The 288,358-nt window shown below is 41.5% G+C and overlaps 1 protein-coding gene across 3 annotated transcripts; it reads left to right on the top strand.

Annotated features, from left to right (window-relative positions):
* DGKH (diacylglycerol kinase eta) lies at positions 65,740 to 269,154 on the top strand. 3 transcript variants are annotated; one of them, XM_018056794.1, is made up of 31 exons: positions 65,740 to 65,772; positions 73,206 to 73,400; positions 158,159 to 158,269; positions 163,209 to 163,289; positions 196,373 to 196,477; positions 196,730 to 196,862; positions 203,114 to 203,220; positions 203,881 to 204,006; positions 207,496 to 207,598; positions 208,699 to 208,858; positions 210,704 to 210,812; positions 210,949 to 211,088; positions 216,327 to 216,411; positions 218,379 to 218,464; positions 224,754 to 224,853; positions 227,453 to 227,726; positions 228,642 to 228,764; positions 233,525 to 233,650; positions 235,971 to 236,088; positions 237,088 to 237,198; positions 237,339 to 237,435; positions 243,659 to 243,766; positions 248,372 to 248,485; positions 248,959 to 249,093; positions 249,971 to 250,134; positions 254,642 to 254,747; positions 255,737 to 255,829; positions 259,477 to 259,596; positions 260,721 to 260,829; positions 262,616 to 262,746; positions 268,504 to 269,154. In XM_018056794.1, the coding sequence occupies exons 2-31, from the start codon at positions 73,218 to 73,220 to the stop codon at positions 268,591 to 268,593; spliced, it is 3,648 nt and encodes a 1,215-aa protein (XP_017912283.1). In that variant the 5' UTR covers positions 65,740 to 65,772; positions 73,206 to 73,217; the 3' UTR covers positions 268,594 to 269,154. The 3 variants fall into 3 exon arrangements, with proteins under 3 accessions (XP_017912283.1, XP_017912280.1, XP_017912281.1); XM_018056791.1 differs by lacking the exon at positions 65,740 to 65,772 and adding an exon at positions 65,971 to 66,034; XM_018056792.1 differs by lacking the exon at positions 65,740 to 65,772 and adding an exon at positions 69,739 to 72,549.

The raw sequence follows: 288,358 nt of genomic DNA, 5'->3' as shown, positions 1-288,358 counted from the left end.
CAGACCTTGATTGATTTTTATTGTTGCTGTTGTTTCTATGGGTCAGCAGATTTGGATAGAAAAAAGAAAAATAATTTCTACTGCAGAATTAATGAAGTGGTGTTTCCCTTATGGGCTACATAGTTAATACATGGCTTCTTCCAACTCCTAAAAATTTAAAAGTCTAAAGCAAATGTTCGTGTTATCAGAAATCCAGGGATAGCTTTTTTGCTCTTGTTAAAAGTGTTTTATTTAGGACAACATTTGCCTGAGGGGAAAAGACTTTGCAAAATGAAGGAGAATCTCACAACATAAAGGGGAGTCCTAACTCATATTCCTTATTGAGCACCATTCAGCAGGGTTTGTTTCGGAATGCATTAGATAGACAGACAGACAGACAAGTCAGGTGGCTAGATATATGTAGGTATTTGTTTCCTTTGTTTTAGAAAAATATTACAGGATTTTTTTCCCAAGAATTATTGCATCTCAAGGAATTTTTAGCATCCATTTTTAACAGAGCATCTAAGACTTAAGCATTGGTGCTATGATACTATCTTTTGATATTTGCTTTTGTTATGATGTGATATGGAGAAGGGAATGGCAACCACATCAGTATTCTTGCCTTGAGAACCCCATGAACAGTATGAAAAAGTAAAAGCATAGGACCCTGAAAGATGAACTCCCCAGGTGGGTAGGTGCACAATATGCTCCTGGAGAAGAGGAGAGACATAGCTCCAGGAGGAATGAAGAGGCTGAGCCAAAGCAAAAACAATGCCCGATTGTGGATGTGACTGGTGATGGAAGTTAAGTCCGATGCTGTGAAGAACAATATTGCATAGGAACCTGGAATGTTAGGTCCATGAATCAAGGTAAACTGGAAGTGGTCAAACAGGAGATGGCAAGAGTGAACATTGACATTTTAGGAATCAGTGAACTAAAATGGACCAGAATGGATGTATTTAATTCAGATGACCATTACATCTGCTATCGTGGGCAAGAATCTCATAAGAAATGGAGTAGCCTTCATAGTCAACAAAAGAGACCGAAAGGCAATACTTGGGTACAATTTCAAAAACAACAGGATGATCTCTCTTCACTTCCAAGAAAAACCATTCAATATCACAGTAATCCAAGTCTATGCCCCGACCAGTAATGCTGAAGAAGCTGAAGTTGAATGGTTCTGTGAAGACCTACAAGAAGTTCTAGAACTAACACCAAAGAAAGATGTCCTTTTCATTGTAGGGGACTGGAATGCAAAAGAAAGTCAAGAGATACCTGGAGTAACAGACAAGTTTGGCCTTGGAGTACAAATTGAAGCAGGGCAAACGCTAAAAGAGTTTTGCCAAGAGAACGCACTGGTCATAGCAACACCCTCCTCCAACAACACAAGAGATGACTCTACACATGGACATCACCTGATGCTCAATACTGAAATCAGATTGATTATATTCTTTACAGCCAAAGATGGAGAAGCTCTAAACAGTCAGTAAAAACAAGACCAGGAGCTGACTGTGGCTCAGACCATGAACTCCTTATTGCAAAATTCAGACTTAAATTGAAAAAAGTAGGGAAAATTACTAGACCATTCAGATATGACCTAAATCAAATCCCTTATGTTTATACAGTGGAAGCGACAAACAGATTCAAGGGATTAGATCTGATAGACAGAGTGCCTGAAGATATATGGACGGAGGTTCATAACATTGTACAGAAGGCAGTGATCAGAATCATCCCCAAGAAAAAGAAATGGAAAGAGGCAAAATGGTTGTCTGAGGAGGCCTTACAAATAGCTGAGAAAAGAAGAGAAGCGAAACACAAAGGAGAAAAGGAAAGACATCCATCTGAATGCAGAGTTTCAAGGAATAACAGAGAGAGATAAGATAGCCTTCCTAAGTGATCAATGCAAAGAAATAGAAAAAAACAATAGAATGGGAAAGACTAGAGATCTCTTCAAGAAAATTAGAGATACCAAGGGGACATTTCATGCAAAGATGGGCACAGACCTAACAGAAGCAGAAGATATTAAGAAGAGGTTTCAAGAATACACAGAAAAACTATACAAAAAAGATCTTCATGACCCAGATAACCACAATGGTGTCATCACTCACCTAGAGCTCAGACATCCTGGAGTATGAAGTCAAGTGGGTCTTAGGAAGCATTACTATGTAAAAAGCTAGTGGAGGTGATGGAATTCCAGTTGAGCTATTTCAAATCCTAAAAGATGATGCTATGAAAGTGCTGCACTTAATATGCCAGCAAATTTGGAAAACTCAGCAGTGGCCACAGGACTGGGAAATGTCAGTTTTCATTCCAACCCCAAAGGAAAGGCAATGCCAAAGATGTTCAAACTACCTCACAATTGCACTCATCTCACATGCTAGCAAAGTGATGCTCAAAATTCTCCAAGCAAGGCTTCAACAATATGTGAACCGATAGCTTCCAGATGTTCAAGCTGGATTTAGAAAAGGCAGAGGAACCAGAAATCAAGTTGCCAACATCATTGGATCATAGAAAAGGCAAGAGAATTCCAGAAAAACATCTATTTCTGCTTCATTGACTATGCTAAAACCTCCGACTCTTTGTGACCACATGGATTACACAGCCCATGGAATTCTCCAGGCCAGAATACTGGAGTTGGTAGGAAATCTTCCTGACCCAGAAATCAAGCTGGGGTCTCTTGCATTGCAGGCGGATTCTTTACCAACTGAGCTATGAGGGAAGACTTTGAAACAAACTGTGGAAAATTCTTCAAGAGATGGGACTACCAGACCCATTTTAGCTGCCTCTTGAGAAGTCTGTATGGATGTCAAGAAGCAACAGTTAGAACTGGACATGGAACAGCGAACTGGTCCCAAATTGGGAAAGGAGTACATCAAGACTATATTGTCACTCTGCTTATTTAACTTATATGCAGAGTATATCATGTGAAATGCAGAGTATATCATGTGAAATGCAGGGCTGGATGAAGCACAAGCTGGAATCAAGATTGCTGAGAGAAATATCAGTCACCTCAGATAGGCAGATGATACCACCCTTATGGCAGAAATTGAAGAACTAAAGAGCCTCTTGATGGAAGTAAAAAAGGAGAATGAAAAGGTTGGCTTAAAACTCATCCTTCAAAAAGCTAAGACTATGGCTTATGGTCCCATCACTTCATGGCAAATAGATGGGGAAACAAAGGAAACAGTGACAGACTTCATTTACTTGGGCTCCAAAATCACTGTAGATGGTGACTGCAGCCATGAAATTAAAAGACGCTTGCTCCTTGGAAGGAAAGCTATGACAAATCTAGACAGCATATTAAAAAGCAGAGACGTTACTTTGCCAACAAAGGTCCATCTAGTCAAAGCTATGGTTTTTCAGTAGTCATGTACAGATGTGAGAGTTGGAGTATAAAGAAGGCTGACCACTGAAGTATTAATGCTTTTGAACTAAGCATCAGTGTTGCTTAGGGTTGGAGAAGACTCTTAAGAGTCCCTTGGACTGCAAGGAGATCCAACCAGTCCATCCTAAAGGAAATCAGTCCTGAATATTCATTGGAAGGACTGATGCTGAAACTGAAGCTCCAATACTTTGGCCACCTGATACAAAGAGCTGACTCACTGGAAAAGACCCTAATGCTGGGAAAGGTTGAAGGCAGGAGGAAATGGGGACGACAGAGGATGAGATGATTGGATGGCATCACTGACTCAGTGGATGTGAGTTTGAGCAAGCTCTGGGAGTTGGTGATGGACAAGAAAGCCTGGTGTGCTGCAGTCCATGGGGTCATAGAGAGTTGGACAGGAGTGAGCGACTGAACTGTATTGATGATGTGATATGGAGCTTCCCAGGTGGCGCTAGTGGTAAAGAACCCCGCTGTCAGTGCAGGAGACATAAGAGACTTGGGTTCAATCCCTGAGTCAGGAAGATCCCCAGGAGGAGAGCATGGCAACCCTTCCAGTTTTCTTGCCTGGAGAATCCCATGGACAGAGGAGCCTGGCGGGCTACATGGGGTCACAAAGAGTTGGACAATACTGAGCAATTGAGCATACATATGTGATGTGATATATTACCCTGGTGGTCCAGTGGCTAAGATTCTGCGCTCTCAATGCAGTGGGCACAGGCTCGATCCTTGATCAGGGAACCAACCCCATGTGTCACAACTAAAGATCATGCGTGCAGCAACTGAGACCCAGCACAGGCAAATAAATGAATAATTTTTTTTTAAGAGTACAGAAAGTTCCTGGCTTCCCTGCGCCCAGTTAGCCCCAGTTCTTTGCCTGTAGGGCTGCTGTGAAAGTGGTCCTCTCTCGCATCAGCTGCTGAGAACGTCCCTCTTTCACTGGGGATCCTTTTCCTCTTAGGCTAATACAGACCCTCTGCCACCAGAATGACACGCGTCTCAAGTGCGCGGCTATGCCTTAGACCTTGCCACTTCTCACTTCTCAACTTTTTCTTCAGGGCCTCCCTGTGCCCCAAACTAGGAGTGGAGCGGGCTTAATTCTGCAACCCTCTATGGCAGATAGAGGATGCAGTGTCTACCCTTAAGATGCTCACAGTTTCACAGGAGAAACAGAAGGATGCAACTAGGAATGCTAAGTGGGAAGAGTACACTGAGGTACGGGGAGGAGCCCTGTCCAGCCCCGCCTAAGGGTCCAGAAAGGAACAATCAGATGAAATGGACGCAGGAGCAGCAAGCAGATGACAGGAGGTAGACAGGAGCCAGGGAGGAGTTTATCTCATCCCGAGGGAACCCGAAGGATCCTCCCCTTCAGCGGGAGAGCTAGGTGATGAAACGGGTCTGCTTACGGGATGCGGAGGGCCGGCAGAAGAGTCGAGGCAGTGAGAATCTTGTGAATCGCAGAGGAGAGAGGGTGAGAGCCTCACCCAGGCAACGGCCGAGGGTGCAAAAACAGATGAGCAAGAAGTGAGTTGGAAGGTGGAAAGAATACATTGTAAGGAAGGATGGGGCACGTGACTCTGGGAAGAAGGAGAACAGCAAAGGCTTTTGAGAGAAAAGGAGAAAAAATGGAGGAGAAGGAGGAGAGAGAAATAGGGATGAGGGATGGTGCTGGGGAACGAGGGAACAGGGCAGAGAGAAATGGCAGAAAATGTCCATTACCGCCCTTCCCGCCCTGCTAGAAGCACGGGGTTGTGTCTTCAAGGAAGGTGAGAAAGACTGGAGAAACTGAGAAATGGTGAGAGCCAAGATGAATTGAAATTGGGGAGGAGGAGGGGGATTTGTCTAGCTTTGCTCTTCACATTCACCCTGCAAGTCCCTTGACCCCTCCTCCTTTTTAAGCTTCTGTTCCCATTTTTATTTCTTTTCTTTTCTTTTTACTGATGGCTTTAAATAGTATTTAGTCACATAATTTGCAGTCACATAGACCTGCCTCTTGAGAAACCTATATGCAGGTCAGGAAGCAACAGTTAGAACTAGACATGGAAAACAGACTGGTTCCAAATAGGAAAAGGAGTGCATAGAGGCTGTATATTGTCACCCTGCTTATTTAACTTATATGCAGAGTACATCATGAGAAACGCTGGACTGGAAGAAACACAAGCTGGAATCAAGATTGTCGGGAGAAATACCAACAACCTCAGATATGCAGATGGCACCACCCTTATGGCAGAAAGTGAAGAAGGGCTAAAAAGCCTCTTGATGAAAGTGAAAGAGGAGAGTGAAAAAGTTGGCTTAAAGCTCAACATTCAGAAAACGAAGATCATGGTATCTGGTCCCATCACTTCATGGGAAATAAATGGGGAAACAGTGTCAGACTTTATTTTTGGGGGCTCCAAAATCACTGCAGATGGTAACTGCAGCCATGAAATTAAAAGATGCTTACTCCTTGGAAGAAAAGTTATGACCAACCTAGATAGCATATTCAAAAGCAAAGACGTTACTTTGCCTGCAAAGGTCCGTCTAGTCAAGGCTATGGTTTTTCCAGTGGTCATGTATGGATGTGAGAGTCGGACTGTGAAGAAAGCTGAGTGCCGAAGTTCAGTTCAGTTCAGTCGCTCAGTCGTGTCTGACTCTTTGCGACCCCATGAATCACAGCACGCCAGGCCTCCCTGTCCATCACCATCTCCCGGAGTTCACTCAGACTCACGTCCATCGAGTCTGTGATGCCATCCAGCAATCTCATCCTCTGTCATCCCCTTCTCCTCCTGCCTCCAATCCCTCCCAGCATCAGAGTCTTTTCCAATGAGTCAACTCTTCGCATGAGGTGGCCAAAGTACTGGAGTTTCAGCTTTAGCATCATCCCTTCCAAAGAAATCCCAGGGCTGACCTCCTTCAGAATGGACTGGTTGTATCTCCTTGCAGTCCAAGGGACTCTCAAGAGTCTTCTCCAACACCACACTTCAAAAGCATCAATTCTTCGGCACTCAGCCTTCTTCACAGTCCAGCTCTCACATCCACACATGACTACTGGAAAAACCATAGCCTTGACTAGACGGACCTTAGTCGGCAAAATAATGTCTCTGCTTTTGAATATACTATCTAGGTTGGTCATAACTTTTCTTCCAAGGAGTAAGTGTCTTTTAATTTCATGGCTGCAGTCACCATCTGCAGTGATTTTGGAGCCCCCCAAAATAAAGTCTGACACTGTTTCTACTGTTTCCCCATCTATTTCCCGTGAAGTGATGGGACTGGATGCCATGATCTTTGTTTTCTGAATGTTGAGCTTTAAGCCAACTTTTTCACTCTCCTCTTTCACTTTCATCAAGAGGCTTTTGAGTTCCTCTTCACTTTCTGCCATAAGGGTGGTGTTATCTGCATATCTGAGGTTATTGATATTTCTCCTGGCAGTCTTGATTCCAGCTTGTGCTTCTTCCAGCCCAGCATTTCTCATGATGTACTCTGCATAGAAGTTAAATAAGCAGGGTGACAATATACATCCTTTGCCTATTTGGAACCAGTCTGTTGTTCCATGTCCAGTTCTAACTGTTGCTTCCTGACCTGCATACAGATTTCTCAAGAGGCAGGTCAGGTGGTCTGATATTCCCATCTCTCTCAGAATTTTCCACAGTTTATTGTGATCCACACAGTCAAAGGCTTTGGCATAGTCAATAAAGCATTGCTGCTTTTGAACTGTGGTGTTGGAGAAGACTCTTGAGAGTCCCTTGGACTGCAAGGAGATACAACCAGTCCATTCTGAAGGAGGTCAGCCCTGGGATTTCTTTGGAAGGGATGATGCTAAAGCTGAAACTCCAGTACTTTGGCCACCTCATGCTAAGGGTTGACTCATTGGAAAAGAGTCTGATGCTGGGAGGGATTGGAGGCAGGAGGAGAAGGGGATGACAGAGGATGAGATTGCTGGATGGCATCACAGACTCGATGGACGTGAGTCTGAGTGAACTCCGGGAGATGGTGATGGACAGGGAGGCCTGGTGTGCTGCAATTCATGGGGTCGCAAAGAGTCAGACACGACTGAGCGACTGAAGTGAACTGAACTGAGGTTCATAAAAGGTGTTTACGACTGGTAGGCAACTTAGTCTCATCTTGGGATTTCTTTTAAAAGTTAGACTAGGGGAACTAGTTCGCAGTTTGGGGCCTTCCCTGGTGACTCAGACAGTAAAGAATTTGTCTGCAATGCAGGAGACCCTGGTTCAATCCCTGGATCAGGAAGATCCCCTGGAGAAGGGAATGGGGCTACCCCCTCCAGAATTCTTACCTGGAGAATCTGATGGACAGATGAGACTGGTAGGGGCTACAGTCCACTGGGATCCCGAAGAGTCTGACCCGACTGAGCGACTACACTTTCACTTTCTTTCACTTAAGGGATATTTTAGGATACATTTACTATTAACTCAAAAGGTGCACTAATATCAGTTGTATAAATAGCAAACGTGAATGTCATTTACTTAAGCCTGTTGATTCACATTTTTCAAAAAGCGACCTCAATTATTTGCGTGCATGCATGCTCGCTCAGTCATGTCTGACTCTTTGTGATCCCATGGACTGTAGCCCAGCAGGCTTCTCTGTCCATGGAATTTTCCAGGCAAGAATACTGGAGCCGGTTGCCATTTCCTTCTCCATCTTTTTAAAAAAATTCTTTCTTTATTTATTTGACTGCTCTGGGTCCGAGTTGCAGTGGGATCTTTCAGTTGCAGTGTGTGTGTGTGTGTGTGTGTGTGTGTGTGTGTGTGTGTGTGTGGCTGTGTAGGTGTGCACACATGCGCTCAGGCGTGGATCTCTTGATTGAGGCATGTAGGACCTAGTTCCCTGACCAAGGATGTATCCTCAGCCCCCTGCACTGGGAGCACAGAATCGTAGCCACTGGAGCATGAGGGCATTCCCTTTGCTCCCATTTTTCAAGTTTTCTTTATCCTGTGAGTAGCCACTTGAATCGTATTGTAATGCGAGTGAATAATCCGTCTGCTGAAAAATCTCTCTCAGTGGGACTTCCTTGGTGGTCTTGTGGGAATCCACCTAGCGATGCAGGGCATGCAGGTTCAATTCCTGGTCTGGGAAGATCCCACGTGCTATAAAGCAATGAAGCCCATGCGCCTCAACCAGAGAAGGCCCCGTGCTGTGGCCCCGCGCTGCTCCACTATGATGCACCTAAGACCTGATGAAGTCACATAAATCAGTAAAGGAGGATTTGTTTTCACTCTCGAAGTATATTTTATAATAAAAGAAAAAGTAAGTCCTTACAGTTCCAGATACTCTTGCCTTTTGTGGGATCACCCAGGAAAGGAAACACATTGTTTCAATGGGCAGTAAGTTTCCAGTTCCAACCACATGTCTTGTAATCAAGTCTTGGGAAAAAAATTGTGTATTTGAGTTCAAAATTCACCATATTCAGTATATACTATGAAGAGGAAAATTAGAAAATGCTTTAAATGCGCTCCTCTTAAACTTTGGCTTGTTCCTGCTGATTACTCACTATCTGAAAGTACATAATAGTTATATTTAGAAGGAAAGTGAGAAATTCAGTCAAGAATGTTTTCATACATCCATAAATATTTGGCATTATATAGATAATTTCTTGCATTTGCATACAAAACAAGTTTCTAAGCACTTTTGCATAATAGCGTTCTTTTAATAAGGTAACCCTGATGCCTCTGAATTCCTAGACCAGGGCACCCTGGAAGAGAGAAGACTTATAAAGGATCTTTACTGAGGTTGGCACAGTGCACTTTGGATTTGCTCTTGACGTGGCACTTTTCAAAATAGAATAACCCATATTTGGGGAATACACTAATATTAGACGTTGGTGTGTTTATCTTATTGGGGCCATAGGCCAGGCCGCAATCTTGTGGGCGGCAGAAGGGTTTCCTATGAGTGCCATGGACATTCCCACCGTCGGTCCTGCAGGAGGGAGGTCTCCCTTGGGGTAGGACCTGAGGATGTGGAAGTGAAGCCTCAAGTATTCTCTCCTCTTGGGGTCGGTGGTCAGTTTAGCTAGAACAGGAGGCGAAGCGATGCTGAGACATGTTCAGATGACTTGCGGCAGCGATCTGGAGGTGCTGAGTTTTGTGGCAGACACAAGAACGTGGGCTTCTCAGAGAATCCTTCAAGAAAAACTCATCGCCCAGCTGTGAGGAGCAGGGTCAGGGACGGCCTCCAGCTGTTAACTCCAGGGTCCAGCTTCATGAAGATACGCTCTGCTCCAGGGCTCCCAGAAACTTCTTCAGATCTGTGTCTTGTCTGATAGCTCAGGTACCCAATCCCAGGGCCCCCCTTTGCTTCCCGCAGGTCTTATTCCGTACTAAACTGTCTGCACGCACCACCCCACACTCCCATTTGCTTCCATAAGAGCAGATAGAAGATCTTCCTAACAGCCAGAAGATCTCCTTTAAAAGTCACAGACTGGTGTTCACCATGTTGCGGGCTCGGGTTGGAAGGAAGCCGTCCACCTCTCGGGAGGGTAGAAGGAGAGCCCCCAGGCAGCACGCTGATGCTTATGGCAGGAGCGGCATCCTGACAAAGAGGAATCAGGACCGGAGAAGCTGTTTCTGAGCTCACCCAGGAGGCCGTCGGAGCCCCTCAGAATCAGCGAGGGATGCCCTGAGGACCCTGGCTTCTGGTAACAAGCCCAGGGGCTACTTACTCCATCAGTGGTAGGTTGTAGTCCACCGAATCTGTACCACGAGAGCCCAAAAGACAGATAGATTTTGTTGTCCCCATTTTACAGATGGAAAAACTGAGTGACCATTCTAGGACTTAATTCTAGAATGTTTTTTCTAGAAAGTTAATCCTAGGAGTTGACCAAGTTTTCTTTTCTGTATTCCACAACAGCCCCAGGCTCACTACCTTTTCAAGGCACTGCAGCTATTGGGTCACTGTGAGTGAGTGAAAGTTGCTCAGTCGTGTTCAACTCTTTGTGACCACACGGACTACACAGTGCATGGAATTCTCCAGGCCAGAATACTGGAGTGGGTAGCCTTTCCCTTCTCCAGGGGATCTTCCCAACCCGGGGATGGAACCCAGGTCTCCCGTAATGCAGGTGGATTCTTTACAGCTGAGCTACCACTGTTTCCTATTAAATAACCAAGTCTGTTGTAGAGAGGCATTTCATGGGCCTGGAATAATTCAGGGCTTTACGTCTGGGAGTCAGACCTCCAAAGAGCCGCATGGTGGTACTTTGTCACTGTTAGAGGGCTTTTGGTGTTACCAGGAAGCACATTTGTTTGTTTAAACAACACTACGCTGTTTTACAGGGAACGTGAGAGTATGTGTTAGTAAAAAAAAAAAAAAAAAGTATACGTTTTCCTGTAGCTTTCATTTCTGACTCTCATCCATTGTATGACAGGGCTTTTTGCTAAAAAATGTCCATGAGCTAGTATTTTCTAATATCTTAATTATTCAAAAGAAATTTAAAGTTAAAATCATTTTTCTAAACTTTCTGTGTGTGCTCCTCCTACCATGTGGGCTTCCCTCTTGGAATCAATATTTCCTTCAACAAATATTTTCTTACATATAGATAACCCTTTATCTTTTTCCCTCTGATGAATTTGTTCCCAGTGGTTTGGACTCATTTTTAATTGCTTTTGCATCACAACGTTCACTTTTCTCGATAACTTCTTTGTCTTACCCGTCCCTATTTTTGTTACTATTGTTGTGTCTTAACATTTATGGTGAATCTCCTTTGGTTAAGCCCTGAAAATGGTCTGTACTCCCGGAGCTCATGCTCTCTTTTTGGTTTTTATTTTATTGTTTTTGGTGTTTTTTTTAAAATGGTTTTTTTGTGGGTTTTTTTTTTTTTTTTGACCATGCTTGTAGGATCTTGGATCCCCAGCCAGGGATGAACCATGCCCCCAGGAGTGAAAGCACAGGGTCCCTAACCACTTGGCAACCACGGAATTCCTGTTTATTAAAGAAAATTATTTCTATATTTATGCCTTCTTTCATTCATTTTTGGCTGTGCTGGGCCTTTGTCGCTGTACTCAGGCTTCCTCTTGCTGCAGAGCACAGGCGTCCTGTGGTGGCAGCTTCTCTTGCTGCGGAGCGCAGTCCAGTCCCACAGGCTTCAGGAGCTGCAGCAGCTTGGCTCAGTAGGTGTTGCTCTCAGGCTTCAGAGCACAGGCTCAGTACTTGGGGTGCAGGGGCTTAGCGGTCCCAGGCCATGTGGGATCTTCCAGGACCAGGGATCAAACCCAGATCACACCTCTGAACTGGCAGGCGGATTCTTAACCACCGGACCACAAGGCAAGTCCAGAATTCCTGTTTTTTTAAAAGTTGTATCTTCTTTGCTTTCCTAGGTCCCTCTGGGATTTTTACTTTTCCTGCCCCTGCATCTTACACAAAAATGAAAATAAATTTAATGGGAACGCATGTAAGAATTAAAGATTTTAAAATTTTTAAAAAATAAAAAATAAATAAATAAATAAATAAAAGCTAAAAAAAAAAAAAGATTTGATTCTGTTTCCACCAGTCAACCCTTCCCATAAGAGAAATCTAGTAAAAATGATTAATTGTTCATCTGGTACAAATCCTCAGCTGCCTTGGGCAAATTCTGAGTGGTTATTGCTAAACCTGCTTTATAGAAGTTAAAATAATTATCCTTGGATTTCTTTTTCATGCTCAATTTTCTCCTGGACTTAATTTCTGGGCTTTGTAACTTTTCCAAGGAAAATGAACAATGATTTTACGGAACTTTTTTGTGCTTCAAGCTCTTTATACTAAGCTCTGTGTCTAAAGGAATTTTTTCTTTTATTTTCAGTATCACGGGCCAGGAAATATTTTAAGCACTGGTTTCTAGAATTTTATTCTCTGGCCACTATGCTCTATGACCAATCTAGCAATTTTCTTCTACCTGTCATGACCACAGAGGGAAAGTAGAGTAATATTAATCTATGAAAATATTTAGATCTGACCTCTACAACTGAGAGGGGAAAAATGAACTTAAATGGGCAAGAATTATGTTTGTTTTTGTCCAAGTTATTTATTAACACATGACAGGAACTGCCATACTATGAAATAATTCTCTATTAATTATAAAACATTGCTTTTCCAGGATGCTAAAACCTCTAAACTTTTAAAGTTTTGAACTGTATTTCTAGAATCATTTTTATGAAATGAGTTTTTTTTCTAACAGCTGCTTTTTAATATAACTTTTGATAAAGTTTTCAAAATTCTCACACGTCTTAAGTGAAAAACGGAACTTTCATGTTAACTAATATAATCTTTGATAATTTGACAATGCTTGCCTTAATAGAATCACAGAATTTACGCTGGAGGAAAACCAAGAGATTATCTAGTGCAGCTTTCCATAGAATGCTGAATTCTCTCCAACCACGTTGCTGAGATGCGCTCATTCGGTTTCTGCACGAATGCGTCCACCGTAAAGAGCTCCTGTGAAAGCTCATTTTAGGTAAACACCTCTAAGATTAAAGAAGTCGTTTAATTTGGATCTCAGTCTGCTCTATTCCTTCCATCTTTGGTACCTGTTTTCCCTTTTGGAATAACTCAAATCAGGTCTGCTTTTCATTCTCCATGGTAGCTCTTTATATATTTAAAAACTGAGACAAACATCGCCTTCTCATTCCCTTTTCCAGGTTAAATGCTGACATCTTCTTCAGTTGTACTTGGTGTTCGATTCTTTCTCCCCCTTACCTAATTCTTGAAGGATACTCTTGTGAATGATATGCAAAGTTATACTCAATACTTTTTCTATTTAAAAAATTTATTTTTATTAAGATATATTTGACATACATTAATTTCCCTTGTAGCTCAGTTGGTAAAGAATTCACCTGCATTATGGGAGTCCTGGGTTCAATCCCTGGGTTGGGAAGATCCCCTGCAGAAGGAAATGGCGACCCACTCCAGTATCCTTGCCTGGAAAATCTCATGGACAGAGGAGCCTGGTGGGCTGCAGTCCATGGGGTCACAAAGAGTCAGGCTTGGCTGAGTGACTAACATTTACACTTACATTAGTTTTAGGTGTACATTATGATTTAGTTTGCGTATATGTTGCAAACTGATCACCACAATCTGTCTAATTAGCGTCCATCACCACACATAGTTATGAATTGTTTTTTTCTTATGATAATCAGTTTTGTAATCTACTTAACAACTTTCGAATATACTGTACAGTATTATTAGCTATAGTCGCCACGTTGGGCTTTCCGTCCCCATGACTTACTTACTTTATAATGGAAAGTTTGTACCTTGGACCACCTTCACACATTTTGCCCACCCACTTTCCCTCTGCTGGGTGCTGCTGCTGCTGCTAAGTCGCTTCAGTCGTGTCCGACTCTGTGCGACCCCGTAGACGGCAGCCCACCAGGCTCCCCCGTCCCTGGGATTCTCCAGGCAAGAACACTGGAGTGGGTTGCCAGTTCCTCCTCCAATGCATGAAAGTGGAAAGTGAAAGTGAAGTCGCTCAGTTGTGTCCGACTCTTAGCAACCCCATGGACCGCAGCCCACCAGGCTCCTCCGTCCGTGGGATTTTCCAGGCAAGAGTGCTGGAGTGGGGTGCCATTACCTCTCTCCCTCTAGCAACCACCAATTTGTTCTCTGTATCTAGGAGTCCAGTTTTGTTTTGTTTTTAGCTTGCACATTCAAGTGAGAACATATGATATTTGTCTTTCTCTGTCTGACATTTCATTTAGCCTCATGTCCTCAAGATCTGTTAATGCTGTCTGTACAAAATTTCATTCTTTTTATGGTGGAATAATATTCTATCATGTGTGTATGTATATACATACAAATATATAGATATATATTTTTTCATTATTCATCTCAGTGCATACTTGGGTTGTCTCAGTGTCTCAACTATTATAAATAATACTGCAATGAACATGGGGCTGTATGTATCTTCAAGTCAGTGTTTTTGTTTCCTTCAGATAAATACCCAGAAGTGGAATTGCTGGATCATATCATAGTTCTATTTTTAGTTTTTTGAGGCGCTCCCATACTGTTTTCCATAGTGGCTGCACCAATTTACATTCCCACCAACAGTGCACAAGAGTTCCCTCTCTCCACATCCTTACCAACACTTCTTATTTCTTGTCCTTTTGATAATAGCCATTCTAAAGGTCTGAAGTGATATCTCATTGGTTTTGTTTGCATTTTCCTGGTGATTGATGATGTTGAGCATCTTTTCATACACCTGTAGACAGTCTGTATATCTTCTTTGGAAAAATGTCTTTTCAGATCCTCTACTCATTTTTAAAACAGTTTTTGCTGTTGAGTTTTATGGATTCTTCATGTGTTTTGGATATTGATCTCTTATCAAATATATGATTTTCAAATATTTTTTCCCATTCCACACATTGCTTCTTCATTTTGTTGATGGTTTCTTTTGCTTTTATATGCACTTGTTTTAAAGGATATCTTCCACAAAGTGAAAAGGCAACCCACAGAAAAGAAGAATATATTTGCCAGTTGTATGGGCAACATGAGACTTGTTTCCAGAACATAGGAAGAACCTTTATAACTTAATGATAAAAACCAAATGACTAATCCAATTTAAAAATAGGCAAAGGAATTGAATGGGCTTCCCTAGTAGCCCAAACGGTAAAGCATCTGCCTGCAATGCAGGAGACCCAGGTTTGATCCCTGGGTTGGGAAATCCCCTGGGGAAGGAAATGGCAACCCACTCCAGTATCCTTGTCTGGAAAATTCCCTGGACAAAGGAGCCTGGCAGGCTTCAGTCCATGGAGTCACAAAGAGCCATACACAACGGAGTGACTAACTCGCACACACAAAGGAATTGAATAGACATTTCTCCAGAGAAGACGTGTTAAAGTACAGCAAAGATATGAAAAAGTACTCAAGAAAATTAGTCATTAGGGAAATGTTAATCAAAATCAGAATGAAATACCGCTTCACACATGAATGGCTATAATAAAAAGGATAGCCATAACAAGTTGCAGCAAAGATATGATACACTTAAAACTTTCTTACATCGCTGATAGAGATGTAAAATGGTACAACCACTTTGGAAAACAGTTTGGCTGTGCCTCAAAAGTTGAAGAGGCCACCCTGAGCTGCTCCCAGGAGAGTGTAGAGAGAAGTGTGGCTCTTCTCGTTCTTTTTATTTAGCAAGTCAAGTTCATCGTCCAAAACCTGGGATCACATGTGAGTTCTAGAGACAGAAGTCAGCTAAAAGAAAAAGAACGCTTTTCTTTAGTGAACCAGAAGCAAGTCAAAAAGCTAGATTTCATTTTTATTTCAGGGGGGAATAAAAAAATAATAAATTAATTGCCATTTCCCAGGCCACCTGCAATTCAGGAGACCCCAGTTTGATTCTTGGGTTGGGAAGATCCTCTGGAGAAAGGACAGGCTATCCACTCCAGTATTCTTGGGCTTCCCTTGTGGCTCAGCTGGTAAAGAATCTGCCTGCTGTGTGGGAGACTGGGTTCGATCCCTGGGTTGGGAAGATCCACTAGAGAAGAGAAAGACTACCCACTCCAGTATTCTGGCCTGGAGAATTCCATGAGGTTTCAAAGAGCCGGACATGACAGAGCGACTTTCACTTCCCATTCTAAGTTCTCCATATTAGCCCCAGTTTCGCTCCCGTAGCAGAAAAACACTATAGGTGTTTTCAGAGAAATTAAAATCAAACAGAGTGGACCCTACACTCCTGGCCAGGCTGCTGTCTTAGTAGAGTTGGGAAACGATGTCAAATATGCAAGCATATGCATCAACGAGCAGAAACCAAGGCCGGAAGCCTCATGATGACCGAGTTCCTTTCTTCTTTCCTTCCTTCACTTCCTTCCTTCCACAAGGTGGTTAACACTGCCCAGCATACAACAGGGCTTCCCAGGTGGCTCAGTGGTAAAGCATCTGCCTGCCAACACAGGAGACGCAGAAAACATAGTTTTGATCCCTGGGTGGCGAAGATCCCCTGGAGAAGAAAATGGCAACCCACTCCAGTATTCTTGCCTGGGAAACCCCATGGACATAGGAACCTGGCAGTCCATGGGGTTGCAAAAGAGTTGGACATGACTTAGCAACTAAACGGCAAAGTACAATAGCACCATCAAGTCAATGGACATGAGTCTGAGCAAACTTCGGGAGATAGTGGAGTACAGGGAAGCCTGCTGGGCTTCAGTCCATGGGGTCGCAAAAGCGTTGGACACGACTTTGCAACTGAAGACAACAGGAACGTGCAAGACCAGAAGAAATGCCCTCCTTGCTTAGGAGTGAATCTCTTATTATCCTGACTCCCAGCCCCAATCCTCAACCATCCTCTCTTTCCATTTCCATCTCCAGAAGCCTCTTGAGAAGTTTGTTCGCACGGCTCCCTCTGAGGTGAGAATTAAGCTGTGTATTTTCAACTCTCCCTGTTCGTCTGGGGCGAGACTGAAGCCGAGAGCCTTGTGTGCTCACACCTAGCACACGAGTGTGGACAGGGCCTCCTGTTCACTACCACTGCTTCCACGAGGGGACCTTCGGAGGCAGGATCGGGCAGTATTCCCATTGTACAGATAAGGGTCTTCACATGGCTAGCGTCTTCACGTATCACTGCCTTTTAGCGGCAAAGCGGCTTCTGTAACTCAATGAAGCCACGAGCCGTGCGGTGCAGGGCCACCCAAGACAGACAGGTCATAGTGGAGAGTTCTGGCAAAAGGTGATCCACTGGAGGAGGGAATGGCAAACCACCTCAGTATAATTGCCAAGAGAACCCGATGAACTGTATAAAAAGGCAACAAAGAAGCCTGGCGTGCTGCAGTCCATGGGGTCACGAAGAGTCGGACACGACTTGGCTACTGAACAACAACAGCAGTGTAGCTGTTAGGTGAAAAAGCCTGGTTTTCAACCCCAGGGTGTGTTTTTCCACAGCCTTGGCTTGAAATTAGCATGCTGTTTCAGCTCTTCTGTGTTATAACGCTTTGAAATTTGGAAGACTGAACCAATATCTTTTTTTGTGGTTGAAATATGCGTAACCTAAAATTTACCATTTTAATCATTGTTAAGTGCACAATTCAGCGTCATTAATTATACTCACAATGTTATACAAACATCATTACTATCCATTTGCAGAACGTTTTCATCTTCCCAAACAGGAAGTCTGTACCCATTAAACAATAACTTTTCATTCCCTGTCTCCCTAGCCCCTGGTAACCCCTGTTCTGCTTTCTGCCTCTGTGGATTTGCCGCTTCTATGTACCTTGTATAAGCGGAATCATACAGTATTTCTCCTTCTGTTGGACCCATACAATTTTGGGAGTGAAAGAGTAAATGATTCCAGCCAAGTGAAGACCTTTGAAATATGTCTGGGCGTTCCTACCCTGTGCTCAGTGTTTAGCTTTCCCGATTCTCGCTAGCCAAATGATCCTTACACTTGTGTGTATTTCAGTGGCCTTTGTGATCAGGATACTTGTTCGAATCTCCCTGCAGCCTTCCAAGTTCTGGCTTCTCACGCTCTGTTCAAGTGGCACCATATTCTGCACGCCTGACACAGATAAGGAAGCACTTTTCACAAAGTGCTGTGTGAGATGTGTCTTTTATTTTCCTCGAGACACCCTTACGAGGTAGATAGTCTAGTATTTTACACGATGAAACTAAGAATTCAAGACAGGATGTGAGTTGCCCACGATACGATGGCTAACAACCGCAAAACCACGAGTCTAGTTTGTGGGGTTCTCTCAGTCTCTCTTTGCCCTTCTCCCAAATTCTGTCCCCCGTCTCTTTTTAAAGAATGTTTATTTGGCTGAGTTGGATCTTAGTTGCAGCATTCAGTGTCTTCATTTCCTCACTTTGGCACAGGGGACTTCTCTCTAGTTACGGCTCCTGGGCTTAGTTGGCCCTTGGCACGTGGGAGCTTAGCTCCCCAACCAGAGATGGAATCCATGCTCCCTTTATTGGACGGCAGATTCTCAATCACTGAACCACCAGGGGAGCTCCTGTCCACTCCCTCTTTTTAAAAGTTCAACCATTGAGTAGGACAGAGGAATAGTCAGGGATGCCCCGTGCGCGCGCGTTGTGTGTGTGTGTGTGTGTGTGTGTGTGTGTGTGTGTGTGTCCGTGTGTGTGTCCGTGTGTATACACGTGTGCTCACTGGGAAGGAGGCAGAAACAAGACCATTTCAGTGTTGCCTTCATTTAGTCGCCAAGTATGTGTTACTGAGTTTCTCCACTTAGGAATCTGGCCCACTGCCTATCGCTGTGCTATGATCTGTAAGAAATAGAGCACAGAGAATTATCCCAGCCACATGCACACTCTGTGTATCCTTGTCTGCTTTCCTGCCCTGTTGAACTGGCTGGAGAACACAGACACTGTAAATAAAGTTCAGCGTGTCTTCTTCCTAAGCCTGCGGCCCCCACTAAGCAGCTGACTTCTTTTTTTTTCAATTAATTAATTTATTTTAATTAGAGGCTAATTACTTTACAGTATTGTAGTGGTTTTTGCCATACATTGACATGAATCAGCCATGAGGGTACATGTGTTCCCCATCCTGAACCTCCCTTCCCACCTCCCTCCCCATCCCACCCCTCAGGGTCATCCCAGTGCACCGGCCCTGAGCACTTTGTCTCATGCATCAAACCTGGACTGGTCGTCTGTTTCACATATGATGATATACATGTTTCAATGCCATTCTCTCAAATCATCCCACCCTCGCCTTCTCCCAGAGAGTCCAAAAGTCTGTTCTTTGTATCTGTATCTCTTTTGCTGTCTCGCATATACAGTCATCGTTACCATCTTTCTAAATAATACCATCTTTCTATGTTAATATACTGTATTGGTGTTTTTCTTTCTGGCTTACTTCACTCTGTATAATAGGCTCCAGTTTCATCCACCTCCGTAGAACTGCTTCAAATGTATTCTTTTTAATAGCTGGGTAATATTCCATTGTGTATATGTACCACAGCTTCCTTATCCATTCGTCTGCTGATGGACATCTAGGTTGCTTCCACGTCCTGGCTATCGTAAACAGTGCTAAGCAGCCGACTTCTACATTCTACTCTCCTTGGCCTTACCTGGTTTCCTCATAAAAGGCCAGAATCATAGATGTGGCCTAAGATAACACACACAGCCCAAGCCTTCTTCAGTAAGGGAGATAGCATAGAGAAAGGAGACAGGATGACGGGTTTATAATCCTGGCATTCCTCCAGCCAAGTGCCGTAGAGCTCTGCCCTGAGGAGGCCCTCCCCAAGGGGCTGAACGTATGTGGCTTATAACTTCTGCACCTGCTATAATGTAAATTGCCTTAAGCTTCACAGCCTGTGGGTCTAATAGATAGGATTATGTTATTAGTACTAGCATTAACCTTTGAGTGAATGGACTTTTGTCCCATCCAGCTTACCCAGAGGAAGAGTCCCCCAGCACGTGGGCTCAGTAGTTGCGACCCCCAGGCTCAGAGCACAGGCTCAGTTGTGGCCCGTGGCCTTAGCTGTTCTTCAGCATGTGGGATCTTCCCGGATCAGGAATCAAAACTGTCTCCTGCAAAGGCAGGCAGAGTCTTCACCACTGAGCCACCAGGGCAGCCCTCCAGACAATATCTTATTTGTCCTCACAAACACATTTTCTCTCTTCACTGGGTACCACCACCCAAGCACATCTGGGCAATCACCTGCTTGCTGAAGCATTAGTACCTCCCAAAGCAGCTGATGATACATCTGAGCTTTTAAGGCATCAGAGCACCTCAATGTTGTATTCCAAAGCAGAGGAGAATGTCTCTGATGTGATACACCCTTAAAAACGGTGGGGATCCAAGCTTGTACTGTGCGGTTGTTGTTCAGTTGCCGAGTTGTGTCCAGCTTTTTGCAACCCCATGGACTGAAGCATGCTAGGCCTCCCTGTCCCTCACCATCTCCCACAGTTCGCCCAAATTCTTGTCCGTTGAATCAGTGATGCGACCCAACCATCTCATTCTCTGTCGCCCTCTTCTCCTGCCCTCAATCTTTCCCAGCATCAGGGTCTTTTCCAATGAGTGGGCTCTTCGCATCAGGTGGCCAAAGTATTGGAGGTTACATGGAGGTAAGAATCTCCTTTAGATTTTCCTTTATGGACACCCTTCTCCTAATCACCTAATATAAGTCCAGTGAGTTCTGGGTCAGGAAATGAGTTGAAACATCAGTGTTTGATATTTAAGGTTGATAATGAATATCAGTGCTGTTTCCATAATAGTCCCTGCTCCTCCAACAACCAAGGCTTTCTTACCTAGTCAGTCTTTTACAACGTCTAACATCTACTTCGGAGAAGGCAATGACACCCCACTCCAGTACTCTTGTCTGGAGTATCCCATGGATGGAGGAGCCTGGTAGGCTACAGTCCATGGGGTCGCTAGGAGTCGGACACGACTGAGCGACTTCCCTTTCACTTTTCACTTTCATGCACTGGAGAAGGAAACGGCAACCCACTCCAGTGTTCTTACCTGGAGAATCCCAGGGATGGGGGAGCCTGGTGGGCTGCCATCTATGGGGTCGCACAGAGTCGAACACGACTGAAGTGACTTAGCAGCAGCAGCATCTGCTTTCTACAGAGGAGCTACAGATGAGTTCCTCCCAAGAGACCATTCGGAGCTCAGGAGGCTGTGCTTCCAGAAGGCTCATCCCACGGTTTTGTCAGATCTGCTCAGCCTCAGCTGACCTTCAGTTCACCTCTCTCCAGATATATTATTGCCCCAGTGGTCCTTTCCTAGCCAAGGAAGAATACTGGTTCCATTACAAAGGTGTCCCAGCTGCAGATGACATGCAGCCTGACTCACGGTAGCTTAAACAAGTGGGATTTCATTTGTGTCTCGTGACAAAACACTCAGGCCTGGCAGTCCAGGGCCTGGGCAGTGGCTCTAGGAGGCTCTCAGGAAGCCGTGCTATCTCTCTGCCTTCTTGCCCTGCCATCCTTCAGGCACCAGCTTTTATTCTCAGGTTCCCTCACGAACTGGAGAAGGAAATGGCACCCCCCCTCAGTCTTCGTGCCTGGAAAATCCCATGGACAGAGGAGCCTGGTGGGCTATAGTCCATGGGGTCTCAAAGAGTCGGACACACCTGATCCACTAACCAATAAAGCACCCCCAGAACGCCTTTGGTCGCTGTACTTCTCAGCCACAGGTCTGCATTGTATGCGGAGGAAGGTGGGGAGAAGGCAGAGCTGCAGACTTGCCCTGAGCTCTCTTCCACCAGCGCTTCCTGCCTTCGCTGGTGTGTGCGTGTCTGCGTGTGCGTGTCTGTGTGTGTGGTGGTTAGGTGGGAGGGTGGGGGAGGTGGTGTAAACTTTCCATTTGGTCCAAACTGAAAAAACAGCTTTCCCATCAGAAATAACAAGGACCCCTACGGTGTGGGTGGATAGACATGCTCCTGGCAGCAGCTGCTCCGGCAGACTGAGGTCCGTTTAGGTCTTGTCCCAGCCCCTACATGCACCACACACTCCCGCCTCACCTGTCTTTGTGTAAATAATAGCATGGATCTGTCTCAGAACGCGTCTCGGTCTGCTCAGGGTCAAACTCCTGGAAAGAGTTGAGTGGAGCCGCTTTTTCTTTGTTCTGGTATGCTCCTGGAGACCTCCAGACTTAAAAGGTACCCTTGCCAGTTATCGGCAACACTCCTCCTCTGGAGCGTGAGAATGATTTGAGGGGTAAAGTATTTCTGCTCGACTCCAGTATGAAGTTCTGAGCTCTGAAGAAAGAACAAAGCATGCATAATGGGACCCGATCTTGGAGGATTTAAAAAATGGTATTTTCTTATACAGCGTGTGTGCTTAGTTGCTCAGTCATGTCCAGCTCTTTGAGACCCCATGGGCTGCAGCCCGCCAGGCTCCTCTGTCCATGGAATTCTCAAGGCAAGAATACTGGAGTGGATATATTAAAGGTTATGGTGTGTACTTAAAAGTTATATGATAAATAAGCTTGCTTAACTTTATTTATGCCACTGCTCCCCCACTTTTTTGGATTAAAGAACCCTTTGAAACATAACAGCTATGAACATGTTATGGAACCAGAGTTCTATAGAAGACTTCGAGAAATGCTAATTTATTCTATTTCTTGTGCTAAACTCTAGCTATAGTATCTAACCAAGCTTATCAGATTGAATTGTTAAGTGTGAAATGTAAACAATTATAATGCTGTGTTAGCAGTTAGGTGAGCTTCTAAGTAATTCCTTTCACCTTTTCTCTTTTTAATTTATTTATATGAACTCTTTTCATTTTAATAAGAAGACTATAATGTAATTTTTATTCATAAATAGCTTAATTAAGAAAAACAATGCTTTAGTTTTAATACACCAGCAGGTGCGTTCAGTTGTGTCTGACCCTTTGCGACCCCATGGACTGTAGCCCACCAGGCTCCCCTGTTCTTGGGATTTTCTTGGCAAGAATACTAGAATGAATTGCCATGCCCTCCTCCAGGGGATCTTCCTGACCCAGAGATCAAACTCCCGTCTCCCGCATCTCTTGTGTTGCAGATTCTTTACCTCTGAGCCACCAAGGAAGCCCTCAATACATGAGAGAGCTTTTGAAATAAAGAACAGTTTGGTTTCTTAAAAAAAAAAAAAAAACACTATACAAGTGTGTATGTATTTAAGGAAAGGAAATAATATAATGAAAAAAGTTAAATTTAGTAGTATATACTGAATAGACTATATTAAAGAGAATAATATTTTAAAAAGCCTGTCACAACCAAATCAGAAAAAGAAAAAAAAAACTAGAGTATGATATTGTGGCCACCAATGTGAACTGAAATCAGTAGTTTAGGCCTATAGCCAAGGGGGAAAAAAATAAGAAAAAACCATTGACTTGTAATTGCTGATGGTTTTCCACAAAGGTAAACAATTTTAAGGGGTCAAATAATTGAACAGAACCCAAGTTCAAATTATATGCTTCATTAAAACTTGTGGTCAGTGACCAGAACATTCTCAAGTGCCTCAAGCCTGGACTAATGTGTATCGTGTACACACATTCTCATGCAGAGTCATGGTGATGAAACACCCAGTAGAGATAAGAGCCAAATATGGCTAGCCTCTCGATAACTCTGGACGAGCGATGGAGGCTCGGCCTCAAAAGCCGCAGCATGGCCCCAAGGGTGTTGACAGATTGGGCACAAAATGGGGATGCCTTCTGTAAAGCCGTAAGCATTTTGCAGTCAACTGCTTATCATATTTAACTCCTAGGAGCCAGTTTCTCTGACCTCGGGGTGGAGAATCAGTAGCTTCAACAGCAGAATTAGAGCATTAGCCTAAGTGATTAATTAGAAAATAGACGCGAGCTCAGTCACTCAGTCATGTCCTATACTTGGCTACCCGTTGGACTGCAGACCGCCAGGCTCCTCTGTCCACGGGATTGTTTTAGGCAAGAATACTGGACTGGGTTGCCACTTCCTTCTCCATTATTAGAAAATACATGACTCTGAGTCTCTGCCTCAGAAAGAAACAAATGAGTGTTGAGCATTACCATTATTTATACAATACTTTTATGTAATTATATATATATGCTGCTGCTGCTGCTACTGCTGCTAAGTCGCTTCAGTCGTGTCCGACTCTGTGCTACCCCATAGACGGCAGCCCACGAGGCTCCTCCGTCCCTGGGATTCTCCAGGCAAGAACACTGGAGTGGGTTGCCATTTCCTTCTCCAATGCATGAGCGTGAAAAGTGAAAGTGAAGTCGCTCAGTCATGTCCAACTCGTAGCGACCCCATGGACTGCAGCCCACCAGGCTCCTCTGCCCATGGGGTTTTCCAGGCAAGAGTACTGGAGTGGGTTGCCATTGCCTTCTCCATATACATATATATAATTCTATATAAACTTTTAATTGACTTTAAAAAAAAGTATTTATTTGGCTACACCAGGTCTTAGTTGCAGCATGAGAACTCTTAGTTGAGACATGTGGGATCCAGTTCCCCGAACAGGGATTGAACCCTGGCCCCCAGGGTTAGGAGCACAGAGTCTTAGCCACAGGACCACCAGGGAAGTTCCCTTAATTGGCTTTTAATGGGGAGTTTGGGCTTCCCTTGTGGCTCAGCTGGTAAAAGAATCCACCTGCAATGTGGGAGACCTGGGTTCGATCCCTGAGTTGGGAAGATCCCCTGGAGAAGGGAAAAGCTACCTGCTCCAGTATTCTGGCCTGGAGAATTCCACAGACTGTATAGTCTATGAGATCGCTAAGAGTTGGAGATGACTGAGCAACTGACTTTTAATGGAGAGTTTACATCTAAGTCTCCAGGGAAGAGTACCAAATTTTCCTTATTTTCATTTTCAGATCTGTTCATTAGTTGCAACAAAATGCTGGTGCTATTTTATTACTATTTTAAAAGACAGAGGCTGTTATAGAAAATATGTAGCCCAACGAGATGAAGGACTTTACTTCAAAACGTTACTGAGTGTTATAAAGATAGGCATGGGAAACAGGGTGAGAGGAATTTCAGGTTGTGCAGTTATGTAATGACATCTTCTGAAAGAATGAAACCTCAAATGCTATGCTAATGCCTAACTTAAAATTTGCTTCAGGGGTAGAAAATTTAAAGTCTAATATTATATTGAAAATTTAGGAAAAAAGATTTTGGGGAAAGAAAGAGATTCATCTACAGTTCAGAAATAGACCATAAAATAGGAACTTTCCTAGAAGTGGAAAAATAATAGTTAACATTATAGGTTCAATAGCATTTATTTCTAGACAAGTCTTAATCATTCAGGTCTTGCCTGATTGGTATTTAGAACAAGGCGTATTTGATACCTAGACATGAACACGGAGGTAGGTGGAATTCAGAACCCTGATGTATGTTTCTTTGTACGCTTATTTTAGAGGAAGAAGTCCTATTATATTAATAGATTGTCACTCTGTGAAGACTTGTCTATTGAAAACAAGTCCTGGTGTTCGTGTTTTCTTTCTATATCACAGTCTAGTCAAGTGGTTGTTTAACAATGTGTACCAGCCAAATAAAATAACTTTACTAAAATAGTCCATATTCAAAGAACCATGCTCCTTTCCAGTATGTAGCCAGCATATGGCTAAAGTTCAGCCTTCTTAAAAATCATTAAATTGAGTTGAGAAAAAATTTTCCATGAAAATCCTTTCGTTCTATGAAGATGCAGTGTGAATCTCCAGGGAAAGGTACTTACTAAGAAACTCTCACACATTTTTATTGATACAATCTCCCTTTTTTAAAAAAAAGTCTTTAACACTGTGGTAAAACATGCATAGCATAAAACTTTCCATTTTAGCCGTGTATACAGTTCAGGGGCATTAAGTACATCCACATTGTTGTGCAACCACCACCATTTATCCACAGAACACTTCATTTTGTAAAACTAAAGTGAGAGTGAGAGTTCAGTCGCTCAGTCGTGTCTGACTGCGACCCCATGAACTGTAGCCCACCAGGCTCCTCCATTCTTGGGATTCTCCGTCCATGGGATTCTCCAAGCAAGAATATTGGTGTGGGTTGCTGTTTCCTTCTCCAGAGGATCTTCCCTGACCCAGGGATCGAACCCAGGTCTCCCGCATTGTGGGCAGACGCTTTAACCTCTGAGCCACCAGGGGAGACCCCATGTAAAACTGAAACTGTAGCCATTAACCAACAAATTCCCATTCTCCCCTTCCCAGCCCCTGCAATCACCATTTTTGCTTTCTGTCTCTATGAATTTGACGAGTGTCGCTACCTCCTATACGTCAAGTCATGCTGTATTGATCTTTTTGTGACTGGCTTATTTCACTTAGCACAATGTCTTCAAGGTTTACTCATGTTGGAGCAAGTGTCTACAATCTCCCATTTTAGTAGCTGAAAAAACAGGCAGCCATAGTCATTTATTATTTTTCTGTGTATGTGTGCCTGGGTTAGTCACTCAGTCATGTCCTACTCTCTGTGACCCCATGGACTGTATGTAGCCCACCAGACACCTCTGTCCATGGGATTCTCCAGGCAAGATCTCCAGGGGATCTTCCCAACCCAGGGATCAAACCCAGGTCTCCTGCATTGCAGGCAGATTCTTTACCAGCTGAGCTACCAGGGAAGCCCCAGTTCTTTTTATATCTATGTAGTATTTCATATCAATTTCTTTCAAAGGGGCTTCAGAAAGTTTGCCTGGGGTGTTGTCTGAGTTCCGCTTTATGAGAAACCCAGAGGAACAGGGTTAGTGGTGATGGTGGGCTAAGTATACAATAGGAATAGGCATGTCAAAAGGAGGCGGTTTTCACTCTGGGTGAAAGATCATCTGCTCTACCCTTAAATTTTCTGAATCCACAGATTTGGATGAAGTCCCAGAATCAATATTTTTAAAAAGCCTTTAAAGAAAATACAAGAATGAAGAGAATACAAGTGCTTCTTTGTATTCCATTGCGCTAGCTCTCCCTGGAACTTCCATCCAATGTCAGTTGCTGCATAGTTCCACTCAAGCCATCCTCTTTGACAGCGTTTCAAAATTTGACTTGATCTCTTCTTTCTGAGGCAAAACACAGCTTTGCTGCAGTAAGAAACTTCATTTTATGAGGTTTTCTAGTGCTTTAATATCCAGTCTGCTTTCCTTTAGATGTCCATTGGATGGTCAATATCCATTCAGACTGAAGTATCCAGGACTTCCCTGGCGGTACAGTGGATGAAAATCTGCCTGCTAATACAGATGACATGAGTTCATACCTAGTCCCAGAAGATCCCACATGCCAAAGAGCATCTGGGCCCATGCGCCACAACTGCTAAGCCTGAACCCCAGAACCCATGACCTTCAGCCCCTGAATCCCATGCCTAGAGCCCGTGCGTTGCAATGAAGAGCAGCCCTGCTCGCTGCAACTAGCAAAAGCCAGCATGCAGCAACGAAGACCCAGCACAGTCAAAAAGAAATAAAGAAGAAATAATTTTAAAAACACATCCAGAACTGTGGCTTGCTCAACATCATTTCCCAAAATTCTGTGTTAGAATTCTAAGATGGCAGTTGAAATTAAGGTTACTAATCAGTTGAAAGTAAGATTATCCAGTTAGCCTAACCTAATCACTTAAGTTCTTTAAGAGCAATGAGTTTTTTCCTTCTAGTTGCAGAAGTATTCAAGGCAAGGGAGGGATCCACAGTGAGGGAGGTGGCGGTGTGTGTGGGGGGGTGGTCCCACGTGATAAGGACCTGGTAGTAGCCTCTTGGAGCTGAGAGTGGTCCCCAGCCAAGAGCCAGCAAGAAAGCAGGGAGCTTATCCTACAACCTCAAGTCAAACAGATGCCAATGACCTGAAGGAACATGGAAACAGATCTTTCTCTGTCCAAGCCTCCAAGTGACATAACAGCCAGCTAACATCCTGATTTTAGTCTCAGGAGACCCCAAGTAAGGACTTACTTGAAACATGACAGACTCCTAAAGAATAAATACTATGAGATGATAAACAGGTGTTACTTTAAGCCACTAAACTTGGGGTAGTTTGTTACAAAGCAGTAGATGCCTAATACACTGCCCCTTCTATTTTATGTTCCAAAAACACTTTTCTGCTTGCAAGTTCCTGAAACCAGCTTGCTCTCTCAAGCTTACATATTTCTGTCTGTAATGTTTCCTTGCCTGAGGATCTCCTCTTATCTGGTCAGAATGGACAAACGCTACTCTCCACGCTCAAGACACGTCTCAGGCACATCTGCCACTAGAAAATGCCACTACCTTCCCCAGGAAGACTTACTGTGTATGAGGCCCTTCTGACTATAGGAATTAGAGAGAACGGTGGAAAACCCCACTGGCTCCAGTACAATTTCAAGATTTTGGGAAGAAAGGACTATGAGGGCTGAATTTGAGAATAAATATTTAAAAACCTCATAAATATTTTTTATATTCCCTAAAATAACACAAGCAGTTCACCACATCTAATAATACCCATGATATTCTGCACATCATATTACCAATAATTGGCAGTCTTCTTTTTGTATTTATCACCCTTGGCCAAGCAGGAGCTTTTAAGAATGTCTTCCCTTAGTGAAGGCAGGAGCATTTTGGAGATTAACAGTCCTGGCTAAGGTCCTGCTTGAGAATCTGGTTTTGAAGAGGAGTGCTTTCTGTCCCTGGCTGAAGGCACCCAGGATCTCTCAAGGGGTATACTTAGAAAAGACTTAGGGGACCCCAGACCAGTGCTAATCTGTAGTAAAGAGCAAGCATGGTGGCTCAGACAGTAAAGAATCTGCCTGCAATGCAGGAGATCCAGGTTCAATCCCTGGGTCGGGAAGATCCCCTACAGAAGGCAATGGCAACCCACTCCAGTATTCTTGCCTGGAGAATTCCATGGACAGAGAGCCTGGTGGGCTGCAGTCCATGGGGTCGCCAGGGGTTGGACACAGCTCAGCAACTAACACTTTCACTTCACCTCAATGAGAGTGTGACAGGAAAATTGACTTCATGACTATATTAAAAAGAGTTATTGTTTTTATTACTTGATTATAAAGGCTTGTTGTGGAAAAATGTGAAAAACTCCAAAGATAAAAAGTAGCTATAGGGCTAGCACATAGAGACTGCTACTTTTACATTTTTGGGTTTTCTTTATCTTTTTTCTATGCATGTATATTTTTATTTTCTTATAGAATTGCATCTGTTGTAGAATACAACTTTTAAAAATTTAAAAAAAAAAGAGAATTTCCTCTCTCTACAAGTTTTAGTGAGATGCTTGTAAATTCCTCCTATTTTTTGTTCCACAGGTTTTGTGTGTGTGTGTGTGTGTGTGTGTGCGAGTGAGGTGAGTCTCACTACATAGACCATGGTTTTTATAACTTTTAACTTTGATTTTTTTTTTCTGTTCTTCTTGCCTCCTCAATTCTGCAGATAATTTTAGTCTAGACAAAAGTAAAGCAGAGTCTTGGTTCTTTAGGGATTGGGGTTCTGGTAAAATAAAGACAAAACTCCCACATGGAAAATCAAATCTGTGACCCAATTACCAGAAGTAGGCCACAGGCAGTGGTTAGGTCTTGAATACAGTTTTCAAAATTGGAGCATCAGAAATTCCATGTTCTAGCCATCAACTTGTGCTAGTGTGCAAATATATATCTGCCAGGTTGTTAATGGCAGCACTGTTGATAATAGTGAAACCTTAAAGGCAACCAAATTCTCGCCAATTGGGGCTTGATTAGAGAAAAGGCGGTATGGCCAACTAAGGGAAAATGTTGCAGTTCCTAAAATCAATGAGGTATCTAGCTCATCTGAGCTGATGTGGAAAGATTTCCAAAATGTGTTATTAATTGAAAAAATTACAGGGCAATATGAACAGTTTGATATTACCAGGGTAAATAAAAGGGTATTTCTCTAACACACACACAGACATACATTAATGAGGATCGGTCGGGGAGAATAAAACACTTATATTTCAGCCAGAGGAAATTTAATACAGCGATTGTTTAAAAATTGTTGTAGAGTCTAAAGAAAAAGATGAAGTAACCCAAAGGTGAGCAACTTTTGTTGTTGCTAAGTTGTGTCTGACTTTGCAACCCCATGGACTGTAGCCCACCAGGTTCCTCTGTCCATGGGATTTCCCAGGCAAGAATACTGGAGTGGGTTGCTATTTCCTTCTCCAGGGGATCTTCCTGACAAAGGGATGGAATCTGCATCTGCTGCTTGGCAAGCAGATTCTTTACCACTGAGCCACCCACCAGAGTTTCAGTTCAGTTCAGTTCAGTCGCTCAGTCATGTCCGACTCTTTGCGACCCCCTGAAGCGCAGCACGCCAGGCCTCCCTGTCCATCACCATCTCCCGGAGTTCACTCAGACTTACGTCCACTGAGTCAGTGATGCCATCCAGCCATCTCATCCTCTGTCGTCCCCTTCTCCTCCTGCCCCCAGTCCCTCCCAGCATCAGAGTCTTTTCCAATGAGTCCACTCTTCACATGAGGTGGCCAAAGTATTGGAGTTTCAGCTTTAGCATCATTCCTTCCAAAGAAATCCCAGGGCTGATCTCCTTCAGAATGGACTGGTTGTATCTCCTTGCAGTCCAAGGGACTCTCAAGAGTCTTCTCCAACACCACAGCTCAAAAGCATCAATTCTTCAGCGCTCAGCCTTCTTCACAGTCCAACTCTCACATCCATACATGACCACTGGAAAAACCATAGCCTTGACTAGACAGACCTTAGTCGGCAAAGTAATGTCTCTGCTTTTGAATATGCTATCTAGGTTGGTCATAACTTTTCTTCCAAGGAGTAAGCGTCTTTTAATTTCATGGCTAGGAAGCCACAAACCCCTGATGGAAGAAAAGGGAACTTATTTAATTGAGTTCCTAGCTGCTGTGGTGCTGAGGCTGCTGGAGAATCTGTCTAGGATAAATTCTGAATCTCAACATCTCAACCATCACATCCCCTTCATGGGCTTTCTTTTTTCTTTGGGGCTTCCACTAGGCTGAGAGATGATCTTAAGCTGACAGTCTATTATTATTATACATTTTATGGACTTAGCACATTGTGGAAAGGGAAGGGATCTTACATCAATCCTTTGATTTGTTGGTTTATTTTTAGATTTAGCTTAGACTTGGCTTCCTTTAGGAAGCCTCCTTTTCCTCCCCCACCCCAAGATCAAACTAAGAGCCCTTGATTCTCCCTGTAGCAAGTACTTGTGAAGCTCTGTGCACATCCTACTGGCCTACCTTGGGACAGTTTCATGCGCTTTGCCCCACTCCCCACTTCAAGTCCTGTTGGGAATGTCTCTGCGCTGGGCTGCCTGGGAGCTTTCTCTGAATCAATGAGAAACTGCTCAGCTGATTGCAGAAACAATGTGGAAGTGTGGCAGAAGCTAGTACCCTCCAGATAGCTGCCGCTTAGTTGCCCAGTCGTGTCTGACTCTTTTGCAACTGCAGGGATTGTAGTTGCCAGGCTCCTCTGTCCATGCGATTTCCCAGGCAAGGATACAGGAGTAGGGCACCATTTCCTTCTCCAGGGGATCTTCCCAACCAAAGGATCGAACCTGTGTCTCCTGCATTGGCAGGAATGTTCTTTACCACTGAGCCACCAGGGAAGCCCAGCAACCTCAGAAACAACTCCCAGTTAGCACAAGAGTAGTGGTCATCCATTGCAGTGATTTTCTACACGGTTTTCAACACAGTTCCTTAGAGGGTCTCCTGTGGGACTGTGCCCTAAAGAACATACTCATGGAAGACATACTTTAGCTTTTCTCCTTCTTTCCTCTCATTCACCCACCTACTCACCTCTGCTTCCTTGCATGGCCACTCAGATAAACTACCAGTACCCAAATATTCTTCTTAGCCTCTGATTTAGGTGGATGAGGTTACCCAATCTAAGACAAGCTCTAGTGTTATCCAGTCTAAACTGCAGTCACAGCATTTATTACACGACATTATCATCAGTGGTAAAGAATCTCCCTGCCTATACAGGAGACACGAGTTCAATCCTCGGGCTAGGACGATCCCCTGGAGGTGGAAATGGCCATCCACTCCTGTATTCTTGCCTGGAGAATCCCATGGACAGAGGAATCTGGTGGGCCACAGTCCGTGGGGTCGCAGAGAATTGGACACAGCTAAGCATGCACACGTATATACTTCACTGAAGCTTTACCTTTTCAACTCTGCCTCTTTGAAATGTCAGTGCCTTGACACTGAGGTTTAAAATAGATGTTATGTAATATGTAAAAGCATGTAGGAGAGAGAGAAGGAGAGAGAGAGATTAAGAGAGAAAGAAGGGAGAAAGGAAGGCAAATCTGTGGCCAATAATACTTGCTGCCTGAGTGTGTGTGAAAGTTGCTCAGTCGTGCAGGATACAGCATGCTTGGGGCTGGTGCATGCGGATGACCCACAGAGATGTTATGGGGAGGGAGGTGGGAGGGGGGTGCATGTTTGGGAACACATGTAAGAATTAAAGATTTTAAAATTAAAAAAATAAAAAAGTAAAATAAAAAAATAAATTTAAAAAAACAGAAAAAAAAAAAAAAAGAAAGAAAGTTGCTCAGTCGTGTCTGATTCTTTGCGACCCCATGGGCTACTGTACACTTGCTGAGTGCTGCCATTTCCTACTGTGATACCTTTCTCTTTGTGGAGGTAAGAAATTTGAATAACGCCTTGCAAAGATAGAATATTTTTTGAGTCATCTGGAAAGTGGGATGCAGACACACGGTGGGCTTTGAATTTGTTTTCCTGTTGATGATCAAGTGATTATGAAACTCAGCCCCTCCCGGAAGTGTAATACTGACTCAGACCAGCTGTGAACAAAACCAGAGCCATAGGGCTTTGGGGGACGTGGCTAGAACAAAGCAGCTGCGAGACGGTGGTCAAGATGCAATCTGCCAAGGTGCTGCCATCGAACCGGTTTCTACTTCCGCAGGATGTTTGTAAGCAAAATAGAAAATGGGAGATGGTGGCCAATGAGACTGGGCTCAGAGGGGATTGAAAAAGCTGATGAGCCCGTTACTGGAATTTCACAAATGATTTCTTCAAAACAGCTCTAAAGAGAGTGAGCTTCACTAGTGAATAATGTGATGCCCAAGCATATAATTATTTATGAGGTTCTCATCACAGCGGCACCTAAATTCTTCAGAGACATTTGATGCATGGCCTAGATGCATCCAGAGCTTTATTAGACTAAAGGTGCATTTGCAAATGGAATAAAGGCAGCTGTCTAATGGATTCACACTGATAGAACAAAACAGAACAAAACCCACTGCCAAGGCACCTGCAGATATTCAGTTGTTTCATACTACCCGAATACCAGTCTCGGGAGAAAGAATTGGAATAGAACATAAATAAGTGGGCTAGAAGCTCCTGCCCTCTGAAGGCAATTAGTGCTGGGAAAGAAAATAGCAATTTAGGAGAAGTCAGAATTAGTCATAACACACATTTACAGCTCTCTTTGGATTTAATTGTTTTCCTCTTAAATTTACTTTTAATTACCTTAAAATTAAAATTAAGTTAAATCCATTTTGATTTGTAATCAGTTTAATTTAATTTTCTTTTCTTTCATTTTAATATTACTTATTCCACTATTCTTTCCTTAGAAGAGCTTCTGTTCATGTTCAGAAAATCTAGATAGCCGGGGGAATCCTTAGCATTAATCATTTCCTTTTAAAGAGACATATAAAGTTAACAGATATTCTGTTCCTAGCCTGTTCCACTAAGGCAGAGACTATGTCAGAGAAAGATTTTCACACAAAACGAATGTCTTAAAAACTTAAAATACAGCTATATGTGGACCTGGGAGCTGTGAACAGCAGGGAACCTACAAAGCTCTAAGACCTGCTATTTCCCCTCTTATTGTCTCTCTTTCACAAAGCTTTCTGTGTTCCATCTCCAGAAGCTATCTCAAACCCTCCAGTTCAAGAAAATGTACCTTCCGACAATGTGCAGCTTTTGGGTTTTTCTGACTTTCCCCATAGATGTCACCCAGAAATGATACAAACCACTCAGTTCAATTTGCCTCATTATACAAAAGGGACTCTCCTTGGAAACCTTTTATGTGCTTCTAAAACATAATAGCGTTTCAAAGAAATGTGCTCTTTTTAAGATAATAACTGCTCTTAACTCCCCCACTAGATCTTGCTGAAGGATTTGACAATTAACTCAGCTTACCACTGGCTTGAAATGATTTGACAGAGATTTAACTCTTTGGAGAAATGTTTTTCTTTAACTAAGCAATTTTCTTTTTCCTTTCAATGTATTTTAGTGCCTTTCAGTTTAATCTCTATTCTTCCTCTACACTTATTCCCTGGGGTAGGAATCCGTTTTTGGTTATGCATGTTTGTGGTTCTTAAAAAGACATGCAGTCACCGTGTTGTAAGCTGAATTTGTCTCTCCCAAATTCATATGTCAAAGACCTAACCCCGGGTACTTCAAAATGCGGCTCTATTTGGAGATGGGGCCTTCAAGAGGTGATAAAGTTAAAATGAGTTTGTTGGAATGTGCCTAATCCAATCTGACGGGTGTCCTTATAAGAGGAAATCTGGATACACAGAGAGACATGAAGAATGTACACTCAGACAAAAGGCCGTGCGAGGACACTGCAAGCAAGACACGTGGAGAGACCTCAGAGGAAAACAGATCTGCCAGCACCTTGATCATGACCTTCCAGATGCCAAAACCGTGAGAGACACGCTGCTAGAGTTTAAGCCCCTCAGTTTGGGGCGTGCTGCTATGGCAGTGCTAGGAAACTGACACAGAGAGAATCCAAGCGGTCCTCCCAGCGTTAACTTGAGGCTGTTCAGAGTCAGGGAACGGGCTGCTCCTCACTACCTGTTCTATTTAGGGAAGCCCCTTTGGGAAAATACTTCCTTCTGTTCTGAGTAACTGCGATTTCCTGTAGTCATTCCACTGCCCCAATCGACATCGCGATGTACAAAGGGCCATTCTCTAATCCCCGCAGAAATCCTGTGCTTTCAAAATAAAATGACAATAAATTTATTAAAAAGGGGCTTGGGAATTCCCTGGCGGGGCTTCCCAGGTGGCTCAGTGGTAAAGAATTTTCCTGCCAATGAATGAGACGTGGGGTTGATCCCTGGGTTGGGAAGATCCCCTGCAGAAGGAAATGGTTACCCACTGCAGGATTCTTGCCTGGAAAACTCTATGGACAGAGGAGTCCGGCGGGATCCCTTCCACGGGATTGCAAAAGAGTCAGACATAGCTGAGCACACACACACCAGGGGTTAGAACTCAGTGCCTTCACTGCAAGGCACGGGTTCAATTCTTGGCTGGGAATTTTTTGGCACAGCCAAAAAAAAAGCCTTAAAATTTTCAATATCCACGGCCTCTGAACTCCTTTAACTCCTCCATCTTTGAGCTCCTCTGTCTCCACCACCTCATCACTGTCTGGTTTCTTCCTGACTCTCTCGTTTTTAGCTCCCGTGACTACCGTCTTGCTGGTCTTCTCACCTACAGTTTTGTAATTCCTACCAAGAAGAGATGATTCTATGAACATTGGAGGGGGGAAATGGCTGTAGGCCAGTCACCCACCACCCTCACCATTATTACGTGGTGAGATTAAATTACAGTGAATCATGTAAAAAACAATTAAAGTGAAAGTCGCCCAGTTGTGCCTGACTCTTTGCAACACCATGGACTATACAGCCCATGGAATTCTCCAGGTCAGGATACTGGAGTGGGTAGCCATTCCCTGCTCCTGGGGATCTTCCCAACCCAGGGATCAAACCCAGGTCTCTCGCATTGCAGGTGGATTCTTTAGGAGCTGAGCCACAAAGAAAGAGGCCTGCTTTAAAGAGAGAAATGAGATAGCTGGGGGGAGTTCAGGAGCACCAGATGGGCAAGATAGACCCTTAGTCTTGCACAGAAATGTGTGTGTTGCACTAACCTCTGGTGAAGCTGTTTCTGCCTGGGACGGTCACAGCAACCCAACAGCAACATTGAGTTCCAAGTGTATGTGCATGACCTTCACTTTGCTGGGCTTCCATGCACTCAGGGTAAAGCTGGTGTCCTCACGGTGCACCTGTGGACCTTCAGACCTGCGCAACCTCCTGCTGCCATCAAATGCCTCAGGCTCCACCCTGCGGCTTTCGCTCTTGTTATTCCCTCAACTTGGAATTCATTTCCCCCAGATATCTGTCTAACCTTTGCTCGAATGACACTTTTCACTTTTTCACCCTCCCCCAGATGAACCGATAAGAATACTGATGATAATAACAATAGGAATAGAGATAAAAATGTAGTTTTTCCTGCCATGTTTAAAGTTTAACAAAGGGTCCCTCCACTCAGCACTCTGGGAAGAGGCACAATTTGAACCATGTAGTTAAGGACACATATGTTCTTTTTTCCATTGAAGTATTGCTCATTTATAATGTCGCATTAATTTCTGCTCTACAGCAAAGTGATTCAGTTATACATATATATTCTGTTCCGTGCTCTTTCCCATCATCATGGTTTATCACAGGATATTGAATGTAGTTCCCTATGCTATTCAGTGGGGCCTTGCTGTTCACCTGTTCTACATACAGCAGTTTGTATCTGCTAATTGCAAACTTCCAATCCATCCCCCACTCCCCCTTGGCAGCCTCGTCTGTCCTCTATGCCTGTGAGTCATTTTCTCTTTCGTAGGTAAGTTCACTTGACACAAATGTTCTTTACTTTGTCACGTGTACCACCCTTGGAAATTCATGTGGTGAAAAATATTGCAAGGATACTGATCAATTTTGGGGGGCACTTATTTGTTCCAATCAGACTTTTTTTTTTTAACATTTGATGAAAATATTCTGTATGAAACTATAATGATTTGTTGTTGTTCAGTCGCTAAGTCATGTACCACTCTTTTGTGATCCTGTGGACTGTAGCCCGCCAGCCTCCTCTGTCTATGCGGTTTCCCCCTCAAGAGTACTGGAGTGGGTTGCCATTTCCTTCTCCAGGGGATCTTCCTGACCCAGGGATCAAACCCGAGTCTCCTGCTTTGGCAGGCAGATAATGATTGATGAATGTCGATTGCGCATTTGTCCAAACCCATAGCATATCCAACAGCAAGAGTAAACTCTAGGTGAACTTCAGACTTGGGGTGATTACGATGCATCAGTAGGAGCTGATTGGTTGCAACAAAGGTACTGCTCCTCCGGGGGATGTTGACAATGGAGGAAGTCACGCGTGTGTGGGAGCAGAGAGTATATGGGAAATCTCTTGCCTTCCCCTCAAGCTGTGTATGAACCTAAAACCACTCTAAAATTTGTCTTTTAAAAAAGAATTTTATAAGGATTAGTATCAAGAAGAGAATGAATTGATATAATAGGATTGCTCAAAGTTTCATTTCTTTTCTTTCCAGATCTAGGTCAAATATTTAATTCTTACTGTCTCCTCACTGATGAGGTCTTCAGGGGGTTTCTGAAAATAAACCTGATGAAAGGGCTCTCAGAGGACACTGCATCAGTGGTCTTGGGGTCTTGAAAGAGTCTTCTAACCCCTTGGAGAGACACCTCTAAGACCTCTAAAAAATGTCTGCCCTGTCTCAAATGAACACGTTTCTGTGGACATTGAAAATGGGGCCTGTGTTACCCTTGGTATGGATGCTGGGCAAGTCGCTTCAGTCGAGTCTGATTCTTGGTGACCCCATGGACCGTGGTCCGCCAGGCTCCTCTGTCCATGGGATTCTCCAGGCAAGAGTGCTGGAGGGGGGTCCCACGCCCTCCTCCAGGGGGCCTTCCCGACCCGGGGTCGCACCTGCTTCTCTTGTCTTCTTGGGTGGGTTCTTTGCTGCTAGTGCCACCTGGGAAGCTCGTATCACCCTCTGCTACAACCGTTTTTTATCTGTCCAGTTGACTTCATGTACTTTGATCCTTTAAGGACAGGCTCTTTAAGAAAGTTTATAAAATGAATACATGCTCAAAAATTCAATCTGTGTGGAGGCGAAAAGTCCCTACTGTCCTCATCTCCACTTTTACTCCCCAGAGATTTCCCTCGTTAAATTTATGAAATACCTTCCCTGAGCATATCTATTTATAAACAAGCATATAACTATACATAGCAGGCATGATTATTTTCAGGGCACTCCATTCAGAAGTGCAAAAATGTAATTTTTTAAAAATAACATCTTCAGCTTTGAGCACCAGTTCCTTCAAGTGGCAGAAAATGTTTGTCAATTCAAAGGAAATGCAGGCATTTCGGGCTTTTCTCAGTCAATTGAGGCGCTTCCTCTCTGCTCCTCTGCCCTGCATCGTTGCTGCTCTACATTCCAGGGGGCTGGCTCGGAGGCCTGGTGGAAGTGGTGGCCTGCAGCGTGTCAGATCTGCACATGCAGGCGTTCACCCCGGTGCCCACCGCCACCTCTGGCTCTGGGTGCGGCCCACCAGCTCTCCAATTGGCATCTGTACAGGCCAGGCGGCCGAAGCCGCTTCTGCTGAGGGTGTAGCCTCGTGCTGGCCCAGAGGTGTCAACTGGCTGTTGATTCTTCATTAGGAATCTTGAGACTGGTCTCTGGAGCCCCAGTTAACAAAGCTGCCTTGGAGCTGCCTCTCCTCTATTCTGCTGCCAAGACAGCAAAAGGAACCCCATGGGGCTTCTAGGCAGGAAACTGGGCACATCCTCTCCTTCCCTGGGACCCCCCGATGCTGTGTTCCAGCTTGAGGTAGGGAGTGTGCTGATCCCCCCACCATCTCTGCTCTCTCTGCTTCTTCTTTCTCTCCAGGAATATTTTTGTCTGGTGTAAAGCAGGAAAACCAGCTCTTCTATCAGCACTCGCTTGTTCAAAGCTATTGTTTTGACCCATTGTCTCTGCCAGGAGTTTCAAAATTCTATTTTGAAACTAAAAAGCTGAGAGTTGAGTCTTTTGTTCCCTGTTCTGTTGTGGCTCAGCCCGCCCCAAGTCCTGAGCTGGCCTAGCCGTGGGGAGTGGAAGGCAGTGACCCGAGGAGGCGATGGTAGCAGAAAGGGGACACATTAGTAAAAACTTCAAAGGATCATTTCATCACATTTATAAATATCCTTTTTTTTTTTCTTTTTCTTTTTTTTTTTTAAATGTGCTTTATTACATCAGCTTCAGTAATACCTATATGTGTGCTAGGATTGTTTTGATCATTGCTAAGATTGTACTTCTTCTTTTTTTTTTTTTTAATTTTAAAATCTTTAAGTATAATCCCTCTATGCCCACAGTTCTATAGATTGCTTTTTGCATTCAGTGAAATATTATGGATGTATTTCCAAATCAGTACAGGTGCGTCTACCACATACCACTTCACAGTTGCATAATGTCATTGTCTGGATAGATACTATTATTTATTTGATATCCACTGTTGATGGATGTTTAGGTAGTTCCAGCTTTTGGCTTTTCAGAAAAATGCAACAATGAGTATGCTTCTAAACACATATTTGATTGTTCATAAGAGATAGCCATAGTATACTTTGCTGGAAATAAAATCGTTACGTCACCAAGTAGATCCATTTTACATCTTGGTTCTTCTTGCCACACTGACACTGTCTCTAAAAATGTGTATCAATTTACACTCTCACAGAGTATTTAAGAGCATCAATTTCGTACAGTCGTCACCAGCACTAGGCATTTGTCATTGTAGAGATTGTTCTTGGTTTTTTTCGGCCTCCTTTTTTGCATGAATTGCTTGCTCATTTCCTTGGACTATCTTCTTTCCCTTAAACATTCTGTTCTGTTATTGATCTGTATAAGGTCTTAATATGTGAAGGAAATTACGGCTTTGAATATTTCCTTGATATGCTTTGTTTTTAACTCTGTTTAAAACAAAGTTTAAATTTTGAATGGAATAAAAATCTATGAAATCTCTCTAATTTTTTCTTTTCTACCTTTGGTGACCTAATAATAAATGAATATTCATTTAGATCTTATATATTTTTGTTTTTCCTTTTCACATTTTAATCTATTGGAGTCTATTCAGGTGTAAGATATAAGGTATAAGATAAGATGGGGGATACAATGTTTTATCTTTTTCCAAATGATTCTATACCATTTATTGAATGTCATATCTTTTCCTATCATGTACTCTTCAGGCCACAAGTACTACATTTAGTCATAGAAATCAGTCAGTAAGTTTTGGATTATCCAGGTCAGGGTCTTCTTTTCTTTCTCTTTTCCCAGTGTTTTTGATCATTATTTCCAGAACACAGGCAGGGGTACATGGTTGCCTTTATGTGGGTCTGGTAAAGAGAGGAGAGCAAGGCTTGTGTTTCCCTCCTTCCAGAAGAGAGATGCTCCTGTGAATGAGCACAGATGGATGCTCCCCAGAGAGGTCGTGCTTGTTAAAGCTCACAATTGCTACTAGCAGTGTAAGGCTCCTTGTTGAAGTCTAAGTTTTACCAGTGACTCAGCAGACCCTTCTATTATAATGCGTGTGACTTCCATGGTGACAGAGCAAGTCCTAGCTAAAATAGCTACTCTGAGAAAGCAGAAAACCTGTCCCTTTGATAGACTGGGTCCTGTACCTAATGTACCTTCCTTCCTTCTTGGCTGATATTCTGTGAACAGAGTAAGCGGGTGGTTGCTCCTTATCATCTCTTTTTCAAGAGTGAGAGGGAACCCCAAATTCAGCTTACGTTCCAGTCCAGTAAACACTAAACCCACAAATTTAACATGAACGTAAACGTTATGTGGAATGTTTGAAGATGGGCAGTGCTGTGGAAAACCGCAGAGTAGTGTAAGGTATGTGGGAGACCCAGAGGGTCCAGGGAGGGCGGGCCAGGTTGCAGGTCTCAACAGAGTGGTCAGAGTTGGCCCGTGGAGAAGGTGACAGCTGAGCAAAAGCTTGTAAGAGGTGAGGTCGTGAGTCACGTGGGGAGTCGAGTAAAGAACGTTCCAGGTAGAAGGCCCTCAGGTAGGATATGCCTGGGCATTTAAGGTACAGCAAGGAAAAGCAGTGTGAGGGGGAAGCAGAAGGGGGGAAAGCCGGAAAGCTAGGGAATGGGGCTAGGAACATATCATGTGGGGTCTCAAAGGGCTACAATTCAAATTACTGAGCATCACACCTTGTTTTTATTGTCTCTTTTTCCCACAGTCCGAAGACTACATCTTACAAGCCAATTCACAGAGCCCTAATATAATTCACTTAAGCAATTTATGGAAAGTCAATCAAATTAGCAATTAATGTTTTCCAGTGAAGAGTAGGCTGGATATTTACAGTAAAATAAGCCAATGTTATAAGCTAAGCAAGCTAACTATATTCAGATGAGTAAGTTTATTGTATTACAAATGAACTTATGTGAATATAATTCAATAAAAATTCAAACAAATAATTTTGTTATATTATAAATTCACTAACTTAAATCTATTTGAGTGAAAACTACTTTTCAAAACTCAAAAAATATTATCAGGGGTGGAGGAGAGAAGAAAATGGACAAGATAGAAATATGCATGTCGTATATGGCTTTTTACTAACTTCTTCACAGAACAAACAGACAAATGAGTAAATTGAAGCTGAAACAATGAAATGACAAGAGACAATGCCTGTTGGCGTTTTGTCACTTCCCTGGGAATTTTCATTTTCTTATGATTTGAGAAGGTATTATTGTCTGGGGCCAGAGCTAAAACCACGTGTCAGGCATGTATAAATGCCACTGGACCTTTGATTTTAACTCATTTAATAGGTTTAAGTGTGTGGCTTCACCTCGAGGCTTGACTTTTTTTCTTCAGAAATACAAAAATTGAATTAACTCTCTGTGACAATGTGCTTCAGCGCTGAGAGCCTAGGCATTTTTTGGTGAAAGGTTTTTTTTTAATTTAAAAAAATTGCTGATGTCGTATTATGAGTCTTTCTGATTATCAATGCGAATTTATTGAGCAAATATTTTAACCTGTAAAGAAGTAGATGGAAGTGGAAGATCTTGTGAAGAGCCCAAGAGAGTGTGGTTAGACAAGGAGGAGGTGGGGGCATGGAAAAGTATCAGAGAAGTTAAGCTAAGAGAAAGTTTTAGGAGGAAGCACGTGTCCAACAGCTTTAAAGGAATCATGTGTGTTAATACCGTAAACTAGTGGATTTGGCATTTAGGAATTCATTGGAGACTTTGTTAAAAATGGTTTCCGCTATATGTGGTGTTTGTAAAGCACTCTCACATGCATTTTTTAAATTAGTTTTTATTAGAGTGTGGCTGCTTTACAATGTTGCGTCAGTTTCTACGGTACAGCAAAGTGACTCAGCTATATGTTTATATATATCCCCTCTTTCTTGGATGTCCTTCCCATTGAGGTCACCCAGAGCACCGAGTAGAGTTCCCTGAGCTATACAGTAGGTTCTCTATTTATTTATGATTGTATCAATAGTGTATATATGTTAATCCCAATCTCCCAAATCATCCACTGTCCCTTCCCTTCTTGGTGTCCATACGGGGTTGTTCTCTACCTGTGTGTCTCTATTTTTGTTTTGCAAATAAGATCATCCTTTTATCATTATATTAAATTCCATCTGTTAAAATACCTACTTGCGTCCTCAGGAACACACAGGGCATATCAACAAGTTCAAGGATGAAGTCTGAATTCACTCGGCAGGTGGAGTTACCTACTATTCCTGTCCATTTCTGCTTGCATCACTGACTTACATGAAAGCCAAGAGACCCCTGGGGAGAAACAAAATCTGGCTTCTGCCTAAGTCGTGGACATAGATGTAGACGTAAGGAGAACTAACGTGTGAGAACGGGTGAGTTCTTATGGGTAGGAGCTGCGAGGAGAGGTGACAGATTACTAGAAGGCTATGGCCCCTGCGGCAGAACCCACCACAAAAGAAGGAGTCAGGCAAAACGGGAAAGAGAGCCCGAGAATCAAAAGGGAGTGGTGGCCACAACGTATGAACGAGTCTCAACCGAGACTGCTTAGCTTGTGCCCCGGCAGGAAAAAGGCTGTGTGCAAACCAAAAGAGAGACCTTAATAAATTCTGGAACACCTCTGCACCCCATCGATCTTACTGGGGGAGCCTTGAGAATATCACTCAGGTGGAAGAGAGCTGCCATTCACCTGACAGTGCTGATTTGTCTTTCCACGAGGTTTGAGAAGATCTGCACCTTAGAAGGTCAGGGACAAGGTCATCAGTAGAACCCGGCAACTGGCATAGGAGGCAGCAGCTTGGACTGATCACAACTTCCTTGAAGTACCTCCTGGGAACGTCCCCCTGAATTTTGGGAGAGCCTAGCATTGCTTTGTAAAAAGCCTGTTTCTGACTAATTGGACAGAGGCCAGAACGAACAGAATTCAGGTTACAAAGACAAGACGGTGAAATTGACTGTATCTCAGACTTCTAGGGAGGGAACAGTTTCCGAGCTTTGAAAGAACTCAAGAATTCTCACATTTTGTTTTCTATTTCATACCACGTCATATCATATTACGCCTGTTTCATATTTTCCTTGAAATTCACGCTTAAGTGTTAAAAATTTTACCAATTGGTTATGACAGTCCCTAATCACCTTTTCATTTTATTTATTATAGATCTTATTTTTAGAGTTTGAAATTTGGTTTCTCTCCCTTTTGGCTCAGTTAAGCCAGTGGTTGAGCAATTTGCTGCTGCTGCTGCTGCTAAGTTGCTTCAACACACAAATTTTTTTCTTCGGTTTATCAATAAAATTGCCTTTTAATTTTGTAATATGTTTATGTCTTTACTTTTTACAAAATCTAACTTTTAAAATCATCTCTCTTTTATTTCTTTGTGTTTTTACAGATTCTTTTGGTGTAGGAAAGGAAGAAAGTTAACATTTACTGAGCTTTCTACTGTGTACCAAGTTTTACTATAGATTTTGTTTATACTTTAGCATCATATTCATACCACAAATTTAGTTCAGATACATTTTCCTCACTTTTTGTGTTTTCTTTTTGTATTTTAGATTTCATATTAATAACACTTTACTTAAGTTACTTAACTACCTTTGCTTAACTTTTGTCCCTCTTGCTCCAGTTTTGTAGTTTATTTTGTAGATGTAGATTATGTTAAAATATTCCTTCAGGTTCTGTGTTTGCAAAAGACTCTCTTCTGCCTTAAACACAAACAACAGCAACAAAAAATAACCAATATCCACCCCCCCCCAAAAAATCCCCCCAAACCGTTACCATTCAGGCATTCTGATGAATCTGCAGGGAGAATCAAGTGTTTTTAGGAGATATATGGTAATTTTATTCTTAGGAATTGCTTATGTCTTCTCTATTGTATAAGTTTAAAAATCTTCTCCTCTTTGAATCTGTAACTGATAGTTCCCTCTCCTCTTTATGTGCTTCCATTAAATACCGTATGCCTCTGTAGCTCAAGAGTCTGACAAGTACACATCCAGAAATAGTCCTCCATATACTCAAGAGAGACTTCTTGTTCTTTCTTAACTGAGGACAAGTTATTTTCAATGATCTCTTTCAGTATGCTTTCTATAATTTTCTTCTCTTTTTCTCTGGCAACACTGTCCACAGATTGAATTGGAGAGATCGTGTTTTGGGTCTATAGTTTTCCCTTGAATTGCTTTGATTTTGAAACCATTTCTCTTAGGATTTGATTTTCTATTACTGTTGAACTTTTAAAGATCCCTGCTGTTCTCTTAGTGGACTTAGGATGACAGAGACACCTTGTGTTCATGTCCTCTTTTCAGGTTAATTTAGTGGAGCTCCAAATGACCAGTTAATAGCTTCAGTCCTCAACTCAATAGAAGAAACATTGTTGTAGGCATTGAAGGAAACATTACTTCCTTGGGAACTGTGACCTTAAACCAGCAGAGCCTAAAGTTGCAGGCATAGGAAGGAAATATTTGTGAGTGGGTTCTTAAGATGTGTAAGTGATAATAACGACTTCCACTCTCATACTTTGATTCCTGGACCTGGCATTCTGGCTCTGGAACAAACACCACCATTTATTGCTCACTGGTTCAAGAGTACACTAGCCATATACCGTTTCAGCATTCTCTAAGGGGCCTCCAGATGATGGCAACTTGGTAAGAGCAGTGAATTACATGGACATGAACCCATTGCTCCGCTATTTTGCTGCAAAATTATTTCCTTGAAAGTGAAAGTGAAGTCTCTCAGTCGTGTCTGACTCTGCCACCGCGTGGACTGTAGCCTACCAGGCTCCTCCGTCCATGGGATTTTCAAGGCAAGTGTACTGGAGTGGGTTGCCATTTCCTTTTCCAAAATTAGTTCCTTGGTGAGAAGCAATTCCAAAATTAATTATTTTCATTCAACTCCCTAATTTACTAGATTTCATTTTGATAAATAGTGCGAACTTTGATTCTAAAAGCTCATTTAGTATGGAAAAAACCACCACAATATTGTAAAGTAATTCAGTTCAGTTCAGTTCAGTTGCTCAGCCACGTCTGACTCTTTGCGACCCCATGGACTGCAACACGCCAGGCCTCCCTGTCCATCACCAACTCCCAGAGCCTATACAAACTCAGGTCCATTACGTCACTGATGCCATCCAACCATCTCATCCTCTGCTGTTCCCTTCTCCTCCTGCCTTCAATCTTTCCCAGCATCAGGGTCTTTTCCAATCAGTCAGTTCTTTGCACTAGGTGGCCAAAGTATTGGAGTTTCAGCTTCAGCATCAGTCCTTACAATGAATATTCAGGACTGATTTCCTTTAGGATGGACTGGTTGGATCTCCTTGCAGTCCAAGGGACTCTCAAGAGTCTTCTCCAACACCACAGTTCAAAAGCATCAATTCTTTGGTGCTCAGCTTTCTTTACAGTCTCACATCGATACATGACTACTGGGAAAATCCATAGCTTTGACTAGACGAATCCTTGTTGGTAAAGTAATGTCTCTGCTGTAAAGTAACCTCCAGTTAAAATAAATTAATTGATTAAAAAAATAAAAGCTTACCAAAGAAAATGACCCCATTTATACTGTCTGTATTTCTTCTTTGTCATCATGTCAAATAAAACAAAACCAAAAAGGTAAGGAGATGACAAAGAAATATGAAATGCTCTGTTATTTTTATTATTATGAGAGTATTGGCCATTTTTCCATTAATAGTTTAAAATCTATCTGTTTACCTAAAATATGTTAAATAACTTAGTTTAATAATTCTCAGGAGATGCAAATGTAGAAATCTTAAAAAATTCTTCAAAGGGGGTTCAACTTTTCTATATATTATAAAATAATATTTAACAAATATAGCTTTTTGATACATGATTAATTAGGTAAATTGATATTTGGGTATTTGATTGTTTATAAGGGTATATCATATACCTTGGCTATCTAATTACAGATGTATAGATTTGGGTATATTATTGACTGTATTGATGTAGATATTTAAGATTTTTTTCAATTAATAAAACATTCTTAGTAGTTTACTCCCAAACGTTTTTGTGTACATCCATATGTGGCCGCACACAAGTTTCCTGTTGTTTGTTTTAAATATGGCCTCATACTGTATTGACACATATTGTCCCATAAGTTGCTTTTAAATATATTAGAAACATCTTTGCATAGCAATGTCTATGGATGGATGTAAGCATTGGGGTTTAGGATTTGCATTGATTTTGTGGATGGATTTGGGGGAAATTAACATTTTAAATAATGCATATAATATATATTAAAAATTTATATCTATTTATATCATATTTAAATCTTTTAATGCAGGACTAAGATATTTTGCGGAGTGGGCAGTGGCACTCCACTCCAGTGCTCTTGCCTGGAGAATCCCATGGACGAGGGAGCCTGGTGGGCTGCAGTCCATGGGGTTGCTGCTAGTCGGATGCGACTGAGCGACTTCATTTTCACTTTCCACTTTCATGCATTGGAGAAGGAAATGGCAGCCCACTCCAGTGTTCTTGCCTGGAGAATTCCAGGGACGGGGGAGCCTGGTGGGCTGCCGTCTATGGGGTCGCACAGAGTTGGACACGACTGAAGTGACTTAGCAGCAGCAGCAAGATATATTGGCATCTTCTGAAATACCCTTTAGCTAAGTTTTATAATTTTCTTCAAATAAACCTTACATATTTCTATTTACCCTAGATAGGTGTTATCTTTTGTTTTTATTATGAATAGGATTGTTAAATTTTATTTTTTATTGAAGTATAGTTGCATTACAAAGTTGTGTTAATTACTGCTGTATAGCAAAGCGATTCAGTCACACACACACACACACACACATATATATATTCCTTTTCATATTCTTTTCCATTGTGGTTTATCACAGGATATTGACTATAGTTCCCTACGCTCTACTCTGTTGTTTTTCCGTTCTCTATATATTAGTTTGCATCTGCTAAGCCCAAACTCCCAGCCCAACCCTCTCCTACTCGCCCTCCCCCTTGGTAGCCATCAGTCTATTCTCTGTGCCCCTGATTCTGTTTCATAGATAGGTTCCATTGTATAATATTTTAGATTACACATGTGAGTGATATCATATAGTATTTGTCTTTCTCTTTTGTCTGACTTACTTCACTCAGTATGATAATTGCTAGCTGCATCCTTGTTTCTGCAAACAGCATTATTTCGTTCTTTTTTATGGCGAGTATGAGTTCATCGTATGTATTTACGCCACTTCTTTATCCATTCATCTGTTGATAGACATGTAGGTTGTTTCCATGTTCTAGCTATTGTGAACAGTGTTTCTATGAACACAAGGGATGAATAAGATTTTTAATGTACAACTGATTATTGCTATTGGTGTTGTAAGAGAAATCTGTACTAGCAATACTAGGTATTTTTGTGTTTCTCTCTCTTGGTTTTAGTGGATGAATATCAAGTGTGATATTTATTATTGTTTCTGACTGATACTCTTACACATTGGGGAAATTTCCGTCTTTTCATAGTGTATGCAGAGTGCTAGAGAATGGATGTGGAATTTTATCAAGTGGTTTTTGAGGGCATTTATTTTGAGATGGATTTCAATATTTGAATGATTCAAATATTCATTTCAAGAAATTTGACTATGAAAATCCAATACCAGATTCAGTCATTATCTTTGGATCTTCATATTAATGGTATGCAGTTGCCAGGTATTGAAAAATATGTTTGTTGAAGATCTTTAAAATCACTTTGATTAATTTTAAGATTAGAGATGGTTTTGTATTAGTAATACCTGATTGGTAAACTGTGCCTGTTATTGGAATTAATTCTACTGAATTTAGGTATGGGAGTCCATTCTTATAGAAGTCAAACGGAGAATTTAAAAACACAGTAATATGGAATTAAGACTGATTGTTTTTATGTTTCTTCCAACAAATGGTAAAGCCATTATATATTCATGCAGAAACTAAGAACAGCTTTATGATCTTTACAGAGCATCTGCCAAAGTAAATTATAAATACTCCAGTTAAACTTTGAAATTATATTGGAGAATACGATAGTTATGTGCTATGGCTGACAAAGAGAAAAAATGTATTATAAGTGTTTAAATACTTCTAAACTAGATACAAATAAAACACAAGCTCTTATAGCTCTAACACCCAAGGAGAAGGGAGCAAAAAGGAACACGTATGAAAAATGGTTAGAAGGATTAAGCAAGGTGGTCTCCAAATACTTGTCCACAGGCTAAAGCCAGTTAGTTCATCCCCAGTGTCCTCTGGCCCGCAGCAGCCCTTCGAGATGGATTTCTTTCCTGATGGCTCAGCAGGTCAAGAATCTGCCTTCAATGCAGGGGACATAGGAGATGTGAGTTCCATACCTGGGTTGGAAAGTTCCCCTGGAGCAGGAAATGGCAACCCAGGCCAGTATTCTTGCCTGGAGAATTCCATGGACAGAGGAGCCTGGGCCTTACAGTTCAGAGGACTGCAGAGTCAGACACGACTGAGCATGCATGTATGCGGGGCCTTAGAGACCAGAACTGTGCAGCCCCAGGCAGAGTTCTTTCTTGCAGCCCGGCCGGCCAGACATCTGACCTGGTGTTCTGAGGGTGAGATGGCCACCACAGCTAAACCTGCGGGAACTGTCGTTCCTTAGCCGTTTTTAGTTTACCCAGAATATTTCTGAATTGTGTGAGAATAAGGCATCCACTGCTAACATCCATGGTGAACTGTTAAAAACCACACTCCTAGCACAAGTTGGATATTTGAGCTTTTCTTCCTACTGCAGTGTCCAATAAAGACACCAAAGTCAACAAACTTGTATAAAAAGCAATTACATAAAATGTGTATTTTAAATTATGGTATGATTTTTCTACATTTGGAAACACTTGCCATGTCTTAAAGGTTTTCTTTTTTTAGAAAAGAATTGTCTTTATGTATTTATTCTTGGCTGCGCCCGGTCTTCACTGCTGTGCTCAGACTTTCTCTAGTTGCAGCAACCAGGGGCTACTTTTTGTTGTGATGTGCAGGCTTTTCATTGTGGTGGTTTCTCTCGTGCTGGAGAACGAGCTCTAGGCCTACGGACTTCAGCAGTTGCCACACACAGGCTCAGCAGTGTGGCTCGCGGTCTCTAGAGCTTGGGCTTAGGAGTTGGGGCATGCAGGCTTTTTGTCCCTCGGCATATGGAATCTTCCCAGACCAGGGATTGAACTTGTGTCCCCTGCATTGGCAGGCAGAATCTTATCCACTATGCCACCCAGAAAGTCTCTCCATCTTCTTAAAATAAAGTTATCTCTTCTAAACATTTTTATATTAAAAGATCTTTCTATTATGAAATGATGGTGATAGTACATAGATTCTTTCCGCATGATTATTTACTTACAGTACTGATCAGTACTAAAACAAAGACATATAAGGTGCCAGATGAGCTTATATAAAAAGGAGTCAACTCTAATCCAGGGTTCTGGGAAGGTGTTTTCAAGAAAGTGGCATAGCCACTGGCTTCATTTAGGCGGAATCTGCTAAAATAGTATATTTACCAACTAAATGATGGTTATTAGAATTAAGTGGGATGGCATCGGGGAAACCCTGTCAACACAGCCCTGCTTGCAGTATTTCTTCATGCTAATTTCCCTCCCCAGCTGCTGAACCGTGGGTCCAATCACCTGGAAGCCGGAGGCAAACATGAAAATTCAAGGTAGCTATGCAAAGTTTCCCAGGTGGCTCAGTGCTAAAAAAATCTGCCTGCCAATGCAGGAGACCCAGGTTCAATCCCTGTGTCTGGAAGATCCCCTGGAGAAGGAAATGGCAAACCACTTCAACATTCTTGCCTGGTAAATCCCATGGACAGAAGAGCCTGGTGGGCTACAGGCCATGGGATTGCAAAGAGCTGGACATGACTTAGTGACTAAACATTAACAACATGCAAAGAGAAAGAGAAACTGAGTTTAGGTTGTTCCCTAGCTTTGAGATGTATTATTTTCTCCCTTTCCCAGTGATTTTCCTCTCCCTAACCTGATGGTTATTCCTTCTTCTTATGATCTCTCTGCCTCTTTCTTCTTCTTTTTTCTCGTTCAACATAAGACAACAATCTAAAGAAAAAGACATCAATAGAAAATAAATTTCCAAACTATCAAGGCTAATGCATTTAAAATAGTGTAATGATAAACGGCTGTTGTTCAGTTTCTTTCTGAACAATTATTTACTCATAGTACTGATCAGTTCTAAAATGAAGACATATAAGGTGCTGGTATTAAGTCGCTAAGTCATGTCCAACTCTTTGCAGCCCTGTGGACTACAGCATACTAAGCCTTCCTGTCCTGTAGCAATTGAGCAGATTATGTGGCTACTTGGTAATGATGAATTATCTTCACAGTGGAGATTTTTTTCTACAGGATCTCAGCTACAGAAGTCAGGCTGGGTATTATCCAGAGGTCAGTAGAAGGAAAAGATAGAGGAAGTGAGATAACTTTGTTGTTTGCCTTTATTAAGCCTGTCTAGCAGAGCCTAAGATGCTCTCTGGTGCTATGTTTATCCACTCTCCATAGGTTGCTGTGGGATCGTGCCTCCCTTCATTGGATCCTCTAACTTATGTGCATTTCTGAATGCAAATTACCCCACATGCCCACACCCCCAACATACACATAGAGAACAAAAGTCTTAAGCAGACATGAATCTCTGATGCCAACTGACTGGAAAGGAAATTTTTTGTTTTAAAAATGATTTCATTTGTCAAACTAAAATAATAGTTAGCGTCTTGGATAGCGTTTTTGAATGCAAACCAACAAAAATCCACTCTAACTAATTTTCGTATAAAAGAATTTCTTAAGATATAAAGATAGCTTGTCCCAAAGGCTAAAGAATTGAATTCCAGGCAGAAATCCCAGAACCAAGTTGCAGAACTGGCTTCCCAAGTGAATAGTAGTTTCTATTAGGATCAGGACCTTACCCAGTCGGAAGCCCTCACCACCGACATGAAGAAAAATTTTAATAAAAGAGAACCTGTAACTTCATTTTGGAAATGCTTTCCCACTGAATAAGGGCTTTTCCCCCTTTGCAACCTCTTGGACTATATCCTGCCAGGCCCCTCTGTCCATAGACTTTTCCAGGCAAGAATACTGGAGTGGCTTGCCATTTTCTCTTCCAGGGGAATCTTCCGAACCCAGGGGTTGAACTCGAGTCACCTGTATCTCCAACAGATTCTTTAACCGCTGAGCCATCTCGGAAGCACACACAATAAAGAACTTGAATTCGATTCAGTAGGTGACAGTGTGTCATTGAAGGAGCCGAGGAATATCGCTGGAATACACATTTATGCCGAGAACCCTTCCCCAGTGAGGACGGGATGGGAAATAATGTTATGCATCTCAGTGGGCAGTTAAAATTCTGTCCTCTAGTCAGTTTTTTCCTTTATCTAGTTTTACCACCTGGCTTGTACATGACCTACTACGGGTCATCTGTGATAGTGGTGAGATTCCACATGGTCACTGTGGGCCACCTTCAGATCAAGTGTCTTTTTTTGGCTGCACCGGGTCTTTGTTCTTTGTACCAGCTTCTTTAGTTGCAACCTATGGGCTTAATTGCCCTGCTGCATGTGGGATCTTAGTTCTCCGACCAGGAATCAAACCTGTGTGCCCTGCATTAGAAGGCGAATTCTTAATCCCTGAAACACCAGGGAAACTCCACCAGTGTCTTGATATGTGAAAATTTTCACTTTTTAATTTTGAATTGCATGTACTTCTAGGTTGGTTGCCCCAGGTCATGCTTCTTTTTATGACTGCTTCTTGCTGTTTGCCTATTGTAGCATCTTTGAGCCAATCTAGGATCAAGGAAGAAGCCAGGGTAGTGTTCAACTCCAGAAATGCTGTCGGCTTATCAGCAGCCTCTCTGAACTTGCTACTGCAAGCTCACAGGCCTGTTCTAGTTACAGATCTCTGTCCTCTGTAATCAGATGAGGAGATAGTCGGAGAAGTGAGCAACAAAGCGTGTTTTGGCAATCTTTGTGGTTTGAGAGCAGTACTCAGGGAGGTCTGTCCTGGAGAATCTTAGGTTAACCTAGATTGTGGCTAAGGATCTCAGGGTGCCAGAGTGGTGAAATCCATCAGTGATCAAATACAAAGGAGTAGACAGACATGCCACATAACAAAAGCAATGTCTTCCTGGACAGTGGCAAGACTAAATTAAATGGTCAAAAATCTTAACACTGACCTTGTTTCATGCAAAGATGGGCTCGATAAAGGACAGAAATGGTATGGACCTAACAGAAGCAGAAGATATTAAGAAGAGGTGGCAAGAACACACAGAAGAACTGTACAAAAAAGATCTTCACAACCCAGATAATCACGATGGTGTGATCACTCACCTAGAGCCAGACATCCTGGAATGTGAAGTCAAGTGGGCCTTAGAAAGCATCACTATGAACAAAGCTAGTGGAGGTGATGGAATTCCAGTTGAGCTATTTCAAATCCTAAAAGATGATGCTGTGAAAGTGCTGCACTCAATATGACAGCAAATTTGGAAAACTCAGCAGTGCCACAGGACTGGAAAAGGTCAGTTTTCATTCCAGTCCCAAAGAAAGGCAATGCCAAAGAATGCTCAAACTACAACACAATTGCACTCATCTCACATGCTAGTAAAGCAATGCTTAAAATTGTCCAAGCCAGGCTTCAGCAATACGTGAATCGTAAACTTCCAGATGTTCAAGCTGGTTTTCCAAAAGGCAGAGGAACCAGAGATCAAATTGCCAACATCTGCTGGATCATGGAAAAAGCAAGAGAGTTCCAGAAAACCATCTATTTCTGCTTTATTGACTATGCCAAAGCCTTTGACTGTGTGGATCACAATGAACTGTGGAAAATTCTTCAAGAGATAGGAATACCAGACCACCTGACCTGCCTCTTGAGAAACTTATATGCAGGTCAGGAAGCAACAGTTAGAACTGGACATGGAACAACAGACTGGTTCCAAATAGGAAAAGGAGTACGTCAAGGCTGTATATTGTCATCCTGATTATTTAACTTATATGCAGAGTACATCATGAGAAACGCTGGACTGGAAGAAGCACAAGCTGGAATCAAGATTGCCTGGAGAAATATCAATAACCTCAGATATGCAGATGACACCACCCTCATGGCAGAAAGTGAAGAGGAACTAAAGAGCCTCTTGATGAAAGTGAAAGTGGAGAGTGAAAAAGTTGGCTTAAAGCTCAACATTCAGAAAATGAAGATCATGGCATCCGGTCCCATCACTTCATGGGAAATAGATGGGGAAACAGTGGAAACAGTGTCAGACTTTATTTTTTGGGGCTCCAAAATCACTGCAGATGGTAACTGCAGCCATGAAATTAAAAGATGCTTACTCCTTGGAAGAAAAGTTATATCCAACCTAGATAGCATATTCAAAAGCAGAGACATTACTTTGCCAACAAAGGTCCGTCTAGTCAAGGCTATCGTTTTTCCAGTGGTCACGTATGGATGTGAGAGTTGGACTGTGAAGAAAGCTGAGTGCCAAAGAATTGATGCTTTTGAACTGTGGTGTTGGAGAAGACTCTTGACAGTCCCTTGGACGGAGATCCAACCAGTCCATTCTGAAGGAGATCAGCCCTGGGATTTCTTTGGAAGGAATGATGCTAAAGCTGAAGCTCCAGTACTTTGGCCACCTCATGCGAAGGGTTGACTCTGGTGCTGGGAGGGATTGGGGGCAGGAGGAGAAGGGGACGACAGAGGATGAGATGGCTGGATGGCATCACGGACTCGATGGACGTGAGTCTGAGTGAACTCCGGGAGGTGGTGATGGACAGGGAGGCCTGGCGTGCTGCGATTCATGGGTTTGCAAAGAGTCGGACACAACTGAGCGACTGAACTGAACTGAACTGACCTTATTTAAACAAACAAACAAACAAAGAAAACACTGTATTTGATAGCCTGGGCCAAGAGGAGTCTGACTGGTTCAGAAACAGTGGGACATCTTTGGTGGTCTGGAAGAACAGCAGAAAGTGAAAGCGTTGCTAGCTTAGTCGTGTTCGATTCTTTGTGGACTGTAGCCCACCAGGCTCCTCTGTCTGTGGAAGTTCCCATGCAAGAATTCCAGAGTGTAGCCATTCCTTTCTCCAGGGGATATTTCCAACTGAGGGATCAAACCTGTGTCTCCTGCATCAGCAGGCAGATTCTTTACTGTCTGAACCACCAAGGAAGCAGGGGGTGTTACCATTGCACAGACAGCTGTCACCCAGGAAGAAGTCTTAGCTTTAGACTAGACTTAGCTGAAAAACAAAAGGATCCAGAGAGGTGGTGGGCTTGAGATCTTAGTGGTCAGGGTGACCCTGTGAAAGGTCGAAAGAGTGTGGACCTGGGTCCAATGGCTTTGCCAAATTTGATTTTTCTGTTGTCAGGACTGGTGACTGGACTCAACATTATTTATTGAGGCAGAGGGACAATCACAGAGAGAAAGCTAGAATCCGTGCTGAAGAGGGGTTTCAGATCCTGGGAAGGGTGAAATGTACCATCTGAGAACCATGGCTAGAGAGACATAGCATAATCACCTAGGGATTTTGAGTCACTGAGTCCCCGTCTCAGGGGTCTGGGGTCCTGGAGAAATAACTCATGGGTAACAGCAGCCTCTAAGAGGTACAGGCAGGGCTCTTCACTGCTGCACGGCTCTCCTCCCCTCTGACTGGCCATTGTTGTGGCTGGCCAGAATCAAGCCAATGTTAGCCCTGGTTCTCACTGCCCTCTCTGCACTGAGGTGGGGCTGGTGGGGGTAGACACACACTTACACACACTCAGGATGTGACTTGAGAGCATGGGCAGTTGGAGCCTGCAACTGTCACCACATGAGCCACCAGGCCTAAGTCCAGGGAGATGTTCCCTCTTGACACAGTGCCCAGCTCCTTCTGGTCTCCCTTAAGGTTCTCTCTTTCTCAGGGATGTTAGGGTTGACAGGCTGGAGGGTCCTTCTCTGACCTGGGAAAGCTTCAGTTGGGCAAGCCAAGTCAAGCAGTGTCGTTCGGTACCGAAGAGCATAGACTTTAGGTGAAAGCCCAGCTCCTCCTTCTTAAGTGTGTCTCAGCCCTGCCTTCTTCTTGTACGTAAAGTGCAGAAATCTGGTACCCGGCTCCAGCAGTGCTATGGGGTTGAAATGAAAGCATATGTGTAAAATTTTTATAAAAGTTTCTGGCTCCTAGCACGTTTTATACAAATATCAGCTTTAAGACAATGAGATAAAATATTCATCCAACAATTTGTTGAGTACCTACTAGGTATCAGGGTGAAGGAGGGGCGCTCCCCAGGTGGTGCAGTGGTAAAGAACCTGCCTGCCAATGCAGGAGACCCAAGAGCGGTGGGTTCGATCCCTGGGTAGGGAAGATCCCCTGGAGGAGAGCACGGCAATCCACTCCGCGGCGGGATACGTATGGCCCAAAAAGTTGGTCACAACCGAGTGACTAACCCTGGGAAGTAGAGAAGTGGAATCATTGACTTTTATTCTTTTTGACTGCTCTTTCCTCACCATTAGAGTAGTCAGTAAAGAAGGCAAGGAGAAGCGGGTGTGTTTTTCTTTGTTTCCCCTTTAATTAGCTAATTTTTGGCTGCTCTGGGTCTTCGCAGCTGTGTGCGGGCTTATCTCTAGTTGCGGTGTGCGGGTTTCACATGGGGTGGCCTTTCTTGTTGAGGTGCACAGGCTTAGTTGCCCTGTGGCATGTGGAATTTTCCCAGACCAGAGATCAAACTCGTGTCTCCTGACTTAGCAGGTGGATTCTTAACCACTGGGTCACTAGGGAAGTCCCCAGTTTGTTTTGCAAGGAAGAAAGGGCAAGAGAGACCTGCTTTCATTCTCGACTGAAGGCCTACCTCGGCTCAACTTGGGACGACAAAGCCTCACAGTAATTAGAGGCACACTGTCCTTTTGTGCACTTTATTGAGAACCCTTGGTGGCTTCCCTGGTGGCTCAGAGGTTAAAGCGACCGCCTGGAATGTGGGAGACCTGGGTTCGATCCCTGGGTCGGGAAGATCCCCTGAAGAAGGAAATGGCAACCCACTCCAGTACTCTTGCCTGGAGAATCCCACGGAGGGAACAGCCTGGTAGGCTACAGTCCATGGGGTCACAAAGAGTTGGACGCGACTGAGCGACTTCACAAGAACCCTTGGGGAGGCCTGGCCTTGAGGGGGCAGGGTCCTAGGTTTCTGTCACAGTCTATCTGTTTGCTCCTCTCTCAGTTCACCGAGAACGCTAACCTTCATTATCTTTCATACTGAGAAGAAATGATTAGCCTAGTCACTTCATAAATCATGACTTCATTTTAAGGCATCAAGGTGTTCACGTCTAATGACCCTAATCCTAGCTTTTGGAAAAGACTTTAATCTTGTTAATGGTATGCTGAAACAAATTAACCAAAGTGACTAATTCTGTGGCCTGGTTGCTGACTGATTCCAGCAGGAAATTTCTCCTTAGGAAAGTTCGCTCTGTCGGTCCACTCAGCTGATGTCTCGCCATAGACAGGGTGTTTTTAAGACTGCGGAGCAAGGATATCATATTCTAATAATAGGCCCGGTGAACCTGCCATTGTTGGTTCGCTTTGATTTCTGTATTCAAAGCAGTGCTTCAAAAACTGCCTTATAAGAACTTGTGTTTAAAATGTTTCCAACCGCATCCCCCACCCCAAAGGGTAAAGCCTGTTCCATCTTGTGCTCTCGCTCCACCCTGGAAGAAACTGTTAATTTCTAGATCTTTCAAGATGCCAGACTGGTTAGTCAGAGGATTTCTAAGCTTGTTCCAAATACCTCCCTGCCTACTTCAATCATCGGTCTTCTGATTCCAATACTCTCTTAGCCTCCTTAAAAAACAAAAACAAAAACAAAACTATTAGAAAAGAGAAGTAGATCTTTAAAAATGGTATCCGTGCTCTCTACTTTTGAAGACATAATATCAGGGTATTAAAGATGGAAGATAATAAGTTGTTATAATCAAATCTAACTTGCCTTCTAGGAGTTCTAAGGATTAATTAATCGATCAAAGGATGTGCTCACTGCTTGCTATTGTTGTTCTGCTAAAGATGTGAACACAGAGTGTCTTCCCTGCTGTATAAAGCCCTTCGTGATCCATTATCTGTGCATTTCTTCAGCCTCAGCTCTAATTCGCCTTCTCATGCTGTGGTTAACGATCATATGACAATTCTCAGAATGTGAAAGAACCAGCAGAGCTCTCCTTTGACTCTTAGCTCTTCTAGAGAATCAGTTCTTTTCCCTAGGCCTGCTTTCCTTCCACCCACCTCTCTGTACCCAACTAGGTCCAGCATATATATATATATATATATATATATATATATACGTGGCTCAGAGATTAAAACGTCTGCCTGGAATGTGGGAGACCTGGGTTCGATCCCTGGGTTGGGAAGATCCCCTGGAGAAGGAAATGGCAACGACTTCAGTACTTTTGCCTGGAGAATCCCATGGAGGGAGGAGCCTGGTAGGCTACAGTCCATGGGGTCACAAAGAGTCGGACACGACTGAGCAACTTCACTTCACTTCACTTCTCTTCAAAGTGAGATTTAGGTCTCACTTTATTTTACTTTAAAAAAATATTTATTTATTAATTTGGCTGCACCGGGTCTTAGCTGTCGCATATGGGATCTAGTTCCCTGACCAAGGATGGAACCCCAGGCCCCTTGCTTTGGGAATGCGACATTCTAGCTCCTTGACCATCAAGGAAGTCCCAGGTCTCACTTTATTATTTATTTATTTTTATTTTTTTAACACCAAAACCATTTTATGTTGGGGCATAGCTGATTAACAGTGTTGTGGTAGTTTCAGGTGGACAGCGAAGGGACTCAGCCGTACACACACAGGCATCCATTCTCCCCCAGACCACTTCCCATCCAGGCTGGCACAGAGCACTGAGCAGAATTCCATGCGTCACACAGTAGGTCTTTGTTGGTTATCCGTTTTAAATATAGCAGTGTGTAGATGACCTGCCCAATGTCCCTAACTATCCCTTCCCAGGTCTCGCTTTAGATGTCCCTTCCTCCAGGAAGCCTCCCTCAACCCTCCGAGACTGCTTTAGACATCGCTTCCACGTGCTGCATCACGGCACTTACCACTTTCTCTGGGAAAGGCCTAGACATCTCCTTGCCTCAGATAAAGTAAGTGCTGAGTACATATTTACTGAATGAACAAACCACGGTTTGGTAAATAGTAAATAAACTATGGTTTGGTAAATAGTAAATTTAAAAAATATTTTCCTTTAACACATTCCAAAATATTATGATAATAAATGATCATTAAATGAATTACTAGTTTAACTTCACCATCACCACTTGTCAAGTTCTAAAAATTCTGCACCCTGTGACCCGAGATACTTAGCTAATGGGAGCCATTTAACAACCTTTCTGGACAAGCCAAAGTTAATGATTTGTACCAAGTCGGTATTCAATGAATTCTTATTGGTAAAGAAATGAAAACATCAGAATGTGAGGTATTTTCCTGGTAAGACAAAAAGCAGAGGTATCATGAAATGATGTTCACTTCCCAGTTAGGGCGCCATGTGACTTGCTGCCGTGCCCTCCCCCCACGGAGGATGAAGTGCAAATAGCCCCACTCTTTCAGCACCCTAGTTTCTATCCTTCTCCCATCTCTGCAGCCTCCACCCTTGGGATCCCCAGCAGCTGCTGCCCTCACAGGAGGTCGAAAGGGCCTGGGCTGCATAAAGGGGAGCAGCAGGACTAGACAGACAGAATGACGCCCGCTTTGTTCTGGGCTCAGGGACCGCTGGAATCCACCAGCGGGATCAGGCAGAGCCCCTAAGGTCCTTTTCCATCACCTACCTGTGGTTCCTACAGGTCCTTCCCCGGGGTTAAAAAAAGCTGGAGAAGGGATGAGAGGAAAGGGCACGTAAGGAAGGCTGGCTGGATCCCTCGGTGGGTGAAAGGTTGGTGGTGTAGAAAGCAGAGGGGGGGAAAGCCAGCCAAGGGAAGTGCCTAGTCAAGGGGTGTCATGGGCTGGAGACTGGCAAAGGGGAGGGGCAGACTGGACCTGGTCCGTCCTAGACCTTTGTACTGAGGGCAGTTGTCATCTCCCGGGGCAACGGGAAAGAAAACACCCTTGACGCCTAGATTCCAGTCTAGGTCCTCACAAAGTTAATGTTTATGGTACATTTCTCTTCCCTGACTCCTCTGTTCTTGTCTCCGAAGAAATAGAATCCTATAAGGCTTGTTCCTGCACCTGGACATCAGCCCTTCTCCCAGGAGTCAGTCCCTCCCTCTTTGGCATTTGGTCATTTTTCTCTCTGCAGGCACCTTCCTACCTGCCTAGAAACAAGATTGCTTCCCTAGGTGACAAACCAGTGCCAGCCTCTGCCCCCCAACAAAGTTGTTGAAGAATATGCAGTCCATGCTGCTTACTGCTCCTGCCTTTGTACCTCTATTCCTTTCTTTTTTTTAAGATTTTTTTGATGTGGACTGTTTTTAAGGTCTTTAACGAATTTGTTACAGTATTGCTTCGGTTTTATGTTTCGGTTTTTTGAGGCATGTGGCATCTTATCTCCCCATCCAGGGATCGAAACCGCACCCCCTGGATCGCCAGGGAAGTCTCATGTACCTCTATTCCCAATTCTTCTAGCTCCTTGATGAGGCTTCTACATGCTAAGAACTCAACATGCTGCCTCTGTTTCTTACAAGTTCTGGGACCTCAAGCAAACTGCTTAGTCCCTAAAATGTAATCTCCTCAATCTGCAAAACGAAAAGAACGAGAATTACCCCAGATGGTTGTTCCAATGATTAAAACCAAAGTGTCATTTACTTAAAAAGGGAGCTTTAAAAATATCTGTTCTGTGTAAACTTTTGTAAAATCTATTTTTCCAGGAGCTGCTAATTTCAGAGTCTATCACTTCCCTCAGGAGGGAGTGAGGGACAATGTTCCCCATCTAATTTATGTGACATAAAAGTCATATTCCTGCCACTTCTTTTCCTTTTCAGCTGGAGCTTTCTTATGTTGATAAGGAACATCTATATCACATCAGACACTTTTAGTGCAGTGTTCCATTTAGCCCTCAAGAATACTGAGAAACTGGTTTGGTTGTGTTCAGTTTACACTGGGTGCTTCCTGGTGGCTCAGTGCTAAAGAATCCACCTGCCAATACAGGCGACTTGGATTCGAACCTTGGGATCACAAGATCCCCCGGAGAAGGACACGGCAACCCACTCCAGTATTCTTGCCTGGAGAATTTCATGGGCAAAAGGATCCTAGAGGGCTATAGTCCATGGGGTCTCGAAAGAGCTGGACAGGACTTAACGGCTAAACAACAACAACAAATGCTCATTTTACGATGAGGAAACAACGTGCTCAAGGTCTCAAGGTTAATCAGTAGAAGAATAAGAATTCAGGCACAGTTCTCTTCAATAGCAAATCCCACGCACTGTCCTCTCAATGTTAATACACCTCAAATGACAAAGAGCCAAACCTCATACTTCTTTCCTTTATTTCTCCCTTGTGTAGTTTTCCAAAAGAAAATACTCCAAATGTGCTCTGAGAAAACCACTGTATAAACATCAGGGGGGAATTAAAAGATATGTGATAGCAATATGTAGTTTATAAGAGAGGCACTTGAGAGTTGAAGTGTTTATTTTTGCCAGTTTAGAATTATCTTTACAGGGAGGGGATGAAGATACTGACTAATCTTTGGTGTTATGCCTATATGTTCATTTTAAGGGTGACCACTAAAGAATTGAAATGCGCACGTGCTCAGCTGCTCAGCGGTGCCTGTCTCTTTGCAACCCCATGGACTGTAGCCTTCGAAGCTCCTCTGTTCATGGACTTCCGGGCAAGAATACTGGAGTGGGTTGCCATTTCCTACTCCAGGGGATCTTCCTGACCCAGGGATCGAACCTGCATCTCTTGGACCTCCTGCATTGGCAGGTGGATCCTTTACCATCGGGCCACCTGGGAAGCCCTGAAGAATTGAAATAGAATAGGTATAAATTCCGAATCATCAGAAGTGTTTGGAAAAAAAAGAGTATGTTAAAGAAAATTAAATGAAAAGAAGATGAGATAGGAGGGGAGAAAAGCAAAGAGAAAGGAAGTTAAATAAGTAGGAAGTGAGAGGGTGGTAATAAATTCAAGCTTGAAGATCACAGTGCGACAGAGTGTGCTAGTTTTCACCCAAAATCTGTTCTCGTTCATGGTTATAGAACTGTGGTTGGGGCGTGGCTACCCAGCGAGCGGGCTCATCGTCCTGCTCCTTTGCTGCTGGATGTAACCTCGGAACTAAGTTTTATCTGGCGGGTGATGACAGATAAGTTGGTCTAGGTCTTTCTGGGTCTAGGTCTTTGCACTTGTGTTTCACTCTTCGTTCTTCCTTGAGCTGGAACTACCTTATTTCCTTCTTCTGTGTCAATAAGGGCGACCCCTTAGAGGATGGAATAGTCATATGCGGCAAAGGAGCCACGCAGCAGCTGGGACCACTCATCCCAATACTCTTTCTTGGGGAAGATGTAAACGTCGTGTTTGGTGGGTGACAGGGAGGAAGGAGCTCTTTCTTAGAGCAACCTTTTACCCTAATTAACATACATAATAAAATGAAAACTCATTACCATAGGGGGCTACTACCAATGCTGGACAGGCAAGAGATGCATGTTCAATCCCTGGGTGGGGAAGACCCCCTGGAGGAGGAAATGGCCACCCACTCCAGTATTCTTGCCTGGAAAATTCCAAGGGTGGAGGAACCTGGTGGGCTACAGTCCACTGAGTCACAAAGAGTCAGACACGACTGTGCATGCATGCGGGCATGCCACTAAAAGGCAGACTCTCAGTTGGAGTAAAGAATATCAAAATTCAACTGTTGCGATGAACATCTGCAGGGCAGTAATGCGGAAGGAGATCAGCCCTGGGATTTCTTTAGAAGGAATGATGCTAAAGCTGAAACTCCAGTACTTTGGCCACCTCATGCGAAGAGTTGACTCATTGGAAAAGACTTTGATGCTGGGAGGGATTGAGGGCAGGAGGAGAAGGGGACGACAGAGGATGAGATGGCTGGATGGCATCACGGACTCGATGGACGTGAGTCTGAGTGAACTCCGGGAGGTGGTGATGGACAGGGAGGCCTGGTGTGCGACTCATGGGGTCACAAAGAGTCGGACACGACTGAGCGACTGAACTGAACTGAACTGAACTGAACTGAACTGAATGGAGACTCAGACACAGAGAACAGACCTGTGGACACAGTTGGGGAAGAAGGGGGGGACGAGCTGGGAGAGCAGTGCGGAAACATAAATGATCACATGTAAAATAGACGGCCAATGGAAATGTGCTGTATGACTCAGGGAGCTCGAATCAGGGGCTCTGCGACAACCTAGAGGGGTGGGATGGGGAGGGAAGTGGGAGGGAGGCTCAAGAGGGAGGGGACAGATATACCTGTGACTGATTCATGTTGATCTATGGCAGAAACCAACACAATATTATAAAGCAGTTATCCTCCAATTAAAAATTTTAAAAAGTCAAGTGTTATTTACAAAAACACACTTAAAAATAATGATTCAGGATGGTTGAAAATGAAGAGATGGAAAGATATATATTAGGTAATCACTAACAAAAAGAAAAATAATTCTATCATACAACATAGAATTTAAGGTGGAAAAACAATGGACAGATAAATATCTAGTGAACTTAACTAGGCAAGCTGGGTTAGAGTCCTAACTTTGACATTTATAATGTGGAACCCTGGGCAAGTTGCTTTTCTCTTTTCTAATTTCAGTTTCTTTCTCTATAAAAGATGATAATAACATATTATTTGCAGAATTGGGAGATAATAGATGGGGAACATTCTCTATAGATATAAAAATATAGTAACTCAAATTGGATCATATAATTCATTCATTTACTGAGCACTTCTTATACATCAGAATTAGGAAGAGAGAGTCAGTCATATGACTTGTCATCAGAGAGATTATGTGTAAAAATGAGTTTAATAAAACATTCTACAGCATTATGGCAGGGCATGCATTTTGTCTAGAGAGAGGGGCCGACAGAGTCAAAAAATAATTTCATAAGAAAGGTGACTCTGTGGTTGATTGGTATTTGCACAGGCTCAGTAAGAGGAAGGGTATTCCATGAGAAGGCACAGCATAAAAATAAGTGGCCTGGAGCCTCCCTGGTGGCTGAGTGATAAAGAATCTTCCTGCGAATGCAGGAAGACATGGGTTCGATTCCTGATCCAAGAAGATCCCGCATGCCAGGGAGTAATGGGACCCGTGTGCCACAACTATTGAACCTGTGCTCTAGAGCCCAGGAACCGCAATACTGATACTCGTGAGTCCTAGAGCTGATGCTCCACAACGAGAGAGGCCACTGCAGTGAGAAGCCTGTGCACCGCAACAGAGATAAAGGCCTGAGCAGCAACGAAGACCCAGCACAGTTAAAAATAAATAAATACAATTTTCTGTATCTAGATAAAAGGAATCAATCCAAGAAGATATAACAACAACAGCAACAACAAAGTGGCCTGATCGGGAACTGCATTCATGGAACTCGGAAAGTTTGATGAGACCGGAGAAACAGATGCTGGCTAAGATATTGGAACTTCATCCTACACACAACGGGGAGGCATTTGAAGTGTTCCTCCAGGAAATGACTTGCTCAGTTTTGTATTTTAGACAGCTTATTTTAGCCACAAGGTGAGAGATGGCAGGGGTAGAGGCGTGAGCAGCTTAGCAGCAAGTGAGACTAATGAGGAAAGCGATGCAATGTTTCAAGGGCTCGGAAGAAAGGACCCCAAACCCAGCAACAGCAGTGAAATGGATGGAAGGTGGTGGACAGGAATGTTTGGTCTCCCAAGGGGGCGATGAGGGAAGAGAAAGGGAGCCCGGGACAATTTCAGATTTCTCCTTTGGCTGACGAGGTGGACTGTGGAGACATTTACTGGGAATGAGACCAAGGAGAAGGGGCAAGTGGCAGGAAAGTCAACTTCCATTTTAGTCAAGCTGAGCTGAAGATGTGGGACGTCTGGGTAGACATTTCTGATAATGTCAATGTATGGCAAAACCAATACAGTATTGTAAAGCAAAATAAAGTAAAAAAGAAGAAAAAGAAAAAGAAAAAAGAAATTGGCTTTACACGCTGGAGATCTGGGATAGGCTGGACAGGTTATGAGTTGCTAGCACATGGTTGGTAGCTGAAGTCATGAATGGGTCTGGATAGACCAGATAGCATTAGAAACAGACCCAAACCAGACTGTTTCAGCATTCCAACATGTCAAAGATGACAAGGGGACCAAGCTCAAGTAAGACGTTTAGAGGACAGGAAACTGAAGTGTCACAGTGGCCGATGCAGGAGACAGTTTCAAGGACAAAAGTCTGGCCTCCAGGGACAAATATTGCAGATAACATTAAATAAGAAGCGAATGGTGGTGGGGGGGGGGGGTGGCAGGGAGACAACCCAACGGCTCAGGGAAGTTTGAAAGGCACAGGTGACCTTTGTCAGGGTTGCCTTGGAAGAAGAGTGGGCATGGAGACCGGTTGCAGGAAAGAATGAGTGGTAGAGGAAGAAAGGGTTGTAAGAATAATAAAAACAGGCATTTATCTCCCAAAGAGCTTGACAGTGAGGAGGTGGGGACTGGAGGATCCAGACTGGATCAAGGAAGTGTTTTGAAATTTTCAGTTTGTTTTTAAAATGTTTTACATGACGAAGGGCCTGGGAAGATGCTGATAGAACGAGCCTGAAAGTCCAGGAGAGGGAATACGTGAAAAGCCATCCTGACTCATTGGAAAAGACCCTGATCGTGGGAAAGGCTGAAGGCAAAAAGAGAAGGGAGCATGGAGGATGAGATGGTTAGATAGCAACACGGGCTCAATGGACGTGAATTTGAGCAAACTCCAAGAGATGATAGTGGACGACAGAGGAACCTGACGTCCTGCAGTCCATGGGGGTCGCAAAGAGTCAGACACCACTTAGGGACTGAACAGTAACAACAAAGCCATTCTCGGGTTGGAAATAGACTGAAACCGTCTCCGATGCCCATAAGAGGATCAGAAACGCTGTTTGAAATGTTGTTTTCAAAGGTTGGAACCAGGCGACATGTCATTTATTAAGCGCTCACTGCGAGCCAGTCCCTTTCCGTAATTTGAAGGCAGTGCTCTAACTGGAAGGCAGATCCACTCCGGAGCCGGGTTTCTTTCCATGAAACCGTTAATCACTAAAGAGACATTAAAAAACAAACAAAAAAAGTACTCCCTGAAGCTGAACCCCTCTCGCAGATGCTAACCCATCTGCAAGGCTTTTTAATGTCACAAAGCATAAACCATCCCTGGCGCAGCTGGTTCAAGAGCGGCTCTGGAATGCAATGATCTCCCTCGCTCTGTCGAAGTCGGTTACCGTCCAGCGCGATTCAGTTCAAGCCCCAGCGCCCGGAGGAGGGGAGGTGCCCGCGCGCGGGCCGCCGGCGTGGGAAGGGAGGCGGGCGCGGGCTGCGGGCACCGGGAGAGGAATACGCGGGGACAGGGGCGCTAGAGGCGGCTCCGGGGACGCGCGGTCGCTGCTGCTCCCATCGCCAGCTCATCGGCCGGCCGCGCCGGGCTTTCCCCACCGCTCCCCGCTCTCCCCGCGCGCGCGCGCGGCGGAGGCTCGGCGCCCGGTCCCGCGGGGGTAGCAGCTCGCGTCCCCGCGGCCGCCCGGCGCCCCTCACCAACCGGCGGGCGCTTTCGGTTCAGTGCCTTATAAGGCCGGCCGGGGGGTGTCACGTGCGCCCCGGGCCGCCCGCCGGGAGGAGGGGGCGGCGGGGAGGAGGCGGGGCGGGGAGCGGGGAGGAAAAGGGGAGGGAGCCGGGGGCGGAGGAAGGCGCGGGGGGCGGGCTCCGCGGCTGCGGGAGGCGGCGGCGGCGGCGGCGGCGGCGGCGGGGAGCGGATCGCGCGGCGCTGGACCGCGGAGGAGGAGGAGGAGGAGGTGGACGGAGGGCCCGGCGCGGGGGCGGGAGAGCGCAGCGCGGCGGAAGCCGGAGACGGCGGGAGGGCCGGTGGCTGGGAGCCGGGCGGCGGCGGCGGCCGCGAGCACCGCGGCGAGGGAGGCGCATCCAGCGGCCCCGGCGGCGGCGGCGGGGGGCCCGGGTCCGCACTCCGCGGGCGGCCGGCGGGCGCGGGCCGGCGCGATGGAGCCGCGGCACGTGCGCCCCGCGCCGGGCGCCCGCAGCCCGACCTGGGAGGAACCGGTGGGTACCGCGCCCGCGCCCGCCCCCTCCCACTTCTCTGTCGCGTCCCCTCCCTCCCGCCCGAGCCGGGTTCCGTTCAGGAAATGGCCCGGGATGAGGTCCCCAGCTGCTTCCCAGCCGGGGCCGCGCTTCCTCCGCCGCCCCGGCTCCTCCTCGCGCGCCGCCCGGAGCCCCTTTGTCCGGCCCGCCGAGGCTTTCCCCGAGGGGGGCTGCCGGCGACCCGCGCGGATCACGGCCCTCGAAGCACCGTTTGATTTCCGTGCTTCATCGACTTCTCAACTTTTTTTTTTTTTTTTGGACTTGATTTTAGAGCGTAGAGGATGGGTAGGGAGGAGGAAAGGAGAAATCCAGACCGTGGGTCGGCGGGCAGGGCTCGGAGGAGACCCGCGCTCCCCTCGGCCCGAGACCGCGCCCTGGCCCATCACCTGGGCGCGCTGGTTCCCGGGGACCCGCGCTGGCCGGGCGCATCGCGGCTTGAAGCCCGGAACCACGCCTCCGACTCGGGCTCGCCGCTAAAGCCCCGGGCGAGGGTCAAGGGGGCTTGCCAGGGGGGAAGCGGGAAGCTGACCTCGATTTCGCCTAAGTTTTTCGCCGCCCATAAAACGCGGAGGTTGGGTGATTTTAGGGACCCGACAGCCTGTACATGTGCCTGGTATGTGCGACGGTAACGAGCAGGAGCCCAGGGGAGAGGGGGGCTCTTCGCATCCGTTCTCTCAAACTCTTTCAACTTCTTTCTTGCAACTCAGAGAGTCAGAACCATCTCACCACCCTCCAGTGTTTCTACCCCGAAATCCCCGTCTCACTCAGAGCTCTGTAGTCCTGTGTGGGCTGCCTTTTTCCCCTGGCATCGAATTTTGGCTCTCTGCGCCCTGCCTCGATGTTTGGTACTCCGTCCTGGTTGATATTCTTGAGCCTCTTTGAAAAGCCTCACCGGTGTTCTGTTCACCGTGTTTCCAGGGACTCCCGCATTATCTGCTCAGGCTGGCCCCCTGCCTGTTGAGAGCTTCTAGGTCAGGTGCCAGGTTAGATTTTTCTTTTCCAATGTGTACCCTACCGGCTCCTTTGCCCAAGTTTCTCTGCCTTCTGTTTCCCGACCTTTCGGGAGTGTCCTTCAACCCTGATTAGTCTGTATCTGCAGCTGTCTTTGCTTTCATAAAGTTGAACACGTTATTAGCTTGCCGGTCTGCTCATATTTCGTCTGTTGTGTGTATTACTGAGGATTAAAATATCGTTGAAATTCAAAATACAGTTTGGTTTTGGAGTTTAAGTCAAAGATCCCTGAAAACTAAATTTAGTGACCTGTTTTTGTAACTTCTTTACTTTTAAACTTTCCTACCTGGGAAGTCCTTCATGAACTTGCAGACCTGGAGTCAACACCAATCACAATGAAAAATGCCTGGTTGTATGTATTTATTTTACTGTAGGATGCTGATGCCACAGCTACTTTGGCAGCAGAACTTTTATTTTTGCTTTACTTCAAGTGACGAAAATGTTCATTTATTAGCCTTTAAAACTAGAGCCCGAACAGAAATACATGAGTGAATTGTGACACTTTGTCCAGTCTGCAGAACTCGCCTTTAAAAAATGAGGTTTATTTTCTTTAAACGCTGCAGGCCTTTTTATTTACTCAACAGGTCTTTTATCCAGCACCTACTATGTTCCAGGACTGTTGAATGTAGCAGTTGACTGCACAGACACAAATCCTTAAATCATCACAGAGCCTTCATTCTTAAGTAGACAGAATGTCTTGTTTCATACATTTTACTATTTTAGAGTAAAAAGAAAAGAGTTCAAAGAAGAAAATCATCAGAAATCTCGTGTATGTGGCATAAAATGATCCATTGGACAAAGTGATTTTATTTGAAACCCTGTGGCTGTCCATGTCTGACATGAAGTCTCAGAACTAATAAAGGGGACTCTCACTTAATTTCTTAAAAAAGATAAGTTATCCAAATTACTGAAAAGTGGTGTGGACAAGAAAAATGACAGGGTAAAGTAGGGGAAATAATGCATGTAAATGTCAGTTATTTCAGACGTGGGGCGCTAACTGGGGAAATGTCAGCTTAATCTATGTTGAAGGACAGAGTTCCCTGCAAAAACTTTTCTTGGATCAGTGATCCCTTACGAATCTAATCAAAGCTATGGACTGTCTTCCTCCCCAAGATGTAGCCATGCAACATACATATAAAAATTTAATAAAATTTCAAGGGAATCAGAGTTCCCATAGCCCATTCTGTTGACCCTCAAAGACCTTGGGTTAAAAGATCTGCTTTGACCGGGATTCCACTTTGCTGTCATTTAAAATCTCTTTTTTTCTGAATTCCAATACAGGCTACTTTAGTACTTCTTTACCGTAAAAATATACTGTTACATTTATGAAAAGGAATATTCAGGAACGAACAGGCAATATTCCCAGCACACAGATCCTGTTGCATTGTTTCTTACTGTAAATAACAGCATATATGTAAGGATATACTTTCTCTGGTCTTTTTTGCCGAGTCCCAAAACGTGATATGATTCTACATGGAACCATTCAGACAGAAGAGTTAACTTAATGTTGGAAAACGATGCTGAGTAATAATAAAGAGAATAGCCCGTCTAGCTTGAAATGTACTCATGCTTGGAGCAGTGAGGCAGCTGCTGGCCATCAGGATGGTCTTTGTACTTGGAGATGAAATGAAGTTATTTAATTAAGGGAGGGAATTTAAATAAACTGTTAACCTTATCATTACCCCATCGAGGGCACTGGGCCTGCAAGAAGATAAATGTTAGCATTCAGGTGTCTGTGTATTTCCTTTAATGCTGGCTTTAGAATGTAATCAAATCGGTGGAAACAGAGGCATTACCTAAATTTCCAATTAATTAAAAAATATTTCGGTGGTGAGAATAGGTGGGTTCAGGAAGATATTTAGCCAAGTAGTCCTTGTAGATAATAGCCTGTGGGAAAGAAAATAGAATTCTTACCAGAACTTAGCAGCGTATGAGGGTATTTACAGAGTAGTTCTTGAACAGTACTGGGATGCTAGAGTACCCTTTACTTATTAAAATTTATTTTTATTTCTGAATGATTGTTACCTAGTTGGCTCTGATGAAGCTATTCAGAACCACTAAAAAATTAGGGAGAGAAGAGTTTCAAAGGAAAAATGGCCAACACATAAGTGAGACTTTATATTTATGTAGGAAGTCTAGATGACCAAAGGTGTGTGCCTTAGGTGCAGGGATGGGCATACGTACATGGAGTTGATATCATGATTACTGTCATTTCAAAATCCTCTTCGCTGAGATAACAAGGGAATTGTAATGAAGCTTTCAGTGTTACATTCTAAACATGGAATCAGTTCAGTTCAGTCGCTCAGTCGTGTCCGACTTTTTGCGACCCCATGAACCCCCCCTCCCTGTCAATCACCAATTCTCAGAGTCCACCCAAACCCATGTCCATCGAGTCGGTGATACCATCCAACCATCTCATCCTGTGTTGTCCCCTTTTCTTCCTGCCCTCAATCTTTCCCAGCATCAGGGTCTTTTCCAGTGAGTCAGCTCTTCGCATCAGGTGGCCAAAATATTGGAATTTCAGCTTCATCATCAGTCCTTCCAATGAACATTCAGGACTGATCTCCTTTAGGATGGACTGGTTGGATCTCCTTGCAGCCCAAGGGACTCTCAAGAGTCTTTTTCAACACCACAGTTCAAAAGCATCAATTCCTCAGCTCTCAGCTTTCTTTATAGTCCAGCTCTCACATCCATACATGACCACTGGATAAACCATAGGAATAGGTAGTGTGTTACGGAAGGTGTGTTAAAGTTTGCATGAAAGCAGGTCTACCTGTTCAGCCTGCAGTGTTCTTTGCAGGCTCCCATTGATTAGGAATGTGAGTCTTAGAACATGTTTTTAAAGTGCCTGTGTACTTAGGTTCTTCAGAATCTAATGTAGACTTCATGTTTATGACATAATACTTAACATAAAACCATAGAACATATGGGATTTAATCAATAAAAGCTACAAATGGATATTAAACCTCTTGTTATAGGTGAGATCAATAAGAATATAATTCAAAATATCTCTATAGGTAATATTTATAAGGTTGGTATCAGAATGAGAACTGGCTGTAACTTATCTTTAGTATAATAGTTTTTTTTTTTTAAACGGGGTGGAAATCCCTTTTAAGTAGACACCTAAAGGTAATTTAGTGATAGCTTCCATTTCCACTTCTTTCTGAATGCAGTGTCTATGTGGCTTATGTCCAAGCTTATAATAGTTTGTTTGTGATACATTATGTCCAAAACAAAGATTTCAAAGTAATAAGATAAATATGTAAGATGCATCTAAGAAATTATTTGAATATCTGAAAACACCAAGTAAGGAGAACAGTTCAAGGAAATCTTATAAATTGAAGAAATAATGTAATATGCCACATATTTGAAATTTTAGTTGCTACTTTGAGCTACATTAAAATGGTTGTACACATTGAGCTCTTGACATTGCTGTTATATTTTTAGGGGAACTGAAGTGCATTGCAGGTATACAGTGTTCAGACTGAACATCCCTTCTGGCAATTTCTAATTTACAGATAAGACCTGAGAAGATGCCAGTGGGTCAGCTACGTTAAGTTAGGGATTATAGTTCCTCAGAAGAGATGACTGGAGAAAAGAGTATCTTTTGTGAGCTACCTTTTGTGGGAAGTGGTGTGACATCCCTTCACTTGCTTACACAGTATTTCACTCTTAAGTATGTGCTAGGGAAAATGCAGACCAGGCATCATTGAGCTAACATTGGCGGGTGAAGACTGGCTATACTTTCAGAGTCACAACCAAATTTTAGAACTTGTTACAAGAGTCTTTAAAGAGCAGGGGTAACTGTGAGATTAATTTTTCATGAAGTAATGAATACCTTTACTTTGAGGTATTAATAGCCCAGCTTTTGCACATGAAGCTATATATATATATATATATATTTACTTTTTAATCTAATATTTGTAAGTGATCAATGTTTGAATGAGAGTGAGAACTGTATTCAGTCCTCTTAAGATCACAGAATAGGCATGGACATAAAACAATGGACCTTGCCCTTCTGTTTCACTCTCTGCCTGGATTTTGGAAAACATTACTTATATAAAACTTTAAACCTAAATGTGAATAGAAACATGATAATGGACAAACCAACTTTTGTCGTGTGATGTGGTATTGTGAATAGAACATTAGTATAAGACACATGATTTTGACTTTGGTCCTGGTTGTGACTTTGGGCCTCAGGTTCTTTACATTAAAAGAGAAGGTCTGAACTAGGTTTATTCTTTCAAAAAGCCATTGACTTAAGTGCTCTTTGGATTTGTGAGACCACTGGATTTGTCAGTGACCAAACAGTTGGGTTAGAATAAAGGCCATTTTTTTTTTCCTTTTAAAAGAATTCCCTTCTCAGAGGTATGTTCTCTGTAGATACAGACTTGCATTTTTATGGAGCCTTAAGTGTTCTTAAAGTGTATTCTGCCCAACTACTTTCTCTTCCTAAAGAAGACAACAGCCCAAAGAAGTGGCCTTTATCAGTTAGTAATACCTGGCCACAATCTCCTGTCTTTGCACATTTGAACTAACCGTCACATTTTACATTTCAATCAATTTAATCTACCTAGTGGCTAGACAGTGGTACAGGGATTGTATATTGTTTCTGAAAATCTCTTAGAACTGTTAGTTCTTCTACAGCATCAAATTATTGACAGTAAGATTTAAACTTAAAAAAAAAAAGGCAAAAAACCCCAAACACCCCAAAGCAAAACACCCCCTCTCTTAGTCTGGAGGACCCTTAAAGGTCATGTCAACTGAAAAAAAATTAGAATGAGTTTGAAGGGCGCGAACACGCGAAAGAGACTGGATGCTCTCCTGAAGTGCGAAGAGACTCCATGGTGTGGCAGGGACTTTTTGCCCTACTTAAACACACAGCTTAACAGCAGCCTGGAATTCTCTGTGGATCACAAGAGGAGCCTGTCACTTGAGTCTCTTCTCCCCGAAGCCCTCCCACAGCAGGCGTGCACATGGCAAGGCGAGACTGCTGTTTCCCAAGCGTCCGCTCCACCAGCTCGCAGGGGACGAGCTGTGAGCGGTGGCTGCCGCCTGTTGATCCCATTTCCTCCCGCTCTAGTCCGGGTTAGGGAGTGGCTTTCTCCCAGGACCTTCCAGTGTTTTCGTGCTCGGGCTCCGGCGTTCGCACGGCTCCGGCGCTTTGTTTTCTTCTAGGCAGTCCCCCCGGTTCGCGCTTGAGCTCAGACCTTTCTCTTGCCCGCCGTCGTCTCGGGCTGCGTGTAACTCGCTGGTTTCTGCGCGCTCTCCACGCCCTTGCCAGTTTCCTGTTAGCCCAAGGGATCGCTCTTTCCGAACGAAAAAGTTCTCCGAGCCGAGTGGAGCCTCCCGGAAAATGCTCTTCTCTTCCGTGTGCGCCGGATGGGGGTGGGGGTGGGCCAGAAACTGAAGGCCACGGTCGGGAGAGCCGACGGGACCCGGACCTCCGGGCGGAGGCGGGAGAGGTACGCTTCATCACAGAGGGGCTGGGGGATCCGGAGACCCACCAAGGGGCAGCGCCCGTCCGTCGCAGGGCCGCAGGGGACTTGTACTCTCGGGGACTGTGCGGCGAGGCCCGAGTGTCTCTGCAGAGATCCTGAGTTCGGGAGGGTGGGGGGAGCACCCAGGGGAGCCGGCAGGAAGCCAGGTTCCCTTTCTGCTCCCGGGGCCGTTCCTGCCACGGTTGCCCGGGAACCGAGGGAGGGAGGGAGGGAGGAAGCATCGCCGCCAGCGGGGCCTCCGGGAATGTGGGTGCGGAGATTTCGCACCTCGCTCGCCCTGCTTGGCCCACCCTGGGGACCCCATACCCTCGGGGACGTGGGACATGGGACGTAGTTCTGACCCGTCCGTCGCTCCCATCACCGCTACCCGCGCGGGTGGTATTCCGGGCCGGGCGCTCTGGGGTCCCAGGCGGGCCTGGCTCCGCACCCCCAGCGCCCCGCCGCGGCCGCTGCTCTTGCCGGAGCCGGGCGCGGGGTTCAGGGGGCTCCCGGGCGACCCCTCCCCTGCGCGGGCGGCTGGGGGGTGAAGATGGCGGCGGCGGCGCGGGGCTCCCGGCCCCGCTCGAGCGGAGCGCGGCCCCTGACCGCCGCCCCCGCCGGGCGGGGCTGTGTTCCCGCAGGAGTCGGACAGGATGGCCGGGGCCGGCGGCCAACACCACCCCCCGGGCGCGGCGGGAGGAGCGGCAGGCGCCGCGGTCACCCCCGCCACTGTCCCGGCGGGGCCCGGAGACGACTCGTCAGACAGCGAAGCGGAGCAGGAGGGACCCCAGAAGCTGATCCGCAAAGTGTCCACCTCGGGGCAGATCCGCACCAAGGTGAGGCGGGCCGAGAGCAACGGGGAAGGCGGGAGGAGGCAGCCGGGGAAGGGGACGGAGGGCGCCCGCGCGCTGGGAGCGCGCTGGCGGATCCCGGGAGCAGAGGTGAGGGCGGGGCCTGGGCCTGGGGGCGGGGCCTGAGCCGGGGAGCGTGGGGAGCAGAGGTGAGGGCGGGGGCGGGGTCCGGGGATGGGGCCTGGGCTCGGGGCCGGGGAGCAGAGGTGAGAGCGGGGCCTAAGCCCGGGGGCGGGGCCTGAGCTCAGGGAGGGGCCTGGGCTCGGGGGCGGGGCCTGGGCCCGGGGGCGTGGGGCGCAGAGGTGAGGGCGGAGCCGGGGCCGGGGGCGGGGCCCGCGGGAGCTGTTCCCGGTCCCAACGCTGGGGCCTTCAGGGTGGGCTCTCGGGGAGCCAGGCAGCCAGAGGTGGACACGGGGAGCCAAGAGGCGTGGGAAAAAGCCGAAACGCTGTTTAGAGTTACCACTCAGGGATCCAAAAAGGAGTGGTTTTTTATTTTCGGTCCTACCTGCCGAGCAGTGGTTGCGGAGACCTTGCACAGGAGAAAAGTGCAGGCAGGCCAGCCAGAGCAGCTGTGACCTTCGCCACCTTCTCTTCCCGAGGGCAGCAGCCTGTCGCTGCCTGACCCTCCCAGAGGGGAGGATGGGGAGGTGACCCCTGCCTTCCCCTTTGCTGTCCTTTGGTAAATGATGCTCGCGCCCTGCGCAGCACAAACCACAAACCTCGAGTCCCAGGTTTCTACTAAGTGCTGTATTCAGATCTAATCAACAGACGCATGGTTATTTTTAATACTAAAAAGTAACTGCTTTGTCGTATATGGAGATATGCAAGCTGTGTTACTCTTTCTGTAGCACATGCTACTGACCTGTGATGGCTCAAGTTGAGAGTTTTAATTTGATTTTATATAATATATATATTTCAAATGCTTGCAACTTAAACATTACTTATATATTCTAAATTTGGGTCATATTTTAGAAATTATGCCGTTGAGAGTCTGTTATCACTGGGCGATTTTAACGAGGAATTAGAAAAGGGAACCAATAAAATCGTTAAGTTTGTGTGCTCTTTAAAAATAAGTGTGCAAAAGTTAATTCATTCTGATACCTATTTTTAGGAGAACTTGTTTTCTAAGGTTAATGGACCCACATATGAAAATAGAACTTTTATTATATGCCTGTGGATTCATGTTTGCACTTGCCTGCCTCCTTACTTTCTAAAATAAATATGTGTAAGCACACACGCAACTGTTAACAAACTTCACTGAATGAAGAGTCAAAGACTGCTTCATTTTTAAGTGCACATCTTATAACTGCTTTTAATAGTGACATTTCTAATTTAATAAAATTTGTGATAAATTAAGGGTATGGCATTTAATGTATTTTTAGAAGATTAAGGCTAAATAAAATAGGGACTTTCCTAACAGAGAGTGCCTTTAACAATTGAAATCTTAATTTAAAAAGTTCTCAAAACTGTGTTGATAATCAGCAAAATGACAGGTAAAGTGGCATTTTTACATATTCATCTGAAATGGTTAACATTCCATGTTTACTTACATCAGAATTGACCAATAAATTTATACTGTTTAGAAGAAAATTCAGAGAGATTTCTAATTTGAACTGAGTGAAATACAAAACAGATTTGTTGGGAGTACCACTAAAATTTGAAAGATACTTGAACTGATGATAACAGCTACCATTATACTGTTTAAATTTGATATTTTCTGTGCTTTTGGGAAAAGCATATATATCAAGACTGAGAGTCAATTCAAGAAGCATATTGTTGGTTTCCCATTTAACTTTCTAAAAAAAATATTTAACACCAATGTTTTGTCATGATTAGGGATAATTAATGATCATTAAATGAAATGTTCCTTAAATTACCAAAAATGTATTGTATTTTAGAAGTTGTGTTTTTCATACTTGCTTAATGCAAGTGCATACAAGTTCATCAACATTATCATACATGGATGGACACAAGCGATCAGGGCCTAAATTGGCTGTAACTGCTGATCCTTGGCCTCCTTACCCGCCCCATCCCCCAGTCCAGACTGTTCATATCTGCCACGAATTTCAGCAGTTACATCTCTGATTCTCAGGGATGAAGGCAGAGCAGTGGGGGGAAGGAGCACCTCTAAATTCAGCTGTTGGTTTCCAGGCTTCAGTTATGATCCAGATAAAAGTTGAGGGAAAAGATCTTTGGAAAAGGATGGACACTCCGTTGATCCCTTGCACAGGTGTGTGAGATGGGGGAGCCTGGAGGAGGAGGCCCTGGGACTAGCCCAAGGCTTAGTCATTTATTAGACAGCAGGAGCTCATACATCCTGAAGATAAACCAAGGGATCATTAGGTCTGACAGGTTGTGGTTACTAGTAGCATCTTCATTATAGTGTATAGCAGTCTGGAATGGTATACGTGGCACATGAACACATGGTTTGCATGCCTATATCCACATGCTTACGTATGTCTGTGTATGTTAATACACACTCTCTTTGGAAAGCGCTTGTGCACGTACAGAGAGCCTACAGCAGAGTGAACTGAGAAGATGAGTTGAACATTATTTCTTGAGTGACTGTGTGTTTACATTACGTGTGTTCATGTAATGCTTCGTGTATATGGGTATCAGCGTTAAGACACACTACTTCTTTTAGTTTCCTTTAAGATCCTTAGGATCATAAAGCTGATTGGTGTTTAGCTTTGGAGTGAAAAATAACCACTAATTTAAGTCATTACATTATTTTAAGTGTTTTTTTTGTGGCACACGTTGGTGAATATTTTAAATAATTCGAGTGTAAGTGAAGAACCTTAATTGTGGCATTTGGAAAGTGTCCAGACTTTTCTTAATTGAAAAAAGTAAAGTGTGCATATAGTAAGACCTTCAGACAGTGTGAGAGGATACTTGGTGATGGAATGGTATCCACTGAAAAGTCATCTCCTTCCCACACTAGACTTCATGGTCTCTGTTTCAAAGGCAATTGTTGACAGTTTCTTTGTTGTGTGTTTCTAGAAAATTTCTATGCACATAAAAGAATATATATATGTATACATACATGGGCTTCCCTGATGTCTTGGATGGTAAAGAATCCACTTGCAATGCAGGAGGCTTGGGTTTGATCCCTGAGTTGGAAAGATCCCCTGAAGAAGGGAGTGGCAACCCCCTCCAATATTCTTGTCTGGAGAATCCTATGGACAGAGGAGCCTGGCAGGCTACAGTCCATCCACAGGGTCCACAAAGAGTCAAACATGACTGAGCAACTAACACACACGTGTGTGTGTGTGTGTATTTATATATACACACCACACTTAAATATGTAGTATTTTACAGATACTGCTGAGAACATTCTGTACACGTTCCGCATCTTGTTTGTTTGGGGATACAATATGGGGATCATTTCTCTAATGTTTGTCTAGAGATACCTTGTTCTTTCTGTTGATGGCACAGTATTCCTTTATATCAGATTGAGCTCAGTGAAACTGCGCTGTCAGCGGTCCGGTAGAGAGTAAGCAGAATGGTAGAGAGTAAGGCTGGGAGGTGGGGAAAATGGGGAGAAGTACATGCTTTCAACTCTAAGAGGAATATCTTCTGGGGATTTAATGTTCAGAATTGTGACTGTAGTTACTAAAACTGTATCATGTATTTGAAATTTGCTAAGAGAATAGCAAAGTATTCTCAGCACACACACAGGTACACACGTGGTAGCTGTGAGGTAATGGATATATTAATTAACTTAATTGTGGGAATCATTCCACAATATATATGTCTATCAAATAATCATCACACTAAGTACTTTAAGTATATATACAATTTTACTTGTCAATTAGACCTCTATAGAGCTGGGAAAAAATGATCCCATATGGGAAATCTCATATGGTTTAATCTAGCGTGTTATGTCATCACTTAATTAACCAGCTCTCTAGGAAAGGAAATATGGGCGATTTTAAGACAACCAATCTCAGCTTTTTTGCAGTGGATACTATACACTTCTTAAGTAAAGAATAAGTAAGACCGGCATGCTTGTTGAATTAGCGTGGTCTAATGAAATCCACATGTATGTCTTAGTATCCTCCTCAGTCCTGTATTGTGTGCTCTTTGTCCCTCTTTTCATTTCCCATTTTTTCCCTTCTGTTTCTTTGTCCTTGCTATCTCTCTCCTACTTTTCTCATTCTCTGTTTTTCACCTTTTTTCTTTCTGTGGTATCTCAGATGGTAGAGAATCCGCCTGCAGTGCAGGAGACCTGGGTTCAGTCCCTGGGTCGGGAAGATACCGCGAAGAAGGGAATGGCTGCCCACTCCATTATTCTTGCCTGGAGAATCCCATGGACAGAGGAGCCTGGTGGGCTACAGTCCGTGGGGTTGCAAAGAGTTGGGCACGACTGAGTGGCTAACACATACACACAGTGATTCTCAAACTATCAGCTAAATAGGATTTCAGGTAGTCTCCTCTAGCTACCCAGTGCTAAACACTAGATAATTTTATGGCTGCCTCGATTTCCTCAAAGGAAATAAATCACTTGTATACAGAGGTTTAAGTACTGCTGATGGGGGAAACTAAAGGGAGCTGTAACTCATCAGATCTCTTCCTTTCTCTCTACCCTTGACTATTATCCCTAAATTCTTCATCTTGCCTCAAGGAGAATTCTGCGTTTAGATTTACTGTTGTAGGGAATTTCACAGGTGTTTATTGGGAGTGAGGCATTCTGGAACAGCACTAAACTCAGCACAGCTTAATTTTGAACATGAGTGTGAAGGTCACTTGGTTTGCTTTTTGTTGGCCCATCAATACTGTGGTCTTTCATTTTGCAGTGAATGGCTGGAGGAAACTTGGTCAGGATTATAGACTAGAATTCTTCAACTGGCATAAGCCAAATGGTAAAAACAAATAGGAACCAACTCAAAGACCTTTTGACTCATCTTGGCTAAGGTCATGAAGCTTCATGTGTCAAAAATGCTTCCTAAAATTTGCTTTATTATGCTCCCACTTATTTTTTCCACATTTATATGTCTTAGTTAATTTTAATGTCCATAAATGAGTTTCTAAACATACCTAAACACTGGAAAGATATTCTGAACTTTGCAACACAATACCTGTATTAGGGCATCTCTTTCTGCCCATTAAAAGAATAACCACCATATTCTTCAGTTAAAACCTGGTTTTACTTTAACTTGAGGGATGTATAAATAAACCTTACCATAAGGTAAGGCATGATCAATATGGAAATATTGATTTGTATTTTTCATTGCTTTATGAGATACAATTTGTGCAATTAAACGTTATCTTTTACCATAAACCTTCTGTAGGGTAGATTAGGGAGGACTTGCTCAATGTTTTTCAGATTGTAGACGGCAGCCTGTTAGTAGGTTCTGCTGTTCATATCCAGTATTTGAAACAGAAACAGAATAAATTAGAAAATACTGTTTAAGACTTAGCCACAGTTCTACACGGAAACATTGAATTAGGTGATAATCCAAATAGTATGGGAAACAGAAACAAGGCCAGCAGATTGGTAATAAATAAAGTAATATTAACAAGTTTATTGTTCAGAAACTCACTATGATGTGAAAAGCAAGTAGGAATATTTACATTTTGATAGGTGATGAGCAGGAAGATATCTTGAATTATAAGAGTAATTAACATTCGTCTAGGCAGAAGTCAGCTAACTTTTTCTATAAAGGGTCAGGTAATAAATATTCAAAGCTTTGTGGGCCATAGACTGTCAGAATTACTCAGCTCTACTGCTGTAGTGCAAAAGCATCTATAGGCAGTGCTTGAATATTCCTATAAGTGGCTGTCATGTGGTATATGTCTATATGTGTGTTGTTGTTCAGTCAGTAAATTGTGTCCAACTCTTTGCACACCCATGTCTTGCAGCATGCCACGTTCCGTGGTCCTCCACCATCTCCTGTAGTTTGCTCAATTTCATGTCCGTTGAGTCGGTGATGCTATCTAACCATCTCTTCCAGTAAAAGTTTAAGGATGTTAACATTTGAGTTCATAACATTTTCATGTGTTAACAAATATTCTTTTTTTTAAAAAAAGCCATTTAAACATGTAAAAACCTTCTTAACTTGTGGGCTGTGTACAATCAGGTGCTGGAAGTATATGGCCCATGGATTTTCTTGTGGGCTTTAGTTTCTGATTACTTTTCTAGGTAATGGAAAATGGCTTACGCAGCATTGCAAAGTTAAGGTGCTACGAAATGCAACCAGCGTTGACGGGACCAAATAAAGCTAGATCTCAATCCATTTAAAAATCTCATCTTTGTAGAGCATTTTATTTTTAGCTTGGTTTGCGTCTTTGCTTCCATTTTAATGTGAACTAAATATAGATTGGAAACTCTGAGTCTTGGTACCGTAATATATGGTATAACAACTTTCTTTCCATTTTGATTACAAGTTAAACATGATGTCCCATTATTAAAGATGAGACTTAAATAATTTATTCAACCTTCACATACAACTTATGATGCATTATTTGAAGGTATCTAAATTTAGAAAGCTTTCACTTTAAGGCTGCATGTTTGCTGTTGTGGTGGGAGTGATGAAAGGTTATATGAAACTTTTATTGTAAATGACTCGGGGCTCCTTTCTGTTTCCAGGGTACAGGGTTTCACTCATATTGGATTTGTTAGGCTTTACTTGCTCAGGAAATATGTTTATAGGCAAAGGTTTTAATTAAAGAGCGTTTGGTTTATGTCTAAAAATAGACCTTTGAAAAAGACCCGAAACATGTTAGTCCACTATGGTTTCCCTTGACAAATTAATTTGATCTTGTTGGGTATGGAGTGGTTTTTTCCTGTGACTATTTAGTTATTTGAAACACGTTTGTGTTTTTGATTTGGTTAAGTGGCTTAAAAGGTCAATATCCATTGTTGATAATAACCTTAATTTAAGATGCGATACACATTGTTTCTGTTTTATCAATAGATTGTCACTTGTTTTTTTCAAAGTAACATAAATGACAATATCCCCCCCACCCCACTTTTTATTAGAAGGATATTTGGAAGACTTGTTAGCCTCTTGTTTTTTTTTTTTTTAATTTTATTAGAATATAAAAAAATGCAGCAAAATGAATCAGTTGTACATATACGTAGAGCCACTCTTTTTAAGATTCTTTTCCCATGTAGATCACTGCAGAGTACTGAGTAGAGTTTCCTGTGCTATATGGTAGGTCCTTATTAGTTACGTAAGCCTCTTGTTTTATACCAAGGAAATATGATTAACTGTATCATGTGTGGAGCAAGCATCTCTAATCTTCTCACTGTGCAGGCTGAATACCAGGACTTTGTCTAAACACCAGATTGTAATTAATGTTTGTTGTTCAGTCACTAAGTTGTGTCCAGCTCGTAAGCTTGGGACATTCATGTCAGAAATGTAAAAACACCTTTCTCCTTAGTGTTTGTTTATAGAGCAGTTTTATAATATATACATGATCTCATCAAACGGTTGCGTAAAACTGTCTGAATTTTACAAATGAAAAGACTGAGAGCAGCAGGTTGGAATATCTTCTAAGTAAATGGTAGGACTGGAACTCAAAAGCGGGACTTGGAAATAGTGGATGGCTTCCAAGTGTCTTCTTTTAAGTCCGGTAAGCTTCTTGGATTTGAAACTTGACTTCTGTAGTATACAAGTATGGGTGTGTTGGGTTGGCCAAGAAGTTCGTTAGGGTTTTTCTGTACAGTGTTAGGGAAAAACCCTAACGAACTTCTTGGCCAACCCATTATGTGGGTGTCTGCTCACCTCTCCTGCCTCCCCTCCCCTATGTTACCCTCTCCCTTCCTGCCCCGCCCTTTATTCATCTGTTTAATCTGAATGTATCTCTGGCCAATGTTTTAGGTTTCCTAATGCCTTTTTGCATTCAAAACTCGTGTTTTTAGTGAGATGCTGAACAGTGTATGTTTGAAAAATGACTTCCAGAATAAAATATTTCAGCGGAAATTTCTATTGATTTTAATTACCATTAGCCAAATCGCGGAATCACTTTGAAAATGGCTTTAGAAGGACTCATTTATAAGAAATGCTTATAGGTATCTAATGCTTCAATGGATTTTCAAAGAAAACTGTTAGTTTCACTTTTGTAAGAAAAGATTGCTGGTTTTAAAAGGTCACGCTATCGTGCTAATAAGAATTATATAAAGTACTTTTTCATTTGGCCTATTGAGGAAAATACATGAATACAATTTATACTGCAGATGGTGATTGCAGCCATGAAATTAAAAGGCGCTTACGCCTTGGAAGGAAAGTTATGACCAACCTAGATAGCATATTGAAAAGCAGAGATATTGCTTTGCCAACAAAGGTCCATCTAGTCAAGGCTATGGTTTTTCCAGTGGTCATGTGTGGATGTGAGAGTTGGACTGTGAAGAAAGCTGAGTGCTGAAGAATTGATGCTTGTGAACTGTGGTGTTGGAGAAGACTCTTGAGAGTCCCTTGGACTGCAAGGAGATCCAACCAGTCCATCTTAAAGGAGGTCAGTCCTGGGTGTTCATTGGAGGGACTGATACTGAAGCTGAAACTCCAATATTTTGGCCACTTCATGAGAAGAGTTGACTCATTGGAAAAGACCCTGATGCTGGGAGGGATTGGGGGCAGGAGGAGAAGGGGACAACAGAGAATGAGATGGCTGGATGGCATCACTGACTCGATGGACGTGAGTCTGAGTGAACTCTGGGAGTTGGTGATGGACAGGGAGGCCTGCGTGCTGCATTTCATAGGGTTGCAAAGAGTTGGAGATGACTGAGCGACTGAACTGAATATAGTACTTTAAAATCGTGTTACTTTATACATATATAAATGAATGAATATATACTGTCTCCGGTTTGTGGAGCATGGTGTTAAAATAAACCCCTATGAACTAGAAAGAGAACATTTTCAACAGCAGCCGTCTGCCTGGGTGCCCTTTCTCTTTTCTACTCTTTTATTGTCCCTCAGTTCATTCAAAAAGGGACTTCCTTAGTGGTCTAGTGGTTAAGAATCTGCCTCCCAAGGCAGGAGATGAGGGTTCTATCCCTAGTCTGGGAACTAAGACCCTGCTTGTCATGGGGTAACTGAGCCTACATGCCTCAACTAGAGGGAAGCCCGTGCATAGCAACTGAGGCTGGACACAGCCAAAAGTAAATAAATGTTAAGTTCAGTTCAGTTCAGTTCAGTCGCTCAGTCGTGTCTGACTCTTTGCCACCCCATGAATCGCAGCACGCCAGGCCTCCCTGTCTATCACCATCTCCCGGAGTTCACTCAGACTCACATCCATCGAGTCAGTGATGCCATCCAGCCATCTCATCCTCTGTCGTCCCCATCTCCTGCCCTCAATCCCTCCCAGCATCAGAGTCTTTTCCAATGAGTCAACTCTTCGCATGAGGTGGCCAAAGTACTGGAGTTTCAGCTTCAGCATCATTCCTTTCAAAGAAATCCCAGGGCTGATCTCCTTCAGAATGGACTGGTTGGATCTCCTTGCAGTCCAAGGGACTCTCAAGAGTCTTCTTCTCCAGCACCACAGTTCACAAGCATCAATTCTTCAGCGCTCAGCTTTCTTCACAGTCCAACTCTCATATCCATACATGACCACAGGAAAAACCATAGCCTTGACTAGACCCACCTTTGTTGGCAAAGTAATGTCTCTGCTTTTCAATATGCTGTCTAGGTTGGTCATAACTTTTCTTTCAAGGAGTAAGCGTCTTTTAATTTCATGGCTGCAGTCACCATCTGCAGTGATTTTGGAGCCCCAAAAAATAAAGGCTGACACTGTTTCCCCATCTGTTTCCCATGAAATGATGGGACCAGATGCCATGATCTTCGTTTTCTGAATGTTGAGCTTCAAGCCAGCTTTTTCACTCTCCTCTTTCACTTTCATCAAGAGGCTCTTTAGTTCCTCTTCACTTTCTGCCATAAGGGTGGTATCATCTGCATATCTGAGGTTATTGATATTTCTCCCGGCAATCTTGATTCCAGCTTGTGCTTCTTCCAGCCCAGCATTTCTCATGGTGTACTCTGCAAAGAAGTTAAATAAGCAGGGTGACAGTATACAGCCTTGATGTACTCCTTTTCCTATTTGGAACCAGTCTGTTGTTCCATGTCCAGTTCTAACTGTTGCTTCCTGACCTGCATATAGGTTTCTCAAGAGGCAGGTCAGGTGGCCTGGTATTCCCATCTTTTTCAGAATTTTCCACAGTTTATTGTGATCCACACAGTCAAAGGCTTTGGCATAGTCAATAAAGCAGAAATAGATGTTTTTCTGGAACTCTCTTGCTTTTTCCATGATCCAGCGGATGTTGGCAATTGGATCTCTGGTTCCTCTGCCTTTTCCAGAACCAGCTTGAAAGTAACTTATTCCAGAAGATGCATATGGTGTCCAAGCATTGTCATAGATGCCAGCAATAGAGCCGTAAACAGAATCAAGGTCGACAAAGATCTCTGCCCTCATGGAGCTCACATTTTAACCCTGGGAGAACTTCCAAACTTATAAGTATGTAAAATGCATAACGTGTTAGAAGGTGAGAAGTGCTAAAGAGGGGAAAAAACATGAGTGGGAGCGTGGGTAGGGTAGGAAGAGGAAGGTCTTCCTGAGAAGGTGACATCAAAACGCTGACCTTGAGGGAGTGAGCCTTCCTCTTGGGGGAAGACAGCTTAAGCAGAAGGAACGGGGGTACAGTGACCGAGAGACAGAAGCTACAACAAGGAGGGGGTCAGCGGGGTGGGGCTGAAGTGGGGTAGGGGGGTGGCAAGAAAGCCAGACGTCAATAGTAACGCAGTGGAGAGTCCTTTGCCTCGGGCTCATGCGTCCCATGGGTGGCGTTTGTGGTGAAGAAGCTGCCTGTCAATGCAGGAGAAGCAAGAGATGGGGGTTCAGTCCCTAGGTCGGGAAGATCCCCTGAAGTAGGAAATGACGCCTCTTTCCAGGATTCTTGCCTGGAGAACCCTGTGGACAGAAGAGCCTGGCAGGCTGCAGTCCACGGGATCTCAGCGTCTGACACGACTGAATGTGCACACACAGAACACACGTGCGTTCTGTAGTCTGGGTGGGCTTCAGAGGGCTCCCCAGATTTTGTGTTCATGTGTATGCCCCTCAGAAGACTAAAACCATCGATTTGTAAAAGGGAATTGCAGGACAGACAGCGAAAGATAGGTGAAAAAAAAACCACATACTGTAATCGTCCATTATCATGGTTATTTGGAGAAATGCTAAACTTAGTGATGGATTTAATGAAATGAAAGGGAAAGCCCAACTGGAGAGCAAGTTTCCTTGGGACCCTCAAGTAGTGTCGGGTTTGTGTCTCAACTCTTCCATATACTATTTTTATTTATTTATTTTTTACATGTTTTTTTTTTTTTTTAATTTTTATTTTTTTACTTTCCAATACTGTATTGGTTTTGCCATACATCAACATGAATCCGCCGCGGGTGTACATAAGTTCCCACTCCTGAACCCCCCTCCCACCTCCTTTCCCATACCATCCCTCTGGGTCATCCCAGTGCACCAGCCCCAAGCATCCTGTATCCTGCATTGACCTAGACTGGCGATTCGTTTCTTATATGATATTATACATGTTTCAAGGCCATTCTCCCAAATCATCCCACCCTCTCCCTCTCCCAGAGAGTCAAAAAGACTGTTCTATACATCTGTGTCTCTTTTGCTGTCTCGCATATAGGGTTATCGTTACCATCTTTCTAAATTCCATATATATGTGTTAGTATAGTGTATTGGTTTTTTTCTTTTTAAATGCGGACCATTTTTAAAGTCGTTAGTGAATTAGCTGCAATATTGCTTCTGTGTTATGCTTTGGTTTTTTTGGCTGCAAGGTATGTGGGATCCTGGTTCGCCAATCGGGGGTCGAACCCGCAGCCCCTGCATAAGGTGAAGTCTCAACAACTGGGCCTCCACAAGAGTCCCTTCGGTGTTACTTACTGTGGCAGAGAATGCTGTGCTCTTCAGTCTCTGGGTCTCCCCGTCTTTCCTGGCTATCTGTGAGGCTCCGTTTCGTGTGCAGAAAGATGGGGCTGTGTCACCGAGTTTCAGCCGGTGGAGTGGGAGTGATGCTTGTCACTGTGGCCTCTAAAGCCATCCGTGGGCCTCTGCTCACGTTGTTCCTTGCAGATGTAGATTTGCAGTGGAAAGAGCTTGGATCCCTGACTCAGAGAGCAGAGCCTCCTGTGTTCCTGCCCCCAAGCTCACTGACCACATGGGACTGTGACTCAGAAGGGCTGTGGACCTTTACTGTGTTGAGCCCCTAAGATCTGGGTATTATCCGCTGCAGCAGTTAGCATACTATGACTGACACACTGCATCTCTCCGAACTTTGGATTTCTCATCTGCCAAATGGGGCTAGTGATTCCTACCTCTCAGGGTCATGATGAGGATTAAGGAAATACACAGGATGCTCTTGTATCCCTGATTAGTATACTTATTTTTAAACACTGGTATAAAATCCTCAGTTATTCCTGATACATGTGCCTTTTAAATATTTTAAGCAGGTTCTGAATCAGTAGGTTATATAGACCATGGTCCTTTTTGGCTCTTTAAAAGACTTGATAAAAGTATTATATTTTTACAGATCATTATTTTGTAATATCCAGAACTATCTTTGCCACCACAAAGGGCCCTTTGGATATCTGAAAACTCATACTGCAGGAGCCGTGTCGATGGGCTCACTGCATGACGTTCATGAGGACTAACCTTGCTCCTAGAGTAAGATAAGTTACAAATGTCATAGGGAAAATATACTTTATTAAAAACAAATGACCTCTCGCAGCTGGTAGTGGAGATACGTGGCCAGGTAGGCTTTTAGGTGCGTCTGCAGCCCAATCTGCTTTTTCCTGAACCGATTTCTCTACGCTTTCCCTGTCGTCCCCTTTCTCAACTCCTCCTCTGTCCCCATGATGTGGCTTTGGCCCCAACCACTTCATGAAAATCTCTTGCAAAGGTGATCTAATTGCTAACCTCCAGCAGTCTCTTTTTAGTTTTCACTAACTGTATTTCTTGCAATTTTGACACTGTTAACCATTTTTTTTCCCCCTCGCATCTTCCCTGTTTGCTTTCAAGGTTTAATTCCTCTTCTCTTTCTTACTAGCTTTTGACAGCCTCTCCATCTCTGTCCCTGTGTGCGTTTTCCCAGGATTCTAACTCTCTTTGCTCTTCCTTTGTTGATATATATCCTCTATTAGGTTAGGTTTTGGCGTCCAAGCTTGTCTATCTCCAGCCTATGCTTTGTTGTGCGATCTGGACCACGGTTCCTTTGCCTACTAGACACTTAACTGTGGTGGGTCCTGTAACCATCTCAGCCTCAGTGTTTTCATAAATAGATTAAATACAGTCTCCCCACTCCCTGGGCAAATTTAGCTCCATTATTTTTATAGGAAGAATTTGCTTTGTAGTTAACTGATTAATTATTTTTTTGTCTTGCTAATTGTCTTCATTAATTCATTTCCTTTTGGCGGATATGCGTTCAGTGCCTCCTTTGGCTAGGGTGAGTGCTCGGGCCTAGGAAACACTAGTGTATAAAGCAGACGCAGCCCCTTTCCTCATGGAGCCCAGTTAGCAGTCACTATGTTTGGCCAATTGTGTATTTGCATAGGTTATTTCACTTAATCCCCATAATAAAACTAAGTAGGTAGATGCCAATATTATCCCCATTTTAGAAACAAGGAAACCAAGGATTATATAAGTAATTTACACAAGATCACCCAGGCCTTCAAGCGACCTGTTTCATGCCTGATTTAACGATTACAATATTTATATAGAGCCTTCATTAAGTCGGAGTCCAACTCTTGCGATCCAATGGACCATACCAGGCTTCTCTGTCAGTGGGATTTCCCAGGCAAGAACACTGGAGTGGGTTGCCATTTCCGTCTCCAGAGGATCTTCCTGACCCAGGGATCGAACTGGGGTCCTCTGCATTGCAGGTGGATTCTTTACTGACTGAGCCCCTGGGGAAGCCCATTATGATACATGGTACTGTCTTTTTCTCTACTGCTTGTCTCTGTTGTGAGTTCTTTCCTTCCTTCCCACTTCTGTTGCTGTTTTTCCCTAGCCTTCACTTAACCTTTAGGATTTAGCATATGGATTTTTTGTCATGGATTTCCTATCTGGTCCATTCTCTACTACTCCTCTGCCAAAGCTATCATTATAAAAGGGAAGTTTGATTAGAATAAAACTTCGCATAAACTCTTACCTAGTACCCATTAACGGTAAATTTCTTATGGCTTAGTAGGTCTTTTTCAATGTAGTGGTAAACCACCTTCCTAGTCATTTAGTCAGTATTTATCGAGTACTGTTGTAGTTGCCGGAATGGCAAAATCGCATAAAAAAAACCTGCTTGCTAGAGCTTCTAGTCTATTGAGGGAGAAGTTAATAAACATATAAGCAAATACATATCGGATGTTCATAAGCACAATGAAGGGAAATAAAGTGGGATAAAGGGAGAGGAAGTGGTTAGAGCAGTGTGTGTGTGTGTGTACATGCACGTGTGTAAGTGTGAAGGGTTTTGGGTGAACTGGCCCAGGAAGGACTCTCCTGGGTGAGGTACTATTTGAACAGAGATCTGAACGGACAGGCGTGAGCTGTGCAGATGTCTGGCGTCAGGACGTGCCAGGCAGAGTCAGCACTGTGGGCTCCAGGCTGCCTCTGCCATCCTGAGGGCAGTCAGGCCAGACCTTTTTCTGGTCCCAGAGTAAGGTAGGTGCAGTCCCATCTCCAAGTGTTTGCACCTGTTATTCTGTCTACCTGGAAAACCTCCTAGTTTCTGTTTCTCTGCCTGATTCATTTTCTACTCTTATTTTCCCACGTCTCTGAAACAGTGAAGTGGCTTACATCCAGTACTGTGTATCAGGCTTCAGTGAAATGTAGCTCTGACTGTGGGACCAAGAGGAAGGTTAGTGGGTTAGTATAGAGCAGAGACTCCGCTCTCTCTCTCTTTATATATGTGTTATATAACATTATATAATACATGAAACTGAAAATGTTAGTTGCTCAGTCCTGTCCGACTCTTTGAGACTCTATGGAGTGTAGCCCGCCAGGCTCTTCTCTCCATGGAATTCTCCAGGCAAGAATACTGGAGTGGGTTGCCATTCCCTTCTCCAGGGGATCTTCCCAACCCAGGAATCAAACTGGGGTTTTCTGCATTGCAGGCGGATTCTTTAACCAGCTGAGCTACCAGGGAAGCCGGTGCAATAGATATAATAATGCTTTATGTTATATATTACATATCAGATAATATATATAGTATATGTAATGATTTTATAACACTAATAATATATACTATATTATATATAATGTTACATATAAATGTATGCTTTATATTTATATATCATAATGTATGATATATAGTTTATTAACAAAAGGAAGGTGAGTTGTAAATTTGGCCCCGCACTTCCCGGCAGCCACAGCAATAAAATCACTTATAAAATTTTATGGTCAGGAGTGAAAAAGCCCTCTGGATTTTAGCAGGAAAACACGTTTTTCTAGGTCCCCAAGGCTGCGTGGTGCTCTGCCAGTATCCGCGTGGCTGTTCTTGAGGGCTGGGGGAGATACTTACCTACATCATGACACAAATGTGGGCGTGTCCCTGCAATGTCATCCCTCGTCAGGGCTGGACACGATCCAAACTACACCTTCATGCCAGCAGTTTGGGAGGGGATTTAAGTAAGGCAGCTTTAGTTGTGACTAAATCCAGGCATAAAATCCAAAATATTTTTGAAGATTGAATAAATAGCATGACCTTCAGACCATCTGCCTGTTAAACTGGGCATCTGCCGAACTACTTTGGAAGTATCCTAGCGTCTCACGTTCTTTGCTGCTGTTATTTATTCAGGTGTGACTGACAAGAGGGGATTGAAGGGTATATTCTTACCTGGTACAGAAAGAAAAATCTGATGTTTCTTGGTAGCTCTCAACTCAGTATTAAATGGTTCTGCAAGTAGGTTTTTTAAGAATATGTTTGCAGTGTTTTATGAGTGCAGTGCAGAATGTTAAAAACATGTATGCGTTTCAGGAAAATTACGAGAAGAGTGTTGACCTCATGGACCCCTGGAAAGGTCTTGAGGACAGTTTGACAACTGCTGTGCCTGCACAGTGTAATTGGGGCCGATTTTATTTTATTTTATTTTGAGAGAGAGAGCTGGGAGGATGTCTGGAGGAAGAACAGAACAATCGGAGGGAAAAGCCAGTGCAAAGGCCCTGAGGTAGAAGGACCTTGACACAGCCCAGGAATGTGAGGAGGCAAAGGATGCCTAGGGCCAAGTGAGGGCGGTGGGAGTGAGTAGCAGGAAGGGCCGGAAGAGAGGTTGGGGACAGCAGCCAGGTTGTGAGGGTTTCTGTGAGATAATATACATATTTGGCACGGTAGTGCGCACACAGTCGACACTTCAGAGATACTGCTTATCATAGTAATGGGCTTCCCAGGTGATGCTAATGGTAAAGACCCCACCTGCCAATGCAGGAGATATAAGAGATGGCCAGTTCCATTCCTGGGTCGGGAAGATGCCCCAGAGGTGGAAATGGAAACCCACTCCAGTATTCTTGCCTGGGAAATCCCATAGACAGAGGAGCCTGGTGGGCTACGGTTCAGGAGGTCGCAAAGAGTCGGACACGACTGAAGTGACCTAGCACAGTACACAGCCTGTCATTTTAATAGTAAAGTAATACAGTTACAAGTTTGACCTTCAAAATAAAAACAGCATCTAAAACAGACTCTAGAAGTAGGAGAGACATGAAGCTGTAGCTGGAGAGATCAAGTGAGGATCTCTTGATCTTTTGAGGGTCTCTAGGATCAAGTGAGGTTTTTTTTTTTTTTTTCTTTTGAAAGGAGAAAGAAGGGAGTATTGGTGGTCTGAGGAGAACAGTTGAGAGGGAGGATTAGATGACGCAGAAAAGAGAGAGCAACGTTGCTGGAGCAGTGTCCTGAATATATGAGGCAGGATAGGATCTTGTGAGTAGCTGGTCTTTGCTGGGAACAGGGCAGTTTCTCTCTAGTTTGGGTAGACCCAGCAGTAGGCATTTCTGGAAGTTCTTTTCTGATTCTTTCAGTTTTCTTAGTGGAATAAGAATTGAGGTCAACAGCTGAGAATCAGTATGGTGGGGAAGACAGTGATCTGAAGAGAGGAGATGTGAAATACTTGAATGGGAGAGTGGGAAAGTGAGCGGGTAGAGAAACAGAGTAGGAATGAACTGTGCTCTGTTCAGCTGCTCAGTCATGCCCGACTCTTCGAGACGCCCTGGACTGTAGCCCACCAGGTTCCTCTGTCCATGGAATTTTTCAGGCAAGAATGTGGGAGTGGGTTCTCGTTTCCTACTCCAGGAGATTTTCCCAGCCCAGGGATTGAACCCTCGTCACTTGTGTCTCTTGCATTGGCAGGCAGATTCTTTACCACTGTGCCACTTGGGAAGATAGTGGGAATATCAGGGGGCACTTAGGGTACTCCTGAAGTGAGGGGCTGTGAGTTTAAGGTCAGCACTGCCAGCCTTTTGTGGGACCACGTTTGGTTGTGTGAGTATACTACTACTATTACTACTACTAAGTCGCTTCAGTCGTGTCTGACTCTGTGCGACCCCATAGACGGCAGCCCACCAGGCTCCCCCGTCCCTGGGATTCTCCAGGCAAGAACACTGGAGTGGGTTGCCATTTCCTTCTCCAACGCATGAAAGTGAAAAGTCAAAGTGAAGTCACTCAGTCGTCTCCGACTCTTAGCGACCCCATGGACTGTAGCCCACCAGACTCCTCCGTCCATGGGATTTTCCAGGCAAGAGTACTGGAGTGGGATGCCATTGCCTTCTCCAGTGTGTGAGTATAAGCACGGAATAAGTGGAATATTGGATTAAGCCAGGATTGAGGTTTGTCTAAGAAAGTATGGCAGAGCTGGAGGGGATGGGGAGATTGAAAGTGGAAACAAAAGAGAGGTTATCATGACAAGCTCCGAGATCTGTGTTAGGTATCCAGTGGGTGCTCGAAACAGGTCCTAAGGAGTAGGGTTGGGACCCAACACCTAAGGGAGGGTGGAAGAGAACATTATTGCAAAGGGTTAAACTGTAGTCATTTAAATTAAAAAAGGAAGAAAAGAGATGAAAGAAAGGCCACCAGAAGAAGCTTTAATTATTTTAAATGTGCTTTGCAGATGCATTAGTAATAGGTTTTCCTGGGGAAATCTTCAGATCATGTATGTACAGCTGGTGTCCCTCCATTGGTAAGTACAAAGAATATTTTACTTAGATTATGAAACAAATGGTTCCTCAAAGAAATTAGTAGACCTGGTTTGGATTTTTTTTTTTTCAGCTATGCAATGACAGTCTAATGTGCATTAAGTAACTCAGGTGTTCCCATGCCAGCTCTTATTGGTTAACTTACAGGACCTCTCTCAGCCTTTGCTTCCTTATATGTAAACCATCTTGAGGGCTTTCCTGGTGGCTCAGCGGTAAAGAATCCACCTGTAATGCAGGAGATGTGGGTTTGACCCCTGGGTCAGGAAGACCCACTGGAGAAGGAAATAGCAATCCACTCCAGTATTGTTACCTGAAAAATCCCATGGACAAAGGAGCCCAGTGGACTATAGTCCATGGTGTCACAAAAGTGTCAAACGTGAAGTATCAATGTCAGCAACAAACCATCTTAAAACTTTTGTGGGGACCAAAGAGATAAAGTCTTTAGCTCAATGCCTGGTACACAGTTAATGCTAATAAATGTTCGTTTATATTATTCAAGAATCTTAAAGTAAATAGCACTTTTTCAAGAGGAAACCTCTGTGCTTACAAGGATATGACTGAGTGAGGTGCTAGTAAAGTCTTCAGTCATAGTGAAAAATTCCCAGACTAATTCTGCCTTTGGCATGCAGAGCTCAGAGCTGTTTGACTGTAAACCTTTTCTAAGTTGGGAAGTTTACAGAGGTCTTATCATAAATCTGGTTAAGATTCCACAGTAAAGGGAGGAATGTTGAAGGAGGAGATTCAACTTTCCCCCATAACACTTCTGCCTTATCATCACCCATACTTGTCATAACAGTTCTAATTTACTACCATTTGAGTATTCATGGTCTTTCTCCTCCTCCTCCTCTAAAAGAAAAACCTCTCTAACTTGTTGAATCAGCTTCTTCATTCTCCTGGGTTATGGAGGAAGAGAACAGATATGATGATTCGACTGGAGAACATTCCCTCAGCGGCATTAGTACCTTAAGGTATAATTGAGAGGCTGGAATGAATGAGCAGGAAGTCACATACAACTTGGCTTTCTTGTTAAAGCAAACTGTGAGCATGTGTGAGACATTTCTGAGGAAATATGTGGGCAAAGGAGGACAACTGGGGTCCTGCGTGAACAAGTAAGAGAAACAGCCAGTCCAGTATGGAGCATTGCCATTGTTGTGATTGCGTGTATGTCTGCAGGCTGATAACGCCCGGGACTTGATGTGCACTTTAATTCTCCATCATGGTATACTATGAGCATGCATAAAATACTGAAATTACAAAGCCACATACACCCATGTTCATGGCAGCATTATTCACAAGAGCCAAAAAAATGGGAGCAACTCAAGTGTCCATTGGTGGGTGAATGGGTGAACGAAGTGTGGTCTGTGTAGGCAGTGGGATCCTAGCCTAAAAAAGGAAATATATTCTGACATGTGCTTTAACATGGCTAAACCTTGAGGACATTATGCTAAGTGAAATAAGCTGGCCATGAAAGGACAGGTGCTGTATAACTCTACTTACGTGAAGCCTCTAGAGAAGTCAAATTCAGAGAAACAGAAAATAGAATGGTGGGTTCCAGGGGCTGGAGGAACAGGGAGTTAGTGTTTAATGGGTACTGTGGTTCAGTTTGGAAGGCGAAAGAGTTCTGTGGATGGACGGTGGTTGAACAGCAGTATGAATGTACTTAACACCCCTGAACTGTACACTTAAACATGGTCAAGAAGAATTGACATATTATATACTATTGTATATAACATAGATAACTAATAAGAACCTGTATAGCAACTGTACTGTATAGCACAGGGAGCTCTGCTCAATACTCTGTAATGACCTATATGGGAAAAGAATCTAAAAGAGAGTGGATATATGTATATGGATAACTGATTCACTTTGCTGTACTTCTGAAATTAACACATTATAAACCAACTATATTCCATAAAAATTAAGTTTAAAAAGATGGTGAACTTTATGTTTTTTGTGTATTTTATAATTAAAGCAAATTATAATGTAAATTTCATAGAAATGGCCCACTGTAAATTAAAAATATTGAGAATTTTTTAGTGAGACAAAAGTGAAAAATAAACTCAGATATGAAAAGCATCAAGAACATTATGAAAACATCAGAAAACTATGAAACGTTGCTTAAGGACAAAAAGAATTTGAATGAATGCTCTTAAGTTTTACCTAATTTTATCTGTAAAATTTACACAATTACAAATACATTTGCTGTTGGGATTTTGGCTTACTGAAATGATCTGAAAGGCCATAAAATAATATCTAGTTACATATTGAAATGAAAGAGTACTGGAAAGAGTCTTAGTCAGTCAGGTATAATTAAACTTAGGCTAAAACTACACAAAAATCAATGTGGCTTTGATATGGGAATAAACTGAGAGATCAAAGGAACAAAATTAAAAGTCCAGAAACTTGCCCATAAATATATAAGAATATGTTTTACAGTATAGATAATATTTCAGATCAGTGGTGAAAAAAATGTATTACTCAATATTCCTTTTGTGGCAACTAGCTCACCATTCAGTCAAAAAATTTGGAAGCCCAAACTCTACCTCACACTATGGACTATGTGGTTTCCAGATGGATTAAAGATCAAATTTATAATAAATGAATCATAAAAGTACTAGAATTCATAAAGATAAGTAATTATATTGTTATAAGGTTGGAGGGAATTTTAAAATGTGACACTAAGGAAGAAAACAGAGAGCAAAACCTTCCTGAATCCTGACATGTTGAAACTCATCATGAACCAATTTGCAAGGCAAACAACTTCCCAAATTAGTGTTTATCTAGAAAGATTCTCATTATATGGTTATGACACACATGTCCAATAATAAAATGTTGGTTAAATGAATTATGCTGTGTTCATATCAAATAAATCACTGTTCCATCAGATGTACAGTGCCTGGCAGTTGTTATTCAGGGAGTATATAAACGAACAAATAATTTACATCGCGTTGACCTGGAAGAGATTCACAATATAGTGGGTAGAAAAAGGGGATTATATTGCCGTGTGTAGCCACGTGTAACCCCTAAATCCCCTACAAGATGTAATCCATACTTATAAATATGATTGCTATAAAGATGTTACTGAGATGTTAGAGGCTAGAAGCCTGCATAGCCAAAAAAAAAAAAAATCACTATCCATTCATGCATTGATGGATATTTGTTTCTGTACTTTGACCATTGTAAGCAGTGCTGCAGTGAACATGGGGGGGCATGTGTCTTTTTGAGCTAATGTTTTTATTTTCTTTGGAAAAATACCCAGAAGTGGAATTGTTGACTCATATGGTAGTTCTATTTTTAATTTTTTGGGGAAACTCCATGCTGTTTGCCATAGGGGAGGCACCAGTTCACATACAACATTGCACAAGGGTTCCCTTTTCTCCATGTTCTTACTAACACTTGTGGCTTTTTATCTTTTTGATGATAACCATTCAAACACAGATGATATTTCACTGTGGTTTTTATTTGCATTTTCCTGATGATTAATGATGTTGAGCACATTTTCATGTGTTAATACCTGTTGGCCATCTGTATGTCTTCTTTAGAAAAATGTCTCTTCAGATCTGCCTGAAAAACGCCAACGACACCCCACTCCAGCACTCTTGCCTGGACAGTCCCATGGATGGAGGAGCCTGGTGGGCTGCAGTCCATGGGGTTGTGAAGAGTTGGACACGACTGAGCGACTTCCCTTTCACTTTTCACTTGCATGCGTTGGAGAAGGAAATGGCAACCCACTCCAGTGTTCTTGCCTGGAGAATCCCAGGGACGGGGGAGCCTGGTGGGCTGCCGTCTATGGGGTCGCACAGAGTCGGACACGACTGAAGCGACTCAGCAGCAGCAGCAGCAGATCTGCCTGTTTTTTTAATCAGATGTTTTTTTTGCTATTGAGTTGTATGAATGCTTTATATTTTGCATATTAACTCCTTATTAGATAAATGATTTGCAGATGTTTTACGTCATTCTGTTGGTTGCCTTTTCATTGTGTTTCTTTTACTGTGTGGAAGCCTTTTAGTTTGATGTAGCCCACCTTGTTTATTTTTGCTTCTGTTGCCTTTGCTTTCACTGTCAGATCCAAAAAATCATTGCCACAGCTGATGTCTTGACACATATTTCACACATATGTTTACCACCTATGTTTCCTTCTCGGAGTTTTGTGTTTCAGGTCTTACATTTAAGTTTTAAATCATTTAAAATTGGGTTTTGTATATAGTGTAAGAAGTGTAAGATAGCGGTCCAGTTTCCTTCTTTGGCACATGGCCGTCCAGCTTCCCCAATACCATCTACTAAAGAGACTGTTCCTTTCCCCAGTGTATATTCTTGGTTCTCTTGTTGTAAATTAATTGACCATTTATGCATAGGTTTATTTCTGGACTCTCTATTTTGTGTGTTCATCATTGATCTATGTGTCTATTTTAATGCTGATAAAATACTCTTTTGATTACTGTAACTTTGTAATATAGTTTGAAATCAGGAAGCATGATGCCTCCAGCTTTGTCCTTTCTCAAGATTTCTCTGGCTATTTGGGGGTTTTGTTGTTTCCTCAGTGGCTTTATGGAGCATTACTACTGTAAGTAATGAGAATTAACTGTGTATTAAACTACTTTAAAGAAAAAATGTCACCAATAACTATTCTTTTCAAGGAAAATGAAAATGTTCTGTGGAATCCAGTTTAGGTAATGATTCTTTTTAAAAAAGTATTTATTAAAAACCTTAGTTCTGTTGAGTTCAATTTTGTTCTTCAGGAGAAAAGAATGATCAGAGATTTTTAAAGTATTTTTTATTATCATGAAAGCAAAGCCAGTATTTGAGCTGAAACTCATCACTGCAGAACCAATCAAGTCAGAATAGTATACCAAAAAATCTGTTCTGTTGGAAGAGAAGTCTGTTGTTTCCATTTTCAACACACTTAAAAGAAGAATTTTAAAGATAGAGCACAATTACTCACTTCATTAAGAGGACTCATTTTTCTCTGTACCAAGCACATATTTGACTTTGAGATAATCTGTTTCATGTCATAGAGAACTGGCCTTTATCCCAGAAAGAACATAGAAGCTTGAAATAACAAGTAGATATTGTGTGTGTTGACCCCAACACTTTACATTAGTTCTTAATCTTTGGGCTTAATTATTAATTATTGCTACTGTTGATTTAGCAATCAACAATACATTTCTCACTCCTATGTTGGTTTAATTTAAAAGGAGCCACTCTGAGACTAGAGATATTCTTAGAGACAGAAGGATGCGGTTTACTTTTGTTTTTATCAGTTACATTTTATTTCCTTTTCCCTATCAGAATGAGCCTTCTGGGTTACCTACTTACAGTGTTTATGTAATAGATTCCTGAAGGAATCTTTAAAAATAGGGGCTGTATTCTGCTGCTTGGAGTTCATATCACTTAATGTCTGAATTACAAGAAAAATTTTTGTTACGAAATCTTTCTGTAGTAAGTTTATATTTGGACAGTTAATAAGCAGGTATATTGAAATGCTATATATTAATAGCATAACAGCTCCTTTGAAGCAGTAGAGTATGGTCGTCAAGGACACTTTGCTCTTTGAGAAAGGCCTGGTCTTGAATCCGAGTTGTCCAACTTACTATCTAAGTGACTTTGGGAGAGTCAATCTCTCGAAACCAGTTTCATTAAATTTGATATAGTAAGAGCACCTACCTCATAGAGTTGTGAGGATTTAAATGAGATAATAGGAGTATTTAGAACAGTGGCTGGAACATAACTGGTAATTAATAATGCTCAGTTATATGTTAATCTGAAAGAAATACAGCTAATGTACCGTGACAAGTTTGGTGTTTAAAATAAAGCCAGCATCCGAAACACACTTTACTGTGTGATGATGATCAAGAAAAAAGAATGTTTACTTCGCAAAGAAGCATAGATCTGCCCATTGTCATCAGACAATGGCATCCCATTAGTTCTGTTGTAAATAGTTTCTATTAATAAATTTACTACATTGTGAAATCTCATTATGAAAGCCGAGACAGGGCATTGTCTATTGTTTATTATCAACAACTTATAGGACATAATGTTTTTAACCAATCAGTTTTTTTTTTTTTTTTGGCAGCACTTTGTCGCTTTGCTTGGGCTTGCTCTAGCTGCGGGGGAGGGGGCGGGCGGCTGCTCTTCGCTGGAGTGCATGGACTTCTCATGGCGGTGGCTTCCTTGTTGCGGAGCAGCCTCTCGGGCATGCGGGCTTCAGCACAGCAGCACGTGGGTCAGTACGTGTGGCGTGCGGGTTCCAGGGCACACGGGCTTCACTACTTGTGGTGCGTGTGCTTTGTGGCTGCGCAGCTTGTGGAATCTTTTCGGACCAGGGATTGAACTCATGTCCCCTGCACCGGCAGGTGGATTCTTATCCACTGAGCCACCAACAAAGTTCCCAATGAGTTTTTAAAACGAAGGGAAAAAATACCTAAATCCTTTCCTCCTCTCAGACGTCACCTCCTTAGTGAGACCTGCTCCGGCCGTGCCGTGAAGTTGCAAACCCCATTCAGTCTGGGTGCTCCAACGTCTTTTCCTTCTCTCCTGTTTCCCTTGGCGCAGATTAATGTCTGATACCTGCCTTATACATTTAGTTATTTTCTCCATGGTTTATCTCCTAACTCTAGAATATAAACTGCACGGGGGCAGGGATATTTGTCTGTTTTATTTTCTGCTCTATCTCCTGTCTCGGACAATGTATGCGTGTGTCTGCTCCGCTGTCAACTCTCTGCAACCCCATGGACTGTAGCCCACTAGGCTCCTCTGGCCATGGAATTTCCCAGGCAAGAATGCTGGAGTGGGTTGCCATTTCTTTCTCCAGGGGATCTTCCCAACCCAGGGATCAAACCCACATCTCCTACATTGCAGGCAGATTCTTTACCACAGAGCCATCTGAAAGCCCTCCTATTAGATAGTAGTTGCCTAGAAAGTTTGTTGAATGAATAAGGATATAATTCTAGTTTTGAGAAAGTCTTCTATGCATGTTAGATGTTGTGGTAATATTCATCCTTCTCTTTGATATCAGTTTAATTAAGAGTAACTCAATTTTAAATTAGGATCCTTCCTGATAGACACTCTCAATATTTATAGCAGAGTATGCAACGTATTATGTGATTCCCAGATGGTGCTAGTGGTCAAAACCCACTTGCCAGTGCAGGAGACATAAGAGATGTGGGTTCGATCCCTGGGTTGGGGAGGTCCCCTGGAGAGGGCATGGTAACCCACTCTAGTATTCTTGCCTGGAGAATCCCATGGACAGAGGAGCCTGGCGGGCTACAGTCCGTAGGGTCGTAACAAGTTGGACACGACTGAAGCAACTTAGCATGCGTGCAACATATTAATGGTATGCAGCTATTAATACTTTATTTCTTCGCCATTTATTAAGGGTTTATTCTGTGCTGGGGATATAAAATTAGTAGAACACAGTCCTCTCTTAGCAGAAGTGATAGCCGTGTGTACAAATATATAATATATGGCAGAGTTCTCAACCTCTGGGATCTAATGTCTGATCATCTGAGGTGGAGCTGATATAATAATAATAGAAATAGAGTGCACAATAAATGTAATGAGCTTGAATCATCCCGAAACCATCCCCCCAACCCCAGTCTGTGGGAAAATTGTCTTCTATGAAACCGTCCCTAGTGTCAGAAAGGCTGCAGATTGCTGCTGTGGTGACTGATGCATGCGGTAACAGAGGCGAACATAGAGGGCGCTCTTGGGCAGGTACGGAAGCCTTCCACGAGAGTCACACTGAAGCGGACCCTGACCGGTGAGGAACAGGACTCAGGGGCGAGGGAAGCGCACCCAGGAAGCAGGGCTTTCTAGCCAGACGTTACCGCATCCTGGCTTCTTTCTTCTGGTGCTCTGCTGTAATGACTGTGTTACCCTTTCCTTAAAACTCTGTTTTTTAGTGTTCACTGAATTCATGGAACTTTTTTCAGGGGTTTTCATGGAAGTTGCCTATGGAGTTTTTCTTAGACTGTATATAACAGGAAAGGGTAATGAGAAAAATTGCTAAGTTCTGTTTATCTTCATTATGCTCCAGTATGTGTTTTTGAATTAAAGATTTTTCTTTTCATTGTAGTCCCTGTGGTTCTAAGATACACAGTAGAAAACAGTTGAAGAATGCCAGTTTATTTTCATTTTTGTGTTTTGAACATAGAGAATTATTACAGAGGTTATATGTGTTTTTTAAAGAGAAACAGGCATATTAAGGAATTCTTCAAAACATGATTTTGCCCTTTTTAAACTGTGTTGTTTGTGTACTTTCATATCTTCTATAAGGTTACTACATTTACTAAAATCAACATTCTGAGGACATTGAAAGTTCAGGTATCTCACTCAAAATCAGTTGTGAAAAGCAGCAAATTTCATCATCCTTTTCACCTTTGAATAAATTGTAAACAAAGAACAAATTTGTAAACTTTTGTCTGTGGCATATTAAAATAACTATTAAGATGACACTTGAATCACCCTAAGGAGATACATATATTTTACATATATATATATGTAAAGCTGATTCACTTTGCTGTAAAGTGGAACCTAACCCAACACGGTAAAGCAACTGTACTCCAATAGAAATTATTCTTTTTAAAAGAGAAAAAAGGATGACACGTGTAACCGTCTATATCATGGAAGAGGAACAACGGCATCCTTGCCGTACCTTGGCTTATGGGCTGTAGCATACTGTGTATCTCCCCACCCAGATATTGTTTCAAGATAGGCTGTGCTCCAGCATCCATCCATCCACTCACCTGCTAACAACTTGAACTTGGGAGCTGTTTCTGTGCTGAAATTACAAAAATGAATGAAACACATCCCCTACATCTTAGCTGTTCATTGTCTGATGTGGCTTTCTCATGTTTGAATAATACCTCAAAAATTACTTCTAATAAATGCATAGTTTGATTTAACAAAACAATTTTTGGAAAATGGAATTGAATATTTGAAAATACACGTCACTCTTGAAATAAATAGTACCTGGTACTTTGTTCCACACCCAGCATTATTGAAGCAATGCTTGGGAATGGATAACGTTGAGTGTGTTAAGGACCTATAAACCATCCTGCCACTTACAGTTAATTGTGTGATAGTAGGAGAGTTAGTTAACATTTTCAAACCTCAGTTTCCTAATTTTAAAATTGAGATAATTCCGTTCACCTTTTGGGGTTGTTATGAAGATTAAATGAGATGAAATCGTGGAAAAGTGAGCTTCAGTTTGTTTTCTGTCTCTTTTGTACTTTTTCCTGCTTTAGGTCATATTTCTGCAACTTGTTAAATATGTTCAGGTTTGAGTTTACTACGAGTTGTTTGAAAGTGCAGGAGTCCTCTAATTTGGCAGTACATTTAGGATATTAATTTTCAGGCTGGCAGCTTTGTGGTGGCTCTGCTGCAGCATTATGTCTCGCTGTTCTACAGTGAAAGAACCTTTAAAATATTTGCTTGATCATGAAAACGTATCTCCTGGGACTGAGGGCATCAGTGAATAAGACATCGAAGTATAAAAGTGCAATACATACTTGGCTCGACATTCACCATCATTATTTTTGCATCCCTGTTAATCTATGAATAAAATACTGTCATTCTCTTACCTTAGCTTGCAAATCTTTCAGAAGTCTCCCTTTTTTAAAACTGGTTTTTTTATTTTTGGCTGCACCATGGGGCATGTGGGATCCTAGTTTCTGACCAGGGATCAAACCTACTCCCCCTGCATTGGAACTGTGAAGTCTCAACTATTGGATGGCCAGGCAAGTCCTTCAGAAGTCCCTTTGAAATTTCACCTTCAGTAGATTTTTCAGCTGATCTTCATAGCTCCTGCCCACTTCTTTAGACCACTTGTTGTTCAGTTGCTAAGTCTTTTCTGACTCTTTCTGACCCCTTGGACTGCAGCACGCCAGGCTCGTCTGTCCTCCACCATCTCCTGGAGTTTGCTCGAGTACATGTCCATTGAGTCAGTAATGCCACCCTACCGTCTTATCCTCTGTCACCCACTTCTCCTTTTGCCTTCAATCTTTCTCAGCATCCTCGCTGACTCTTTTCCAGTGAGTCCACTCTTTGCATCAGGTGGCCCAAGTATTGGAGCTTCAACTTCAGAATCAGCCCTTCCAATGAAGATTCAAGACTGATTTCCTTTAGGATTAACTGGTTGGATCTCCTTGCAATCCAAGGGACTCTCAAGAGGCTTCTCCAGCACCATAGTTTGAAAGCATCAGTTCTTTGGTGCTCAGCTTTCTTTATGGTCCAACTGTCAGACCATACACAACTATTGGAAAAACCATAGCTTTAACTGTATGGACCCTTGTTGGCAAAATGATGTCTCTGCTTTCTAATATGCTGTCTAGGTTTGTCATAGCTTTCCTTCCAAACAACAAATGTCTTTTTAATTTCATGGCTGCAGTCATCATCTGTGGTGATTTTGGAGCCCAAGAAAATAAAATCTGTACTGATTTCACTTTTTCCCCATCTATTAGCCATGAAGTTATGGGATCAGATGCCATGATCTTAGTTTTTTAATCTAAGTGAGTTTCAAGCCAGTTTTTTCACTTCCTCTTTCACCATCAAGAGGTTCTTTAGTTCCTCTTCACTTTCTACCACTAGAGTGGTATAATCTGCATATCTGAGGTTGTTGATATTTCTCCCGGAAATCTTGATTCTAGTTTGTGATTCATCCAGCCCAGCTTTTCGCATGGTGTACTCTGTATAGAAGTTAAATAAACAGGGTAATAATACACAGCCTTGTCATACTCCTTTCCCAATTTGGAACCAGTCCTTTGTTCCATGTCGGTTCTAACTGTTGCTTCTTGATCCACATACAGGTTTCCCAGGAGGCAGGTAAGGTGGACTGGTATTCCCGTCTCTTTAAGAGTTTTCCATAGTTTGCTGTGATCCACACAGTCAAAAACTTTAGTGTAGTCAGTGAAGCAGAAGTAGATGTTTTTCTGGAATTCCCTTGCTTTCTCCACGATTCAGTGAATGTTGGCAATTTGATCTCTGGTTTCCCTGCCTTTTCTAAATCCAGCTTGTGCATCTGGAAGTTCTCAGTTCATGTACTGCTGAAGCCCAGCTTGAAGAACTTTGAACATAACCTTGTTAGCCTGTGAAATGCGTGCGGTTGTACAGTAGTTTGAAATTCTTTAATTGCCTTTCTTTGGGATTGAAATGAAAACTGACCTTTTCCAGTCCTGTGGCCACCGCTGAGTTTTCCAAATTTACTGACATATTGAGTGCAGCACTTTAGTGACATATTCTTTTAGAATTTGAAATAGCTCAGCTGGAATTCCATCACCTCCACTAGCTTTGTTCATAGTAATGCTACCTAAGGCCAAACTTGACTTAAAATTCTAGGATGTCAGGCTCTAGGTGGGTGATAGCACCATCATGGTTTTCCAGATCATTAAGACATTTTTTTGGTATAGTTTTTCTGTGTATTCTTGCCACCTCTTCTTAATATCTTCTGCTTCTGTTAGGTCCTTACCATTTCTTTCCTTTATTATGCTCAGGCTTGTGTGACGTGTTCTCTTGGTATCTTTAATTTTCTTGAAGAGATCTCTAGTCTTTCCCATTCTGTTTTTCTCCTCCTTTTCTTTGCATTGTTCATTGAAAAAGGCCTCCTTATCTCTCCTGTTCTCTGGAGCTTTGCATTCAGTTGGGTATATCTTTCCCTTTCTCCCTTGCCTCTCCCTTCTCATTTTTCCTCGGATATTTGTAAGGCCTCCTCAGACAACCACTTTGCCTTCTTGCATTTCTTTTTCTTGGGGATGGTTTTGGTCACTGTCTCCTATACAGTGTTACGAACCTCCATCCATAGTTCTTCAGACACTTACTACAACATCTAATCCCTTGAATCTGTTTGTCACCTCCCCTGTATAAACAAAAGGGATTTGATTTAGAACATACCTGAGTGGCCTAGTGGTTTTCCCTGCTTTCTTCAATTTAAGCCTGAATTTTGCAATAAGGAGCTGATGATCTGAGCCGCAGTCAGCTCCAGGTCTTGTTTTTGCTGACCTGTAGAGCTTCTCCATCTTCATCTGCAAAGAAAAGAATCAATCTGATTTTGGTATTGACCATCCGGTCATGTCCACGTGTAGAGCTGGGTTGGAAAAGGGTGTTCGGCATGACCCGCATGTTATTTACTAGTGTCTTCAGGTTGCTGGAGCCACCAGCTGAAATGAGAGGAGCGTGAAGGGGACTCTTTTAGGTCTGATTCTACCACGGCTGTTCAGGGGTTATCCTGGTTATTACAGCAGCCCTTGCTGGGACCTGTTTCAGCAGCTTCCTCCCACTCTTTCTATTCTCAGGCTGCTCTCCACGTTTTACAAACTCGTTGTCACCTCAGTTCCACCTGTGTTAGCTATTGTCATCCTTGATTTTTGTACTCCTAACTGAACCTTCCTGGGTTTATTTTTGAAGGCCCTAAATCTCCTGAGTGATTTTAAACAATGTAGAACATATTAAGCTTTAAATCTCAATAATAGCTTTTTCCTTTTAACACAAGCCCACTTTCAATGTAATTCCATCTTCCATTTTGGATCATTGCATATAATCCTCTTAAAACCTTTTTTTTTTTTTAATTGCAGATGGTGTTTGTAAATATTGTACTAATGGTTTATATCAATAAACTTCCCAAAATTTAGTCTATGATTTGGAGAAGGAAATGACAACCCACTGCAGTATTCTTGCCTGGAGAATCCCATGGATGGTGGAGCCTGGTAGGCTACAGTCTGTGGGGTCTCAAAGAGTCAGACACAACTGAGCGACTTCACTTTCACTTTTGAAAAAAAAAAAACAAAACAAAAAAACAGGACTCTTGCCTCCTTAAAATAAGCTGAAAAAATTACTTGGGTAGTAAAAATTGTTAATCATGTTGTTTATAGGCTGGGTCACAGACTTCTGTGTTTCAAAGGAAACAGCTCAATTCTTTATTGGCCTAGAGAATAAAAGTGGTATTGCTGAATGTTTGTGTCCCAACAGAATTCCTGTGTTGAAAGCTAATCCTCAGTGGGGATATTTGGAGGTGGGACTTAGGGAAGTGACTAGGTTGTGAGCGTGAAGCTCTTACGGATGGAATTGGTGCCTCTATGGTGCGACCCCAGAGAGCACCTTTGCTCCTTCTGCCGCATGAGGACACTGGAAAGCCAGCTGTCCATGAACCAGGACATGGGCCTTCCCCAGACACTGAATCCGCTGGCTCCTTGATCTTGGGCTTCCCAGCCTCTGGAAGTCTGAGAGATAAATTAGTATTGTTTATAAGCCACTTAGTCTATGGCGTTTTCTTATAACAGTCCGTATGGACTAAGGCAGTTATTATATGTCAAAAGTAATCCAGTCTTTGGTATAGTTGGATGTATAATCTGTGCTAACATAGTAATTTATTTTCTATTATCTATAATGAAAAACTTTCTGCACTGGATTTTTGGACAACAACCAGCTGAAGAAAGAAGAGAAGAATCAACTTCCAGCCTAGAGCTGGAAGGCGAAAGGCAAAATATTTATCTCAGTTGAGTGTTTTTCAAGAAAACACTATAATCTTTTTTATTGCCCAGTTTCTAGAAATTTTACTACTGTTCAGGCTAACCATGTTTTCTCTACAGTTGACTATTTTAATTTTATTTCAGTTTTCTGTGACTGTAGGGTTTTGACATATAATGTGGTGGATTTGATTGTTTTATCATAAGTAACGCATGGCTCTTTTTCTAAGAATACATAAGGAACAGAATACTGGTTTAAGACCTGTGTTATTCAGATGTGACAGTATGCTTCATCCAAGAGAAGCAACTAAGACCTGCTGGTTAAAATAATTTGATACAGCTCCAATTTCCATAGCATTGAGAAAGAAGTTAGTAGAATGTTATATATTTTTAAAATAAGTGTATGTGTGTTTTTTTCTTTTGGTGGTTTGTAACTAAGACCTTTATCCTGTTACAACAAAAGTCCCCAAGGGTATTACGTGTAATTATGCACCACTTTCTCTTTCTCCATAATGTGTATTCACACTCTTTTTGCAGTGTGGTTCAGACATTCTTGGTGCTTTTAGGGTGCTTATATTTGTAATAATCCATTTAATAAAACTTTAACATGCCACTTGAGAAATTGTAGACTAGAAGACTAGAAGAGGGGCTTCCCTGGCGGTCTAGTGGTTAAGACTCTGTGCTTCCACTACAAGGGGCTTGGGTTCGATCCCTGGCCAGGGAACTAAGATCCTGCATGCTGCGTGACATAGCCCACCCCACCCAAAAAAAAGACTAGAAAATATTCATTAATCTACCCGTATTATGAATGTAGCACTTTTTTTCTGATGTGATTTAGATCACCACTTTATGAATACTTGAAAGGATGATGTTACAAACTTCAGAATAGAAATACATAATTCACGAAATTCTGTTGTTAGCGCTTTTGAAAGCTTGCATGGCACTTTATTGTTGATTATTACTGATGGCACTTGACTTAATGGTGCAGTACTAAAGTCATTTAGCCAAGAAATTAAACAAGGATTAGTAATATGTTCAGATAAAGAATGACTGATACAAATTTCTGAATGCTGTTTCTCTGAATCAGAGCTGAAATTGGAAAGTAAGTTTTATCATCCTTGGCACTGTCCTTGAACTTTTATCTGTTTAATGGAAATGTTAGGGTGAATAAGGTCAGCCTGTTTAGAAACATCTCAAGCTAATTTGGCTTTTGGTTCAAGGCAGTCTACTGCTTTTCTGGCTAAAGAAAATAAAAGAGGCTGCTGACCATCAAGATTTAAATGTTACCTACTTCTATTTCCACCAAATAGATTTTGTATGAAAATGTCTAGCTATAAGTGTTCCTGCAAGGGCAGTTCAAGATGTTGCATCAGCATTCTCAGTGATTTTCCAATTCCAGCCCTATTTTGCCTCCAAAACTCCCTCTACAAGTGAGTCCATGTTTTTCAGACTAAATGTAAGAGTATTAGAGAAGGCGTTTAGCTTTCCAGTTCTAGATCTAGTCTGTACCTTATGTCTGTACCTTACAAGGTGCTGTTTTCTGCCATTCCCATCTGTGAGTGCTTGTTGAGTGGGTTGGGTTTCTGTTCTCTTGGATAAAAGATTGGACTAGGTGACCAGTGGGCTTCCCAGGTGGCGCTAGTGGTGAAGAACCCTCCTGCCAGTGCAGGAGACATAAGAGATGTGGGTTTGATCCCTGGGTCAGGAAGATCCCCTGAAGGAGGCATGGCAACCCACTCCAGGATTCTTGCCTGGAGAATTCCTGTGGACAGACGAGCCGGGCGGGCTGTAGTTGATAAGTTCGCAGAGTTGCACATGACTGAAGGGACTTATGCGCGCACGCACAATCAGTGACCGACCCTTCCAGCTCTGATATTCCTCAATTAGTATTTTGTGACTTCCAGTATGAGCCTGTAACTAGGCAATATTATGGGGAAATCCTTTGCTGATTATGCTTATTGTAATGAAAATGAATGAACTGTTTCCAGTGCTTGATAATCTTTTGAAAACTAGGTTCTGAATTAACTCACTTCTTATAAGTCTTTCTCTAAGAGATTCAGATTCTAAGAAGGCTACTGAATTAACGATTATAAATGGCAAGGCTGCAATATTGTTAAAACCGAAGCCTTTATGACTTTTTCTCTTGCCCTGCATATTTTTCTTGACGTCTGAAAACTTGAGATTTCTGAGCATTTTTCGTTGTTTACCCTTTTTTTTTTTTTTTTTGCTGTCTCGCATACAGGGTCATCATTACCATCTTTCTAAATACCATATATATGTGTTAGTATACTGTGTTGGTGTTTTTCTTTCTGGCTTACTTCACTCTGTATAATTGGCTCCAGTTTCATCCATCTCATTAGAACTGATTCAAATCTATTCTTTTTAATGGCTGAGTAATACTCCATTGTGTATATGTACCACAGCTTTCTTATCCATGCATCTGCTGATGGACATCTAGGTTGCTTCCATGTCCTGGCTATTATAAACAGTGCTGCGATGAACATTGGGGTACATGTGTCTCTTTCAGTTCTGGTTTCCTCGGTATGTATGCCCAGCAGTGGGATTGCTGGGTCATAAGGCAGTTCTATTTGCAATTTTTTAAGGAATCTGCACACTGTTCTCCATAGTGGCTGTACTAGTTTGCATTTTTTTTTAATGTGGGTCATTTTTAAATTTCTGTTGAATTTGTTACAGTATTGCTTCTGTTGTTTATGTTCTGTTTTTTTTTTTTTTCCCGCCGTGAGGCATGTGAGATCTTAGTTTCCTGACCGGGGATTGAGCCTGTACTCCCTGCCTTGGGAGGTGAAGTGGTTCACTGGAACGCCGGGGAAGTCCCAAGTATACCCATTTTAGTTATTATTTAAATTCTTCTCAGAAAATTTTATCCCCATACTACTTACCTGAATATTATAGATTGTAGTTTCCATATAAAATTTTACTTTGGAGGGGAAAAAGGATTTCTTGACTCTAATACTTTAGAACCATGAATCAAGTTTATATGTCTTTGCATGTGAGGAAAGTTTAAGAATCAGAAATAACTCAGTATTAAGTCCTTGGCAGTAAGTCACAGAGCCAGATTCCTAATTTTTTTCAGTCATGCAGTGCTGGAAAACAAAAACTCAGATCATTCTTCATTCCACACTTACCATCTTATATATCTGTTTTAAAATGCTGCAGCATTTTGGGAACAATTACTATAGTATTTGCCAAATGGGTTGTTTTTAATTGCACCATTTTCTACCTTTGTGAGTTGCTCTTTTACTAAGGAGATGTTTTGGCTTCTGTTTATTTAAATGAATTAATTTTTGGCTGTGCTGAGTCTTCATTGCCGGGCAAAGGCTTTCTCTAGTTGCGGTGCGTAGGCTTATTACTGCAGGGGCTTCTGTTGAGGCGCGCAGGCTCTCGGCGCTTGGACTCAGCTGTAGCTGCGGCTCGTGGCTTCTAGAGCGGGCCGGTCAGGAGTTGTGGTCACAGGCTCAGTTGCCTTGCAACATGTGGAATCTTCCCGGACTAGGGATCCAAACCCGAGTCCCCTGCATTGGCAGGCGGATTCTCACCCCCTGCACCAACAAGGAAGTCCTCGCCATTTAAGTTTTGTTTTTTTCCTATGTCTGTATGGACTTGTGACTTTCTGTTTCACTCGGTGGGCTATAAGCCGCTGATGCTCCCCACAGGACTCTGGGGAAGCAGACCTTCATTACTGGCGGGCCTCCAGCACTCCGTGCTTACCCCACTGCTCACCCCACCTAATGGGCTTTTGAACTGAATTAGTCAAGAAGGAAAGGAAAACAATTGTTATTGGCAGCAATAATAATGCGAAGTGAAACTACCTTTGGAAATGTTTTTTCTAGACCTTCCAACTGTATTTTTAGTGGCCTTTTTGTTCTTAGGGTTTTCATATTCCTTAATAAGTTTTTCCTGTGTTGTTTGCCTTATTATCTCAAACTATATTTACCCATCAGTTTCTATTTTATTGCTATAGAGTTTCCCCTCCAGTGTTAATACATGTCAGAGGCAGAGGCCCGTACTTTTAAACTTTAGTTTATAGCAGTGTTTTTATTCGATTCCATGCATCATTGGATCTCCTTGCTTGTCCTGTGGTAGAACTAATGTGTATAAAATAATGCTAGCTTTTTCTGAGTAATCACACTGATATTTTCAAATCATCATTTTTACCAGGTGCCAAAATGCTCTTTCTTTAATTTATTAAGAAAAGGGTACTCCATGTTGCTATCTTCTGGAGGAGGTTACATGCCCCCCCTGTAGGCACTGATAACATTCCGTACTCCTTTTTACAAATTATACTGTCAGTTTATATTTGTTTACCCGCTAGAGTCTCCAGCCTTTGCCTTTGGGCCCAGCATAGGGCTTATTGAAAGTCTTTTTAAATGAATTGAAGAGGGTGAAAATAAGCAGTCGGTTTTAGAACTTTGGGATAGTGGAGAGTTGATAGCGTTTATGCCAGAGGCTCTGACTGCCCAGACTCTCTTCCTATTTGTGGTCTAGGGGAATAGCCTAGAAATTTCTGCTTTAACTAGCCTCAGTTCAGTTCAGTTCAGTCGCTCAGTCATGTCCTAGCTAAGATCATGAGAATTTGTTAAAAAAATTTTGTTGGAATATACTTGTTTTACAGTGTTAGTTTCTTCTGTACTGCAAGGTGAATCACCTACGCATATGTATATTTGCAAGCAATGAGATCCAATATATATGTATCTCCTCTTTTTTGGATTTCCTTCCCATTTCGGCCACCACAGAGCGTTGAGTATAGTTCCCTATGCTATACAGTAGGTTCTTATTAATTACCTGTTTTATACATAGTAGTATACATAAGATCATGAGAATTTTTTAAAGATAATAAATTTAAGAATCTTTAAAGGTGGCACTCTTAGTAAGTATGCTGCCAGTTGTCAGCATTTAAAAATGTTTGAGAAGCAAAAACAAAAAAAAAGATTTACTTTTTGCTTAAGGAACTTCCACCTTGAAAGGGGAGCTATATCGAAGGGTCAGTGACACCAGTATATAGTGGTGTGACGCTTGTGAGGTCATTGAAATTATTCTGTCATTCGTAAAGTAATGATTGCCATCCTCTCTTCCTGTTTTATTCAGCTGTGAGAGTCAAATAGAGACACGTCAAAAGCTGTAAGAGTTATGCAAATTCAAGATTGTGGTATTTCACTACTCAGAATGCAGGGAATACAGTCAGCTCTCAGTCTCCAGGGAGCTGGTGCCAGGGCCCTCAGACTGAAATCCGTGGATGTTCGCGTCTCGTACAAAACGGGCTTAGGGACTTCCTTGGTTGTCCAGCAGTTAGGATTCTGAGCTCCCAGTGTAAAGGGCCCAGGTTTGATCCCTGGTCTTAGGTGAGGCATGCGGGAACTAGTTCCCAGAAGCTTCAGGCACTTCCCTGGTGGTCCAGTGGTTAAGACTCTGAGCTCCCAATGCAGTGAGCCTGGGTTCAGTCCCTGGTCAGGGAACGAGATCCCCCATGCTGTAACTAAGACCTGGTGCAGTCAAATAAACACGTAATATAAACAAAGACCCACCCCAGGGGATAAGGCTCCATCTTCCAATGCAGGGGGCGTGGGTTCAATCTCTGGTCTGGGAACTCAGATCCCACATGCTGCAGGGTGTGACCAAAAATTAAAAAATACTGAAAATGAAATAAGCCCTGCCAAAGAAATCAGTAAATAAATAACCCAGAAATCAACACATTTTCTCCAATCAGTCAATAAATAGAAAAAGAAACAATACCCCAGAAGCCAACACATTTTCTCAAGGGTTGTACGGAATAAGAAAGACCAGTGGCCTTGGTGTTATACCCAGTTTTAAGTGCAGTAGACCCAGGAAGAGGGGCAGCTGGCTTTACAAGTAGAGGCTGCGACTGTAGCAGAGGGTGGAACACGAGAGCAGATTAAGGCAAATAGGAGAATAATAGAAACTGGTGACCGAACTTTAGCAACAATCTCTGCATAGTGATGTAGGAACTCCTAGCTGTGGATATGTATATAAAAATATTAAGTATTTAGTATAAAGAACTGGAGAAGGAAATGGCAACCCGCTCCCATATTCTTGCCTGGAGAATCCCATGGACAGAGGAGCCTGGTAGGCTACAGTCCATGGGGTCTCAGAGAGTCGGACATGACTGAGCAACTACCATACACATAGCGTAAAGAGTATCGGACTTAGCTGGTGGCTCAGTGGTGAAGAATCCGTCTGCCAGCGCAGGAGTTGAGTTCAGTTCAGTCGCTCAGTCGTGTCCGACTCTTTGCGACCCCATGAATCGCAGCACGCCAGGCCTCCCTGTCCATCACCAACTCCCGGAGTTCACTCAGACTCACGTCCGTCGAGTCCGTGATGCCATCCAGGTTCAATCCCTGGGTTGGGAAGATCCCCTGGAATAGGAAATGGCAACCTACTCCAGTTTTCTTGCTGGGAAATTCCATGGGCAGAGAAGCCTGGTGGGCTGCAGTCCATGGGGTCACAGAGTCAGATGTGGCTGAAGCGACTTAGCACGTACTTATGCACAGTGATTGAAGACATTTTTTTGAATTGTTTATTGACAGGTATCTCTTGGAAGTTCTTTACTGTTCTTCTTCTTGCTTTCTAAACAGAAATAGTACAATCTGTTCTTTTTTTCTTTGCTGCTACATTGTAGGAAATGATTCCATCTGCTAGTCAGTGTTGTATATAAGAGCGCTTGTGTGTTTTTAGTTTAGGTGTAAATATTTAAAACTACCAGGAATTTTTTTTTTTCAGGAAGCTATTCACAATAGCCTCATTCATCTTAAAGAGCTTTACTATTACAGAAAATGGCTAGTGATGTTAACTTTATATAAACATAATAAAGTATGGATTACCTTAATGTTAATATATTTATTAAGCTTCACACTGAAACATGTATATTACCATATGTAAAATAGATGGCCGGTGCAAGTCGATGCATGAGGCTGGCACTCAAAGCCGGTCGGGGGGTGGGGAGGGAGGTGGGAGGGGGGTTCAGGGTGAGAGGACACGCGTGCACCTCTGGGTGATTCACGTTGGTTTACGGCAAAAACCACCACAATATTGTAAAGAAATTATCCTCTAATTAAAATAAATTAGTTTAATATATATGTTTTTTAAGCTTTAGCTGAGTGGAGCACTGCCTATATTCTTTTCATTCTGAGCTAATATTAAAATAATCTTTGTGGGTGTGTTCGATGCAACCAATACAGGCTTAGAGTGCAATCTTAACACTTAAGATTGTTGTAGAGGGGGAGCTAAGGATTAGATTTTTTTCTCTAGATTAGTAGCTTAAACATACTAGAGTTAAGTTTCAATGTATTTATAATATTTATAATATTTAGGGTTGTCATTGTTCTGGCAAAATTACTAGGAGTTTACAGCTGTCTATGTTCTGAATGTAATGGAGAAGTATAGCAAATTTGGCAAAAGCAGATGGTACTGGTCAAGTGAATTCTGCTTTATTAACCCAGTGGAAATTTTCGTAGTGGACATTCTCTGTTGGTATAAAATAACCTGTAATCCCATAAATGGATATTGTGTATGCACCCTGGATTTCTGTTTACTATTTTTCTCATGGTACTTTATGTTGCTATTTTTATCCCTGCTTTGAAATAGCCAGCAGTCTACTGATCTACTTTATGAGCTGAGGATATGATGCAATATTTAAAAAATGAAAATTTAGGTTATATTAACATAAAATGATAAAAATGTTCACTGAGACAGGCTGGATCATCAACTGAATACTAGCTGTGGTGTACTGACCAGCACTTAAGTTGACAGGGCATAGGGAACCTTTGATAATATAGTAACTGTTTGTAAAGTATAATATTACATTTGATATATGTAGAAAATGTAAGAACAAAATAGTGGCAAGGATTCCCCTCCCACCCCTCCCTTTCCCTTGCCCCTGCAAAGTAATGGCAATCCTGTCTCCAGATGGGCTTCCCTCGTGGCCCAGATGGTAAAGAATCTGTCTGCAATGTAGGAGACCTGAGTTCAGTCACTGGGTCAGAAGATTCCCTGGAGAAGGGAATGGCTACCTACTCCAGTATTCTTGCCTGGAAATCCCTTGGACAGAGGAGCCTGGTGGGCTATAGTCCATGGGGTCGCAAAGAGTCGGACACAATGGAGCATCTAACTTTCACCTTTGCCTCCTGAAACTGCCCAGGATGGGCATGGCTTCATGGGATACAGTTTGAAATACACTGATGTAAGGGGAAAAGTATGGGCTTCCCAGGTGGCTCAGGGGTAAGGAATCCGCCTGCCATTGCAGGAGATGCGGGTTCATTCCCTGGGTCTGGAAGATCCCTGCAGGAGGAAATGGCAGCCCACTCCAGTATTCTTGCTTGGAAAATTCCATGGACGGAGGAACCTGGAAGGCTGCAGTCCACAGGGTCTGGAAGAGTTGGGACGTGACTGAGTGACTGATCACACAAGAAGAAAAGTACACTGATCGGCAGTTTGTGGCTGTGGGTGGTTTGAAAGCCCTGATAGTTCTTGAAATAGAAGCAATAAGGCTGCTGTGATGTAGCAGCCATACTTCTTGAAATGTTAAATGATCCAGAACGGGAGCTCTTCAGCAGAACTTGCCTTTACGTGGATGACGTGGATTGTTTGGGGAAAAACATAAAGTAGAATAAAGAAAAAGTAATATTAGGATTTAAGACTCTGAGACATAGCTCTATGCCTTGTTTTGAAGCTAGTGTAGGCAGAGTTTCTAAATTGAAATAATGAGTTTTTAAAAAATACTTCAACTCTTGGAAGATCCAGGTATATTTAAAGTTCATTATCTGAGTCTTCTCTTTCCTCTGTGAATATCTGTAGCACTTAAGTATCTTTCCAAAGGTATTTACAACATAGTGATGTATTTGTGGGATGTCTGTATTTTTATCTCACTTATAGTGTTTTTTTAAAGAGCAGTAAGAGCAGGGATCTTTAAAAAAATCAAAATCAGCATCTCAGAAAGTTACATGTACACTCATGACTTCCATAGCAGTGTTTTTCGCATTAGCCAAGAGATGGAAACATTCCAAATGTTAATCAACTGGCAAATATATAAACAAAATGTGTTACATATTCTGTATATATATTATGGATATTATTCAGTCATAATAAGGAAGGAAATCCTGACACATGTTAGGACATGGATGCATCTTGAGGACATTATGTCAAGTGAGCTGAGCTAGCCACACATGCAAAATTCTGTATGATTCCATTTATGTGATCTACCTGTAGTCATTAATCATAGAGACAGAAGGTAGAGTGCTGGTTGCCAGGGACTTGGGGGTGTGGGAGAATGGAGAGTTTAATGGATATGAAGTGTATGTTTTTCATACAGAGTTCCGGAGGCTGGTACTACAACAGTGTGAGAATAGCCACCGTTACTGAATTGTACACTTAAAGGTGGTTAAGATGGTCAGATTTGTTTCACGTGCATTGTACCCCAACTTCTAAGGAACGCCTGCGGGAACTATTAATATATAAAGGTGATTGTTAAAATAGTGCTCAGCAACAACTGATCGAATTTGGTTATACTTCTAGATTTTAAGACGCAAACTTGGATTCAAATGTGTAATGTGATATCAGTGGTAAAGAATCCGCCTGCCAATACAGGAGACACAGATTTGATCCCTGGGTCGGGAAGGTCCCCTGAAGTAGGAAATGGCAACCTACTCCAGTATTCTTGCCTGGAGAATCCCCTGGACAGAAGAGCCTGGCGGGCTACGGTCCATGGGGTTGCAAAAGAGTTACACGTGACCAAGCGACTAAACACATTCATCTTTAAATATACATTGTGTTCAATCATAAATTAGAAAACAGAATTTAGTGTGGGTCTGTAAAAGGCACCACAGAGTTCACAGAGGTTTGTCCAGCTAACTCTGTAGTAATGCTTTATTTGAATTTTCATGCCTCATAAAGGGTTTATATTTTTCCTATTTCTCACAGACGTAGATCTGTGTATGAGATGACTCTTACCATTGGGCAGAGTTAAGAGACAAGTGTGCAACAGTGTGCCATTTAAGAATTTTATTTTTAAAAATGATGTAATTAGATTTATTAAAACTTCCGTTGTGGCTCAGCTGGTAAAGAATCTGCTTGCAATGCGAGAGACCTGGGTTCAATCCAGAGGTTGGGAAGATCCCCTGGAGAAGGGAATGGCTACTCACTCCAGTGTTCTGGCCTACAGAATTCCATGGCCTGTGTAGAATAAAGAATTTTATTTTTTAAAAAAGGCGTAGTTAGATTTGTTTAGCGATTGTATGATGTGTATGCTTTGTTATTTTCTTTAGAGTTGAAACTTTATTTTGTGAATAATTCAGGTTAACTTACGTCAATTCAGTAGTGTTCAGTTCAGTTCAGTTCAGTTCAGTCGCTCAGTCGTGTCCGCCTCTTTGCGACCCCGTGAATCGCAGCATACCAGGCCTCCCTGTCCATCACCAACTCCTGGAGTTCACTCAAACCTACGTCCATCGAGTCCATGATGCCATCCAGCCATCTCATCTTCTGTCGTCCCCTTCTCCTCCTGCCCCCAATCCCTCCCAGCATCAGAGTCTTTTCCAATGAGTCAACTCTTCGCATGAGGTGGCCAAAGTATTGGAGTTTCAGCTTTAGCATCAGTCCTTCCAAAGAACACCCAGGACTGATCTCCTTTAGGATGGACTGGTTGGATCTCTTTGTCGTCCAAGGGACTCTCAAGAGTCTTCTCCAACAGCACAGTTCAAAAGCATCAATTCTTCGGCGCTCAGCTTTCTTTATGGTCCAACTCTCACATCCATACGTGACCACTGGAAAAACCATAGCCTTGACTAGACGGACCTTTGTTGGCAAAATAATGTCTCTGCTTTTGAATATGCTCTCTAGGTTGGTCATAACTTTCCTTCCAAGGAGTAAGCATCTTTTAATTTCACATGTTAGGTTGTGACAAGTAATTTTTGAGAGCCGTCAGATTCATTTCAGATCCCATTATTGTGGTAAGCGTTCCACAGTCCTTCCAGATTTCTTGATTTTGTGCCACCCATGAATTTCAATAACTGTAATTTAATATTAATAATGTACATTGTATATTCTCCTATGCTTAGTGGAACTGCAAGAATGGTTAAAGTTGCTGCTCCACTGGGAGAGAAGGTTCCGGTCACGTGACCGAGCTCTCTTTCCAGGGGGAGGTCTTCTGTGAGGTGGGGTAGGGGAACCACGGGAGAAAGGAGAGTGTGTAAGGATTATACAGAGTCTGATGATGGGTGTGAGCGTGTGGGAGGAGGTCCTCGGCAGGTGGGTTTCCGTGTCTGAAGGTGGGTCTGCTTTTTGATCACGCTGGATTGATGGCTTGGCTGGTTTAGAGATCTTCTTTGGAAGTGATTCCCCCCCCCCCCGCCCCCCCCAGAACACTGAAGGCATTGCTCCACTATTACTAGTTTCCAGAATACAGAAATTCTTTTACATTCTGGACTTTTGAGGCTTTTGTGTATAGCTTTTCCTCCATTCTTTTTGGAAGCTTGCAGAATCTTCTCTTTTCCTCAGGAGTCTGAAACTTCCTAGCGGTACTCTTGAGTAGGTTTATTTCCATCCACTCTGTGGGCTTTCTACTCCCTTTTGGTCTTCAGTTCTGGGAAACTGGCTTGAACGATCTTTTCTGCTCTTTTTTCTGTGCTCCTTCATTTGAAATCACTATTATTTGGATGTTGGCCCTTCCCCACGCATCATCTTATTTTCCTCTTCCCCCTTCCTCCCCCATTTTCCATCTTTCTGGTTTTCTTGTTCTGTTTTCCGGATGATGTTCTCAACTTTATTTTTCTAACTCTTTTATTGCATTTTCCACGTCTTTAGCAAGGCAGACACACATGTGCTAAGTCACTTCAGTCGTGTCCGACTCTTTGCGACCCCATGGACCGTAGCCCGCCAGGCTCCTCTGTCCATGGGATTCTCCAGGCAAGAATGCTGGAGTGGGGTGCAGTGCCCTCCTCCAGGGCATCTTTCTGTCTCGGGGACTGAACCCGCGTCTCTTATGTCTCCTGCATTGGCAGGGCGGGTTCTTTACCACGAATGCCAGCTAGACACATATACCTGCATAAATGTATGTACTGTGTGTGGGTGTTTGTGTGTGGAAAATGTGGCTTGGCAGGGTGGTGGAGCTTGAGAGGAAGAGAGGGAGAGAGGGAACAAAGAGGAGCGCCCTCAGAGCTGTATGGACTCGGCGTGTGTGCGTGGGCTGGGGGCTTGCCGCTGTGTGATCGGGTCAGCCGTTCTGTCGGTAGCCTCTGCCATCACTGTCTTTATAGCCTTTCTCTTCACTTTGTCCATGCCCCAGAGAAGACTCTTCCAATGGAAAGTTGTAGTCCTGGGTGCCAGCATCCATTGATGAGAGAGTCTGTGGAGCTCTCAATATCCAGTGTGTAAAATTTTGTGTAATTTTCCTATTTTTTAATATTATGTCCCCACTTTCAGTTATGCCTGGATTTCTATTTCCAGCATTCTCTGTGTGACCTTCTGGAGAATAAACCTCCAGTTTTATTCCAGGGTTGAAGAGGGCAGTTGCTGGGCTGAAGTTGAAGAAATCGAGAATGGAGGTGTTAGGGGAATGTAGAGAGTAAAGAGCGGACTGAGTGATTTTCCAATAGGTTTTCTTTTATTTATGTATTTTTTTGTGGGAGGATAATTGCTTTACAGTGTTGTGGTGGTCTCTGCCGTACATCAGTGCAAATCAGTCATGATTTTATGTAGCCCATTCCTCTTGAGCCTCCTTTCCCCGTCAAGTCGATTTTCAGTCACTTCCTTTTCAGTTCAGTTCATTTCAGTTCAGTCGCTCAGTCGTGTCCGCCTCTTTGCGACCCCATGAATCGCAGCATGCCAGGCCTCCCTGTCCATCACCAACTCCCAGAGTTCACTCAGACTCACGTCCATCGAATCAGTGATGCCATCCAGCCATCTCATCCTCTGTCGTCCCCTTCTCCTCCTGCCCCCAATCTCTCCTAGCATCAAAGTCTTTTCCAATGAGTCAACTCTTCGCATGAGGTGGCCAAAGTACTGGAGTTTCAGCTTTAGCATCAGTGCTTCCAATGAACACCCAGGACTGATCTCCTTTAGGATGGACTTGTTGGACCTCCTTGCAGTCCAAGGGACTCTCAAGAGTCTTCTCCAACATGACAGTTCAAAAGCATCAGTTCTTCAGCGCTCAGCTTTCTTTATGGTCCAACTCTCACATCCATACATGACCACTGGAACAGCCAAAGCTTTGACTAGACGGACCTTTGTTGGCAAAGTATTGTCTCTGCTTTTTAATACACTGTCTAGGTTGGTCATAACTTTCCTTCCAAGGAGTAAGCGTCTTTTAATTTCGTGGCTGCAGTCTCCATCTGCAGTGACGTTTTAGCTGCACCTTTATCTGGCATCCAGCAGCACCTGGTGCTGCCAGTTCTTAAGCCGTTTGGGGATTGTTTGTTCAAGGGGGGTGGTTTTCACCTCTTTCTCATTGCTGTCCTAGGTTGTGCTGAGTCCATCCGTACTCGTCCATTTGTTTTATGTGTTACAGAATTTTACATCTCATTTCATTTATCCTTGTGGTTTTATGCCTTTTTAGAAATCCCTTTATTGAGATTTTGAAGTGTTGAGAATGCACAGAGTTAAAAGCATGTGTTCAGTCATCCATATTAAATTGGGAATTTGGGAACTTAAAACTTGATCGAGGTGATATAAGAATGGGTATCTTTATTTATTTATAATAAATAAATTTATTTAAATTATTAAATATAAATAAAATTACTTTAAAATTATAGTTGATTTGCAGTGTTGTGTTGGTTTCTGGTGTACAGCAAAGTGATTCAGTTGTGTGTGTACACACACACACACACACACACACACATACCTATATATATATTCTTCTTCAGGTTCTTCCCATTATAGTTTATTACGAGATAGTGAATATAGTTCCCTGTGCTATACAGTAGGACCTTGTTGTGTGTCTTTTGTGTGTGTTTTTATCTTGTTGTGTGTGTTTTTATCTGGAGTAGCTTGATGTGCTAACACCAAAGTCCTAATTTGTGTCTCCTCCCCATCCCCTTTCCCTTTTGGTAGCCATGAGTGTGTTTTCTATGTCTGTGAGTCTGTTTCTGCCTTGTAAATAAGCTCATTTGTATCATTTTGTTAGATTCCACACGTAAGTGACATCATATGACATTTGTCTTTCTCTGTCTGACTTACTTCAGTTAGTATGATGATCTCCAGGTTTATCCATGTTGTTGTAAATGGCAGTACTTCAAGGAATGAATGTCTTAATGTAAAAATTAATACTTAAAAATCTGTTGGTGTGTAGTGGCAGTGGGAGCATAGCTTAAGAGTGAATCTTTTGGATGATAACCCCAAAATAGATCAGAAGAAGCTTAAGTATGTGATTCCTCATGTGTTCCTGTTCTTTATATTTGTAGTGTAATGCCACTTCCTCTGTGATCTAAATATGTGATGAATACTTCAGAAGTATAAATAATTTACTTTTCACTTTTGTTAGTAGCACGTGTTTCTAAAATGAGTTATATTAAAAATCCAATAATTGCATAAATATTTGAATGCATATATGTGCTAGTGCTGTGTGAGCTATTCTTAAGCCAAAGGCAGTGCTTCAGAGCTACTGTTCACTGAGAAGAGTAATGTTAAATATTTAAGGACACATCCCAGGAGGGTGCTAAAGTGCGTAAGTATTTAACGAAAACTTTTCTTGTTGGAAGAATTACAGATTCACAGGGAACATGATTAGATGCTAAATTTTATATTAGGCCTGAGTCTGCTGTATATAAAGACTTGGGTTTGATCCCTGAAGATCCCTTGGAGAAGGGAATGGCAAACTGCTCCAGTATTCTTGCCTAGAGAATCCCATGGACAGAGGAGCCTACTGGGCTGTAATCCATGGGGTCCAAAGTGTCTGAATGACTGAGCAACTCACACACACACACACACACACACACACACACACATACACATACACACCGGGTCTTTAGTTGGAGCACGCACACACACACACACACACACACACACACACACCGGGTCTTCAGTTGGAGCATGCAGGGTCTTTAGGTGGGGCATGCAGACTCTTAGCTGTGGCATGTGAGATCTAGTTCCCTGACCAGGGAGCAAACCAGGCCCCTTGCATTGGGAGCGCAGAGTCTTGGCTTCACCCGCTCCACCACCAGGGAAGTCTCTGAGGCTCTTTTCCTTGCAGGTGAGACACCACTGGTAAGCTCGGGCGAAGGCTCAAAAGATACTGAATTCATTCATTCAGCAAGTATGTATTGAGTGTCACAGTTGTTTCATTCAACTGTGAAACCAGGCCACTGTTTCACAATTGGATGCAGCAGTGAACAGACATATAAAAATTTTTTTTTAATATGTTTGAAAACATTTCCAAAATAGTAATGAGCAATAGCATGTGCAGACACATATGTTACGTATGAAGTTTTACACGTTAGAGACCACCAACGTGCTGACTGGTGCCAATGCAGTAGTCATGTTTGGGAAGAGACCTGGGCTTTGGCACAGTTATGTTCTTACTATAATATACAATTTTTGTTAATATCATAATATGTAGTTTTACCCACTTAAACCTAAAGATGATTTTGCTTTAATAGAACACATTGAGAAGGTACTGCTAAAAGCTTTTGAAAACCACCTTATAGAATTTAATTTGCCTTCCCCTTGGTTTACCAGAGTTGTCTTCAGAACCTTCAGACTTTTCTCCTTTCTAATCTCTCTTGCACACCATTGATAGAGTTAATTTTCTGAAAACACTGTAGTTTATAATTAATGCTTGAAACTCACACCCTGTTGTAGGGGAAAGTAAGACCCTAAGCAAATCTTAGTTTCCTCATCTGTAGATATCGTCTCTGCTCTAAACTGTTACTGCTGTGATTTTTTTCTCCCAGCTATGTCAGTGCTTCTTGATCCATCTCCAGCTTACCCACCCGGTGCCCTTCTCCCTCTGAATAATCCCTGCCCTTTGAAGGTGCTCCAGTTGCTCATCTTCTGCACTCCTGTCTCCTCCCTTCTCCAATGCACACACCACTTGCTGATTAATTACTCTTTGTTTATATTGATGTTGTTCTTCCAGACTGGGCTCTTTCTTTAGGCCATTGATTTAAATTATGCACATTTAAAATAGTCTCCTAGAACTCATGGTTAAAGAAAAGTTCCTGGAAGAGTGTTGGCAATACCAAATGATACAGCATTTAAGTAGATTGGAACCAGCCACTTGTTTTGTCAAGACGCTGCTGTCCAGCACAGTAGCCGCCAGCCATGTGTGGCTATTTAAATTAAAATCAGTTAAAACTAAGTACAATTAAAAATTCAGTTTTTGAATCTCAGGGCTTCCCTGGTGGCTCAGATGGTAAAGAATCTGTTTGCAGTGCGGGAGACCTGGGTTTGACCCTGGGTCAGGAAGATCCCCTGGAGAAGGAAATGGCAACCCACTCCAGTGTTCTTGCCTAAAGAATTCCATGGATAGAGGAGCCTGGTGGGCTACAGTCCATGGAGTTGCAAAGGGTAGGACATAACTGAGCAACTAACACTTTGGCTTTTCAGTCTCAACGGTACATTTCAAGTGTTCAGTAACCCCGTGTGGCCAGTGGCTAGTAAGAAGTGCAGATAGGGAACATTTGCCTCATTGCAGGACATTCCACATCACGCGTCTAAAAGGCCACAGGTGTCTCTGGAGTTCTGTTTCAGGAACTTCTGGAGGAGGAATAGATTTGCAGATAGTCAGAGGAAATGCCTGTTGAAAAGATGGAAGTGATGAGTTTAGATAGTTGTTCCTAGAGGTTTGAAAGTGACGAGAGGGATAGGAGGAAAAGTAATAACCAAGTAAAATGAGGTGTGTGGGGAGAAAAGTTCATGAAAACAGGACTGAGTCTGTTCTATACATCGGAGGAAGAGTAAGGAGGAAAAGCTAGACATACTGGATTTTGGGATAAACAAGAAACAGGATGTTGGCATGGGTTTCACTTTGTTTCAGTTTTGAGTGAAGCTCCAAAAGATGTCACGCAGTAAATGGCAATGACATCCATGTTCCTAAGTAAGGTTTGCATCCCTGAGCCCAGCACCTTAAAGGTGTGGTCAAGCTGGGCGAGACCAAGGCAAGGGCTGAGAGGGCGGGAGGGAAACGGATGCGTCCATCTCACCTGCGTGAGGGGGTTGGAAAGAGACCACTTGGCTCCTTTTCTTTTTTTGGTTGTGCTGGGTCTTTGCTGCAGGGCACGGACTCTCTTTAGTTGCAGTGCACGCAGGCTTCTCGTTGAGGCACACGAGAGGCCTCTGCTGAGCTTCTGCTGTGCTGTGGGCTCAGCAGTTGTGGCTCTCGGGCTCTCTGGTTGCCCTGCAGCGTATGGGATCTCTGTTCCCCAACCAGGAATCAAACCTCCTTCCCCTGCACTGAAAGGTAGATTCATGACCACTGGACCACCAGGGAGGTTCCCCTTTACTCTCTTGACATGATCTGTGTGGTCACGGAACCTGGGCTAGACAAGGTTAGAGGGCAGATGCCACAGCATCTCCCTGCTAACCTCCATTTCCCTGCCTGGCTTCAGAACAAGGAGAGGCAGTTGTGCTTTGACTAACAGTAAGGCAGCGTGTCCAGTGACAGGAGAATTGATAAAGATGTGGTCCGTGGACACAATAGAATATTACTCGGCTATCAAAAGGAATGATAGGATGTGATTTGTGGCAACATGGAGGGACTTAGAGATTATCATATTAAGTGAGACAAACGACAAACATCATATGATATCACTTAAAGGTGGAATCTATCAAAATGATACAAATGAACTTACATACAAAGCAGAAATAGACCCACAGACATAGATAACAAATTTATGGTTACCAAAAAGGAAAAGTGTGTATGTAAATTAGGAGTAAATTAGGAGTTGGGGATTAACAGATTCACTATTATTATATATAAACTAGATAACCAACAAGGACGTGCTGTATTAGGGAACTGTACTCAACATTTTGTAATAATAACCTATAAGGGAAAAGAAAAAAATAGATATGTATGAATGTTTACGTGAATCACTTTGCTGTACACTTGAAACTAAAGCAACTTTGAACTATACTTCAGTTGAAAACACACAAAGCATCAGGGTTTGTTTTCCATGAACCAGGACAGGGCCTGGTGGGTGGTCTTTCAAAGAGTGACCCCACTCAGGAGCCTTTCCTGCCGGGGACAGCATGACCTCCTCGGTACAGGCGGGAGGTGTGCCCATCAGATGCAGAGGCTGGAGGCTGACACTCACCTGGAGGGTGGTCACCTTTTGTTATTGTTGTTGTCAGTCGCTCAGTCATGTCCGACTCTTTGCAACCCCATGGACTGCAGCATGCCAGGCTTCCCTGTCCATCACCATCTCACCATCTCCTGGAGCTTGCGCCAACTCATGTCCATTGAGTCGGTGATGCCATCCAACCATCTCATCCTCTGTCGTCCCCTTCTCCCCCTGCCTAGCATCAGAGTATTTTTCAGGGAGTCAGCTCTTCACATTAGTTGGCCAAAGTATTGGAGCCTCACATTCCTCATCAGTCCTTCCAGTGCGTGAGCCCAGAATAGAAGGAGCTGCCCAAGGATGTTTCCAGAAGGAAAAAATCTGCAGAACTCTTGAAGAGGCCCCTTTGAGGAGCCAGATGCTGTGGATAGTAAATGAAAGGAAGGAGCTGACAGATTCCAAGGGAAGAAGCCTTTTCACACCTGGAACAGCCTGGACTGGGGAGGGGAGAAACTTGAACAGTGAATGAAGTTTGGAGTTTGGGCTGGACACTTTCCCTAGTGAAATGTGAATATAATGGGTTTTGTGACTATCGGTGGCCAGAGAACTTTTAATTTTTGTGAATGACTGGAAGAGCTTTGGAACGGATTCCATCCTTGATAGGGAATGAATAAAGGCACAGTGGGCAGAGACCACAGTTTTTGCTGCTTGCTCTCTAGGGAGTCTTATCTATTTGGGCTAGAGGCTGTACTGATTTGGAGTTTGATGAGAGTATGGAATGTTTAGAAGAGGTATTAAGAGATCGTGTTAAGGAGCTTCCCTGGTGCCTCAGTGGTAAAGAAGCCACCTGCCAGAGGTTCTTTATGCGGATTCTAAAGGCAAGAGATTCACATTCAGTTCCTGATCTGGGAGGATCCTACATGCTGTGGAGCAGCTGGGCCGTGCGCCACGACTCCTGAGCCTGTGCTCCAGAGCCCGGGAGCCGCGTCTACTGAGCACACGCGCCCTGGAGCCTGTGCTCCACAGCGGGAGGAGCCACTGCGAGAGAAGCCCCTTCTCGCTGCAGCCAGAGAAAGGCCCATGCAGCAGTCAAGAGCCAGCCTGGCCAAATAATAATAGTAATAAAAATCTAAAAAGAGATTATGTTGAGAATTAATAGGAAGTAAGCAAAAGGTACATCATGGGAAATGCTGGGCTGGAGGAAACACAAGCTGGAATCAAGATTGCCGGGAGAAATATCAATAACCTCAGATATGCAGATGACACCACCCTTAATGGCAGAAAGTGAAGAGGAACGAAAGAGCCTCTTGATGAAAGTGAAAGAGGAGAGTGAAAAAGTTGGCTTAAAGCTCAGCATTCAGAAAACGAAGATCGTGGCATCTGGTCCCATCACTTCATGGCAAATAGATGGGGAAACAATGGAAACAGTGGCTGACTTTTATTTTTTGGGCTCCAGAATCACTGCAGATGGTGACTTCAGCCATGAAATTAGAAGACGCTCCTTGGGAGAAAAGCTATGACCAACCTAGACAGCTTATTAAAAAGCAGAGACATTACTTTGCCAACAAAGGTCCGTCTAGTCAAAGCTATGGTTTTTCCAGTAGTCATGTATGGATGTGGGAGTTGGACTATAAAGAAAGCTGAGCACCGAAGAATTGATGCTTTTGAACTGTGGTGTTGGAGAAGACTCTTGAGAGTTCCTCGGACTGCAAGGAGATCCACCTAGTCCGTCCTAAAGGAAATCAGTCCTGAATATTCATTGGAAGGACTGTTGTTGAAGCTCAAACTCCAATACTTTGGCCACCTGATGTGAAGAGCTGACTCATTTGAAAAGACCTTGATGCTGGGAAAGATTGAAGGCAGGAGGAAAGGGGATGACAGAGGATGAGATGGTTGGATGACATCACCGATGATGGACATGAGTTTGAGTAAGCTCCAGGAGTTGGTGATGGACAGGGAAGCCTGGTGTGCTACAGTCCATGGGGTCGCAAAGAGTCAGACACACCTGAGCAACTGAACTGAACTGAACTGAAACAAAAGGAAGGAAATCAAACCAGTCAGTCTTAAAGGAAATCAACCCTGAATACTCTGAAAGGACTGATGCTGAAGTTGAAGCTTCGACACTCTGACCACCTGATGTGAACAGCTGACTCATTGGAAAAGACCCTGATGCTGGGAAGGATTGAGGGCAGAAGGAGAAGGGGTCGACAGAAGATGAGATGGTTGGATAGCATCACTCTTGGGCAAACTCGAGCAGATGGTGTGGGATGGGGAAGCCTGGTGAGCTGCAGTCCATGGGGTTGCAAAGGGTCAGACACAACTTGATGACTGAGCAACAACAAAGCAAAAAGGATAATAACCTCCGATGCGGCCGGTTGAAGAGAAACAATAGGAATTAATGGATTAAGCAAATGGGATTTTTGCCACTCATTGGGAGAGCACTCTCTAGTCTGGAATAAGGAGGAGACTTACATATTTACTTGGTTTTTATAGTTTCAGAATTTTTAAGCCTCGCAGTTTTGTGGATTGTTATTTTGAAGTAAAAGTAAAAGCAAGTGGAAGACGCTGTATAACACAGTTGAGTTTTCTTCTGTTGGTGGTTCTAGTGCCATTGATGCTATGGCGGGGGCGGGGGATAGTTATTAATTATGTTTCTTTCAGTTCATGGTTGGGCTAGGATAATATATTATTTCTATTTTATTCTTAGGCTTGACTTACTTATTATGTATGTTCTGTGGGGGACTTCCCTGGTGGCTCAGCTGTAAAGAGTCTGCCTGCAGTGCAGGAGATGCGTGTTTGAACCCTGGATAGGGAAGATCCCCTGGAGGAGGCACGGCAACCCCGTCCAGTATTCTTGCCTGGAGAATCCCGTGAACAGAGGAGCCTGGAGGGGCTGCGGTCCATGGGGTCACAAAGAATCGGACATGACTGAAGGGTCTGAGCATGCATGCGTGCATTCTCTATGGGGACTTTGTGAGTTAGAATGCCATAAGCTATACGTGACCCAGAAAAACACCCGTAAATCATACTGCCTCAAGCACCTGGATGAAGGGCCGGCTCTGACTTCTCTGTGTGATTCGTGAGGTTGTACCCTCCTTTCTGTGTAAGCTGTATCCTCAGCTTACATCAGTCAGTTCCAGGTCCCGACAGCACGCAGAGAACAGGCTCTCTCTTCCGGTGAACCCAGAGCAGTCCCTCACCCCCCCACCCCCCAAACTCCACTCAGACTTCATGGGCTGGAATTGGGTCTCATCCTGCTTCCAGACTAATTCCTCATAGGAAGGGGGAAGGAATCCTCATAGCAACTTACTAAACCAACTTGCTGGAACTAGGAATAGAGTCGGCATTCCCCCAGCCTAGGGCTTTCAGGGAGAGAAAGTGGGTGTTTAAACCAAATTGGGGTTCTGTGAGGAAGGAGAAAAAGATGTTGGGTAAAGCCTTGTACATATTCCTAGAATTATATATAGCAGCTTATTACAGATTAGATGGTAGGACCATAGTATGCATTGACTAACTTGTAAAACACCATAATATAGTGGGTTTAATTAAACAAAAGTTTTATGTCTTTTTTTTTTATGTGAATAATTTTTAAAGTCTTGCAGAAGCTATACTGTTAACAATTTATTGAATTGTTAACAGTATAGCTTCTGTTTTACCTCTTGGCTTTTTGGCTGAGAGGCATGTTGGATCTTAGCTCCCCAACCAGGGATTGAACATGTACCTTCTGCATTGGAAGGTGAAGTCTTCATCATTGGACTACCAGGGAAGTCTGCTGCAAACTTTATTTCTTTCTCACCAAAAACAGTTCCGAAGCATGTGGCCCAGAGCTGGTGGGGTAGCTGTAACATAGCTTGAATGTTAAGAGTTGCCAAGTTGTAATAACAATGAACCTCCTCCAGATTCAGAGACTGAGAGAACAAGGAAGTTTCTCTCTTACATAACAGTCCTAGGCAAGCTTCTGAGGTGAGCGGGTATCTCTGCTACGTCGGGCTGCTCAGAGACCGTGGTTCCTTCTGTGTTGTTTCTTTGCCATCTGGACGTGAATTTGAGCAAACTCCTGGAGATAGTGAAGGCAGGGGAGCCTGGTGTGCTGCAGTCCGTGGGGCTGCAAAGAGTTAGACGTGACTTAGCGACTGAATGACAAAAACAAACGACATGGGCTCGATTGTCCCCAACTAGGGGCTCCAGTCTGTTACCGTTTCCAGGTTCCAGCCAGGAAGTGGAGAAAGAAAGCGTGCAGGAGGGAAGCCCGTGTATCAGGGGCCAGGCCAGAGGGCACTCATTTCTGCTCCCACTCCGTATGTAGGATCTTAGCCACAGGGCTCATCCAACTGTGAAAAGCCTGAGGTTGTTCTCTGTTTCTGCTGCTATAAGAAAATACTGAAGGCTGGCTGGCCTGTAAACAAAAAGCATTTATTCTCACCGTTGTGAAGGTAGGAAGTCCAAGGTCAGGGTGCCAGCAGATTCAGTATCTGAGGGAGCCGGCCTCCACGTTCATAGGTGATCATCTTCTAGCCGAGTCCACCCATGACAGAGGGGTGAGGGAGCTCTCTGGGGTCTCTCTTCTAGGAGCACTAATCCCATTCTTGAGGGTAGAGACCTACTGATGTCCCAGAGGCCTCACTTTCTAATATCATCACACTGGGGAGTAGAGGTCGACGTATGAACTTGCAGGGACATAGATAGTCAGCACTTGGGAAATGGAGTGTCACTTGGCAGATTCCAAATTTGCTCCAGTCGTCGCCATCACCAGCCAGCAGAAGGTGGGGAAGAGGCAAGGGTCTTAAAGGGGATTGCACTTCAGTTGTGCTCACCTCTTCTGCTCACTCCCCATTGGCCTGAACTTAGTCACGTGTCTGCGTACAAGGGAGGCTAGGAAATGCAGTTTAGCTAGAAGGCCAGGTACTAGGGGAAGGGAAGAATGGATTATGATAGCTGTTTCTCTCATACAAAGGTTTCTATCTTGGGACTTATTATTAGGCAAATTTTTATTAATGCCTAAAGGCCAATATCCTTCATCATACCGAAGGCATCATCATCATAACATTTTTGAATTGAGTTACTTGCTATCATGTCACCATAGGAAAAATTGATATTAGTAGTAAAGTAGTATTAGTAGAATCATTATGAAAAAGTTTTTTCTAAAGGCATTTTTTATAAAAGAAAATATACATGATCTTGGCCTTATAAGACAGTGTGTGTATCTGTATGTGTGTGTATGTTTGAACTGTTACAACCTAAGGTTATATGTTTGATAGAAGAAAACAGGCATCTCTTTGGAAGTGCATGGTGACATTTCTTCCCATAGCCCATTTGGATTTTGATTCTGCTGCTCGGAGGTGGTTGCTCACTTTCTCATGCAGAAAACCATTTTTGAGTGGTAGGATGTTGTCCTAAACTTTTAAAAATCATTTTTATTGAAATGTAGTTGATTTGCAATGTTGTGTTAGTTTCAGATGTGCAGCGAAATGAATCAGCTGTACAGATTCATCTATCCTCTCTGTTTTTCTTTTTTAAGATTCTTTTCCCACATCGGCCATTATAGAATATTAAGTAGAGTTCCCTGTCATGTCCAGCAGGTTATCAGTTATCTATTCTCTATGTAGTAGTGTGTATATGTCAATCCCAGGCTTTCCAGGTGTCACTAGTGGTAAAGAATCCGCCTATCAAGGCAGGAGACGTAATAGATGCAGGTTCAGCCTCTGGGTTGGAAAGATCCCCTGGTGGAGGGCTTGGCAACCCACCCGAGTATTCTTGTCTGGAGAATCCCATGGAGAGAGGAGCCTGGTGGGCTACAGTCCATGGGGTCGCAAAGAGCTGGACACAACTGAGTGAATAAACCACAGGTATGTGATGCCACCTGAGATAGGCATCAAGGTGTAGATATATGCAAATTGAAGACAGGGAAGGAAGTGTTCCATTCCAGCCAGACTACAAAAACATCCATTTTTCTCAACACGGGTTTTCTCAAGTGGATTGTAGTCTCCAGCCAGACAACAAAAACATCCATTTTTCTCAACACGGCTTTTCTCAAGTGGATTGTAGTCTGAATGGGTTGAATAAGAAATAAAATAATTTGGACACTAGAATGACTTTGTGGGGTTAAGGAGATAGGGTTAAACTGTTGTCTATGCCTACCAACTGAGTGGGTAGCTTGACCTGTTTTATGATTTATTTTCTTCTCAAACTGTGCTCTATTTTTCAGAATTCACGTCCACTGATAATATTGAAAATGAGAGAGATAATAAGCTTTTTAGAGTAAACATAATCTTAGCACATTGCTCTCCCCTGGGAATGCATTACCTTTTACAAATAGGGCTCCAAGAGGACTGAGCACATGGAATTGCAAATGAGTGAGCTCTGCCTGGGTAATGCATTTGGACAGGAGGGTACTTAAGCCCAACAGTTAAAGGTGAGCCAATGAGAAGGGAAGATCCTGGAGAAAAGCATTCTGGGCATCTAAAAAAACGTAAATGTAGGTCCCAGCACAGGAAAGTCTGCCCTTGTTCAGCCTGCGGCAGGTAGACCAGTACACCGGGAGCATGAGCTACAGGACCAGGCTGGACACTGCTGTAGAGAGTGAACTGCCAAGGCAGTGAAGGTGTTGGCAGCCCAGGGCCTCAAATGCAGGGTTTTTGTTTCACTCTGTGGTTTACGAGCAACCAATCAAGATTTTGAACAAGGAAGTGACAGGATTAAAACTGTATCTTAAGGAAACAATTCTGGAGGGAAGGAGTATGGAGAATTAGCAAGGACGAGATTTCCTTTTATGAACAGGAGGGAAGGTTTGTTGGATGGTGGTGTTCAGCTGAGGCCTGTGCCATGAGCCAGCATCCCTGTGAGTAGATAGCAATGGTGAGGACAGGGTCTAGACGGGCTGACAGGAAGGTTCTGCTTCTCGGGTGTGTGTTCAGAGACTTTGTAGTGTTTTGGCCGTCAGGCAATCCCTGGTGTGTACCTGCTGGGGGAGCCAAGACACAAAGGTCCTGGGTCCCTCTTGGACTCACAGGCCTGAAGGACAAGAGATCCTCTGTTCATACCGCCTGGCTGGGTCTTCTCTGCGTCTCGTCTGTTTATTTCTGCCAATCTTCAGGGAAGACTTGAGTGTTCTGTCTTGCCTTCACTTTGTATGGGCTAGTAAGAGTGGAGTTGTTTTCCACACTCGGACCAGACTTCAAGGGGAAGCAGTCACCAGATGAAGGATGGTGCTGGAGACAGCAGCCCAGCAGGAAATTCTTCCTCCAGGGCCGGTTCCACTTCTCCCTAGTAGGTCACGGCTGACATCTAGGTGAGAAGTGGGCTTCCCTGATGGCTCAGGCGGTAAAGCATCTGCCTACGATGCGGGAGACCCAGGCTCGATCCCTGGGTCGGGAAGATCCTTTGGAAAAGAAAATGGCAACCCACTCCAGTATTCTTACCTGGGAAATTCCAGGGACAGAAATTCCACTGGCGGGATCCAGTCCATGCGATTGCAAACAGTCGGACACAACTGAGCGGCTAACACTTCTCCTTAGGTGAGAAGTAACAGGATGACCAGAACTGGAGCACTGGCGGTAGGAACAGAAAGAAAGAAAGATTTCCAAATCGTTTTGATGGCAAACTAAGGAATTTAGGGCAAGAGCGAATTAAAGATAGTTCAGAAGTCTGGGGGTTGTGTGCTTCGGAAAACGCTGCTGCTGCCGTTGACAGATGGGGTCACAGGAAGAGGAGCAAAGCTGCCGTGGGAAGGTGCTGAGAGCGTTTCGAATTTCAGATGGGTGACTTTTACCCAGCGTAGCGTAGTTACTTCCCGGAAGTTTCAGAATTAGACTCTAGGTTTCCTGGACCAGACAAACGTGTTTTTAAAAAACTTATACCAAGACACATTCTGTGAAGTAAAATGTGCTTGTCGCGTTTCAGACGGTGATGGCATCTCCATGGAGCTGGAATGAAAAAACCAAGACTAAATGGAGACATTGATTTTAGGAGGTCTGTATATATTTAGAGGACATAAATGGAGAATCAGCTCGCAGGGAAAGATTGGGCAGATAGGATATATTTGGAAATAGCCAAGGGGCAGTTGTCTTGAAGAAGGAGTGAAAGCTGGGCAGTAAAGGGAAAGGAAAGAGGCAAGAATACTCTATATTTGGAGGGGAGAAAAAAAGTTTATAGGAAGTTTAAGTGAGAGGCAGGGCATAGATTGTAACCTGGGACATAATGAAGAGGTGAAACAAGTTTTTGCTTTTTAAGTGCAGACTTGCCAGGGGGAAAGAATGGGCGGGGAAGGAAGGATTAGAGATGGGAGGCAGAGGGAAGAATTCAGTTTAACAAAAAAATTATAAGTACCACTAAGGTGATGAGTGTGCTGCTGGGGACCAGGGATACAGAGATGGAGTAAACACAGTCCTGCCTTTGGGCCGTTTTCTGCCTCGTAAAGTACGGGACCAAGAATAAGATAAGGGGGACTTCACTGGTGGTCCAGTGGGTAAGACTCTGTTCTCCCAGTGTGGGGGGCCTGGATTCGACCCCCTGTCGGGGATCTAGACCCTGCGTACATGCCACAGCTAAGAAGCCACAAGCTGCAACTAAGACTCAGTGCAACCAAAATAAATAAATAATGTATTAAAATAATTATTAAAGAATAATGTAAGAACAACTAATATCTGCTAAGGCTTATGTGTTGGGAACTGTTGTAAATACGTCACATAAATAAACAACAAAGTCCTACTGTATAGCACAGAGAACTATATTTACTGTGTGTGTGTGTGTGTGTGTGTGTTAGTTGCTCAGTTGTGTCTGACTCTTTGCAGCCGAATGGGCTGTAGCCCACCAGGCTCCTCTGTCCATGGGATTCTTCAGGCAAGGATACTGGAGTGGGTTGCCATTCCCTTCTCCACGGGAACTTTTGGACCCAGGGATAGAACCCAGGTCTCCTGCATTGCGGGCAGATTCTTTACCATGTGAGCCACCATAAGTTAACAAGGTTCTACCGCATAGCACAGAGATCTATATTTAGTATCCTGTGATAAACCATAATTTGTGTGTGTGTGCGCGTGCGCGTAATGTCTGACTCTTTGTGACCCCAGGAACTGTAGCCTGCCAGGCTCCGCTGTCCATAGGATATTCCAGGTAAGAATATTGGAGTGGGTTGCCATTTCCTCCTCCAGGGGATCTTCCTGACCCAGGAATCAAATCCTTGTCTCTTGTGTCTCCATGTTGGCAGACAGATTCTTTACCACTGCACCACCTGGGAAAGCCCCAAACCATAATGGAAAAGATTTTTTTAAAAAAAGAATGTGTGTATGTATATAACTGAGTCACTTGGCTGTACAGCAGTATTTGATGCTACACTGTGGATCAACTATACTTCAATTAAAAAAAAAAAACCTATGTTCTCCTCTAGGAGTTTTATAGTTTCTGATCTTACATTTAGATCTTTAATCCATTTTGAGTTTATTTTTGTGTACGGTGATAGAAAGTGATCTAGTTTCATTCTTTTACAAGTGGTTGACCAGTTTTCCCAGCACAATCTTTACTCCATTGTATATTCTTGCCTCCTTTGTCAAAGATAAGGTGTCCATATGTGTGTGGATTTATCTCTGGGCTTTCTATTTTGTTCCATTGATCTATATGTCTGTCTTTGTGCCAGTACCATACTGTCTTGATGACTGTGGCTTTGTAGTAGAGCCTGAAGTCAGGCAAGTTGATTCCTCCAGTTCCATTCTTCTTTCTCAAGATTGCTTTGGCTATTCGAGGTTTTTTGTATTTCCATACAAATCTTGAAATTATTTGTTCTAGTTCTGTGAAAAATGTGGCTGGTAGCTTGATAGGGATTGCATTGAATTTGTAAATTGCTTTGGGTAGTATACTCATTTTCACTATATTGATTCTTCCGATCCATGAACATGGTATATTTCTCCATCTATTAGTGTCCTCTTTGATTTCTTTCATCAGTGTTTTATAGTTTTCTATATATAGGTCTTTAGTTTCTTTAGGTAGATATATTCCTAAGTATTTTATTCTTTTCGTTGCAATGGTGAATGGAATTGTTTCCTTAATTTCTTTTTCTACTTTCTCATTATTCGTGTATAGGAATGCAAGGGATTTCTGTGTGTTGATTTTATATCCTGCAACTTTACTATATTCATTGATTAGCTCTAGTAATTTTCTGGTGGAGTCTTTAGGGTTTTCCATGTAGAGGATCATGTCATCTGCAAACAGTGAGAGTTTTACTTCTTCTTTTCCAATTTGGATTCCTTTGATTTCTTTTTCTGCTCTAATTGCTGTGGCCAAAACTTCCAGAACTATGTTGAATAGTAGCGGTGAAAGTGGACACCCTTGTCTTGTTCCTGACTTTAGGGGAAATGCTTTCAATTTTTCACCATTGAGGATAATGTTTGACATAAATCACAGCAGGATCCTCTATGATCCACCTCCCAGAATTCTGGAAATAAAAGCAAAAATAAACAAATGGGATCTAATTAAAATTAAAAGCTTCTGTACAACAAAGGAAAATATAAGCAAGGTGAAAAGACAGCCTTCTGAATGGGAGAAAATAATAGCAACTGAAACAACTGACAAACAACTAATCTCAAAAATATACAAGCAACTTCTGCAGCTCAATTCCAGAAAAATAAACGACCCAATCAAAAAATGGGCCAAAGAACTAAGTAGACATTTCTCCAAAGAAGACATACGGATGGCTAACAAACACATGAAAAGATGCTCAACATCACTCATTATTAGAGAAATGCAAATCAAAACCACAATGAGGTACCACTTCACACCAGTCAGAATGGCTGCGATCCAAAAATCTGCAAGCAATAAATGCTGGAGAGGGTGTGGAGAAAAGGGAACCCTCCTACACTGTTGGTGGGAATGCAAACTAGTACAGCCACTATGGAGAACAGTGTGGAGATTCCTTAAAAAATTGCAAATAGAACTACCTTATGACCCAGCAATCCCACTGCTGGGCATACACACCGAGGAAACCAGAATTGAAAGAGACACATGTACCCCAATGTTCATCGCAGCACTGTTTATAATAGCCAGGACATGGAAACAACCTAGATGTCCATCAGCAGATGAATGGATAAGAAAGCTGTGGTACATATACACAATGGAGTATTACTCAGCCGTTAAAAAGAATTCATTTGAATCAGTTCTGATGAGATGGGTGAAACTGGAGCCAATTATACAGAGTGAAGTAAGCCAGAAAGAAAAACACCAATACAGTATACTAACACATATATATGGAATTTAGGAAGTTGGCAATGACGACCCTGTATGCAAGACAGGAAAAAAGACACAGATGTGTATACCAGACTTTTGGACTCAGAGGGAGAGGGAGAGGGTGGGATGATTTGGGAGAATGGGAATTATAACATGTATACTGTCATGTAAGAATTGAATCGCCAGTCCATGTCTGACGTAGGGTGCAGCTTGCTTGGGGCTGGTGCATGGGGATGACCCAGAGAGATGTTGTGGGGAGGGAGGTGGGAGGGGGGTTCATGTTTGGGAACGCATGTAAGAATTAAAGATTTTAAAATTTAAAAAAAATAAAAATTAAAAAAAAAAAAACACACATAAAGTTAAATTGAAAAAAAAGGTAAAGTTAAATTGAAAGATAAAAAAGGTTAAGTTGAAAAACAAAAAAGCTTTACATAAATTCATTGGCTCATTTAGTCCTTAACCACACCCCCTACATGGTGGTTATCATCGTTAGTAGCCACAGTTCAAAGGACGAGAAATTCAGGCACAGAAAGAGTAAATCATTTGCTCAAGGTCTTTATCATGCGGTCAGCTCTGGAGCCATGATTTGCACCCAGACTGTAGCTCTGCCCGCCAGGGGTCATGTGAACAGAACCCACCAAAGTGAAGGAGGAGTTGTTTTTCTGGCAGTGGATAGAGTAGGGCAGGAAATCTCAGAGCAGGAGTGAGTGGAGGCCAGGAGGTGGGTCCTAATAAAGGAACACGTGGTCACAAGCCCTGTATGGAACCCGCTGGTCGTGCATGTGTGTGGGCACGTGCACGTGTGTGTGTGTCACTGTTTTACCTAGTAATTTCACAGCTCTCATCTCTGACATTTGCTCTGTTCCATTCTAATCACAGAGGACAGTCACATTTGATTTTATTCTGTTTTTATGAACAATTAAGATGCTCTTAAAAAATCTCCTGGGGAGATGGAAGGGGGCTTCAGGATGCTGGGACACGCGTATACACATGGCTGATTCATGTCAATGTATGGCAAAAACCACCACTATATTGTAATTAGCCCCCAATTAAAATTAATTAATTAATTTAAAAAAAGAAAGAAAACTCAAACAAGGAAAAAGAATCACCGAGAACCAAGTTATCCTTCTAGGAGTATCAGTCCTGCCAATTGAAACCATCATTAGAGTGGAGTTTATGATTTTAAAAATAGTAAAATTTCCTTCTTTCTTTTCCACCTACCTCCTGACCTGTCCATCTACTCACCTACCCACCTATCAATGAGACCAGAGCAGACATCTAAGAATTTCCTATGTAGTTGAGACCCAGATAGTCTCTGGGAAAGAACCAGTGAACTTGAAGAGTGCTATTGACGATCACAACTGAAATTCCTGAAAATAAACAGATACTTTGCACAGAATGGTTAAAGCCCTTTCTGATATAAATATGTGATATATATGTAGAACTCCTGGTTAGATGGGGCCAGATCCTGAGCATGACCCCATTTCCCATCCCATTGCTGACCATCTGGACCCTCTGACCACTGACCCCCCGGTGGAACTGCCGTCTGAACTGGGGACACAGGGCATAGTGTTGTGACATTTGGCATGGTGTGAAGTTGTTTGTTATGTACATTACTTACTAGTTAAAAAATAAGCATGATGTTTGGTGGTTTGTATCAACCACATCAAAATAGTTGTGTCATTGTGGCCCAGTGGGAAAGTAGTTACATCACTCCAGTATTCTTGCCTGAAAAATCCCATGGAGAGAGGAACCTAGCAGAGGCTACAGTCCAAAGGATCACCAAGTCAGACCTGACTGAATACCGAAGAACACACACATGTTAAAGAAGAAGTAAATTCTGCCTTTGTGACAACGTGGATGAATCTGGAGGGCATTTAATTGCTAAGTGAAACACGTCAGTCACAGAAGGACACACAGAGCATAATTCGTACATAAGGATCTAAAATAATCAAAAACATAGAAATAGAGTGGAATGATGGTGGTCAAAGGCTGGGGGGAGAGGGGGAAAAGAGGAATTCCTATCCCAAATGTATAAAGTTTCGGTTACACAAGACGAGTAAGTTCCAGAGATCTGCTACACTGCATCGTGCCTGTAGTTAGCAATACTGAACTGTGTGCTCAGAAGTTTGTTAAGGGTGTAGCTTTCATGTTCAGTGTACTTACTTCAATAATAACGAGAAAGAAAAGGGCAGGAGGAATCTTTTGGAGGTGTGACGGCTATGTTTATTACCTTGATTGTGATGACAGTGTCACAGGTTTAGTTTTATGTCAAAACTCATCAAAGGGGACGCAGTCCTTAAAGTGTGTGCAGGTTTTTTTTGCATATCAATTACATCTCAATAAAACATATTAAGATTGATCTTTCTACAGAGGAAAAAAAATGTTATGTATAGGCAAAGGGATTATTCTTCAAAGTAAGCAGAGATGTTTAATAAAAGAAGTGAATTCAGGATTAAGAGGGGAGGTTTTTTACTCCTGTACAACAAAGTTATTTTATGCTACTCATGAGGCAAGGATTGGTCTAACTCTGACGAAAGGCCCATCTCTGTTCCCGGCTCTGAAAGAACAGCCAGGCGTTGGGCATAACACCACCACCACCCTGTGGTAATACGTTGTAATTCAGGGTATTTCATGAAAAGCAGTACAGCTGATGTGTTTACAGCATGAGCATTTTTGTTCCTTCTCCTTTGTATAACAGTATAATAGCACTTTATAAAGTCATGAATTTTTATCCCTTTAATATTAATTAGAAAAACAGTTAGAAACTTCTAAAGGAGGAACAGATTAAAAATAACTTCACAAAATAACCACAGTCTCAGGAAGGTGATCCTCCCTACAGCGTTTCTCAAGACAATTACAAAGCAGTGTAGGGGACGAAGTACTTTCATAATCATTAGATGGCTTAATGACATAGAGGTTAATTAGAATACGTTGATACTTAATATAGTGCTTATTATATTGCTTTAGAATGCTTTAATTTGTAAATATGGTGAATTCTAAACTATTACATTTCATTGTTCAGTTGCTAAATTGTGTCCGACTGTTTCCCACCCTGTGGACTGCAGCTTGCCGGGCTACTGTGTTCTGTAGAATGGATAAAGAACAAGGTCTTGCTGTATAGCACAAGGAACTATATTCAAGATCCTGAGATAAACCATATGGAAAAGAATATAAAAAAGAATGTATATATATGTATAACTGAATCACTCTGTCGTGCAGCAGAAATTAACACAGCCTTGTAAATCAGCTATGCTTCGATTGAAAATATTGTGCATTCTAAATATGTGTCCCCAAGGTAGAGTTGATAGTATTTCAGATGAAATAATGAAGCTGAGCTTCTGGGGTGGCCCAGTGGTTAAGAATCCACCTTGCAATGCAGGGGACACAGGTTCGCTCCCTGGTCAAGGAAGACCCCACAAGCCATAGAGCAACTAAGCCCATGAGCCATGACTTCCGAGGCTGCGCTCTAGAGCCCTCCAGCCCCAACCAGCGAAGCCCATGTGCCCGGAGCCCTTGCTTCACAAACAGGAGAAGCCCCCTCAGCAAGAAGCCCTCACACGGCAACCTGAGAGTAGCCCCACTCGCCACAGCTAGAGAGAAGCCTGCGCACAGCAAAAAAGGCCCAACACAGCCAAGAATAATTGTAAATAAATAATAACAAGGATGCTTTTTAATATATCCAGACATTTCAGAGCCCTTCTCTAGGCGTGGGGAAGCTGTGGTTGCTTCATTATGTTTCCCTGGGCATGTATGGTCTCCTGATTTCTTAGGGGGCAGACCTGATCGCTTCCCAGGGTTTGTGCTTATTGCGGCATAACAAACTTTTATTTGACAGGTTACGTTTTTTCCTTTTGGGACAGGGAAGATGTCAGGAACTGTGGTGGAAAGGCTCTTCTGTCACTGTGTTGAACACGGCAGGATGAAAAACTGCAAAGCCATGTACAGGGCCACTTTAGAGTTTTCTGCTTCACTTGACTCAACAACCTCTTACATGCACAGTACTAGTAGGTATACACCAGAAATACACCCATGTATGATGGATGGCCAGACTACATTTTTCTCTCAAAATATACAGCCCAGACAACCTCCAACCTGAGGGTGTGTGTATGTGTGTTTCTCTCAAAATGTACAGCCCAAACAACCTCCAGCCTGAGGGTGTGTGTATGTGTGTGTGTGTGTGTGTGTGTGTGCGCGCGCGCATGCTAGAGGATTATGTGCATATGTGTGTTGCATGTAAAGGTCAACTGTTACTTCTGGAAAATTTCTTTTTTTTTTTTTTCAATTACTCATTTACATTTTATTTTCTTTCCAGTTTTATTGCGATCCATGGCATAGAACATTGTAGAACTTTAAGGCACCCAACACAATAATTGTATATATGTCTATATAGTGAAATGATTACAGTAAGTTTGGTTATCATCCATCACCTCTTTACCATTTGTTCTCCTGTGTAACAAAGTTCACTGTGTCACCTAAGCTTTTTTGGTAAGATGCTTTTCACTTTCAGCTTCGTTTTGCAGGTTATATTCTTGATTATTTATTCCTCTGCCAACGATCCTTTAAGATATGAACTTACCAAAGATCTCTCTCTGCAGACACAATAATTTCTTCCTTCAGGATTACCTCTACTTTTGTTACCAGAATTCTTTTTGAACGTTTACTTATCTATCCAGATTAGATCTCTTGATTATACTGTGAGTTTTTCTTTTTTTTTTCCCCAGAAATTTTCTTTTTTAAAAAATATAAACTTATTTATTTTAATTGGAAGCTAATTACTTTACAATATTGTGTTGGTTTTGCCATACATCCACATGAATCCACCATGGGTGTACATGTATTCCTCATCCTGAACCCCACTCCCACCTCCCTCCCCACCCCATCCCTCTGGGTCATCCCAGTGCACCAGCCCCGAGCACCTTGTCTCATGCATCGAACCTGGACTGGCGATTCATTTCACATATGATAATATACATGTTTCAATGCCATTCTCCCAAATCATCCCACCCTTGCCCTCTCCCACACAGTCCAAAAGACTGTTCTATACATCTGTGTCTCTTTTGCTGTCTTGCATACAGGGTTATCGTTACCATCTTTCTAAATTCCATATATATGCATTAGTATACTGTATTGGTGTTTTTCTTTCTGGCTTACTCCACTCTGTATAATAGGCTCCAGTTTCATCTACCTCATTAGAACTGATTCAAATGTATTCCTTTTAATGGCTGAGTAATACTCCATTGTGTATATGTACCACAGCTTTCTTATCCATTCATCTGCTGATAGACATCTAGGTTGTTTCCATGTCCTGGCTATTATAAAGAGTGCTGCAAAGAACATTGGGGTACACGTGTCTCTTTCACTTCTGGTTTCCTCGGTGTGTATGCCCAGCAGTGGGATTGCTGGGTTGTATGGCAGTTCTATTTGCAATTTTTTATAGAATCTGCACACTGTTCTCCATAGTGGCTGTACTAGTTTGCATTCCCACCAACAGTGTAAGAGGGTTCCCTTTTCTTCACACCCTCTCCAGCATTTATTGCTCGTAGACTTTTGGATAGCAGCCATTCTGACTGGCATGAAATGGTACCTCATTGTGGTTTTGATTTGCATTTCTCTGATAATTAGTGATATTGAGCATCTTTTCATATGTTTGTTAGCCATCTGTATGTCTTTTTTGGAGAGATGTCTGTTTAGTTCTTTGACCCATTTTTTGATTGGGTCGTTTATTTTTCTGGAATTGAGCTGCAGGAGTTGCTTGTATATTTCTGAGATTAATTCTTTGTCAGTTGCTTCATTTGCTATTATTTTCTCCCATTCTGAAGGCTGTCTTTTCACCATGCTTATAGTTTCCTTTGTTGTGAGAAGCTTTTAATTTTAATTAGGTCCCATTTGTTTATTTTTGCTTTTATTTCTGATATTCTGGGAGGTGGGTCTTAGAGGATCCTGCTGTGATTTATGTCAGAGAGTGTTTTGCCTATGTTCTCCTCTAGGAGTTTTATAGTTTCTGGTCTTACGTTTAGATCTTTAACCCATTTTGAGTTTATTTTTGTGTGCGGTGTTAGAAAGTGTTCTAGTTTCATTCTTTTACAAGTGGTTGACCAGTTTTCCCAGCACCACTTGTTAAAGAGATTGTCTTTTCTCCATTGTACATTCTTGCCTCCTTTGTCAAAGATAAGGTGTCCATAGGTGTGTGGATTTATCTCTGGGCTTTCTATTTTGTTCCATTGATCTATATTTCTGTCTTTGTGCCAGTACCATACTGTCTTGATGACTGTGGCTTTGTAGTAGAGCCTGAAGTCAGGCAGGTTGATTTCTCCAGTTCCATTCTTCTTTCTCAAGATTGCTTTGGCTATTCGAGTTTTTTTTTTATTTCCATACAAATTATGAAATTATTTGTTCTAGCTCTGTGAAAAATACTGTTGTTAGTTTGATAGGGATTGCATTGAATCTATAGATTGCTTTGGGTAGTATACTCATTTTCACTATATTGATTATTCCGATCCATGAACATGGTATATTTCTCCATCTATTAGTGTCCTCTTTGATTTCTTTCACCAGTGTTTTATAGTTTTCTATATATAGGTCTTTTATTTCTTTAGGTAGATATATTCCTAAGTATTTTATTCTTTTCATTGCAATGGTGAATGGAATTGTTTCCTTAATTTCTCTTTCTATTTTCTCATTATTAGTGTATAGGAATGCAAGGGATTTCTGTGTGTTGATTTTATATCCTGCAACTTTAAAAACAATACAGTAGCTTATTTTTTTCTAAGGATAAAAGCAAAATGATTTCACAAACTTCTAGAATAATAAATCCCAGATTTTGTTTTATGACTATAAATATCATTATGTTAAATGGATCTTATCATTTGTCTCATAGTTTTTGAGCTGTTTTTTATGGAGCTGTAGAATTCTTCTGAGTAGCCCAGAATGTGGCAGTTGAGCTGGTTAGGTTCTGGAATACCTTTTCAAAGTGCCTGGTCATACGCAGAGAACAGACTTGTGGTTGACAAGGAGGAGAGCAGGGAGGGATGGATTGGGAGTTTGGAATTAGCAGATGGAAACTATTATATGAATAAATAGCAGGGCTCTACTCCATCTGCCTCCCGATGCAGGAGACGGGTTCAGTCCCCGGGTTGGGAAGATCCCCTGGAGGAGGGCATGGCAATACCCTCTCCAATATTCTTGCGTGGGGAATTCCATGGACTGAGGAGCCTGGTGGGCTACAGTCCATGGGGTTGCAGAGTCGGACATGACTGAGCAGACCCTGTAGCACAGGGAACTATATTCAATATCCTATGATAAACCATAATGGAAAAGAATATGAAAAGGGATATATATATGTATAACTGAGTCACTTCACTGTACAGCAAAAAAGAATACAAACATTGTAAGTTAAGTATACTTCAATAAATTTTAAAAAATAAAATAAAAACAAAGTTTATGATCATATATTCTGATACACAAAACTACTTGAGGACAATTGCTTCAAGTGGTAGTTTATAAAATGGGAAATGTTTCATAACTTTGTAATTTGTAAATAGAGCACCTACATCACCTTATTAAAGTGAAAGTGAAAGTCACTGTGTCATGTTCAACTCTGAGATTCTATGGACTATACAGTCCATGGAATTCTCCAGGCCAGAATACTAGAGTGGGTAGCCTTTTCCTTCTCCAGGGGATCTTCCCAATCCAGGGACCAAACCCAGGTCTCCCGAATTGCAGGCAGATTCTTTACAGCTGAGCCACAAGGGAAGCCCAAGAATACTGGAGTGGGTAGCCTGTCCCTTCTCCAGCAGATTTTCCCGACCCAGGAATTGAACTGGGGTCTCCTGTGTTGCAGGCGGATTCTCTAACGACTGAGCTATGAGGGAAGCCCTATCACCTTACTGGGTTATTCTTAAATACTAATTCTGGGAACACACGCTGTCTCCATTCTTCTATAAGCTGAGAGTCACCTCCCTGGCTACATTATCCTCTGGCAGTAAGAGTGCAGAGTCCTAACTACTGGAATTCCCAACGTGCTCAGTTATTAAAGCCAAATGACTCCTCCCACCTTTGCTGGAGCAGAACAAGCAGGGGTGGAAAGAGGGCAGAAGTGGTGCCCCAATGGGCTCCACATACAGAGGAAAGGCCTTCCCAGGTGGCACTAGTGGCAAAGAACCTGCCTGCTAGTGCAGGAGACAGAGGAGACGCGGTGCGACCCCTGGGCCAGGAAGGTCCCCTGGAGGAGGGCATGGCTACTCACTGCAGTGTTCTTGCCTGGAGAATCCCGTGGACAGAGGAGCCTGGCGGGCTACAGTCCAGAGGGTCACAAAGAGTCGGACATGACTCATGCAAGCGTGCGTGCACACAGAGGAAAGGATCGCTTTGAATGTAGAGATGCAGTACTTCTTATAACTGTATTTTAGGAGGTTTCTTGTCCCCAGTTTTTAAAATGTTTGAAGTTAAGTAAGAGTAAATGATTACACTGAGTGGAGTCAATTAAAGTGCTAAGATATCTTTTAAGGTTTTATACAAATTTTTATACTTAAATATTTATGAGAGTTTATTAAACCTGACTGATAATTATAATCACAAAAAGAAATTTTCCTTTAAAAAATTAATTAAAAACATTTTAATGGTATATTTTAATTAATTGAATTAATTGAAATTTTAATTAATATAAAAATTAATTTTTATATTGCTTTACAATATAGTGATGGTTTCTGCCATATATCAACATGAATCAGCCACAGGCATACACATGTCTCCTCCCCCTTAAACCCACCTCCCACCTCCCTCCGATCCTCCTCCTCTAGGTTGAAAGATAATACTGATGATCCTATTGGCTGGGCAGCAAAGAATGCGCAGACATAGAGAACAGACTTTTGGTCAAAGTGGGAGAGGGAGATGGTGGGAAGACTTGAGAGAGTAGTATTGAAACATATATATTACCAAGTGTAATACATGGATAGCCAGTGGGAATTTGCTGTATGATACAGGAAACCCAAAGCTGAGGCTCTGTGACAGCAGAAGTAGTTTTTAATATGTGTAGGTTTGTGTCCTACTCCAATCTATTGAAGCAGAACATCCCCGATGAAATGTAAGTTGGTGCAGTCTCAATGGAAAACAGCATGGAGGTAACTTAAAAAACTAAAAACAGAGCTTCCATGTGATCCCAGCAATCCCACTCCTGGGTATATAGCCAGGAAAGACAAAGACTCTATAATGTGAAAAGTTTCATGCACCGCAGTGTTCACAGCTGCACTGTTTACAGTAGTTGAGACATGGAAGCAACCTAAATGTCCCTCGGTAGATGAGTCACTTAACCTGTGGTGTATATACCCAATGGAATGTTCAGTTCAGTTCAGTTCAGTCGCTCAGTCGTGTCCGACTCTTTGCGACCCCATGAATCGCAGCACGCCAGGCCTCCCTGTCCGTCACCAACTCCCGGAGTTCACTCAGACTCATGTCCATGTCCATCGATTTGGTGATGCCATCCAACCATCTCATCCTCTGTCGTCCCCTTCTCCTCCTGCCCCCAACCCCTCCCAGCATCAGAGTCTTTTCCAGTGAGTCAACTCTTCGCATGAGGTGGCCAGAGTATTGGAGTTTCAGCTTTAGCATCAGTCCTTCCAATGAACACTCAGGACTGATCTCCTTTAGGATGGACTGGTTGGATCTCCTTGTAGTCCAAGGAACTCTCAAGTGTCTTCTCCAACACCACAGTTCAAAAGCATATTACTCAGCCTTAAAAAAGGATGAAACTTTGCCATTTATAACAACATGGGTATACTCAGATGATATTATGTTAAATGAAATAAGTCAGAGAAAGACAAATACTGTGTGATATCACTTGTGAAATCTAAAAGCATAATAAAAGCAAATCTGTATTCAAAACAGAAGCAGACTCACAGATATAAAACACAAACTTAAAGATATGGAGTTGAACAAACTCTGAGAGAAAGTGAAGGACAGGGAAGCCTGGCATGCTGCAGTCCATGGGGTTGCAACGAGTCAAGACATGACTTAGTGACTGTACATGCACATGCTTACCAAAGGGGAAAAGGAAGTGGGAGGAACAAATTAGGAATATGGGGTCAGCAGATACAAACTACATAAAATAGACAAGCGATGAGGATTTACTGTATGGCACAGGGAACTATATTCAATATCTTATGATAACCTATAATAGAAAATAATCTGAAAAAAAGTATAACTGAATCACCTTGCTGTACACCTGAAACCAACACAATATTGTAGATCAGCTATTGTTGTTCAGTAGCTCAGTCGTGTCTGACTCTTTGGAACCTCATGATCTACACCACGCCAGACTTCCCCATCCTTCACCATCTCCTGAAGTTTGCTCAAAGTCCTATCCATTGAGTCGCTGATGCCATCAAACCATCTCATCCTCTGTTGTCCCCTTCTCCTCCTGCCTTCCGTCTTTCTCAGCATCAGGGTCTTTTCCCATGAGATCAACTATACTTCAGTTTTAAAAAGTCCCACATGAACTGAGACTGTTCATGTCTATAAAGTTCTCCATGTGATTCAGGTGATCAGCCAGATTTTAGAATAATAACTGGTGTATCTGTTAGGGCTTAATGTAGATCAACTTTAACAGAGATTTCCTACAGAATTCAGAAGGGGAAAGAGGAATATAAGGCACAAAACCAAAGGGTCTGGAGTTAAGAGGAACTGAGGGAAATTTGGAGGCTGATAGAGAAACCAGGCATTAAGCAATTGAATAAGCTGCTGATAAAAGAGATTGACGGACTGAATCAGAATGACAGTAGTTGGCTAACCTTCCAAAGTCATAAGACAATGGGCAGTAACCATTTATCATAAGCTTGGGCATATTTGTGGAGAAAAATAGTTCTTATTTTATAATCAGGCAAAAACTAGAAGAGCTAATAAAAGAAAAAAATGATGCTGTCATAGAAGGCACATACATTAATGTGCAATCTTGTGATGAAGATGGACTTTTCGTTTCAGAGATGGAGAGCAGAATTTGGACCTGTGTGCTTTGCATTCGACCTTTCAAGCCAAATTTTGTCAGTTTAACTGTTGGATAAAATAGGGAATGATAGAAAGTTTATTGCAGATAATCACTGATATATACATTGTATAGATATATGCTGGATACCGTTCAAATACAAAATTAATTGTGATGCAGTAGATGGTCTCCTTGGTGTAAAGACTTCCCTCGTGGCTCAGGTGGTAAATAAAGTAAAGGCTTCCCTGGTGGTTCAGGTGGTAAGGAATGCGCCTGCAGTGCAGGAGACCCGGGTTCAATCCCTGGGTCAGGGGGAGATCCCCTGGAGAAGGGAATGGAAACCCACTTCAGTATTCTTGCCTGGGACATCCCAGGGACAGAGGAGCCTGGTGGGCTACAGTCCTCGGAGTTGCAAAGAGTCGGACACAACCGAGCGACTAATACTGGTGGAGTGAATGGCAGTGAATAAAAGCAGACTGGCTTTCAATTTGGGGGAAAGCAAACCCCAAGAGAATAGTCAGCAACTGAATGCTTAAATTTGCTACAGGGACATGTGCAAATCAGAAAGAGATGGCTGCAGAGTAAAGCCCTCTGGATGTGGTTCTCAGCATGCCGTCAAGCGCCCTGCCCAGGCTCTCCCTTAAAAGTTCTCGGTGTGCAGTTCATGTTTCCTCTCAAAGGATTCCAGCTGCTTTATCTGAACATCCGTCTTCACCTCACTGATTCATTTGTGCAATTAAGAACTGTTCTCTGTGCTGGGAACCATGATAAAGCGCTGGCACTGCAGTGGTGAATAAGGTGGGCCTGGCCCTGCTCTAACTAATAGGGAGATTAGTTTGAGGGTAATTGAATTTTGAAGAGCCCCTGGCACCAGAGTGGAGTTATCCAAGAGCAGTGGTCATCATTTTATAATTCTTACTGGTAAATAAGACTGATACTCTAAGAAGTAAAACAGTAATACTATATAAGAGTTGTAAAGTCTGCTCCATTATTAAATATAATTTCATGATTGATTTATTTTAATGTTTAGAAAACTAGTATGCATTTTGGGACTGTATACTTTATGTAGTTAAACCTGATCTTTTGGGGATAATTTCTTTAAATGTAAGCATCAAGCCATTGTTCAGAAATGGTATATCTTTTTATTTAACTATGTCAGTCCCACTTAAAATACTTTTCCCAGAAGTATGGCCTGTTAAAAGAGTACCTTGCTTATGAAACTTTGTATGGCATTTGGAAGTTTATGAAAGATATTTATGCTATATTTTGTTTTGTCCTAGCAACTCTGAGGAATGCAGGGCAGGCGATATTTATCCTTACCTTACAGATAGGAAAACTTAGGGTCATAAATGTTGTCACTCATATACAGTCACAAATACAGTAAATGGAGCCAGAGATGGAACTCAATACAGGGTTCTTTTTTTATTTTTTAATATTTTTAATTTATTTGGATGCACCAGGTCTTAATTGTGGCACGTGGGATCTGTTACAGTTCTCTGACCAGAAATCAAACCTGGGTCCCCTGCTCTGGGAGCACGGAGTCTTAGCCACAGGAGCGCCAGGGACGTCCCAAGGGCTCTCGTTTAGGAGTCAGGCCTATCTCTTTTGCCCTTTCTGACACTGTATTGACTTGCTGGAAAGAAAATTTGAAATCTCTTTCTCTGCTGAATTCCTCAAGATCTGAGAAATATGTTTTAATCCTTTAAATTTCTTACTTTTTGTTTCTTAATTATTGAATAAATCTGTTAACATACTCATTATTTTCTTAGTGTCAAGTACATGGTTATATGTGTAGAATGGAAAAATAAATAAGATACAGAGGAGCGAGACAAGAATTTTTTATTTCACATGGTTAGTGCTACGTGTGTGTGTGTGTGTGTGTGTGTGTTTGTGTTGTGCTGGGTGCACCCAGGGTATGACGGTGACCTGAGCCTTGGAGGATGATAGGATGGAATGGGAGAAAATCAGAGGAAGAAAAATCAGAGGAAGGTATTATGAGTAGAAGGAAATGCTTGAGTAAGAGCTTGGACACAGGGATTCATGGAGGATTTGGGGGTTCACAGGTACTTCTCTTCTCTACTGTGGATGAATTTAGGAGGACTGCTGAAGATGAAACTGTTAAAGAAGGTGGGTCATTTATGGAAGGAAGAGTCTCTGCCTAGCTCACAACTCTGGATTTACACTGTGGGTCATAGGAAACCACTAAACGTATTAAACCAGAGTTTTGCAAGATCAAAAAAAATTTTTCCCCCATGGGTAATTCTGTCCACAGTGGGAAGAATGGACTAGTGGTGGGAAAAATTGCTAGTATGGAGACCACGTAGGGTACTGTTGAGTTCAAAGGAGTGAGAGAAGCTTGAACTCGGGCAAAGGCAGGAGTGGAAAGGGATGGAATGAAAGATAAGATCTGTTCTGTAATGAATAACACTTATCATGGAGCCTAAGGTGACTGATGATGATATCTTGTCATGCCGCCTTTTTAAAGAATTACGTATCTTTTCCTATCCATTGTTTCACATATCGCAATAGCACATAAAGATATGCAGATATTATTTCCACTTAGAAGTTAAAGTCTGTAAAACTAAAGAGGCTTACGTTTAAGGAAGTCTTCTAGACTCATTGATGTTATAGGTTCTGAACAGGTACCCCGTACACAGACAGCTTTCCTGGATCTCATATGACAAACGATATGGCAGCAAAAGGTATAAGACAAAGAATAATTCTCTGGGAGAATGAAGTAGACAGAATTAGAAGGAGATCCTAGTTCTATTCCTGCGTTTGGAAGATACGCTGGAGAAGACTGTGTACCCACTCCAGGATTCTTTCTTTTTTTGGGGGGGGGGCTTTTTTTTTAATTCTTGGGCTTCCCTTGGGGCTCAGCTGGTAAAGAATCCACCTGCAATGTGGGAGACCTGGGTTCGATCCCTGGGTTGGGAAGATTCCCGTTAGAAGGGAAAGGCTACCCACCCCAGTATTCTGGCCTGGAGAGTTCCATGGACTGTATAATCAATAGGGTCTCAAAGAGTCAGACACGACTGAGTGACTTTCAGAGGAAAGAAGTGATTACATACAAAATATACAGTGGTGAAAATTCTCTTGACCTATGTCTTCGTCTGTTCAGGCTGCTATAACAAAAATGCCAAAGACTGCCAAAATAAACAGTAAATACTTATTTCTCACAGTTCTGTAGTCTGGGAAGTCTAAGATCAGTGTCCCAGTAGGGAGAGCCATCTTCTGGCTGGGGCTCTGGGGTCTTTTTTGTAAGGGCTTTAGCTCCATTCACACGGGCTCTACCCTCTTGACACACGCGTTTGTGCTAAGTTGGTTCAGTCGTGTCTGACTCTGAGACGCTATGGACTGTAGCCCGCCAGGCTCCTCTGTCCGTGGGATTCTCCAGGTAAGAATACTGGAGTGGGTTGGCATGCCCTCCTGCAGGGGATCTTCCCAACCCAGGGATTGAACCTGCATCTTTTTAAGTCTCTTGCTTTGGCAGGCGGGCTCTTTACCACTAGTGCCACCTGGGAAGCCCCTCTTGACACGGTCTCCTCCCAAAGGCTCTACCTGCTAGTACCATCACACTGGGAGTTAGGATTGCCCTCCAACATTTAGTCCGTAACAGCCCACATCTCCTATCACAACAAATTGTATTCCCATTCCCTAGGAGAGAAGTTAAGGGGTCATGTTGGGACAAGACGAGAAGCTCAAGATGCTTCTGGAATTTTTGAAGGCATCTGTAAAACATGAGTCATGACTGACATTTCCCCTTTTCCACATCAGACTCTTCACCACGTCTATGTGGTGTTTCCCCCAAAGCCAACATATGAAAATGTACATTTATCAGATAAATCAGGCAGGAACAGATTTTTCCGAGATTCTTAGCTTTATAAAAAGGCTCACTGGATGGCTGTTTATAAAGCTGCACTCTCCTTAGGACATCAATGTAGTAAGTCCCCAAAGCAGCTTCAACTTTTGACTTAGAGGTGTTTCTGAAATGTTAGGTGAAATACTGGAGCACTCGTGTGTATAATTTAAAAGAGAAATTACTTGTGTGTGCTTTTAGAAAGGGGTGTGAAATGAGTAATTCCACAGCTTGAAGACGTTGGACTGCAGAAAGCCAGATAGAAAAGAGATCTTAAAACTTTTAAAGCTTATTTTTTTGAAACATTTTTTTGCAAAGCCGATTCATTTGACTTTTTGGTTTTAATATTTGGAAACTGGGTTATTGGATTACTATTGGGGGCTCTGTGGCTTTCTTGATTTTTCATGAGGGTCAAATAATACTAAACTAATATCTGCTAGATTATGTAATGAAAAGTGAAAGTCACTCAGTCATGTCCGACCCTTAGAATTCCAATCTGTGGAATTCTACAGGCCAGAATACTGGAGTGGGTAGCCTTTCCCTTCTCCAGGGGATCTTCCCAACCCAGGGATCAAACCCAGGTCTCCCACATTGCAGGTGGATTCTTTATCAACTGAGGTATCAGTTTATGTGACCAATGGCTGTTAAATGCAAATGTTTCTAAGCCCTTTTTTGAGGGAGGGGAGAGTTTATCCCTTATCCTAGAAATTGCAAACAACATAAAATTCTAATATGTATTTTTAGTAGATTTTAATAATAGCTCTCTGGTCATAACTATTTATTATTTCTGTTACCAAATTCAGTTTGTCATTCTAGGTGAACAGTAATATTGAATATATTAAATATTGTGGTTTTTAAAAACCTTCTTGTTTCTTCATCTGTTTGACTCGTTATTTTGAGATTTTTCAAACCGCATCATTTTTCTCTGAACCATACTTTACTTATATGATGATATTGGCTGGAGCTGTTGCAGATTAATCATTTTTGTTATGTGCCTTCTTTCATGAGAAGTGTTTGTTTAACTCTCCATGTATAAACAGAAGTTTATTTTGAGGATTAACTTTCATGTGAAAAACTGCCTCCTAGTTAAATCTTTTTAATCACATCTCTAGGAAAGTGAGCTAACTTTAGATGTTCTTTTTTTTTCTTCCTTTTTTTCTTTCTTCAAGAATTTAAAATTGACTGTTTGTATATTATAACATAGAGAAGTTTATAAATGCATGAAAATAAGGACTATATCTTACAAATCTCTGTATTCTCCTCAGCCTTACACATTGCAAATAAATCCATGCTTGTGCAGGATTGAAAAAAATATATAAAGCCAAATGGGACAAGACATAAATGTGCTTTGAAGGTGGCTGTGTAAAGAGCATCTTTAAATTAGCAATAGTCTTAAAATCAGGATAGACAGATATTTTCCTGCCCTCTGACTGTCCCTCCCCAGCCCTTCATGCAGGGATGGCATTTGAGCCCCGTATACACTTTTTTGTGTTGTATCTGATGTTTTTTGGGCTTCCCTGGTGGCTCACGTGGTAAAGAATCCGCTTGTAATGCGGGAGACCTGGCTTCAGTCCCTGGGTTGGGAAGATCTCCTGGAGGAGGGCACGGCAACCCACTCCAGTATTCTTGCCTAGAGAATCCCATGGACAGAGGAGCCTGGTGGGCTGCAGTCCCTGGGGTTGCAGAGTCAGACAGGACTAGCGGCTGAGCACTACTGTTTGTATACACAGTAGAAAGGAGCAGGCTCAGGTGTGCTGAATGCCGGGACCCAGAAAGTCATTTATAGCCTCTCTTTTCCATTTTCTACCGTTTTCTTTAAAAGACAAACTTATATACCATTTTACACTGTAAAAGTTATTTGGGGATTTCCCCGGTAGTCCATCATGAGAAACGCTGGGCTGGAAGAAGCACAAGCTGGAATCAAGATTGCCGGGAGAAATCTCAATAACCTCAGATATGCAGATGACACCACCCTTATGGCCAAAAGTGAAGAGGAACTAAGCCTCTTGATGAAAGTGAAAGAGGAGAGCGAAAAAGTTGGCTTAAAGCTCAACATTCAGAAAACGAACATCATGGCATCTGGTCCCATCACTTCATGGGAAATAGATGGGGAAACAGCGGAAACAGTGTCAGACTTTATTTTTCTGGGCTCCAAAATCACTGCAGATAGTGATTGCAGCCATGAAATTGAAAGACGCTTACTCTTTGGAAGGAAAGTTATGACAAACCTAGATAGCATATTCAAAAGCAGAGACATTACTTTGCCAACAAAGGTCCGTCTAGTCAAGGTTATGGTTTTTCCAGTGGTCATGTATGGATGTGAGAGTTGCACTGTGAAGAAAGCTGAGTGCCGAAGAATTGATGCTTTTGAACTGTGGTGTTGAAGAAGACTCTTGAGAGTCCCTTGGACTGCAAGGAGATCCAACCAGTCCATCCTAAAGGAGATCAGTCCTGCGTGTTCATTGGAAGGACTGATGTTGAAGCTGAAATTCCAGTACTTTGGCCACCTGATGTGAAGAGCTGACTCATTTGAAAAGACCCTGAAGCTGGGAAAGATTGAGGGCAGGAGGAGAAGGGCACGACAGAGGATGAGATGGTTGGATGGCATCATCGACTCAATGGACATGGGTTTGAGTGAACTCTGGGAGTTGGTGATGGACATGGAGGCCTGGCGTGCTGTGATTCATGAGGTCGCAAATAGTCGAACACAACTGAGTGACTGAACTGAACTGGTAGTCCAGTGGTTAAGACCTCGCACTTCCAATGCAGTTCTATTCCTGACTGGGGAATGAAGAACGCATATACCGCCTGGCATGGCCAAGAAATAAATAAAATAAAAGTGATTTTGGTTTAACACTTATGAAGGTCTTAAAGTGTCAGTGAAGTGAGAGTCACTCAGTTGTGTCTGACTCTTTGTGACCCCATGGACTATACAGTCCAAAATTCTCCAGGCCAGAATACTGGAGTGAGTAGTCTTTCCCTTCTCCAGAGTATCTTCCCAAACCAGGGATCGAACCCACATTTCAGGTGGATTCTTTACTAGCTGAGCCACAAGGGAAGCCCCTTAAAGTGCCAATGAATGTGTTAATTGGTGACGTTGTTAAAATACGGAGAACACAGTCTTTGCTCTGTGAACGTCACAGCCTGATGGGACCACAAACAGGCCACTCAGTTGTCAGAGGTGCCATTAAACAGGTAGGAGAAAGATGCATTCGATGGGCAAAGTGGAGGTGTTCACTTTTTCCTAGCGGGTGGGGAAGCCTTCCGGGGCCGTGGCACTGAGTCGGAGTCGAAGTGATTAGGAGCTTTCAAGACAGTCAATTGTGGGGACTTCCCTGGGGGTCCAGTGGTTGATAAGTCCACCTTCCAGTTCAGAGGATGCGGTTTGATGCCTGGTGGGGGGCTGAGATCCCACATGCCTTGGGACAGCTTATCCCTCCTGCCACAACTACTAAGCCCTCATCCCTCGACGAAGATCTTGCCTGCTGCAGCTGAGACCTGACACAGCCAAATAAAAGGATATTTTATATATATATATATATATATATATATATATATATATATATATATATATATATGTATTTTTTTTTAAGACAGGTTATTGAGGAAAGGACATTTAGGGCAGAGGGAGGAGCCTGCAAATGGGCAAGTGGGGGGTTTGGAGAGCATCACACAGGTGTCTTTTCTGACCCATATAGAAGTTTGGATTTTATATTGCAGGCAAAACAAAAAAAAAAGATACAGATGAACTGATTTACAAAATAGTAAAAGAGCCACAGACATAGAAAACTAATTTATGGTTACCAAAGGGGAAAGAGGTGGGGAGGGATAAATTAGGAGTGTGGGATTAAAGTATACATATTTCTGTGTACAAAACAGGTAACCAGCAAGGACCTGCCGTATAGCACAGGGAACTCTCTTCCATATTTTGTAATACCCTATAAGGGAAAAGAGTCTGAAAAGGAATTGGTATATGTATAACTGAATCACTTTGGTGTATATCTGAAACTAAGACAATATTGTAAGTCAGCTACACTTCACTTAGAAAAAGAGAAAACCAGAAGGACCCTAAGCAGCAGCATATTGTTATTGGGTTTTCATTTTAGAAAATTACTTTAATAAACGTGGAAAAGAAATATTAGGTTACTTATGCTGTTAAAAAAACAGCCTTATAGAACATAAGTAGACTAAACGTTAATTTTTCTTCCTCATTGCCTTAAGCAACTTCACAAAAATCTGAAAACACCCACGTTTTAGCCTTTGAATTGCCAAGAGGTTTGTTCCCTACGTGAGTTATCTCTCTCTGGCATTTCAAGATTTTGTGTTTGGGTTTAAGAATGTAGACTTTCTACCCTGGGCTATAGCAGGGCGACTCATCACTGAACTCTTCCTTATTCTCACCCTTTCTCTCTTAATCCTTTTTTTTTTTTTTTTGACATTAAATTATTTTTTTAACACCGGAAACATTTTGTATTGGGGTTAGCCAGTTAACAGTGTTGTGGGAGTTTCAGGTGAACAGAGAAGAGACTCAGCCATGTGCACATGTAGCCCTGCTCCCCCAACCCCCCTCCACCCAGGCTGACACATAACACTGGGCAGATTTCCATGTGCTCGGGACTTTGGCACGGTCATGTACACACTGCTGTGTGTAAAATGAATAACCGATAAAGACCTGTTGCATAGTGCACGGAACTCTCTCAGTCTTTTGCACCTAGTTGCCCAAGGCAAGTACTTACCCGTTCTCTTGGTTCCTTTCTGCCTCTTGCCCTTCATGTCAAGAGGGTAAGGCTGGTAAGGTAAAGTAAGAAGGTAAGGCTGGCAAGGCCAGTAGATTCTGCCTCCAAACCAACAGCTCAACTTTCGCTGCTCCTGTCTGTCTCAGTGATGCCACAGTCCTAGTTCCGTCTTCCCTGGTCTCTCCCTGGGACTCCTGCAGTCGCCTCCTAAAATTGGTTCTCCCCTTGCTTTCTCACCCATTTCTCCGTCTCTTGCTTTGGACAGCTCACTAGCTTTTTGCGCTGAGAATAAAAAGCAAACGCCCCTTGTGGCCAGCATCTCCGGCTCTTGGCTCCCTTCGCTTCATCTCGATACTCTGCTTCCATTCCAGCTGTTATTTGCTCTCACAGTGGCCTGCAAACACTTACTCACTTCTTCTGAAAAGCTCTTAAAATTTGGTGCTTGGCAAATACTCCCTGAACTTAATAGCATCATGATATCATAGTAACACTTGCTGCCATTTATTAAATATTTTCTGTAATCCAGATGGTGTGCTAAGTGCTCTTGAGCCATTATCTTATCATTAAATTAGATGCAATCAGCTTGTGAAGTTGGCATTATTATGCCTGGATTTTAGGCGAGGAAATGGGAGCACAGAGAACTGAAGTAACTTGCCCAGATTTATATTGTAGTGTGTAGTGGAGCCTGGCCTGAAGGCTGTCTGTCTGATTCTAAGTCGGGCTCTTTGGTACCGAAGATACAAAAATGTTTTGTTATCATTAAACTTTAATGCTCTCATAATTCCTGGAGGACCATCTGAGAGCAAGCTCTAGAGGGAATCTTGTAATGAAATTGAAAGTAAACATTAGTAAGACCTAACTACCCTATTAGAGGAAATAAACTTTTCTCAAAATTTTATGTCTTGTTGATAATAAAAGGCAATAATAATAAAAGTGTAAAAGTTGGAAATAAACTCTGGAGTCAAACAAACATGAGTTTAATCTCAGCTTCTTCTCCATATCATGAAAGTGAACTGAAAGTGAAAGTTGCTCAATTGTGTCCGACTCTTTGTGACCCCTTGGACTGTATAGTCCATGGAATTCTCCAGGCCAGAATACTGGAGTGGAACCCCTCTGACCCCTTCTCCAGGGGATCTTCCCAACCCAGGGATTGAACACAAGTCTCCTGCATTGCAGGAGGATTCTTTACCAACTGAGCCACAAGGGAAGCCCCAAAATATTGGAGCGGATGAACACAATAAATATAATAAATTACATTACATAATGGACTTCCCGGGTGGCACAGCAGTAAAGAATCCACCTGTCAATGCAGGGGACACAGGAGACCAGGTTAGATCCCTGATCAGAAAGATTCCCTAGAGTAGGAAATTGCAACTCACTCCTGTATTCTTGTCTGGAAAATTCCATGGACAGAGGAGCCTGGCAGAGGACAGTTCCTGGGGTCACAAAGAGTTGGACACCACTGAGAACTCACGCACACACATTGCAGTATATGTCACAAGATGGGAAGTACTTTGTGTGGGGAAAGTAAGATCAGGATGGAGGGAAATGCGAAGAGTATGTTAAATAGGTCAGTGAGGTGGGTCTCATCGAGAAGATCAGAGGCTTGAGAGACATGAGGGAGTTGATCAGATGGATATTTGAGGGTAGAACCGTCTAGGAGGAAAGAATAGGTGGTGTTCAGTCCTGCGGGTCGTACACGTATGCCTACTGAAGAGCAACGCGCTGTTGTGAAGGAGGGAAGGTGACCAGGTGAAGGAGAGGTACTGGATGAAGTCAGAGGGGTTCCAAGGATGCTGTTGGTGGCAATAAAACGAACTGATATACACATAAAGCACCTGGCGCAAGGTGTGGCCAAGAATCATAGAGGCCCTGCCCACCTCTCCAGCCACGTCTTTTGTTGCTCCCTGTTGAAAGCCCTACCCTGTGATTATAATCAAAAATTCTATGAAGATTCTCCAAATATCTGTGCTGATTTAAACTTTTCTACTTTTGCACACACCTAAAATACGCTGGGAAAACAGCAGTGGCCACAGAACTGCAGCAGGTCAGTTTTCATTCCAGTCCCAAAGAGGAGCAATGCAAAAGGATGTTCAAACAGTTGTGCTCATTTCATATGCTAGCAAGGTTATGCTCGAAATCCTTCAAGCTAGGCTTCAGCAGTACATAAGAACTGGAGAGCTTCCAGATGTAGAAGCTGAATTAGAAAAGGCAGAGGAACCAGAGAGCAAATTGCCAACATTCATTGGATCATGGGGAAAGCCACAGAGTTCACAAAAGCATCTACTTCTCCTTCATTGACTATGCCTTTGACATGAGGATCACAGCAAAATGTGGAAGATTCTTAAAAAGATGGGAATACTAGACCACTTTACCTGTCTCCTGAGAAACCTGTATGCAGCTCAAGAAGCAGCAGTTAGAACTGGACATGGAATAATGGACTGGTTCAAAATTGAGAAGGGAATATGACAAGACTGTATATTGTCACTCTCCTTATTTAACTTCTATCTAGAATACATCATATGAAACGTTATGCTGGATGAAGCACAAGTTGGAATCAAGATTGCTGGGAGAAATATCAACAACCTCAGTTAAGCAGATGATACCAGTCTAATAGCAGGAAGTGAAGAGGAACTAAAGAGCCTCTTCATGGGGGTGAAAGAAGAGAGTGAAATTCAACATTCAGAAAACTAAGATCATGGCATCTGGTCCCATCACTTCATGGCAAATAGAAAGGGAAGAAGTTTAGCAGTAACAGATTTTATTTTCCTGGGCTCCAAAATCACTATGGACAGCAACTGCAGCCCTGAAATTAAAAGACTCTTGCTCCTTGGAAGAAACGCTATGACAAACCCTAGACAGTTTGTTAAAAAGCAGAGACATTACTTTGCCAACAAAGGTCCATCTAGTCAAAGCTGTGGTTTTTCCAGTAGTTGTGTATGGATGTTGAGAGTTGGACTATAAAGAAGAGCACCAAAGAATTGATGCTTTTAAACTGTGGTTTTGGAGAAGACTCTTGAGAGTCCCTTGGACTGCAAGGAGATCAAACTGGTCAATCCTAAAGGAAATCAACCCTGAATATTCATTGGAAGGACTGATGCTGAAACTCCAATACTTTGGTCATCAGATGCGAAGAGCTGACTCACTGGAAAAGATCCTGATGCTAGGAAAGATTGAGGGCAAAAGGAGAAGGGGGCGACAGAGGATGAGATGGTTAGATAGCCACTAACTCAATGGACATAAATTTGAGCAAACTCTGGGAAATAGTGAAGGACAGGGGAGCCTGGCGTGCTACAGTCCATGGGGGTCATAAAGATTGGACAGGACTTAGTAAATGAACAACAACAAAAAACCCTTCCTTATTCTGATAAACTCCTTCAAGACCTACCTAAGGCTGTCCTCTGGGAGGATGACATCTTTGACTCCCTCTGAGGCAGAGCTTTCTTTTCTGAACCGCCATGCACCATACTTTGTATATGTGTTTGTTGCAGTAACACATAGTTGATGATAATTGACATTTAATGAGCATTTCCTATGTGCCATGCAATGAATCCTTTACAGGTTTTAAAGATTTATTCTTGACAACAGCCCGGAAAGGTATGTCTTGTTGTCATCTTCGTTTTATAGATGAATAATTAAAGGCAGAAGATGTTTATTGATTTGCTTAAGATCATCCAGCTACTCTGGTGTCACCAGCAGTCGGTCACAGTATTTCTGGCTCCAGAGCTTATGCCTTCTTAACCATTGCATTTACTGTAGACCTACCCTTCCATCATTTATTAAGTCTTTATATAAGTACACACTTGAAGAGGTACGTGTATTCATCACTGTGTTGAAAGTTCTAGTTTTGTGTATGTATCTTCCATACTATTTGTGACTGCTTTGGGGGCATGTCAGATTCACCTTTGCTACTTGGAGCTTTGCATATGTGTTTCCGTGGTTGAATGGTGAGAGTACAATATTTTCTCCTGTAATTTGCAAAACATGAGAAATAATACTCAAAATGTTAATGCTAGTGCATCATTCATTTTGAATGTTACTTGGCTTTGAATTTCATCTTAATCATGTTGTGCTTCTGCTTCTCCCTAGACCAGTATTAAAGAGGGACAGCTGTTGAAGCAAACCAGTTCCTTCCAAAGGTGGAAAAAGCGATACTTCAAACTTCGAGGTCGTACACTTTATTATGCAAAGGACTCAAAGGTAATTTGAGAGAATGCTAGAGGGCTGTAGATGGTTCTGTAAACTGTCTTTGTCTTGGGGCTTCATATAGCATTACTGGTCTAATTCAATATAAATATGGTTCATCTTGGACCAGATCACAAGGGGGTCTATTTGAGACAATTTCATGTGATGTCCCCTAAGGACAATCTTATGGCAAGGTTCTAGTGTAGTTTTCTTTCTTTTTCCCTTCCAATTGAGATGAACAGTTAAATGTAACTTTATTAGATATAATAAAGTCTAGAGTTGAATTCCCCCCTTTCTTGCTAATTTTTACTTTATAAATCTTTTCCTGAACATGAGAGAGGATTCGCTATAGTTGCTAAGAATTCATACTCTGATTTTAGACAAGAGTTCATATCCCAGTTCTAACATATTCCACTGGAGTGGCAGTGAGCAGCATATTGTGGAGCATATTCCAGTGGAGTGGCAGTGAGCAGCATATAATAATAAATACTGTTACTATTTAAATAATGAAAATGAAGTGCTCATGTATTACCAAGCTCAAAGCAATCATTCAGTTAGTCTAGCAGTTAGAAATAAAAATCATAGTGAAATAAAATCGAGGCTTAAATAATTTTTATAAAATAATTGAATGAAATAAGAATGATGTAGCTTTGGAAGAAAAAATGATAATGATGACGTTCCACTTAAAACTGATACTTTACTCTTCCTTCAAAAATAAAATTAAGATGGGTGCCCTCAGTAGACACTGGAGCCCCACCCAAGTGGCCCCCTGCCCTGGCAGGCCTGGCAGACACCTTTGACCATCACTCATGTTGCCTCAGAGTGTCTCCTGCCACAGGGGTCATCCACACACATCAGAGCATCCATCACAGTTGCAGCTGGGCCTTTCAGGCAGCCACATTGGGGTCCAACCCTGCATACAAGCACATCCTCAGAAAGTACTGCCAGGCTGCATCAGGAATGCACATGCTACCCACCAAGGGCACAGTCCTTGAGCATCTGACCCTGGTAACTGAAGGAGACAACATTATGGGGACCAGCCATGCTACACAAAGCCACTCTCAAGACCAGGAGGTGGAGCTGGTCTACCCAATATGTAGGAAAAAACCCAAAGTTAGACAAAATGAAGAAACAAAGGAATATGTTCCAAACAAAATAAGAAGACAAACAGAAACGGAATGAAATGGAGATAAGCAACCTTCCAGATAAGTTGCTCAAAGTAATGGTCATAAAGATAACTCACTGAACTCAGTAGAATAGAAAAGTGAGAATTTCAACAGAGATAGAAAATATTAAAAAAAAAAAATCAGAACTGAAGAATACAAGAACAGAAATGAAAAATACACTAGAGGAAACCAGCAGCATATTAGATAATTCAGAAGAAAGGACCAGTGATCTAGAAGATAAATTAGTGGAATTCACCCAATCGGAACAGCAAAAAGAAAAAATAACCAAAAAATGGAACTAGCTTAGGGGACCTCTTGGGCAACATCAAGTGTGTTAAGATTCACATTATTGGAGGTGTGCTAAGATTCACATTATTGGAGTCCCGGAGGGGAAGAGAGTGAAAAGGACAGAAAACCCGTTTGAAGAAATAATGGCTGCAAAACTTTCCTAACTGAAGGCCTAGCATCACCTGGGAAGCCCCGACCTAAGGCCAGCGGTTTTCCTTATTGATTTGCTGTCTGAATGATCTATCTGCTGACGTAGATTGTGTTAAAGTCGCCTGCTATTACTGTATGACTGTCAGTTTTCTTCCATCATGTCTGTTAGTATTTGCTTTATGGATCCAGGTGCTCCTGTGTTGGGTATATATGTATTAACTAGTGTCACATTTTCTTGCTGGATTGATCCCTTTGTCATTAGGTAACGCCTCTCTTTGTCTCCTGTTGCAGTCTTTGTTTTAAAATCATTTTGTCTGGAATGAGTGTTGCTATCCCATATTTCTTTTCATTTATGCTTGTGTGGAATAGCTTTTCCGTCTGCTCGCTTCCCGTCCGTGTGTGATTTTAGATCTAAAGTGAGTCTCTTGCAGACAACATATGTATGGGTCTTGTGTTTGTATCTGTTCAGCTACTGTGTGTCTTCTGATTGGAGCATTCGGTCCATTTACATTTGAAGTGATGATTGACAGGTACGTGCTTCCTGCCATCCTGTTAACTGTTTGCTGCTTGTCTTTGTTCTCTGCTCCTTTCTTTTGCTTTCTTCCCTTGTGATTCCGTGACTTTCTCTAGTATAATGTTTATATTCCTTTCTGTTTATTATTTGTGTGTCGTTTTCTCCAACATCCTGCAGAAAAACCCGAAAGGGCTTTTTGACCAACCCCATATTATCAGTTTTTGGTTTGTGCTTACTGCTTATATCTCAACCTCTGTATATTGCAGTCTATTTTAAGTTAATAGTTTCTCAAGTTTGAACATGTTCTAAAAGCACTCCATTTTTACTCCGCTCAACATTTTATGTTTTTGATGTTATTTTACTTTGCGTATTCCTTAATTATTGTAGATATAAATGATTTTACTGGTTTTGTCTTTTAACCTTCACATGTGTCCTGCATTGGCAGGTGGGTTTTTAACACTAGTGCCCCCTGGAAAGCACTCGTACCTTTGATCTATTACTTTTACTACATTTTTGCCTTTACTGGCGAGATATTTTCTTTTATTATTTTCATATTTCTAGTTATAATTTTTCTTTTCTGTTTAAATTCCTTCAACATTTCTTGTGAGACTGGTTTAGTGGTGATGAACCACAATGTAGACAAGCTATTGCTTGCTTGGGAAACTCTGTCTCTCAATTCTGATTTATGATTTTGCTGGCTACAGTATTCTTGGTCAAGTTTCCTCCTTTCAATGCTTTGACTATATCATGCCACTCCCTTCTGTAAAGTTTTTGCTGAAATGTCAGCTGACAGTGTTGTGGAGCTTCCATGTACGTAACTAGTTGTTTTTCTCTAGTTGCTTTTAACATTCTCTCTTTAGTTTAACATTTTAGCATTTTAATTATAATGTGTCTTGCTGTGGGTCTCATTGGGTTCACTTTGTTTGAGTCTCTCTGTATTTCCTGGCCCTGGATACCTATATCCTTCACCAGGTTAGGAAAGTTTTCAGCCATGCAAATAGAAATGAAAAGAAATACGGGATAACACTCTTGCCATTTGCAAAAACATGGATGGATATAGAAGGTATTATGCTAAGTGAAATAAATTAGAGAAAGACAAATACCATATAATTTCAATTATATGTGGAATCTGTAAATTATATATGGAATCTAAAAAACAAATGAACAAACAAACCCAAACAAAGAGTTACAGATACAGAGAACACATGGGTGGTTGTCAAAAGGGAGGGGTATGTGAGGTTGGGTGAAGTAGGTGAAGAGGATTGAGAGATCCAGACTTTCAGTTATAAAAATAAATGTCATGTGAATTTAATATACAGTAAAAGGAATATAATTAATAATATTGTAATAATTTTATATGATGACAAATGGTTACTTAGGTAATCGTTTGATGTATTTGATTGTCAAATTACTACGTTGTACTCTTGAAACTAACATAATAGTATATGTCAACTATACTTCAATTTAAAAATAGTAAGATTTATTGTTACTGCACCAGTAAGATAATTGATAATTTTTATATTAAAAATATGTTTGTGATATAATAATTCATATCATTGTATACCAGGAGGTAAAAAATAAATAACAATCAAACCTAATTCTTAGCTTATGCAGCTATGGAAATAATAGCAAAATGAAATAATCTTATTTTAAAAGCCATTATGTTCACAGTTAAACCCTGATCTGGCTCCATCCTGACCCTGCATATTTATTTCCAGGCAACACTGACCATTTGATCGCCTACAGCCCCGCCCCATATTTTCCATCTCCAGGACGATTTTCCCTCTGTCTCCACTTGAAGAAATTCCCTGTTTTCTTTAAGATGCCTCTAAAATTGTCTTTATTCCAGCATACGCAAGAGAAAGTGTTTGTTTTCTGCTGGAGAAATTATCTATGACCTTCCATAGTATTTTGCGCGTTTCCTCTTCCACGTTTAATGGTCCACCTTACTTAAAACTAGCTGTGTCTCTTTCAGTTCCCATGCCAGATTATAGATTCTTTCTAGTGAGGGAACAAGTCTTATGGTCAGATTGGTTGGCTTGAGGTAGAGTTGCATTACACCCTGGAGATCTTGGGGAGTGATGGAAACTGAAAGTAGATAAGGGAGCCCTTTTTTCTGTAGTTCTGGAGGAGCAGTGTTATACTGACCTCGCTGGAAGTACACTGAAGGACTGTGGACGAGGCCCAGCTGACTGAAAATAAGAAGGATACATATATTGGCTAGAATTTCCTAATCTCTCAATTGTCCATTTTTAAAGATTGTAATTCTATGGAGTTTTTAACCACTGAAACTTTTTTGATTAAAATGCTTTTCAGCCTAAAAAACAGTGTTTGAACCTGGCCAAAAAAAGAAAAGAATATAAATAAAAATTTTTAAGAGTATATAAAGAAAGTCATCTTATGTTTGCAGAGCATATGCACCATCTCATTAGAACACACTTACAGATGCAGACAGCAACATTCAGAAGGTTCGGTAACTGGCTGTGACCTGAGCCAGGACTAGCTCTTCTCATGGTGGGGTGTGTGAGTAGGTGTGCATATCACACACTTAGTAGGTTCCCCATAAACGATGCTTCTGGAGAGCACAGGGCGTTTTGCAATGAGACTGTATACCAGGGGCTCCTCTAAAGTCCTATACAGTTTGAAATTTATGTGTTTATTGAACTTTATGGTTTTACTCACAAAGTATCACTAACTTAAATTTTTCATCATTTTTTATTTCTAATTCCTGATATAGCTTCATGGTCATGACCTGATGGTAAAAAAAAAAAAAAAATACTGAGGATCACTGAGTTAGGTTTTCAAATAATATGTTTGTGTTCTTTTTCATTAACAGTCTCTGATATTTGATGAAGTTGACCTCTCAGATGCCAGTGTAGCTGAAGCAAGCACAAAAAATGCTAACAACAGCTTCACGGTATGGTTCTATTCTGCTAACTCCCTCCTCGAACGTTATAGAAAAACCTTTCCAAATGTTATAGAAAAACCTTTCCAAAGCTTATACTGAATGCCCTCCTCTATTGCCAACTGTGTGCCGTGTGTGCTGGAGTTCTTCCCAACACAATAACCTTGATTAGTACCTTGTAGATTCTAATACCCCAAACCATTCATGATTGTTTGGGTCAATAAACCAATCCATTAAATGTATATTTTAAATATATATATATATATTTTAGACTTCTTAATTTTAGTGCTTTAAATTTGTCACCCCCTTAAATATAACAGTTCAACTGATTCCACTGTTCTTGAATATTCACAACGTTTGTTGTTTTCCCTTCGTTCTTAAAAATAATATTTTCTCTTTTTCTTCTGCTGTTACTCCAGTTGCTAAAGTTTAGACCTTCATTTCTTCTCATTTAAGTAATTCGTTTGGCAGCTATTTAAAGAAGAGTCCTCAGTTCTAGTTAATTTTTTTTTTTCCAATTGCAAATCATGTTGCTTCAAAGGCTTCATAGGCTCAGGTTGCATCTGTAACTCCATTATAAAGCCCTATAAACTCCTACCTCTGCACTCCAGTGTTGCTGACAATTGCTTGTCCGTATGCCTCCTACCCGTCCAGCATTTCTTTCTGAGCCGAATGCTTTTTCTGCTCCCTCTGGCTTAAATGATGCCTCCTGCATCTGTAGCTGTTGAAAGTCTACCGACGCTTCAAAGCTTATGTCAGATATCCCATTCTTTTTGTACTTCTTTGATTACAAAATTACAAATTAAATATGAATTGAGGATCCACCATGTGCCAGGAACTAATAAACATAATAAACAAGATTCAGAGATGAAAATACATATATATATATACACCACTCTGCTGAAGATGTGCACAGTATAACTGAGTGAAGTTCATCTGGGATACTTTGTGTAGCTACATCCTTAGGTCCGCTCAGGTGCTCTTTCTGGGTCCTGTCGCCATCCAGGCTCCCAGCCCCAGCCACCACCGCAGACAGCAGGGCGTTGTGTTCATGCCCTAGGCACGCAGGGCAGGGAGGACAGACAGGTGCAGGGCAGCGCCATGATGGAGCTGAGCTCCGGAAGGTAGGGCTGGGGGTGGAGAGGAAGCAAGAGTTCAGATTTTAGTCTGATTGATTTATGGGCGTGAGAGATAATTCATGCTGCGAGCATCCCTCCCCCTCCCCCCTCCCCAGGGACCATTGAGTTTGAGAAGAGAGAGGACAGCCAAGAATAGAATCCTGGGAAAAGCTTAACAACGTAAGGTTTGGCCACTAAAGACTGAGAGAGAGCGCTCTGCAGTATAGAGGGAATGACAGGAGGCGGTGATGTTATGAAAAGCCAGGGGAAGGGAGTTGTAAGGCGGAAGTCGTCGCACATCCAATGCTGTGGAGAGGTCAAGGCCAAGAAGAAAGGAGGAGCGTCTGCTGAATGTGGAAACAGGGCAGGTCATCCGGTCACGCTGGTGGGAGCAGTGGCAGAGGAGGGCCGTGTGCACGAGGCACATGGAGACGCCACGTGGAAAGGCAGAGGGCAGCAGCACGGAATCCTGACCCCAGAGCCTGGCTGTTAAAAGAAGGAGCTGGCACAGAGCACCAGGAACTTTCAGGTTCCAAGAGGCAGCTCTGGTTTCGTTGTTGTAGTAGTTGCAGATCTTTTGCTTTGGTTTTTAAAACTGGGTTTTGAGCGTGTCTATACCAGCAGAGGACAGAAGTGTTAGATCAAAAAGTCTGAAGCTTCAGGAGAGAGAGGGCGTAATTGATGGAGCGTATTTGCCCCCAAGTAAACGACAGGGGGTGGTACCCGGAACACAGGTCAAGAGGTTAGCCTCTAAAATGGATAGCTGGAACCTGCGATATAGGGAAACACTGAAAGTTGTTAGTCGCTCAGTCATGTCTGACTCTTTGCAGCCCCATGGATGGTAGCCCACCAGGCTCCTCTGTCCATGGAACTCTCCAGCAAGAATACTGAACCTGCTCTATAACACAGAGTTCAGCCTAGCGTTCTGTGGTGACCTATGGTGGGGTTGTGGAAGAGGGGATATATGTACGCATACAGCTAATTCAGCATTATACAATGTGGTACAGCAGGTATACCCCAATTTAAAAAAAAAAAAAGATAAGCCTTGAACAAGACACAGAAAGTTTATGAAAGTAAAGGTGTGGGCAGGAAGTTCATATGTTTCAAAACCAAACACTACTGTTTTCTCAGTGAAATTGAAGATAAGGATATATAGTATGAGTGAGAGTTCAGGAGGGTTTGCAAGAGCTACTGTAGAAAATGAGAATTAAAACTGAACAGAGGCCAGTAGAAGATTACTAGGTAGCAGAGAGTGTCTGCCAAAGATTGGAGATTAGGTTTAGAATGTTCTTAATTCCTAGGCCAACAGAGTTCTCTATAAAATGAGTAAAGAAAAACGGCTAAGTTGGCCCAAGATTGATGACTTCTAGGGTACATTTGAGGGCTTCCCAGGTGACGCTAGTGGTAATGAACCCACCTGCTGATGCAGGAAACACAATGAGACTTGGGTTTGATCCCTGGGTTGGGAAGACCCCCTGGAGGAGGGCATGGCAACCCACTCCAGCATTCTTGCCTGGAGAATCCCACGGACAGAGGAGCCTGGCAGGCTACAGTGCATGGGGTCGCAGAGTCAGACGTGACTGAGCCACTTAGTAAGCACACAGGGCATATTGGAGAGAAAGATAAAGAGATTGTTGGATTTCAGGGATCAGTAACTCATCCATCTTCCCCCTCTGTGTTCTCAGTTTTTGAGAATAGAGTATAAGGAATGAGAGATGACTTTATTAATGGCTGAACAGGATCCAGTAACCAGTAAATACAGAACTTCTGATAAGTTGTTGGAGGCTCAAGGCAAAATGTTGCTTATTCTTCCTTCCTCTGAAGTGAGGGTGGGGTCCGGTAATTAAGCTATCAGATTAACCACTTGCCTTCCCTGGGGAGTGAACAAAACAAGAGTCTTTTCCCCTCCATGGAGACTCAAAGTGATGGTTGCAGATAAGAGTTTCTCCCTGACCAGGATCTAGTGTTTAATATGAGAGAGGGTTCCAAAATTAAATATTTGAAAGATAGAGTAACTTCAGGTGAAGACAAGACCTAGGGTGTTGGACTACGTAAAGGGACTTGGAAAGCCTGGGTTTGGGAGAGGTTATTCAACTTGTCTGTACGACTCTTTCTTGGACCTTCAACCGCACGCAGTGTCTCCTGTTGTGTCTTTTCCTAGAATTTATTATTTTCTGCCTTTTTTAGTTAAGTACTTATGTTTTCATAACCTCCTTGGGAATAGGGACTGTCACACATTGAAGGTCACAGTTCCTTATCCATAAACATTTGTTGATTTTAACGAATAAAATGAAAGTTTATTTGGGGTATGAGAAGACTTTTTTGTTGAATTATTTTCAGGAAATTTCTTGACTCATCCAAATGTTGTTTCTCAAGTTTGTTGAACTAGAAATGCAGAGACTAAAATGATGGGTGGATTGCTTAGAATTTTATAGCAAGTCAATTCAATAGAACTTTGCAGGGTATAAAATGGAATAAGAGATATGTTTTCAAGCAGTGGACAATCCTCCCTGTCTTTAAATATTTAAATATTCCACCTTCCTGGGTCACAGTGACTGCTGGCTGATGCTGTTATTTTGACCAGTTTGTGTCAGAGGTTAATGGTGTAGTTTGGTGAATCCAGCACATGATCAAATTCTGCTTCCCCTCAGTCACTCCTCTTGCCTTGAAGTCCCTAAGGATGATATATCAACAAGGGACACCCAGTAAATGGAAAATCTATAATTAGCAAATGGAAAGTGGAAACGCTGTGCTTCACCCAAAAACCCAGTTTTCAAGCTCTCGTAAAATGGGTTCTAGAGGGAGTGTTCTAACTCCTGTGGTTATGAGCGGGCATTGAGGCTGGCTGGGGCCCAGTAGAGGGGTGCTGCAGGGAGTAGGGGGACACAGACCTCCCAGAGATGGTGTTAAGGGATCTGCAGGCATCGTTAAGACCGACCCACGTGAGGACTGCTTTAAATAGCTGTGTGCTTTCATCCCGGGGTGAATAATTGTTTTGCTTTGGAGGTTGTTTAAATTGCCTCAGGTATTGTATTAGTTTTCTTTTGCTTCCTAACAAATTGCCACAAATTTAGTGACTTAAAACAATGCTTATTTATAATCGTGCAGTTTCTGTCGGTCTCATAAAATAGCTGGATTCTTCTGCTTCAGGTCTCATGATGTTGAAATAGATAGATATGGTAAAGTAAATACACACACACACACACATATACTCTTTAATTACCTTGTGTACTTGGTCACTCAGTTGTGTCCAACTCTCTGCGACCCCATGGACTGTAGCCCACGAGGCTCCTCTGTCCATGGAATTTTCCAGGCAAGAATACGGAAGTGGGTTGCCATTTCCTCCTCCAGTGGATCTTCCCAATCCAGGGATCAAACCCACATCTCTTGTGTCTCCTGCATTGGCAGGTGGATTCTTTACCACTAGTGACACCACTTTGCACTAATTTTGTTTTTAAGATTAAAAAAAAATGTGAACTGTTTTTAAAGTCTTTATTGAGTTCGTCACAGTATTGCTTCTTTTTTTGTGTTTTGGTTTTTTTGGCCTTGAGGCATGTGGGATCTTAGCTGTCCAACCAGGGATTGAACCCACACTCCCTGTATTGAAAGGCAGCGTCTCAACCTCTGGACCACTGGGAAAATCCCACATTGGCCTAATTCTGACCTGTGTTTGAGTTTCTGGTTTTACAAGTGTCTTCTGCTTTAGGCAGCAGCAACAACAAAATCTCCTAACGCTGAACAGTTGTCAGTGATGTGATTGGGGAACAGAAAAGACCAATTCCTGGCAGCCTTATTGGCATTTTGTGAGTCCATAGGTTAACATTCACAGGTAATTTGCAGTGTAAGTCCTACCACGACGTCTTCTCTGACTATGGGATCAATAAAACGTTCTTAAATTTTTAGTCTATTTTTGGTCGTTCATTTTCTTTATTTTATTGACATTTGCATAGTATTCTGGGGTTTTATTTTCACTTTAACCTTTTTATCCCTAACACTTCTGTGCTGTGTGTGATTGTGCTCCTCTGATACTAGACTGGAGGGCACTCACTTCCCTTTGGTCCCACTGGGCCCCCCGGGAAGGGGCCGCAGTTCTCCTGATAGTTAACCCAGAGCGCGTTCCTGCCGTGTAGGCTTCTGTCCGGCTGGTCAGTCTTTGCTGTCGCTTCTCACATCCACTGCTCTCTTCATCTCTTTCTCACTAATCATGGCATCTACAAACCCAGCTTCTATTGATTTACTGTTGAACCATAATTGCTTTACAGTGTTACATTAGTTTCTGCTATACAACTAAGTGAATCAGCTGTAAGTATACATATACCAGGAGAAGGCAATGGCACCCCACTCCAGTGCTCTTGCCTGGAAAATCCCATGGACAGAGGAGCCTGGTGGGCTGCAGTCCATGGGGTCGCTAAGAGTCAGGCACAACTAAGTGACTTTGCTTTCACTTTTCACTTTCATGCATTGGAGAAGGCAATGGCAACCCACTCCAGTATTCTTGCCTGGAGAATCCCAGGGACAGAGGAGCCTAGTGGGCTGCCGTCTATGGGGTCGTACAGAGTTGGACACGACTGAAGTGACTTAGCAGCATACATATACCAGGGCTTCCCCGGTGGTGCTAGTGGTAAAGAACCCACCTGTCAATGCAGGAGACCTAAGAGACACAGCTTTGACCCCTGTGTGGGGAATATCCCTCAGAAGAGGAAATGGCAACCCACTCTAGTATTCTTGCCTGGAGAATCACATGGACAGAGGAGCTTGGCAGGCTACAGTCCCTGGGGTCGCAAAGAGTTGGAGACGACTGAAGTGACTTAGCACATACATATATCCCCTAGGTATAAATATATCCCTTCCCACTTGAGCCTCTGCCCTATGCTCCCACCCCTTTAGGTCATCAAAGCACTGAGCTGAGTTCCTTGCGCTATACAGCAGCTTCCCACTAGCTATCTATTTCACACATGGTAGTGAATGTAAGTCAGCGCTACTCTTCCGATTCATCCCTCCCTCCCGGACCCCCTCTGTGTCCACACACCCACTCTCTGCATCTGCAGCTCTTCCTGGAACTCGGTGCTTTTTCCAGTTGCAGTGCTTAGACTGTGAAGTCAAACAGTCAGGGTTTGGGTTGGGGGGCCATGTCTAGTTAGGTGACCTCGGACTAATTAGTTAACTGCTCTAAATCCTTAAATGTTCAGTGTCCTTACCTTTGAAAGTGAAAAGTGAACGTGTTAGTCTCAGTCATGTCTGACTCTTTTTGACCCCATTGACTGTAGGCTGCCAGGCTTCTCCATCCATGGAATCCCCCAGGGAAGAATTTGGAGTGAGTAACCGTTCCCTTCTCCAGGGGATCTTCCCGGCCCAGGGATCGAACTCTGGTCTCCAGCATTGCAGGCAGATTCTTTACTGTCTGAACTGCCAGGGAAGTCCCACATATTGGTGACTACTGTTGATCATTCCCTTGAACTTAATTATCCCTTGATTCCCTTCACAAGTGTCAGTATTCCCAAACTTTTAAAAGTTGGCAATACTGACACTTGTGAAGGGAATCAAGGGGAATTATAACATGTATACTGTCATGTAAGAATTGAATCGCCAGTCCATGTCTGACGTAGGGTGCAGCTTGCTTGGGGCTGGTGCATGGGGATGACCCAGAGAGATGTTGTGGGGAGGGAGGTGGGAGGGGGGTTCATGTTTGGGAACACATGTAAGAATTAAAGATTTTAAAATTTAAAAAAAAATAAAAAATGTAAAAAAATAAAAAAAGAAAAAAAGAAAAAAGAAAACAAAAGTAATACCCAGGATTCTCAGTTAACAGTCAAATCAAATAAATTATCTTTTTGAGAAAAAATAAATAAATAAATAAAAGTTTGGGAATTTTGAAAGAGAATATGGGCAAACTTTATCTTGAGAAAACATTCCATCCTGCCTATCTCTCAGAGATGTTGTAAAGATTTATTTCCACTCTTTTCTCATATTATATTGTTAGGCAAAGGGACCATTTTGTAATGAATGAAAATACAGTTGTTCCTTGTTGGTTAAATGTTCTTTGCTAAAGAAAAGCTTTTTAATGATTTGAAAGCCATCACAGTGGTGTGGTATACATCAGGCTTTCAAAGTGTACCGTTCAAATGACTGTTTTCTTTAAATTTTAATGAAGTTTAGGCTAAAGCTTCAACAAAGGAGTCATCATTTTTAAAGAAGTGATTGTGTTGACGTTGGTGAAGTTTCTTATGGAAGTTTGTAAGGAAAGCTTTTTTTTTTTAAAAAAAAAAAAAAAACAACAAGAAAGAGGTACAGAGGTCATTTATGTAACTACCCTTGGCATTTTTAGTGAGTGATCTCCAAATGTGGTTCAGATCCCCCGGCTATTTCACATCCATGCCGGCTCACTCAGTTGTACGGAGCAGATGCCATGTGGCAGCACTTGTTTTGGGAACTAAATGAGCACTGGAACAGAGAGTCCTGTTAGGGCTGGGTCACTTCCCATGGTCATGTAGACGTGATCAAAAGTTGATTAGCATTAGATTATGATTCTTCTGATGAGGTTTTTAAAAGGAGACGTGAAAGCAAACCAATAGCGAGAATACTCATAGCGGCACATAAAGTGCTGAAAACGATGCTCTCATAGTCCAGTCAAAGTAAGCAGGCTGAGTTTTAATGGAAGGGAAGATGTTTTTAAGAACTTATTTCTTTCATGTTTACTTTCTGTTTATCCTGTTTTCCCCTCAGCTTTCCCTCTGTTAATGTAATTCACTTCATCTCTCAAGAGAGATGTCATATCCTTTGAACCTAAGGAAGGGTCAGTTTACTTCTATCTATTAACAACACACTCTTTAGTTAGATGGAAATAGCAGAAAGTTATTTTCTTTTTGTCATTTTTGAACGCCCATCACAAAACAGGTATTCAGATAAATAAGTTGATGTACAATCACTGAGAAAAGTTAAGCTGCCTACTTTATTAGATAAGATTTAGTTTGCTGCATGGGGCTTCCCTGGTGGCTCAGATGGCAAAGAATCTGCCTGCAATGAAGGAGACTCGGGTTCGATCCTGGAGTTGGGAAGACCCCCTGGAGAAGGGAAAGACTACCCAGTCCAGTATTCTGACCTGGAGAATCCCATGGACAGAGAAGCCTGGGGGCTACAGTCCAAGGAGTCACAAAAAGTCAGACACGACTGAGCGAGTAACACTTTCACTCTTTGCAGTCTGCTGTGTACCTCTTATAACTGTTTTATAAGATCACTGATCTCATCACTCATTCAGTTTTGTATAGCAGTCCTGTAATTGGGCTTCCCTGGTGGTGCAGAGGTTAAAGTGTCTGCCTGCAATGCGGGAGACCTGGGTTTGATCCCTGGGTCAGGAAGATCCCCTGGAGAAGGAAATGGCAACCCACTCCAGTATTCTTGCCTGGAGAATCTCATGGACGGAGGAGCTTGGTGGGCTGTAGTCCATGGGTTGCAAAGAGTTGGACATGACTGAGCGACTTCACTTTCACCTGTAATGTAGGTTCTAGTATGCTTCCCATTTTACAGTGAGAAATCTGAGACAGAGAAGTTAACATCTACCGTATCTGGGTTCTAAGGCCTTGATTTGTGCTTCTTTTTTGGCCATGCTGCCTCTTTGTTGCATGGGCAGGCTGCTCTAACTGCGGTGGGCAGACTTAGTTGCCCCTTGGCATGGGGGTCACCTGACACACCCTTCTCCTTCCCAGCCTGGGAAGGTGGATTCTTATCCACTGAACCCCTGGGGAAGTCCCTTGATCTGTACTCTTGATGCTCTGCTCTTCTGTCTCTCTCTCATAGAGTTTTAAGCGAGTGTGATTCAGATAGTATTCCTGTTATTGGTTTTTACATGTTCAGCTGTGTTTTCTTTTCCACGTCAGTCATAGAGTCTTAGTGTTACTGGATGTGCAGTAACTTGATGTGCGCTTGTTGGTTCTACCACAGATTTAGAGCACCACATTTTATTGTGAGGGCAGCACTTTAAATAGAAAGGTTGATAACAAGGCAGGTAACTAATATTATAAAAAGCTAATATTTTTAAAAAAAAGGTCTGGGAATCATGGGATTGTTTGACATTAAAGGGCACTTTTTATTTGAAAGACTTGGGAAAATGTGACATCTGTTTAGTATTTGAAGGATTATTATGTATAAGAGGGCTTCCCGGGTGGCTCAGTGGTAAAGAATCCGTCTGTCAATGCAGGTGATGTGGGTTTGATCCCTGGGTTGGGAAGATCCCCTGGAGTAGGAAGAACGGCAGCCCACTCCAGTATTTTTGCCTGGGAAATCCCATGGACAGAGGAACCTAGTGGGCTACACAGTCCATAGGGTCACAAAGAGTTGGACAGGACTGAGCATCTGAGCATGCATTTACGTATAAGAAACAGTTGACAGGTTTGGTGTACAGGACAAAGATCCTATATTCATGGAGGGACATTTCAGCTCTACATAAGGAGAGAACTTTCTGTGTCATCTGATAGAACAGGCCTCTTGTGAGGTAATGGCTCTGCCCATTATTAGAAATCTCTAGTCATTTGCTTCCATGTGATCTGGAAGGGGCCTTCAAGAAGAGAGTTCTCAGAGCAGACTCAGGTTCAGAGAGCTGAAGTGACTTTCTCAAGGTTGGATGACTGATAGCTGTGCACAGCTGATATAGAATTCAGGGCTCTCAACCCTCAGGGTTTGTTGGGAGTAAGCAGGGGGCAAGGGCTATAGAGATGGCTGGACTTCATGCTGGAAGTTTGCATACACTGTCTCATTGCTCACAGCAAGAGCTAAGGGACCTTCTTCAAGATTGCTGTTGAGACTATTTCATGTGTGTGTATGTGGGTAGGGGCTAAGGAATGGTGGAGCCTGAAATTTCCTAAGGTGCAAAGACTGTCTTCTTCCACCACTGAATCCCCAAGGCTAACATGGGGCCAGACACAGAAGGGAAAGACAAATATTTGTCGAATGAATGAAAGAATAGGTCTTGTTGAAGGAGTCAGTGATATTTGTAGACTCTAGTTTTTTGAAATGTGTTATTTCAAGTTTTAGCCTAGAGAGCCCAGTTTCCTAATTTCCCCCCTTGGTGTTGGATTATAATATACCCATAAATATGTATATCCTTCTTTGACATCTATACATTATGACTCAGACTGTTTTTATACCAACAATAAGCCTTACAAACATGATTCTCGCCTATGTTGATCATTGCAGTATTTCCACATAATTACTAGATACCTGAAAGTAATGTTGATGAAAATATTTTAATGTCTGTGTTGATGAAAATATTTTCTTGTACTCTAAAGTGATACCATGGGCTTCCCTTATAGCTCAGTTGGGAAAGAATCTGCCTTCAATGCAGGAGGCCCAGGTTCAATTCCTGGGTCGGGAAGATCCCCTGGAGAAGGAAATGGCAACCCACTCCCGTATCCTTGCCTGGAAAATCTCATGGACAGAGGAGCCTGGTGGGCTACAGTCCATGGGGTTGCAGAGTTGGACACGACTGAGCGACTAAACCACCACCACCACCAAAGTGATACCACACTAATGCAATTGGAGTGGCTACTGTTTTGCTTTTAAAATTGATTTATATACAGTTTAGGTTAGACTTTTTATTATGATTCTGATGATTTTTACATTTTTTGAAATTTGTATTTGTTTTTCTATAAAAGACACCAGGCCTTTAGAAATGAAATAGCATTATTTCTGTGGGTGTGTCATGTTAATCTTTTCATTGGGTGATATACATCTTTTCCAAGAGTATAACACAAATACTTTTTCACATTTTCATGAGCTCCCTTAAGCCACAGTCCTAGGAGGTAAGAAAACGTTGGTCCTTTTGTAGCTAGACTAAAATGATTGGAAATACGGTGTGGGTGGGAGAACTGTACCTTTGTCTCCACCTTCGTCAGTACCTTCCATGAACCTGTCAGATAGGTTAACTGAGGTCTCCACCTTCACTAGTAACCTTCCATACATCTTTTAAATGGACTTTCTGGAGTAAACCATTGAGCATGTCCTTGAGTGTCCTGGCAGCCCAGGAGCTCTGGGAACTTGGGCTTGGTTGCATAATCAGACCATGGGTGTCCAGATCAGTTTCACAAGAGAACCTGTTGTTGTGTGAATAGACACCACTAAAAGGCTGGGCAGATTCTCTCGTCATTGAGAGAACTGTGTGCCTGGAGATCCGGGTAAAGTACCGTGTTCGTTTGCTGTGCCTGGCATTACCACCTGCTCCTTGCCCAGCGCTGATCCACGGCTCAGGAGGAACATGGTGCTCGGGACCAGAAATCTGTAACCTGCACCCCAGGCCACATTCCCCCCAATTCTCCATTTCCAGAACTGCCCTTAGACATTCATTCATTCATTTAGCAAATAGTTATCCAAAGCTTAGGGGCTTCCCTGGTGGCTGAGACAGTGAAGAATCTGCCTTCAGTGCAAAAGAGCTGGGTTTGATCCCCAGGTCAGGAAGATCCCCTGGAGAAGGGAATGGCAACCCACTCCATTCTCCATGCCTGGAGAATTCCATGGACAGAGGAGCCTGGCGGGCTACAGTCCATGGGGTTACAAAGAGTCAGACACGACTGAGCGACTGACCCTATCAAAGAAGCTTACATATGTATCAGACACTGCTAGATTCTGGATATATATAGTGGCAAGTAAGAGGAACTGGCCACTGATACTATATTTTGAAAATGTTTAAAAGCCTCCAGGAACAGGTCCCCATCTTTGAAATATGTGGCCTTGGAATAGGGTTCTTGAGATATGAAAAACAATGAATTGCCTCCCAGCTAGTCCAGAAACTATGCCATCACAAGAGCTCAAGTGATAGGAAAGAGAAGGATTAAACAAACTCTTAAACCTCAAGGGCCAGGCCATTCAGGATTCCATAGACAAAAATCCTCTGGCACGGCTTCTTCTGTTTTTCTGTGCAAACGTGCACCCTGTACCGGTATTTCTGTGACCACAATATGGTGACCAGCTAGAACTGCTTATTCCTGTCCCTAAACACCAGTGTTTCATGAAGCCTGTTCCCTGGGCAGACTTAGCCTCAGCGACCGCGGGGATGGCCAGTGGAAGACGTCCACCCTAATGGGAGGCCTGGCCTGTGTCCTGGACGGTTGATCTTCATGGTGCGCCCGCTGCACTGAAGTTGCCAGTGAATGGCCACAGTGCTACACAGCCTCCCATTCTTGGGCTTGTTGTAAATCTGCATTTCAGTGATACGTTCCACATACGAGGTCTTTCCCAGGTTCCAGCTAGCTGGTAGTGAGCTGATGCTGTCCCTCTCACTGTGATCTTGGGAGCAGCAGCTGTAGCTGCATGGACTTGAACTTCTAGATTGCATCTTCTCTCTGGAGAGATGCTGCGTGAAGACTGGTGAGGGCTGCCCAAGGTCTGAAAGAGCAGCCCCAGGCCCACCAGCCATCCAGCTCCACAGAGGCTTCAAAGGTGTGCAGACCACACAGGAGATGCATTCACACCGCCAGCCTGGCCGCTCCACCGAGGCTTTTTTTGGAGAAGGGCTGTGGGTTTATTTGGGCTTCAGTGGACTTGACGTGGCTGAAGGCTCTTTAGTTCCATGCTCGTTTAGATTAGCCCTGCCTTCTGATCTCCATTTGTGGTGCAGAATGGAGCCTTGAACCCTGTAAGAGACCAGATCCTGTCTCACAGAGGTACTGAAATAGAGGCCTAATATGGGAAAATAAATTATCAGCAATAAAAATGTTAAAAAAAAAAAGACCCCAAACCATCATCAGTGTCTGGATTAAGCTTGCTCCTTGGGAAGAAAAGCTGTAACAAACCTAGACAGCAAATTAAAAAGCAGAGACATTACTTTGCCAACAAAGATCCCTCTAGTCAAAGCTATGGTTTATCTAGTAGTCATGTACAGATGTGAGAGATGAGCCATAAAGAAGGCTGAGTGCCAAAGAATTGATGCTTTCAGATTGTGGTGTTAGAGTTCCTTGGACAGCAAGGAGATCCAACCAGTCATTCCTAAAGGAAATCAATCCTGAATATTCATTGGAAGGACTGATGCTGAAGCTGAAGCTCTAGTACTTTGGCCACCTGATGTGAAGAGCTGACTCATTGGAAAAGACCCTGATGGCTGGGAAAGATTGAAGGCAGGAGGAGAAGGGGGTGACAGAGGATGAGATGATTGGATGGCATCACTGACTTGATGGACATGAGTTTGAGCAAGCTCCGGGAGATGGTGAAGGACAGGGAAGCCTGGTATGCTGCAGTCCATGGGGTCTCAAAGTGTGGACACGACTTAGTGATTGAACGATGACAACAATCAGCTAAAGATATTCTGTTATCCTGTGGTCTTCTGACTGAAGCAGCAGAATTGTGAAGCATTCAGTGTCTTGGAAGTTCTGTCCTCTCCAGCCAAGCAGAGTCTTTCTAAGAAGTTTGACGTTCCATATCTCCCAGGAAGTCAGAATCTTTGGCGCCCTTTTAAGAAATTAGAAATAGTTAAAAGCCACGGTGCTCAAACATTCCAGAGATGGTTGCCCTCCTGTTCCTTATGAGTGATCCAAGCCTCCTGCAGCCTTAAATCACTCTGACAAAGCCCAAGTGATGTGCATTCAAAAAGGGGTGCTTTATCCACGACTCCTGGCCTTGTTGATGACTCTGGAATCGGGCCTTGCATTCAGCCTGAAATGCTCTAAAAATTAAACATATCATTATGCTTTTCAGATTTTGGCTCCATTAGACAATTTAAAATGTCAGCTGCTTATTTTTTTAAATATTAAACTAATTTTAAGTTTACCTTGAATATTAATGAAATATTAAAACTTCCAGGTGGCTCTAGTGGTAAAGAGCCCGCCTGCCAACGAGGGAGACCTAAGAGACACAGATTTGATCCCTGAGTCTGGAAGATCCCCTGGAGAAGGAAATGGCAACCCACTCCAGTATTCTTGCCTGGAGGGTCCCATGGACAGAGGGGCCTGATACGGGCTACAGTCCATAGGATTGCAAAGAGTCAGACGTGACTGAGTAACTGAACACACACAGGAAAGCCTCTTTGTTACTCTACAAGTTTTAAAAATGTAAGCTGTTTATAATATAGGCAAGAAAAATAAGTGATTATTCATTTCCAAAACTTCTTTGGTCTGTCTGGTAACCCGCAATAAGGAGTCGTGAGCTCACAGCAGGTACTTTTTAGTTTATAGCTTGCTTCATTATCTCATTTAACCCAGGAAGTAGTTCTTCCCGTCAGTGCATGAAGAGGTGAAGTTCAGAGAACTTAATCTTGTAAATTTATATAGTTAATGGGTAGGATAATTAATATTTAAAGTCTGTGATTTTTCCATGAGGATGAATAGCATATTACAATTTTATGAGCGCGAGTGCAGTAAATCAACATTTTAAATAGGATTTAGTTCAATCCGGACATTCTTAGTGAATCCTTGTTACCTTACAGGTGGAGAGAAGGGTATGTAGACCAGTGTACCAGCTATCAGTGATTAGACTGCTTGCTCATTGTCAATTTTTGTGTAGTCATTAGGTTAATTGTCTTTCATGGAAGAAAGAGGATTTTGCAATTTTGATTGCCCTCCTCATTGTGACAGGTCTCCAGTAACAATTTAATTTCCAACAAAAACATTGTTACAAAAGAGATTTTTTCAGTTCAGTCGTTTATGCCTTAAATATTCTGTGGTCTCTGGACCCAGTGCTTTTAAACTTTGCATGCAGGCGAAGATGGGTTTATACTTACAGAAGACAAATTACAGTCTAGTCAGCAGCACATCAGAAGAAAGACTTCCCTATGGACAGCAGGCAGTTGGAGTGCTAGGCAGTCGGAGATTATTTTCCTGTTTGGTTTTGCTTATTGTTACAGAGAAGTCTAGCGGAGAGCAGACCTGAAGGCTTGTGGATGGTCCTGGCACTTAGGCTGTGTTTGCTGATCAGGGTTTATGAAGGATCAGACAGCTGTATAGGACAGTTTCAGAAGTTTCTTGTAAGCTGCCCCCACTATGGGATTCCAGGCAGAAGATGGTCTTTAAATCCTGGAGAGAAGCAGATTATCATCAAGAAGCTGTTAAACAGAGCTGGCATCTTAGAGTGGAAGCTGTGGCCATTAGATAACTTGGCCCTTGACATCAGAGCTTGATTAGACCTCCTTCCCCAAGAGTGAGTGATACCCTTCCAGTGACCCGGACCCTGGACGTGACCTAATGATGCTGTCTGTCTGGATCAGTCGGTAGGCTGTCTGGTCTCTGCGATTGGGATGCTTTTGGACATTTCACTAATGCTTTGTGATAATCTGCGTGTGTATGTGCATGCTAAGTGGCTTCTGCCCCATCTGAATCTTTGCAGCCCTAATGGACTAAAGCCTGCCAGGATCCTCTGCCCATGGGATTCTCCAAGCAAGAATACTGGCATGGGTTGCCATTTCCTTCTCCAGGGGGTCTTCCTGAGCCAGGGATTGAACTGGTGTCTCTTACATCTCCTGCATTGCCAGGCACCACCTCGGAAGCCCTTGTAATAATCTAGCACAGCCCTGTTTAGTATGAGCATCTGACGGTGGGTAGTTAATGTGGTAGAAAGCAGAAGTCATATAGACCTGCTGCTGATATTGCAAGTGGAAAGAGTCACAGTAAAGCATGTGTTGTCTGTATGTATGTTCTACGTAGCTCATATTTATGAGGGTTGAGTATTTGGCCTCTGTGGTTTGCCTTCTGCACAAACCTTGCCCATTTTCTCTCTCAGAATCCCAACATTGATTTTTCATAGTTGCTCAACAGTAGTGTTAGAATTTCCCTGTTTGTTAACCTCATAAAGTGAGAAAGGCTGATGGACAGAGCGGCAAATCCTTCTCCCTTTGCATACCTTTGTAAGAGTCCAGGTTGTTTTGTTTTTGTATAGATGAGGCCTTGTTCCTATGACTCTGTTCTAGGGTTGGGTGGAAGCATGCCCACCAGCAAGGATTGACGTGGCTGCTCAAAACAATTGCTGAGGAGCTTCTAAAAAATTTTGACCCCAGGTTTAACAGAGTATGATCAAGATACATACTTCCTGGGATAGATTGTGAAGAATATATACTTTTTAATTTTACTTTACAGTACTGTATTGGTTTTGCCATACATCACCATGAATCCGCCAGGCTTTTAGATCATCAATGCCTTACTGCTCACAGCGTCTAGAATTAGCAGAGGCAGTGAGATGTTCTGTGTATGCGTGCAAAGACATATGCACAAGGATATTTATTGCACACTGAAATAAGGAAAGATGGGAAACAACCCAAATGTGCAGATGAGAGGCTGGTTGAGATGAATGGTGAAATTTGTCACACAGTAGAATGTTATACAATGACGAAAAAGAATGATTCAATGAGCTCTCTCTGTGTCTGTATACACCAGGGTATCCTTGGCGGTCCAGGGGTTGGGACTCTGCCCTTCAAATGCAGGGGACACAGGTTCAATTCCTAGTTGCAGAACGGGGATCCCACATGCCACGTGGCATAGCCAAGAAAAAAAAAAAAAGAAAAAATTAAATTAAAAAATACACACCAAACTCCCCAATTTTATTCAGTGGGAAAAGCCAGCTGTGGAAAAGCATGTGTGTATAAAATGCCACAGTCTGCGTATGCGCACACATGCATACATTTAAACCTCAAAAGACCACATATTTGCTGTATATGCAGAGAAGGTCTCTGAAGAGGTACACGGAGGCTTACAAATATTTCCATCAGGAAGGAAACTTACAAATTACTTATTCAAAAAATTGTACATGCTCTATGGAAGCCCTTTCTGATAGCTTCGTATCAGATGCATTTGACAAGAGTGATGGGTTCAGGGTGTGCGTGCTCAGTCACGCAGTTGTGTCTGACTCTGGGACCCCATGGACTGTAACCCACTAGGCCATGGGATTTCCCAGGCAAGAATGCTGGAGAGGGTGGCCGTTCCCTTCTCCAGAGGATCTTCCCAACCCAGGGATCAAACCTGAGTCTCTTGCCTCTCCTGAGTTGGCAGGAGGGTTCTTTACCATTGCGCCAGATGGGTTTAGCAGAAGCCCAAGTTGGACACCGCTATAGTGCCAAGGAAACCATCATAGGCTGCATATCAGACCGTCTGTAGTAGGAGGGAAGGAAGGGATGGATGAGAGATGATGTGGGGGAAAACCAGAGAACAATGCCGAAGGGAGAGAGAGGGAGAGGAGGAAATGAACTTAGAACTGTTGAATTTGGGAGGATTGGTATATAAATGGTGCTTTTATTGAAGGATAGAAATAGGAAGACAGGCAGGTTTGTGGGGAGTGAAAAGGAGACTGTGAATTGGATGTTGTGAATTTGAAACAATGGTAAGGTATCCTGGTGATTCTTAGGAGGCTATTGAGAGAGATGCTTTAAAAAACTTAAAATAGCATGAAGTGCTTTCGGGGGGCTCTCCTTTTCGTGGCTCTTTCTCTAGCATATTCAGATATCTTCTCTATTCCTTACGTATGATTGTGGTGTAATGGAAATTTTAGATTTTAGAAAGGTTTCAGTTTTGTGGTGACCAGTACAAATAAGATAATTACTTTGTTTTGACAGTTTCCATTGCCTATGTGTTCTGTACAAAGCAATTTATGGTTACAAACCAAAAGAGCGTGTGCCCAGGGAATGAGGCTAATGCATTGTTCCAATCCCTAGTACAGTCTAAAAATATTAAATGAAGGGTAAAACTTTTAATGTGTCCATTAACTAATACTCGCTGCCAATTTTCAGTGGAAGTGTATGTGACGGCCTACATAAATAATTCCTGAAATTGCTGTGATCCTTGTTATTACCGTTAATACTGATATTAATGGTTTGTTAATAAAAAACCTTTCAGTTTCCAATGGACTGTGTAATACTTCAAGGGCGGTGCTCTATATGATTGTCTTTGTTGCTGTTGTTCAGTTGCTGTGTTGTGTCCGACTATTTGCGACCCTGTGGACTACAGCGCGCCAGGCTCCCCTGTCCTTCACTGTCTCCGGGCGTTTGCTTAGATTCATGTCTGTTGAGTTGGTGGACATAAATCTTACCTGTCCAACCATCTCATCCTCTGCTACCCCCTTCTCCTTTTACCTTCAATCTTTCCCAGCACCAGGGTCTTTTCCAACGAGTTGGTTCTTTGAATCAGGTGGCCAAAGTACTGGTGTTTCAGCTTCAACATCAGTCCTTCCAATGGATATTTAGGGTTGATTTCCTTTAGGATGTCCTGGTTCTTGTCACTGTTTTGTTCTCCAAAGATAATCTGGTTTGCAGAGATAGCACCTTTCTGTGCTCATCTTTAAAGAATGTACAAGTATATGCAGGACTGAGATATAAATGAAATATCCCTGATTATTTTTTAAGGGGAGGAAAAGGTAGCCGTTTGTACAGGCTTTTCTGTCATTTCTTCTAGGATAATGCCAGTGAATTGTTTGATGTTCCTTCATTCTCTAGGAGGTGGCTAGGAAAGCAGACCGAATTTAGTTTCAAATCCTACATGTGCATCGTGACCTTGGGCAGGTTACAAACCTCTTCGGGTCTTAGGTTCCTCAAATGTAAGATGGTTTGCTCCCTTTTGAGCTCTGTGGATGAAATTTGATACAGTATGATATGTGATGTAATATGATATATGCTGGCCGTCCCGGGTGCCACAGTGGGAAAGAATCTGCCTGCCAGTACAGGAGATGAGGGTTCGATCCGTGGGTCAGGAAGATCCCCTCGAGGAGGAAATGGTAACTCACTCAAGGATTCTTGCCTGGAGAGTCCCAGGGACAGAAGCGCTTGGTGGACTACAGTCCATGGGGTCACAAAGAGTTGGACATGACTGAGCTCACACACATGGTATACGCTGTATGACAGATGAGATGATATATGATGAGATATATCTTAGTACGCATGTGTTCTGGCCTGTTATAACTACTCCGTAAACGGTAATTCTTAGCATTTTGGACTTTAAACTGATTTTCATTCCAAGTGTGAAAGCCGGAGTCATCTGAACTGCTCTCTCATCACTCTCACAGCCGGTCTCCACGTCCCATTAATGCTGCCTCTGGAAGGCTGTTAAACCCTTCACCATCTCTGCTGTCTGTTCTGGACTCCTCTCCGTAGCAGCCCACTGCCACCCTGAGCTCAGACCCTGGCTTGTCTTGCCTGCAGTTTCAGAAGAGTCTTCTCCTCTGTCTCTTGCCCACCCGGCTGACCCGCTACGTTGCTGCCAGACTTCTCTTTCTAAAATAAAGTGCTTGCTCCCTTTCTTGCTTATAGCCCTTTCGTAGCGCTCTGTCACTCTGGGGATCAAAGCCAGACTCCGGAGCATGGCTGAAAGCTTTTCATAACTACCTTAGGCTTCTCTTTGTTCTTCCCCCTGTGATTGGCCTATCACACTACTTACAGCACTGGTTCTCACCTTGACCTTTCTTCACCTGTGTGGTTTGTGTATCCCTTTACTGGCAGTAACCCTCCCTCTCCATAGAAATGCACTCAAAATCTTAACTTGAAAAAAAAAGGCACTTAATGGGACAATTGGGGAAATTTTGGCCATTGACTGATTATAAAATTATAGTAAGGAATTATATTATAAAATGATAGTAAGGGCTTCCCTGATAGCTCAGCTGGTAAGGAATCCGCCTGCAGTGCGGGAGACCTGGGTCCGGTCCCTGGGTTGGGAAAAACCCCTGAAGAAGGGAAAGGCTACCCACTCCAGTATTCCGGCCTGGAGAATTCCATGGACTGTAGAGTCTACATGGTCACAGAGAGTCGGACACGACTGAGCGACTTTCACTCACTCACTCAAGGAATTATTACATTTTTTTAGGTGTGAAAAAAAATCTTATTTTCATCCTTAAATGCTTGAATATTGGCTCCCTGATGTAACAGTCTTGGTTAGCTGCCAAAGTTTCACTATATTTCAGTTGCACCCTGGGTGCTGAGAGCATAGATAAGGGTCCAGATCTTGAAGGATCTTGAAGTCGGGTCACATGGTCTAGAAGATGGCAGGAACTGACTGTACTGAAATCATGTTTACTTATCTGTGTTCCTCATTATTCTATGAGCTCCTTGAGAATGGAGTATTTCATGTCTTTGTTTCCAGGGCTTCAATATTGCTTGGCATAAAATAGACACTCATTATATTTTCTAGTGACTGAGTGAGTAATTTGATTGATGGATTCAAATAGAGAGGGTAAGTTTTTAAACGATCACAATAGATAGCCTTTAGCACTTTCCTCATAATGTTATAGCTCATCTAATCCGTTATCTTTGCCCATTGCTTAAGACATTAATACTCTCTGTGCTACACTTGCGCTTTTGATCTTTATTTTTTATTTATTTATGTTGTATGTGTGTGTGTTTGACTTTTAGAATACACTTGTACAACAGATATGAAGTGGGTGGAGTCAGGAAACAGTCAAATGTTATTCTCTGAGTGGAGAAAAGTGCCATAAAGGTAGAGAGTGAAAGTGGAGACCTTAGATAAGGTTATCAGTTAAGGGAAGTTCAGTTCAGTTCCGTTCAGTAGCTCAGTTGTGTCTGACTCTTTGTGACCCCATGGACTGCAGCACGCCAGGCTTCCCTGTCCATCACCCACTCCTGGAGCTTGCTCAAACTCATGTCCATTGAGTCGGTGATGCCATCCAACCATCTCATCTTCTGTCGTTCCCTTCTCCTTCTGCCTTCAATCTTTCCCAGCATCAGGGTCTTTTCCAATGAGTCCATTCTTCATATCAGGTGGCCAGAGTATCAGAGTTTCAGCTTCAGCATCGGTCCTTCCAATGAATATTCAGGACTGATTTCCCTTAGGATGGACTCTAAAGGGTCTTGTCCTACACCACAGTTCAAAAGCATCAATCCTTTGGTGCTCATCTTTCTTTGTAGTCCAACTTTCACATCCACACATGACTACTGGATGTAGCTTTGACTAGACAGACCTTTGTCAGCAAAGTAATGTCTCTGCTTTTTAATATGCTATCTTGGTTTGTCATAGCTTTCCTTCCAAGGAGCAAGCGTCTTTTAATTGCATGGCTGCAGTCACCATCTGCAGTGATTTTGGAGCTCCCCAAAATAAAGTCTGTCACTGTTTCCATTGTTTCCCCATCTATTTGCCATGAAGTGATTGGACTGGATGCCCTGATCTTCATTTTTTGAATGTTGAGTTTTAGGCCAGCTTTTTCACTCTCCTGTTTCTCTGTCATCAAGATGCTCTTTAGTTTTTCTTCTCTTTCTGCCATAAGGGTGGTGTCATCTGCGTATCTGAGGTGATTGATATTTCTCCTGGCAATCTTGATTCTGTCTTGTGCTTCATCCAGCCTGGCATTTCACATGATGTACTCTGCATATAAGTTAAATAAGCAGCGTGACAATATGCAGCCTTGACATACTCCTTTCCCGATTTGGAACCCGTCTGATATTCCATGTCCGGTTCTGACCTACATACAGATTTTTCAGGTGGCAGGTCAGGTGGTCTGATATTCCCATGTCTTTAAGAATTTTCCACAGCTTGTTGTAATCTACGCAGTCAAAGGCTTTGGCATAGTAAATAAAGCAGAAGTAGATTTTTTCTGGAACTCTCTTGCTGTTTTGATGATCCAACAGATGTTGGCAATTTGATCTTTGGTTCCTCTGCCTTTTCCAAATTCAGCTTGAATATCTGGAAGTTCATGGTTCATGTACTGTTGAAGCCTGACTTGGAGAATTTTGAACATTACTTTGCTAGAGTGTGAGATGAGTGCAATTTGCGGTAGTTTGAGCATTCTTTGGCATTGCCTTTCTTTGGGATTGGAAAGTAAACTGACCTTTTCCAGTCCTGTGGCCACTGCTGAGTTTTCCAAATATGCTGGCGTATTGCGTGCAGCACTTTCACAGCATCATCTTTTAGGATTTGAAATAGCTCAACTGGAATTCCATCACCTCCACTAACTTTGTTCATAGTGATACTTCCTAAGGCCCACTTGACTTCTCATTCCAAGATGTCTGGTTCTAGGTGAACCCAGGCACTTTGAAGCCAGGTGAACCCAGGAAGTTACTCAACTCTGTTTTTCAAACACTTGGGTGTTGGACGTATGGGGAACCTGCACGCACTAAGCAAACTATATAGAAGTGCACAGCTGATGGGTGTGGCCTGCCTTTCGGTTCTGAATTCTTTTAATTCCCTTTGGTAGTTGTGAAATAGGTTTGCTTTGTACTGGCAGTGTAAATATTAATTGACTTTGGTCTCCTCTTCAAATGATGATCAGTGATTTTTAGATTTTTTAGAAATCAATTTTGGTGAACCAAGTATATTTTAAGTACTATTATTTAGTTAAGTTATAGCTTAATTAGTTTGAAAATTTTTATAGGAAATTTTTTTTTGTTATTGCTAATCTGAAACTTTCTTCATCTTAAGCCTTTTGTTTTCTGTTGACATAATTGTTTTGTCAACAGTTGGTTTCTTAGAGTTGATATCTCAGTTTATAGCACAAGAGATTTCACTTTCGGCAGCTTAGAAACAGGCTCTACTTTTTTGGCTCAACAAGAAAAAGAGGTTGTGATATGAAGCTGGACATTCTAACTGTACACTCTGGCTCTCCTATTTAACAAGTTTAAATAGGAGATTTTAAACAAGTTAAATTTATTTTTACCCATCATGTCGGCCACCTAAATATCTGGATGGTTGAATGAGATAATGTATGTGACCTTATTGACGGTAAGGCACTCTGAAAATGTGAAGTGCTGCAGGAGTAATCATTCTGTCTGTTAACATGGAAGTGAAAGTGTTTTCTGACTCTTTGTGACCCCATGGGCTGTAGCCCTCCAGGCTTCTCTTTCCCAGAAAAGGATACTGGAGTGGGTTACCATTCCCTTTTCCAGGGGATCTTCCCAATCCAGGGATCAAACCTGGTCTGAGCCACGAGGGAAATCCCATTTATCAACATAAGAGCCTCCTATTTTTAAAAAACTTTTTATTTTGTATTGGTTTAGAGCCAGTTAACAATGTTGTGATAGCTTCAGGTGAATAGTGGAGGGCCTTAGCCTTACCTGCACATGTATCCATTACCCTGTGAATTCCCCTCCCATCCAGGTTGCCGCATAACGCTGGGGAGAGTTTCCATGTGAAGAGCCTCCTATTTTTAAGGAACTTAATTATTAATCCCTTTGAAAAGAAGTTGTCTACATCCATGGATATTAGTTGAAACTATGAAAATAATAAAATATACTAGGGGTGTCATTGATTTGTCAGTTCATTATTATAGTATCAAAAGTTATAACTATATATTTATTTTGTGGGTGTGGGAAGCTGAATAATGAACCCTGAAGATGTTTACACCGTAATTCCTGTGACCTGTGAACATCACTTTCTATGGCAAAAGAGACTTGCTAGTTGTGATTATGTTAAGGATACTGAGATGAGGTTATCCTGGATTATTGGAGTGGGCCCAGTTATCACCTGGGTCCCTGTAAGAGGAAGGCAAGAGGAATCAGAGAAGAAAATGGGTGAAACGATATGATACAAGGAAGGCACCATGAGCCAAGCAATGCAGGCAGCCTCTAGAAACTGAAACAAAACAGGAAATAGATCTTCCTACAGCCTCCAGAAGGAATGTAGCCCTCCAACACCTTTGATTTCAAACTCCTATCACAGCTGTATGGGAGTCCTTTGTTATAGCAGCAATAGGAAACTAATACAGGAGGGATTGCCTGACATTAAGAATCGTACTTCCCAGGTGGCTCACTGGTAAAGAACCTGTCTGCCAACGCAGGAGATGCAGAAGACATGGGTTCAGTTCCTGGGTCAGAAAGATTCCCCAGAGAAGGAAATGGCAGCTGGATCCAGTATGCCTGCCAGGAAAAACCCCATGGACAGAAGAGCCTGGCAGGCTACCATCCAGGGGGTCGCAAAGAATTGAATGTGACTTGATAACTAAACAAGGGCATTCGTAATTATAGGTCATTAGAGTTATAACAGACTGTTAATACTAACTTGGATACAAACTTTGTCTTCAGAGAAACAGTGGTTTCTCATTATACAACTAATATATGTATGTAAATGATACAGTAGGACATCCCAACAAAGAACACTTTTTATAGCTTTCCTTAATAGCCTCCATGAAGCCTTCTCCACGTCTTGTTTTCCAGGGGTAGCAGGTCAGAGAAGCACAGCTTCAGAGGTACTGACTTTACAGCTTCACTGTGGCCCCTCTTTGACTCTCTAGTGAACTGAATGCTTCTAGGAGGTGACAGAACGATCGCCCTGAAGCAAAGCCTTAAAGACACGACATTCCCAGAAAGATGTTAAATGCACTGCTTTCTTTTACAGTTTTTATATGGATTCTAAGACTATATGAATTACGTAATGTTGAGTTCATTGCTCCTTTGAAAAATATTTAGATTCTGGCAGCTTACAAGTCTCTATTTTGTAGTGTTAATATTTTATTGTTTTTCAAGGAAATTTTGATTTTCGAGTATTTTAGATTTTTTAATTTAAGTGAAGGGAAACTTTGATTTTTAGAATGTGAACTCCTGTGGAAATACTAGATATGTAGACAGAATATTGGTATTGATAGCATTGAAGTCGGTGGTTCTTTTTTCAGGGGAACAGGTACCAGGCAATTTAAAAAATCCAACCGTAGGTTATAAGGCAAATCAAATTAGCATAGAAAATGACATTGTTATGAAGCTATGATTCCCTGTATCAAGTTTTATGATCTACAGGCTTAATCTTAAGCAGAATCATTGAAGCTCAACAATTATATGGGAGTAGGATTTACACAGCTCTCTGCTGTGTATTTTATCCCACCCCATCTCCATCAGTAATCAGAAGTCTTGCTTCATTAGATTCTGTGGACATTTTTGGGTCATTTGGGCAAGGGAACCACATTACTCATCTAATTTGAGTTTGGTATGGGAGAAGGAGGGCTTTCCTGGTGGCACAGTGGTAAAGAATCTGCCTGCAATGCAGGAGACTCGAGTTTGATCCCTGGGTTGAGATGATTCCCCTGGAGGAAGGCATGGCAGTATTCTTGCCTGGAGAATCCCCATGGACAGAAGAGCCTGGCGGGCTGCAGTCCATGGGGTCGCACAGAGTCAGACGTGACTGAAGCTACTAGGCAGCAGCAGCATGGGAGAAGGAAGTGGGGGGTCAGACACTTGTGTCCAGGTGGGTGTGGCCTGCAAGCTGAGTTTAAGACCCCCACATCCCTTGCCTTCTCATTTCCTTAAAGAGTTTTGCTTGGGGTTCCCAAATGCTTGGTACATTTTTTTTAAATCCAGACTCAGAGTAACTGTGATGAACCCCCACATCCACACAGCCTCTCTCTTACTGCCATCTGGATGTTGCCACACTTGATTTATCTATCCTCTCTTCTCTCTATTTTATCTGAAGCGCTTTAAAGCAAATCTTTCTCATTGTTGTATTGACCCCTCATTCTTTAGTAGGCATCCCTCAAAATTTAGTCGCCAGATTTTAACTCTGCCTCTTTTCCATCTTTCTTCTCAAACAAAACCTGGGTATGCAGAAGCTGTGAAAGAGAAAGAGAATCTAAGTTGACCATAGTTACTTAAGTTCAGTATTTTACAGTGAAGGAATAATGTTCTTTTTTTAATTTGCTGTAACACTTTTTAAACCCCTCTTATAGAAAGTAGGGGGCTTCCCTAGTAGCTCAGCTGGTAAAGAATCTGCCTGCAATGCAGAAGACCCTGGTTCAATTCCTGGGTCAGGAAGATCCCTTGGAGAAGGATAGGCTACCCACTCCAGTATTCATGGGTTTCCCTGGTAGCTCAAATGGTACAGAATCTGCCTGCAATGCAAGAGACCTGGGTTCAGTCCCTGGGTTGGGAAGATGCCCTGGAGGAGGGCATGGCAACCTACTCTAGTATTCTTGCCTGGAGAATCCCCATGGACAGAGGAGCCTGGCAGGCTGCAGTCCATAGCGTCGCAAAGTTGGACACGGCTGAAGCAGCTTAGCATAGCACAGCAGCACATCCATCAACACCTCAGAAAAATTACTTTTTAGATCAGTATTTGTCATCTTAGAAAACCAGTGGGGCTTGAAGCAACTATGATAAAAGAGGGAAGCACTGACCTTAGAAGGCAAAGGCGCCAGAGTTTATGTAGGGTTTGCAAGCTCAATACCTCTAACAGGTTTAAGCTGCTTGTATTGTGATGAGCAAGGAACCTGTCTAAAATGATAGATATTAACTTGTTTCATAGCACAGCACTTCAGTGGTCAACAGAATGGCCAAACAAAAACCTCGGAGATCACCATTTGGTACCTAATGCATCACGTGGGGTGCTAAAGGTGGTAGGCTGTTACATATGAGCGAGTAAGTAACTGTTGCTCAGTTGTGTCCGACTCTTTGCAAGCCCATGGACAGTAGCCTGCCAGGCTCCTCTATCCATGGAATTCTCCAGGCAAGAATACTGGAGTGGGTTGCCATTTCCTTCTCCTTGTTACATATGGGTCCCAGACAGAGAAATACTACTAGGGGCAGAACTCTGGAAACTTGCGAGCACAGGGGTATGGGGAAAGGGGTATGGCTCTTTCCCATAAAGAGCCATAAAGCTTAAGATCATTTTCTTTACATTATTTAGACCAGATCCTTCCTTGACTTAATGGGAAAATTGGTTGCTTCTGTTATCCTTCATGGTTGATTAATGGAGGTGCACCAGAATTACCTGTATAGCTTTGCCAATATGCAGTAATATCTGACATTATTCATGCCCCCCACAAGAAGATTTTGATTCACCAAGTCTGATTTGGAGCATGTTTTGAAAAAACTCTCGGCTTGATTCAAGTACGGACACATCATTAAAGACCTGCGCCTTTGGATATAGCGGTCTCTGTTTATTCTCTGAAGTATGGGAGTATCTCTGCTCTCAAAATACCCATGTAGGATGCTTAGCTATGTTGCAGTTTGGCACATTTAAATTGTCAAAGTGAATTATTTCATTCCATAAAAGGACAATGGAAAAAAAGAGAACATACATAATTTAAGAGATGGATGTAGATTTTATGAGGAAGGATGGAAGAGGAATATTAAGACTGAGCTTTTGGCCACTTCATGTATAGCAAACCGAGTGTAAGAAAGACATAGATCTATACCTGGTTCGGCTTTAACAAAGTCAAAGTGTAGTCCCTAAGTTATAACAAATACAGGCAACAAACATCATTATAGCGCAACTAGACTTTCTGTTTGTCCTGCTTTCCAAGAAGGGCCTTTCACTGCATACGAATTTTTATTTCAATCAAGGCAATTCAGGATTAATCACTAAAGATATAACAGTAAGTACTTGCCAGAGGGCAGACATATCTATGTAGTAGACCTTTAGATTAGAAATAAGAATTTTCTAACAGAAAAAATTGTTGGACACTTAAAGTTACCAGAGAAGATTCAGAATTTCCGTCATTGCAGAATCAGGAATATTAATTAAAAGGAGGAACCCTCTATGTTTTTTTCCCTGCAACACACCACACACTCTCACAGACACACACAGTCTATCTTACACATATCCACCTGACATGTGTATTATACATATATATGTGTGTGTATATATATGTATATACACATATGTATATATGTATGTATATACACACACTCACACACATATATACTGGAGAAGGAAATGGCAACCCACTCCAGTACTCTTGCCTGGAAAATTCCATGGATAGAGGAGCCTGGTGGGCTACAGTCTGTGGGGTTGCAAAGAGTCGGACACGACTGAGCGACTTCACTTTCTTTCTTTCTATAGTTCCTTTTGGAGAAGGAAATGGCAACCCACTCCAGTGTTCTTGCTTGGAGAATCCCATGGACAGAGGGGCCTGGTGGGCTGCCGTCTATGGGGTTGCAGAGAGTCAGACATGACTAAGCAACTAACACACACACACATTCACCACCACCTCAACCTCATTCTTTCTCTCTCTCACACGCATGCTCTCTCTTTCCCTCTCTCACACACACACACACATTTTCTCTCACTCTCTCCTCTGCACCTGCCCCATCCCTGCAGTAGGAACCTTCTATCTTAATTAGTTGAGACATGATACCTACCAGAGCCAGCATTCTGAACTCTCACTGCTGTACTGGGATCGCATGCTCTTTGGTAAGCCTTTCGCCATTCTAATCCTGCTGTGGGTAAGGTTAGTCACAGTGCAATTAAAGGAGGGGACCATTGTTTCCTGATTTGTTTGTTGATATTTCCTAATGTCTTCTAAGGAATAGGTCATTATCTCTAACTCTATTTGGGTGGTTTCCTACTCAGTGACTATTTTGTTGGCAAAATGCCTCCATTTTTGACCCAAGTTCCTGTGACTTTTGTCTATGACCACACTTACACAGTGCTAGTGGTAAAGAACCTGCTTGTTAATGGAGAAGACATACGAGATGAGGGTTCGATTCTTGGTTCGGGAAGATCTCCTGGAAAAGGGGATGGCAACCCACTTCTGTATTCTTGCCTGCAGAATCCCGTGGACAGAGGAGCCCGGCAGGCTACAGTCCACAGGGTCACAAAGAGTTGGACATGACTGAAGTGACTTAACATGCATGCATACTTTCACAAGAAATATGTATATTATAGAAGAAAGCTGTGAATATGTACCTCATCTCATCTCTGGCTTCCTAACAGACACTGTGCTGAGGGCTTTGCTTGGACTGTCTCCCTAATCCACACCACACTCTGCAGAGCTGTGAGGAGCTGTTCCAGCCTCTCTTTGCAGATGCGAAACTGAGGCTCAGAGAGCCAGGAGGCGTTCCTAGCCGCACATCTAAGGAAGGATGCTGTTGGTATTCATTCTAAGCCTGACTTCCGGGTTTAGACACTGAATCACTCTGTTGTTACATTCGTGGTTTCCAGTTGGGAATTTACAATAAAATATCTTTAGAAATGGCAACCCACTCCTATATTCTTGCCTGGGAAATCCCATGGACAGAAGAGCCTGACGGGCTACAGTCCATGAAGTTGCAAAGAGTCGCAAAGACTGAGCGCCTGAGTGAGCACGCACGCATCTTTAGAATGTTGGCTCTCAAACTTGGCTGTACTTGGGAATCACTTGGGAGCTTAAAAAAATTACAACTGGTAGCTGGATCTCACCCTCTTATGTTCTGAGTTCATCAGTGTGGAGAGTGGCCTTGACATTGGAATTTTTTAAAGTCTCCCAGGTGATTTTAAAGTATGGCCAAGTTTGAAAACTCCTGCTTTAAAACAGTGCAGAGTTTTAAATTCCTGTTCTAATGTTAGTAAAATTAAAGAATGTTTTTATGGCTGAAATACTACATATTTGCTTTAGAAACCACAGGCAAACCAAAACAACATATTTAAATTGTCTACAGTTCTTTAACTGAAAGATTACCAATACAGTTACTTGTTTTTTCCTGTTCATGTATTTAAAGTCTTAACTTAATGTTGCTCTTTGATATTATTTTATATATTAATGCTAGATTGTTTTATATGTGTTTTTTATATTTACATGCTTTACTGGACTGAGAAATTATTGATCCTTTTACAACATAATCATGTTGTTGGATTAACCCTTATAGGGCAATGACCATCAAAGTGAAAGAGTATCTCTGTTTCTGCAGTGTTTGTGTTTTATTTGAGGTAGCACTTAGAAAACTAATTTAGATATCTTTCCTTTTTTAAAAAATTTTACTGGATTGAAGTTCTTGCCTGGAGAATCCCAGGGACTGGGGAGCCTGGTGGGCTGCCGTCTCTGGGGTCGCACAGAGTCGGACACGACTGAAGCGACTTAGCAGCAGCAGCAGCAGCAGCAGCAGCAGCAGCAGTTGCTTTATAGTTTTGTGTTAGTTCAGCTATACAGCAAGGTGATTCAGTTGTATCTCTCTCTCTCTCTCTCTCTATATATATATATATAAAAATATATTCATTCTTTTTCATATTCTCTTCACACGTAGGTTGTCATAGAATTTTGAGAAGGGTTCTCTGTGCTACACAGTAGGTATTTGTTGGTTATGTATCTTATACATAGTAGTGTTAGATGTCTTCCCTTTGTACTCCAGGGATCGAACCCATGTCTCCTCATTGGCAGGTGAGTTCTTCACTGGTGAGCCACCAGGGCAGCTGGGGATGCCTTAGAATACGTAAAGTGCAAATCCCGCAATAAAGGGGAAAAGTCCTCTACTTCCAGAAACATCCCAGCTTTGGCCCCCAGTCGGGCTTCCCCAATGACTTGGTGGGCAAAGAATCCGCCTTCCAAAACAGGAGACACAGGTTCGATTCCTGGGTCAGAAAGATCCCCTGGAGAGGGAAATGGCAACCCACACCCGTGTTCTTGCCTGGGAAATCCCATGGACAGGAGGAGCCTGGTGGGCTGCAGTCCATGGGGTTGCCAAGAGTCAGACAAGACTGAGTGAGCACCCACAAACTTAGTCCTCCCTGGGAATGGCCCCTCTTCCGTCCTTCCATCTGCCCACCCTACCCCCTTGTCTTGTAATAAAAAGGCTTTCAGAGTAAAACTCAGTAATTCTCAGAGTTTGCTGCTTCTCAGATATTTTCCTAATAAAGATCTGGATGAGGGACCACTGTAGTTTAAAGGGGTTTGGTGACGATGCAACCAGAGCCCTTCAGTTAGCAGCTGTGACTGTCACGTCACATTCTTTTCCTCCTCTTCTTGGTGATGAGGAGGAAGTTAAGTTAAAGGTGGGGAGAAGACTTGTGCTTTGGCGGATGGATGAGCGATTGACCCGCAGGGGAAAGGGGCAATCTGGGAGGTGTTACCGGTTGGCCTGGTGAACCAGTCTTGCCTGCCGTTCAGCCCAGCCAGCTCTGAGCTGCTCCCTGAGTATTTTTGGTCCTGCTGCCGCAAAACGAGATCTCTCTGCATTTCATGATTTATGGAGGATTTCCTTTTTCTGGATCAACATCTTAACTTGATAATCAGTAGATTTCTTAATCACAAGGCTTGTAAATCCCGATTACAATTTCTGTATGGCTCAAAAAAATCTTATATTTTAAGAATATATTATGATCTTTACTGGCTTATTATTGCCCATTTTAAAACGCATTTTTTTTAAAAAGGAGAATTTGAAAGTGTAAACATTTTACTTTGTGAATGCATGAAGTACACGCATGATTTATGTTGCTGAAATCCTTCAGCATTGAGGCATTTATGTAGTTTCAAAAACTGCAAGAAAAATTAGATGCTATTTTTCCATCTTTCTTTACCGTCTTTATATAGAATTCACAATGGCTTTTAAAGCCATTAAAGACAGTTAAAACCATCAGACATCCTGCTTTACTAAGAAATTAACAACAACAACAAAAACAAAATGAAAGAATAAGATAGCAAGCCTGGTTTATTTACCTGTGTGATATGTATCTCACTCACTCTAAGGCCATAATGAAAGAGAAGGAATCCTTAAAGTGACATTGTATCATATAGCAGAAAGATTAAGTAAAGCATACAGGAGGTGATACTTACTTAAATACCGGGTTTATTCAGTCAGTCCCATTGACATGCAGATGTTTCTGGAGTGTTGTGCCAGTCACTGCAGCCAGGGGTTTTATCATTTAATGGTACCTCTCTGCTGCACTCGATGAGCTGTCCTGGAAAAACATTTTGAAGCAATAAAGCATCCATTTGGCTCGTAAGTAATGAGGGAGGCATTGCTCTTTGCATTAACTATTTATTGAGGAAGAGGAGTGACCAATTGCTAATAAGCTTTATCCAGAGAGCATAGTGGAAAACAGAAGAAAAGTGAGGTTCTGTTCAATTTCATGTGCAATTAACAAATAACTCAGTGCTGAGTGGTTCGTGCTCCCCATCCACGTGACTTCTGGCCAGCTGTATTTAAGCACGAGTGCCTGCGCAGTGTACTGAAGTCCCCTTGGTCTGCAGACGGATTGTTAGCCTTAACTAATGACGGTTGAGAGGAGGCAATAGGCAATGACCGGTGAGTAGCTGCAACTGTGCTGAACTCTGTAGCTTTGAATAAAGGACTTATTTCCTAAGATGAACTGTAGTGATCGAGGCTTGCCAGTTTACTCTTTTAGAGAAGTGCTCCGTGTTGGTTTGTTTGTTTTTAATAGAATTATTACTTTTCCATAACTTGGGAAATCTGCTCTCTAATGCAATATGTAGATTATCACTCAATCACATGGCTTTTAACCTGAGAAAATTTCTTGGTTGCTCTATAAATAAATATATAATTTATTATTCAGAATTAGTTTCCAGGTAGTAATGTAACATTTTGTTTTTCTTTCACAAATAAATAAATGGTCCCTTCTTTCCGTAAATGCTTAGGGTGTAGCAACTTCAAGATTACCACCAGAGTATTGTATTCACGCATAAATAGTGGCTGCTTTCAAGTCATTTCAGAATCTTACCTCGAAGAATCTTACTTTTAGTACTGTAACAGCATGAAATTTTTATTCCTCTTGCTCTAAGATTCTTGGTGTAATGAATTTGCCTTCTTTAGTAACAAGAGAAAAAAGATGAAAGTCACAATTATTTTCTTCTCTTAAAGCCAACTAAAGGACTTGCATGCTAATTCCTCTTCCCTGCTCTCACTAAAAAGCAGTACAGTGGAGTTCTACACAATAGGAAGAAAAGTTCATCACATAAATCATATTACATTACATTACTTAGAATAGCCTTGAAACTGTAATGAAGCCATTATGAAATCATTTAATATTACATTCCTTTGATTTTTTAATTTAAAAAATTTCCATATTAGAAAATGTATTATTTCTAAGCTTACTGTGAATTATTTCGAAGTATATTTTAAATTAATTTTCAAGAAATTATTCCATGAAATAAGAATACTCTGCTCATTTGAGTTCATAGACTTCGGTAAAGGGCTGAAAAGCCTGATAAGTGAATAGCAATGAGATAAAAAAACCAGAAAAGATTCATCAGAATGTGTCTTTCCTAGAAACATTCTGTACCACAGCAAGAACTAAATCCATTTACATTATAGGGAGTCATACTTTCTTCATCAAGGAAGTAAGGACTCAAAGGTTAGAAATAGAATCACCTTGCAAGCTGTTAGGTCTTGTAATAACCTCTCTTTGTTGCCTGTTAGCAGTCATTAGGTTGAATTATCCCTTTCAGATAATCACTCCATTTAGAAGACTAATGCTGTGCGCTGAGAACAGGAAAGAGATGGAGGATTGGATCAGCTCGCTGAAGTCTGTACAGACCAGAGAACCTTATGAGGTGAAGTAGCATCTCTCCTGTCCCCTTAGAGAATATATGTGATCCATAATGCTACAGCTGTATTCTGTGGGGGTTATACGTAGATTCATTCAGAAACCTGTTTAAACCTGATATAGTTTTTTTTTTCTTAGTTAAAACAAAGTGTTTTAGTTTTAAAAATAATAGATTTTAAATTTCGGTCAACATTATGTACCTTCTGCGTATAGTCCCGTTCCCCCGTTTGGCAAACCTACACTGACGTCTCATTTCCAGGTGGCCCAGTTTAACGTGGAACATTTCTCAGGGATGCATAACTGGTATGCGTGCTCCCACGCCCGACCCACTTTCTGTAATGTGTGCCGAGAGAGTCTTTCTGGAGTCACGTCCCACGGCCTGTCCTGCGAAGGTACAGTAGCATCCAGGGCGTGTCCTCCTCCAACACTGTCCTTCCTGTAAACACGCCGCCACCGGCACCTCTGTGAGCAGAGAAACAGCATCACAGCAAGACATTGCCCTTGGGTGGAAGCAGTAAGTGGGAGCCTCTCAGGGGACCAGAGTGTTGTCCTTAAACTGTGGCTTCAAGTGGAGCTCTGCCCAGATATGAACAACTTAGAAAATAGTTTAGCTTAGGGAAAGATAACATGCAATCATCTGAAGGAGGAAATGTCAACCCACTCCAGTATTCTTGCCTGAAAAATCCCATGGACAGAGGAGCCTGTGGGCCCTTATCCAAACAGCCTCAAAGAGTAGCACGCAACTGAACAAGTGAGCATATACGCATAAATAAAAATATGGCATCGCCCTCCTCAGGAACTAGCATTTGCTGGTAAAGAAAACTCTGTGGACTGTGCATATCCTTCTCATTTTCCAGCACTGTTTTTCTGTTCTGTTTGATTATAGAGGACAAAACTTTCTGGTGGACAGTATACACTCTTTTGGCAGAATTTCTGATGGTTACTTATACTACATCGTTTTAAATGTTTTATTTCATTTGTGTTTAATGTAATTGGGGCTTCCCTGGTGCCTCAGATGCTAAAGAATCTGCCTGCAATGCAGGAGACTTGGGTTTGATCCCTGGATCAGGAAGACCCTGTGGAGAAGGGAATGGCAACCCACTCCAGTATTCTTGCCTGGAGAATCCCACGGACAGAGAAGTTGGCTGTCTACAGTCCAGCGGTTGCAAAGAGTCGGACATGAATGAGCAACTAACACTCACACACATCCTTTTAAATTTCTTTAAAGTTTTCTAAAAAAAAGGTCTATGCTGTTGTTCTCATCACAGGATTTGTGGGTTATTTTTAAATTTAAGAGAAGTAACCGCTTAATGTCACCAGGAGAAAACTCATACCTTCTTTTGATTTATTTAATAGCTCAGTGGTTCCATCACTGTGTACCTCTTTTTTAACCACATATAATACTATTATTAGCTTTTCTCTCTTAATACAAAAAATTCTTAGGTAATTTTGTAATATAACTATTACAATTAAATAATAGATTAGAAACAGAGTCACAGTTTTAACTCATTTTGAATTATAAAATCCAAGATACATCAGTATTTCAGCTGTTGAACATGACGCAGCTTAGTGCATAAGAATGAAGTTCTGTAGTTAAACTCTGTGGGTTCAGATTCCAGTTTCAACACTACAAACTCTGACCAGGACTAGTTTAACCCTTTTAGACTTTTGCTTCCTCCTCTCTAAAATGGGGATAATAGGCATTCATATCTCACAGGATACTATAAAAGTGAAAGAAGAGAATGCATACACTGATGCTATTTTTCCAGTCAGATAAATTGTAGACATATGTAGGTGAGTTGTATAAGAAGTTCATCAAGCAAACAATTACAGATTGTATCATGGCCTGATGCATTCAAATTCATGAAAACGAGTTGGAGGAGACATAAACTTTTTTTTTAGATTTAACAAATGATTGAAAACAAAGACATAATTAGTCTTTCTGACTTTAGTGATTGTATGGAGTTATTCTGAAGGTCTTTGTACAATTACGTTGGTGGTGGTTTAGTCGCGAAGTCATGTCCGACTCTTGTGACCCCATGGACTATAGCCTGTCAGCCTCCTCTGTCCATGGCATTCTCTAGGCAAGAATACTGGAGTGGGCTGCCATTTCTTTCTCCAGAGAATCTTCCCAACCCAGGAACTGAACCCAGGTCTCCTGCATTGCAGGTAGATTCTTTGCCAACTGAGCTATAAGGGAAGCCCCCCTATAGTTACCTTATAGTCTGTTATTCCTCAAACTGCTAAAAAAGAAAAATCTAATCTAATAGTATCTTAGATACTGTTAGAACTGATCTGTGGTACCCTTCTGATCTGAGAGTTATGCATTATTAAATATATTTAATTGTAAAGAAGTTGAACTTAACAGTGGGATGACTGAATATTTTTCTAAGCATTTTAAAAGAAAAGTGAAAATTACATTAGCTGGTGAGGATAAAAAGCTTCCAAGTCTTTAAAAAGACGTGTTACATTAGTCTATTGATAATTAAGTTTCTGATTTTTAAAGTCTCAATTATAGCATTTTAAAATTATCTTTTAGAGGAATATATGTTAGTATTCAATTTTTTTGTTGATAAAAATTTTAAATATTGCCAATAGTATATTTAGAACTGTAGCAGATTTTAGAAATCCCAAAGGTTTTATGAATACCCAAAAAGGTTGCCTTTTATTTTGTGTTGTTTTATTGTTTAGTTGCTAAGTCATGTCTGACTCTTTTGTGACCCCATGGACTGTAGCCCACCAGGCTCCTCTGTCCATGGGATTTCCCAGGCAAGAATACTGGAATGGGTAGCCATTCCCTTCTCCAGGGGACCTTCCTGACCCAAAGATCAAACCCACATCTCCTGCATTTTCAGGGGGATTCTCTACAATGAACCACCAGGGAAGCCTTTTTATTCTGTGAGACTGTAGTTATTTAGGATATGTTTATTGTAAACAAAGTTAAATTTTAGAAATCCCCTTGAAATCTGCATAAACTGCTTGTTTAGCAAAACTGAAGGCTTACAACACAAAACATTTTTTAAGTTATAACAGAGGTGCAAATACAGGAAAAATTCATTCAATAATGACAATGAATAATGCATTATAATAGAGTCCAGCTTCCAAGGTGCAACGCCAATACTATTTTCTTAGTCTTTCTGCCCCCTTTTCACAGTAAAAGGAGTCTGTTGATTTATCTTCTAGGCTTGTGTTCAACAATAACTGAATTATCATTTTAAGGCCTTGCATATATAAAATATATGAATGAAAAACAGAAGGCAGAAAATACATTTCACAGATGATTCCCCAAATCAATTGAGAATGGTAATTATAATTTCAGAGCATAATTGTGATTCACTGGTATTTAAACAGCACTCTAAGAATAAAAAATTAGATGGTAGTTCTTTTCAATCAATAGCTTAAAATATCTCTACACAGGTATTTATGAATTTTTGTCTTAACCACTGTTGAACACTTAAAACTGTTGAAGACTATATTGCAATGAAGAATCATAATTTTAATCATTGTATATTATATTAAACACCTTTGTGATTCTCAACACTCATTGCATGAAGAACTTTATTATTACAAAAGTGATTTTTATTTTTCATGAACCATTTAATTTTTAATGGCGAAATCTTCAAAAAGCCATGAAATTAGACCCTGTTGCCCTCCTTATATTACTTCCTTCTTTGTCTCTTAGAAAAGTTATTGACTATCAACACTTATTTGTACTTAGAAAATAGCTTGCTTTTTTAAAACTAAAACTAGACCCATTCTTTTGAGAAATAAAATAACAGATTGAGCCATTTAAACAATTTAAAAATACTAACTAATGTAAAAGTCACTTGCCTTATAGCAAACGGGAGCAGATATCATGCTGAAGTAACTTTTCAAACAAAGCTTACTTCCTGCGATGCTGTTTCTTTACATTACTGTTTCTCAGCAATAAAGTTAAGTGGAAAATTTGTTTTCTATATGAGGTCTGTTGCTTGAGTCACAAAGTCATTTACAGCAAAATATTATGATTTCCAGGAAAGAATTTGTCAGTGTACACAAAAGAGCAGGTAAATGAAACATTGCCAGTATCTATGTACTCATATTGTTTTTAAGGAAAAACGGCTCGATTTAAGTGGCCATTTATATACTGGCTATTTATGATACCTGAAGCATTCTGAACATTTGGCTATATAGGCACCTTACTTATCTTACTTGATCTGTTTGTTTTCATGTTATATTAAATTAAGACAATTTAAAGAGAAGGGCTCATAACCTGTTATTTCAAATTTGTTAATGGTTTACTGGTAGAAATTCAAAAACCACACGAAAAGGAGCCACTTTTTCATTCTGAATTTGCAACAGGTACCTTACTTATTATGTTTCTACCAAAATAATCTCTGCTTTTAAATATTTCTCTGAAAAGTCAGAAACTCGTTATAATGTCAATATTCATTAGCGATTGGCTAAATGTGTGTTAATGCGTGTCCTTGGTGGGGTTCCCTGGTGGCTCAGTGTAAGGAATACACCTGCAGTGCAGGAGACATGGGTTTGATCCCTGGGTCGGGAAGATCCTCTGGAGGAAGACACAGCAACCCACTCCAGTATTCTTGCCTGGAGAATCCCATGGAGAGAGGAGCCTGGCGGGCTACAGTCTACGGGGTTGCAAAGAATCAGACAGGACTGAACAACCAAACAAGTGTGTCCTTACAGGGATGGATAAACGTAGTAGTCAAGTTCTGATTTTCATAAGCAAGGTTTGATTTTTCAAGTAACCTGTGGATTTTTTTTTTCATGTACGTGCTGCTTCTGTCTTGCTGTTTCCTTATATTTCTCTTTTGTAGGTATCTTTCTGATGATATGGCTGGGGAGCTTTAGTGATGCATCTAGTGGGGGTATCACTTCATCATTCCCTTCTTCTGCATTATCATGTAGTCATCTCAACAGCATACTTTTTAAATCTCTTTTTAAAAAACATCATTTGTTTTTCATTGAAGGATATATCCCTAGGACTTCCCTGTAGCTCAAATGGTAAAGAATTTGCCCATGATGCTGGAGACCAGATTCAACCCCTGGGACAGGAAGATCCCCTGGAGGAGGGCATGGCACCCCACTCCAGTATTCTTTGCTGGAGAATCCCATGGACAGAGGAGCCTGGCGGGCTACAGTCCACGGGGTCGCAAAGAGTTGCACACGACTGAGCGACTAACATACACACAGTTGCTTTACAGTGTTACGTTGGTTTCTGCCAAACATCAGCATGAATCAGCCATGAGTTCAGTCAGTTCAGTTCAGTCGCTCAGTCGTGTCCGACTCTTTGCGACCCCATGAATCGCAGCACGCCAGGCCTCCCTGTCCATCACCGTCTCCTGGAGTTCACTCAGACTCACGTCCATTGAGTCCGTGGTGCCATCCAGCCATCTCATCCTCGGTCGTCCCCTTCTCCTCCTGCCCCCAATCCCTCCGAGCATCAGAGTCTTTTCCAATGAGTCAACTCTTCGCATGAGGTGGCCAAAGTACTGGAGTTTCAGCTTTAGCATCATTCCTTCCAAAGAAATCCCAGGGCTGATCTCCTTCAGAAAAGATTTACCTAAGTCACCTCCCTCGAACCTCCTCCCGCCTCCCTCCCCCTCCCACCCCTCTCAGCTGTTACAGAGTTCTGGTTTGAGTTCGCTGATTCGTAGGGCAAGTTCCCAATGGCCATCTCTTTTACACGTGGTGATGCGTGTTTCCATATTACTGTCTCCATGCGCCCTACCCTCTCCTTCCTTACCCACTGCCCTCCCTGCCCCGAGTACATACATCTGTTCTCTGTGTCTGTGATTAGTTCATCAGTACCATCTTTCTAGATTCCAAATATTTGTGTTGGTATACAATGTTTGTTTTTCTCTTTTTTACTTACTCACTTCCAACAAGATACTTTTTAAAAAATGTTTATTTGGCTGTACCGGGTCTTAGTTGTGACATGGGGGATCTAGTTCCTTGATCCGGGATCGAACCTGGGGACCCTGCATTGGGAGCACAGAGTCTTGGCCATTGGACCATCAGGGAAGTCCCAACAGGACACTTTTAAAAGACAGTGCCATCTTTGTGACCCTCGTCAATGTATTTCTTATGATGTCTGGATATTTTCTTGACGTACTTGGACTTTCAAATTCCCCTGAATTATCTTGTTCTTTATCTCTCTGATATTTTCAAACTTTTTATTTAAGTGTAATATACGAACAGAAAAAAGAAAACATCAGAAGGGTATGCAGTTTGTTGAATTTTCACAAACTAAATGCTTTTATGTAATCAGCACCCAAGCTTAGAAATTGGATGTTACCAGAACTCCTGTGTTACTGAATTTTATCTTCGTGTGTGTGTGTGTGTGTGTTGTCTCCTTTCTCAAGAATTAATTCTTTTAGTATTTATGTCCTTTCTTCTTTTAGGAGTAAGTGAAATCTCTTTAAGTAGCAATCTGTAGCTTGATCAGAATGCTTCATAAGCACATAATCATATTTGCTTTTTAGAATATCGACTGTTATTGAAGAGTAATAGAAACTTTAAAAAATATTATCTTTCTTCTACTCATCCTCCCCAGCCCTTTGAAATTTCGTGCTGTGATTTCCTTTCCTCGTTGGTCCACAAGTACATACTCACTTAGCAATGGCTGGCTTTTTTTCAGTGTGCAAGTTCAAGGCTCACAAACGCTGTGCAGTGAGGGCAATGAACAACTGCAAGTGGACGACCCTGGCCTCCGTCGGGAAGGACATCATCGAGAACGAGGATGGGGTAGGCTCCCTTCCCCTCCCCTCTCTCCCGGGCACCCCCACTCCGTCGTCCTCTGCTCCCGTGGAAATTAGGTGGGAGCCATCTAAGTAGTTACAACAGGGAGTTAAGAGGCAGTGTTGATTATTAGGATTAGATGGAAAGTTTGGGAAGATTGTGACTTTTTATTTTCAATTCAATCCTTCATAGCTTCTTTCAGCTCTGAAGTTTTAAGAGGACCATGTAAGGGCTTAGGAGGGGTTGTCGGGCCGGGCTGATGTTGTAGACCCCTATCTGGCCGACTGAGGTGCTCTGTAAGGCTCAGCTCAGCTGTATACTCAGACACTCACTCCCCAGACTTTGGGGCCTGCTCCCCCCACCTTCAAAACCTTATCTCCTTTGCATGCAAATCTCTGATACCCCTTCCTGGTCACTTTATGATAATCCCTCTCTGTGCTCAGCGAGAGTACACATCCTGCAGGGTAGGGGTTTAGTTTTATTTTTGTATCCCTATAGTGCTTGGGCATAATAGATGCTCATTAAAAGTGGGGGAAATGAGTGCATGCCAGGAATGATTCATGTTGCTGATTCCATGGAGTAAGAAATCATTGTGTCTCTTCCCTGGGCTAAGAATGATGTCCGCCACGGTCTTTAACTTGACTGCCCTTTCTTCCTGCTGTGTAGGTGGCCATGCCTCACCAGTGGCTCGAGGGTAACTTGCCCGTGAGCGCCAAGTGTGCCGTCTGCGACAAAACGTGTGGCAGTGTTCTCCGTCTTCAAGACTGGAGATGCCTTTGGTGTAGAACGATGGTGAGAGTTTTATAAATGTTCACCATTAAAAGAAATGTTTCTTCCTGTATCTTTTCATCTGTGAGACTTAGAGACAAAGCTAAGAATTTATGGCGGAGCACAGCCGATAGTACATGTACCCGTTTTGGTGGTGGTGGTTTAGTTGCTTAATCGTGTCTGACTCTTGTGACCCCGTGGACTGTAGCCTGCCAGGCTCCTCTGTCCGTGGGATTTCCCAGGCAAGAATACTGGAGTGGGTTGCCATTTCCTCCTCCAGGAGATCCTCCTGACCCAGGGATGGAACCCACGTTCCCTACATTGAAGGTGGTCTCTTGCATTGCAGGCGTTCTCCTGCGTTTCTTTACCAGCTGAGCTACCAGGGAAGCGCATTTAAGGTGCACCTTTTTCAAAGTGTATTCCTTCCACTCTGGTTACTTCTGCACGTTTCCTGTTTGTGACACCTGTTCTTGTTATATATTTCTTTTATTTGAAGACCTCTTTCTCACGGTCTTACTGTTTTTCATCAGGCTTTAGCCGCATCTAGTGGTTTGCTATTTTCAGCCCATTTCAACACCTGTTGCTGACAGAAAGCCACCAGATTTTGACTGACAAGCAAGGTGTGAGTTTGCTACAACCCCGTGCATGTTCTCTGACAGAAAGAAGCCGAATTCAGTAGACCATGCACTGATACAATTTAAATTTTATGCATTTATGTTTTAGAAATGAGTAAATATTTAAAATCTTCTTTGCACGTGCAAACAAGTGGTGGGAAGCAGATACAGCAGAGCATGGAGCCTGCGGCAAGGAATGGTCTAGCCTCTGACAGACTGCATGAGGACTGGGCCTCCATGCTGCAGGAAGGTGGTCTGAGCAGGACCTCAGGGTGACCTCACGGCCCTCAGACAGCAGGGCGAGGAGGCAGTGTGTGCCCACTTGAGCACTGGGTGATGCCGTCCGACTAGGGTGCTGGTTGCCTTGTGTTGAGACTGAGTTGTTTGGTTATGTTTTGAGTCTTGGAAGTCACCCCCTCCCCCCAACAAAAAAGGTGGGAAACCATTGCTCTCAGTAAGTATGCTGAAGGGACTTCTGTGGTGGTTCAGTGATTAAGAGTCTGTACTTCCGCTGCAGAGGTGCAAGTTCAATCCCTGGTCCAGGAACTAAAATCTTTTTGTGATGCGGCCAAAAAATAAAAATAAAAAATAGTGTTAATAAAAATTTTAAAAATACTGCTGATTTGAAGATCAGTGAATGCAAAAGGTCTGCATATGATGTCTTGATTTTGTAATCCATGGAATTGATTCTATGAGCCATGGAGGAGAAATAAGTCCTATGACTTTTTAGTCAGGACTGATAGGTTATCTTGTGTTTCTTTTTCGTCTTTGAATCAAACATAATTCTCCTGATCACCATGATTTTGTCTTCCTTCATCAATTGCCTCTTTTGTTGCCGTAGGTGTTACTTTTTATTTTTTTTATCCCATTTAATATAATATACAGACTATATTGGATACTCTCGCTCTTCTTGGAGTTTTCGTGCAACCCTAGCCCTGAAAACACTCTTGTGCCATTCAAACCAGATTTTAAGTCAAGATTCCGTCCCACCTAAGATTTCTTTTGGGGGCGGTAACTGCTGACGTATGTCTCTACCACTGCTTTTATTAGTCTGCATTTACTGAAGTCTATTTCTCTCCTTCTGAAACTGCAGCTGCTCTTTTCATAACTTTTTGAAAAGAAAGGAGATCATCTGTGTGATGATTCATTTTAGAAAGATCTTATAAAAGTTGTCTTTGCCTGCAATATATAGCTCTCTACTTATCTTTGGTTAGCTGTTTGTTTTTTTTTTTAATTTAAATATGCTTGATTTACAGTGGCGTGTTAGTTTCAGGCGTACTGCACAGTGACTCGAGTATACATAAGTAAATATACGGGTGTATATATATTGATTTCCAGATTCTTTTCTCTTATAGCTATACAAAATATTGAGTAGAGTTCCCTGTACTGTACAGTAGGTTCTTGTTGGTTATCTATTTGATACACAGTAGTGTGTGTACGTTAATCCCAAACTCCTAATTTATCCTGCAGACATAGGAGATAAACTTACAGTAACCAAAAAGGAAAGCTTGCTGTTATTCAGTCGCTCAGTCGTGTCTGAGTCGGTGATGCTGTCCAGGCATCTCATCCTCTGTTGCCACCTTTCCCATCCCTCCTAATCTTGTACATCATATACACTATCATTTGTCTGTTATGATATTATTTTGCCTTTAGACTATGAGTTTCTAACAGCAGAATACCTAGTGTCTAAACATAGTCACTTGGTTCAAAACCAAACCAAGCCGTATTTCCACAACCTTCATGAATCAGCTCCTAAGTTTTCCAGCTGTTGTCCGGTTTTTGGACGTAGTTTTACCTTTTTTGTAAAAATAGTGAAGATACAATTTTATGTCTGCTTTTTTCATTTAACACTGCCACAAATATTCTTTTATTTTGTCTCATGACTCTTAAACTTTTTTCTTTTAAACCTGTGCAATCTCATTTTTCTAAAATCCTGACGGATTAATTATTATAAATCATGATAGGAAACTGTCCCAAATCAGGTCATCAGCAGAAAAAGAATCACTGTTAAATTTCGATTATTTTCTCGAAAGTTTTGATAAATATATTTAACGGATATGCCAGTTTTCTAAAAGACTAATGAAATAAAACCACGTTAAATAAGTGCTTTATGAAGTGCCTGCTTTTACTGATGAAGCATTTAAAGGCCCTCTAGGTAGATACATAAATTATTCTAAATTGCCTAGGTCCTACATTATATGTTTGCCCAGCTTGAGTGACCTTGAAACTTTGTTTCCTACGAGTTAAGACATCTGCTGAGTGCTGGTGATGTGGATCACTCCTCAAGATGAGTGGGCGATGATAAGACCTTTCTCTTTTCTTTACGGAGCGGGCAGCCTAGCTGAGACAGTAGGCACGGATGTCCTTATAACTGTACTAGCATGACGGTGTTGTAAAAAAGGTGTGAATAGACAGTTGCAGGATCCCTGCAGACACCTTGCGGACTGTATTTGTTTTCATTGTATTCTGTAAGAATTTTGTACAGTGTCATCAGTTTTTCCTGCGGACAGTTATGCTGGACGCATACTGGTTTGCTTCCCGTCTTCATCCCTTCTTCCCTCCCTTCCTCCCTCCCCTTCTTCCTTCTTCCTTCCTCTGTTCTCCTTCCTCTATCTCTTCCCTCTCTCCTTGCTCTCACCAGGCATTTACTGACTACATACTACTTGCCTGAGTCACCCATGGAAACAGACTGCACAAGCCAAATCAAATTCCCATCTCTAAAATGATTAGTCCATTCCTTAGAAGTATAAACACTGTGCCATTAAAATAATTTATGAATTCCTGGACATTTGAAGATGCACTTAATCTTCATTTTTCAGTTCCTTAGACATAGTTTGTTCCATAACGAAACATCAATGTGTGTTTACTGATTCCTGAAGGCTTATTTCTTTGCTACTAGGTACACACTGCCTGTAAAGATTTATATCATCCTATATGTCCACTTGGCCAATGTAAAGTATCTGTCATACCTCCAATTGCACTAAACAGCACTGATTCTGATGGTAAGTATCACTAGTATAAGTATGTATATTCCTGGTTTATCAAATGTTGATATGTGCACTATTTTCCTAGTATAAATAACACTGTAGTTGGTTATTCTGGTCAGTTTATATATAATAATTCCATTTCAGTTGCAGAACAGTACATTGAATTTATACAAGAACATTTTAAAATTAAGGTTTAGCATAACTATTAACACAGTGGTGAAATTACAGTGTATAAGATTTATAGATTTTACATTTCAGCAGATCAAATAAGATCGTTATTCTGTAAGAAAATGCAACCTGAACAAATTAATTTTTTGTAAGCATTTTTTCCCCCTGTAATTGAAACTGCCCATTAGCAAAGCTCTTTTTGAAACCCATTTTTCTATTGTTTCACTGTAGGAATTTATATTCCCATACATTCATGCACTTTTTTTAGTGTTACTATTTTATGACTTAATTGCACATATGGAAGAACCCATTTACAACACTGGTTTGGGGATAGCATACTTATCACTTCTTTGTAAGCAAACCATATTACATAAGGCTTTTACCATAAACTATTATTAATGTTTTGCATCAACAAAATGCCTTATGCTTTTCAAACTTTTTATAGAAATATGCCAATAGATATCATAGCTACTGGCTGCATATTATAGAAGCTGCAGAAGATGTGATTTTTTTAACCTGTGCTGTTAACAGCCTCCCCTAAGCCCCAATATATCAAAGTTCTGTTATTTATTATAAAATTTAAAAATACTTTCTGAGACCTTAACAAGGAGGTGTTAAATATTTTATAATACTGAAAATTAGCATGAATCCTTTTAACAACTGTGAATTTGTACACTATGATTGGTTTCTCTTAATAATTAAGTGTTGTTAGGGCAAGTGGTAGATCTCAAATGATCTGTGCTTAATACTTTCACCATCTTTTGTATGATTTTTCATTATAGCTCATATTTTAAAAGGTAAGTTCTGTGTTCTTAGTATGTAAGTAATAAACCTGTATGCATATGGGGGCTCTGAAGTATGAATTTACTGTTTTTCTTCTAAAGTTTTGTTAAGAGAAAGCGGTGCATATTGATCTTATCTTGTATTTTTGTTTTTTTCCCCCACAGGTTTCTGTAGAGCAACATTTTCATTCTGTGTTAGTCCTTTATTGGTTTTTGTCAATTCTAAGAGTGGAGATAATCAGGGAGTCAAGTTTCTTCGTCGATTTAAACAGTTACTAAATCCAGCTCAGGTGTTTGATTTGATGAATGGCGGTCCTCATTTGGGGTAATTGATTACTGACAAATCTTCCTTGAATGAAATGTAGCACTAAGTGTGAAGTACATTTGGTTTTTCAGTTCATGAAAATTGTAGATTCATCTAGACGCCTCTGGGTTGATCTTCTCACACCTCCCTTTTTTTAACGTTCTAATTATAAATTTTAACACAACCTTTTTGATATTTATATAACTTCCTGTGTGCCCAAAGTGTGAATTTGTTTAGAAAATGTTTTAGAATATATCCTGCATCAAACAATTCTGTTTGCTTAGCTCTACAGAAGTAGACCCACTTGTGTAAATGGAGAAATACAAAAAAATAACTTCAGGAAACGATTTGCATTGGGAGGCTAGTACTGAACTATGTACAATACAAATAATCAGTTATTTAACCGAAACACAGATACTCTTATGGATCTCAGAAACAAGTTCTCAAGGATTTCAGACTTGGTTCCCATAAATGACAGAAAGTGCTTTTGTTAACTGTCCATTTCAAACTTTCTGGAATGTCATATAACTTAAAATCTGGGGGAAAAAAATTAAGTGTTTTAGTGATGGAAAATATGCCTTGAGGCACTTTGAATACATTTTTAGTGTGTGTGTGTGTATATATATATTAGTGTGTATATATATATTAGTGTATATATATTAGTATATATATTAGTGTATATATATATATTACTATATATATATATTAGTGTGTATATATATATGATTTTCGTTGAAGAGGTGATACTGAGTCATCTGAACCGGGGGCGCACAAGCTCTTTCTGATTTGCTCATGCCAGCTTGGCTTTTCTCTTGGATCCACTGTAACACCGGAGTAGGAATGAAGACTTCAGACCCCAGTTCCTGAAAAGGCCTTTTGTGTTTTGTGCTTCAGCTCTCTCCCATCTTCTCTGTTTCTCTTCTCAGTCTCTCGTTGTGCCCCTTTTCACTTTTGTCCCTTCGGGGTCTTCCTTCTTGTTCCCATTGCCTTTTTCTTGCTATCTCAGGCCCTTCTGGTTCCCTGGGTGTCACTCTTCATCTGAACCCGAGTCCTTCCTGATGTGCTGTGCCTCCCTTCCTTCCCCCTGCATGGGTCCTGGCACTTTCTCATCACCTCTGTCTCTCCCATTGCTGATTAGCTTTGTCTCCCTTTCTAGCATATCTGGTTTATCTTATTTTTTTGCATTTTTTCTACTCATCCTCTGAAATTCCAAGGAACTCCCTTTGTGAAACTTCTTGAGATTGTCTCCATATTTTTTTCGATTTTCCACAACACTTGAGGTATACAAAGGTACATTCAGAAGGTGAGATGTGTCAAAATTTGAGATGGAGGAAGGCAGAAGTAAAGAGATTGACCTGAGAAAAGGGAAAGAGGAAGTTAAAAACTACTGGCAGTATGGTGGGGGTACGTTAGTGATGTTTGGTGGATCTCTTTAGGAATCGCCCCCATGCACTCAAGAGCATCAGTGCCCTGGATTCTCCACCTTGGTTTTAATATGCTACTCATGGAAATAATATATCCTTGTGATAGAAAGAAAAAAGATCACTACTTTTACCATCGCTTGTCACTTAACCTTTAATAATCTTCCCTGGCTTATGCTTCTTTTTTGTTTTTGCATTTCTCACTCTGCTTTCTTCCTAATTTTGTCTCCATTTCTGCTTATAATCCTCTCTCCTCTTTATGATTAAGACATTTTCGTGACTTCAACATTGCACTCAAATTAATTTTTATAGTATGATTCACCTGTAAGAGTTCTTAATATTTAACCTGAACATGAGTACCCATAAGTAACAACAGAATGACAAAAGAATTGGGGAAAGTGATTTTTATTCACTTATCCTAAAATAAAATACTTCTTGCTTTCAGTTTAAGATTATTCCAGAAGTTTGACAATTTCCGGATTCTTGTTTGTGGAGGAGATGGAAGTGTAGGTTGGGTTTTGTCTGAAATTGATAAGCTCAACTTGAACAAACAGGCAAGTGGTCATCATTCTTTTCATTGCTAGATAACATGAATGTGTCCTAACCTGCTGACCGGTGAAGTGCAGAAATGTCAGAGTCCCTCTGTCTCGACTTGTCTGAGGTCTCCTATGGGGCTGTTTTTTTTTTCAGTGTCAGCTGGGAGTACTGCCTCTGGGTACAGGAAACGACCTTGCCCGGGTTCTCGGCTGGGGAGGCTCATACGATGACGACACCCAACTTCCTCAGATACTTGAGAAGCTGGAACGAGCCAGTACCAAAATGCTGGACAGGTAATAACCAATTCTCTTCTAAAACTAGATTGAAAGCAGTATACTGATATCCTCCTTTTGATCATTAGAATTGTGCTGACAGGAAGCCCATGAAGGGGTTCCACCCTTGTGGTCTAGAACAGAGCCTGACACAGAACAGACACTCTGTAAATATGTGTTTTGAGTGAATTTTTTAAATGAGAAAACTAGTGTTATGAACCCATTATTTTAAAGATAGATGGCTACACTAATCCTTACTCTTGTTTAGTCGCTCAGTCATGTTACTGTCTGTGGCCCCATGGACTGTAGCCCCCTAGTCTCCTCTGTCCATGAGATTTTCCAGGGAAGAATGATGGATTGGTTTCCATTTCCTTCTCCAGGGGATCTTCCCAGCCCAGGGACTGAAACCGCGTCTCTCGCCTTGGCAGGCAGATTCCTTACCACTGAACCATTTGGAAAGCTCATGTTGATACTAATTACTTTCAACTGCTGTTTGGGTCAGAAAGCTTAAATAGTTAATTTGTGGGGGTCTTTTGATGAGTATACTAGGTATGGCCCTTTCCTCTTCTGGTTTCATGAAAACCAAAGAAAACATACAAACTTTAGATAGTATATCTTCTTAATTATACACGTTAATAAGAAATTGAGCCAACAAAATACTAAAAAATATAATCCTTTCCCAGGGACAGGAAAATGCTAGGAAAACAGCTTCACATGGAGGAACCATCACTGTTTTTATGGTATTCTGGATTGCATCTCTTAACTGCTCTCTGTCTAAATACCTCATATGTAAAAAGAAAAAAATCCCAGTCTGTGTGACCTGAGTATCATGGAGGAGGTGTTTAGAATTGACATATAGGGAGCAGCCAGGCTTCCCTAGTGTCTCATGGATGGATGATAAAGAATCCATCTGCCAGTGTAGGAGAATGTGGGCTTGATTACTCCATCAAGAAGCTCCCCTGGAGAAGGAAATGGCTACCCACTACAGTATGCTTGCCTAGAGAATGCCATGGACAGAGGAGCCTGGTAAGCTACAGTCTGTGGGGTTGCAAAGAGTCAGACACGGCTGAGCACAGGGGCATAAGCAGCAACCAGGGCTCAGTAAGCTGTAACCTCCATCATCACTGGAACACAAACGTCAAAATCTCATTATAAACTCCAGCTAGCACGAATCAAAACAACTCTGATAGGATTAGCCATCTGTGGAACTCTTCCCGAGAATAACAAAATCTCATCAGGGAGCCACCAATCCAAAATGTAATTACTCTAAAATAAGCTGTAATCTAATTAACGGTAACCTTGCCTGTCATAAGGTAATGTTTCAATGGCTGATTCTTCTGCAGACAGGGTATTTAAAAAGAAAGCTAGGTTGGTGAGCATTTATCTGTGTTAATCCCAAACCAGTCACGAGAGGGATCCCCCTGTAGTTTGGGAGCATAAAGTGGACTCAGTCACCAGTCTTTAAAAGAGTCTAGAGGTGGTTTCCCGGAAGACTGCCCAATTCAGTGCTCACGAAACCTCACAAGGTATTTTAAATGGCTTTTTCTTGTAAATTTAAATACCACTCTCCCCACAACCTAGGAGATACTATGAGGCATTTCCTCTGCACTGGGTGTGTGCTTTTCCCTTGTATGTTATAAAAATTAACGTTTCCAGGTGGTTAGCAGAGAAACAGCACCCCTGTGGTAAAATTCCTTAATACCGACCTGCAAAAAAAAAGTGAAGGTGAGTCGCTCAGTCGTGTCCGACTCTGCGACCCCATGGGCTATACAGTCCATGGAATTCTCCAGGCCAGAATACTAAAGTGGGTAGGCTTTCCCTTCTCCAGGGGATCTTCCCACAAGGATTGAACCCAGGTCTCCCTCATTACAGGTGGATTCTTTACCAGCTGAGCCACAAGGGAAGCCCTCAATGCCCCGCCCCCCGCAAAAAAATAAAAGGGATTTTAAAAGCTAGGACTATTGTTAGAAACATAAGACAGTTTTGTTCCTGTGCTTTCTTTACTAATTTAAGAATTGTTGTTGTTGTTCAGTCACTAACTCATGTCCAGCCCCATGGACTGCAGCACGCCAGGCTTCCCTGTCCTTCACTGTCTCCTAGTGTTTGCTCAAACTCATGTTCATTGAGCTGGTGATACCATCCAACCATCCCATCCTCTGTCACCCTCTTCAGTCAGTCAGAAGGCCACAGGCTAACAGGATATCTTTAGCTGATTGTTGTTGTGGTTCAGTTGTTACGTTGTATCCAATTCTTTGCCACCCATGGACTATAGCACGCCAAGGCTTCCCTTTCCTTCACCTTCTCTCAGGAGTTTGCTCAAAGTCACGTCTATCGAGTCAGTGATGCCATCCACCTATCTCATCCTTTGTCACCCCCTTCTCCTCCTGCCTTCAATCTGTCCCAGCATCAGGGTCTTTTCTAGTGAGTCGGCTCTTTGAATCAGGTGGCCAGAGTATTAGAGCTTCAACTTCAGCATCAGTCCCTCCGATGAATATTCCGGGGTGATTTCCTTTAGGGTTGACTGGTTTGATCTCCTTGCAGTCCAAGGGACTCCTCAAGAGTCTTTTCCAGCACCACAATTTGAAAGCATCAATTCTTTAGCCCTCAGCCTTCTTTATGTTTCAACTCTCACATCCGTACATGACTACTGGAAAAACCATAGCTTTGACTATATGGACCTTTGTCAGTACAAGTGGAAAATTGATGTTTAATAATATTCCACATTATGTATGCTTTTTCATATATATTAACTTATTTGCACTTCCCATGGGGTCGCGAAGAGTCGGACACGACTGAGCGACTTCACTTTAACTTACTTAGTCCTCAAAACAACACTGACTAAGAAAAACATTATTAGGACTATTTCACAAAGATGAATGTTGAGTTTTCTAGAGACAGTGGGAATAAGAATGATTAATATTTTTGGCTGCCTGGCACATCTAGTTGCTTTTCTTAATAGAGTATCATCTCATTTAATCCTCGCGATACATTTAGAGATGGATAATACTATTGTCTCTGTCTTACAGGGTAAAAGACTCAGGAGATTTCTTTTGTTTTCAAGGTCAATTGCTAATAAGTGGTTGAACCGATTGTCTACACCAAAATACAGACTCTTTCCGAGGGCCTTTGTTCAACACTGCACTCACTTTTTAATGCACACGCGTGCATGCTAAGTCGCTTCAGTCATGTCCGACTCTTTGTGACCCCATGGACTGCAGCCCACCAGGCTCCTCTGTCCATGGGATTCTCCAGGCAAGAATACCGGAGTGGGTTGCCATGCCCTCCGCCAGGGGATCTTCCCAACCCAAGGATTGAACTTTGGGAAGCCCTTAATGCATATAATCACCACCAAACTGGTTCTTACTTTCTGCCTCCAACTCTGCCTAGTTGGTACCAATAAGCATCCCTTCCTGGCTTGTGCTGAGACTTTCTCCTGTTTCTTCAGCTCCAGTCATTTGCCAGTAAAGGGAAGAGGTATAGGTGGAAGGTCCAAGGACGCTTGGGTGGATTTCTTTCCCAATTCTTTAACCATCCTTTGACTAGAGAAGTATTTCCAGGTATACGGAACTTGACTTCCTTGTTTTCAGTTGTGATTTCCCCTTTTTGAAGTTTCACAAGGTCTTATTGTTTTATTCATTGCTTTTATTACATCCGTTTTCGGCACCAGAATATAGGCTTTATCAGAGAAGTCATATTCACTTTTGTGTTACCAGACCCTTGAATACTGTCAGTGTGAGATGTCCAGTACATACCTGTTGCATGGATGCATGAAGGAAAGAATGACTTTTTATGCTCAAATATGTATTTTTATAATGAGGGTTTCCATGTAGGCTCAGCAGTAAAGAATCTGCCTGCAGTACAGGAGATGGTGGTTTGATTTCTGGGTCAAGAAGGAAATGGCAGCCAACCCCAGTATTCTTTCTGGGAAAATCCTGTGGACAGAGTAGCCAGGCAGGCTCCAGTCCATGGGGTCTCAAACTTAGATACAACTTACTGACTAAACCAGCAACAGGCATATATTTATAATATATTTATATCAAGAGGTGAATAGTAGTTATACACATCTATTTAGTTTACACACCCTAACATAACCTATGTCTTTCTCTCAGAATTTGAATTTTTATCAGACTTATTAGTCTGATTGATACACTAGGTTCTGTTTACATACTGATGCTAATCTTGGGATTTTTCACTAGATTCTGTCACTGTGATATGCTTTTCTTAAAATTTCATAATTTGTAATACTGCTCTCATTTGCTTTGTGTCTTTTAAAAGTCTATTTCACATCTTGTTACTGACGATAATAACGTCTATACCCAATTGTTCTTCTCAAGTGTTGAAATTATTTTAGGTAGATGACTGGATTTATCTGGAGTTGATTGCTTGTGTCTAACACCAAATGATTCAGTGTTTGGTTTGAAATTAATGTTTACAGCTAATTGAAATGAATTTGCTTCAGTCAAGCATTATTTCTATTAATATTTTCCTCTCAATTTCACACTTACTTTCTTAATGTAAGAAGGACTGTTTAGCTAATTTCCATTTCATATCTGTATAAGGTGACTTGGTAAGAGTGGTTGTTACCTGCAGAATGATTTATTTTTCATAGGTGCACTTATTTAATCTTGGACATTATTTTAGAATTTGGGGTTGTGACCCATTAGTAACTTTTATATTCTAGTTAGAAATTGCAGTGAGCATTACTTAAAAAGTAAAACAGAAAAGAACAGAAAAGTCATAATGCTTTGCACTTAGCGAAGAGGGGCGGTCTTGTTACGTATGTGCATTTCTTACTGTGGGCCATGGCCTTCAAATGTTTGAAAGTCTCCAATCAGAGATTTGGTAAGATAGGGAAATCATAGATTATGAATTCAGCACTTTATGAGATTATGGTAAGTCCATGTCTTCCCGTATTTGGTGATTTCAGACATGGGAAACATGTTCATGAATGTATGCGCATGTGTATGTGAGGGGCTTCCCTGGTGGCTCAGATGGTAGAGAATCTGCCTGCAATGCAGGAGACCCGGGTTCGATCCCTGGGTCAGGAAGATCCCCTGGAGGAGGAAATGGCAACCCACTCTAGTATTCTTGCCCGGGGAATCCCATGGACAGAGGAGCCTGTTGGGCTACCGTCCATGGGGTCGCAAAAGAGTCAGACGTGACTGAAGTGACTTAGCACGAGCATGTGTGGATGTGAGGTGAGAGCAAAATCCATTAAATTTTAAAGGAATTTTAGACCAGATATTCTTCTCCCTTCAGGTGGAGTATTATGACCTATGAACTCAAATTGCCGCCAAAAGCTTCTCTACTTCCTGAACCTCCAGAGGCGTCTGAAGAATTTTATGTAAGACTTTAACTCTTTACCTGTTTATCATTTGAAAACAGAGTTGAGTATCTTGAACAAAAAAAACAAAAAACAAAAAACAAAAAAAACATGCATAAGATCTGATAGCATGTTCACTTAATTGTAATTGTTCCTATTTGGGGTTTGGTCTCACTGACTGCCTCTAGTCCTCCGGTCTAGAGGAAAGAATCCTTACCATCCCGGTTAGGGTCCTTCCCCGACACCCTCCTTGGCTGTGTGAATTCAGCCACATCACTCGCCTTCGTGGGTCTCGTCTTCATGGACCTCATCTGTTGAGGAGGCTCCATGTTGGGAGGACTGAAGGAGGTGATGAGGTGTGGAAAGCACCGCACATGCAGACCCCCTTGCTCCCACCCCAAGAGAATTCTCCCTGAATAGTCTTCCTGTCGGTTTACTCTTTCCAGCAGGGCTCTAGGGAAGCCAGCTGATGCCAGGCTCCTCTCAGCTTTCACTCATCTCTTGCCTCAGCCATGAGTACCTGTTTGATTCTTAGGTGTTCACCCAGCTCCCTTAAATAACCTCCAAGCACACCAATACTTGTTGCCAGAATATTGTAGAATTTCTCTCTTCCTGCTTTGCCTGCTATGTTGAGGGCGCATCAGAATTAACCTCCCTAGGTTAAGGTTCTCTAGGTTAAGCCTGTTAATCAAAATAAAACAAAGGAAGACAGTGCCCTTCATTCCATCCCTGCTCCAGACCGTTAATAACTACAGTTTTTAGATGTTCTTAAAGACTCTACATTCTGATTAAACCTCAAAGCACTGGAGATTTTAAAAAGAACATAATTTTCAAAGGATTATTCTCTGACTTACTAAGACCGTTGGATCTATGGCAGCTTATTTTTCCCTCTAGGAAAATTCATCTGTTTATTTTACAGTTGAAATCTTTGTTTTGTCATTAAGAAAATTATGATCTTGTCAAAACTAAGGAAGGGAATAATATCTAGAAACATGGGCTTTATTTCTTAAAGAAACTAATTGTATTTAAATTTTTCCCCCAATATAGAAATAGCATAAACTGCTTCTAAAAAATTGGGAAAATACAAAAACATCTAACAAAGAAAAGAAAAATTTTATATATAGTCCTGCCACCCAGAGGGGCTTGTGTGCTAAATCACTTCAGTCACATCCGACTCCTTGTGACGCCGTGGACTGTAGCCCAGTAGGCTCCTCTGTCCATGGGATTCTCCAGGCAAGAATACTGGAGTGGGTTGCCATGCCCTCCTCCAGGGGATCATCCCCACCCAGGGATTGAATCTGTGTCTCTTATGTCTCCTGCATTGGCAGGCAGGTTCTTTATCACTAGTTCCACCCGAGAAGCCCCAATTACTAATATTTAATAATTACTGTTAAAAATGAATATGTTTTCTACTTTATTTCCAGCAGCATTTTTGTTTTTGTTTATAAGAATATTTTATCCAACTATAAACATAAAGGTTTTATAGGAACCAATCTTTTTTCGTCATGGAATTTTTTAATGTTACCAATTTTCTCTCCAAAGGGACAAAAGGAGGAGATTATTTTGCTTTTCTTACTTTAGAGGTGTCTATCTCCTAGTATATAAAATAAAGCTAGACAATTTACTTTTATCATATGTGTAGTCACTAAATAAGGTACAGCTGTAACTGCATGGAAGAAGGCTATTTTTAGTGTAAAAGATTTTCAATGAAACTTCCTACAAAATTTTAAATGGATTTCCTGGGTTTCTCTGAGAATATGAATTGAGGAATCCAGAAACTAAGAACCTTTCAGAGAAAGGAAATACTTAACTGTTTTGTGCAATGACTCTCATAGATGTGTTTATTTCATTAAAGTCACTTATATTTCATTATAGCCATTGCCGTGTGTCACATGCGTCAGGATGACCCCATTTTTGAAGCCCTAATAACAGAGTTGTATGAATGCCAGCAACAGTAATACAGGGTAGGTTTTTTTTATTTTTTTCAGATGACAATTTATGAAGACTCAGTTGCAGCTCATCTTACAAAAATCCTCAATTCTGATGAACATGCAGTGGTCATATCTTCTGCCAAGTGAGTTGTGGCGTTCAAGGCATGAAATAGTTATACGACGAAAATGCGAGGAAAGCATTTTATCTTTCTTATTTAAACAAACATTTATGATTGATTATGATGTGGAAAACACTATAATTCATTATTTCCATAAACACTACTATTTAGGGATCGTTTACATCAGAAAAAGGAAAATAACAATGAGATTTTTCAAAATGACATTTCTCAGCATGGTTAAATTTTGTAATTATATTTGAATTCAAAGTGGTCAGATTTTAGTTGTTAATTCCATACATGGACCCCCAAACTACCTGATTTTATTATTCCAAATGTTGCCGGGGTAGAATTTAGGATTTTGGTTTGAAGCATCCTCTACTGCCGTCATGAGAAATGGAAAATCAGCTGGAGGAAGGGGTGAAACGCATTCAAATTTTCAACTAATAAGTGAAAGTAAAAACATGGTTTAGTCAGTTCAGTTCAGTTCAGTCACTCAGTTGTGTCCGACTTTTTGCGACCCCATGAATCGCAGCACGCCAGGCCTCCCTGTCCATCACCAACTCCCGGAGTTCACTCAAACCCACGTCCATCGAGTCTGTGATGCCATCCAGCCATCTCATCCTCTGTCGTCCCCTTCTCCTCCTGCCCCCAATCCTTCCCAGCATCAGAGTCTTTTCCAATGAGTCAGCTCTTCACATGAGGTGGCCAAAGTACTGGAGCTTCAGCTTTAGCATCATTCCTTCCAAGGAAAACCCAGGGCTGATCTCCTTCAGAATGGACTGGATGGATCTCCTTGCAGTCCAAGGGACTCTCAAGAGTCTTCTCCAACACCACAGTTCAAAAGCATCAATTCTTTGGTGCTCAGCCTTCTTCACAGTCCAACTCTCACATCCATACATGACCACAGGGAAAACCATAGCCTTGACTAGACGAACTTTGTTGGCAAAGTAATGTCTCTGCTTTTGAATATACTATCTAGGTTGGTCATTACTTTTCTTCCAAGGAGTAAGCGTCTTTTAATTTCATAGCTGCAGTCACCATCTGCAGTGATTTTGGAGCCCAAAAAAGGATTCTGGTTTTGCAAGGAAATATTACTGATACACAGAAAGAAGTGAGAAAGAGGAAGTAAAGAAAAGGGATGGGAAAGTGGTAGAGGAAAAAAAGATAAAATTTAGTATGTTATGTACTGAATTAGCAAATAAATCAAGGAAAGACAGGATAAATCATTATAAACAAATTTGCTTGTGACAAAAGTACAAATGTAGTGACAGTCGCTTTTGATGCTATAACCCCCATGAAGGGGAGATTTGACCGAGCCGTAGGAAAAGAGTTGAGCAATGTAAGTCAAGGGAACACACTGGTTGTCCAGATTGGTGGGCTCCAGAGCTCTTTGTTTGATGGACAGTGCTGCTACTGGGTTTTTGGGTTTGATGCCTCGGCTGGCTGTTTTCTAATTAGTTGTATTGCTTTATGGTGAAATGTACAAATCTCAGCTTTGTCCCAGGCCTTAACACTTCCTATGGCCTTTTTCATCTTGGGCCAAATCCATATACTAAAGTTACTTCCTTCGGTGTTTCTTAAGTTACTTCTACAAGGAAGCTATTTGCATGTGCACTCTGGCCCTATGAGTCAAATGCTTCTTTTCAGGACATTTTAAAGGATATTTTTAGAAAACATGAGAAGTTGAAATGGGACCTTTTTAAAGGTATAAAAAGTTGCAGAGTTATTCTTCAATATAGTTAAGTAAATATTGTATTTGGCCACTCTCTTAGTTTAAAGGATGTTACAGAGCTTTGATATTGAATTTTGTGTATTTGATGTGTTTGGTTACTGCCTCTTTACTTTTTATATATTTTTTGTTTTATTTCTTAAAGAGTATAATTGACTTATAACATTTTTAAAAATAAAATTTTATGCAGAATCTCAATATTTAAGAACTAAAATTCTGTTTTGTTGACATTAATACACTGGATAGGATTAAGTTTTTGGTTATTTACAAGAAAAAATAAGCAATAAGGTTACAGGTGACAGTTTTAGTTTATATTCAATGCAGTTTCCAGTTATCTGTATTTCATGTTGGTTATATAATTGTAAGGATGCCATTTTTATCTATCAATTGAGGACAATTTCCTTACAACTATGTAACCAACATAAAATACAGAAATAGCTGGAAACTGCGTTGAATATGGTCCAAGACTTGCACAAAAAGTAGTGAATTCAAAGTTAAAAGCTAACATAGTATTGTTCTCTTACATGCTTAATGATTTGAGAAGAGTTTTAAAATTATAGTCTATATTTCTAAATGAAATTTTAATCTAGCCTTGGTGGAATCCTTGAAATATTTCTGAAAAATAGCTTGAAAATCACTGACGTAAGTCACAGTGCTGGGCCGTGTCAGTCTGAGGTCCTAGATGAGATTCAGCCATTTGCTGGCTTTGTGGCCCATGTCTGTTTTATCAAGTGTAAGAATGGAAAGAATGCCTGTCCTTCCTCCCCCATGGAACTCTTAGGGGAACTAACTTGAGGAACGAAATAAATATAGAACTTATGAAGTACAGAGTGCTGTATTAAATTATGGTGTCGTCACCTCATGTTTTACCCAACTGCATTTCACATTTTTTCTTTGACCTTGACCTGGCTCCTTGTCTAGCCTCTACTGTTTGCTTAGCTTTGGATTCCTCCCTGACTGGCTCACTTGCCTTTAAGCAGACTCTGTTCCTGTCCTGGTCCCCTCTTGTCACTCGTCCGGGAGCCCAGACCTGCCCAAGGGCCCAACCTTTGCAACTGCCGATTAAAATTCAGGGGCATTTGCCATAATGAGGTTCAAGAGAGAAAAGATGGGACTATATGCAATAACTTTGTACCAGTAATATAGTAATACTACCAGTATAGTATGTTTTTACTATGCCAGTAATATAGTACCAATATATAGTATACTTTTATACCAGTATAATATATTTTTGAGTTTTTTTTTTTTTCTTTTGGCCTCACCAAGTGGCATGCAGAATCTTAGTTCCCCAACCAGGGATCAAACCTGCATGCACTGCAATGGAAGTGCAGAGTCTTAGCTGCTGGACTGCCAAGGAAGGTCCCTACTTTGATTTTTGTTTACAGACTTTTTACAGACATATGAAAAAATTGAGACATTAGTATAATGATTTTCTACCATACCTATCACTCAGCTTCAATATTTTGTCAATATTTTGTTATCTACTCCCCACTTTCTCTTGCTGGTGTATCTAAGCAAATCCTGGAAATCATTTTATTCCACTTTCAGTTTGTATATCCAATAATTTTTTAAAAGTCTAATAAAATTAATAATAATTACTCAACTTATATTCCGTTTCTTTAACTTTCTTGAAGTTCTTTTTTTTTTTTTTTTTGAAGTTCTTTTTTTTTAAAACATTGATTCATTCAAATCAAAATCCTAACAAGGTGCAGATTGCCTTTAGGTTTTATGCCTCTAAAACGTGGAAAATCTATAATATATCTCCCTGCTTTTAAAAAATTGTGTTATTGAGGCATGACACATACACAATAAAGTGCTCAAACCACAAAGGTACAACTCAGTGCTTAGGAAAAAATAACACATTCACACTCACATTCTTCTGACCACCACCCAGATAAAATAAAGCATTTCCTTCTCTTGTTAGTGCCATTTAATTATTGAAGGATTCAGTATTGAGGCAGAACATTTCTGAAACAAACCTCCTGTTTGTTATGTTTATAGTTGTTTCATAAGATACTAATTCTCAGTAGCTTAAGCTATTTTTAACTATTTTTAAATGTTGAAAATGCTGATGAAAAAGCTGTATTTCATCAGCATAGCTAGTAAGTAGGTTAACTAATGTAGTTCATCAACACAACATTAATATCTCTTTGACTTTGAAATTTTGTCAGTCCAGTAAGACAACATGAGTTATCTTCTGAGATTCAGAAGCACTAATTAGTCATTATAGATGTCATTTATTAATAAAAATGAAAAACAGGTTACTAAGTAAATGCAGTTTGCTCTGTGGACAAAACTTCTCAGAAAACGGGATCACTAGCAGGAAACAAAATACTAAAATTGGAATCATTGTCTTAGAACCATAGAATTTTAGATTTGGGGACTATCTTAGAGATAACTTAGGCAACCCCCTTCACTGAACAGATGAGGTATGATGTATAGTCGTTAAAACTGTTTCCTCAGAGCACATAGGTAGCTAGGGATTTTAAGATACTATGCATTGATACTTGTAAATCACCTTTAATTTTTGATTTGAACTTCTTAATATCAGATTAAAAATGAAATTTTCGAGTTCTGTTAGTATGGTCCCTGCCTACCAATATGTGATCCTGTTTGGGCACCATTGCCTTATTTTTCTTACTGTAGCATTTGCATGTTTTATTGTCATTTATCTCTCATAAAAAATAAGTGAAAAACTGATAAATGACGGTACTGCTACTGATAAATATGGATCTCATAATTGAGATGATGGTGGGAACCATCAGGCATGCTAACTATAGACTTCTGTTAGGTTCAACTGAATATTCAATGCACATGTTTGTTCAACTTGAAGCAAAAACAAAACTAAAGAAATACAGTGCTGGAAATGCTTCATTAAAATAATAACTAACATTAATTAAATATGTAATTAGAAATTTTAAATATTTTTAGCTCTGTTTGAAGGTCCATGTGCCGCTTTCATTCATTTGATTTTTGTACGTGTTTTCTGGAAATCTTTATGTATTAAGGGGGAAATTGTATCAGTTGGAGAGTGTTTTTTGGGTTACTATGGTAAGTACATCTTAAACCTGTTTTTCCCCAATTTTGCAAGTTCCTGGTTGGTGTGACTTTGAAATCATACTGCTTTTAAGTATATATTTTATTTCTATTTAAAAACTCTACCCATTTAAGTATAACAAGAAGTGAATCCATTCTCTGGATTATAATAAATATCCTCTATCTTCTGGAATATGGAACTTAATGAACCATGAGATTCCTCCAGCTCAGTGGCCAGTGTTCTCCTAACACAGAATCCTAAAGTCCATAGAAGAAATTTCATAGTAGCCTGTCTTAATATTTCAAGAAATTCCATAAAAGTATTGTACATAAAACAAAGAAGACCAAATGACAGGAAACACATGCATGAATCTCCAATAAACTAGAGTCTCTGTAGAAATTTGAGTTAAAAGGGTGGTCAAAAAGGTTGAAGGTTAGGAAGTATTACCTTTTGTCCAAGTGATACCTAGAAATTGTTGCCAAAGGACAAAACAAAAATTGTTTGGAGTAATTTATTTCTTAGATGATAAATGTGAAGGTTTGGAGTGTGTGTATGTCCCCTATATCTATTGAATGGCTTGATTTCATAGTTATTTAAGTATCTGAAAACTTTATGTTGCTCACATACCAGAGAAAATTGTCAGTATAATAGAAAAAATAACTGGTGGAATCTTCTTTTTCTTAAAATTCCTCAACTTCTATCAATGTCAAAGAGAAATGCTATTTTTTAAATAGTCTGATTTTGTTTTCAAAAATCACTTTATAAGCTCCTGCCTCAGAAAGCTGCTCATACCATTCTGTCGGTTGCAGTTTTTAATCCAACACCAGTTCTAGACTTTTGACAAATTTTGTTTTTATTTCAGATGATTTTTTTTTTCTTTTTAGTCTGCTTCATGGCAAAGAAACCAAATGTAATTAAAAGAAACAAACAGAGAAACCATGTATTTCTGACACTAACAAGACCTAAATTCAATTAGTCTGCGTGGTATTGCATTGTTATCTTAAGGGGGGTGGAGAGGAGATTGGATTTACAGAGAATATAAGTCAGTTCAAGTGGCAGGCTGGTTTCCAGCACAATGTACAACTTCTTTTCTCTTCAGGAAAGATATACTTTCAAGATACGCATATAATGAATCAAGAGCAACAGGGACATCATCAGTGACAAATTTTTTGGTTTGTTTGTTCAACACTGCAATTTCTAAGAATACGTAAGACGCAGAAGATAATGTTTTATTTTTTAAATACGATCTAAAACGACTCTTCTCAAGAATTTAAAGCATTTAAATATTTGAGAAAAACTTGATATAACCTTAAAAAGACTTATTTCAGTTATGTGGAGCAAGGCTTATTCATATATCCATTTATCACTTCGAATGTCCTGAGCTGACCTAGGGCCCGCCACACAGCAAATATAAGTTTGGGTTTATAAAGCAGTGATCCTGATTTTTTCACAGTTTACTCAGTTGTGCTTATTTTTAAATATGTTTGTAAATCAAAGCAAAGCAGCTTTCTGAGTTTCCTGAATTGCACAATTTCTTTTGCTCAAAGGATACTTTGTGAGACCGTAAAGGACTTCGTTGCCAAAGTAGAGAAAGCACATGAGAAAACGCTGGAAAAAGCTGTTGCAGCCGATGCCGTGGCCAGTAAAGTAAGCGGGACACGTTCAGGGCGGGAAGGTCTTTTACAATGTGAACCTCAAACTGTGTTTTACAGCTAAATTGATTAAGTGGCTTTCCTGCCTAGGCATCTCAAGGCAAGAGAAAATTGCTTTTGTATCAGATATGAGGATTTAAAACATACGCTATTTTTTCCCTTGTTTTTGGAGTATAATTGCTTTATAATGTTGTGTTAGTTTCTGCTTTACAATGAAGTGAACCAGTTAGAGGTTTACAAATATCCCTCTTGGACCTCCCTCCCATTGGTACGTACGAAAACTGCATTGCTGAAGACCAACAATCCGAATCTGATCACTCACCCCCTTTTCCCCATTGGTTGACATTCTGAAGGAGAAATGCGCAGTAGTTGGGTCATATGGGGGAAATTGCTAGGCAGCTGGTGCTCCAGCACGGGGAGGAATGGTTTTCCATTTCCAGGCAAACCTTGGCTGCCCAAGTTCCCTGCCAGCATGGTTGTTCGGATTCCCCAGATGTTACAGTCCTCAGCATCTTTCAGGTTTCTGCCTCTTGCTTTGCCTTTTTTCTTGATAGGTACTTTTTTCCCCTTTGTGAGCTGTCTTAGGCTAAAATAAGAACAGTTTTCTGAACCCTGAAAGCCACTGTCTTTGCTTTCATTTGCTAACAACAGGGCATTCTTACAGAGGGTTTGGCTCTCTGGGGCTTTGCACAGGCATGATCTTACCCAGCTGTGGATGGTGGTTGGATTGAGTGGAAGGGAAAGAAAATAGAAATAATACATCTGAAGTTTTCAGCCTCTTTCTCGTATTTTTATTCTCTGTGGAGAGCTTCAGAAAACAGAGACCCTGTGTCATCACACGCTTTTCTCCTGACTGTTTCTGCTGTGACTTTGTCCTGGCCTGTGATCAAAAAAAGGCAGAGAGGACTGGGAATTTGTGTGGAGATAACAGGTACATTAGGCAGCGGCATCAGTAGCTTTGGGCTTCCCAGATGGAGCTAGTGGTAAAGAACTTGCCTGCCAGTAGGAGACATAAGAGACGTGGGTTCAATCCCAGAGTCGGGAAGATCCCTGGAGAAGGAAATGGCACCCCACTCCGGTAATTTTGCCTGGAGAGTGCCATGGACAGAGGAGCCTGGCGGGCTGTGGTCTTTAGGTTCTTACAGTCAGGCACGACTGAAGCAACTAAGCAGCGTGATCCATACCTTCAGTCCTAAATGTTTCCTTACCCTTAGGGATTCAGAAAAGCAGAAGGAAGCAAGGGCCCAGCACTTCTTTTCCTTTTGCATCATTATTTCCTATCCTGGGCACATTCCTTTTCTCTTTCTTTGAGCCAATAATCCCTTAAGTATTCACACTCCTTTGCAAAACCAAAGCTTTGAAGGTGTGTTTACAAGACTCAGCCAGACTCGGCGATTTGTGATGCTCCAAACAGTGCCTTAAGTTGATCACTTAAGAAATGTTTACTCAGTGTTTTGAGTGAATGCGTGTGTGCCAAGCCTCTTCATTCATATCCAACTGTTTGTGACCCCATGGACTATAGTCTGCCAGGCTCCTCTGTCCATGGGATTCTCCAGGTAAGAATACTGGAGTGAGTTCTTTGCCCTCCTCCAGGGGATCTCAGAGAAGGCAATGGCACCCCACTCCAGTACCCCTGCCTGGAAAATCCCATGGACAGAGGAGCCTGGTGGGCTGTGTCCATGGGGTCGCAGAGTCGGACACAACTGAGCGACGTCACTTTCACTTTTCACTTTCATGCATTGGAGAAGGCAATGGCAGCCCACTCCAGTGTTCTTGCCTGGAGAATCCCAGGGACGGGGGAGCCTGGTGGGCTGCTGTCTATGGGGTCACACAGAGTCGGACACGACTGAAGTGACTTAGCAGCAGCAGCAGCCAGGGGATCTTCCCAACCCAGGGGTTGAACCCTTATGTCTCCTGCATTGGCAAGCAGGGTTGTTGTTGTTGTTGTTGTTGTTGTTGTTTTACTATTTACACCACCTGGGAAGTCCATGTTTCGTCTAATGTATAGCAAATTTTGTATTATGTGTAAATTGTTTATGTAATGTGTCACTTTATCATGAAACTTTCTTTGTTTTCTTTTAAGGAAAAATAACTTTAGGAGGAGTGTAAAGATTTTTCACCCATGCAATGGAGTTTAAATAGTTCTGGAAGTATAAATCAGTAAATTTACAAAATAATTGTGCAGTTTAAAAAAAAATTAAAGTTATTTAGTCCATAGGTATCTAAAGTATAATTTATAATAGATAGCCAGTTAGTGATAACAGCTTCCCAGGTGGCTCCATGATAAAGAATCCACCTGCCAATGAAGGAGACTCGGGTTCAATCCCTGGATCAGGAAACTCTCGTGGAGAAGGAAATGGCAACCCACTCCAGTGTTCTTGCCTAGGAAATCCCATGGACAGAGGAGCCTGGTGGGCTACAGTCCATGAGGTCACAAAGAGTCGGACATGACTTAGGGACTAAACAGCAACAAAATTAATGATCAACATCAATGTAGGCATCTTTCCTCTAAAAAAATTGAAAACCATTCATTGAAACTATCACTTTCCATCTCCACTAAATGAAGATTCATCACTATGTTTTTGTTTTCTTAGTGTTCCATCCTAAATGAGAAGCTTGAACAACTGCTCCAGGCTTTGCACACAGAGTCCCAGGCAGGTCCAGTTCTCCCAGGCATCAGCCCTCTCATGGTAGAAGAAGATGCTGTGGAATCTTCCAGCGAAGAATCCTTGTGTGAGAGCAAGGAACATCTCTTGGATGACACTACAAAACCCTCTTCCCAGAAAGCTGTCAAACCAAGGGAAATAATGCTGCGGGCAAACAGTTTAAAGAAAGCAGTGAGGCAAGTCATTGAGGAGGCCGGAAAAGGTACACGTTAACAGAAGCAGCTTCTGAAGTTGGCAACATTCTTCTTGCAAGCACAAGAGAATTTTCATATTGGTCAGACTGCGTGCTCAGTTGTGTCTGACTTTACAGCCCCGTGGGCTATAGCCCACCAGGCTTCTCTGCCCATGGAATTTTCCAGGCAAGAATATTGGAGTGGGGTGCCATTTCCTACTCCACGGGATCTTGCCCCCCACCCTCCGCCAGGGATTGAACCCACAACTCTTGAGTCTCCTGCATTGGCAGGCGGATTCTTTACCACTAGCTCCAACTGGGAATCCCATTGGTCAGACTAGACACACGTTAAAAGAATTTCAGAGATAAAGTACACTGAAAATGTTAAAATAAAATTACAAATTGCTTTTAAATCATATTTCTGAAATTAAATTTTTTAACTGGAGTCTGTTACATTCTTAAAAGAAAATCAAGCCTATAAGCTATTTTGAAAATATTTTCTTAACATTTATCTCTTAAATGTTTATGTTGCTTTTTAAAGAGTTTTTATAAAAGTTCCACCTCTGTTTTAGTTTTTCTGTATTCCTGTAATATGTTTACTTAGAATTTGAAGTAATAGACTAAAACTTAACTTTGAATAATATTCAGAAACCCTTTACGAATTGTAACTTATAGTTGGACTTGTCTTTCATTCTCGAAGTTCTTAGATTAAATTTTTCTCTTCTGCTAAAAATATAGTTTTGAGATTTTAAAATATTTCCTTCTATAGTCTCTAGTATTAATACTTAACAGACATCACATGACCCCAGAGTTCACTGCCAATCAGTGCTTATTTGTGAATGGGAAATTTCTTTGAGTTTATATTTCAATTTTATAAGAATACGTTAATATTTATGGACCTTATTTTTGCTCATTCGAACATATTTCTCCTCTTGCTACTTAAAGTGATGGATGACCAGCCAGTTCACTCCTCTGAACTAGTTAATCAGTCATTCGATTATGATAGCACAGAAACAGATGATTCCAAAGATGAGTTAAAAGAAGATGATGCGAAAGATTCATTAACTGGTAAGAAAACTGTGATAAGATTATTTTGGGATTAGATAAAATGTAACTCTGCTTTCTGTTTTCGAACGGCTTCTTAGTATGAAATAAACTATTTGCATTTTTATTTTAACGAGGTTTTTCAGAAATTAAAGCTTAGGTATTCATGCATGCTGAAATAATGAAGGTAACGTTGTTTAGACTATTGTCAGGTACTCTCGCATCCCTTTTTATCACTTAATCTGGAAATCATCATCATAAAGTAAGAATTTGGGGACCAAACATGGCTAAATATCTTAATTTTCCTCTAGGAAGAGTAACTACCAAAACTGAAGATTTTAACTTGTTTTAGCTTTCAGATTTCTTTGAGAATAATATGGAAGCTGCAGGCCTCACAAGCATAAAACGTGGCATTTAAATAATTCTTTGGTCCCTTGAGTTCTGTTGATTAGCCTAGATGGTTGATAATCCTTATTGCTAAATTAAGTTTTTAAATCATAGGACATCTAGTTACAACCCTGTCTCTACTGAAGTTATTTTTGCCAGGGAATTAACATGTAGTTGCTTAAAGACTATTAACTATTTCTCTACTTTTCCAGTTTTAAATGAAGATGAATTTATACTTATAATTTTTCATGTTGAATAAGGGAAAAGGTATTAATTTACTAGAATATAAAACAAGCAGAATTATTAATGAAGGCAAGAAGATAATATGAATATAATTAACATAGTACAAATGAAAATTAATACTATTATATCACAACTGTTTGCAATCATTAAATTTTTGCTTATACTTTTATTATATGTAAACTTGGGTAGATTACTTAAGTTCTCTGTGATGTCCTCATTTGTAAAATGGGGGTAATAACATACCTACTTTTTTGTGATGTTTAAATAAGTTAACACCCATTCAACTTAGTCGTGTCTGACTCTTTGTGACCCCATGAATCACAGCACTCCAGGCCTCCCTGTCCATTACCAACTCCCAGAGTTCACTCAGACTCACATCCATTGAGTCAGTGATGCCATCCAGCCATCTCATCCTCTTTCGTCCCCTTCTCTTCCTGCCCCCAATCCCTCCCAGCATCAGAGTCTTTTCCAATGAGTCAGCTCTTCACATGAGGTGGCCAAAGTACTGGAGCTTCAGCTTTAGCATCATTCCTTGCAAAGAACACCCAGGACTGATCTCCTTCAGAATGGACTGGATGGATCTCCTTGCAGTCCAAGGGACTCTCAAGAGTCTTCTCCAGCACCACAGTTCAAAAGCATCAATTCTTCGGTGCTCTGCTTTCTTCACAGTCCAACTCTCACATCCATACATGACCACAGGAAAAACCATAGCCTTGACTGGACGGACCTTTGTTGGCAAAGTAATGTCTCTGCTTTTGAATATGCTGTCTAGGTTGGTCATAGCTTTCCTTCCAAGGACGAAGCGTCTTTTAATTTCATGGCTGCAGTCACCTCTGCAGTGATTTAGGTGCCTAGAATAGCTGTGGATACATTGTGCTGAGAAGGAATGTTTGCTGTCAGTGTCACGATTATGATTACTGCTACTGCTTCTGCTGTTGTTGCTCCTAACTACACGAACTTTGAAAGACTAGTTCTTAATTGTATTTAAAACTCCTAGAAACTTTGAAACTGGACCATATTATAGACCTCATGTGTCTGACCTATAACCAGTTCTTTCATATTTTACAGCATCTTTTTTGACCTTATTTTAGAACTTTTTAGACCTTTTTCTGGAGAAGGAACTGGCAACCCACTCCAGTACTCTTGCCTGGAAAATCCCATGGACGGAGGAGCCTGGTGGGCCGCAGTCCATGGGATTGCAAAGAGTTGGGCACAGCTGAGCAACTTCACTTTTCACTTTCATGCGTTGGAGAAGGAAGTGGCAACCCACTCCAGTGTTCTTGCCTGGAGAATCCCAGGGACGGGGAAGCCTGGTGGACTGCCGTCTGTGGGGTCACACAGAGTCAAACATGACTGAAGCGACTTAGTAGACCTTTTCCAGTACATAACCCAGTTATATTAATTTAACCTTTGACCTTTTCGACCTTAAATGGCCCGTTGCAGAATATAATCCAGTGCAGGCATATTTTACACTCCTGACCAATGGTCATTGAGCCTTGGATTACTCACTGTCACCACAACCCACACTCATTGTTGTAGTTCAGTCTCAAGCCGTGCCTGACTCTTTACAGCCCCATAAACTGCAGCACGCCAGGCTTCCCTACCCTTCACTATCTCCTAGAGTTTGCTCAAACTCATATCCATTGATTCAGTGATGGCTTCCAACCAGCTCATCTTCTGTTGCCGCCTCTCCTCCTGCCTTCATTCTTTCCCAGCATTAGGGTCTTTTCCATAAGTCAACTCTTCGCATCAAGTGGCCAAAGTATTAGAGCTTCAGCTTAAGCATCAGTCCTTCCAATGAATATTCAGGGGTGATTTCTTTTAGGATGGACTGGTTGGATCTCCTTGCAGTCCAAGGGACTCTCAAGAGTCTTCTCTGGCACCATAATTTAAAAACATCAGTTCTTTGGCAATCAGCCTTCTTTACAGTCCAACTCTCACATCCATACATGACTACTGGAAAAACTATAGCTTTGACCATACAGTCCTTTTTGGCAAAGTGGTATCTCGACTATTCAATACACTGTCTAGGTTTGTCATAGCTTTTCTTCCAAGGAGCAAGCATCTTTTAATTTCGTGGCTGCAGTCACCATCTGCAGTGATTTTGGAGCCTGCTGTCATGATCAGCTCTAATTGTTAGAAAGTTTTTCTTCTGTCAACGTATGAGCTCTCTATTTTCTTCCTTAAATTTCTACCCACGGTTACGTTATTATTAAAAAACGTTTTGTACGTTCATGTTAAGAGAAACAACTACTGACATCTGCTTCATGGTTCAGTTTTACAGGCATCATTTCATGATATTGCAGATTGCTCTTCCAGGGGACAGCCCTTACTGAAAACAGCCTTCAGGGCATCATATTCCTTTCCACACATTGCATATTCTTTTTCCAGATTCTGTCTAGTAAATTATTTTACCAATCTAACGTGACCATTTTAAACCTTTTGTTTTTCTCATTAACGGTCAATATGATGCCCCATTAAAACATAAGGCCCCATTTGGAGCAGCATCTTCCAGGTATTTCTGTAATGTAATAGCACACCAGTACTCATACACTCCTCCTTCTGGACGTAGTGAATGGCTCTTTGGAGGACTGCATTTTCAGCACTCATTGGTTTTGGTTTTCCAACCACCTACCATGCCGTCCTACTATACTGTCATGAATTTGATGCTTCCATTGTAGTCTGCAAAGAAAACCAAAAAAATAGAGATAGAATGACATAGATATTGTTATTGAAATAAGCATAGATTATGCAAGTCTTTATGGTGCAGCATTTGTTCTTAATTTTTGCCTAGTATTCCAGTTTATTGGGCATCAGTATCTGGAAGAGTGTTTTCTAAGTTAAATCATTAACTTTCTGAAGCACATTCGTTATATTATCATTGAATAATTTAATTATTTGTATGTCTGAGATGTGCAAAATACACATTAATATGATCAATGATATGGTACATTTAAGAAGAGCCATGAAACAGTAATTTAGTTACCTGTAGTGAAACATCAATCTTGGTCACTAGAATACTGTCTGGATTTTTATCTGAGATGAATATCAAAAGGTTGTTTTTATAAGAAATTAGTTCCAGGGCTCCCATCTGTCCCAAAAAAAAAAAAAAAAGAGTTCTGTTCTGTTCCTTTTCCTTAGTGCAACTGGACAGTTTTTGAACAGAGAGATGAGAGTGTAAGATAAATATGGTTAGTTTGTAATTAGTCTTAGGCAAAGTAAAGATAATAAGGTTTTAGAGTATTTTTAAATTGAGTTTGAGGATTACTGTTTCTTTTAAACACCTGCCAACTGCTCCTAAATTAGTTAAAGATACTATTTGATCTCCATTAAATTGTGCCAGTTTAGGTAGAATTAAATCTCTTTTTATTGTTTACTTTGAGAATAATTCTGTTTTGGAATAATTTTTTTTAATGAGCTTTTATAAGGATATGGTAGAACTGGTTTCTTTGAGTAAATGGTTAATTGAGACATAAAAGTATATTGATTTCATTTGAAAAAATAACATTTTTCCTCTGGGAATTACATTAATTACATTTGATTATTTCCTCAACATTTTTGAGAAAAGGATTGCATTGGTAATATACACTACAATATATATGTTCCATTTTCAAAGATTGTCAGGTGTCAAAATTTCCTTTCTTTAAATATGGATTGCTCACTTTCAGATTAGTAGTGTCTTTGACCTTTAATTATGGTAAAAAGTGAAAATGTTAGTTGCCCAGTCATGTCCAACTCTTTGTGAGCCCATGGACTGTAGCCCACCAGGCTCCTCTGTCCATGGGCATTCTCTAGGCAAGAATACTAGAGTGAGTTGCCATGCCCTCCTCCAGGGAATCTTCCTGACCCAGGGATCCAGCCCTGGTCTCCTGCATTACAGGTAGATAGTTCACTGTCTGATCCTATTGATCATCATCTATTTAAAATGAGAGATCAATACAGCTACCTGTGACACATTCCTTCCACATGGTAAATCCCAAGAAAATGAATAGAAAATGGTTTTAAAAAAAAAAGGTAAACACAAGGTAATATTTTCAGTTCTACTGATTAAACATGTATGAAATTATTTTATGGCATCAAGTGTATAGAGACGTGGTTGTTTTTTAAGACAACTATATCAGTATCTGTTTTTAATCTGGACTTTTTGCCCACAGTTAAAGGTGCACTTCGGTCTCCGGATGGCCGGGCTGGTCGTTCCCAAACTGACTCTGGCCCTGGTGCCCCTGTGGCAGCCAGCAAGGAAAACCTCCCTGTGCTCAATACCAGAATAATTTGCCCAGGTAGTACTGACTGTGAAACATGGTGTATTTTTAAGTATTTCTGTGAAAATGTATAAGTACTCATCTTCCTGAACTGTATAGAAATGTACTCATAAAGTGTACATTAAGAGAGTGTTCTTAGTACTTTTATTAATCGAAGTCCAGATCCTTAGACTGTGGTGTGTAAAAGAATTGCCTGGAAACTCTTAGAAAGCATATTCCTGGCCCCTGACCTGAGAAATTTTGATTGAGTAGCTCTAGAGTGGAACCCAGAAATCTGAATTTAAGTTCTAAGGTAAATTTGATCTTATATTTAGCCAACTTTTAAGTATCCCTATAGCCTTTCTCTTAGTTTTAAGCCACAAGTATCTATAGTTATTTTTAGACTGATAATAGTGCATCATTTTGAAATATCTGAGGCATCTGTTTCAGCCCCAATAAGGGCTTGGGATTTAGGATAGTATTAGTGGAAACTGAAGGATGTGTCTGGAAGTGGAGGGAGTTAAATGTAAATGTCTCAGAGATCTCCTTAAATACCATTTGTTTGCCTTAGTGAAAACTTTCCAAATTCATTCCAAAGTAGTTTGGAACCTAGATTACACCCTAAAAATCAGTCTCTTCTACAAATGATTTTTTGAAGGTGTATCACAATTCAAGAGTAATATTTGGAGACTTTATTATTGTTTATTATAGTCAAAAAGTCAAAACAACCCAAATATTCATCAGTTGATGAATGGAGAAGCAAAATGTGGTGTGTCCATACCATGGCATATTACTCAGTCATTAAAAAGGATGAACCACTGATATATGCTATAACATAATTACCCTTGAAAACATTATGCCAAGCCAAAGAAGCTCAACCCAAAAAGGCACATATTATATGATTCCATTTACATAGCATGTCCAGAAGAGTCCAGTCTATAGAGAAAGAGATCGTGGTTTAATGGTTTCCAGGATCTAAGACATGGGGGCCCTGGAAGGAATGGAAAATAACTTCAAACCCATATGGGGTTTCTTTCAGTGGTAATAAAAAGTTCTGAAACAGGTAGTAATGATCATTGAACAACTTTGTGTATGTAAAACTTAATTATATACTTTAAAGGGGTGAATTTTATGGTATGTGAATTATATCTTAATGAAAATATTAAAGTATAAATGATAAATCCAGGACACATTTGGTTCCGGAAAGGATTCTAAGTTTAGAGGTCCTTTCTCTCTTCAAACCTGGACCCTTCTGGATGGAAACTGTACATATGGCTCACCTTGAAACATTTTAGAAAATACTATGCTTTTCTTTGGGGCATCTGAATTATGACTCTTCATCTTTTCAAGCTGTTTTTCTCTCACCAGCATGGTGGTTTTGTTCATTTATTTACTTATTTAGATGTAAAGAGAACTGGCATAGCCGTTGTATATTGGAAACTATGAGAGTAAATGACAGAATAAAGTTAGTCTTGATTATTTGATAATCAGCTAAAACTTTGTAACTAAAATAATGAACATTTCTAAGAGGAGCGCTTTGTTGAAGAAAGGAATGTTTAGCTAAAGAAAGGACTTTGTTTCCTAATTTCCTAGTGTTTCTCAATTGCAAAACATACTTTTCTTCACTATTCTTTCATTTCTGTCTGTCTGTTCCCTGGGGTCCTTATTCCTTAGTGCTTCTGGCCTTAACATTCGGTTTGGTAAATCATAAAACTCATTAGCTTTGAATATTATAACTAGTTAGTAGAAAGCTAACTAGTTGTTGAAATAAATGTGAAGTTTTGCATATTTAGAGGTAAGATGCTTCATTTTTATGTTCAAGACATATGTATTCTTCTAAAATCCATAAATACCTAGGTTTAATATTTTACTCCTTATTCTTGGCACCAACACTGAGCTTGCACCCTTGTATGTCAGCATTTTTACTTGAGTATTATTGTCTGTGCTTTGAGAGTGTGAAAATGATAACTGTGACATTCTGGATAATTTGGCCTTTGTTGTAAATTCCTTACAGACTTCCTACCTTCTTTGCTAAGCAGTGAAAAGGAAGCAGTGGTTACTTGTTGAAATTACAGAATCATTGATGGTAAATAAGAAACTGTCACGAAGCGACTCCTATTTAGGTCCTTATCTCTTTCGCTTTTTATGACAACAGATCATATAAAGGAGCATCAGAAACCTTGTATTTACCAATATCATAATCCTTAGTTTTGATTAATGAGAACAAACACTGAAAAGCGTGGAGACATTTTGCTCCATGCTTTGGGAGCAAGATGTTTCTGATGAAAACTAAAAACAATGGATTGGCTCTTTCTGTTTTTCTCTTAATGTGTGATCCTGTATTTTTTTTTCTGGCCAGGTTTAAGAGCAGGACTAGCTGCCTCAATTGCTGGAAGTTCTATTATCAACAAAATGTTGCTAGCAAATATTGACCCTTTTGGTGCAACGCCATTTATTGACCCAGACCCAGATTCAGTGTAAGAATATACTTTTGCATATATTTTGTTTTGGCTTTCCTTGTTTCTGTTTTATATGAATGGTGACATTTAAAATACATTACAATAAAAATAGTCCCACATCCAAAAAAAGAATCATCAGAAAATTTCAAAAGTTGATGATGATGAATACATTAACATATGTGAAATACAGTGGTTTTTAATGATCTAAGGTAGGTCCCTTCCAGCCTATAGTCTCGGATACCAAGCCAATGGCAAAATGAGTCACAGCTGTATACACTTTTCCCTGGAATGTTTTATTTATCAGTGCCTTCATAATCGTAATTTTGCTGTTCCTTTCACCTCATTTTTTTTTCTCAGCCTTGCCAATTCTGCCATCTTTCCACATTCAATGTCAAGGTGTGCTTATTTCGGGGAGTTTCTGGCTCACACTGATCCCTTCCCTTCTTAAAATTCCTTTAAAACATCAGTTGTTCAAATATGTACTGAATCTTTGTTTTACTTCCATATTTAATTTTGCTTTTTTATGTCTCATTTCTCTAATGACACTCCTGAAGGAGTGTACCACACTCGTTTGTACTTTTTTTAAGCACCTAGAAGAAGGGACTAATCTAGTTGTTTTCTGCTTAATAAATATTCAGTAAAAGTGCAAGTGTGGAGGAGACTTTCTGACCAAAAAAAGAGTATTAGCATCTGACTGTGAGGCCCTCTCATTTATGTGTGTAGTGAGGGGCTTACATCGGAAGTAGAAGAACTAAGATTTTGTTACAATTAATAGAAAAAGCATTACCACTACTGTGTCCACTTCCCCTGCCCGCAGTCCCATTAGGTCACTGGTTCTGAAATTTACGACACACTGGGGCATGCACATGGCTCATAAACAAGAAATGATTCCTGGTAAACTTTCCCCTTTTCTATAGGAAATGTAAGCTTAAATGATGTCAAGCGTTATTTCGTGTGCAAATTGTAATTGTTGTTATGAACCTGAAATTGACTTTCATGTACTTTTCCTTATTGTAGAGATGGCTATTCAGAAAAATGTGTCATGAACAATTACTTTGGGATTGGATTAGATGCAAAAATTTCATTAGAATTTAATAATAAGAGAGAGGAGCACCCTGAAAAATGCAGGTAATTTGGATAATAGTGATAATGTAATTACACAAAGGCAATTCTACTTTAATTTCATTCATTACCTCTTTGGCTCACTCTGCCTTTAAAGGGTAAATAAATAATAGTTATAGAAATTCTCCACCAACGTTTATTTTCAGAAGCCGAACTAAAAACTTGATGTGGTATGGAGTACTTGGAACTCGGGAATTATTACAAAGATCATACAAGAATTTGGAACAGAGGGTTCAACTTGAAGTAAGTTCATCTTGATAGTAAAGAAATTTCAGATTATCTTGCAAGATTTATTTGTGGAGCTGATTTGGCCTTAACTGTTCTCTTGAATGGGCTCCCCTGGTAGCTCAGATGGTAAAGAATCTGCCTGCACTGCAGGAAATTCCAGTTTGAACCTTGGGTTGGGAAGATCCCCTGGAGAAGGGCATGGCTACCCACTCTAGTTCTTGCCTAGAGAATTCCATGGACAGACCAAGGGGTTGCAAAGAGTCAGACATAACTAAGTGACTAACACTTAGGACATTTAGGGCACACTTTATTCTCTTGAATAGTGCTTAAGCACTAGAGGGGAAAAAAAATAAAAGTGGTTTTCTACTTTATGCCAAAGGAGGTATTAGACACTGGATATGAGTGATACACTTAATTACCATTATCATTAGATCCTGAAATTTAGATGTTTCTATGAAATTGAGGGTTCCCCATGAAAAGGCCAGACCATGGAAGTGTGTGTATACATAGGACAGCATTTTTTCAATTTATTTATTTTTAATTGGAGGATAATTGCTCTACATTGCTGTGTTGGTTTCCGCCATACATCACCATTAATCAGCCATAGGGTATACCTATGCCCCCTCCCTCTGGAACCTCCCTCCTAGGGTAGCATTTTTATGAGATTTTTTTTTTCACTTAACTTTCCAAATTCTAACTTGGTTCTATAATGCCTGAAGTTTCATAAATCCCTGAAAATACCATTCACAGTATATAGAAAATTTTAAGTTAAATGTATACTTTGTTCCAATTAATTCTAACAACAAGTTAATAAAATCAAAAGAGATTCTGAGCATTTACATTTTCTAGTTTTTTTTTTTTGTTTTTACTAATTTAAATAGGATGATAAGGACAGCAGAAGTTCTTTAATCTGGTAACAGAAGAAAGAAGATAGAGGACATGGCTCTGAGAAGTGTCCTGTATGTGTGTGCTTAGTGGCCCAGTCGTGTCTGACTTTTTGCAAACCCATGGACTATAGCCCCCCAGGCTCCTCTGTCCATGGGGATTCTCCAGGCAAGAATACTAGAGTGGGTTGCCATGCCCTCCTCCAGGGGATCTTCCCAGCCCAGGGATCCAGCATTGAAGGCAGATTCTTTACCAACTAAGCCACCAGGGAAGCCCCGAGAAGTGTACTCATTTCTTAGGGTATTATTTTCTTTCACCTTTGGTCCAGAGCTCACTGTTTATGATAGGCTTGTCTCTCCTATCTTGTATCTTTTTATAACCGGATATTTTAAGTTGAGGTATAGACTGCATACAGTGAAAGGGAAATTGTTGGTCGCTCCATTTTCTCCAACTCTTTACGACCCCATGGACTGTAGCCCACCACATTCCTCAGTCCATGGGATTCTCAGGGCAAGAATACTAGACTGGGTTGCTACTTTCTTCTCCCGAGAGATCTTCCCAACCCAGAGATCGAACCCCAGGTCTCCTGCATTACAGGCAGACTCCTTACTGTCTGAGCCACCAGGACAGATCTTAAGTTGACAGCTCAAGGAATTAAACAGAATGTTTTTTATTTTAGTTGTTATCTTAATAGTGGAATGTGGACCAAAGAGGTGTCTGGCTCATTCATTATCAACTAAAAGTCCTAGCAAAAATAAACGCATTCTACCTGCCACTCTAGAGCACAGCTGTGTGATCCACTGGTTTGATTTATCATTGCTTATGAAATTAAAATAGATGTTCCTGGCTGGAAAGGTACAAAATCAGGAAGGCTCATACTCTGTAAATGCTATTGTTGGCCACCCCATCCATTGCTCAACTTGGGTTCTTGCCTATGGATTGCCTATATAGTCATTTTCCTTATTCATGTCCCCTAGTCAGCTACACTCTGCTTAAGGATGGGTAAGAAGCTGTGTTCATCTTTGTTAACCCCATAAGCTTGCACAGGTCCTGGCCCTGACTTGAGAGGGAAGCAGAGAGGCAAATGATTATTTACATAATTTGTTAGGTGTTGTGTGGTCAAGACCCATAGCTGGCCATCTTTAGGATTTGGGGAACTGTCCAGAGTGAGAATGACTGGATTGCTTTATTTCTAGGAGAGCCTTCAGGTCTTCAGAAGTTCTGTTTCTGTCCTTTTTGATTGATGGTCCAAATTCTGAACAGTATCCTACACAGCTGCTTTGTAATCCCCATTAAGCAGAGGTTCTTAACAATTTTTGACCTGTGAACCCTTTTGGCACGCTAGTAAAAACTATGGACCCCTTCTCGGAATATTGTTTTTAAAGCACTCTTTAAATATATATAGACACAAAATAAAATAATATTGAAATAAATTTACAAAATATTTTTAAAGCATTGTAGAGTAATATATTTGTTTCTTTATCGCTACATCCAATGACAAAAATCTAGTGGTATATATAATAGTAAGCGCGGGCTTCCCTGGTGGCTCAGATAGTAAAGAATCTTCCTGCAATATGGAAGACCCAGGTTCAGTCCTTGGGTCAGGAAAATCCCCTGGACAAGGGAATGGCAACCCACTCTAGTATTCTTGCCTGGAGAATTCCATGAACAGATGAACCTGGTGGGCTACAGTCCATGGGTTGCAAAGAGTCAGACACAACTAAGTGACTAACACTTCACACTTTGACCATTACTTTTGAAGTAATGATGAACATAAATGATACTAAAAGATATCTGAAACATCTGTAATATAATACAAAATATTGGTTTCTATTGTGATAAAGTCACAAGTACTGTATTGCCAATGTGTGGTTTGTTGTCTACATTTATAATTGAATGCATTGCTAGATTTCAGAGATTGCTGACTATGAGAGATATGTTTTTACCATTCCAGTTAACAGACAGTGAATCTATCCATGGACCCTTGGTTTTTGAACCTCAGGTTCAGAACTTGATATAATTCTGAGCTGATACAGAAATTTATATTCAGTGATTAAAAGGAAAGTAAATTTAGGAAAACAAGATAGGTGAAAGCATCTTGTTAATATGCATAAAAGGTAAAGTAGAAAAATTAAGAGAATTCTTTGCTATAGTTAAAAATAAACCAACAAAACATCTGCTACTCCTGAGGACCATGGAAGGTCCATTGTTTAAAAATTAATTTCCTTGATGTTGGATCACTTGGGATAAAGGTGGAGAAGAGAGACGCGGGGCTTAGGGAATTTTTCTCAGAAAGATCCCTTTTCACCAAGTGCCAGTCACTGGCCAAAAAAAATCTCAACTTTTTGCTCAGGAGTCTGCCTTCCCCTGTTGTGTTGTATAGAGGTCATGTGTTGACTTTGAGTTTGCACAAAGCAAAGACCTTGGCCCTGGCTTTTCCAACTGCAAAATGGATAAAATAATGCTTATGTGCAGAATTATAATTCATTGATATGAGAAATCACAGTTTATTATTTTTTTTAATTTTATTTATTTTTTTATTTTTAAAATTTTAAAATCTTTAATTGTAAGAAATCACAGTTTAAACTGTAAAGAATTAATGCAAATATAAACCCTGTTTTTCAAGCCATATGCCCTGTGAATCTGATAGGTATGAAGATTTAGAACCTTTGAATGACATTTATAATCCTCTCTACAATCATGGGAATGCCAGAAACATAGAATAATGTTGTAATATCAAATTTTATAATTTTTAGAGCAGAAATACCTTTGACCTATGAACGAAAAATGTCATTAAGATTCAAATTTTTTTCTTAAAGATGACTTTTTTGTCCAGATATACCTAATTTACATGCATCAAGCAGCTTGTTCTAGATTTTAAGTGAAGTAATAATCAAATACTGGAGAAGGAAATGGCAACCCACTCCAGTATTCTTGCCTGGAGAATCCCAGGGACAGGGGAGCCTGGTGGGCTGCCGTCTATGGGGTTGCACAGAGTCAGACACGACTGAAGTGACTTAGCAGCAGCAACAGCAATGATCAAATACTGTTTTGAGTCCTTTAAATACTAAGATACATGAAGGAGAAAAACAATGTTCACCCGTAATCCTTAATAAAATATAACAAAGAGTTGTTTAATTCATATTTTTTTGTAATTTCACATATTTCCATAATCTCATAACAGTTGTTTCCATAATTTGTTAAAATTGGCTTACAGTAATTTCTATCTTTGTTTAGTTCATTCAATAATAATGATTATAGCTACATTTTAAGTCATGTTACATAATAATCGAGGGCTTCCCTGGTGACTCAGTAATAAAGAATCTGCCTGCCAATGCAGGAGACCCAGGTTCAATCCCTGGGTTGGAAAGATCCCCTGGAGCAGGAAATGGCAAACCACTCTAGTATTCTTGCCTGGGAAATCCCATGGAGAGAGGAGCCTGACAGGCTGCAGTCCATGGGGTCAGAAAAGAGTCAGACACGACTGAGTGACTAAAGAGCAACAAAAATAATAATTGAAGCTTCCTGAATGTTTTCTACATATTATGTTTAATACTTAAACTTTATGAGAGTTATCATTCTTTATGAGGCAAGTATTATTAATTTCAGAATTAAATTTATTAAAATTTATTTCATTTTAAGTCACTTACCTCATTAAAATCAAGCAGTTGGTATCTGGAGAAGCCAAAACTTCAACTCCAGTTTTTTTCCCCATAAAACATTAATTTGTAATTATAACTGAAAAAACACATTTATTGACTCCCTACTATGTGTTATAGATGTTTTCTTGTCCCACACCTTGTTGGCCACACTGTGGACGAAATTTTATTAGCCCATTTTCCAGATGAGCAAAATGAATCTCTGAAAGTCTAAGGTATTTGACCAAATAAGTGACAGAATTCAAAACAGGCCCACTGTCTTCCCATATTTCCTAATGAAAGGAGCTGAAAAGCAAACACTAATCAGAAAAAAAGTGTAACTGCAGTTTTAAAGCATTTTGCAGCATCATGAACAAGTGGAAATAGGAGATTAGAGAAGATTATACAAAAAATATAACACTGCTGAATTTACTCCTGAATCTGAAAGAAACAGTTGAGTCAGGTGACCCTAATTTATTGAATCTGTACTGCTCATACTTTCCCTGAGACTATATAAATGGACACTAAACTCTTAACCCTGGGTGTTTTCCTAATGGATGTGTGTTAAATTCAGCAAAGTATATGGAGCATTTGACATTTTCATCTTATGCCATATTATGCTTGCAAATAGTATATTTGTTGATAAAATCTTTAAGAACTGCTCTGAATTTTTTTAGTATTCCTTTTATATTTATGAAGATATCATTTTTCCATTTCCTTTGTGACTCATATGACTTTTTTCTAAAGCACACAAAAATATTAGTTCAGTTGAGTTCAGAAAAGGTTTATTGTTCAACTGAATACTTTATGTTCATTCATTTATCAAACACTCACTGAGCACCTGCTATGTGCTGGGAACCGCCCTAGGTGCCCAGATACAGTTTGAGCCTTTGACTGTGTTGTCATGCAAAGGAAAGGAAAGGTTAAAAACACCTTGTGGAGGTTAGTGTTAGGAAGTATTCGCAGTTACTTAAAATTTTTGAAAAGTGGGTTCAGACCAGATTCTCATTTGTTCTAGAGGTTGAAAATCATTTTCATTGGGCATTAAAATGGAATTTTTATAAAATTACATTAATTATTTTTTAATTTTTAGTTTAATTTGAGAACTAGTAAAAATACAACATCTGTTTTAAGTATGACATCTGCAGACTCCTTGCTTTCAAGACAAAGGCTAAATCCTTCTCTTCAGCAAGAACTTACTCATGTGTGACTCAGTGGTAAAGAATCCGCCTGCTAGTACAGGAGGTATGGGTTTTGATCCTTGGGTCAGGAAGATCCCCTCGAAAAGGAAATGACAACCCACTCCAGCCTGGAGAATCCCATGGACAGAGGAGCCTGGTGGGATAAAGTCCATAGGGTCACAAAGAGTCAGACACAACTGAGCAACTAAGCATAGCACAGCATATTATATATATATGTGATATATATATATATGTACATGTATATATATATCACATTTTTAATCCATTTATTCATCAGTGAACACTGAGGTTGGTTTATAAAACACTTTTTTTCTATCTGTTTTTCTGTAACAACTTCTGCTATGATTATTTACTCTGTAAAATTTTGTAAATTAAAAAATAAAACGTGTAGGAATATATTCACAGGAAAGCTGCCGTCACCACCACTTTCCTCCATTGTCCTTGGTCTTCTACTGTCTTCCAAACTTGTGGTTCTGCTCTTTGGATCTGACCTCTCAGCTTTTGTCCTTACAGTGCGACGGGCAGTATATTCCTCTCCCCAGCCTGCAAGGAATAGCAGTGCTGAACATCCCCAGCTATGCCGGAGGCACTAACTTTTGGGGTGGAACTAAAGAAGATGATGTAAGTATTCCCTGGCTCTGTCTAGAAGTTGCCCACATTCCTTGGCATGAGGTCCCTCCCTGCATCCCCATAGCTGATGGAGGCGGTTGCTTCCTTGTCATGTTGCATCACTCTGATCTCTTCTGCCTCCTGCTTCCACTTATAATGACGTCTGTGATTACACTGGGCCCACCCCAGTCATCCAGGATAATCTCCCCATCTCAAGGTCCCTAATTCAATCACATCTGCAAAGGCTCTTTTGCCGTGTAAGGTGACATTCCCAGGTTCCAGGAATGAGGACACGGGCATTTTGGAAGGCAGAGAGGGGAATATTATTCTGCCTACCAAAATACTTTTCTGTATCTTTGCTTTTCTAAATTTGTATTTTATTACTGTTTTAATTTTTAGAAATGTCAAAGGGCTCACTTGGTTGTTGAGGTATATGGTTATTTCTGTTTTTATACTCTTCTTTAGTAAAAAAGATCAAACACAACCTAAGAAATGCAGTTGTTCTCAAGATGAGAGATGACACTTATTAATGTGTATATAACAATAAAACTGGAAAGTTTACCATGGTCTTTGAAGAGTCATATACGCTGAATGATAGGCCCTTTGACTTGAGGCTTATGATGTAATGGCTCTCACTGAAACAATTTCTCAGAGCTCTTAAATGTGCAGGCAGGGATTAAGGTATAAAATAAATTGGAAAATATTTGTAATTTTCATAATATGAATATATTCCAATCCTATTGGAGTATAGAAATTTAAATTAGCAACCAGTTGTCAGCCCACCATCACTCTTAAATATTTCAAGAAGAAGAAATCAGTGAGATTGAGATAAATAAAGCTAATATTTCTTGAACCCCTACTAGGTAGGCAGACAGTGTTCTGAGAGTTTCACATTCATAACTTAATAACCCACATTTAAAAAATAAAATTTTTAAATGTATTTATTTTTTATTTGAAGGATAATTGCTTTACAGAATTTTATTGTTTTCTATCAAACAGCAGTATGAATCAGCCATAGGTGTACATATGTCCCCTCCCTCTTGAACCTCTTCCCAAGCTCCTCCCAATCACTCCTCTAGGTTGATACAGAGCCCCTGTTTGAGTTCCTTGAGACATACAGCAAATTCCCATTGGCTGTCTAGTTTGCCTTTGGTAATGTAAGTTTCCATGTTACTTTCTTCATACATTCACCCTCTCTTTCCCTCTCCCCATGTCCATACGTTTCTTCTCTCTGTCTGTTTCTCCATTGCTGCCTTGCAAATAAAGGCATCAGTACCATCTCTCTAGATTTCATATATATGCATTAGTATATGGTATTTCTCTTTCTCTTTCTGACTTACTTCACTCTGTAAAATAGGCTCTAAGTTCATCCACCTCATTAGAACTGACTCAAATGCGTTCTTTTTTATGGCTGAGTAATATTCCATTGTGTGTATGTAAAACAGCTTCTTTATCTATTTATCTGTTGATAAAAATCTGCAGAACATCTGTTTCCATGTTCTAGCTATTGTAAATAGTGCTGCAATGAACATAGGGATACATGTGTGTGTTTCAATTTTGGTTTGCTTTGGTATATGTCTAGAAGTGGGATTGCTGGGTCATATGGTGGTTTTATTCCTAGTTTTTAAAGGAATCTCCATACTGTCTTCCATAGTGGCTGTACCAATTTATACTCCTACCAACAGTGCAAGAGGGTTCCCTCTTCTCCACACCATCTCTAACATTTATTGTTTGTAGACTTTCTGATGATGGCCATTCTGACTGGTGTGAGCTGATAGCTTGTAATTTTGATTTGCATTTCTCTAATAATGAGCAATGTTAAGCATATTTTCATGTGTTTGTTAGCCATCTGTTTGTCTTCTTTGGTGAAATGTTTGTTTAAATCTTTTTCTCACTCTTTGATTAGATTATTTTTCTGGCATGGAGTTGTATGAGCTGCTTGTATATTTTGGAAATTAATCTTTTGTCAATTGTTTCATTTGCTATTATTTTCTCCCATTCTAAGGTTTGTCTTTTCACCTTGTTTATAGTTTCCTTTGCTGTGCAAAAGCTTTTAAGTTTAATTAGGTCCAACTTGTTTACTTTTGTTTTTATTTCCAATACTCTAGGAGGTGGGTCATAGAGGATCTTGCTTTGATTTATGTCATCAAGTGTTCTGCCTATGTTTTCCTCCAGGAGTTTTATAGTTTCTGGTCTTACATTTAGGTCTTTAATCCATTTTGAGTTTATCTTTGTGTATGGTGTTAGGAAGTGTTCTAATTTCATTCTTTTACATGTAGCTGTCCAGTTTCCGCAGCACTACTTATTGAAGAGGCTGTCTTTTCCCCATTGTATATTCTTGCCTCCTTTGTTAAAAATAAGGTACCCATAGGTGTATGGGCTTATTTCTGGGCTTTCTATCTTGCTCCATTGGTCTATATTTCTGTTGTTATGCCAGTTCCATACTGTCTTGATGACTGTAGCTTTGTAGTGTAATCTGAAGACAGGAAGCTTGATTCCCCCAGCTCCATTCTTCTTCCTCAAGACTGCTTTGGCTATTTGGGGTCTTTTGTGTTTCATATGAATTGTGAATGTTTTTGTTCGAGTTCTGTGAAAAATGCCATTGGTAATTGGATAGGGATCACATTGAATCTGTAGATTGCATTTGGTAGTATAGTTGTTGTCACAATATTGATCCTTCCTACCCAGGAATGTGGAATATCTCTGCAGCTGTTTATGTCATCTTTGATTTCTTTCATCAGTGTTTTACAATTTTATGTATACAGTTCTTTTGTCTCCTTAGGTAGATTTATTCCTAGACAGTTTATTTTTTTTGTTGCAATGGTGAATGGGATAGATTCCTCAATTTTTCTTTCTGATTTTTCATTGTTAGTATATAAGAATGCAAGTGATTTCTGTGTATTGATTTTGTATCCTGTGACTTTGCTAAATTTACTGATTAGCTCTAGTAATTTTCTGATACTATCTTCAGGGTTTTCTATGTATAATATCATGTCATCTGCAAATGGTGAGAGCTTTACTTCTTCTTTTACAATCTGGATTCCTTTTATTTATTTTTCTTCTCTGATTCCTGTAGCTAGGATTTCCAAAACTATGTTGAATAATAGTGGCGAGAATGGACATCCTTGTCTTATTCCTGATCTTAGGGGAAATACTTTCCGTTTCTCACCACTGTGAATAATGTTTGCTGTGGGCTTAACATATATGCCTTTACTACGTTGAGGTAGGTTCCTTCTGTGCCCATTTTTTAAAGAGTTTTACTCATAAATGGATGCTGAATTTTGTAAAAGGCTTTTTCTGCATCTATTGAGATTATCATATGAATGCCCACAATTTATATCTAAATTTTATCAGTGAAGAAACTGACACAAGTTTACACAATTCATAAGTGGAGGAGACAGTTTAAAACCAGGTAGTCTGATAACAAAAAGTTCCCAAATTTGTGTCCTGAGATTTTCAGTAAAAGTTTTAATTATGATACTACTTTACATTGAATTTTTTTCAGAGGCATAATTATGTGTGATACAGTAAAAAGAGGGAGTAAAAGGAACAAAGTAATAGAGCTGAAATTTAAAGTTTTTAGGTTAATTTTGTGAAAATACATTTAACATCAAAACAAAGTAAGCCCACGTGTTTTCATCTTCTGAGATTTCTTTTCATGTTCTTAAATGCCCTAAAAAGTTGTAGTAAGATATATAATAAAGCACATGCAGACACCGCTTGTAACACCTTGAAAAATTTCCCTTAAAACATATCAAGTGAACTCGATTGCAATTTCCATGTTCATTACCTTTAACTGTATGAAATCTGTATCACTTTTTGAAATTTTGAAGTTTTCTAAAATTACATGTATCATTTTATTGAGATATCTGAGTTATGTATGAACAGATATTTAATATATCTTATACCAAGATGGGGCTTTCCAGGTGGTGCAGTGGTGGACATTAGCTTTAATTTTCTGAAATCTGCATCACATTCTGAAATTTTAATGTTTCCTAAAGTTACATGCATCATTTAATTGAGATACCTGAGTTATATATAAACAGATATTTACTACATCTTATGCCAAGATTGGGCTTTCCAGGTGGTGCAGTGGTAAAGAATCCTCTGGCCAATGTAGGAGAAACAAGAGATGCAGATTTCATCCCTAAGATTCCCTAAGTAGGAAATGACAATGCACCCTAGTATTCTTGCCTGGAAAATTCCATGGACAGAGGAACCTGACAGGCTATAGTCCATGGGGTTGCAAAGAGTCAGACATGACTGAGCACAGCGCACGCATGCGCACACACACACACACACACACACACACACACACACCCCAAGATGAATTATTTGGAAATATATTAGTTCACTCCTGTCAAGATTGCTTTATAAGAGGGTCATGAGTATTATATCCATGGGTTTTCAAACCTTTATTATGTTTATTTTAAGCTCTCTTCAGTGATTAATTTTGTCCTTGAAGTATCATTTACTGATAATACTTGCTTATTTTTCTGCTTCCCATTTTTATATATTTTTAAAAATATATATGTTGCAGGGTGTACATTGCTTGCTGGGCCACTTCGTTTAAACCTTAACTGTATTAGTGAAAGTGTAATGTGGTTTTTCTTTCAGATATTTGCTGCACCATCATTTGATGACAAGATCCTAGAAGTCGTTGCAATATTTGACAGCGTGCAAATGGCCGTTTCAAGGGTCATTAAACTGCAGCACCATCGAATCGCCCAGGTTGGTTTCCCTACTCAAACCTGACTTCACTACTTGTGTGCATGTGCGTGCTAAGGCGATTCAGTTGTGTCTGACTCTGTGCAACACTATAGATTGTAGCCCACCAGCCTCCTTTCTCCATGGAATTCTCCAGGCCCAAATACTGGAGTGGGTTGCCATGCCCTCCTCCAGGGGATCTTCCTGACCCAGGGATCGGACCCATGTCTCATAAATCTCCTGCATTGGCAGACAGGTTCTTTACCACTAATGCCAGCTGAGAAGCCCTCACCGCTTGGGCTGTTGAGAAGCTAAGTACTCATACGCTGTATACTCATCTATAAAATAATGGGCTTTCTTGTTATTCCAGTTGTTACTGTGTCATCCTACGCAGAAAAGCATAACATCCCATTCCACAGAATGGACTGAGAGTCAGCGTTGAATACAAGACTGAGTGTCAGATGAGCTGTACTCTCAGATAACTCACTTTATTTCAGTGCCGTACAGTGAAGATCACTATCTTTGGTGACGAGGGAGTCCCAGTGCAGGTGGACGGAGAAGCATGGGTTCAGCCTCCAGGGATTATCAAGATCGTGCACAAGAACAGAGCTCAGATGCTCACCAGGGACAGGGTGCGTAACCAAAGATAAGTTCTTCTAGAGTCTGTTGAGCCTGTGAAAAGTCAATTGTCGTGAAAAACAAGCCCAGGGAAAAGATTTAAATTTTCTTTAAAGTCTGACAGTTAGATTATTCTGGTTTAAAAACATTTAAAAAATATTTATTTAGTTCTGAAAATGGTTTCTTTTTTTAGGTTTAGAGAAAAATTGAGCAGAAACTATCTCTGGTCCCACATACGTCCTCACCTCCCTGACAAACACATGAATTCCCCTATTATATTTCCCTATATTGTTCCCCTTAATGTCTTGCTTTAGCGTGGTACATTTATTACAGCTGATGAACCACTATTGATCCATTATTATTCACTGAAGTAATACTTTGTGTTATCCATTCTATAGGTTTTGACAAGTGTATAATCTTTTGTGTCCACCATTACAGATTCATGCCCAATAGTTTCACTGCCCTAAATATTCCTGTCCTCCTCCTCACATCCCTCCCTCCCTTTTTCCAACCCTGGCACCCCCATCTTTTTCTGTCGTTACAGTTTTACCTTACCAGAATATGTATTCTTAATTAAGGTCACACCCATAACAAATAAGACTACAACATCCATCCTGTTTGTTATTCATATAGTAGTAAATATTGACGCATAAGTTGAAGCTTTTTAAAAACTTTCTGATATAATGATCATCAGTTACATTACTTTTTATTTGCTGTAATATATGAGAAAACTTTAAGATATCTTCTTCATCCTTGCAATATATTTCATGAAGTGTTAGGATTAGGAAAAAAGTAATAGTAGTTTTAAACCCATTCGTGTACTATCTAAACACACATTTATTTGTGTTTAGCTCTAAGCGCACAGTTCATTGCCTTACTGATTTTAAACAGGCCTTTGAAAGCACCCTGAAGTCTTGGGAAGATAAGCAGAAGTGCGATTCTGGTAAGCCAGTTCTCCGAACGCACTTGTACATCCAGCACGCGGCGGACCTGGCCACGGAGGAAGTGTCTCAGATGCAGCTGTGCTCGCAGGCGGCCGAGGAGCTCATCACCAGGTACCCGAGCCCCGCGAGCCCTGCGGCTGCGAGGACGCCGGGCATGGCCCGTTCTGCTTTCCGTAGTCTGAATCCGTCTCTGCGGGGGTTCCAGGTCTCTGGAAGGGACGCCTCTGTTCTCCATTTGCTACCTCCCTTGTGCCTCAGAAACTTCCCTGGTGGCTCAGACGGTAAAGCGTCTGCCTGCAGTGCGGGAGACCCGGGTTCGATCGCTGGGTCGGGAAGATTCCCTGGAGAAGGCAATGGCAATCCACTCCAGCACTCTTGCCAGGAAAATCCCATGGACGGAGGAGCCTGATAGGCTACAAGGCTACAGTCCATGAGATCGCGAAGAGTCAGACACGACTGAGCGACTTTCACTTCACTTGTGCCTCCGAAATCCCTGTTTTCCTTCATCAGTCCACTCCGACACCAGGACAGGCCGGGTCTCAGACTTCCTGAAACACAAGGGAGAGCTTGCCTGATGTACACTCTTGTTATTGTATATATTTTCTGTTCTGTATGTGCTCAGTCGCTGCCATCCTATCCGACTCTTGCAACCCCATGGACTGTAGCCCTCCAGGCTCCTCAGGCCCTGGGGTTCTTCCGGCACGAATACTGCCGTGGGTTGCCGTTTCCTTCTCCAGGGGATCTGCCCCACGCAGGGATCGATCCTGTGTCTCCTGCACCTCCTGCATAGCAGTTGGATTCTTGACCACTGAGCCACCGGGAAAGCCCTATTTTATAGGTGGCGCCAGTGGTAAAGAACCCGCCTGCCAAGGCAGGAGATGTAAAAGATGCAGGTTCAGTTCCTGGGTCGGGAAGATCCCCTGGAGAAAGGAATGGCAGCCCACTCCAGTATTCTTGCCTGGAGAACCCGTGGACAGAGGGGCCTGGCGGGCTGCGGTCCATGGGGCTGCAAGAGTCGGAAACGACTGACGCAACTTAACACATATGAAACATACGTATGTATTATGTATGTATATTACATGTGTATAACCCTTTTGTTACTTTTCCCCACTTTACATACAGTCTTCAATGTGCGTGTGTGCCCAGTCGCCCAGTCATGTCTGACTCATGACCCCCACAGACTGTAGCCCACCAAGGTTCTCTGTCCATGAAATTCTCCAGGCAGGAATATGGAGTGGGTTGCCGTGCCCTCCTCCAGGGGATCTGTCCCACCCAGGGATCGAACCCAGGTCTCTTGTGTCTCCTGCATTGGCAGGCGGATTTGTTACCCCTGAGCCACCCAGGAAGCCCTCTTATACTACATTACTCATTTATATGGTGCTTTGTAATTATTAAGTGTTTATAGGATGTCGAAGGAAATATTAACCCTGCTCCCAAGAAGAGTCAGGGGGTGGGGATGGGTGGGAACAGTCCAAAAATCTGTTTCCAGTAGATACATCACGGACTTCGCCAGACCACAGAAATTAATTTTAGGAGACAGAAAGAGAAGATTAAAAAAAAGAAAAAGTTCTGTGAACATAAAGCAGATAAAAATCACTATGACCAGGATTAAGCTTCAAAGATGAGGCGGGACCATAGGCATGCATCTTCTCGCCTCCTCACCCAAATCGCATCTACCCAACCTGGGTAAGAGCTGCCTGACCAGGTCACTGTGAAGGTTAAGTGAGACCCGCCATGGGAAGCGCCCTTGGCACAGCAGGTCCGGCATATTCGGTGTTCTGCGCATGATGGCTATTATAGTCTTCCGACACCTTTACCTGGTCACTGATCAAAACGCTGAAACAGAAAAGGAAAGCAAAACTTAGGAGTCCGAGGAGCTAACTTGCTTCCTTTGCCCTCCCCACCCTCTCCGTCTGCTCTCTCTCACTCATTCCTTATTCTCCTCTTTAAGTATGTGTTAGATGCCCAGAGTGTGCTAGATGTCAGAGATACGAAGAAAGATACACGCTCCCTACTGCTGGAGACCAATATTTAACATTTTAGAGTAAAGGATGATAACTGTAAGATACTGAGCAGCTTAGGAAAAAGATAAGGAAAGATTAATATTTAGCCAGCTAAATCCACGTAACTGCATTATTGTGCATCTCAGCTTCTTATCCACAGACACAGTAGTTTTAAGGTAAATACATCTTAGACACTGTGAACATCTTCTGTTGACTTCAATTTACAGAATTTTTTGTTTTTTTAAATTTTTTCCTGGCTTTAGTGAGGTACAATGGACAAATAAAAATTCTATACTGTATATTTAAGGTATGCAGTGTGATGATTTGATGTACATATACATTTTAAAATAATACAATCCAGCTAATTAATACATTATGGAAAGCAGTATGGAGATTCCTTAGTTTTCTTGAAACTAAAGCATGCTCCCTTGAAACCACAATGTTCTTCCTATACTATCATCCTGTCAACCAACCAAATATCCAAAAAAAAAAAAACAGAGGGGGACATGATTCCCCATCAGCCAGTAAATCAGGCTCACTCATCGATTTTCAGAATGTGTATTCATTTGAAATAGCAGAAAAGTGAAAGTTGCTCTCATAGTTGGGTCCGGCTCTCTGTGACCCCGTGGACTGCAGCCTCTCCCGCTCCTCTGTCCTTGGAATTCTCCAGGTAAAAATACTGGAGTGGGTGGCCATTCCCTTCTCCAGGGGATCTTCCTGACTCGGGGATCAAACCCAGGTCTCCTGCACTGCAGCAGATTCTTTACCATCTGAGCCACCAGGGAAGCCCGCACCTAGTAGGAAATTCAGTTAGCAGTTGGAGATGTTCCCTTGAGGTTGAGTACTTCCTTTTGCCTTGAAAATTAGAATAACATTTACTCATCTCTGTTCTTCCTCTTCCTCATGATTTCAAGGTTGTTGATAAGGATGCTTAGGTGATGTTTGCAAGTTCCTCTGTGTCTTGGATATCCATCATACGATCCTTAAGAATTAAATTCTTCTCCTTTGCTCGTGATTCAGCCATGGAGGACTTCTGTCTCTTCCTTTGTTCTTCCCTTTCTGGATTGAAGGTCATTCTGCTTGAAGATGTCAGAAGCAAAAGGATTAGAATAGATGTACCTTCTTGCTTGTTGTTCACCTTGCTCATTTTCTAGCAGTCCGTAGAATTTCTCCCTTTTTCTCTTTGACCTTATTGCCCTGCCTTTCTAGATCCTGTCTTTCTAGGACTATTCTTGAAGGTCTAGATTCCAAAGGATGGTGGCACAACAGGCTTTGGCGTTGGATAGACATAGACCAAAATCCAGGCTCTATCACTGATTAGCTTTGTGTACATACTAACACTCTCTGAGCCTCCTATGTCGTCATCTACAAAGTGGAGAAAAACCACCACTACCTGTTAGGTTGTGAACATTAAATTAGACAGTGCATATAAAGCACTTGGCACGATGATATATGTGGCAATGTTTTCCCCTACTCCAGTACTTTGGCCTCCTAATACAAACAGCTGACTCATTTGAAAAGACTCTGATGCTGGGAAAGATTGAAGGTGGGAGGAGAAGGGGACGACAGAGGATGAGATGGCTGGATGGCATCACTGACTCGATGGACATGAGTTTGGGTAAACTCTAGGAGTTGGTGATGGACAGGGAGGCCTGGCGTGCTGTGGTTCATGGGGTCCCAAAGAGTCGGACACGACTGAGCAACTGGAATGAACTGACTGAGTGTGTTGTAACTGTGCCTGGTTGAAGTTTCAGTGAATATAAGATGTGTCTACACTCTGCATTTGGGACGCCTCTCAACTTTCCAGCAATAATGCAGAATGAAGTGTTACTCTACCTTGTGCTTCCAAGTAGCACCTCAGTATGCATATCTCTGATGCTAGGCCTAACATTTTTTCAATTTAATTAATTTACTTTTGGCTGCACTGGGTGCTTGTTGCTGCCCACGGACTCTCTGGTTGCAGTGAGCAGGGGCTCCTCTTTGTTGCAGCGTGCAGGCGTCTGGTTGCGGCGGCTTCTCTCCTGGAGCCCGGGCACTTCAGTCATTGTGGCGCTCGGGCTTGATCGATTGCCCCAAGGCATGAGGAATCTTCCCAGACCAGGGATCAAACCTGTGTTTGATCTGCACTGGCCGGCAGATTCTTAACCACCCGGAGAGTCCGTAGGCCTAACTTTTTATATAAGAGATTCTGGGGTTGGTATTTTTTGTTTCCTGGTGGCTCGGATGGTGAAGAATCTGCCTGCAATGTGGGCTACCTGGGTTCGATCCCTGCGTCGAATCTGGGATCCCATGGAGGAGGGCATGGCACCCCACAACAGTATTCTTGCCTGGGAAATCCCATGGACAGAGGAGCCTGGCGGCCTCAGTCCAAGGGCTCACAAAGAGTCAGACATGACTGAGCGCCTAACACATACACACATTTTTTGCTGCAGTAGGGTTTGAATTTCGTAAATCTACCCTGTGCCATTCATAATTGAGCAGTTATTAAAAAATTTTTTTCCTTTCATGCTTTTTTTTTTTTTTTTACTTGTTTCATTCTACCATTTCTACACTTCAGAAAACTCAAGTAGCGCTCGGAAGAGTGGTGTGTTCATGGGTCTTGTTTCCGCCTCCAGGATCTGCGATGCGGCCACCATCCACTGTCTCCTGGAGCAGGAGCTGGCCCACGCGGTGAACGCCTGCTCCCATGCCCTGAACAAAGCCAACCCACGCTTCCCAGAGGTGAGGAGCTAATGGTAAATGCCCATTCCGCACATTTTTTGGTGTTACGTACACAGCTTGATACTTTAAACATGCCACATGCTTTGAAAGAAAACAGTATATGAGTCTCTACCGAAAGCTTACCCTTCACTAATGACCAAAGCTTTCTTGATTTTCCTTTCCTGCCACCGTTTTCCCACTCCTGCTGTTAAGTTCACGTCGCCTTTTTTCTGTTTCTCTTTGACTCACTTGGCACCCTACCATCTTCCTTGCACTCCTTGTCCTTTTAAGTACCTGCAGTCCTCTTTTTTACCTCCTCCCCTGCACCTTCACACAGGGCACACCTTGTTATCATGCGTTTAACTAGAACTGATCACTCGGTGTTGAAGTTGTCCACTGAAATAATTCTTCATTTCGTTTTACTGCCTCAGTAAATTTGGTCAGTTTTCTAATGTAGAAGTTACAACAGGTGAATGGAATCTGACTCTTGAAGTTATATTCACTTGCCAAGTGATACATGGCCTTGTTTTTATCCTTTCAGTTATTTAGTTGAAGTTACCTGGGGTAAAAAGAAGTGTTCATCCTTAAGATGAAAGTCTAAAAATCGGTCTGGTTGGTTGGAACTAATGAGAGTGAAATTCAGTGGATAGAACTAATGTGATCAGATAATGCCCCTTTTAAGACGTGATTTTCTTTGACTTAATTTTTGTGGGAATATGTGTCTTTTGTCACCAGCATATACATGCTTGTGTGCCTGAGATGTGGTTCTGTGTGTTTACTACAGTCAGCGTATTCTTTTGGTTCTGTGCTGTAAGACGTAGAAGCGGTAATCCTGCTAACAAATGTGAGTGTGAAATTTTGCAGTTACAAAAGCATTTTGGCAGATTTTAAAAAATACTTGCAATGTGAATTTAAATCGGAAAGATAAAATGTACTCTCTGATGATTGAATCCCAGTTTAATACAGAACTACTTGTTTTTGATGTCTCTGTTTTTTTTTTTTTTTCCTAGAGTCTTACAAGAGATACTGCCACTGAAATAGCCATCAATGTGAAGGCCCTATATAATGAAACAGAATCTTTGCTAGTGGGCAGGGTTCCTTTGGTAAGGAAAAGAAATGATGGATAATATCAGAATGATGATAAATGTATGGTTCTTGCCTTCATTGGGGAGCATGCATTCATCAGATTCTAATGCACAGGCAGGCTCTGGCCCCCTTCTCTAGAGCTTCCTTTTCACCTCGCTTTTGCTTTTAAGAAACTATATGACTGTACCTGGGAGTACGCTCCAGGCTAACAGGAGTAGAGGGTCCCTCGTAGCTCAGTCAGGAAAGAACCTGCCTGCAATGCAGGAGACCCGGGTTTGATCCCTGGGTGGGAGACATCCCCTGGAGAAGGAAATGGCAACCCACTCCAGTATTCTTGCCTGGAGAATCCCGCGGACAGAGGAGCCTGGTGGGTTACAGCCCGTGGGGTCACAGAGTCAGAGACCACCTTGCAGCTAAACCACAGCAGGAGCAGAGCTGCCCTGTCATCATGTCTGTATAATCCTGCTCTCCCCCGTCAGCTTTGAGAATCTTGGGCTTTACAGAGAGTAAGACCTCCTTCAAGAACTTGTTCACCCATGAATGCAGAAAAGTAGAGGAAGTCCTGAGCTGTGTCTCCAAAATTAACCTTTGAAATATGATTGTTACTGTTTTCTAGATGGGCTTAGATGATGCTTTCTAGACTCAGTGTGTCCAGAACTAAATTTCAGGAACTAGACCTATCCCTGGATTAACTCAAGATAATGGTGCTGGAAATCGAGTTGAGGCCAAGTGTGAATCAGACCACAATCCTTGGACCTCAAGCATAAGTGCTAGGACTCTGTAAATGTTTCTGTCTGGTTTGCCCAGAATCCTTTCCTTGTTAGCTTTTCCTCCCTCATCCTGGAAATGTTCTAGCGTTGGGTCTTTTCGCCACCTAGTGTTCAATTTTAGGTTATTCACACATGCTGTTGTAAATGTAGAAAGCCTAATATATTAGCTATTTTTTAATTCTTTGTAACAATTTTCATTAATTGATAGATGAGGTGATAATCTTAAAACATTTCTGTTTACTATAATTTTCTCTCTTACTGAGGAAAATTTATGCATCTAAATAAAAGTGAGAATAAAAATCATAGTATCTGGCATAGTGAAAGAATGAGAGAGGTGATTGGAGGTGATTGGTTGGAATTTCTGTTTGGCTGCTGTCCAAAAGAATGCTGCCACTGAAGCATCCTTTGCTCTGAGAAGAGAATCTTAAAGGCTGCATGAATCAATTGGTTTTACCATTTCCAAGGGAAACTCAAAAGCAACTTCCTTGGGGCAAGAGGTGGCAGCCTGTGCTATGGTCGTGAATAGAAACTTTTAGAAAGAAATATTGGATATATCCTTTGATAAAACCAATAGGAAAATCATCTTGGTTATTCTTGACACTTCTATTTTTAACCAAAATCTTCTTGCTGCTCTTCTAAAATTAGTCCTATAGGAAATCCAGCAAGTCATGACCTCAGTACCAATTACTGGATGAAGGACATGTTTTTTGTGTGTGTTATTTGAAATATATTTAAGATAATTGCTGATTGAGAAGAACTAGAAGCATAACTTACTTTATATTTTAGCTCTCTGTACTGAAAGTACCCATTGAGTGTTACTTGGTTAATATTAATCAATTATATTTTGTTAATATAGAAGGATTCTTCTGCACTTTTAATTCTTCTGTCATAGTCAAATATGGATGTTTGGTTTGAAAATGTACACCAGTGAAATTTTTATTTTTTGACTGTACTGCACCGCTTGTGAAATCTTAGTTCGCTGACTATGGATCAAACCTTGGTCCACGGCAATGAAAGGATACATCCTCTCCACTGGACCATCAGGGAATTCCCCTTTACCAGTGGATGATTTTTAAATGTTTGGCAGTATTGATATCAAAATAAAAAATCAATCATATTTGAGAGCAGCTAAGTTATACTTTATAGTTTGCTTATAGAATGAATATAGCCAGTGCAGGAGACATAAGGGAAATAGGTTCAATCGCTGGGTCAGGAAGATCCCTTGGAGGAGGGCATGGCAACCCACTCCAGTATTCTTGCCTGGAGAATCCCATGGACAGAGGAGCCTAGCGGGCTGCAGTCCGCAGGGTCACAAAGAGTAGGACACAACTGAAGCAACTTATTAGCACATAGCACATACAATAACTATTTTATCAGTTTTATAAGACATACATACTTAGACTAAAATAAAAGTGATAACTTTTATATGATATGGTGGAGAATTTCTGTATTTGTATTAGCTTCTAGAAATACTAGAATTTGAATAACAAAGGGGATTTGAGAGCATTTGAATAACAGAGGGGAAAAAATAATGTCCATAATAAATAATAATAATATTCTCTCTGAACTTTCAGTTTAAAATCTTGTCAACCAGAGCTTCACTGGTGTTCCAGTGGTTAAGACTACGCTTCCCCTGAAGCGGGTGTGGGTTCCATCCCTGTTTGGGGAACTAAGATCTTGCATGCCTTGCAGTGTGACCAAAATAAATAAATTCAATCTCTATGAACCTATATATAGATACTGTACAATTTTGACATCATTTATCAAAGTTTGATTTGCTAGAAGAGATCCTCGAAATTGTGTAGTCATGTTCTAAGCCCAAGAATACTGGAGTGGGTAGTCTGTGCTTTCTCCAGCGGATTTTCCCGAGCTAGGAATTGAACCAGGGTCTCCTGCATTGCAGGCAGATTCTTTATCAACTGAGCTATGAGGGAAGCCCGAGAAGGAACCTGAGACTCCTCAAATCAATTCATCATCCCTTGGTGGCATAGTTAGTAACAAAGGCAAGGCTAGAATTCAGCGCCTCCCAATTCTGCTTGTAGCAGTGTTGATTTCACCTTTATTTATTTATTGAATTTGTGACTTTTAATAACTGCTTTACGGACTTCCCTGGTGGTCCAGTGGTTAAGACTCCAAGCTCCTAATGCAGGGGGCAGGGGTTTGATCCCTGGTCAAGGAACTGTTCCCCATGCTGCCCCGTGTAGCCAACAAATTTTTAAAAATAGTGATGATAAGTGCTTTAAATGAATGAGCAAGAGGTGACCAGTTAAATTCTCTTTAAAGTTTCCAAAGCTTCTTCCAGTTTACAAACCATTTAGCTTTTCCTGATTTGTACAACAGCTTTTTATCACCAATTTTTGTGAGATCTGTAGGCTTTTTTTCTCCTAAAGTTGTTATTTTAGTTACCCAGAAGATTATTGTGGCAGGCGATTCTTATTATGTGACATGTTTTTGACCAATTTGAAATATCATTATTTGTTTACACTGTAGCCTGTGTAGATCAAAATGATTTTTGCCACAAATATGTTAAAATGATGAGATTATTTACTACAGCAAGGCAGATGGGATGCAAGGATAAGAAGGAAGAAGGGATTTGCATAGGAAAAAACCACCAATAGCAATAATTTTTTCTGTGAAATTATTAAAGTCACACTACTTACTTATATCACCTTTGGGAAGTGAGGATAAGTCTATGCAAATTTGCTTAAATGAAGTCAGTATAAAATAATTTGTTCTTTTTTCTCTATTTTTTTGTGTTAAAACCAACAACACTCTGTCTCGCCTCACAAGAGGTGAGGATGTTCAGTGTCAGTGAAATAGTTTATTCTGTTTGAGGGTTTGAGGTTGGTCTCTGAGGCTTGTTTTATCTCGGTTTTTAATCTGCTGTTAAATAGCAATTGGAATCTCCACATGAAGAGCGCGTATCCAATGCCTTACATTCCGTGGAAGTGGAACTGCAGAAGTTAACAGAGATTCCGTGGCTTTATTATATCTTACACCCGAATGAGGATGAGGTATGTAAAATTCAACCTGTTTATAAATGTGTATGCTTTGTGACAATAGAATTTGAATGCACCTTTTGAAAAAGAAATGTTCAGGAGAAAATACATTTTAAATATAGCCATCCTCCCCTATCTGCAGGAAATAACATTCTAAGACTCCCACGGGACCCCTGGAACCTCAGTACCAAATCCTACATGTACTATGTTCTTCCTTACACACGCATACCTAGGATAAAGGTGAATTTATAAATTAGGCACAGTTAAGACATCAACAATAACAATAATAAAATAGAACGATTATAACAATGCACTGTAACAAAAGTTACGTGAATGTGGTCCGTCTTCATGCCCCTTCCATACTGGCTGAGCGTGCCTCATGCACTGTGGCTGTAACCTTTGCAGTCTGAGATGTGCCAGCAAAGCTAGCATGAATTTTTTCTCCCTTCTTCACAGTTTCATAGACAGAAGATTCATTCTTACCGTAGATCTTAGCCAGCTCAGCATACGATTTTTTTTTTTTCCCCTTATTAAGAGCTCTCATCTTGTCCTTAAAGGAAGCACTTTGCACCTTCTCTTTAGCATATGTGAATTGCTGGCATCACTACTTTTGTTCTTTGGCACCATTATTAAGTCAAATAAGGTGACTTGAACACAAGCATGGTGATACCACATCACCTGGTCAGATAACTCAGATTGGTTAGATAGGATAACAGATGGGATAGATAAGGATGGCTCAAGACTTCATCATGCTGCTCAGAGCAGTGTACAACTTAAAACGTGTATGGATTGTTTATTTCTGGAACTTTCATGTAGTATTTTCAGAATTGAGGTTGACGGCAGGTAACAGAAACCACGAAAAGGAGAACCACACTACTGTCCTGGTCGGGGAGACTACTGTTCTCCTTTCGAATGCACTTTTCTTGAGCAAATGAGAAAAAGCATTTATGTGAACACATCATCTTGCAGGAGTCAGTACATTTTCAGGAGTATGCAACACCATGAACTTTTGGGGAGGGAGTTATCACTCCAACAATGTTCTGTGTGTATAACCTCTTCCTGTGTTATCTCTGCTGTCAGAGTGGGTTTTTCTCCTCTTAACATCCTGAGAAAATTCTTTCCTTGATCGACTCAAACAGGAGCCCCCCATGGATTGCACCAAGAGAAATAGCAAAAGCACGGTATTTCGTATTGTGCCCAAATTCAAAAAGGAGAAGGTTCAGAAGCAGAAGACAAGTTCACAGCCTGGTAGGTGATCCACACGGAAAGGGAAAGTATAATGTTTTGGAAAAAATAACGAATTAACGTGATATCGTTAAGGGGATGAGAATGCGCTGAGGTTAGAGAGTGATAATCATTGTACCACATTATGGATATACTCATAAATAGCTTTTATGGATGTACTTATAAATAGCATTTATGCTCTTGAATCATATACTGTAAAATGGTTTAAGTAGTGAATTTCATTTTATGTTCATTTTACCATCGTACAAAAAAATCATAGCACACCTAAAATAAGTCCCATTGTGAGCAGGAGTCTGTAGTCATGAAATACACAAGACTATGAAGTAGTTTGCTGATTTGCTTCCACTTCATTGTGTGAATGTCAGCGCCTCTGTTTGATGGTTCTTCATCTTGCTCAACAGCAGTTCACCGCTTACAATTTGTTTTCCTTCTTTAGCACGCACAATCTACCTCATTTTGACAAATGGAACGTAGAAACTTTCGTTTAATCTTTTAACTTGCCAGGTGTATTTTCCACCTCAAGTCATATATTCTGTTCCTCCTCTTTTAAAGACTTAGAACACCGTTTCAGCTCATTAATAACAATTCACTGTGATACTTGCATTCTCAAGCAAAGATTAAACTCTTTCTTGGATATTCTTTCAAATTCCCTTTTCACCTTTCCCTAGAGATTAAAAGTAGTGCTGTAATACTGCTGAAGACCTTCAGGTTCTATGTATATGATGGTAGATGTCTTAATTTATCAAATAATTTTATAACTCTTCTGAGTTAGCCATCTCATATTAAAAAGTGATATATAACCTTATTTTTGATAATGCACAAAGCAGCTGTTGAAGAGCATTTTAAAACCAAATGTGGCAAACAAGGAGACTTTTTATTAAGCTAATCAATGTTGGGTAAAATGTATGAAAGAGAATACATACAGTAAAATAACACAATTAACCTTGGAAAGCAGTGTTGACAGTTTTTAGACAATGTTAAGTTGATTTAACAAGACACTTATTGTATAATTGTACTTCCCAGGTGGTGCTGGTGGTTAAGAACCCACCTGCCAATGAAGGAGACATGAGACATGGGTTCGATCCCTGGGTCAGGAAGATCTAGAGGAGAGCACAGTACCCACTCTAGTATTTTTGCCTGCAGAATCCATGGACAGAGGACCCTGGCGGGCTACAGTCCATGGGATCGCAAAGAGTTGGACACGACTGAAGCGATTAGCATGCACGCAAGCCTTGCATAATTATTAGCATGCAAGCATTGCGTGATTGTCTGTAATGGGAAGCATCAATAGAACAGAACCAACAAAGGCAGCTGAGAACCAATAAAGGTCTTGAAACTGGCAAGGCCTGAAGCAGAAGTTTGTGTCAAATTATATCCTGTGTCAGATTTGAACTTTTTATTAGCATTGGTAGCTCAACTATAATAAGTTTCGTATATGATCTTAAGGAAATAATCAGAGTTTATTTAGACCTTGTACTGCTGATCCCGATTACGAGGAACACATTTTTATACACGTCGTGTGGTTTGCATGGCTTTAAGGAGGAAACTGAGCTAAAGCAAAAGGCGCAAGTACACAGCAGTGAATGTCCTTGTAGAGTCAGGACCTCATGTTGATTGACAGTCTGAAACTTGCATGGGAAGAAGCGGAGTTGTAGTTCTGTTGAGACAGTACCTTGAACCTTTCCCTTGGCTAGCACTGCTGCTGTTTTGCTTCTTCTTTGGCCAACCTGTGCTTTGTAATGCGTTGAGCATGTAGAAATTAAGGGGGTTTTGCTCTTAACTTTGGTAGTTCAGAAGTGGGGCACAGAGGAAGTTGCTGCTTGGCTGGATCTGCTCAATTTGGGAGAGTACAGAGAAATCTTCATCCGTCATGACATCAGAGGGGCTGAACTTTTGCATCTGGAAAGGCGAGATCTTAAGGTATTTCCTTTGTGCTACTCTTCTCTTCTTAAAATTTTTTTCTTGCAAACAGACTCCTTTCTCCTGCGCCCTTCAGTTCTGTGCTTGCAGCTTGGCTCATGGTATGCGTATGTCATCTATATAATATGCATTGTTCTGTGGCCCGAGTTCATTATATGCTTTTGAAAAGAGAAAGTCAGTAATATTTTTCTGTCGGAATCATTGTCTGACAGTTACAGCTAAAGCTTAGCATGAACTTAGTAATTTTTCTCTGTGTCCATTGGCATGGCTGTGCTAATATCTCCAAATGGATCACGTTTCCATCAGTTCATTTTCTTGGATCAACATGAAAGGTGATATTTGTTGCTTAAAATGATTGAAAATATCTACTAAAAAGTTCAAATAACTAAAAATTCATTCAAAATACCAAGAACAAAGCCTTTCTAATATAGGAATCTAGATGACAGAGTTAGCAGCAGTGGCTACTTAGAATTCTACGATTTGGTTGTGTTTCTAAATTGACCTTTCAGAGGTCACGTGAACAACTAGACAAATTCAAATTTCCTTTCCATGGCTTATAATTGAAATTGTATTCTTCCCGAAAATAAATGTGTTTTCCTTTTTAGTGAATGAAGTAAAAATTATGCCTTGTTTTTGCTAGAGAGCTTCTCAAAACTTATTTGTCTTTTATGACAGGGAAGAAAAATTATGAATTCGTGGTGTGCAGCAATTCAGTTTTCTTCTTTGAGTGGACACTCAACCACAGAAATGGCCTAAATAGCATATTCTGTCCCAGGGTTAAAAGGAGCATTCTGTCATGTTATATTTTCTTGCCACATACTGCCATTTAAAAATTCCAAGATTGATTCATTAAGCCAGTGATAAAGCCGTCAACATTTGATGGATTGATTCCTTTCCTAATCACCTGGTTCTAACAATGCATAACATTATGAGACAGTAAATTCCTAATAAATTCATGAACAGCTGTGCCGTTATCTAAAAATATTTTAGTAGAGACTTTTAAACCCAACTGGGTAATATAAAGTATATTATACCTAAACATTGGCACTTCCCGGGTGGCGCTAGTGGGAAAGAACCCACTTGCCAATGCAGGAGATGGAAGAGACCTGGGTTGGATCCCTGGGTCAGAAGATCCCCTGGAGGAGGAGGGCATGGCGACTGACTCCAGTGTTCTTGCCTGGAGAATCCCATGAACAGAGGAGCCTGGTGGGTTACAGTCCATAAGGTCACAAAAATTCAGACAGGACTGAAGTGGTTTAGCATGCACGCACGCACACATAGCTAAACATTATACCTAAAGACATATACCTAGACATTTTGAGCCAGAATAATAATAAAATAATAGATTAACTAGTTACCTTAGTTGAAAGTCCCAAATCTGGAACACAGCAAAATAAATAGAATATATAGTATTCGAGTAAAAATTGACTTCAGCACTTCAAATGAATACACTAAAAAGTAAATGAGGAAGACCGTTACATGTAACATATTTGTGTAGCTTCTGATATCCTCAACAGGCGGCAATATTTATTGAATAGCTAGTGATGAATGGGCTTCCCTGGTGGCTCAGAGGGTAAAGAATCTGCCTGCAAAGCAGAAGACCCAGGTTCGATCCCTGGGTTGGGAAGATCCCCTGGAGAAGGAAATGGCAATGCACTCCAGTATTTTTACCTGAAGAATTCCACGGACAGAGGAGCCTGGCAGGCTACAGTCCATAGGGTCGCAAAGAGTCAGACACAACTGAGGGACTAACGCATACGTATGTACGTATTGATGACTGTATTGTTCTCTTCTCTAGGTAGCATCTGCCCTCTAGAAGCTTGCATTTCACTTGCCATGAACAAGCATACATTCAAGGAAAAGACTTTGTCTGTATATAATATAAGTATTATAAACATAAACAAACATACACTTGCACACTATGAGTGATAATATTTGCAGAAGAAAAAAACAAAGCTCACATATAAAAGTTAAAGTTAGACTGATAGAACCCGGCTGGAAAAAACAATAAGAGTACAAAGGAGATGATTAAGAATTACGTTGCTAAAACTTTTATTTAGCATGAGACTTTTTTGTTTTTATTTTTAAGGCAAATGACATTCTTTCCCTTAAAACTTTGCTTTCAGAAATTTGTATTGACCTAGTCAGTTTTAACTCTTTTGGTTCTAAAACACGGTATAGGGCAATGGGAAGGGTAATAATTTTACAGAGTCTTCAGTGGAACAAAACCAAGCTGGAAATGAGCTCACCTTGTTCTCTGTCATTGGAGCTTTAAGAGGGAGCAGCCCCTTCAGAGGAAAGTCTCTGAATGTTGGTGAAGGGTTATCTACTTCCTAGGTAACTGTATCCATTGGTTCTAAAACACACTATAGGGCAATGGGAAGGGTAATAATTTTACAGAGTCTTCAGTGGAACAAAACCAAGCCGGAAATGAGCTCACCTTGTTCTCTGTCATTGGAGCTTTAAGAGGGAGCAGCCCCTTCAGAGGAAAGTCTCTGAATGTTGGTGAAGGGTTATCTACTTCCTAGGTAACTGTATCCATTTCCATTACTTCGGATACCGTCCATAGCTATATCATTGGCTCACACGGTTCTACTTCTAGCCCTGACGTCGTTTGTAAAGTCTAGGATCGTATCACCAAGTCTGCTTGCCACTAGGCCACGACCCAGACTGTCAGTCCAAGTGTCCACAACCAAACTTTTGCAGTCCTGTCCTCCTATTCTGCCCCTTCCTGTGGTCTATTATCTTAGCAACTCAGGGACCTGAGCCAGGGAAACCCAGGGTCACATTTAGCATCTTCCTCCTCCTTATCCTGCCTCATTAGACCATCACAAAGTAGTTTAATTTTAATCTCCATCTAGTTATCTTTCTCCTTTCCATAGTCCTTCCTCTTGCCTGTGTAAGGTCAGTACCTTCCTCACTGGCCCACCCACTGATACTCTTGCCCTCTCATCTATTATCATTGCAACTAGAATGATGTGTATTGGTCGCTCAGTCTTGTCTGCCTCTTTGCAACCCCATGGAGTATAGCCCACCAGGCTCCTCTGTCTGGAATTCTCCAGGCAAGAATACTGGAGTGGGTTGCCATGCCCTTCTTCATCGGTTCTTTCCAACCCAGGGATTGAACCCAGGTCTGCCACACTGCAGGCAGATTCTTTAGCATCTAAGCCACCAGGGAAGCCCAGAGTGATGCTTTAATAACATCAGGTATATCACTCTTCTGCTTAAAACCTTTTGGTGGCTTCCCATTTCAATTCCAATAAAGACTCAGCATCTATGGGACACCCACAGAGTTCTGCCCATGTATTTAACCTGCTGTGGGGCCACTGACCCTTTGGGGCTATACTCTTCCAATCTGGCCGTGCTTCATTTATTTAAAAATATGAAACTGTCACGTCAGGGGTGTGCCCTCTGAAGGTATGCTTCTTCCCTACCTGCCACTTGGCTAGCTGTTGCTCAGATCTTGGCTCAGGTGTTACTTCGTTATCACCAAACAACTGGGGATAGCAATGTGACAGTCTAAAGGTGGGAAAGGGAAGATATTTCTAATGTGCTGTAACAGACAAACTGATTGCAGTGTTTCCTCTCTTGGAAGACAGTAGAAAGCAGTGAGGGGTACCAAAGAAAGTAGGGCTTCTTAGGTGGCACGGTGGTGAAGCATCGCCTGCCCGTGCACGAGACACGAGAGACTCAGGTTCAACCCCTGGATTGGGAAGATCCCTTGGAACAGGAAATGACAACCTGCTCAGTATTCTTTTCTGAAAAAATTCCATGGACAGAGGAGCCTGGTGGGCTTCAGTCCAGCAGGCCTCAAGAGTCAGACATGACTGAGCGACTGAGCACACACAGACACACCCCCCAAATAAAGTGGTAAAGACACGGGGTTGGGGCGGGGGAGTTGTTTGGTTGGTGTTTTGTTTTCTCCATTTGGAAAGTTGTTTATGTGTGGGCCAAAGGATAACGGCAGCTACAAAGAATGCCTCTGCAAAGTTAAAGCTCTTCTTCCAAAGAAAGAAAAACTCGACACTAATGAATATGGTCTCATGACATAACTTTATCACAGCCTGATTCCTAGAAGACATGACTGTTGAACTCAAACTAAAGAAAATATAGCTAAGAAGTTAGTGTAACTCTAGGGGAAACATCATCTCATGACTCATGAATTATGAGTAAAGTCTGCTTCTCTCAATGAAGCTTTTATTCTTGAGAATATAGTATGGCATACTATATATAAAATATTTGATATTAAATATCTTTCTTAATCAGATAACTACATTATCACAAAATATAAAGAATACTTAACCATTCCACTCAAATCAAATGCACCTGCATGTCTATGTTCCTTTAAGGTTTGGCCTTGCTTTTAAGTCTGCTGTTCTAGCACACACTCAGGAGCTGGATAGTTGACGTAAGACTAGTTTTGGATGACCTGGTGTCTCATGAGCAGATGTTTTTCAGGATCAATTAAATATTGTAAAACATTACCCTGAAGTTATCTCAGGCTTGAAAAGAGCACTCACTGTGGAAAGATTATTTTCCAGAAAGATGCTGAATCCTCAGTAGCATTGGTGCTACAGAATTCAGAGAGTTCATGAAGTAGATGGCGGAGATTGAGAGAATGTGTGTGTGTGTATGTGTGTGTGTCTTCTCAGACGAATAATCTTGTGATACCTTATAATCCTACTTTTGAGACTGCTTTGAAAGTCATCTCTTTACTTATTTTCAGATATTCCACACTCTGATTTGTGAAGAAGTTGACTTCACATACTGGCAAATACACTATGGCCATTAAGCTTAAAGAAGCTATTGGGAGCAGAGATCTTCACCATCTGTTTCAATTTTTCAGACAGTAAATATTATGGCTGTCTTGAATGCATCTGCTTTATCCATACAGCAAGCATTCATTTGCCAAGTGCCTGCTCTATGCTGCACACACAGCAGTCACCATTCATTTCTGAAAACTGTTAGGTTGGCCAAAAAGATCATTTGCAGTTTTCCATAACATCGTATGGATGTTTCCATCAATGTCATAGGAAAAACCCAAGTGAACTTTTTGGCCAACCCAATAAATCTTGGCTTCTTGGTTCTTTTCAGGAAGATGGGTCTTTAAAAAACAAGAAGAGTTCTGAGGGAAAGGAGTCAAAAGTGTTTTGAGGAAAAACATCAACTCACATATACCTATGTCTATGTGATTTTTTTTTACACTTATAAAACATAAAAATTATTTAAATATCTCACTCACATCAAAGACTCTAAATGCAAGTATAAAAGGATTTACATTCCACATGTAGGTCATAGGTACTGGAGTCTTCCTTGAGGAGCAGGACTTATTTGTAAGTTTAATATTTTAGCAAGGAAATGTGTAGTTGTTTTAAGACTACAAAATTTATTTGAGTAGATTTTGCGGATATCCTGGTATCACATGTCACTTCTCTCAGATCCCAATAAGACCTGTGTTTCTCTAAATCAAAAAAGAAAAAGGAGAAAGTAATTTTGACTATCTTGTGTGTAACCTATGAGAATGTTACATTTAAGAGTGTGTAAGAGTGTGTAAGTGTGTACATTTTTTAATGGTTGGTGATTTTTTTTTATTTCAGGATTTTGGTTTTATAAACTTACTTTTCTGACTTTTCTTTGTAAATCATTGAATCTAAACTAAGATGAATGCTAACTACATTTTATTAGCTGGCTAAATATTTAACCATCAGTTTTCTCATATCAGTTAACTTCTTTTTTTCTTTTTGCCTTTTTTTTTAGGACCTGGGGATACCGAAAGTGGGTCATGTGAAGCGAATTCTCCAGGGAATTAAAGAGCTTGAAAGGAGCATCCTCCAGCCTGAGGTGTAATCATACTGGTGCTATTCCTTGGAAGGAAAGTCATCGCTACTTAATACAAAGTCCTTGGGAGCCATTGGCTGTTCTTGTAGTTTTCTGCCTAGATGAGTAAGCACCACTAAGACACCTCTATGGCTTAATATTTTGCTATGGGTGAAATTTTTGATTTGAGGTATTAGAAAATATTTTTGTGCCAAAAAAAGTACATTCCACGAAGCCATTTTCTTATTGTGCAAACCTGACATGTTCAAATACGCTCATATTAGTAAACAGGTAGGAGGAATCTGAGACAACTGCATTGTCCAAAAGGTGGAACTGTAGAATATTTCCTTTCCTTTAATCTGGTCAGGTGGGATTTTCTTATCGCACAACCACAGAAAAACATGTGGCTGAAACTTACTGGGTTTCATTGTTAGAGGCATTGGCTTCTTCCCTCAAATCACTGGCTAGAAGATTAAGATGTCAGTTACGTGGTGTTTTGAATTGGTATCCTTTCAGATCTCTAGCTCTCAGTGGTCAAAGAGTATGGTTAGAGCCCCTCAAACACTATGACTGAATGCAAATCTTACTGCACGATGTTGCTGCCTGAATTGTTTCTCTGTTTCTTGCATGTCACATTTAATATGTAACACTTAGCTTTAATGTCAGTTTTAATGGAGTTTAACTTATGATTACCTAAATACCTTTTGGTTGGCTAAAGGCACTTTTCTGTTCTTTGATGGGGAATTTTGCATATTCTATGTCTAAGAATCTGTGAACATGTGTCAGGGCCCCAGTCAACCAATGATATATATCTTATGCAAGCCAATTTTATATCAGTCTGTCATAAACAGCAGGTGTGCACATTAAGAAAATTCTCTGTATATTTTCATAAAATTATATGTTGTGTTGTCTTAAGAAAACTTAGTATAGCTCTCCAAACCAAAATTCCCACACTCGGTTTTTCATTTCAATTTAATGTTTATTTAATACTCTGTTTGCATCTATGATATAGCAGACTGTTGACAACCAGGAATTTCCCCAGTGTCTCAAACTAGGATCAGTATACTGACTGGCCACCAGTGTCATCCATTTGCTAAAGAGACAACCGACAGAAACTTCCCAGTGAAAGAGATTTAAAATTTTCTTAAGGGCTTTCCATCGTTATTATCTCACTTAATTCTTATATCCTGTCAGGCAGGTATTATTTTCCTTTTTATAAAACACTCTACTTCAATGTAGTGCATGAGAAGTTAACATTTCTGTGATCAAAATCTTTGAAAGCCAAAGGCATACCTATCAAAAAGTCAGAAAAATGTCCTCAAATAAATTTACTTTAGACATTATATACTAAAAAATTCATTATAGTATTTAAAAATCTTCTATATAAGAGAATTAAACAGGATACTGACCCAGTGATGACAGGTTTCATAAAGTAGCCTTCTAGGTAGGTGCTCAAAAGATAGACATATACACATAAATATATAGACACACATATATGTACACGTACACGTATACATTTATATGTACCTTCATATTTGCATACGTGTAATCTAAAATACACTTTCATGGATATTTTCTAGACTTTTTTGCCAAATGCTTAAAGAGAAATACTGATGGGAAAACATTTAAAATGAGCTATTGTCAGACATATAATTTAATTGTATCAAAAGGGTTTACATATTTGACACTTTATTCTTATTTATGATTTGAGTATTTACTAGTAAAAGTCACAGTTTGGATATCTTAAAAATAAATGAACTCAGGCGCCTGACCGAATGTGTCTGACTATATATTTTACCTGAGTTGTGAATAAATGGGAAATTTTCCAGATTGTATCAGGTAGCTTAAAAGAGCCAAGAGCTACTCACTTAGTAATTTTAACATGATCCACACTTAGGAAATCAAAAGTCATTTCCAGTTCCTTTTAGAGTCATCCGCACTGGAAAGTGTCCTCAATCACTTCCCTGTGAAATCAGGCAGTCCAGATTCTCTGAACTCTGCTTAGATCAGAAATCCTTGTCCACAAAAAAAAAAAAAAAAAAAAAAAAAAAAGAGGAGGAAAGGAGGCAAGAAATCCTAGAAAAGAATGAATTAATATAAAAAAGCTTTATTGATTTTTCACTCTTCCCAAATTCTTCTTTGCCAGTAGAAAAGATTCTCAAGTTATCACTTGTTCAGAGTTTAAGAGTAAGATGTTAATGACTGAATTTTTCCTTTGATGTTGTTCTTTCACCCTTACCCTGGAGAAGTGAATGGCAACGCACTCCAATGTCCTTGCCTGGAGAATTCCATGGACCAAGGAGCCTGGTGGGGCTATGGTCCATGGGGTCGCAAAAAAGTCAGACACGACTGAGTGACTAACACTTTTCAGTCTTGAGTAACATCTCTTATGTATGCTGAACCTCACTAAACAGAATTGTTAGCTAGAATTTTCCTGCACGTGGCTTTTGGATGAAGGAAATTCTTTAAAAATGACAAGATTGATCTTTGGGGTTAAATAAGAGCACTTTTCACTATATGAGTCATCTGTGCATGGCTCTGTAGGACCCAGAGGACTTCACCCACACCTGCTTGCCAGGACAGTGCCCTCAGAGCCTCTGGAGGCCACGGTCCAGCTTCACAGAGGAACCAGCTTCTGTCATAGAGGGGGTTACAGCAAGGATAGGAGGAGCTTCTCCATGAGAGCTGATCAGAGCTCTGGGGAGTGCAGAGGGGCTCTGTGCCTGGGTCCACATATAAGCTGAGGTGAGAAGCTCAAGCCGGAGCCTGGCTTGGGGGCTGTAACTGCAGCCTTTCCTCCCCTCCAGGCTCTCCCACACGTGGGTAATCTCGGAGCGCTGGGGAAGACTCACAGCCTACCTCCCAACACCCACTTCCTTTCATGTTCCCTCACTTTGCTCATTTTCCTGAGGAACAACTGACCTCAAGTAAGACAGGGATGTGGTCAGGCCTGAATAAAATTTCCAAGTACTCATTTTCTCTCTTCCATCCATCCTTCTACATCACTTTCTGAGTTTCATTCTTACTGCCTGGCTTCCCATCTTTCAGCACTTCCCTGGTGGCTCAGCTGGTAAAAGCATCTGCCCGCAATGCGGGAGACCCGGATTCAATCCCTGGTTCGATCCCTGGGTCGGAATGATCCCCTGGAGAAGGAGACGGCAACCCACTCCAGTACTCTTGCCTGGAAAATCCCAGGATGGAGGAGCCTGGTGGGCTACAGTCCATGCAGTCGCCAAGAGTCGGACACGACTGAGCGACTTCACTTTCCCATCTTTCTATATGTCCAATGCAGGGATGGTTACTCACATTCTCACTGGTTACTCACATTCTCACTGCCATGTACTACTCTTTCCTCTTCAATTATCCTACTGCAACAGGGCTCCTTTTGTCTCACCCCACTTTTGCCCCCAGGCTTCCCTGGTGGTTCAGTTGTAAAGAATCTGCCTGCCAATGCAGAAATGCGTGCTAAGTCACTGCAGTCACGTCCGACTCTTCGCCACCCCATGGACTGGAACCTACCAGGCTCCTTTCTCCATGGGATTCTCCAGGCAAGAACACTGGAGTGGGTTGCCATGGCCTCCTCCAGGGGATCTTCCCCACCCAGAGACCAAACTTTTAACTCTTGCGGCTCCTGCATTGCTGGCAGATTCTTTACTGCTAAACCATCCGGGACGCGGGTCCAATCCCTGGATTGGGAAGATCCCCTGGAGCAGGAAATGGCAACCCTCCAGTATTCTTGCGTGGAGAATCTCACGGGCAGCAGAACCTGACAGGCTACGCAGTCCTCGGGGTTGCAAAGAGTCAGATACGACTGCACCCTCATTGTGGGTCATCTAGCCAAGTGTTATTAGGAAGAAAACAATTTAAATTTAAATTTTATAGTTTCATTTAATGGAAGGAAACTTACTCATCTAAATGAATTGATGGATTAGAGCATTTGGGGGCCATGACATAAATTGCTCTGGTGGAGAAGAGGTCCGTGAATGTCCAAGGTCTGTGCTGTCCTACATTGTAGCCACTAGCTCCATGTGGCTATTTAAAGTTAATTTAAGTAGAAATTTACTTTCTCACCTGTCCTAGCCACATTTCAAGTGCTCAGTAACCATAGTAGCAATTCAGATGTTGAATACTTCCATCGTTAAAGAAATTTTACTGGGTAACACGCTACAATCATTGCTACTCAAAATATGGTCCATAGACCAGCAGCATCCTGTCACCTGGGAGCTTAGAGAATGCAGAATCTCAGTCCACTCCGTCCCTACTGAGTCAAAATCTTCCTTTTACTAAGTATTTGTGAGGTGATTAGTACTGGCCTAACTGGTTTTATCTCTTCTAGATGAGTGGGATCTGAGGTCTTCAGAGGTGCTTAGAATAGCTGACTGTCCAACCCACTCTTTCCTATCCCTTCTCAAACTAATCCCAGAAATGAGCTGAAACTCATTCATCACCCAGCTGAGTTCCCCTCTCAATCCTTATTCCTAATTCAGGTTCTGAATGAGCCCTGCTTACCCAGTATATATTTTGGTAACTAAGGTGGCACACAGATCCTGGCCAACACAGCTGACCTCACTCTAGGCCCTCACCCCACATCTAAGTCACTAACAATCTGCACTTGCTCATGTGACATTCTCATTTGTTCACAACTTAAACCACAGGGAACATTTCAGAAGAATATGTACTGAGATAAGGAAAGACCGGGTCGGTCTCCAGCAACTTGTACTTTTCACTTTCTCTTATCAGCAAATTATCCTATTGACATTGTTCATGCTTGAGGACACGTAGCAGCACACACACATTAAATGAATCATTAGGCATGCAAAAAAAAAAGGGAGGGGAAGAGAGACCCAGAATGATTGCAAGTAAAGTGAATAGGTCATTAAAGCCCTCAAGGCGTGTTTTGCTAGACTAAAATCTGGCTTTCTTATTATGCTACCTTATCTTTATTTTCAGGTAGTTAATAATTCTTTAAAATAGTGCCTGAAAAATAATAGGTTCTTGACCCTCAAAATACAAATTATGTAATTCTATAATAAGATCTTTCCCAGTGACATACAATCAGTAAGCCTTCACTATTTACGTAATGATATAATTGACCAAAACATTACTGCCTAGAGATTCTTCAGCTAACTTTGAAGAATGATGAGATCACTGCTTGAGTCTCCATAAAAGTTATTTGTAACAGGAAATACTCATACAAAGCTATGACTTAAGAAATTAGAGCGGAAACTTCTCTATGTCATGTCTAAAGTAAATGATCCGGTTTGCCCAACAGAGTTGACAACATAGTGGACTTTTAATGTTGTACAGATGTGAATTCTGTAAAGATACTGCTTTTCGTTAAGCTGTAAAAACATTACATCTCTCAACCTTGACATCTACGGTCCCTCCTGCTACCCCCTTCCAAAATGAACTTATCTTGAATGTTTCAAGTGCAGCTTGGACTGATGATCGAAGTGGCAGTTCGTTAAGTCAGCTGAAAAGAATGGGAAGTGAAGAGTTCTCAGTACTCGCTATTGGCCAGTGGGGTGGCTTCCCAAGTGGTTTCCAGAGCTTGACCGCCATGTCTGTCCCCTCACTGCCCCTCGCCGGATGCCAGCGGGCCCGGGGCTTGTTTCTGTCTGCTCCGCATCTCCCCAGTGACTCCTGTATAGCAGTCTCTGTCTTAGATGGATAATATGTTGACTTTGCAATGGGATGCCTTCCTGAAGAAACAAGCAAAACTTTAGAAAGACAATGGTTGATTTTTATAATATGCAGAGCACTAATTTATATCTTTCTTATTGTTTTCTCTTTTATTTTCTCCAAGTTTTGTTGAGAGATATTTCCGTTAGAATGGAAAAAGCTATAAAGGTTTGTCATTCCAGAGAACAGAGAGAGAAATGATAGCTGGGCTATTCCTATTTGTGTATTTCTTTCTGTTATTTTCAGGAGAAGCTTAACACAGTAACCAAGGCTGTGTTAAACTCAGTAACGATAGAGACTTCACCAAAGGTCCAGTGGTTAAGACTTGTGCTTCCAATGCAAGGGGCATGGGTTCAATCCCTGGCCAGGGAGCTAGGATCCTTCATGCTGCGCAGTGCGGCAAAAAAAACAAAACAAAACTCAGTAATGGTGTTTAATAAAAACCCCATATTACTAATATAGGTGAACAAGTTAATTCTTTTATGTAACTAAGAGTCTATTTACATATATTTATATCTTCCCTCTTAATTTTGTATGCACTTCCAAGTTTTGGTTGGAAAAATAGAAACCAAGCCAGTACTTAAAAGTTATTAAGAAAAAACTCCACATAAAATATTTCATTTTAGCTACAAGTTACTCATTGTATAGGAATTATAGGAATTTATGAATAGTCCGGATATTTCATAGAACTGCACTTCAAGAATAAATTAACCTAACCTAAGGGAACATATGGCAACTTTTTAAATGGAATAAAATGTTTCATACTCAGTTGATAAGGCTATTGAAGTAGGTTAATGAGGTTAAGTATACAAGCTAAAAAGGAAAACAAATATATTTTGTGGTCCTTACTGTTTGATTGCACTATTGTTTACCACAGCTTAGTCATATCTGTTTCTATATTCTAAGTATTAAGCTGATATGTAGCTATAAGATTTCTTACAGTTCTGGTAACTGGTAGCTAGTGCTGTGAAAGGTTTCGGTGTTGTAATATTCCCAGTTTTGTGAGTTATATATTGTATATTGAAGATGACTAATAAATTGGAGTAATATATTTAGCTGGGAAAATATGATATTTTCAAATCTTCAAGTAAGTTGTATCAAATTTTTTCTTTCTCTTAAGTGAGATAAAAGTCTCACTTTTATGTTAAAATGTCTATTTATACAACAGGTTTCTCCTTTGACTGGTTTTATTAATTTTCATATTAAAATTTTTCTTATCTTTTTATACCAAAATAACGATCACACTGGTGATTCAGACTTCCAAGATGTATTTTAGTTTGCAGGGCTTTTGGCAGACAAAATATTTAATAACAAAGCAGCTTTGTACATTTTGTGGCTTTGGGGGCAAGAATTTTGCCTTTGAAACTCTATGTGAGGCAGTGCTGGTATCAGCAAAGTCAGTGATAGACAGTATTATTCATAATCATCAGCAGGAGGGTTTTCCAAGTTGTGTAAATCAGAGTGCATTTATTTATTATACCATGAAATTTAATCTTTATACAAAATACATATTCTAGCTCTTCTCCTTGTTACTGCTGTTGCTTAGAGTGTGATAGCTCTGTTTCTGATTTACTTATGTACTTGAAGTACTCATTTCTGCCAAACAGATGCCCGGTTTTTTTTCTTGTAAAAAATGGTATTATTTACCTTCCTACACAATGGAAAAGTCATAGGGACTTTGTTAAAAAAAACCATTTTCATATTTAAAATAAATATGGAAAAAGACATAAATCAAAAAATGAAATCATCAAGGTTCAGAATTTAATGTAGCAAAGGGATTCGTCATGCTGTATCTGCCCAATATACATTTTATCTTCAAGTCAGAACATCTTTTCTGTAATGAAGCTTCAACTTTTGTTGTAAAAGAGAGCTCAGTGATTATACTGCCAGTATAACATTTGAGGGCTTCCCCAGTGGGTCAGAGGTAAAGAATCCGCCTGCAGTGCAGGAGATGCGGGAAATGCAGGTTCAACCCCTGGGGCGGGAAGATCCCCTGGAGGAGGGCATGGCAACCCACTCCAGTGTTCTTGCCCAGAGAATCCCATGGACAAAGGAGCCTGGTGGGCTACAGTCCATGTCCACGGAGTCACAAAGAGTCAGACACAACTGAAGCGCTTGAGCACACAGGCGTGGGGGACATTTGAATGAACATCCAGAATCTTGAACCCTCCAAATTTCACTTACTTCCAGCTCTTGGTTTCAAAGCGTATGTTTTTAAGAGGTTTGCATTTGACTCTGGGCTGCTTCAGTCAGAGTACCCATAAGCGATTATGGTTTGTTAGTTTGGTTCTGTCAGTTAAGTCAGTGAGATTCTAATTGAGTCTTGAATTATTTCTGTTTTTGAAATATTCTCTATTCAACTTTTTAAAAACCAAAAATCTGAAACATAATAGCACAACAGCATACCACACAGAATAAAAATCACATTTTCAAGGAAAAATGTCACATACTAAAGCCCTAAATTCAACTGCCATATTGCTTTACAGTATAAGCAGTAGATGAATTGTAAACTGTTTAAGAAATACAGAAAATTAAGAATTAATTTAACTCAAAAGAGTTTTATATTAATTTTACTGTTGCACAATCAATTATTGAAGGCAGGAAAGAAGAAAATATACGAGAAACATTCTATGGAAATTAAAGGATAAAGGAGCTTGGTAATTTGGGAGAGTTTTGGAAATGAAGAATGTGAATGTAGATCTCTTTCAGCTTATTTTATGGAAATGCAAAGCAGGTGTGAGATATATGGCAGGCACAAAACAAGAAAAACATAAAAATGTCATACTGGTGAAGTTTGGAATTGTATCTTTACTCTTTTCAAAACAACCAGTAAGTTTAAGGAGCCCATTCTATGGTTGAAGCTTGAAAGTCAATTAAACAGGTATTGATTGGCCAGAAAGCTCGTTCAGGTTTTTCCACAACATTTTATAGCTATGATATGGTTTGGCTGACTTGATCATTTGTGTGCATTACATGAGGCAAAATAAACCATAATATATATGCAGCCTTCCTAGACAATAATCCCTGGACTTCCTTGGTGGCTCAGACAGTAAAGCGTCTGCCTACAATGAGGGAGACTGGGGTTCAATCCCTGGGATGGGAAGATCCCCTGGAGAAGGAAATGGCAATCCACTCCAGTACTCTTTCTTGCCTGGAAAATCCCACGGACGGAGGAGCCTGATAGGCCACAGTCCATGGGGTCGGAAAGAGTCGGACACAACTGAGTGACTTCTCTTTTTTCACGTTAGTGAATGATAGAGAACTGGTCAGTAGGGCTTAGCAACTTCCCAAAGAAGAGCGTTGGTAAAGGTAGATGAGACCAGACCACACAGAGTAAAGAGGTATTAATGAACCTTCTCAGCCTGAAATTTGTTAGAAGGATGGATTTTCCTTTCGTTTGATACAACAACAAAGTATTCAAGTTTACAGTATTCCTAGAAGCTGAATCCTGTGAGTCTAGAGGTGGGAATAGGGTTAGGTTCATTGGATTCTGCAACTGACTTTAGCCCTGGCTCCCTGTGTCCTTTCTACGAGCTCTATGTTTTGGTCCTTTGGTTTCCCTACTTAGAAATGGCCCACGATATTATCAGTTATAAGTACCAGGTGTGTTTTCTTTTACAAGAGGAACTATGTAAGTGTGAATCGTACTTAAACATACCTCTTTTCCCACTGTCGTTTAGATATAAAGGATTTCCAGACTTTAGCGTGAAAATTAAAAGTCCAAGTTAGTATCCTCAATGTTTATTTTAAAAATGAGAGTGAAGTCACGTTAGCACTATCTTGCCCAGAGTAGGTTATAGGTATTTTCATCTATGTAGTATAGATTTATCTTTTCATCTTAGGATAGGCTAAAACTGATTTCTAAAATATTCAGAAATTTAGAGTAATTTTTTTACACTCACCCCAGACATTTTATAAATATATATATAATGTATATTATATAATATAGCTGAGTTCTGTGATTGTTATATATACATAACTAAGACCTACACATCTTTTCATAGCTTAAATCCCCAAAGAGGAAATGTCTCTTTAAATCAGCGTTGAAAAAAAGGAACACCGGATGTTTAATTCTGTGATGTCATTTACCCAGTGAATCCTGAATGGTTTCCTTGCTATTTATTTATTTTATTTAATATAAATTTATTTTAATTGGAGGCTAATTACTTTACAATATTGTATTGGTTTTGCCATACATCAACATGAATCCACTACGAGTGTACACGTGTTCCCCATCCTGAACCCCCCTCCACCTCCCTCCCCATGCCATCCCCCTGGGTCATCCCAGTGCACCAGCCCAAGCATCCTGTATCATCTGAAGCATGCATCGCTGTCTTCTCTAGCTATGGAGTGGTACTCTCTCTTGCAAAGTACCTTTAAAACTTCTGGTAAAGAAATTAAGCTAGAGATTGTCTTACTCATTACCATAATGAAAATCTGAGTACAGTTAAAGAAATTTGAATAACCCAGTTAAAATTACCAAATGTAGATGAGGGTAAATGAATATTGACTTTATTTTCCCCTGACCCTTGAATTCAGTCACTATCTGACCACTTGACTCAAAAAGTTCTTTGCTTAATCTGCTATTTATAATAGTATAATATGATACATTGGCACTCCTGTGGCATCCCTCTCCCCTAAAAATATTGGGATTTTAAGAGGCTGTAAGCTGCATGACATCAAGGAGAAGACGGAATCCGAACTCATTCACCTGTGTTTTGATTTGTCTTAATGGCTTCTCTGGCAGCTCAGTTGTAAAGAACCCACCTGCCATTGTAGGAGATGGCAGATTCGATCCCTGGGTTAGGAAGATCCCCTGGAGAAGGAAATGGCAACCCACTCCACTATTCTTGCCTGGGAAATCCCATGAACAGAGGAGCCCTGCGGGCTACAGTCCACGGGGTCACAAAGAGTTGGACACAACTTGGCGACTCAACAACAACAGTGGCACAGCTTAGCTTTCATAATAACAGATCTCTAAATGATGATTCCAGAATGATTTGGTACAGTGATGGGAATCAGTTGTTTTTCTGGGAATTTGCTTCCCACAATGACCTGATATACAGTTGATCTTAGTCTAACTTAAATTAATTATAATTTAAATTAGAACCTTCCCTGTATACAGATTGCTGTTGTGCAGCAATTTTTTTATATACATAATGATGAGGATGAAAGCATTGCAAACTCGAGCAGTTCTTTTGTTTCCTCGCCTCCTTTTACTTGAAAAGCTTTCAGAAAGCTTTTGAGAGGTGACACAGTTCTCATAGCAACATTATGTGATCATGTTCTTCTGCCAAGAAACTCCTAAGCTAAAATATGGAACAAAACACAAGCTTAACCTAATCTTGGTTTTGAATTGTGTAAGCCGAAGCATTTTCTATATCAAAGGTTTTTTTTTTTTTTAGTATTTATACAGTTGCATATTTTATTTTTTGTCCATCTCAAAAATTGAATTGGCATTTTATGTTCTATTTCTAATTAGTTGCAGTAAAGCAAAGTGATAATTCCATTCAGACCTTTATCAGCACAAACCTTCGTTAGTCTTCTCTCTTGTGCTTTTGCTATAGTTTTTCAGTAACCTGTTTTCCTGCCTTTTTCTCCCCTACCTCTCATCCATCTTCCACATGACTGACAGAGTGGTCTTTTTAAAACACAAATTTCTTTTGTCATGACTCAGCTGAAAAAAATCTTAACTAGACTCTCCCTCTTTACAGCGCAGCAACCCACCTCCTTAGAGTGATGGATAAGGATCTCCATGACCTCGTCCCATCATTTTTAGCATCCTCACCTACCATTCCACTAGAGACCTTTTGTAACCCAGGAATTTGGAGCTACTCACAGTTCAGTGCTTTGGCATAATCACTTGCTGGAGATTTAAGTCATTTAAAATTCAGTTCAGATTTTACCTTCTGTGACACTCTGCCTAACTACCCAGAAGGTTTAGTATTTCATCCGTGCTCCATAGTCTCTTGAAATTTATTCTATAAAATTATTTCAATAATTATTGAATATGTATGAATATATGAAAGAAAAATGAAAGTGTTAGTCACTCATTTGTGTCTGACTCTTTGCGAGCCCCTGGATTGTAGCCCATGGGCTCCTCTGTCTGTGGAATTCTCCAGGCAAGAATACTGGAGTGGGTAGCCATGTCCTTCTCCAGGGGCTCTTTCCGACCCAGGGATTAAACTTGGGTCTCCCACATTGCAGGCAGATTCTTTACTGTCTGAGCCATCCGGGAAGCCCCCATATATAAGATATATATATATATATATATATATATATATATATATGTATGTATGTATGTATATATATATCACATGTCAGCAATTGTATGTATATATCTGCTTGTCAACAACTGGATTTCTCTATCTTCATAGTTTCAGTGTCTAGCGAGCCCATAATAGGATTTTAGTAAATGTTTTTGAAATGGTGAAGGTAATATACAGCCCAGACTTCTCTGTATTTTTGCACTTCCACAAATGAATGCATAAACTTTCCCAAGAGTCCACAAGAGGTGGGTGTGTGTTCAGAAGCTTGCAGGAACTCTGGGAGAATCAACAGAAGAGAAACAGCAGGAAAGAACAGTTGATTTATGAAGGATAATCGTTAGCTACTCATGAGAAATATTTACCAAGTTTGAATTCTTGTTTCTAAAGTTGAGGCTTAGAAAATTTTCTGGTACCTGCAGAATTCTTACTTGGGATTTGTAAATATGCCTTAAAGAGGATCTTTCTTATCGGCAGCTGTTCTGTGTTCAGTGTATACAGCCTACATAGATACATATACTAATGACCTACACAAAAGAATGACACTAGAGAAAGAATTAAAAAAAACATGAAGGTAAAATTTTCTGAAAAATAGATTTCAACCAGAGATGGAGAATGATTTGTGCAGTTTCAGGTCATTTATAGTTAATATTTATTTCATTTTTTATTATGTAAATGTAAGAAGGCTTCTTTGCCACTGTTGGTGACTTAGATGGTAAAGAATCTGCCTGCATTGTGGGAGACCTGGGTTTGATCCCTGGATCCAGAAGATCCCCTGGAGAAGGTAATGGCTACCCACTCCAGTATTCTTGCCTGGAGAAGTCCACGGACAGAGGAGCCTGGTGGGCTACAGTCCAAGGGGGTTGCAAAGAGTCAGACATGACTGAGCAGCTGACATGACACATACACACAGAACATAAAAGACTAAAAACTATTACCTAAGGGACTGTTTTTATTTTGTGATTCTATAAAGCCTTTTCATGTCTCCAAATTATGATAAAGGTTGACACAAAAAGTCCTTTAAAGTCAATTTTTAAAATTAAATAAGTCCCAAATTTGCATATAATTAAATTAAATCACCTCTTACTTCACTCAGTAGGTTTTTTTCCTACCTGCTCTACATTTGACCTTTGATTAATGCTGGGGATGCAAATAAAATAAGACCGCTCTTATCTAATAGGGTTCAAGTTCATGTTCATGATTATTTTTCTAGTCTGTTTAAGAAATTGGGAGGACATGTTTTTAAGGCAATATTACTTCTCAGGGTTTTCCAGAGAAGTTGTCACCTTCCACCCAAAAAACAAGTTCTGTGTCGTAAAGGACTAACCTCGTTTTTATGTCCATAATTTTTGTATTTTCAGGTCAACTGCAAATAATTTTTGACCATCACTCGTCAAGTACATCTTCCACCAATTCTATAAAACCCCATTTCCACAGTCATAGGTGCTATACATGATTCAAATGACTAATGAGTTTATAGAACACAAGTTCAACGTTTAAGTCCATTTTAGGAAGGCGTATATCCTTATTAATGACAGTTACTCCAAAATATATGAAATATCCGTTGGGAATTCACAGTAAAAGGAAAAAGTTATAAAACAGTGCTTTGCAGTGTACTTCAAAGGCTCCATTTGCAGTTATGGGTTGATGTTTCCACCACTTTTATTTTCAGCGGGGAGAAAGGAGTCATAATAACAGCTGGCATACTTATCTAAGCATATAGTAAATCCACTATTAGTACTTGTGTGCCACAATGCACTGATCCATAGATGAAATAAAAATATTTGAGTTGCAAAAAATTAACTTCTCTGAAAAGTTATTAATGGTTAGACAATTGGATTCCTTTATAAGAAGGAAAAAATATTGTTAAGTACGGAAAAAAACCTTACTTGAAGGTATACTTACATTTTGATAGGCATATTTTGAAGTCACCGTTTCCCATCAGTATAAAATATCAACCATTTCTTTGTTCTCTAACAAAAAGAAATTCTTAGTTTGATAGAACTTTACTCTTTGTTCCATTTCGTGAAAGGCCCACAAACAAAGCAGGCTCAGAAGACTGGACACTTGGCCGTTACACTCAGTAGCATCATTCTACCTTTCAATAAAGAGAATTAGTAATGATTTGCCTCTTGTTCATCATCACACTGAATATCTGACAGCATAGTTCCTTTCGTCCCTTGCATTGCAGAAGATAGTTGTACTCTAGCCTTTGCATATTGCTTGCAGCTAATAATTTACTACATTTTTGTAGTCTGTTTTGAAACTTTTATCTGAAAGATGGAGATCCTATCTATTTATTATACAGTGGGCTCTGTTTGCTGCAGAAAAGAGTGAAACTTTAAACTGCTTAGCACACTTGCCAGTGAAATATACCTGACAGAGCAGAGGTTATAACTTTAGCTCTAATAACTTTTAATAATGGTAAGAAAACGTGAGTTTTGTTTGTTTACATGCTGTTTACAATGGCATAATTTTTTAAATATATACAACAATTGAGATATTTATTGCATACTGTTTTAAAGATGTTTTATGTGTTTTCCCCTTTGGAATATATTGTTACAGTTCCTTATACTGATAATTTGGGTGGCTTTGTTAATGTAGCTAGTAATTTTTATGACTACTAAGTGACCAGGTTTCTGTGCCTTTTATTGTGGGATGCATGATTATGTATTTATTGTATGGAAGTCACTGATGCGTGTATTTTTGTACCTTGCCGAGAGTAATGGTTGATCTTGATGTATCTGATGATGAGAGATGCCTTTCCCAAAGGGCACGGCCTTGAGATTGTCCTTCTCAAATAAAAAGAATGCATTTGGACAGTGTGTGAAGTCTCCATTTTTTTTTCTGGTTGGAGTCTCTTTTTTTTTTAATTAAATCTTTTCTGTTGAGATAATGGTGGAGTCTAATATAGTCATAAGAAAATAACAGAGAGAGAGAGAGATCCTGTGTACTCTCTGCCCATTTCCCCCTGGTGATGACATCTTGCAAACATATGTCACAACCAGGATATCAACACTGATGCAGTCAAGATGGAAACGTTCTCTCATCACAAGGACCCACAACAAAGATCCCCTTGTTTTACCGCATCTATTTCCCTCCTACCTCCACCCCATCCTTAATCCTGAGAAACCATTAATCTGCCTCCACTTTGATAATCTTAGCATTTCAAGAGCATTATATTAATGGAATCATATAGTGTGTGACTTCCTTTTTTAACTCAGTCTGGTTTTCTGAGATTCATCCAGGTGTTGCATATATCAGTAGTCATCAATAGTTTGTTTCTTTATTGCTGAGTAATACTCCATTCAGTGGAGGGATTCACAGTAAACGTTTATTTGGTTTATCCTTATAGTAATGAGTCATTGCAGTTTACTGATAAACCCTTGTTAAGAACCAAGTAGCTGTTTCCAGTGGGAACAATCTATGAATAGTCCCATCTAGTGGGAGAGAAAGGCTATTGTAACACAGACCGTTATGTGCAGTAATAAACGTCTGCAACCATGTACAGCAAGTCCCCCCCAGAGGAATGAGTTCCATTCCAAGAATACCGGAAGTTAGCCTAGGTACCTAATGAACACAATTGGTTGTCTAGAACTGTACTGTAATATAATACTTCTCACCCGAATAATACATAAAGGAAAGCAAAACATTTTATATTTCATAGTACCATACATTGGCAAATACAGTGCAGTGCCAGCTACGTCTCCACTGCTTTCAAGCTTACTTCCGGACATCTTGGGTTTGAAATAAAGATACTGTACTCTCTACAATACTGTAAAGTGCACAAAAGCACAACCACTTGTAGCAGATGCACCCATGTGATAATGTGGGTTAGACACATGACCTAACTTACGTGACTGGACATGTGAACGCATGTTCACGTCTTTGAAGTTTGCATCTTGAAGGGCCGTATGTAGGGGACTTACTGTATGTGGGGAGCACAAAGGGACAGAGGATGAGAGGAGGTTTAGGGTGACCTCCTGGATCAGTGACTTTGAGTCTTCAAGCAGTTAGCCAGGCAAAGTACAGGTGTGTGATGTAGGGCTGACAGTGCAGCCTGGTGCTGCAGAAGCATAAAGGAGTACAGCGGAGATGGAAACTGAGCTGGTGACGGCCCGACCACGTGATCAGGTCTGACCTCCACGGGTGGAGTAGACCTGCCGAGGGCTAAAGACAGGAAGCTTAGCTAGAGATCGAAGCAATGGATGATGAGGGACTTCTTTAGGGCAGTTTTAGTGGAAATGGAAAGGAGGGAACAGATCTGAGAAATATTGAGATGAAAACAGCTTGTGCTTGGAGGCTGGCAATGGATAAGCAAGGAGAAGAGAAGACTTGGATTTCTACAAACAGAAAAGGAAAGTACCTCGGTCAACTTCATATTCGGGCATCACAGGTATAAGACGACCACAGCATTTCCATAAAGTACATGACAATGTCTGGGGGAGAGATGGGAAAGAAATACAGATCTGGGAGCCTCATTAGGTGGGTTGAAGCCATTAGAAAGATGAAGTTCTGAAAGATCCCCAAGGACTCAGAAGAGGGGTCCACAGAGCTAGGACTCAGACCTCCGAGGAAGGGGTGCTGTCCAGATGGTGCCTCTGGGAGATGGGGGTGATGAAGCTGGTTCTGGGCTGGAGAACGGGACCAACTACGCTTCAGAGGTGAGAACTGGTCCCAGGCCATGCTGGCAACAAGGGTGAAGAAAGCAGGAAGAGTAAGCCTCTTTGCCTCCCACTTGCCCTCCTGTGCCCCACTTTGGCAGAGCGGGCAGGAAACCAGCTGGCAAGGGAGCAGAGCGTTCGTATTGCAAGAACCTCAACCCCAGCATCACAGCAGACGATGCGTGTACTGGGAGCTGAGAGGTCAGTGGCCTCTTAGTCTCACACGGCACTTTTCTTTAAGAACAGTGGAAAGGGGGGCAAGATGTTGCCCCCAGAGGAACAGCGGAGGGACTAGAGGATTCTTAGTTTGAAAAAGAGAAAATTTCGGGTTGAGGAAATGGGGTAGAGGTGGGAGGAGATGAGGTTGGACCTAAAGTTGATTAAGATATTTGACAATCACAGGGAGTTTGGCTTGCATTAATTTTTAATTACATTATTTATCTTTTATTTATCCATCTTTAATAAATTACTACATCGTTAATAATTTAAAATTTTTAATATTTGTATACAATGTTAAAGGTTACATTCCCCTTACAGTTATTTCAAAGCATTGTCTATGTCCCCATGTTGTACAGCACATCCCTATAGCCTGTCTTCTAACCAGTAGTTTGTACCTCCACTCCCCCACCCCTATATTGCCTCCTCTTTCTCCCCATTGGTAACCACTGGGTCACTCTCTATATCTGTGTCTTCTTCTTTTTTGTTATGTTCACTTAGTGTGTTGTGTTTTTTTAGATTTCACATGCAAGTGATGTTAAACAGTATTGTCTTTCTCTGTCTGGCTTAGCATAATACCCTTCAAGTCCCATCCATGTTGCTACAAATGGCAAAATTTTCATTCTTTTTTCATGGCTGAATAGTATTTCATTATATGTATATATAAAACATCTCCGCTACTCTGTCCATTCATCTATTGATGGGCACTTCTAAATGAGACAAACAAGTGAAATTGACAGGAAAAACTATGATGTCCAAAGATGCACTGTGTCATTGAATGAGTTCCCCTTTAAGAGAAGGGTCCAGAGACTGAGAGGATGTGAACCCATGGGGGAAGAAAATTTTTAACCACTGTATCCCAGTGTATGGATCAGTGCTTGGCACATGGTATGCATATGATCTATTTGATGACTGAATAAGAATTAATTCGAGCATCAGATCACAGGAGCAGAACATCTTGAGGGGCCCTTTGACCTTGTATTTGGCTATATATAAAGGGAAAATATGCAGAATCCTAACCAAGTTAGAAAAAAAAAAGAACCAGAGTTTAAACCCCCCAAAAAAGCTTGTCATCCAGCATCCTTTTAAAAACAAGTCACTAGTGACCGAAACATTTATTCATTTCCATGGTGACCCTGAGATACTGTCTGAAGGACTTTCTGAATCATCATATTAAATTATTTTTACTTTAAAGTGCAAATTATATTCTATAAAAATTCTTTAAAGCAGTTAACTTGTTTATATAGTCATAATTCTTCCCTAATCAGAAGGTCAGCTTCCTAATCTTGGCAGCTAACAGTGTATAGCCTGTCTTTGTCCATTCAGGCTACTATAACAAAATACCATAAACTGGATAGATTTCAAACAACAGAAATTTATGGATTACAGTTCTGGAGGCTGTGAAGTCCAAGATCAAGGTCCTAGGAAATTCTGTGTTTGATGAGAACCAATTTTCTAGTTCATAGAGGACCACTTTCTTCCTCTGTCTTCATATGTTGGAAGAGGCCAGGAAGCTCTCTGGAGCCTCTTTTTGTGTGTGTGTTCACTCAATCATGTCTGACTCTTTGTGACCCCATGGACTATAGGCCACCAGGCTCTTCTGTCCATGGGGTTTTCCAGGCAAGAATACTGGACTGGTTACATTTCCTTCTCCAGGAGTTTCTTTTATAAGGGCATTAATCCCACTACAATGGCACAGTCCTCGTGACCTACTCACCTCCAAGAGTCCCGGCCTCCTAGTATCATCTTCTTGAGGGTTAGGATTTCAACAAACATTCAGATCATGGCGTAGTGCTAGCAAAAGAATTTTTTGCCAAGAAATCTAAATACAGTAAATTTCCCTGCATTATTGTTATTATTTTAGAAACAAGAATTTTCCCAGTAGTCCGGGATCTGAACCTTATCTTTCCTCCCGTATCTCAGGCCTTGGTGTTTGTCTTCCCCAGTCCTGTGCCATCATGGTGCCTTCACAAAATGCGACAATTAGTGCTATGGTTGGTAACATCCTGGAACTTGCCTCTGACTGGGGTGTGGATTCCAGCCACAAGAATGAGAAAATACAGGTGAGAAATTGTAGAGTCCTAGAATTGTATAGCACTTCTTAGTTTGAGGCGCTATATGTACATTTAATGGAGTAAGAGATGGCAACCCACTCCAGTATCCATGTCTGGAGAATTCCATGGACAGAGGATCCTAGCACGCTACAGTCCATGGGGTCACAAAGAGTCCGACACGACTAGAGACTTAGCACACATGCACACACGTACACTTAATCTTCATCATAACCCTATAAGTTTAGCATTAGTCCCATGTGAAATGTTCTCACACCCTCCACACAACTCAGGTTGGTTCTGCTTTTGGCCATGATATTTTGGATCAATATGGGCATTGCACATTACCCTTCCTTAAAGGAGAGACACTGACTTACCAAGTAGGAAGCAGCCCCAGAAGCATGGTGTCAGCAAAGCACATTCTCTGAATACCTCCTTCCTACCCCAATCCACCCTGCCATAGCACGCTACCAACTGGGAGAAAGTCCACGAAGGGAAGAGACCAAAGATGATCCTGTAGGTTTTTTAAAGCATTCTACTCATTTTTTCCAAAAAATATATTTTTTCCAGTATACACGAATACTGGAAGGAGATCAAACCAGTCAATCCTAAAGGAAATCAATACTGAATATTCACTGGGAGGACGGATGCAGAGGCTGAAGCTCCAATACTTTGGCCACCTGATGTGAAGAGCCAACTCATTGGAAAAGACTCTGATGCTGGGAAAGATTGAGGGCAGGAGGAGAAGGGGATGACAGAGGATGAGACGGCTGGATGGCATCACTGACTCGATGGATATGAGTGTGAGCAAGCTCTGGGAGATGGTGAAGGATAGAGAAGCCTGGTGTGCTGCAGTCACAAAGAGTTGGACATGACTGAGCACTGAACAACGCAAATATATACATATGTGTGTATG

This window comes from Capra hircus, chromosome 12 (assembly GCF_001704415.2).
Source record: "Capra hircus breed San Clemente chromosome 12, ASM170441v1, whole genome shotgun sequence".
NCBI lineage: Eukaryota > Metazoa > Chordata > Mammalia > Artiodactyla > Bovidae > Capra > Capra hircus.
This window is presented reverse-complemented; position numbering and strand designations above follow the sequence as displayed.

Coding starts and splice junctions, on each gene's coding strand:
- DGKH (XM_018056791.1), top strand. CDS start 65,975: ATGGAGCCGCGGCACGTGCGCCCCGCGCCGGGCGCCCGCAGCCCGACC. Junction 204,007..207,495: donor GCCTTTGGTGTAGAACGATG/GTGAGAGTTTTA, acceptor CTTTGCTACTAG/GTACACACTGCCTGTAAAGA. Junction 262,747..268,503: donor TGGAAAGGCGAGATCTTAAG/GTATTTCCTTTG, acceptor CTTTTTTTTTAG/GACCTGGGGATACCGAAAGT.